General features: G+C 38.2%; 2 protein-coding genes and 1 pseudogene across 2 annotated transcripts; 1 reads left to right on the top strand and 2 right to left on the bottom strand.

The window, feature by feature from the left end:
• The first annotated feature begins 80,494 nt into the window (after positions 1–80,494).
• On the top strand, positions 80,495–81,225 carry LOC122914293 (annotated as a pseudogene).
• Positions 81,226–118,279: 37,054 nt separating this feature from the next.
• On the bottom strand, positions 118,280–158,538 carry SLC17A6 (solute carrier family 17 member 6). Its single transcript, XM_044260926.1, has 12 exons — positions 158,256–158,538; positions 155,279–155,531; positions 153,601–153,719; positions 135,546–135,660; positions 134,401–134,488; positions 133,803–133,889; positions 130,488–130,630; positions 126,823–126,972; positions 121,580–121,712; positions 120,418–120,528; positions 119,829–119,956; positions 118,280–119,097 (listed from the first exon to the last, which is right to left on the bottom strand). Exons 1-12 carry the CDS (start codon positions 158,339–158,341, stop codon positions 118,762–118,764), a joined length of 1,749 nt encoding a protein of 582 aa, XP_044116861.1. The 5' UTR covers positions 158,342–158,538; the 3' UTR covers positions 118,280–118,761.
• A 24,223-nt stretch (positions 158,539–182,761) lies between these two features.
• On the bottom strand, positions 182,762–285,201 carry ANO5 (anoctamin 5). The gene is made up of 22 exons (XM_044258970.1): positions 284,330–285,201; positions 275,134–275,180; positions 264,904–264,909; positions 264,106–264,156; positions 249,445–249,558; positions 244,683–244,751; positions 242,985–243,269; positions 237,802–237,915; positions 236,107–236,222; positions 221,040–221,174; positions 220,584–220,689; positions 220,421–220,481; positions 210,708–210,859; positions 208,495–208,569; positions 206,452–206,674; positions 203,469–203,638; positions 202,726–202,823; positions 197,316–197,446; positions 194,747–194,952; positions 190,741–190,919; positions 189,226–189,331; positions 182,762–186,311 (listed from the first exon to the last, which is right to left on the bottom strand). Exons 1-22 carry the CDS (start codon positions 285,150–285,152, stop codon positions 186,090–186,092), a joined length of 3,489 nt encoding a protein of 1,162 aa, XP_044114905.1. The 5' UTR covers positions 285,153–285,201; the 3' UTR covers positions 182,762–186,089.
• Between the last annotated feature and the right edge of the window lie 3,157 nt (positions 285,202–288,358).

Below are 288,358 nucleotides of genomic sequence, written 5' to 3'. Positions count from 1 at the left end.
AGATGTTCAAAGCTATTAGAGGAATGCAAATTTAAAACATCAGGATAAGATATCACTAGATAGCCACTAAAATAGCTAAAATCACCAGGTTTGATAAGGATATAGACTAACTGAATCCCTCATACACAGCTGGGAGAATACAATTTGGTGGAAAACAGTTTGGCCATTTCTCATGGACACACACTTACCATATAAACCAGCAATTTCACTTATAGATGTTCACCCAAGAAATGAAAACATATAGCCACACAAAGATTTGTGTGAAGTGTGAATATTCACAGTAGCTTTATTTTACAATAGCTAAAAGTTGGGCAGCATCCCAATGTCCATCAGGTTATGAATGGATAAACAAATTTGGTATATCTATATGATGTAATAATATTTGGCAATAATAGAAAAGTAACTACTAATACAGACAGCAACTTGGATGAACCTCAAGGGCATTTTGCTGAATGAAAAAAAAGCTAGCCACAGAGAATCACGAGCTGTATCATTTCATTTATTTATTTATTCGAATTGGTAAGTCAGGTAAAACAAATAGAAATAGAAAGCAGATCAATGTTTTCTGAAAGAGGAGAAGGACCTTGGTTCCACTTTATATAAGGAAAACTTCTATAGTAATGTAAATATGATTGTGTCGGTGACTATATTAACTGTGCACATTTCTGGGGTACCTTGGGTGGCTCAGTAGGTTAAGCATCTGCCTTTGGCTCAGACCATGCACTCAGGATCCTGGGATCAAGCCCCTCTTTGGGCCCCTGCTCAGCAGGGAGCCTGCTTCTCCCACTCCCTCAGCCCCTCACTCATGTTTGCTCTATCTCTTTCAAATAAGTAAAATCTTTAAAAAATGTGCACTTAAAATTGGTGAATTTATTATAAATTATACTTTAATAAAATTGATTTTTAAATAAAGTAAACTAATATGTTTTGATTATAAGAAGATAATAAAGATATGGAATTAAATGTCAATATCATTAAGGAATAATATGTGTAAAATGATCTATTTATTTAAAAAGAACTATGTGCATATGCATGTGCTTTTCTAAAAACATCAACAAGTAATAGACAGTTAACTTCTAGAGCAAGGAAGTAGTGTTTGAGGGTAGGGAAAGGGCCCTTTAAAATTTTCATCTCTTTCTCTTCTGTACTCATTGAATTTCTTTTTACCATGAACATTCCCTACTTTAATAATAAAAGTATAAGTTAATGAAAAATGAACAGTAAGTGACTAGTTTGAATATTAAGACCATATTCTTTAATTACACATTAAGACATAGAGACTAAATGGAGAGTGTCCAACAGAAATATTTGGTTAATGAATAATAACTATATTTATTTTTATGAGAATGAATTATGATTTCTATTACTTAGAAACTCTCTGGCACAGTTGGAAACACCCCTGGATAATGCAAAAGCAAGAATGGTGATCATTGATTTGTGGCAAGTCAATCATTTACCATAATAATGCTCATTCATTTTTGGCTTAATACACTGGTAATCTATCATTTTTGCATAAAGACTAATTCAGAGGAAAAAAGAAAAATAAGAACTTGTATTATAATTCTAATCACAGCTGACAGTACATTGTTGTGAGATGTTCTAATTACCTCATTCAAGATGTGGCCTCTAAATCAGCATTTCCAAAAGAATATTCCATGACTAAATTAATCTTGGATCTTCAATCAATCAATAATATTTAACAAGAGATCTTAGAGGCTTAACAGACCAATAGGCATTGAGAATTTTCAAAAGAAATATATGCATTGCGGAATTTCCCATACATTTTTGGCCACTGAACCTCTCAATGCTCCTAACTTAGAATTTTGCAAAATATTTGTTAGTAAACACTGCTCTAACTTCAGGTCATGAACAGTAGAGAAAACAATGGTTATTGACATTTTCAAGAGAGATAAATTAGTCTCCTCTTCCCAAAGACATTGTGGTCATAGCTTGACTACAGTACTTGTCATTGTGCAAGCCGCGTACAGTGGAGAGAGCATGGGCTTGGTCATCAAGTAAATCTGGGTTTTATTCTTGCTTCCATCACGGATCAGGGTGCCCTGAGCCTCAATTTCTTCCCTTGTCGAAGTGGAATGTAATGCTGAGCACACACGGATAAAACGACATATTTACAGCACCTCTCATTGTGCCTGGACATGCATGGTTTTTAGAAATACTGGCTCTCCTTACTGTATGGCTTAGCATTTCAGCAGATGGCAAACCACTGGAGACCGACCTGGGGTCTCATTCATCCCAGTCTCTAACATACAGTCATTGGCAACTAGTTGGAGCCGAACCTGTTCATTGGTTCCACGTAATCAACTTTAAGGCTCAGGTTTTAAAACTAAAGAATAAAACCAAGTTTCATCCTTTTCTCTTTCTCCACATCTCTTCCTTCTGCTTTCTTTCCTTTTTCTATCCCCAGGCTCCTCTCTTTTCTCTTTGCTTCTGTCACGTCCTTTCTGTTTTCTTCCATTTCCTTCCCCATCCTGCTACTTATTTTTCTCTCATATATATATATATATATATATATATATATATATATATTTTGTATGGGCTGGCTTTTGTTAAATAACTAAGCTTTCCTGTTCCTTAAGAGCAGATAAAATTAACTCCACCAAATAAAGATCTTCAGTTCATTTGATTTAGTTCTGCTTTTTTTTTTTTCCCCTATGTAACCCTTAATAAAGTTGAAATCTTCTGGGAAAGAGTACTGCATGGTAGAGCAAAAGATCCATATCCTGGTATTTTCCTGATGCTGACTGGTAGTCCTGGCAAGCAGTCGACACAAACAGTAAGCCAAGAAGATAGGGATCGAGTTAAAGTGACAAGATCTGAATTCTGTTCTTGTTGACACTGGGTTTTTTGTTGTGTGTTTTTTTTTTTTTTTTTTTCCTCTTTACCAGAAGAAGAGCTTCTGCAGATCTCAAAGAGAGGAGAGATCCAAATAATTCTAAAATGAGGGTTGTCATCTCCCTGGCCTCTTGTCTGATGACCATGACTCTAGATGATTAGTAACTCAACGGGAAATTCATTAATTTTGGATCACAGCCCAATTCCCAGAAACATTTTATTTTCACATTCACACCTTTTGAGGAAATTCTGCTTTTAGGTGCCTGGGTTTTGGAGCTGAGTGAAACTGTCATATCTTAATTATATTCAAAGCCACCCTCTTGACTTCTATTTCAGCTGTGACATTAGCCTTCACACATGGATTGGCTTGAATTCTCCTGGCTTGAGAGTGAGAATTTCATATGTTTTCTTTTCATCTGTAGACATCTGTATTCTGTTTAACTCGGGATTGTAAAACTCACAGAGCAGGAAGGGTTCGAGCATGTTGTGATCACTATGGGATTTGTTCTTTTCAGGCCAAAAACTACAGAAATCCTTTTACTGGTGCTTTTAAAAAATATTTTCATAATCCAGACCAAAGACAGAGAATAACAGATTATTATAATTATGAATTTTAAAACCCCTTGTCTTTAAATATATATGTTTTACTTATCATTTCTTATTCTGTAGGTACCAGTTCTGTAAACTGAATTATTTAGAAGAAACTATATGTATAATTTACAGTAATGCCTTATCTCCTTTGGTGCTGCAGAGACACCAACATATTACTTATTAACAAATCAGATGTATTTACTGAAGGTTTTTGGCAAGTGAGGAAGAATCACAATTCTATAACCTGTAGAGTTTTATAATCCTTAACATATATTTCTATGTGTTGCTTCATATGATTGTCATTGCATTTTCTTAGGAAGGGAATGAGAATTAAAAGTAAAATATATGGAACTCACACAAATAAAAACTAAAGAGGGAGTCTGGGTGGCTCAGTGGGTTAAGCCTCTGCCTTCCACTCAGGTCATGATCCCAGGGTCCTGGGATGTAGCCCCACATTGGGCTCTCTGCTCAGCAGGGAGCCTGCTTCTCCTGTCCCTCCCCCAACTCAGGTGCATTATCTCTCTCTCACTCAAAGATAAATAATTTAAATCTTAAAAAATACTAAAGAAAAAGATAAATGAAATAATACAAAATAAAAACCTAAAGTATATCATAAAACTTCATTTTTGCTCAGGTAATGAGGTATTGTCGGTCCATTAAACCGGACTTGTAATTTTAACTTTTGTCTAAGAATTTTGCCATTAAATTGGGCATTGGACATCTTCACTAATCCATGCCATATAGAGACAATGATAAAAACCATCTTAGATCACATTATTAAATAGTCATAGTGTATTCTAACATAATCAGGAGATTCTGCTCTTCTCTAAGCTAATCATGTTCCAACTGGAGCTGTCTAGTGAATTCAGTTGATAAGCTAATAAGTTACCAGCTGTGTACCTACCTTGAAAAAGTAGAGGACGTGAATATCACCTCACATATCACCTCACAGCATCCTGCACAAGGGAACATAACATACTCTCTATGTTTGTAAAACAGTGATAAATGACATTTTAAGTATTTCCAGAAAAGGTAGGGTTTATAAGATTTTTATATACTAGTATCCATTTTGTTTTCAAAACTTTTCCTCCACAGTGAAAACCTTACATTTTATAATGCTCTTGAAGACTCCGTATTCATTGGAATGTTTGGACTTCTTTAATCATTTAAGCTTTTACTTCAATTTCTACTACTAAATTTCATTTTCATGGAAAAATAAGACTAGATATGCAAAATGAATTTATTGATAAATAACCTGTAGTCCAAAATAAGATACAAATAATTGCAGTTTGGAGTAGAGAATTAGGATTTCTTGGAAAGTGATTTATGCACAACGAAATACTAAATATTCTGGGTGGTTCTGGTATTCTTTGATGAATCAATAGTACCCCTCACAATGGATTCTGAAAGTTCAGCTGCCTCTTGTAATTTAATTTTTAATTTTTTATTAACATTAATGTATTATTAGCCCCAGGGGTACAGGTCTGTGAATCACCAGGTTTACACACTTCACAGCACTCACCATAGCACATAACCCTCCCCAATGTCCATAACCCAACCACCCTCTCCCTACCCCCTACCCCCAACAACCCTCAGTTTGTTTTTTGAGATTAAGAGTCTCTTATGGTTTGTCTCCCTCCCTATCCCATCTTGTTTCATATTTTCTTTCCTTACCCCCCAAACCCCCCACGTTGCCTCTCAAATTCCTCATATCAGGGAGATCATATGATAATTGTCTTTCTCTGATTGACTTATTTCGCTCAGGGTAATACCCTCTAGTTCCATCCATGTTGTCACAAATGGCAAGATTTCATGTCTTTAGATGGCTGCATAGTATTCCATTGTATCTATATACTGCCTCTTGCAATCTTAATAGTGAGGGTTTTTTTTTTTTTTTTTTTCCTTCAGTAAGCTTCTTTGTTAAAGAGGTCTGGCAGGTATATTGCAGGATTGACAGTTTGTCAATTTCCAATGAAGATAAATAACTCAGAGGACAAATACGCTTAAAGAATTTTTTGTTTGTATCTCAGAAACACAGGAACCACTGACTGAGAGTTATTTGGCAAAGAATTAGGCCAATATGAAGGACACGATGCCCATGTGGTGATATCCAAGGATTACTAGAGTGCCCGCTCCTTCACAGGTATTTCCATTTGCTAAATCTCTATTGAATTCACACACAAATGAATAAATCAATGAGTCATGCCTTCTCAGACTTGGTAAGGAAAGGTTAAAGAAGGAAGCTTTACAAAAAATCTTGAAAGAAATTGAAACAAGAGGGATAGGACGGAGAGAGACCTTATGACCATGGGAATGTAACTGTCAAGAGATTAGCTAAGCCATTCTGTGGTGTTGCTGCTAGTTGTCTGTTCTGTTTGGCCAAGAGGTCAGTAAGAACATTTAACTGACACTAGGCCTCCTGAAGTCCATGCCCTGGATAGTAGCCTGCAGTCACGTGCAAATGTTAAGGGCTCCACGTACAACTCCTCCAACAACCCTTTGTTTAATGGTCTCCTCAGCTCAGAAGGCTTTCTTTCCCCTTGTGTGCCTGAGATAAGAGCACCATGGTGCTGATTCTTTTGGTTTGAATTGACCCATCCAGTTTTAGCCTACGACCCCAAAGCATTCCACTCACTGACCCTAATCAGGGCAAGTGCCACAGGTCCTGGCTCCTTCTTGGTGTGCACTCTGCTCTGACCTCCCCATGTGGTCCCTCCAGGCATGTCCCATATTTCCTGCAGAACCTATGAGGCATAACCTTCTCGATTTCGACTTCTCTTGTGGTGTTTTCTTGAACCATGGCTCACCATTTGGCATCCTGTGCTCTACTTAATAAATGTTAATTTAACGAAGTCATAACAGTAACGTTATGTGGTCACCTCAAGGGTTTTAGTGCTTTAGGAGGAATTTAAAGGCTCCTAGTCAGGACAGCACTTCTCTCGGCCAGAGGTGGCAATGCTGAATATTGCAGAGCACGATGGGCTGAGACAGCCATGGATGTGGCAGATCGAAAGCATGAATTGGGGTGGAAAGTGCACAAAAATCTACGAGGCACGGACAAATGTTGAAATTATCTACCACAAGCAATTCCCTCCTCAAGCTGCAGTCCATCTAAGTCTTATTTCAACATTCCTTTTAAGCTTCCCATCCTGGATATTTCTCTCAACAAACGGATTACCCTAGATTATTTGTTCTTTCCCCAAACTGCACATAAATGTAAATGTTATTTCTTCTGCCTGGAATGCACTTCTCTTCCTCCTATACCCATCTGGACAACTGAAACATCTTTTTCAACATAACTTTCATTTCTATTCCTGACCCTCCAGCAAAAATAACTTTTTTCTCCAATATCGTCCTCATCATGTTGTTACTACTCTAACCAGGTTGTTTCACAATTATATAGTCACACCTTTTCCCCTTCAATTAAGAATTACTTGGGTTTTTAATAAAAGAATTATTTGCCATGGTGTCATATTAATATTTGAATCCCCCAAAACTACTGTCATGTATGGCATCTAATGTCTGATAAATAAATGAATGGATCCTTTGAAGGATAGATGATGAATAAGTACCTTTGAATCACTCTCATGCAGTCTCTAGTCATTGATTCGTTCAATCAATCATGCATGCATTTAGTTGGCCAAAAGTAGGTATTGAACACCTCCTATGTTATTGTTTAGAAGTATTATTTATATCATTAGACCATATCTTTTTTCTAGAAATACTCTTTACATTATAACATTGAGAGGACTGATTTTTTTTTTTTTTGGACATTTAATACCCACAACCCTCCTCCAGACCGTCTCTGGCATTGCGAGCTGCTTGGTCTCCCGGCCCACAGTCACAAATAGCTTTCTTCCATGCTCCCTTTGCCCTGGTGACTATTGCTGCTACACAGCTTCATAGCTGAGTTCTCTAGGGAACATGTTTCCGGATGTGATTTGTGCCTGAGTGAAACCACTGCAGCCATTTGGAGGTAAGGTCAAGAGTTCTGTGAGGGTTTCTGCTCTTTGATACTGTGACGGCCAGCTTATGAGAACATGGCAAACCGTATCTAACAGAAGCTAATGAAGCCAGAACACATTTCCCTGGCAAGCACCTTCGCCCCTGCTCTCCTTCTATTTGAACTATGTTGCCTCCTGCTAGCCCTATGTGGCTCAGACCAGAGGGCACTGCCTGCCAGATGTGAAAAGAACAGGGGCAGACCCAACAAGTACAAAGTGCTCTGTGGGCACATTTCATAAAAAGGTAAACATACCCCAGACATCAGAGTAACCCTCTGCAGTTAGGATTGGGATGTCCTGTTGTCAGAGAAAGAAAATGAGGTACTGAGAGCCTGAGTAACTTAAGTTAGACCACAACTAGTTAGTGATAGAGTCAGGGTATAAGGCCAAACCTAGCTGATTTCAAGGTCCAAGGGTGCATGATTTTTTCTGTACAATCACTTACGACTCTGGGAAAATTGATTTAAACTCACTGTGAAGCAAGACTTTCTACAAATTAAAGCTGTCAGATAAATAAATGTCTTTGAAACTAAGCAGAATTCAACCAGAGGTCAGAGGAAATAAATTATCCTGTTTTTTATAATATGAATAAATGCAAATTGGTATTTTTAAAGCAATATGTAGCAACAATTGGCATTTTTAAAGCAATATGTCTGGAAGAAATAGTTTAAGCAAGTGTCTTAATATTACAAAGTTTCAATTTCCCCATCCTTAAAAGTGGAATAATTATAGCACCTATCTCCTAGGGTTGCTTTTAAGTTTACATAGTATTATGCACCAAAAGTACCTAAGACTGCTACTTGGAAAGTAGATGCCTTTAGAAAATTCTCTAAATATTTAAAATAATTGCAATTCACAAATTAACATAAAATATCTTCAGGATTTTTTCTTTCTGTTCTGTCTCCTTTCTCTTCTGCACACCCTTCCATGGACTCTGATATGGCTTATCAGAGAAAAACAAAGATATATGGTGTTCCAAAATAAACTTTCAAGATTCTCCTAAAAATCTAATTCAGTGCAAATAGATTGGGCATTTATTGTGTTACAAGAATAATTGTATTTTGTGCAGTGATGTGAAGGATACAAGGGTGTATGGGAAAGCATAGCATGGGACAGGCTTAGTATGACATAGTGATCACAACTTGGCTTGGAATCCCACATACACCATGTACCTTCTATGTGTTTTCACACCAGTGTTTTAACTACTCAAAGGCCTCAGTCTCCCATCTAGTTAAGTGGGGATGATAATAGTATTCATCACATACAAATTAGTTGGGAGGATTAGATAAAATAATCCATAATAAATGCTGACTCATTAGAAACATTCAACACATACTAGTCATTGCCTACAAGTACAAGTAAGGACACAGTTTTCTAAACATATATTAGGACACACTGTCTGACAATTCTTATGGGCATTTATAGTGAAAGAATAAAATATTTAATATCAAAATTGACATGAAAGTTGTGCAATTTAAGAACACTCATACCCAATGTAGCTCCTAAGAAATGTATAATTTTGGGGCGCCGGGGTGGCTCGGTGGGTTAGGGCCTCTGCCTTTGACTCGGGTCATGATCCCAGGGTCCTGGGATCGAGCCCCACATGGGGCTCTCTCCTCGGCGGGGAGCCTGCTTCCTCCTCTCTCTCTCTGCCTGCCTCTCTGCCTACTTGTGATCTCTGTCTGTCAAATAAATGAATAAACTCTTTAAAAAAACAAAAAAAAAACAAAACAAAAACAAAAACAAAACAAAAAAAAACATCTGAAGGCCCTTTAGCAAAAATGCCTCAGGCCGAGGCTCCCTGTTTAAAAAAAAAAAAAAAAAAAAAAAGTATAATTTTGATGGCAATACAATACTTGCACATAAGTAATAACCAGGATCAATAAATAATCCCATATTGATGTATGGAAAATTGCAACTTTAAAAAAGGCTGAGTCTAACATACAACTTACACTCACTGGGTGTAGCGCACCCTAGCATCTTCCTAAGGACTAAGACCATGGCTCTCCCATTCTGAATTTTACCTCCAGCACCTCACCCGGTGCCTATCACAAATTCCTTGTTCAAGATATATTAATTGAACAATAAGAACATACAAAAATAAAAACTGTAAAGTCTGTTGTAACCTCATGAGAAATGTTTCTGTTACTCTATTCAAGAGAAAATCCCAATATAATATTCTAACTACAGATTATCAAGTACATGCATTCATCTATATAAACTCAGAGCAAAATGAACTGCAAGAGAAAGAAAACAGTTGATGTGGTCAGACCTTCGTATGTTTCGTTTTGACCCACAGAGTTTGAAGACATTTTAAAGAATAGTGGTCCAATGCATTCATATTACAGACAAGGAACGAGGAATAAAGAAGTGAGTTACGTTTATCCAGGATCAAATGTCAAAGGACAGGATTTTTATTTATCAGTCTGTTGTTCTTTTGCTACTAGACTACATGGTTTCATTCTACACCTTCATTATATTCACCTTCCATTCCACTGTAGTTTGATTTCTTCACGAAGTCTGGGGGGAAAATCCCTCCATATTGTCCCCTCATTAATGCTGCTTATATGCAGTTGGAATATAGAATGTCTTCAATTAATGTTTACTTGAATATTCGTCCCTCTAATGGAATTCACATACAGTCTCAAAGATTAAGATTTTTGAGATCTGAAGGGAGAGAAAGAGAAGAGGCCATTTCAGTTAATAAGAACTCAACAACGTTCTCATACAAATATTCATACCAGAGTTACCATATTAGGGACTAGCAATAGGGAGTAAACAAAAATTAACATTGTTCCTGTCTTCACAGAAATCTGAGAAGTAGCAGAGACACATATCAATTATTAAATAGCTGAACAGGTAATATGTAATTACAAACTAAGGAAGTCTTATGAACTCAGTGAACATAGCCTTTTGAAAGCATATAATAAAGGAACGTTTTACGGACGTGGTGCTTGAGTTTTGAGAACCGATGAACAAATAGGAGTTGGGGGGTGGTCCCACTGAGTGCAACATGGTGATGAATGTGAGGTTCAGCGAGGAGACTGTCTGATTAGAGTGAGGTGTCCATGGTGATGAGCAGGGGGGTACAGGAAGGATGATGTTAGAAATAAGGGTGGATGGATGGATGCGATGGAGCCCAGATTATGAAGGACCTTGAAAATACAAGGAAAAGGTTGACAAAAGAGGAGCCATTAAATAATAGGAGTGAAAATTAAATACCAGATACATGTTGTGGGGGTTTGAGTAACTCAGTGCGTCAGACTCTTGATTTCTGCTCAGGTCATGATCTCAGGGTCGTGAGATGGAGCCCCAAGTCCCCCTGGGCATGGAACCTGCTTAAGATTCTCTCTCTCCTTAGCCCTCTGCCCCTCCCCTGCCTCACTCACATGTTCTCTGTCTCTCTCTCTAAAAAAAAAAAATATATATATATATATATATATATGTGTGTGTGTGTGTATAATTAGATAATAAATATAATATATGTAATATAAGCCAGATGAAGCACAGATATTATCTCCTTTAACCTAATTATCTCTTGTTTACTGATGAGGAAACAGGTAGAGAGAGGCAAGACAACTTACAGGAATCTACTTATGAAGGGCTCACTTCAACCCATGTAAGCCTGCATTTCTGTAAAGATTTTCCAGAAGATTCAAGTGATGACAGCTGATGATGGCCGGCAGAATGCATTAAAGGAACTAGAGCCAAGGGCAGTTTCTGAATCCAAATGTGAAGAAATCTGGGCCATAGACCAGATTATGGGGTCATGAGAATGGAGACTTAGGGTCCAAATAGGGGAGGGGTGGAGGCAAACAGGTACTGGGTGCACTGGGGAATGAAGACAAAAAGTTAGTTAACTCTGGCCCTAATATACTGAATTTTGATGATTTGGAAATAAAAGATGCCATCATCTCTAGAAGGAAATGAATAAGAATTGGTGAAAATTGATAAAACACTGGTTATTAATTAAATATTAATTATAGCCTATTGAAATTTTGTACATAGATTGGGTCTGTAGGAATAGGAAACTGATTTGAAAAAAATAAGTAATGCAAGGTTCAAACTTCTCTGAAATGGGCTTTCAGATATTCAGCAGGATTTCCGACTAAACACCAAATACATTCAACGAATGCACATGTTAAAATGCACACTGCACATCTTACTTTTGACTAATGAGATTTCAAATCCGTCCCGATTCACTCCCATTTACAGAAGGAAATTAAAAAATTGATTGGTTACTTCCTCCTCTGCCTGCAGACACCTTGATTGGCCAGCGGCCGGTGGCTAGGCAACGGGGCAGAGAATCTTTGGAACAAGTAGGAGTCCTCATCACAGCAGGAGCCATGAGGCAAGAAGCTCTGGGATCAATTAAAATGCCAGGCTTTTCCAGGCTGGTTTCCAGCGCATCTGTGCATGATTCCACATAAATTTAGGGAATTAGAGATCAGACAAAGGTAAACATTTCTGTGCTTTGCTTAGCATTGATTTAGAATGAGAGGATGAAATATACCACAGTCATTCAGCCTGGAGGGGGTTTACACCTTCGGCTGATTTTTTTCCCCCTCAATTGCTTTATTATTTTAGGTATGTTGTAATTCAAGTCTGTTTAAATCATCTGTGTGCTCCTTTGAGGAGGGGAAGAGAAAAAGAAACAAAGGAAAAACCAGTTCTTAGTTTCATAGACTAAACAGCAGAATATGACTCATTCTTTAATTTTGTAGTCACACCTCTAAAAGAAGATATTATTAATGCTTTTCATTTTCCAGCTATTTCATCTCTGGAGCTTGGTTTAGATAAAAAGCTCATTCATGTCCCCATAGAGAAGGAAAGACATTTTCTCCGTAAGAATTGTGGACGACTGACCTTTTGCAGAACCTTCTCCCCTTTTGTTTTTTGTCTTCTTATTTTCTCTATCTCTTGGAGTCTATAGTTCTGGCTGTTTCCCTAGAGCAGAAGGTTGTGTGTTGCCTGCGTGGGGGGCAGGGATTGAACTTCCTTCCACAGAATCCTTTGTATAGGGCTGAGGTGAGGGATTGGAGGCGAGAAGCAAGCTCACAACAAAGCAGTTCACAGAGATGGGGAGAGTGAAGGTCATAAAGGGCAAATGATATTATTTTAAATCCTACAGAAAAAGACATCTTCTGATATCACAGGGGTAACGTAAGTATCCTTTGTATTAAACAACAATAGAAAAAGCACAAAGCCATTAGCTTTGGTGACATATTCAGTATGGAATCAGAAGTGTGTCTTTGAGGTAACTTCTGTGTGAACTTGCTCCCCCCACTTATGTCCCAGCATCCACACCCCTATTGAGTGTTGGAAAAGAGTAACCCCCTCCAGGGTTCTTTTCAGATTTACGGATGTCAGAATTTTCTGAATTGATTCAAAAAATTTCAGGTACAAAAATAAATTTCTTTAGAATGAGATAAGATATTACACAAATTACAAATTGGTAAAAGCTTATAGGAACCGCAACTTTAGAATTATTATCCTTTCTAGCAGCTGGAACCTTTTATCATGAAGTGACCCACTATAATACAATGCTTTTTATCTGAAGGTCTACTTGTCTCATAAAAGCAACATTGATTCTCTATTTCCATGGCATATCTTTTTTTTTATTCTTTTACTTTCAACCTTTTTGAAATCTTACATTTCCAATATTTTTCTTGTGAACAGCCTACAATGGATATTTCTTAAATTCCCTCTAAAAAAAATTTTTTTTTGTCTTTTACCTGGAACACTGAATCCAAATTTTTAGAAAAGCAAGGAAGGAAACTGATATTTATTGAGCACCTAGGTCTGGCTGCATGCTGCCCATCTATTTTATTTTTAAATTCTCACAACAACCCCGTGAGGAAGACTCTATCTCTGTTCTCCAAGTGAAGAAGCTGATATTCTATAATATGCTGAATGTGATGAATGACAAAGCTCCTCTCTTTCTGACTACACCACATATTCCTTCTGCCCACCACACATGATTCTCTTGCTCTAAAGAAATCTTATACAACGAGGATTATCTGCCTAAGTTTGACTTAAGTTAAATAAATCATTTATTCTGTATGGATTTAGGCCTAAGTGTGGTATAATATAAATCCATAATGACCATTTCCAACAGAACATAAAAGCTTCAGAAAATTTCAGTTTAACTCTCTTCTGCCGTTTGATCTCAATAAAAACCCTAAGAGAAATGGGATCTCCCCGCAGACCATAGTATATAAGGCTGAGGGTTGACTCCTTCGTGTGGTGTTCCAACTCTAGCTACCTTCAGAGTAATGTCATGTAGCTCTTGCCAAAGTACACAGTGAAGTATTTTAATAAGAGAGAAAGTGGAGGTTTAAAACTCAAGCAACTTGTAGAAGGGTATTTTAATTTTCTGTCATTCACAAGTGCCTATAATTAATGCTGCTTATATGCAGTTGGCATATTTATGACTTGAGTTTCCTTCTTCTATTCGCTCTTTACTTTTTTCCTACTTATTAGCAGTGCTCAGAGACCTGGGAGCAAATAACTAAAATACAGTGGAAGCTAAAAAAATTGTCTAAGAAGACATCAATACGATGATGGTTTCTAAAAAGCAGCAATTATTTCTATGACATTCTTTGAGCCAATTTAAATCTAATTCAGGGTTCTTCATTTGTTTAGAAAAATTCTGATTTATTCCTGAAGGAATTACTATTTTCCTCCTTTTTTTTTTTAAGATTTATTTACTTATTTGACAGAAAGAGAGAAAGATGGCGAGAGAGGGAATACAAGCAGGGGGAGTGGGAGAAGGAGAAGCAGGCTTCCATCTGAACAGAGAGCCGGACACCGGGCTTGATCCCAGGACTCTGGGATCACGACCTGAGCCGAAGGCAGATGCTTAACAACTGAGCCGCCCCAGAATTATTGTTTTTAAATTGTTTAAAGAAGGGGTTTCCTCAATAATATGACTCTAAATGGTAAATGATTATAGATCATGAATTTAGTCCCAGATAAAATGAGCTGATCGTAATAACATTAACCATGAGTTTTCAATGATTATCCAAGGAAAGCCCATTGCAATGGCAGCTAATTATGCACAAAATAAAATATATAAAAAAATGTAGGAGGAAACTTGTGATTTTGGCAATATGAAAAACTGATCTAATACAGGCTCTCCTCCTCAAAAAGATTTGATAATACTACATAAAATTTAACAAAAAGAAGCAAATAAACAAATAAACAGCTGGACTCAGAAGAAATCATGGAAATCTCATATTCCAGAAAAGAATAAGAGAACTCACAGCAAAAAAGGTAATCAATTGCTTTAGCCTGTAACATCCTGTAGGAGAAAACCCTGAATTAGGTCCTACAATCTAGGATCCAGGGTTTATCCATTACCTAGGAACAGAAGGTCTAGAGTATAGGGCTTATTCCTTTCCTAGGAGCAGAAGAACAGCAGCTTCAGGATGGAACCAGGACCCTGCATAGAGCAAGGATGTAATTACAGCAGCCTCCTTCCTGTATGTGGGACTAAAAATGTCCCAGTCAGAAAAAGGCAAGGAAGTTTGACTTGGGATAGAAAAGAAAGTCTCCTACTAGAAATAAAAACTTTGGTTCAGGGGCATGTGGGTGGCTCAGTGGGTTAAAGCCTCTGCCTTCGGCTCAGGTCATGATCCCAGGGTCCTGGAATCGAGCCCCGCATTGGGCTCTCTGCTCATCAGAGAGCCTGCTTCCCTCTCTCTGCCTGCCTCTCTGCCTACTTGTGATCTGTCTGTCAAATAAATAAATAAAATCTTAAATTAAAAAAAAAAAAAAAAAACTTTGGTTCAGAGAAATTTGAGAGAGGGGCGCCTGGGTGGCTCAGTGGGTTAAAGCCTCTGCCTTAGGCTCAGGTCATGATCCTGGGATCCAGTCCCATATCGTGGGGCTCTCTGCTCAGCAGGGAGCCTGCTTCCTCCTCTCTCCCTGCCTATCTCTCTGCTTACTTATGATCTCTGTCAAATAAGTAAATAAAATCTTCAAAGAAATTTAGGAGAAAGTGTTTGGCTCAATACACATCTTGTACAAGTCCTTGAATGAGTGAATAAAAGGAATTTGAGATAATTTACACTCAAACAGATAATTTGAGATTATTGCATAATTGATGAGAAACATAATCCTTATATTTACAAATCACATCAGGGCAGAACTAGGGAACATGCAAATGAGTCCCCACATAGACCTATTATCATAAAACTGCAAAACCTTGGGGGCTCCTGGGTGGCTAAGTTGGTTAAGCATCTGACTCTTGATTTTGACTCAGGTCACGATGTCAGGGCCCTGAGACTGAGCTCATGCACTCAGCAGAGAATCTGCTGGAGATTCTCTCCCTCCCCTCTGCCTTCTCTTCTCCTCTCTCTCTCTCTAAAATAAATAAATCTTAAAAAACAAAACAAGGGGCACCTGGGTGGCTCAGTCGTTAAGCATCTGCCTTCGGCTCAGGTCATGATCCTGGGGTCCTGGGATCGAGCCCCACATTGGGCTTCCTGCTCGGCGGGAAGCCTGCTTCTCCCTCTCCCACTCCTCCTGCTGTGTCCCCTCTCTTGCTGTGTCTCTCTATGTCAAATAAATAAATACAATCTTTAAAAAAACAAACAAACAAAAAACCTAAACAACAACAACAAAATACAGAACCTTGAATGCAAAGACAACATCTTAGAAGCAACCAAAGAGAAATACCAGGTTATCTTAAAAGGAATAATAATTTTATTTTTCAGCTGCAAGAAGTCAGAAGGCTATGAGATAATATCCTCAGTAAGATGAGGATTAAGATGCCTCTGCCAAAACTGCTACGTCAATTTAAAAAAAAATTTTATTAAGGATATAAAAGTTCCCCGTAAATACAAAATCTGTTTCTTTGAAAAGAATTAATAAAGTAGATAAATCTTCAGCAGACCAATAGCAGTGGTGGTGGTGGTGGTGGTAGTCGTAATCATTGCAGAACAAGAATGAATGGAAAGGCACATATAAACAATGATATGAATTTAAATTCATAAATATAGTTTAAATATTCATAAATATAGTTTAAAATATAATGGAAATAATTAAATTAAAAATAAAAATATAGTTTAAAAGATGTTGTTTGAAAATTTAAGGACTTTTTTGAAAATTCTTTCTTTTTTTTAAAGATTTTATTTATTTCAGAGAGAGAGAGAGAGTGCATGCATGCAAGCTTGAGTGGGGGAGAAGCAGAGGGAGAAGCAGGCTCCCTGCTGAGCAGGAGCCCCATGTGAAGTTTGATCCCAGGACCCCAGGGTCACGATCCAAGCAGAAGACTGATGCTTAACTTACTGAGCCACCCAGGCATCCCTATTTTTAAAAAATTCTTATGAAAAGAAGAAGGAAATGCCATTTCAAACAGAACTCTGAATGATTAAAGAAACTAAATTAATAATCAGAAATCTACTCACTCAAAAAAGTTAACAAATCCAGATGGTCACAGAGGTGAGTTTTAGCAACCTTTCAAATAACTGGCAGTTACTACTTCACATTTTATACTGCTACCAAGAATAAAGTTGCAACAAAACAAAGAAAATTCACTGGGTTTGTGGGTGGCTTAGCCCAGCTCTTGGTTTCTGTTCAGGTTGTGACCTCTGTGTTGTGGAATCAAGCCCAGCTGGATAATTATCAAATTCTGAACACCCAGAAATCAATCTGAAGTCGGAGAGAACAAAACGGCAAGTCTACAAGTGGAAAAGCAAGCACCTTTGGAAGACAGGAGGTGCCCAGAGTTGATAGGGGAGAGATAGAACTTGGGTACTACGCAAGGGAGGTAGTCCTGCTTAGGGACACTACTGCAAAGCATTACAAGCAGCAGAGCACAAAATCTGAAATATTAGACATCCGCCACTGCCAAGATTGTCCCCAGCTTAAAGGTGCTCAGGTGGCAAAGAGGGGCAGAAGCCCAGGAGTAGACAAGGTGGTCTGAGGATTCCCTGGGTCGCAAGGAGAACAGGTGACAGGTATGCTGCACCGTTTTCAGGCATGGGAATGGGGACTCTGGCTGAGGGCACCCAGCCTAGGTGCTGGCTCTCTGCTCCGCGTTGCCATGTAACTTTCAAAGTCCCTTTAGAGTCAGTGGTAACCAAAATGAGAATTGATTTGCTGTTTTTTCTGAAGTTGTAATGCTAATTCTATCTAGTGCAATAAGAAAAAAAGAAGAAAGAAATAGGAAGTACACCAATAGAAAGCAAAAAAATAAAATGAATACTCACAGGTAAGATTATTTATATGAAAAAATTCTGAAAAAAAATTAGGATTCCCCTAGAGATAAAAAAGGAAATCATCAAGGTGGCTGGCCAATAAGTTAATAGAAAAAAAATGAGTAACTTTCTCAAGAATTACAATAACCAAGGAGATATAAACAGAGGATAGATAGACACCCCTTCATCATAGCCTCAAAACTATTACTTAAGAATTATCTATCAATATAATACATGATTTAATTAAGGCACTTAAGAAGTTTTACTTAAAAGCAAAACATAACATCAAAATATGTAAAGAGACATCCATGCACACGGATATAGTGATTCAGTTTTCTAAATATGTAGCTTTTTCTTAAATCAGTCTATGAATTCAATGCTATTTCAATCAAATTGCAATGAAGTTTTTAAAAAAATTAATCTCATATTTACATGGAAAGATAATGAACCTGGAAAAGTCAAGTGCAATATTCAGGCAGGAAGGCAACAGGAATGACTCTATCTGACTATTAAATATCAATATTACTTATCAAACTAGAGTAATTCAAACTTTAAAGCTATGTGGCATCGGGACAGAGTAGATAAAGACATGAATTAATAAAAAAGGAGAATCAAAAACAGAATATGCACATTAGATTGAATGCTTTCCTCCCAAAATCAGACAAAAAAAGCATGCTATTCAGTACTGTAGAGGACATGCTAGCCATTGCCAACAATGCGGGGAGAAAAGGAAAGGAGGAAGGGAAGGAGAGAGAGGCAAGGAAAGGAGGAAGAAATTAAAGGCTTCCAGTTTGGAGGATAAAAAGTGAAACTGTCTTTAATACAGATAAGATAATTCTACATATAGAAAATATTAAGGGATTTTTTAAGTATAGGAACTCATAAATTGGTTCAGCAAGGTTTAAAATATAAGGTTGATATACACAAAGGATCTCTATTTCTATATATTGATAATGAACAATCTGAAAATGAAATTAGAAAACAATCTCATTTACAGCAACATCAAAAGCAAAAAAAAACGCATAGGAATAAATTTGACAAAGGAAGCATTAGACGTACACACTGAAAATTACAAACATTGCTGGAAGGAATTAAAAGAGATCTAGGGGTACCTGGATAGCTCAGTTTTTAAGTGTCAGACTCTTAATTTTGGCTCAGGGCACGATTTCAGGGTAGTGGGATCAGACCTGAGTCCCCCCAGGCATAGAGCCTGCTTACGATTCTCTCTCTCTCTCTTCTTTTCCTCCCAGTCCTCTGTTTCCCATTCTAAAAGAGAGAGAGAGAGATATCTGCATAAATAAAAGAGATTCCATGCTTGTAGATTAAAAGACTCAATATTGGTAGGAAGAAAATTCCCTAAATTGACCTACAAATTTAAAATAACCCCAATCAAAATCCCAGCAGAATTTTGTAAGAATTGAAAAACTGGCCCTAAAACTTGTAAGGGAATACAAATGGTCCTGCATAACCAAAAAAATTTTTAAAGACTTTATTTATTTATAGGTGTCAGGGGGAGGGGCTGAAAGAGAGGGAGAAGCAGGCTCCCTGCTAACCAGGGAGCTCCTATGCTGGATCCCAGGATCCCAAGATCATGACCTGAGCCCAAGGCAGTCATTTAACCAACTGAGCCACCCAGGTGCACTAACCAAAACAATTTTTAAAAAATGAACAAATTTGGAGGACTTACACAACCCAGTTTAAAACACACTATAAATATACAGTAATTAAGATAGTTTAATTCAGGTAAAAGGATAAGCAATCCTTTTGCATAATAGAAATTAGAAATTTTTTGCTTATTAGAAATTAGAAATCCTTTTGCTTATTAGAAACAGTATTAGAAATACAAAAATTAATCGTGATATGTATGATCAATTAATGTTTAACAAAAGTGCCAAGACAGTTCTGCCAGGACAAGGGATATTTATATGAAATAGGTTGAATTTAGAACCTTATCTCACATAATATACAAAACTTAACCCAAAATAGATCACAGACCTGAACATAAGAGCTAAAACTACACGTCTTCTAAAAGAAAACACAGGAGAAAAACATGGGTTAGGCAAAGAATTCTTAGGTAGGAAAACAATAGCAAAATCCATAAAAAGAAAATGTATATACAGGACTTAATTAAAATTTAATTAATTTTATGCTTCAAAATGAATCATTAAAAAATTAAAAGATAAGCCATCTGCTGCCCACAGATATTTGTAAATCATATATTGACAAAGAACTTTTTTCTGTACTATGTAAAGAACTCTTTAAACTCAGTATGAAAGCATAACACAATTTAAAATGGTCAAAGGCATGAATAGATATTTCATAAATATCTTTTATAAATAAAGAAGGTGAATGGCTAATAAGCATGTGCGTAGATACTCCATGTTATTAGTCATTAGGGAAATGCAAATCAAAACCACCATACCGGGGGCGCCTGGGTGGCTCAGTGGGTTAAGCCTCTGCCTTCAGCTCAGGTCATGATCCCAGGGTCCTGGGATCGAGTCCCGCATCGGGCTCTCTGCTCAGCAGGGAGCCTGCTTCCTCCTCTCTCTCTGCCTGCCTCTCTGCCTACTTGTGATCGATCTCTCAGTGAAATAAATAAAATCTTTAAAAGAAAAAAAAAAAAAAAAACCACCACACCATACCACTCTACACCCACTAGAATGTTTAAAATCAAAAAGGCAAACAGCATCAGGTGTTGGTGAGAACATGGAGAAAATGGAACTCCCATGTATTTTTGGTGGGAATGTAAAAGTGGTACAGTTAGTACCGAAAATATTTTGGCGGTTTACTAAAAAGTTAGTTACTGAAATAGTTTCCTCAGGCCGCCACAAAAAATCCCACTGACTGGGAAGTTTATACAACAGAAATACATCTTCTCACAGATCTGGAGGCCAGAAGTCCAAGAGCAAAGTGTTGGCGCGTTTGGTTTCTTCTGAGGCCCTTCTCCTTGATGTGCGGAAGGCTGCGTTCTCATTGTTCTCATTGTGTCTTCATGTGGTCTTTCCTCTACGCCTAAGCATCCCTGGGTCTCTTCCTCTTCTTATTAGGACACTAGTCATATTGGATTAGGTCTCTACCCTTATTGCCCCATTTAACCTTAATTATTTTCATAAAGACTCTAGTTCCAAATAGAATCACATATATAAATTTGAAAGGAACACAGTTCAGTCTATAACATTTACCACACAATCTGGCAATCCCACCCCTCCTTGTCCACCAAAAAGAAATGAAAATATGTGTTTACACAAAAACATGTATGTGAATATTCATAGTAGTGTCACTTATAATGACCATAAACATGATCCAATTCTAAGTTCACGAACTGGTGAGTGGGTAAACAAAATATAATCTATCCATCCAATGGGATAATACATAGCAATTGAAAAGGAACACATTACCGAACCCACCACAACATGGATGAACCTCAAGATGCAACCAGACACATGCAGAAAACAACATTTGTGTGATTCCATTTACATGAAATATCCAGAAAAGACAAAGCTGTAGAGATAAAAAAGGAATCAATGGTCGTTTGAGCCTGGGTATGGAATTGGGGATTAAACTTGCAAAGGAACAAAAGGTAACTTTGGGGAATAATACAAATGTTTGAAAACTAGATCATGGTGATGGTTGTATGCATCTATAAATGTATCGACAATCATCAAATTGTATACTTAGGTATGTGACTTTTATGTCATGTAAATTCAGCCTAATAAAGCTATGGGGGGGATTTAAGAAAAGAAATTGTATAGCAATTTGTGATAGATTTGACCCATGAATCTTAACACTTTCTCTTCCCTCATATCTCATATTTCTTATGGAAATGATAAGTTTATTTTACTGGTCATTAAAAAAAACAACTTTGAAATGAGCAAGACATTGGCTCTCAGGAGAAGGCAAACATGATCAGAGGTGACTTTTTAATATAGAAGGACTTTTTATTTGGAACTTTTTTTCAGCACTGTTTGGTTTTGATTCAAGACCACAAAGTTAATTTTTTTCAAAACCTTAAAAGAATATATTGTTAGGCTTTTTTTTTTCCCCTAAGAGCCAATTAGGAGCAAAATGTAACACACAGTTCTTATTTTTATTAAAGATCAAGGCCACATAGAAATCATACTATAGGTAAGATGTCATTTAGTTTTGAATTGCATGTTGATAACTGCATTCATTTATGAATTTTTCTTTCAGACTTTTTCCCATATGGGACAAACAATAAACAATGAGATGTTCTTTGTTCTTTGATTGATAGTTCCATTTCAATAAGAATTTTTCAAGGATCTGTGGAAATATTAATGTCACTATGATGCTTCTCAAAGCCCAGAGTCTTCACAATCCCTTTGGACCTGGCCCCAGTTCCCAAGCCAAAAGTCATTTCCAGCTTGATGCTAGGAGTTTAATTGTACTTTCTGATTTGTACTACACTGCTTAAAATTCCATACAATTTGGATAAACTTCTGCATCTAAAGCCAGTTCCTGTCTTAAGCCAAACGCTGAACTAAATTAGCTTACCGTAAACCCTGTGACCCCTGAGCTTTATCAAGCTTAACACCAGTGTCCAGTTTGCAAAATCAAAGTAAGGCATGCGGTAAGAATGCCTTTCTGTGTCAGCTAATGAGGCATTTTTTCTAAAGTCAAAAGCTCCTAGCAGACAGACATTTTTAATCATTTCATTTTTATACTCCGGGTTTCAAAGTTCAAATTCTAATTGCTACATGACAACTGGAGAAATCAAATCTTTTTTTTTTCAATTTCTCAAATTTATAGGGGAAAAAATGAGATGCCAAATGATGAAGAAAATTTAAAAAGAAACAAGAAAAAAAAAACCACTAAATTTGAAGCTATATGATATCAATTAAAAAGATCAAACTTGGGCCCGGATTGATCTGAGTTTAGTTTCCATGCTGCTTCCCATCCACAATGTCACCTTGAGCAAATTATGTTCAGTCTCTAATCTTAATTTCTTTATTGGTGGAAGGGTATAGGAATACCTATTTCTCAGGATTATTCTGAGGACTAGGTGAGATATTAAAGGAGGTTCACAACCTGAGATATTTGAACTGCCTTCAGGTTGACTGTGAAGTCCTTAAAACTGTAACAGAATTTTTGTCTAAAGAGTGTTCATAGTTTTCATCAGTTCTCAAAGGAGTTGGTATGCTCCAAACTCACTAACATGTGACACAGAGGTGTTTGACAAGTGTAAGTTTGATGATAACTTTTAAGAATGTGTTTATGATGTCAGTAATCTCTTTTCTTTTCCATTCTGGAACAAATTATTAGATTAACATTGCGAAAGGAGTAAGATTCCATTCTGAAGCCTCTTTTAATACCACATGTGTAGATGCATTCAACGGGCAAGGAGAGGTGGTACAACGTGGGGACCAAGAACATGGCCTTTGTTCCCAGGCTTGGCTCCATAGTTACCATGTTTTACTTTCTGAACAAGTCTCTTACTCCATGTGTGATTCAGTTTCCTTATCTGTAAAATGGGGCAACAATAACACGTACCTCATTGCTCATTCTGAGCAAACATGTGAGAAGTGGATGGACCAATGCCTGTGCCGTGGTAAACACTGAGAACAGAGAAGTAAGTGAGCTGAGTCCTGTCTTCTTGGAACTCATCCGAAGGCAGCCTACTTAAGTGATCTCACCCAGGAGTTTCCAAATCCATCACGATTTGCTGTGGGAGCCTCTGGTCTTCTGCTCCAGTTGTTGCTGGTTAGCTGCAGAAATGTGAGATTTCTCAACCTCTGTATTTTGTATAAAAGACAATGCCATTTCCTCTACGTAAACAGCTTCTGCTCTGTGTCCCCACACATTTTTAAAATAATTTTATTAATCTTTGAACATGCTAGAAGTTATTAGAATAATTTCAAGCAGAATCAACTTTATCTAGATAACAACCTAATAATGCATATTAACATTGGTATAATGATCACCATGTGTTAGACTTATGCTAGGAAATTTATATACATGAATTTACCTAATGCTTGTGACAATTTTCTAAGATGGACAGTTTTTTGAGGTACTGTTATTTCTATTTTACAGGTAAAGAAATAAAGTTAAGCTGGGTTAAGTTACTTTCTCATAGAGCAGCGATTATTTACTAGAGCCAATATTCAGATTCAAGTTCATCTCTTAATTACTCAAGATGATAGTTTTATTTTAGGTTCTATAAATGAAGGGCTACTCTACAGAGGCTATTCCTAACATAAAACACTGCCTTTGAAAATTCCATTATTTTTTTTAATGCCAGTATTCCTGATAAAAGTAACATGTTCAATCACTAACACAAAGTACTAGAGTTCTCCAGAGAAGCAAAACTAATAGGTTGTTGTATGTGTGTGTATGTTCTGTGTATTTGTGTGTATATGCCATGACATGGATTGGTTATAAAGAGTTGGATCACACAATTATGGAGGCTGATATAAGTCCCATGATCTGCCATGGGCAAGCTAGAAACCAAGGAGAGCCAGAGGCATAGTATCAGTTGAAGTATGAAGGCCTGAGAAACAGGAGAGCCAGTGATGTAAGGTCCTATCTGAATGCAGGAGAACACTGTCCCAACTTGAAAACAGTCAGGTAGAGAGAATTTTCCCATACCCTTTTTTGTTCTATTCAGACATCCAAAGGATTGGATCAGGCTTACCCACATTGGTAAGGGCAATTTGCATAAGGTCTATTGATCTAAATGTTAATCTCATCTAGAAACACCCTCACAGACACTCCCAGAACACTGTTGGACCAAATATCTGAACACTTGGAGGCCCTGTCAAGTCTACACATAAAATTAACTATCTCACAAGGTATTGTGAGACTGTGTCTAGAGGCAAAATACCTGTTCTCAACAAAGTATATATTCTGCATGACATAATTAAGCAGTTATTAGTGAAATATTTTATTTATTACCAGTATTTTGCCTCATAGAACTCACAATTGAAACTCATATTCTCTATATAAAGCTCTTCCATGCTGACTAAAATTTGTCAATATCCGGTACTTTCGTTTTTCTTATTGCTTTCTATTCTTTTAATTTTTAATTATTAGCCTTGTAGAGTTTCATTTAAGCCATTTGGCTCTAATAGGTTATTTGATCCTCGCTCCAAAATTGCATTAACATTTGTTTGTTTTCTCAGAGTTCTTGCAAATTGGTCAGCAATGTTCTTGAAATTTTTAACCTATTAATTAATAAAGAAACCCTCAAAAATGCACAGTTTTATGCACTGAATTAATTTCAAAGTTAGTAACATGTGGAAATTTTAAACCTCTTCTCAGTGACATTAAGTACATGAATACCCAGAAACGTGCGACATTCTTGATGACTTTCCTATTAACATGGTCAAGCTACGCGAGATCTCCAAGACTGGCCTGCTTGCATATACAACATTAGCCATCCCACCTGGTTCACTCAAAGACACCTGGAACTTGTTTTTCAGGTCTTTGCTATGACTAATACTTTTGTACGAAACATTCTTTTCCAGGTTCTTTTCGTAACCAGTTCTTTTTTATACTTGAGTTCTTAGCTCAAATTTTACTTCTTTACATTCCATGTAAAAGTACCAAACCTCACCCACCCCCCACGAAATTCATACTTCTTAGTGTTCTCTTCTTCACAATCACCAGTATCTGAATGGCTAATTTGTTTATTTATCAAAACTTGACTCTGAAAAACAGTCTGAGGGGTTTGAAGTGGTGGGGGGGTGGGAGGTTGGGGTACCAGGTGGTGGGTATTATAGAGGGCACAGCTTGCATGGAGCACTGGGTGTGGTGAAAAAATAATGAATAATGTTTTTCTGAAAATAAATAAATTGGAAAAAAAAAAAAAAAAACAAACTTGTCCTTTCCAAGGGCACCTGGGTGGCTCAGTGGCTTAAAGCCTCTGCCTTCAGCTCAGGTCATGATCCCAGGGTCCTGGGATGGAGCCCTGCATCAGGCTCTCTGCTCAGCAGGGAGCCTGCTTCCTCCTCTTTCTCTGCTTGCCTCTCTGCTTACTTGTGATCTCTGTCAAATAAATAAATAAAATCTTAAAAAAAAAAAAGAACAACAAAAAACAAAAACCCTGTCCTTTCTATAATGAAAGCACTTGGGACCTGCTCTATAGTCATTATACAATAAACATAAAATAAATAAATGAGCTAATGAGTTCATGCTTATGCTTTCGTTGCTTGAAAAGATCGTATAAAAACCCCTTGGAATGCGTTCTAAATATTTTATTGCTTAAGATGTGGTTTTTTTTTAAACCTTTCTTGGGTGCTAGGAGGGAATAAAGAGCTTGGAAACCCCAAAGTCCTCAAGGAAAGGGACACTTGGATAGAACTGTGGTGAAGGGTGTCAGACAGAGTGGGGAAGAGGACCATAAAGGTAGATCCCTTGGGGAGATGATTCTCCATGGAGCTTTCTTATTTTTGCACTGTTTGCAAACAAAGGCACTGGCTGCTTGCCCTAATTCTGTGTTTTCTCTTCAAGGATGTTTGTCTGGCCTTGGAAGAGGGATATACTACCTCCATTCAGAGCAGCAGGCAGGTCTGAACTGTCCAGTATACTTAACATAATGTCTCCTTCCTAGGCCAAGGTCGCAGAAAATCTGAATGCTCAGTCAGGTTATCTGGGAAGATACCTGATTTCCCACTTATTTGTGAGGTATTTTGCCCACTCTGGGTTTCAGATTTCTGATTTTGTAAAATGGTTTCAACAAAATGTGCCTGAAGAACAGGGCAGAGGAGTACAAGCACAAGATGACTTGGACCATATTAGGCACATTTTCTGTGCTCACCTCCCAACTATTTCTTTTCTTTACTCACTTTCCTTCTTCTCTGCATTCCACCCTGTATTCCCCAAGTTGTCTTTAGACAACCAGAATGTCCACAGTTCTTTGGAAGATCTCAACCCCCCTCAAATTGCAAAGAAACTGATATTCATGGAACTCCTCCACAGAGAATGAGCCTAAATGCCTCTCCACAAAACAAAAAATTCCCAAACAAACACAAGCACGAAGTAGACATCACAAAGACCCACATAATTGTAGTCAAAGTCCTCTAACACAAGGTCTGTCTTTCACCCCGGTAGCTTTCTCAGCCTTATTTAATAACTGTGGATCACCTTACAGATGAAGAGAGAAGAAGGGATGTGTCAGTGGGAAGTTAAGTTCAGCTGCAAATAAGAGAAAACCCAGCAAACAGTTTAAAAAAGTAAAGGATTTATTGGGCTCATACAAAAAGAAGCCCCAGGCCAGTTCGCTTAAGTGTAATGATGACATCAAAGCCCTTTCTAATCTGCCATTCTTAATTTGCAGACTTTTAGCCTCAAGCTTGTGTTTCCTTGGGAATACCAGATGAATTACACCAACAGCACCCATTTAACTCTCTAGTAACTCTTGAATTCTTCCCCTCAAAGTTCTTTAAAATTTCCTTAACAGCGTTTACTGACCCAATATCTCATGTCCTGTGGATTTTGAGCCTCGGAGGAATTCTATCCAGTGGGGCTGCATTTCAGGCCATGAACAATGAAAGTTGCCACCAGCCTTTTGCCACTTCTTCTTTATCAGGAGGGCACAGCAACTCTTGGGTGACATTTCCGTCTCCCACTCTGCGGGCAAAGACCATGCACCAAACTCTTTCCTGTTCCTGGTAGAATGATCATTAGATTATTTTACTCCACTGACTATTACGTTCGTTTTGTTGAAATTCAGTGAATCATTACAACTGAAATCATCTTGGGTAAACCCATTTGTTTCTCAGAAAACACCAACAGTAGTTTGTCCTATTCAAGAGTAATAGTCACAACGGAAGGAATGACATGTGACCCTATCTTGACAGCCCCCCTGCCCATAGACATGACTAGGTGCAAACACACGTCAGTCCTAAAAACTGGGGCACTGGAAGAGAGTAGGTAAGAGGAAAAAGCACAGGAGTATTTCCCTTAGCCTCAGAATTAGCAACTGCTGACTCATTAAAAAGATGTGATTTTCTTTCAGAAAATGAGAATGCTATGGCTAAGCAGGGTAGCTACATCAGCTTCATACAGAATGAAGAATCTAAGTCTTTCCATCCCACCATAATTTCTGGCAGACTCCCCACTGAGTACGGAGCCCAGAACGGGGCCACGTCCCACAACCCTGAGATCATGACCTGTCCTGAAATCCAGAGTCGGACATTTAACCGACTGAGCCACGCAGGTATCCCAGCCACCATTCCCTCATCTCGATCATGTATCGGTGTTGCATAGCCACCTCCACTTGTAAGATAATCTGTGAAATAAAATGTTTTGTTGCAAAATTTGGCTTCTGTTAACAAGGAAGAAGGAGAGAATGGATATTGGGCACATAACAACAACATTTCCATGTGATAACCTGGGAATTGGAGACTATGCTAGCTTTTATAAATTACATCTGTCTCCATTTTTTGTTATTGTCACATTTTGAATTATTTTCTATTGAACCCAATGAATGGTCCTTAAGTCTCACTTAAGTTTTAAAGTTGAGGCAAAAATCCTGTGTTTCCTCCATGAAACTCTGATCACTTCCCTCATGTCCTGAACTCGTCCCTTGCTCACCACGGAGTCCCATGTCATTATATCCAAAGTCTTCAGTCACAACCCACTGAAATCTATAGCAGTCAAATGGTTAAAACCAGAGTTCCTAGAAAATTCACCTGTAGGTGATTAGCTAAAGCAATCTGAAAAAAAGTAAGGTATTTCACCTCTTGCCACATAACGTTTCTCCAGCCCCAGCCCCTGTAAAAATAAAATATCTTTAATGGAAGCCAACTCATTACCCCATAAAATTACTACAACACATGTGCTTGAAAATGTAAGACAGATATTCTTAACTTGGCATTCCGTACTGAACCACAGAAATGTTCTCCAAGAAATGATTTCATTTTGTTAGTTTTATATTTAAAGTCTCATTTTTGGCAGGCAATCCCAAAGACAAAATTTGGGGAGCAAACTTGTCTATGGGATAGAACTCAGACTGTTGGTTGCTCTCCTTCCTCGGTTTGGATCGTTTACCTGTCCTGTGTACGTGACACATTCATCTGGAAGTCTGGCTCTGTGCTTCCTAGCTGTAGACCTTCTCTTGCCAGCTTTCCTTCTACCCTCTATATTAAGTATAGTTTATTACTTTAACACACATATGTGGGAATATAAAACAGTCTGGATCTAAATTGCGACTTTGGTGCTTAAGAGTAGTATGACTTTGGACAAATTACATAGCCTACTTTTGCCTCAGTTTACTTATATATAAAATAAGGATCACAATAACATCTACCTCATAAAGCTATTATGAGGAATACATGAGTTAATATAGGAAAGGTCTTGGAATGTTGCCACTCAGGTAGTGTTGTAAAAATGCTAGTTATTATTATCATCCAGCTGGATAATAGGACATGAGTTAAATTAGCCAACAAAATGACTCCCCAAAGTAAGTCTTTCAAAGCCAGAATGAAAGTATTCTGTAGAAGTATGTGCAGAAGGGGACAGATATTGGTAGAATAAGGGACTCAGGAAGCCGAGTGATGGTGAAAAGTTGCCTCGGATTCGGATTCGTTATTTCCTCCAAATGCTTAGGGATTATGAAATTTTAGAGAATAGAAGAACCTCAGAGTTTATCTCGTACAGCTCCTTCATTTTACGGAGGAAAAACTGATACACAGTTAATACAAGGTTACATAAGTAATTAGTGGAGAACTGGTACTACAACTCATTTCTGACCCCTGGGGCAGTGATCATTTTTCTACATCAAAGCAAGAAAACTTCATCATTCCTTCTCAGGTGAGGATGAGAGGAGGAATCAAAGAGCCATCTGTCATAGGCCATGGACCCCAGAGATATCTGCTTATGAAGAGCCTGTTCCAACTCAAAAACATCTACTTCACACGACATCTTGAAATTCTAGAAGTCTTTGGGCTTGGATCTCCTTGGCTGTTTACTCAGCGAATTGTCTATCTCCAATTCTTATTGTGAAATATACAACTTAAAAAAAAAAATAGCACATGTGCAGCTTAAAATCTTCGAGACAAGCCAAACAACACAAGTATTACATTTTCTCATGTGGAGGCCAAATTGACAATCTATCTTGTTCCTGTTCCCGTCTCTGTTCCTGGAGCACAGCTACTGATTTCAGAATAATGCTCAGCACGGTGATGTATGCACACATTTGTGTAGCTTTTCTTCTCCCGAAAAGCCTTTGCCATCTCACCTCACCCAGCAAGGCTTTACCATCAGATCATCATCCCCACCTGGCAGATAAGGAAATCAAGCCTTAAAAAGGATTCAGGGACTCTCTTTCAAGATCATATGAGTGAAGGAGAAACCTTATTTAAAAAACAGATCGTCTCTCACTCCCTCTTTCATTCAGTTATTCTACCAATATTAATGTGTGCTTTCCATGTGCACTGAGGATACTGTGGTGAAAAAGTCACTCAAGGTCCTTGCTTTTATGAAGCTTCTCGTATGCCTAAGTCAGCCCAGTTCCATTTTAACACATAGTAAACCTATTCATTGCCATCTGTGAATTTATAAACTTGGTAAAGAAACAAAATATACCTAAGGGATTAAGTATAGAGAAATGGGAATATTTGTAAGATAATTTAACATAAAATAAATTACAAATGTGCTGAAGTGGGGACGCCTGGGTGGCGCAGTTGGTTAAACGACTGCCTCCGGCTCAGGGCGTGATCCTGGAGTCCCGGGATCGAGTCCCACATCAGGCTCCCAGCTCCATGGGGAGTCTGCTTCGCTCTCTGACCTTCTCCTCGCTCATTCTCTCTCTCACTGTCTCTCTCTCTCAAATAAATAAAAAAATAAAATCTTTAAAAAAAAAAAAAAAAATGTGCTGAAGTGAATAAGGTAGTGACCAGGGGCTACAATGGTGGAAATAACTGAGAAATACCACCTGGAGAAAGACAATGTCACTGCTTCCCTCCCTGCCCCTTGGTCCCTGTCACTTGGCACATCCTAGTCCCAGCTATACCAGACTGATTTCATTTCTCAGCATACCCCATGCTATTTTATCCTGTCTTGCTACTGCTCCTGTCCCCCATACACCTTCCCCATTATTTTTTTAACATAATTGATCTACTTTTCATTTTATTCATTCTTCAAAGTCTATTTCAAGAATTCCCAAGACAAAAAAAAAAAAAAAGAAAAGAAAAAAGAAAAAAAGAATTCCCAAGACAGATAAAATCATCCCGTTCTTAAGAATCTTAATCCACGGGGCGCCTGGGTGGCTCAGTGGGTTAAAGCCTCTGCCTTTGGCTCAGGTCATGATCCCAGGGTTCTGGGATCAAGCCCCGCATTGGGCTCTCTGCTCAGCAGGGAGCCTGCTTCCTCCTCTCTCTCTCTGCCTGCCTCTTTGCCTACTTGTGATTTCTGTCTGTCAAATAAATGAATAAAATCTTTAAAAAAAAAAAAGAATCTTAATCCAATAACTGGGGTCTTGTGAGAAATAAGTGTCTCTGGGTAATAAAAAAAAAAAGTCAATTTATTATAAATTGGGAAATTTTTTTCATCTCTGTGAAATCAAAAGACCCAATAAGAAAAAGTGATGCAATAGCTCACTGATTCAGCAAATTTTATTTTATTGTTCACTGACAATTTTATTTTTCTGAGGAAAGATACATCACTGAATGCAAGGACCATCCTCTTGTGAAATTTTAATTATGCGAAAATTTAAATATGGTGAGGAAGACAGACAATAACTATATATAATAACATAAATATATAACTTAAAATTGTGAGTGTGAAGTGTTGAAAAGATAAAGGGATTGTGCCTGAGACGAGGGTGGACATTTTGGTTGACTCCCTAGCCCTTAACACAACATCACTTGACAAATAGCAACAATGTGATTTGAGAAAGGGACCTCAGACTCTTGTTCTTATGAATACATCCCATCCACTTTATTAATCATTTGCTCAAGCATAATCATGTGACACAGCTCTAACCAATAAAATAAAACAATTTTGCTGCAGACATTTGAGAAAAAAATTTTTTCCCTCTCTTTTAGAAAAAGTAGTGAGCAGTCAGTAGTCTTTTGGTATTAGTGAGAAACTTACCGCCCAGATTCTCCCTGGATCCATTTTACAGTTGTGAAGGAAACCAGCTTTAGAAAGAAGATGGTGCTGGGGTCCCTGCATGGCACAGTCGGTTAAGTGACCACCTCTTGGTTTGGGCTCCAGTTATGACCTCAGGGTCATGAAATAAGCCCTACATGGGACTTGCACTCACCACAGAGACTGCTTGAGATTCTTAAGTCTCCCTCTTCCTCTCCCAACCCCCACTGGCTTGCACAATCTCTCTCTCTCTCACACTCAATTAATCTTTAAAAAAATAAAGAAAAGAAAGATGATGCTGTAGAAACCAGAGTGAAGAAAAGGAAAGAAGCTGCTAGACCAAGTACATGAAACTCACCCCGCCTCAGGATTTCTTTTTGGGAGAGCTAACCTATTGTTTAAATGGATTTGAACCACATTTTCTTTTGTTTGTACCTAAAAGCAAATGACACAAAAGGCCAGGTGGTCAGGTAAGAACACTCTGAAAATGTGGCATTACAACTGAAGCCTAGGGGAGGAGAAGGAGCCAACTGGCCTTCTAGAGGGTTTGGAAACAGCCAGTACAAAGATCCTAGGAGAGAAGAAATAACCACCAGCTTTTTGAGGAATAGAGGGAAGCCAGTGTGACCAAAGAAGAGTAAATGAAGGGGAGTGGGGATGCGAAGGCACTGAAAGGCAGGCGAGAGTCAGAGCATCTAGAGTTTTGTACACAGTAGAGGTTTAAACCAACATTTACACAGAATCACAATATCTATTCTCTGAAAGATATAGCAGGAAAAGAATTTTTTTGAAAATATTCTTTCTGAAGGCATAGTTTTTTTTTGTTTTTTTTTTAAGATTTTATTTATTTATTTGACAGAGGGCTCAAGCAGGGGGAGTGGCAGAGAGAGAGGGAAAAGTAGGCCTCCCACTGAGCAAAGAACCCAACATGGGACCCATCACAGGACCCTGGGATCATGACCTGAGCTGAAGGCTGACACTTTACCCACTGAGCGACCCAGGTCCCCCTGAAGTAATAGATTTTTTATGACATCCATGACAAAGAGCACCTCAAACATACTCCAGCCTTCCTCAGCCATTCTGGAGTTAAGACCCAAGTCTCAGGGTTGAGGATCGTAAACTATCCACTTCTGACAGAACAATGAGAAACATGCTTCCTTTTTAGGATTACAAATGCCCATAGGCAAGGATGTGGACAGAAAAGCTTTGATTGTAAAGAATTTGTTTAGACGAATGGAAAGGGAGAAAGAAAAGCCAATATCCACATTTCTGAGCATAGAAACAATTCTGCCTTAAGGTAATTTTCAAATACTCAGAGCCAATTGAGAATAAGTGTTAAATGTCACTGCTTATCTTCACAGTTTGTTTTATAACTCTGAAATAGTCTCTAAATCCTTAACATATAGTAAAAATAATTGTTCCTTACTTTATTTCACCAGAATAGCAATTATTTGTACTTATTCTACTTCAGACCGAGTATTCTAGTCATGTCTGTACAAGTCTGTCTTCCCCAGTAGACTGTAAATTCCTGAAGGAAAAAGACAACTTCAAAATTTCTTTTGTACTCCCTCTTCACCTGAGAGTTCTTGCAATATAACAGAAGCTGAGTATATTTTTTCTGATAAATTAACGGCTCATTGTCACTTGACACTGACAGAGATGTTGGTTTCAACAATTATGTCATACAAAATGCACACTGCCTATGCTCAGACCAGCAGTTCCTACAAAATTTTATATAAAGAAAGAATTCTCTTTTGATTTTGGAACAATTGCACTTTGCTACCTATCTTAGAAATCTGACAGCTATCTAAGTTTCTGAACCAACAGTTTATTTATTTCATAGAAACAACTGCAGGAAATTACAAAAATTATCTAAAAATGTACCTCCTTTCACGGTATTCCTCAAATACCAGTTTCTTTAAAGATTCAGTTCCTGGCATCCAACCCAAAATTGGTTTCAGTGTCCTTCTTATGTGTTCTTGGAGCGAGTTGGTTTATATGGCTCCATTTATATGGCTTTGCTATATTCTGGTGGGTACATCATACATGTCTGGCTGGCCGAATAAGAAAAATTAGTGACATCCAACTCCCTTCCCACCTCCAAACTCTTACCAAAGAGTTAATCAAAATAATGGCTACCATATGTTTTTATACGATAAAGAAATATACATGCTTGTTGTTGACTTTTTTTTAAGATTTTATTTATTTATTTGACAGACAGAGATCACAAGTAGGCAGAGAGGCAGGCAGAGAGAGAGGCGGAAGCAGGCTCCCTGCTGAGCAGAGAGCCCAATGCAGGGCTTGATCCCAGGACCCTGAGATCATGACCTGAGCTGAAGGCAGCAGCTTAATCCACTGAGCCACCCAGGCACCCCTATGTAGTTGACGTTTATAAAGTGGCATACGTTGTGTGAGAGCACGCACACATACCACTTCATTTCATTTTATCCTCAAGACTTTTCCATCCGAATCCAGTAATCCTTCTCCCTTCCTTCTCCATTTCCATCTCCATCACGAAGCAATGGCAGTGGAAAAGCAAAATGATGAATCCGGAAGACCCCTGTAACAAATACTTTTCAAAACCACTCATTTATGTGCAATACACTCTACTCACTGAGGCTACGACTTCCCTGAGAGCAGGGAGAGCATTTGTTCAGTCGACTCTCTAGTGTCTTACCATCCCGGTCAGCACATGCTATAGGCCCAATAAAAGGCCAATTGAATTTAAGGCAGAAGGATCATCTCTCTAAAATGATCTTCAACAGTAAGGCTACACACATAAGAAATTATTTGTTTTCCAGCTAAATCAAAATTTTGCTTGCTCAGGTATCTCTTTTCCTCAATTCTCCCACTTAATCGGTATTTTACTAGGGGATATTTTACCATTCATTAAAATCAGATTCTCTTGCACACTGTGACATTTTTAGTTTCTCTTTTGTTTCTTCATTAATAGCTCTAACATCAGCTGTACTTTTTAATTCAAAATGGGTTATATGACCACATTTATTCTTCTATTTGCTGGACATTTCAATAAGCAAACTTGATTCATTTTTAAGCTTTTGACAAAAATTGTTGTTGCAGCTGCTGGGTGATCTTGGGTGAATCAGGAGGAGCTCCCACCATTAATTTTTGACTCTTTACACCTGTCAAAGAGAAACTGCAAGTGATTTAATGTCTGGAAGAATGTCAGTATTCAGGTTATCGTTACCTGCCAGGAAATCTCCTGTCCCCCTCGTCAGTTCCACATGAGGTAAACACAGAAGAGTCTGGATCTATTTCTGAAATTCTCCCACTTTCAGAGAGAAAAATTACTAATTATTGAAGTCTCAGTTGGTCCCATAATGGATATATCTTGAAGTGTGTGCACACTTTTATTTAAAATATTGCTGTACCTTAACAAAGGTAATACAATTAAAAAAAAAACAAACTCCTGGGAAGATGCAGGTTTCGATTTTTGTCGCTAGTGGATGATTTGACATTTCACGAGGTGGAATGAAAAGATTTTTATCTGTTTTTGAGCCAATGAAGATCTAAAAGCCGCTGTCATATTTCCTGATTCGTTATGTAGTTGCTGCTCTACAAAGAAAAATGACCTTGCCATCAGATGTCCATACTTCAGTGTCAGCAGGCAGTTCCCTAGCGAGCAGAAACGAGTTCATGATTCATAGGAACTTTCAGGTCTGGACCACACATTGGATCCGTTTCCAGATTCCTTCTAAAACTGGAGCCAATTATTCTGGGAAAATCATTTGTGGTCTAAATGATGAAAATAGTATGCTGTTGTTACTTTAGTTTTCTCATTTGAAAGGTGCCCTCTGGTTCCGGAGGACTATGAAAGCAGTTAAAGTCACAGTCCCTCAGGACAACATCCTTATCTCTCAGGCCAGTCCCCGGGGACTGGGGTGGGGGGCAGGTAGCAGGACCTGCATTGTTGTCTTCTCATTCCAAGCAGCAACCCAGCTAAAGCGGACAATTGTAGATTACCTTCAATTTTTTTTTTTTTTTTTTTTTTTAAGGAAAGCTACCTAGAGATGTTATTATGTTACCAGGCAAGCTGCATGCCCTGCCTTTCCTAAAACAGCTCAGGGTCTCATGAATATCAGCTACCTAGGTGCCTCCCAGTGCCTCAGGTCACCTGAGAAGCCAACAGGTATACACAGACAGTGAAATGAAGGTTATACCAACCCCTCCACCAGAGAAGAATGGACCTCAACAGCCTTCAGGGATTGTCTCGCTCAATTTTTTTTTTTATTTTACAGATAGAAAATTCAGAGCGTCAAGCTGGTTCAAGCATTTTTCCAAAATCACAGAGTCAATTGGTGGGTTAGAACCATATGTTCTGGCTCCCAGATGTGTTGCTTCTAAACTAATCCTCTCAGCTCTTCTCCTTCCCATTCTTGGACTGTCCTGCGAAGGGCCGGCTTCTCCCAGCCTCTGTAGTCAGCGGGTTTCCACCAGTTCAGACCGTCGAGAGGCACTGGTGGAGGATTGCAGGGCTGGAGAAAGGGAGAAGCAAAGACCGTGTTACCATTATCCATGGGCAGTAAGGCCATGATATGGTATCTCCCCTCTCCCCTTGAGACTGACGGTGAAGCAAATCAAGACTCAACCTTCACATCAGGGATGGAAAACTTCAGTGCTTTAAGGAGCTGCTCGGTCACATCCATGAATAAAGCAGGCGGGGTGGACACCATGAAGAACGCTCAGCCCATCTAAAGAGGACCGGCAGCTCCTGGCTTACGCTGCTCACTTCTCTGTGGTTTTTAACTCAAAGACGACCTCCAGGATTGAGTATGAAATTTTCTTGTTTTTAAATGATAGGGAGTATTTTTTTTTTTTTTTAATACCATATGGGTCAAACACAATCGAACTGTGAGAACAGCAACAGTCTGTCATGATGGCTTTGGACCAGCAGCTCCCCTAGAGAGGACACACCCACTGAAATACTGACAGTGACATGTGGAGTGAAGCGACTCTCTGGGTTATTTCTCTCCTCTGCTGCCCTCGACACCAAATACTTGGTTATTTTAAGTCATCATTTATTCTTGCTAAATTATCTCGGTCCAGGTGCTTAAATATTCCTCTTCGCTGCTGTAAACCCCAACCAAGCATGAGCCTATGGAATTTGTGGGAGTTTAAAGGGCAGCTTTTGATAAAGAACGTGAAACAGAGTTGCTGAAAAGCAAACAGAGCCTGTTGTATGTACATGGCATACCTTCAGCTATTATCTACAAATAAACCCTGGTAATGAGGTTTGGGGTTCCTCTCGGATGCATGTTGATGATAAATTCTCGGTGGAACTGACTGCAGCCCATTAAGCAAGCTTGCTCCTGCCACCGTGGCTGTTAATTTGACAGGACACTGTCACATTAAGTAGAACAAACATGTTTTCGCCCAGTCGGCCATCCAGAACCGACATGGCTGTTATCCTAACAACTGGATATTGATTGGAATCACTCACCCCTTCCGACCCTCCACTGGGAGGTGGAAACCGAGCCCGGGCTGATTGAGGATTTGCTTCGTTGGCACACATGGGTAGCGTGTTAAGGACAGCCACAAATTTTAAGCCGTTTAGCTCCTTGTCATGTTCATCCGTCAGACAATGTCTGATTCTCATTTTCATCAGTGGACAATAGGTTCTGAATAAATCACTGTGTTTATTAATTTTATGGAGCCACGCCTCCATCTGGGAGGACTGCTGTTTTCAGCATTTACAGCTTTATAAAGGCAAAATATCAGAAGGTACAGAAAAGAATTCTATAAAAAGTCCAAAATGAGTTTCAGAAATTGAAAATCCCTTGAATTTTAAGATTCAAAGAAATTCCCTGGATTTTTTTTTAAATCTATGTAACTGGGAGACATATATCCATTTGGTTTTCAAATTACCTACCAACTTTCCAGATATGATCTTCAACCCTTCTATAAATCAAACTCATTAGAATAGAATTTATATTTAGCTTGTTCTTGATTTTTGATTATTTCAAACCTATTTATTACCATATGTACCTAATATTTAGCAGAGTTGGCTTTTCACCCAATAATTGATTTATCATAGATAAAATTTAACCTGTGCATTTACCTGTGAGCCTATTTAGTGCCCTGCCATGTGCATTAAATCCATGTTCATTAGGGAATCTCTTGGATGACAAGGATCTTAGAGGACATTTAGTCAAATTGTTCATTGGTATCCTTTGCCTGCTGAGGAAAAGTCCTAAATATTAATCTGACACTTGCTTGGCCGCCTCCAGTGATGGTAAACTCTTTATCATCCTAGAGAATTCTATTAAAAATGCTGTTTTACTTGGCAAAAATATGTTGACATAAGCTTCTGTGTATTGGTTATAGATCCTCTAGTCATATAGTATAGGTTAAATCTCTTTTCTGTATGGGATTCATTAGAATATTTGAAAATGGATATGGTATTCTTCTGTTCTTTAAACTAAATGTATGCATTTTTCAAGTGTTTCTCTTATAATGGGGGTCTGCAAACTGTGGTCTGAGGGTCACCTCTAGACTGACCCTTATGTATATAAATAAAATTTTATTAGAACATGTCCATTGGCTTACAGCTTATCTGTAGCTTCTCCCACGTTTCTTTCCCAGGAATAACAGAACTGAGTAGTAGTGATGAACCCACAAAGCCAAAAATATTTAATTATCTCGTCCTTTTTATACATGTATGAAAAGTTTGCCAACCTCTGTCCTACACCAGGACAAGTCAAGTGCCCTCATCATCTTTATCCTTTCTGAGATGCCTTTCAGTTTTTCACTATCCAAGACTGCGACCTCCCCAACCCAAACTGGAGAAGCTTGTGTCCCTTCTTCTGGATACTCTTTCCTCCCATGCAGACAAAAATCCACTGACTTACAAAAATTTAAGCACAAAGTTGTCCCCAGTTACACTAGTGACATATGCTTGGTTTGTGGTAGAAAAAGATAAGTTTTGGGAGTTTTTCTACAAATCTACTCTTGTTCTAATGTTTTACTCTGCTTTGAAATAAACTTTAGAGGACCTGTTCTTGCACAGTATTGTTCCAGACATTATACAAAATGCTAAGTACAATAGTCTTTCCCCCAAAGAGTTCATGTCTGGTTATAGAGAGAATATTTACACAATAACTCATTTATTTTACTTCTTTATCTCCCTTCCTTAGATTACTGGCTCCACAAAGGCAAAGTGCTTTGTCTGCGTTGTCCTACTCTGTCTCCCCCCTGCCTAGAACAGTGCCTGGCACATAGCAGAGGCTCAGAAAGTATTGACTGAATGAACTAATTGGGAAAGGAAGATAAATATCAAAATTTAACTAAGTTTTTGTTTTGAGAGAGGGAGCGTGCATGTGTGTGCACATAAGCAAGGGTGGGCAGAGGGAGATGGAGAGAGAAAATCTTAAGCTAGCTCAGCATGGAGCCTGATGCAGGGCTCAATCTCATGACCCCAAGATCATAACCTGAGCTGATATCAAGAGTCAGCCGCTCAACTGACTGAGCCACCCAGGTGCACCTTCACTAAGTATTAAATTGCTGATACAGATTATATGAAAAATTGGAATTCTGGGTAGAGATAGATCAACATAATGAGGATACAGAGCTGGATAAAAACTTCGTCATATAATCTAACCTCACTCAAAGTGAAAATTCTGCTTATGGTCTTCAGATGAACATTTCTCATTTGCATCAGAATCTTCTAGTTCACTTATTAAAAACAAGAGATTCCTGATACCCACGGCTGACCTACTGAATCAGAATCTCTGAACGCCAACCTCAGAAATACACATTTTTCAGTAAGCAGTGCAAATGCACCTCTTGAACCCTACAGTTCGAAATCCACCACTCTCAACAGAAGGTGACCTACCTCACGTGAACACTTCTCGTGATGAAGGTCTAACGCTCCCACAGGTCAGCTGCTATGTTTGTTAGCTTTTGTGGTTGGGGAAAAGTACTTCTTAGGCTACAATCTGCTCCCCTAAAATTTCTGGTTGTTGGTCACAGTTGCATTCATTAAAGTCATAGGGAACAAAGTTTATTTTTCCTCTTCCACATGACAGCCCTTCAAATGTGTAAAGAGACCTATACTACTTCTGCACAATTTTTAGATGTTTTAATTTGTTGTTGCTGTTCATTGGCAGAACCACTGGTGTCTCTCTGCTACTCCAGTATTCTCAGTCTGTGTTGCCAGAAGAACCTGATACCAAGAAGAGAGAAAAAGTGGTTCCAGAATCTACAGATAAACCTTTCTTCCTTCCACTGCAAGGGAAACAGTCCACCACAGCCCACTTTTTACCCACACCTGAAGCCACACTGTGTGCTTCCTCTTCCAGGTCTTGGTGTTGAATCTCATCAGACTCATTGGAAGGGAGCCAGGGGAGTCTTACTCATAGATCATGAATTCCAGTCTCCGCACTGTCCTTGGCGCTCTCCTGACAAGCTCCATATTCCTCAATGTCTATCTCGAAATATGTCTCCCAGAACAGACTAGCTTAGTGGTCAAGCTATAAGTCATAGAATCAGCCTTTAACACTAATCAGCTCTGCAACCCTGGGTGATTACTGGTTAACCTTTGTTAGCTTCCATTTGTTTGTTTTATGATACAGACTGATAAAATCAGAGTACCTGATTTAAAATTTAAAATTATGTAGTACCTGGTGTATGGTGAACTTGGAATAAATGCTTATTACAGCTGCTACCCTCCTGGTAGAATGAGACCACTTCTTCCTAGCAATCCTGTGAGTGTTGCAATTTTTTATTTACATCCCTGTCTCCTGTTACAGATGGTGAACTCCTCAAGCTGGGGACCACATCTGACTTATCTCTAACTACAGCTACCAAAGGGCCACTGGGGACAGCTCAAATAATCCAGTACTCTCTAAATAAGTTTTCAACCTTTCCAATACTTTGCATATTGCCAGCCCTCTTCTTTGTGCCTCTGAACTAGGCCAATGCTAATAATATACACAACTCTGTGGGCAACCGGTTGTTAAAAGGCACCATCGCACCGGCCCAGGTCAATGGTAATTGTCTCAGATCCAGTGTCCCTGCCCTTGCCTTTGCCCTTATGTTGAGTCTATATCCCTCTGTTATACAAGATCCTCTGGTTGGGTCACAAGGTTTGCATTCTGTACTCACCTTGTCGACATAAGGACGGGGTTTGAGCTTGCTCTCTGATTCTCCCTGCTTTGGATCTCTGGGAGAGTCTACCCTGTCTGCCTTACTTGCCATCCTGAGACCCGAGGGCTGCAACCTCTGCTGGACATCTGGCCAGCGCTCTAGCCATGCCTGCTCTATCTCCCCAGAGAGGAGCAACGCAGAAGAATGAGAAAGAGGCCAGGATACAGAGTTGGTGACACATCCGTCTGCTCCGGCCTCACTGTGTCATTTTGGTGTCAACGGTGTGCTCTGCAGATGGAGAGTGAGAGTAACACATCATTAATAATTCAGTGATTATTATCAGCGATGAAGTGCTGATTCGGCCAGTTCAACAGAGACATGGAGTTACGTAGGTAAGTCCTGGAAAATGTCATCCGTGCCAGCTCTAGAAATCAGAAGGACTGATGACAGTATTAGGCCTTAAAGCAAACGGCAGGTGCTGAGTTTGACCTCCTTTGTCTTTCTGGTGGTGGCCCGACACCCAATCAATCTTAGAACGGGAGTGTGATGCTTTGCACAGAAGAGGCTGGTGCAATTCAGCTGAGTGGGCGGGTTGATGGAAAGTGACTGTGGCATTGCTGAGTTCAAATGGAATTAAGGATTCATGAGAGCGCTGCACAGGCAGGGGGGCACAGAGCCCTGAGTGAATACAGAATGAGTCACAAGGGAGACCCGGCGCAGCTTCGAATCCCAAATAAGCAAGGAATTGCTTTTTGATGATGCCAAACTATAAATGTCATCACCTCAGAAAACCAGGTTCTCTTTCACAACGTCAGGAATGAGCAAAGAAGACAGTGAGGCCCAGTGTGTTTGTTACAGGCATGAGGCTCTGCGTCAAGAACACTGCCAACTGAGAAAGAACTTGAGAAACAATTTTTGAGGAGGCGTGTTTTTCTTAAACTGTTATTTTAATAGTATTTTCATCTTACTGAAAGTCATGGATAGAAGTCAAACAAATTCAGTTTCTCTGCTCTACTCACCAGGCGATAAAATGAAACGCATTCTATCTGGTTCTACGCTGAGTCTGGTTATGGGATTGCTGATGCGTAAGCATCCCATGTCCTAAAAAACGGTACCGCGCTTCAGCTTCAGTGCGATGCTTACTCCTGTACTCTCTTACACTCTTTCAAATGTCGTTCTTTCAACCGAAGACAGAAAGCTGGAGCCTCGCAATTCTGTGGTTGCCAGATTTTCTTAAAAGCACTGAAATGAATGTGTCCAGAAGCCCTCGCTTTCCATCGTTGACTCGGCTAGGCTGGGCATGAACAGCTCTTGCAGAACACCTCCCTGCAGGGCTGAAAGAGTGAGGACGGATCTTGCTCACGCCCTAGGAAGGCATTAAGTATGGGATCCTCCTGAACAATCCAGTTCCGCAAGGATGGACCCGATTTTCTGCAAAGCGGTGCCCAGATAATTTATCCAAAGAGAGGAACTTGAAATCCTGCTTGTAATCTAATACTGTTCTGCACTCATTGTGTGCCCGGGAGGAGGGGACATGTATTTTGCCCTGGAACTATGTGTGCAAACGCCGTAGTACACACGGAGACACACACACGCATAAACCTGATGGGATGCTGCAGTCTCATGATTGCAGCTTTCAGTATAACGTGCCAAACAAAGGGAAGGAAAAAGATCTAATTTAAGGGAAATAAGTTATGCATGTGGGAGCCTGGATCAACATGGTCATACTAGACTCTAATGTTTGGGAGCTGATTAAACCAAAGCAGGTCTGAGCTCTGGACTACGTGACCTGAATCCCATTAAAGCAGACTCCGTGCTTCATCTGGGAAGAGCTCATCTACTTTCTCTGATCTCTTCCAATTTCTGACTGTTCTGTCTGTGGTTATTTGTCGACTAAATGGAAGGAGACAGTGCTTCTAGCTATTTTGTGTTCCTATCTTTACAAACATCAACTATAAAAAAATTCCGGCACCTAACCCGACAAATGCAAATAAAATATTATCTATTTGATTAATCGCAGCAATATCACAGAACATTCATCTTTTATTAAAAAGAATTGTCGGCTTTCCAGAATTTTCGGGGAGTTTTATTGTTTCCTCCACTTTTATGGTAACGTAAAGGAAAGCAGTGTTACATAAATCTAACACTTCTCTTTTCCTTGGATGTAATTTACACCATGTAAACTTCACAGCTTCCTTCCAATGCTCTAAAATTACGCTGTATGCTCCTCATCTGGGATTTTTATTACATAAATAGAATTCTCTCTGAGTTTGGACTTAAGTATATATATTTTCTCTTTTCTGAGAAGAATTACAGCTTGGAAGACACGATGCTGAAATATTTTTATTATTTCAATCTTCACTCACAATATGCCCATACATTAGAACCACGTTTTGGCTCTACTAAAATGCGTCTGTGAATGTGACATATGTTAATGAAAAAAATCATATTAATTTTTTCCTCAGAACAAAAGCACATAAGAAATGGCATGGAATCTGTGGGTGAAAACAATAAAAAAGTTACCAGCTAAGAAAACACACGGAATATCAGAATAGCATGAAGAGCCCTCAGATTTAGAAAAAAAAAATAAAAGTCTCACTCTCAACAAGGTGTTTATAGGCTTACCCTATAAGACTATTCACCATCTGGCCTTCGTCCATCTTCTCGGGCTTCCCTTCCCTTCTTATCTGCCCCCTCCCACCCACTAACCTACCACTCTAGACTTCTTTGGCTAGGCTCAATTCCCTGAATATATGTTCTCTCACACCACCTTGACATTGCCCATGCTGTTCCCTCCATCTTCCCACCTTCCCACTTTTCTCTACCTGCTAAGAGCTATTTATTCTCCTAGACTCAACTTAGCTCTTACCTCTCCAGGGAAACACTCCTAATGCACACTTTGTTGACCGTTCCTTCCTCACCCAGGACAAAAGAATGTCAGTGCCTGGCATAGCTGGCATAGTTTATCTGACTCCCTTAACCCCTGGTAGAGGGACTGGCATAAGCAGTGAATGAATGAAGATACCAACCCATCAATTCCCCGTGAACAAACCTGAAAGCTCTCTCCAGCTTCTACGACCTCCTCTCTTTAAATTGCCCTTGCCTTAATTTTCCAGTGAGTCCTGCTGTTCATTGGTGGATCCAAAACTCTTATCAAGTCCTGGACTTGTCCTGATATCTATATCTATATCTATATCTATCTATATCTATATCCTGATATCTATATTTTTCTTATAGACAAGACCACAATATTTTCCTTGGGAACTTCTGACATGTTTTAAGACTAATAAATCGAGAACCAAGCTGAGTAAGAGTCAGGAGACTGATAGTCTGGTCCTAAGTATTCTACTAATTTACTGCAAAGCCTGATCAAATTTCTATCCCTTTCCAGTCTTTCTATATTCTGATGTAAAATTGGGAAGATACCAAGAATGTTTTAGATCCTTCCCAGCCTGACAAAAAAAAAAAAAAGACATGATTGACAATGTTTTAAGAGTCATGCCCCCATAGGAGTAATTATAGTTTAATAGAGACTTGTTTCATCTAATAAATATTTACTAATTATTATATATGATTGTTTTCCCATTTGTTCTAATATCTGGGGATGCATCAGAAAGAAAAACCTAAAAAAAAAAAAAAAAAAAAAAAAGCCATGTCTGTAGATTACTTCCTGGTGGGGAATGGAAAATAGATGATAAACAACTCATCTATGTATATGTGTGCCTATGACTATTTCTTCCTATCTATCTAACAAATTAGGTAGTGATAAGTGCTGTGGAAGGAAAAATTTCAAAAACAGATTAATAGAGAGAGAGAAAGACTACTGTTGGGGTGAAGGTGGAAGGATAGATATTTATACAGCATGTCCAGGTTTATGATTTTATATATTATATCCAGTACATCCAGAGAGATGGCCTCACATATAAAGTGACAACTGAGTTGAGAGAGAGGGATGTCCAATTAAAGGGGACAGCAAGTGCAAAGGACCTGGGGTGTGAATATGATTGACTGTTTTGAAAAAGAATAACTGAATATTGTTGAATAATGTTACAGTTGAATAATGCTACAGAATTAGAAAGAGGGTAAGAAATGAAGTTGAAGAGGTTGGAGCAAAGGAAACACATCATGAAGTCCTTGTTGGCCATTAAGTTCTTGGCTTTGAATGTGATTAGAAACTGCTGGAGGAATCAAAGGAAAAGAGTGACAAGATTTCAGTCAACATCTTGGAATGATCCCTGAGACGGTTGGCTTGAGAACAGACAGGAGATGGTCAGTGAAGCACATAGAGAGAAGCTATTACAAATAATCCACCTATAAAACTGCAGGCGACTTGGTCTTGGGCAGAAGCAATGGTAATGATGAGAAGCTGTTGGATTCCATGTTTATTGGAAGGTAGAGCGGATAGAATTTCCTATAGATTAGTCATGTGCAGAGTGGGATAAAGAGGTGTTATAGACTACAGTGTTTGTGGCCTCCGCAAGTGGAGGGATAGAGTTGGCACTTGGGGAAGACTGCAGATAAAAACAGGAGAGGCAGGGGTAGGTTGGCAAGAGCGTTCAGGTGTTCAACTGGAACATGGTTAGTTTTTGATGCCTCTTAAACATCAAGTGGTTATTTCACATAGGCAGTTCAAGCAGATCCTGGAATTAAAGAATGGGTTCTGGGTTAGAGATCTCCAGTTTAGAATGAAGAAGATAGAGATGCTTTTGAAGATAGGGGAATAGGGTGAGATCACCAAAGGAATGAATGTACATAGAGAAAAAGTGGTCCAAGATAGAATCCTGGGGATCTCTAGAAATAAGTGATTGAGGTGATGAAGGCAAACAGCCAAAAGGTTTGAGAAGGAGTGATCAGTGAAGAAAGAATAGGACCAAGAAACAGCATGTCCAGGAGCTAAATTAAAAGAGTGGATGACAGATGATGTCAAATGTTGCTAAGCGGTAAAATGTGGTAGAACTTGAGTCAGCTTTCAAGACCCATTGCATTACTTGGAGTCTGGTTTTTAATTATGGTCATTCTAGACCCTGTGCCAAGCAAGGACCCCATATTCTTATCATGGTTTGTATGAAATCACAAGCCCTGAGTGTGCAAAACCTGAAAACATACATGTGGCTGCCTGAGCCAACTATGAAGGACCAGCAGAGCCTTTCTGCAAAGCCTCTTAAATCAGCATTATCAGGTGCCTGGGTAATAGTCTGAGGGTCTGTCTCAAGTACGCACAGGACTTCCCCTCCCCTGCACCACACACACACACACACACACACACAGTATTTGCCATTCTAAATGCAATGGTGCAAAGAATGGTGTATTAACCCTTCTCTTCTCTTGAAAGATACATGGGTTTTGTATTAAAAAAATTGGCTCTAGTTGTTATTATTGTTATTATTATTAACTGCTTAAATTTATAGAGTGAATACAAGTACTAGATATATATTAATTACTTTATGTATATAATTTTGTTAAATCCTCCTAACGACCTATGTGATTGATATTAATATCACCCTGCCCTAAGATGAGGACATTAAACCTTAAAGCCATGGAATGGTTTATCTAAGGTCAAATAGCAAGTAATGGCAGATCCTGTTTTCAAAACCAAAGTCTGCTTCTGGGGCTGTCAGCCAAGAAATAAGAATGGGAATGTTCAGTTCTCCTAAATGCCCTGGTCTGTGGATAATATGTGTGCTGTGAATTCTCTGTTACCAAATGCTCCTTTTTGTAATTCCCAAAGAGGTTAAGCTGTCTGGAACTAGCCCCAGAATTTTCCTGATGCTTGATATGCAGGCAATATCTGAATTTCTTACCCCCTTTGATGGTTAGTTATTGCTAAAACAAAGTATCTCATGGTCAGACTGACCAATGAGTAGTTAAGGACCATTTAAGTGGTAGCCTTCCATTCCTTCAAGATTATAAAACTGACTCAAATTATTACTGGAATTTTTGGAAACATGACCACAAGATAACTAGCTTCCAGAATCATCTTTTTGGTCATACTTCAAAGATACCAGACCTCAATGACTAAGCAGTAGTTAGAAATTTACTAGCATCTTGGTTATAACAACTATTGATCTGGTAAGAAAAAAATATAATTCTTTTTTGTTTATGTGACTGGAGGCTAAAATGGCTGCTTTAAAAAAATAATAAATCCACAAATTTGAAACGTCAAGTCATTTGTTAGAGAAAGGAATCATTCAAATTCCTTCGTAGACAGAAAGAACTTCAAAACAAAATTGTCTATGCTATTGAAAAACAACTGGTTTAGAGCCCCTCTCCTCTCCCTAAAAAAAGACACACGTAAATTTAGGCTGTAACTTTGCCTGTGTTCAGTGAGGAAAAAAAATTCTTGGAAAGTCTTATTTCATGGAAAATATGGCTAAATAACACTAAATCTGTATTTGATGGACCCCAGAAGATGTTTTTCTTGAGCTATTCACATTATTCTATATGCTTTCCTTTCCTTCTGACAACCTTGATCACTTCCGGTAGATCTGTGCAGTGTTAGGGAAGACCAGGACCCACAGGCTCACTCTCAGCAAGGCAGGTGTGCCTTGGAACTGGGTTCCCCAGCCATCAGGATGGACTATACGGAGTCATCCATAGTCTCATCTGGCCTCCCCAGTTTCTTACCCAGGACCTTCCACATGCCTTTCGAAGTCGTCACAGTGGGATCAGGCATGTGGTCTCTACTGTGATTTACTATGTGTGTTTGTGTGTGTGCCTGAGTGTGTCTGTACGTGGGCATGCTTTCACACATGTGCAAGCATGACCCCTAGCCCCCACAGGGAACAAGTCTAAGTTCCCCCCTTCATTAGCAACATTGAATGCAATTTAAACCTGGGGTCTGATGTGTTTTCAAATTGGCGACCTGTTTCAAATTTACAAGTTACATTCTCATTCCTAAGCCATCTTAGGAAAAATAATTTATACTGAGCTTTGGTGTTCTCATGTGATCAGAAGAAATAAATAGATCTATAACAAGTGAAATGTACTTACACATAGAAAGTGCACACGCGGCCCCCCTTTTATTTTGGACAACAGTGAAGTCCAAGCAGAAGTCCTTTCAGCCACTATTAAAAAAAAATGTATTCTGCTATAGAAAATAAAGTGATCAAGCTGCTCTTTATAAAGTGAGAGAATTTAACTTGTAGCGGGCTCTGAATTTATCCAGGTTAAAGAAGTAGCATGAAGTGTTCCATCCAGCTCTTGCTAACTAGGGAGGCTTATGGGACTCCAGTTAAAAGATGGGTGTGCTTGGGGCACCTGGGTGCTCAGTGGGTTGAGCCTCTGCCTTCGGCTCAGGTCATGATCTCAGGGTCCTGGAATCGAGCCCCGCATCAGGCTCTCTGCTCAGCGGGGAGACAGTTTCCCCTCTCTCTGCCTGTCTCTCCGCTTACCTGTGATCTCGCTCTCCCTCTCTCTCAAATAAATAAATAAAATCTTTAAAAAAAAAAAAAGATGGGCGTGCTCATGGGCCTCAAAAAAGACTCAGAACTGCTGAGAACAGATAACAACAGCTGACATTTCTTGAGTGCTTATTGTATTAATCGACAGCTGCATAACAAATTACCACAAAACTTAATGCAACAAATATTCTCTCACCGATTTTCTGAGAGTCAGGAGTCCAGAAGCAGCAGCTGGGTAACTCTGGCTCAGAGTTTTTTATACAGTTACAGTCAAAATGATGACCAGTTCAGATACGCAAAGGCTAAGGATCTGCTTCCAAGCTCCTTCACAGGGTGATGGGAAGAAAGATCTAGCTCCTTGCCGGCTGTACACAGAAGGTCACAACTCCTTACCACACATACCTGTGCCTTCAGCAGCTTGCATGCCCCGGTGACATAGCACTTGGCTTCCTCCAGAGTCAGGGATCCAAGTGAGCAACTAAGACATAATGCCAAGCATCAGGGAAATGATACATCATCATTTTCTCTGTGTTCTATTCACTGGAATTAAGTCACTAAGTCCAGCCTGCTGTCAAGGGGGTGGGAGTTGAGCTCCATCTCTTGAAGGGAGAAGTATCAGAAACTCTGTAAACATATTTCAAACCTACCACACTTAACATGCTGCAGAGTATTCTAGGTACACAATGTAAATTATTGCTACTTAGTTTGCCCCCTAACTCTATGATTTACGAGTTACTCTAGTTCCCATTTTACAGGTGAGATCATTGAGACTTAGAAGTTTTAAGAGGCTCACAAGGATGTGGCAGCACTGGGATTCCAAACCAGCTGAATTATTCTGGATCATCAAAAAATGGTTTTTTTCTTCAACAAAAAACTTCTTTTTGAGAGAGAGAGAGAATTCATACACGAGTGGGCAGGGAGGAGGGGTAGAGGAAGAGGGAGAGAGAGAGTCCCAAGCAGGATGGAGTCCAACATAGAGCCAGACAAAAAAAACTCAATGTCATGACCCTGAGCTCATGACTTGAACCAAAATCGGGAGTCAGACACCTAACGGACTGAGCCACAACTGCACCCCCAGTAAAAATCTTAATAAAGCTTTCTTCTTTTAAATGGATAATCTATGCATAGACTATTTGACAACACTTTAGGAAATAGAATTTTGGATTATACAGAATGTGTCAATCTCTGACAATGTCAATAATTAAGAATTTACTGCTTATGAACTAAGACCAAATGTGACAGGTAAATATAACTCTACAAAATTTTGCTAGATGGATTGTACTTCATTCTAAAACACCATTGACCCAAAAAAAACCCCACTTTTTAAGATTTTATTTATTTGACAGAGAGAGGTCACAAGTAGGCAGAAAGGCAGGCAGAGAGAGAGGAGGAAGCAGGCTCCCTGCTGAGCAGAGAGCCCAATGCGGGGCTTGATCCCAGGACCCTGAGATCACGACCTGAGCCGAAGGCAGCGGGTCAACCCACTGACCCATCCAGGCGCCCCTAAAACCCCACTTTTTAAAATAGAAGTAGTGCTTAGGAAATTTAGCCATTTGTCCAGTTTATTTACCCAGAATGGTTAAAAGTTCTGAGATTCCCACAGAGTCTGCTGTAAAATTACCCTGGTGTCTTTTTCACCCCCTCTATTTTTTATGGTCTCAGATTTATTTCCAATTATCTCATAAATGTGGGGGCTAGTAGGGGGCCCCACCAAGAAATAACTTACACTGTAATTTAAGAGCTGCCTTTCTGCCAACAATGGCTTGGGTTTAATTTACCAGGGGATAAAACTGCAGTTGTTGATCAAATCAAAGCAGAAGGGGGAAAGACTCAATGATCCGGATGACAGCTTCACTAACAGGCAAAGAACAAATGTCAGCGAGATATTAATCAAATAAATAATAGATGAGGGTTAGAGGGGGCAGGAGGGGAGGGAGGAAGGAAGGAGAGGGAATGAACAAATAAATGAACGAGCAAAAGAATGAATAAAGAAATGTGGGTCTGAACCTAGAAGAGGAAAAACAATGGGCTAGGCAGAATCTGCCATGCATGGAAAATAACAGTCTCACAGTTTGGTGCAGAAACTTTCCATAGCGCTCCATGGTCCAGAGCAAGGATGGACAGACTTCTGTCCAAACTGCCTAGCTCCCGCTGCTGCTCCCCAGTAGGGCAAGAAGGCAAGCGGCTGAGAGCCTGAGCCTCCCAGAAGCTTGGTAAGGACAGTTCTTCAGTCCCAGAAAAAGATCTCGGAGGCACTGCATGAAATCTTTTCCCCTCTCGAGGCATCTTTTGCTGCTTTAGACAAGTACAGTTTTTATGCTGCTGTGCCCATAAAGGGAGATACTCTTATTCAAAGACACTGAACCTGAATGTCAATCATTTATCTCAAAGCCAAAGATAATTTCTATGTTCATCAAAAATATTGCAATGAGGATTGCAATAAGATTGCAATGAGATAGAGCAAGTAAAGCATTTAGCATAGTTTCAGGTAGTATCAGCTGCAGCTATTATTTATTATTATTATTATTGCTATTAACTATATGTCAGGCTTTAGGAACTCATTATTCCAGCAAATGCTCCAAAGTTCAAAATAAATATGTAGTTTAAAAGATAAAAAAAAATTGGGATGCCTGGGTGATTCAGTCGGTTGAGCCACTGCCTTCGGCTCAGGCCATGATCCCAGGATCCTGGGATCGAGTCCCACATTGGGCTCCTTGCTCTGCAAGGAGCACGCTTCTCTCTTGGCCTCTGACTGCCACTGTGCCTGCTTGTGTGTGTACTCTCTCTCTCTCTTTCTTTGTCTGACAAATAAATAAATAAATAAATAAAATCTTTTAAAAAAAGTTGTAGATTGCAACTTTATAAAAAAAAAGATTAAAAAAATTCAGGGATCACGGCTATTGAAATCTTGAAGCACACTCAATAAATGTTACCTCTGTAATAACCTCAGGGTCTGAACAAATAAAAAAATAAATATAGCCAAGGAGTGACAGACAGATGTCCAAGCATGATATTTTGACAGCCAAAAGTTGAGCTGGGCTAGCTGATGTGTGTACAGAGAATTAGACAGGCTCTCCACCCAGGTACAGCCACACTGAATAAAGGCAAGCTTCCCACCTGTGCCACACAGGGACAAAACAAGCCCCCAGAGGAGCAGAGCAGAGCAGAAAGACTACATTAGACCACAGAACAGAGTGGCTGAGCTGACTCTGCTTATTCCTCATTCATTCGTCACAAGTGTAATATTCAGATCAGTCACCCTTCCTCCTCCGGGTCAGAGTAAGCAAGGGGCAGGTGAGGTGAGGACATATACACACCGAGTTCCTCCCACATGAAAGGAAACAGTTAGAGATGGGGAGAAGTGTTTTCTCATAAGAGTGATTTCATAGAGAAATTCTGATCGTTCTAACCCAAGGTCTGCCCCCATCTGTCCAGCATGCTGGGTCTGGGAACAAAGACACAAAAGGTCAATTTAAAAGTTGTTAACACCTCTAGGTGTTGGTATCTGTCTATAACAAATTTTTTATTTTACTGATGTCTTCTCACCTTTTGAAACATGCTTTCAGTGGGTGTTTGTTACCTTCCTAAAGCCCAAGGAATTTATAAACAAATAACACCTAAAGCACATAACCAGGGGACTAATTGTATGAACAACTACCACAGTTAGGGAAAGCCCTTGACTTATAACCTGAAGATCTGATTTTCAGTCCCAACCCAACCATTTTCTAGCTAAATATCCTTGACCAGTCATTTAAATTAAATCTAAGTTATCACTTCTTTAAAATGCAGAAGATGGCGGGTTGCCTAAAATGTTTCACATGATGCTGGTCACATCACTAAAGGATAGATGTAAAAGCACTGTGGAGGTGCTGTGCATGGCTGCATGCCATCCCCAACTGCTTCACAAGTATTTAAATTAAACAGATGAATAAAAAGATGTTATATCTTGGAAGTACAGGCAAAAGAAAAGAAACCGTCTGTGTTTTAACAGTATATGACAGCATAGAGGAGAGGAAAAAAAGAAAAAGCTTCCATTTTTTCCCTCATAAATCCATTAATTTTTCATGATGGGCTTAGCCTTGAAGAAATTTCACATACAAGAGGAGTTTTTTATTATGTCGTCCAAGGGCCAAAGATTTGAGAACTGGTAAGTTGCCAAACAATTGGACATTTCATAAAGATGCAAAGCCACTGTATTTATCCTTTTCAAAAAAGTCAGGCTGCATCTAACATAAGTGTCTCCTTATAAATGCTTTTCATTCAAAAATGAAACAAAAGATGTGCTGCTGCTAAGAGCTTCAAGGTCTAGAATGCCTATGTGCTCCTTATTATAATTCCTTTCTTCAAAATAGGCATTTTGTGTCCCCGAAGGACAAGCCTTGTATTCACGCAGCTCTAGGAATTGATTAATGTCGCAGGACGTGATGTATATTTAAGCTAGACCCGTGGCCTATTAGCAATTCACACACCATGACTGTGCACAGTTCTGTGCTCAGCTCCATTTTGCATTTCACAATGTTTATAAATCTGCCTCCATTCTCAGGATGGTATATAAACACATCAACAAATCGCATGTATATTGAGAGAAGGGACGTAGAAGGTTATGAATTTATCATAGCCTCCAGCTGCTCTGTGACAAATTAATATCACCCTGGTCACTGAGGTCCCACTAGACAGTTGGTCAGAATGAAGTGCAGATAGATTGAACCTCTCTTATTGGTGACAAGTCAGCAGCTCACCCAAACATTATACATTGTATCCCCCAACGCCTAAAGAAAATTACGCCATGCAAGCCTCTTATTTCTGCAAGACTGTAGTCTTACAATTTCCTTAGAAGACAAAGAGAATTTAAGGAAAAAAAAATAGTCACAGGACATAGGTTGAGAGCAGGAAACATAGGTGAATGAAGAATGGTGGAAACATTATCTAATTTTAGCACCAGCATCTATAAGGGAGTATTCAGATTTTTATATATACATATATATATGTATATATATACATATATACGTGTATGTACACACATGCACACACACATATATATATGTGTGTATGTGTGGATATTAATCTGAAAAAATATATCATTATATCCTCTTCTAGATACATATATATATCCATATATATATATATACATCCTCTTCTATAACAAGAAAGAAAGAGGAGATATATATATATATATCTCCTCTCTTATATATACATATTCTGTTTCTGTAAGGTGAATTCTTTCCCTTCACATCTTTGGGATTTTAACAGCAGCAGAAAGTGAATAGAAAAGAGGTCCAATCAAAGGGCTCACAAATTTGTCCTGAACCCTCCTCCAAACGGTGACTGTCTAGATTCTGTTTTTAACAGGATTTAGCCACAGGCAGACCTCATTTTCCCTTTTAATCTAAGGGTATGCAATTGTACTCAAAATATAAATGTTCAGTGATTCGTGTGAAGATACACCATGACCAGCTCTCCTAAAGATCCTACAGTCAACTAAAAGTTTCATCTTTTAAAGCTTTAGCTTATAAAATAATGGTTTTTCTTTTATGTTATATGTATTTTATCTCAATAAATGAGGAAAAAGAAATAAGGTATTTTCTCCCAGAGAAGCACACATACTAACTAGAAAAGGTAAAGGTTTTCTGCAAATACATTATAGAATTATAGACTTACAGAAATGGAAGGGCTCTTAGAAAATGCATCCACTACAGAATTTTCTTTTTTTTTTTTTTAAGATTTTCTTTATTTATTTGACAGAGATCACAAGTGGGCAGAGAGGCAGGCAGAGAGAGAGAGAGAGAGAGGAAGCAGGCTCCCCGCTGAGCAGAGAGCCCGATGCAGGGCTGGATCCCAGGATGCTGGGATCATGACCTGAGCCGAAGGCAGAGGCTTTAACCCACTGAGCCACCCAGGCGCCCCTACTACAGAATTTTCCAGAATGTAATTCAAAGTTAGTTATAGCTTTTGCAATAAGACAGGGTTTCAAAGTCAGAGTAGCCCTTAGTTCTGCTCACCACCATCCAGCTTTCCTTTTCTCTGTGCAGTTTCTACCTTCCCTGTAGTTGACTAAGGTCGTGTGACTAGTTCTGGCCAATGAATTTTGAGTGGGAATTATATGTGTTGTATTTGGGCTTTAACATTTAATAGTTGATTTGAGACCCACCTAAACGTCCTCATTTCTTTCTGGGCAACTGATCTACAATTTTCATGATGATGTCTACTCCATCAACTGGTATCCCTGAGTGACTATGAACAAGAAAACCCTCTCCATTAAACCACATTACAAATGTAATAAGAGGGTGAGAAGTGAGAGAAAGAAAAAGACTTTCTTATGTTAAGCCTATGAAATTTGGATGTAGTTTTTTCTCTCAGCATAACCGAGTCTATACTCACTGACACAATGGTCAGTAAAGTTTGAAGAACAGAATTATACAGGTTTCTCTAATGTTTCTGTACTACAGAAAAGTGAAAGGCTTTAAATTGCTAATAGAAAATATGAACCTCCAAGACAGATATATATTGGAAATACTTCTCACCCTATTTAACCATAGTTTTTATTTTATTTTATTTCAATCTTCATGTATTGTACAGGGCACTTATTGCCATGTCAAAGATCACAGTGTTCCCCAACATTTTTACAATTAGGGAAACCATTAGGGAACAATTAGGGAAAGAACTTTTGATCCAATCTCTGCAGTTGACAAAATAGTGAGATAAACCCCTACGAGATTAAGGTCTTCTCCAAGGTCGTATTTAGTCATATGTGGTAGGAGACATGGGAGCAGATGCCCAAGGTCCATCCTGGACCTGGCAAACTGGGGTCACTTTACAAGGGAATCAAATGTTTGCTAATGTTCTAGCCTTTCACGTGGTCTTTACGAATCTAATACAGTGGAAGCCCCCATACCATCTTACCATGCAAATTAAAATCAACACAAAGTTACCATTTGCCCATAGAGAACTAAATAAAATTTTAAAAAAATCCCTAAGAAAAGCTCAAAAATTTCCCACCCAACACAAAAACCAAAGATAACATTTTTAAGAAATGTGAGGGAAAAGAATTTCTCAGCTGAATCTTCTGAACCAGGATTCTGTAGACCTCTGCAGGGAAGGGGGAAAAAAAAAAAACAGTTCTCTTGCTAAATCCTGGCAAGGAGAACCTCAAGGACATGTTGTACTCCTTTTCCTTGGGGAAAGCTTTAGCCAAAAAATGATATTTCGGTCTGAAATGAGGGGGAAACTAATTCACTGAGGTTGTTTTTAAGCCACCGATCACACCTCTATCCCTTGAAACAGTTTGTTTTGACTGTGAAAGAGGCCCTAGAAGAATTTCTTTCTCTCTAACAAAATCACGGAAATCAGAATGATAGCTTTGACACTGTGGGAGCAAAGATCTACTGAAACATTATTTGGACCTAATCACAGTATTAAAGGAAAGAATAAAACCTGTTTCAAAAACGAAACAAATAAATGAAAACAAAAACCCAAAAAGCAAACAACAAAAATACAAAAAAATAAACTGCTTCATGAATATGGATATTGCCAGAACTTGATTAAGATTTTTTTTTAAATTACCTTTTGTAAAACTCCAAACTGAATCTCTGAGCTTTACCGAAGCTCTTTATCTCATAAATTTAGGAAGGTTCCAAATGGTATGCTGTGTCTTTCTTGAAATATGTCCCCCAAATGCAGGTTCTCTGTGGTTGCTTTGAAATGACCCAGATTGTATTGGAGTCGTCACTGGAGTGAAATGAGATCTTTAGTTAAAAAGTAATGAAGTGGAATTGGAACATAAATAATTTTAAAACGTTTTGGTCTAGGCCAGAATACTGGCATGTGAATAATTTTGAGTCATGCCCCAGGGAGCGTATTGGTAGACACAGGTGGGGAGCATGAATTCCAAATACTGCCTTGAGGGTTCCAGACATAATGGCGAGGGCAGACGAACCTCTGCTTTTTGACTCAAAGAGCCTCTATAGAAAGCCTTCTGCTGCACTGCTCACCCCCATGGAGAAAAGAGACCCCCACAGCCCTCCCAGCCAGCTGCAGAAACAGAAGCAGCTCGGCTCAGCTCAACTCATGAATCCTCTCTCTGCCTCAGCTAACATCCAAATCACCGTAGGACTCAGCTTGTGTGCTCCTTCCCTGCAAACAGGAAATGCAATTAGAATAAACAGGACTTGGGAAAATAGGAATTTAGAGCTACTGTAACAGCTTCGTTAGAGGACAGAGGGAGGTACCTGCTAATCTGCAGGGGTAAGGAGACTGTCTCTGGTCGCCAGAGGATCCTCCTTCACCCGTCCTTCATTTGCAAACCCCACCCCCTCCAGACGTAGGAAGTCCTTACTCAATCATGAAAGGGGCTACTTGTCATGGAGCAACAACTAGCAATGACTAAGCATTGTTTCTTGTGTGTCTCTCGCGTAAAAATGAGATTTCAAAAAATCTCATGGGAGCCTCTTTCCTGGCCCCTCGGTTGTCTAAACCTCACAGAGAGGTTCACTTCGGGGGAAAACAAAATTGAATCCTTATCCTACCTTCTTTTCTTCCTTGTAGCCCAGTTCTTTCATTTTTCTCTTCATCTCTGACTTGATAAATACATTCTCAGGAAAATTTTCTGGATTTAACAGCTCCTTCTCTCCAGAGTTGGTGCTTCTAACGAGATCATAAGAACCATGAAAAATCTCATGAATCTGGAAAAAAAAAAAAAATGCATCTGATGGTGGGCTTTCTAGATTTACTCTCACTGACTGACCAAGGAAAAGGGAGGTCTACCTGCGAATCAGCCACTGTCTCACTCACACATTCACTTAACAAACACATAAGTAGAACATTGTACTCATTATTGACTCAGACACAGAGAAAAAGACACCCACTCTGATTTACAGAAACTTCCAGTCTGGTAAAAAAAGAAAAAAAAAGAGAAAAAAAGAAAAAAGGCCTAGCAGCAAATATCTTTAGCACAAAACACAAAGACATAAAATATAGGCTAGAAGAGCAGAGGTGGATGGGGGAATGGGTGAAATAGGGGATGGGGACTAAAGAGTACACTTATCATGGGGAGTGCTGACTGATGTATAGAACAGTACCCCTGAAACTAATATTTCACTGTATGTTAACTATACTGGAATTAAAATGTAGAACTTCATTAAAAAAAACTGGAAACCCATATAATAGAGGTAACAACAGCCTACTACAGAATATAGAGAGCACAGTTGAGTCAAGCCTCAAAGTAAGCATGCTGGTTTCATTCATCCAGTGGGGAATGGAGTGCAGACCTACTGAGCTGACCAAATAGCATGGGTGATGGGCAGAAAGGTTGGCCATGGAAGCAGAATCTGGCCAGAGCGTGGAAGAATCAGATCAAAGTGTGCTGTTAAAGAGTTTAGAAAAGTTTGTTCATAACTATATTCATTTCCTAGGGCTTTTGAAACTATTCAGCACCAGGTAATTAACTGTAACAATAAGAATTTATTCTCTTACAGTTCCAGGGGCCGGAAATCCAAAATTAAGGTGTTAGCAGGACCATGAGCTCTCTGAGGGCTCTAGGAAAGACTCCTCCCTTCCATCTTCCTAGCTAGCAGTTCTTGGCATTCCTTGACTTGTAGCTGGATTGCTACCATTGATGATTTAGCCTTAATGGCTGTCTTCCTCTGAGTGTCTGTCTGTTTCTCTGCTTCTTCTTATAAGGACACCAGTCATTGGACTAAGGCCCCCCTAATCCAATATGATCTCATCCTAACTAATTACATCAGGAAAACAAACAAACAAACAAATAAACCTATTTCCAAGTAAGATCACATTTTGAGATTCCCAATGGATATGAATTTTAAGGGAACACTATTCAACCTGGTACAGTAACCAATGTCATTTACCATGGTTGAGGAAAAGGGTACAGGAGCTGCTGTCATCGCTCCAAGCAGGCGAACTTTGTGTCTAATCCTTCTAATCCAAATCTTAATAAAGACAAGTTCAATAACTACTTCAAAAGTAACATAGACTGAATAGCCAGGCATGCGTGGAAGGATGAAGGAAGAATGAACACCAATGATATCGCTTTCAGGTTTCCAGTAGAGGTGATAAGGTAACGATACTGATTCCAACAATAATAGCATCAAATATTTGTTGAGTATTTTCCTGTGGGCTAGGCATCTTTCAAGCTGCTGGTACTTCATTAATGCTCATAACAACCCTAGTGAGAAAGATTTTACCATATTGCCAATGGTAAAATGTTCACCGTTTTGCAAGTGATAAATTGAGGCACAGAGAGGTTAAGAGGTTAAGTACTTTGCCCAAGGACTTGGGCACACAGCAATCAATGTGAGAGCTAGAAAATGAAGCAGGTGGTCTAACTTCAGAGCCTGTGACTTTAACCACTTCAGTAGAGGTGCCTCTCTAGGATGGTACTAGCTTAGACTAAGAGAATCCAGGAAAAGTCTCATTACTGTAGAAGATAAAGAATGAGGGAGGAGGGACAAACCTGGTTCCAAACTTGGTTGGAAGAATAGTTAAAGAAATGTTCTTCTTGGCACTTATTTCATAATCTGAATTTTTTTTGGTGCATTAGGATGAGCATTACTTCTCTAACAAATGTGACTTACATAAAAGATCCAAATAGACAGAATAAACACTGTGCAGAACAACAATGAAATTCCTCAGAACATTGTAATAACTATTTAGAGGGGAAGATGAAATTTTAGAAAACACTCTTCTGCATTTCTCTTTGGACTTGTTAGTCCAATCTTTTATCTCCAAGTCGGTCTCTGTCAGGGTCTCCATGCTCTGCTCCTCTGTAACTCGGGCAGGGAATTGTAGAACCGTTTGTCACTGGGATGAAGCATTAGGGTAACATTTCCCATTGCCTTATTTTCTTCTTTGTTACTGATACTACGGAGCCAGCTAATCATCAGAAAGTGTTTCATAAGTTGCACCTTCATTAAAAAAATCTCTTCATTCAGCACCCACTTTCCTTCTTTTACAATTTCTTTTTTTTTTTTTTTTCCAAAGTCACTTCTCACTCTTTTTATTCCTTGGCTTTGCTCTTTTATCCACAATAATCTTTACAACAATGCATGGCAATTGCCCTTGCCTAGATTACCAGTAGTACATCTGAGGATGGCTTCTGATACTCCTACAGTATTTGACAATCATGACCTCTCTTTCCTTCTTGAAACTTACTGTTTGGGTGGTTTGGAGGACATCTCCCCACTCCTGGTTTCTTTCTTACCTCTATGGATTCTCATGTCCCAGTTTTGTTTTGTTTTATGTTTCTGCCTAGAATTTAAATCAGTGATTTTCAAATAAGGCATAATGAATATCTTGTAAGGGGATGTGATGGAGATGAAGATTTTGATAGGTAGCCTCAAGGATGACCCCCAATGACTTGTTCCTCATGGTATTTATTCTCGTATAATCTCCTTCTCTTGCGTGCAGACTGGTGGACTGGATTTACTGACTCATTTCTAACGAACAGAATACTGCAGATGAGATAAATGATGTCTCTTTGAGATTGGCTAAAAAAAGACTGTGGCTTCCATCTTAAAAGAGATGCCACCTTTGCTTGCCCCCTCTTGGATTGCTCAACCTGGAAAAGCCAGCTGCCAGGTCATGAGTGAACCATAAGAGAGGCCCATTAGATGAGAGACAGAGGTGTGCCTAAACCCATATGAGTGAGCTCGAGAGAAAAATACTCTCCCAGTCAAACCTTCAGGTGAGACCCCAAGCATGACCAACAACTAGACTGCAACCTGAGACCCCAAGCCAGAGGCACTCTGCCAAGCTCCCCCAGATTCCTGACCCAGAGAAAGTGGGCTAACAGATGTGTGTTGTTTTATGTTGTGAAATTGGGAGGTGATTTGTTATGCAGCAATAGATAACTAATATCAGAGCCCTGACTGTTAGGCTTCACTGCCGACCCACTGCTCCCGGCTCCTACCACTGCAGTCCCCTATTGTAGCCTCCAGCGCCCACGCATAGCCCCTTTCTCCACCATTCCCAAAACCATTCAGCCATAGTAGTTCTGTTTTGGTCTCTCCTACAAATTGATTTACTTTATATAATTTCATTGTATTTTATTGCACAACTATTTCCCCACCTAAAAATTGGTTTGAAAGCCAGTGTTCTAATGTTGGTGTTTCTCAGGGTTCCATCCTTGGCATATTTATCTTTTTACTTTTCCCACACTCCCTTAGAAATCATGCTTCTGTCTATATCCATAACTACCTCTCTACTCTTATAGTTCCCAAGAGACATTCCTAGTCTTACCTCTAAACTTAACTGATCATTGATCATCTCCACTTGAATGTCCCACAGGCACATGAAAGTGAAAATGTCCAAAATTGAACTTATAAACTTTCTTACAAAATTAACATTTTTCTCCTATTATTTTCAACTGTTTAAATTGTTACTTTCCACTTTAATAAATGGTGCTACCATCACTCAGATCATCCTTAATTTCTTCCTCTCACTCCCCACTGTTCTTTCAATAAACACTGAAAATCCCATAAAATCGACTTCCTTGCTATGCTTTTGATCTGTATCCTATACCTCCATTGCCACTGTCTTATCTTCAAGCCAGCATGGTTTCTGCTTGGATTATTTCAACACTCATTGTATTGTATTCAATGTAGTGTATTCAATACTCACAGACACGGAGAGCTCAGGTTGGTATTTCATATTTAATTCTCAGATCATTTGAATTCCACCTCTGAGTACTTACTCACTGGGTTATATTGGACAAATCATTTACTCTCTCCCCTTATAGTTATGTCATCTATAAAACAAAGATAATAAGAATACATGCCTCATAGGGTAGTTCTAAATACATTCACAGACTCATATAACATGCTTGGAATACTGCCTGGCATAGAGACAGCTCTCGGTAAGTGCTAGTTATTATTGAAAAGCAGTCTAGCAGAGTGGTAAGGCCATGGACAGCTAGCCTGATGAGTTTAAATTCTTATTCTGCCATTTATTATCTTAGTGAACCTGGGCAAGTTACTTTCCTTCTCTGTTTCTTCATTCTTCAACTGGAATATAGGAATACTACTACAAATCAACACACCAAATTGTTGTAATGCTGGCTTATACTGAATAATCAAATGTTTTCTATCACTACCCCTATTGTCCCACTTTTAGATCCATCCATTCACTTTCCAAAGCAGTATTTCTAAACCTCAGATCTAAACATCATGACATTTCCCTGCTCTTCAACAGTCCACCCATTGATTCTTCTTCTTTTTTTTTAAAGATTTTATTTATTTATTTGAGAGAGAGACAGTGAGAGAGAGCATGAGCGAGGAGAAGGTCAGAGGGAGAAGCAGACTCCCCATGGAGCTGGGAGCCTGATGCGGGACTTGATCCTGGGATTCCGGGATCATGACCTGAGCTGAAGGCAGTCGTCCAACCAACTGAGCCACCCAGGCGTCCCACACCCATTGATTCTTATCACAGCATCTTGCAACTTTCATGATCTGACAAACATCTCTGGCTTTATCTCTCTCCATTCTCCCCCACTGAACCTGAAATTCCACTCAGACTAAGATATTGATCTTCAAATGTTCTATGTTCACACACATCTATCTGTCATTGCAAATGCTGTCCCTTCTACCATAAAGACACTTTCTACACTATTGACTTGGCTAACTTTTACCCATCCATTCAAAATTTAGCTGATAATATCAAGTTTTCCAGGAAATTTCCCCAGCTACAACTGATACTCCATATAACACAAATATACACACACACCCTAAGACACTCATGCATATTAGTATGTCTTCCATGAGTGCCCATAGTTCTCTATGCACATTTCTATAGCTAATATCCAGAAGATTGCAACTAGCCTTGTACATTATGACTTTCCACTAGACATGAGATGTGTGCTCCAGCAATGAGCAGGAACATACAGAACATTATAGGGACACAATAAATATTTAATCAATGAATAAATGAGGTCTCTAATCTACCATGTCCTTTTTTTTTCTTTGAAAGAGTTATGGACTTTCTATATTTTGTTCCTACAGTTGTCTTTCATAGCACTAGCTATGAAACAATTAGAGAGTCTCAGAGATCAAACAAGCACATGAACTCTAAATAATGAGGAGCCCCAAGAGGCTCCAGAGACTTTGTACTGATGTGTTCAACTGAGCCCAAGTAAATGAAGTCTTAACAATCTCTCCAAGCCTGTCTAGTCCATAGCTTCAGCAGTCTCATATTTAGCGACAGTCTTCTACCTTTAATAATACTTTTTATGAAATTCAAAGTTTTTGAATACTTCAAGCAAAAGCTTCAGACCAATAACTCCAGTGAGGTAGGATTTGTGCCCCATATTTCAACAATTTTCTAAGTACAATTCTCTAAGTCAGTTGCTTAAATTGGGGCTCCATTAGCCCATGTATTGATTTCCAATTGGTAGGAGGACCAAAGTGTGAATCACTTCACTAAAGTGCCAAGAAAGGTAAGTGAAGAGACCAAAGAGTTTCGTGTCTTTTTAGGTGTAATCAAGGAACTGCTAAGTTCCCAATTCTTAAAAATATGTAAGAATGAGAAGCTATATATTTTTTTCTTCCTATACAATTTTCTCTTTTGATATATCCTAAAGAAGAAAAAAAACTATTGAGAAATGACAAGTTCTGCTGTTAGAAATAGATGAAATGGAAGAAATAGTCTTCAGGTCTCAACACAAACAAAAATGAGCAGTGTCTGTATTACTAATAAGATCTCCAACTGAAGCCACTCATTTCACAAAGGGTCTAAATATGTGAGGTGAGCAAAGATAGTTTTCTCAAATAGAGCATTTTCCTGTAGCTAGGAAAGAGAATTGAAGGGAAAATTATACCTATAAAACTCATAGGATAAAGAAAGAACTCTTTATATTTCTAACACAGAGAAATGGAATCATTTTTCCAGAATGTGTTTTCATGACTAGAGTAAGACGACAATGATCAAGGTGAGATTGAAAGAGAATATTTTTATTTTTTGTAGTGTATACATATTGGGATCTCTGACATTTCTTTTGACACGAATAATTTTCCCAGAGGTGTTGGCTGGAAGTTTCTATGTTGCTGCAGAAATAGGAAATAGAAGAAATAAACAAGTGATTGGAGTACTTTATGTAAGAAAATACAACTTATAAAAAGTGGTGACAAATAACAGAAGAAAGTTTTGACCTGACTGAGAAAATAGATGTCAATTTCAGTTAACAACTGGGAAATTAGGTGTCTGAAATATGGGTCCAGTAAGGTATATCCAGGGCTACACAATGTAATTCAACTCACCCTGCACCATAAAACCATTCTAGACTTTAGAGGGAAAGAAGTTAATGCTTTTAAAAAAAATGTTTTTAAGTCTATCTTCAAACCTGTGATATATCTTTATATAGTGACTTTAGGGGCACCTGGGTGGCTCAGTTGGTTAAGCTCTGCTTAACCATGGCTCCGGTCATGATCCCGAGTCCTGGGATCAAGCCCTGCACTGGGATCCCTGCTCAGTGGAGAGGCTGCTTCTTTCTCTCCCTCTGCCCCTCCCACAACTCCCTCTTGTGATCTCTGTCTATATATATCTTAAATAAATAAATAAAATATTTAAAATACAGATATAGTGACTTTATCAAGTGATGTATTAATGAAAGCTAATCTTTTCTAAAACAGTGGAGGAATAGACAGGACTTCCAGCAAGTACCTAACAAAAGAGGTCAATAGGCACAGAAAGGAGTTGTTCACTACGGAAATGCAAAGTAACCAACAATGAGAAACCCTTATGCACCCACAAAATAAGGCAAAATCTAAAGGACTGACTACACTAGGTGTGGGTGAGGATGTGGAACAACTATGACTCTCACAGGTTGTGGGAATATAAAATGATACTATCACTTTGGAGAAAAGTTCTGATGGTGTTTCCTCACAGGAAACATCCCACAGGTGTTTCCTGTGGGATGGTAGGTGCCCAACTTTGGTGAGCACACTGCTACAAGTTGCAAAACTACATCCTGTCATAAAGATGTGAGAAGTTCATTTTTCTTTTGGATAAAAAAACAATTAGCAAACATAGCTGGTCTAAGACTAGCCTTTCATGTCATTTACTTTTCCATTAGCTTACCCCCACCACTGAAAACATCTACCACGCTTTGTTTCAGTGGGGTTGAGTTCAGACTGAGTTCTGGCCTTTCTCCTTCGTGGTTACAGCCTTGAAGAGTCATCTTTGCCTGTTTAACTTTGCCTGGTCTGATTTTTTGCATTGACATTGGGTAATTGTTATACATTCCTTCAAGAGTCCACTTAAATGTTACTGTTTTTTAGGAGGTCCTAATGACCTCCATGCTACCTTCTTACAAATATTTGGTTGTCTTTCTTCTAAACTTCCACAACATTTGGCGGGCACACAACTCAAATAAAACATGTTTCCTTTTGTTTATCGGTCTCATCTTCCAGAATGGGAGTTCCTTAATATGTAAATATGTCTTGCATCTTTGTATCTCCAGCTTCTCGAACAACCCTTGTCCTTAATGGACATCAATTAATGATAGTTAAATAAATTAATAATCAGATGAACCAAGATATCAGGTCTATCTCTTGCTATAACACGATGCTAAGTAAAGCATGGCTACTTACTGTTTATTTAATGTCTAAAGTATCTGAGACAATGGTGCAGAACAGATTATCTGACAAATGTAACATACAAATCTATACTGAGCAAGTGAGAAGAGATTATCCCTCTTCCTTCTGGAATATATCTCATTTTATGTCCTCTCCTAGTTTCAAGCATTTGGGGATCTCAAATATCTCCACATTCACTCAACTAAACATTTAGCTTGAGAAACATAAAGATGCTGTATTTTTTTCTTTTGGATAAGGAATAACCATATTCCTTAAACTGTTAAAGCTATAAATTTGGTGAGCTGAATGTTAGAGTATTGTGAGTTTCATGTCAGCCTTGACAGTGTTTTGCTAAAAGAGAAGGCAAGAACCTTGCTTTTATGCCTCAAGGTCTGTACATGCACGGGAAAAATAGGCTTCAGGTTTTATAGAGAATATCCAATTCACCACATGCCTGAGGAACACAGCTACCATTTCTTGGGGGCTAATGAGAGAAAACATATAAAGCTAACCACTCTACAAGCATTATTTTATTCAAATACCAATCCTGAACTTGAGATACTGCAAGTATTCTCCCTGGCCAAGCTCATCTTGTTGAAATCTCCCTTTGTCCTTTTGTCCCAGCCACATGACCTTCTTTCTATCCTCAAATTTCCCATCTCAGAGCTTCTTGAAATTAGCTGTTTCCTCCTTCTGAATTCTTTTCCCTGCAAGTCTCTACTTGACCGGTTCCTTCACATCCTTCAGGTGTCAGCTTAAATCTCACCTTCTCAGAGAGGCTTTTCTTGATGATCTAAGTTAAAGTCGCTGTCTACTCTGACCAAGTCACTCTCTACCTCCTCCTCTTGACTTATTTTCCTTATAGCGGCAGCTCTCCGAATGTACTCTGCAGTCCTGTGTGGATTTCTGAGACCCTTTTAGGAACTCCTTGAGGAGAACAATATTTTCATAATAATACAAGGATTTCCTATACCTTCTCTGCTGCATTGACACTTGCACCAATGGTACAAAACCAATGGTAGATAAGATCCTTGGTGTCTTAGTATGAATCAGGGCAATGACACCAAATGGTACTATTGGTCATTGTACCCTTCCACACCATGCAGTCACAAGTTATGAAAACAAAACAACAACAAAAAAAATGAAAACAAACAAAAAAGTCACTTATGAACATCATTAATAAAGCAATAAAATGTATTAATTTTATTAAATCTCTACTCTTAAATTACACTTTTTGGTTTTGTTTTGTTTTGTTTTTCTTTTTTTAAAGATTTTATTTATTTATTTGACAGAGAGAGATCACAAGCAAGCAGAGAGGCAGGCAGAGAGAGAGGAGGAAGCAGGCTCCCTGCCAAGCAGAGAGCCCAATGCGGTGCTCGATCCCAGGACCCCGAGACCATGACCCGATCCAAAGGCAGCGGCTTAACCCACTGAGCCACCCAGGCGCCCCAAATTACACTTTTTGAATAGTCTACATGATGAAATGGGAAGTACTCTTAAAGCACTTTGGTGTTTACCAAAGTATGATGAGTATTGCAAAGAAATACACTAGTGTGATCGAATTGAGAACACAATAAGCTATTTTATTTTTCATGAAACAGCATTTCTGTTCAAAAGATCAACTGAGAAATTTGGGTATTTGGTAGATATTTTCTAAAAGTCAGTCTGTTACTTCAAGGAAAACAACTGACAATATTTGTTGCCAATAATAAAATTTGAGTTTTCCAGGAAAATTAGAATTTCAGGAAATTTGTGTATGACATCAGGAGCTTAAAGTCTTCCAAAAACTAAAGACTGTCTGATGAAAGCTGTGGAAGTATCAATGAATATGAATTTTTAATATTATATTATGAAATCTGCCAATATTGGGGAGATGCACACAAATCTGTGAACCAGTATTTTCCAAACAATCAATGCAGTGCATAATATGATAAGGTCATGAACAGATGAATGATCCATCAGTGCTAGACTGATGGCTTCCATCATAATAGAGTATGAAAAATTCATTGATAGGATTTTAGTTTCTGTGTCATCATGAACATTGAAGAAACTACCACTTCTAGGTCTTATCACTAGCTTATATTCTATTGTAGATATTTTTTTCATTATTGTTTATTGTCCATACCCATCCCTCAGATTATTAGCCATGAGAGGCAGACCTATCTCTGTCTTGTTTATTGATGACTTCTTATGCCTAAAAGAGTGGCACATACTAGGTGTTCACTAAATATTTAGTTGCATGAAAAAATCCCTATTTGAAAGATGAAGAAACTTAGTCTTAAAGTCTTAAAGTTATATATCCAAGGCCGCAGACCTAGTAAGTAGCTGAAAGGGATTCAAATACAGCTTGAATTTCAAAGCTGATGCTTTCAATTGAATCACTGCACCAAATTACCTTTGCAGTGAAAATACAGAAGTGGTCTTATGACATTAATATAAAATTTTAATATCGAAGGACTTCTAGTCTTTGTGAACTTTTGTAGCATCTTAGGTTTGATGTGAAATCATTTTTTTTTAATTTTAACATTTATTTTATTTAAAAAAAATTTGTGTGTGTGTGTGTGTGTGTGTGTGTGTGTAAGCTCTATACCCAACAGGGGCTTGAACTCACAAACCCAAGATCAAGAGTCACATGCTCCATCGACTGAACCAGCCAGACACCCTGAGGTGAAATCATTTTAGAACTATAGGGCATCTCCCAGAGTATCTAGTCCAACGTCTCATAGACTGAGCCAGGTCACAGAGTTAGTTATTCATGCAGCTGAGAAACAGCCCTGGAGTTTCCATTCACACCCATGAAGGCAACAGATGTGGAAACAAGCCTGTGGACATCACAGGAAGCTGTTTTCATTTCATTTGCCTCATCCCTAGCTCTTTCTTTTCTAAAATCCTAGATGGTTAGGAAAGGTACAAAACAAAATAGAACAAACAAACCAAAATAGTGAGGAGGTGAAAGTTTGGTGAGGAAGGCCTAGCAGGCTAAGTGGAAGTTGGGGGTTTTAATTTTCTGACCACAACAGAAATTTTTCTAGAGTTGACAACTAGGTCACACAACTTTCAGAGGTGTGCCTCGATGAATGCCACCCAGCTACAGGAGGGAGGCCTCACGCTATCAGAGACTGCAGCATCTGAAGTGAGAGCACATTCTGGTAATTCTAGCAGTGGATAGAGGCACACACTGCAAGTCTTTAGAGAACAAGGCCCGTCAGAAAGGCCCTTGCCAGGTCTCTTTTGTAATTCAATTACCTTTCCTTTACATATGACACTTAAGCCAACAAAAAAAAACCACTTCATTAGTAAATCGTACATTGCAAAGCAAGTGGGACTTAGTGTCACTCAAGAATATGTTCACGTGAGTTCGCAGGTAACATAGCTGTGGAGTTGGCCAATAACAGAAAAAAGAGCTGTGCCTCCTACACTTTGCACTAAGAGGGCTGAGGGCACACCAAACCCAGTGCTCAGGGAAATTCCCTTGACCAATGTTCTTAAGTGCTGAGTGGCTACTTAGAGTGGTAAGCTCACAAGCTTCTAGCACAGAGCAGATGATCAATACATAATCACCCAATGACTAATTTTCCACAATGCTGGTACATATTTCATGCCTTTACCATGAGAATGGTTTCTCTAATCTGGAAACATGAAGGTTATATGGAAGAACAAACAAATCCTGCTGTCGGCAGCCCAGAAGGTTAAATTTGTAAATCATGGTGGTTTTATACACATCTGTTGGTAAAGATGACATTTTACCTTTAGAGAGATCTCATATTCAGATCACAGCTGTCAGATGAAATAGTGTCTTAACCGACACCCCGACTACAAGATACCAAATATAATATCTACCTCTTCCAGAGGAGGTGTGAACACAGTATCATTTAGTGAGGTGAGGAAGATATTAAAGAAGTCAGATTCTTAACTCCAACTGAGTTATTAACGGAAGGCTTAAAGTTATCCTAAATAATGCATTTGCTATTTTTCCCTAACCTTGATCATATGCATTTTATTTCTGAATTTCAATCTATGCTATATTCAGACACTAGCACAAAATAAGTGATTAATGAATTTTGGTTGAACTAATGCGATACAGTGATTCTCAGAATCTAGTCTGAGGACTCCCAGAGGTAGGTGTGCTGGAGTAGCTTCTCTCCCCTCACAGACACCAAGACTTTGAGAACTTTCTGATTTGTCTTTGTGAAATATAACTGTCACTGAAAATTAAATTGTAAAAACATACAATTAAACACATTATATTAAAATAAAGGTAATAAATACTCAAAACCCATCACTTCCTAAATATTTTCTTACATTTAACTCTTTCTAGGCTCTGGAGGATATTTCTGTCTATTGTATTTATATGGCAGAGATATCACAAAATGTTATGCTCCTGTGCATTTCTTCCCAACTCTGTGTTATCAGCCACGTGAAGAATATTTACACTAGGAAAATTGGCAAATGAGGAACATCGGGTTCTTCTTTCCTCCCCGGTGAGTTGGTTGTCAAAATATTTTCAGGCACAACACTGCTGAAAGGTCCCCAAACTTTTTCAGGTGGCCTACGAAGTCTTCCATTTAATGTGAGAGGCCAGATTTTCTCCAACTAAAACATCGTATTAAAACAGATTGAATGCAAAAGCAGATACTGCAAACCAGATCATAATTTTCAAAAAATGTAAAACAATGCCCTTCTCACTAATGTTTTTCACAAAGTGTACTGTTCACAGGCACTCTTTTTATATCTAGTTTTAAATAGTTTTATATTTTAATATGATAAATCCTGATAGATTTGACGCACAAAAGCAAAAGCTCTTTAGTGTCCTTTTGACTATAAAGGGGTGTGAGATGAAAAGTTTGAGAACCACTGATTTAATGGGGTGGTAAACCCCATATAGTGCATTTTTGACAGTGTGGTCAAACTAGAAAAGCATATTTGTATTCCTGTGCCTTTGTGAACCTGGGAAATGAATTCTCCATCTCCTCAAATCTTTGTTTTTCCATTTGCAAAAAAAAAAAAAAAAAACAGTGTTAAGATCTCAAAGGACTGCGTTTTAGCTCTTAGATTCTGTAAGTATGAGAATTAGAAATGAGCTTTGTTTGCTCCTAGTTGGAAGAGGGAGAAATGTTTGTGCTTTGTCATCTTTTTTATACCTCCGACCCACATCATCACTGTCTTTAAGAATCTTTTCCATCTCAGCTCCTGCCCCCCAAAGGATTTAACATTCGATTACATCACTCTAATTACAAAAGTCACTACGTCCCAGTGGTCAAAAAAAATTCGTACCAGTCTAGGACGAAAGTAGATGCCATATAGCAGACCCCAAAACCCCGAACAGACAAAGTGCCACGGCTTCGTGGCACCCTATCCATTGGGTGGAAAATGAAATGCCTAAAGCAGGCAGAGGCCGAATTTAATAAAGGAAACTATGGTGCGGGCCCTGCGTTGCATCTCCCCACAGCGGCAGAGTAAAATGCAAAGAGCACTGCCTGGGAATGTTCCGTGCAAACAGCACAAATTAGGATCTGCTTAACGTGTGAATGATCAGTCAGTTCCAGGCAAGTCCGGGACGGCTTTGCCTCCGAAATCACTGCGGCAAAATGCAAAGGGTGTAGGAAATAAAAGGCCCTTGCCAATGCGCCAAGACTGCAGCCTTCGCTTTCCTATCGCATCTGCGTCTCCGGTCCCTTCGCGCACCCGCCAGGCGGAGCGAGATGTGAAATCGCTTCCCAGTCTGCTGGGAATTAACGTCCAGATCCTTTTCAACAGCAAACGACCAGGGGAAAAAAAAAAAAACAAAAAACAGGCCACCCGGCGTGAGGCCTCGCGCGGGCCGGCAGGGCCAGTGCGCCCCCGCACCCCCAACGCGGGCCGCGGGCTGATGCGCGCCCCGCGGGGGCCTGGCGGGGAGGCGGCTGCGGAATCCGGGCTGCGCTAAAATGGCTGCCAGCGACCCGCCGCTGGGAGGGGCACGGCTCCGGGCCCACGGCCGCCTGTCCTCCCCTAGCCGCCCTGTGCGCCCCCGCCAGCGCCGCCAGGGAGCGTCCGCCTCCAGCCCCGGCGGAGGCGCGACCCAGAAGCACCGCACGGAAGACGCTTCCCAAGGCCAAGGCCAGGCGCCCGCCACGCGGCCTTTCCAGTCGGCCGAGGGTCACCTCCGCACCGCCCACCTCGGCGCGGCACGTGCTGCACGGCATCGCCATGGCAACCGCCCCACCTCCCCTCTCTCGTTATTGAACAGCTGAGCCACCGAGCGTCCCTGAACTTGTTACTGCACGAGTTAATGCGGTCCTCCGAGGGCTTAGTTTCCGAACTATTGTTCTTTGCGCAACTGACTGCTTCCTGAAGCTGGAAAAACCTACCCGTGTGTCTCAAACGTTCTCCCCGTTCCTCCCCAGCCAAGGATGTCGGCGGATCTGATCATTCTCCTCCAGCGCAGCGCCTCAGCATCTCCGCGGAATGCGCTGCAAGGAACCAATTCCCACCCTAATTTACTGGCACTAACCTTGGAACCATTTTAACGCCTGGAGGCTTCAGTTTTAGGAGATATAGACCATTAGTAATTATATACAGTATAATCATTACATAATGATAGTTAAATAACTTCTCTCTCTCTCTCTCTCTCTCTCCCCCCCCACCTATAATTAATGTTTGAAGATGAAATATTCTCTCTAGCTGTGACTTATCAGTATACCCAATGAAATGACATTCAGGAGAGTAAATTGATAAAACAATTATTCCTTTCAGTGGTGAGTGATTGCACATAATGACCCCAAAGGACAAATTTGTGTGCTCATTTACAATCAAAGAAATGTAAATTAAAATAGCAAAGGTTTGCTATTTTGTAAGGATTTTGTTTGTTTTTAATAATAGACAATGCTGACAAGAGTGTGGCAAAAACACTCATATGGCTGGTGAGTGAATTGGTACAATCTTCTTGGACACAATTTTCTCAAGAAATAATTAGAGGTTTGAACAAAATACAGCTACAAAATGGTCAGAGCAACAGTGTATATAATAGTGGCTTTTTTTTAATCCAGCTAAAATGTAATCTAGAGGATTGGATAAATCAATACAATGAAATAAAATGAGCAAACACTTAATTTCTTAAAAGACATTTTTAATTTGTTGCTAAGCGAAAATTAGATATTAAGCAGTGATTAATTTATCCTATTTTTATTTTATCTTAATGTACTTAACAAGAAAACGTTAACAATGGTTATCTCTGGATGGTAGAATTACAGGTGACTCTATCTTGTTCCTTAATCTTTCCTGACAGTGACAAGCATTATTTTTATAACAAAAAAAAAGTGTTGTTTTTAATTCTGTCAACAGGTCCAACCTGTTTTATAAATAAATATACATATTTATAATAATAAAGTTATAATCTATTTCCACACAACTATTTTTCTCAAAGGAAAATGTGAAAATTTTTATAGAGAAAAGAGATCTGGGTCAATCATTCTGATCATTTGGTTTTTCCCTTCAGTTACCCAAGTTCTTCCATTTGGTTTAGAAAGGAAATCTTTCTATAATTCTTTATGTCTGTCAAAGGAAACAAAAACGGGTTTCCATTTAAAACATAATGATATTAAGGAATACACTCAAAAACATTTTAGTGTCATAAACCCTCATTAAGGATTAAGACTTTCATTTTGTTCTCATTCTCTGGCTGTAGAATTGCAAACTGAAAAGCAGCTGTTGTTTTAAAGTGGAAATTCTTGAGTAATGCTGAGAGGACAGGCTTCCGTGCAAGACCGTGCTCCTAATGGAGCCCTTTGAAACCACCTTTTCTGCAGTCCCTAGGCCCTGAGATAGCAGGGAATGGCCTGTCATCTCATTCACACAGGACAAAATGATCTTTCAGTGAAACTGCTCTCTTCCCACCCGCTGTCAAGGCGTTTGTGGCAAGCCTTGCATCAGTACACTAAAGGCACTCATTTCTGAGGAAAGTTCTAGAAGAACCCAGGCTGAAGGGTTGTAGTGAAATCCGGCCCTGTGAAAGCTTGAGAACTGCTTCCTGTGAATTATCCTGAAGAAAATAAGTCATAGACCTGGGCAAAGATAGAGCTATAAGAATGTTTGTTTTTATACACTATATTATAAAAGAAAAAATTTGAAATCTAAGTAAACATCCAGGAATTAGGGAAATTATACTATAGCTGGATGATGAAACTGTCAGCAACTGTTAAATTGAAGATAGAATATTTGAAAATGCAGGAAAGTGCTCACACTGCAGTGTTAAGAAAGAGAAAAACATGTTAAATATAGAATATGCAGTGTGGGGAGCCTGGGTGACTCAGTGGGTTAAGCCTCTGCCTTCGGCTCAGGTCATGATCTCAGGGTCCTGGGATAGAGCCTCTCATCAGGCTCTCTGCTCAGCGGGGAGCCTGCTTCTCCCTCTCCCTCTGCCTGCCTCTCTGCCTACTTGTGATCTCTCTCTCTCTCTCTCTCGCTGTCAAATAAATCTTTTAAAAAAAGAAAAAAAAAAGAATATGCAGTGTGATCCTGCCTTTATAAAGTCTTTTATAGTATATATAATATTTAATGTGTTATATACATTATGAAAATTTAAGCTCAAAAATTATGAACTGTCAGTTTTGTTTATTTTTCTTTTATCATCTCTAATAAGTCCATTAAAAATAAGCTGTTGGTGGCTAAGTAATTATTAATAAGGTATTAATGGAAGAACATATGTTATGTTAGAGGCCAGAGCAAGGTACTACAGGTTCTGATCACTTTTCAAGTATGCATTTTGCAGGCACATGGGAACTCTTTCAAAGCATACATACATTTTATTAGCTCAGCAATTAAAGGATGATACATCACTTGGGTCACATGACCGCCTTCACCCCATTCATCTGAACTAAAGTTCTGGAGATTGTCTTTCTCTCTAACCTAATTGTTAGAGCAGATAACACACCTTTCACCTGAGGACATCTATTTACAACACTGAAAAGATTTGCTCAAACTAAAGATCACCCAGAGCCCAAGTAAGCACAGTCTATGCATTCTCATAGTATATACATGCTCTGGATTCTGGTCTGATTTTCCATAAAACCATTTATAAATGGAGAAATGATTGGCCATATGACTTTCTGATTGATTGACAATCCATAATGGCTAATCCCTTGGGGTGTATGGCCAAGCTTTTCAGGTTTGAAAAGTCTTTACTGCCTGCTTCCTGCCTGCCGCTGGAGAATCCTGTCCCACCATGCCTTCCCCATGTCCTGTGCCCAACCATAGTGAGACTACAACAGCTAACACAAATGGAATCTTATTATGTACTGGAAATTGTTCTAATTCTGCCAGCAAACCTATAGAGTATTTTACAGATGAAGAAACTGAGGTACGGAGAGGCTAAACAAACAGCTCCCATGGTCCACAATCAACAGGCATTAGTTTATGAACCCAGGAAGCCTAGCTCCAGCTTGAAACTGTTATAATCCTACCCAGCTATAAAGTTTGCCAAGTAAGTCTTTAGCTTCAATTAATCTCTGCCTTAGCCCAGCTCTTCCCTGCACAGAAAGTTTCCACTTAGCCAAATTCATGTTCCTTTCAAAACACAGATGAAAAGTCTTCCTTAGTCATCTCAGGCATGCTTAAGGATTTTTCTTTATCCCCCCCTACTACCATAATTATGGTAGTACACTGATGTGAGGCATATTTATTTACCTGCTTCTATCACCAATCTGCCAGCTCTTCAAAACCAAAATTCAAATCTCTGTCCGTCTTTATACCTTCAGTGCCCCACACAGTGTCTGACACATAGAAGTTCTTAATAATTAATGTATGTCTGAATGATTATGAGGAGTACTATATAGTTCTGCTCGCCCAAAATTATGGTCTTCAACATCCTACCAGGACGGCCACCATCTCTCCATGAGAGTTGGTGCTATGTAGGCAAACACTGGACTGGTAGCCAGAGGACCAGAGAAATGCCAGCTGTGCTCCACAGGTTCCATCTTTGCCCTGCTGGGCATTTAAGTGTTAAATTGGGACCTATCTTTGAGGAGGGAAGAGAGAATATCAAAAAGATCTCTTAGTGTATTACCAGATATTAATTTGGACTATTTGCCAGCTATTTAGTTAGGGAAGATGGCTCCTTTTGTGGTGGGACAGAGGGTGGCTAAGGCTGATGAAAGACTTAGGATACAGTATGTACTCAAAAATGTACACCCTCTGATAAGGCTGCATAGTCAACAGCCTGAAAATATACCCAGGTCTGTCTACTTTGGGCAAATCCCACTTTTACCTCGGAAGTTTCACCATGACAAGCAAAAAACTCACAGTCATCCATGTCAATGTGCTTGAATAAAAAAGCATTAGTCTTGATGGTTTCACTCAGACCACTGTTGGGACTGCTTGAAGCAGTGGAAGGAAACTAGTATTTATAGATTAAAGTTGATACATAATGAATAACATAAAGACATGTTTCTGCTTCCATGCTTCTTACTATTTGTACCATTTTACTGTTGTGCCTGTATTTTATTAAGCTATATCAAATCTCTTTTAGAATGAACCTGAAAATAAATAAACACATAAGATGAAAACAAACATACCATTGGTTCATTTTAAGGGTATGGTCTGAACTTTGCTTTGGGCTTCTAAGTTGATATGTGACCACATTTCTTGGGGAAGGTACAATATCCTCACAAATACCAAAACAAATGCTATGAAAGAAAACATCAAAATCCCAGGAGCCTCTTGTCCACTCATTTGGAGGAAAATAAAAGCAATTTTGCCCCAAAATATTTCCTACATTCTAATTATACATATTGACATTTGGCTATGTAGAGCTTCATTTGACCATCCTGGAAAAACTTGGTTCATGTTTAGTGCTATTGCATTTTTAACTATGGGTTCTTTTTTGAAGTTTTGCAAAGTTCCCATAGATATCTAGTGACTCCTTGTGGAGTTTTCGCTCTTCATGTAACAATTCACTAAAAAGTTAAGAAATCACAGAACATCAAAATTGAAGGGGCTGTGGAAACATTTAATGCTAACTCCCATCCAGGTGGGAAGCTATTTACCAATAACCATGAAAAAGAGTTGAAAATCGCTGGTGACAAGAAGGCATCTTTTGGATTCCTGACTCATTTCCTCTCTAATGATGAAAGAGACTTATGAACCAGGCTGCTAATATCTAATATCTAAGCTGTAAATTTCAGGTTCTTGAAATTTACCATTTCAATAGAGCTCAGAATGAAAGCAAAAAAAAAGAAAAAAAAAAAAAAAAGGAAGGGGGGAAGCAGGGAATTACACATTGGCCAAAATCTGTAATATTCATTGAAATTGTCTGGAGGAACTAATTCCTCAAGCCAGTTGGTCTTACTTGGTGGCCAAGTAATCAATGTTCCAAGTACAATGAGGTATCTCTTAAAAAAAGAATCCCTCTTATTCTGAAATTTCACCATTACTTTATATTCTCGGTTTTATATTGATATCCAACAATTCTTGATAGTAGGCACTTGTCACTTGGGTCTCAATACATAGTCTCTTGCCCTAAGTTATTCTATTTGTCTTTTGTGGAAAAACTTTCTCCTACTTTGTGTATAATCTATGTGGGATGATAAAGCTAGTTGCCTATTTCCTACTTTTGAAGGCTTGGTATAGTCAAGTGGTTATTAAAGCCTACTAGACAGTTTTATTCCAGGACATGGAATCTGAGGTAAGTAAGCAGCAACCCAAGAAGCCCATTCGAGACTGCCATTGCAGCAGTGGTGCCCCACCAGAATGTCTCGGTTGTGAGCCATCTCTTCTACATAGTGTTTTCTTGGATCTGGGCTTGTTCCAAGTCTGGTGCCATCATTTCTTGGCATCCCTAATATCCTTCTAACATACTCTCCTTTCTAAAAAGTTAGCCAAATTCTAAAATTGATTGTGGTGATGGTTGCACAATTAGGTGCATATACTATAAAACATTGAATCATGTACTTTAATGGTTGAGTTATTTGGTACATGAATTATATCCCAATAAAGCTCTTATTTCCACCAAACAAACAAAAGCAAAAATTAGTGAATGGGTTTCCATTGCTTGAAATATAGCAAGATCGAACTGATATAATCCTCCTGTCAAAATGCAAATATCTAAGCTGTAAAAGATTACACATTTTCAAGTCTTTTTAACATTGAGTTTACCAAGAAAAAATAATGAAGACTAGTTTTGATAGGAGTTGAACAAGTCTAGCAAATACAGTGTATTTCAAGAAGGCAGGCGTCAATAAAACAGCACACAGGGAAGATTTTAGATATTCAGACTGGCACAGGGACATTGAATGGGAGGGATTTTAGGCAGAGATGGATGTGAGAAGTTCATTTTCCTTTGGATAAAAAAAAAAAAAAAAAAACAATTAGGGGCGCCTGGGTGGCTCAGTGGGTTAAAGCCTCTGCCTTGAGCTCAGGTCATGATTCCAGGATCCTGGGATCAAGCCCTGCATCGGGCTTGCTGCTCAGCAGGGAGCCTGCTTCCTCCTCTCTCCCTCTCTGCCTGCCTCTCTCCCACTTGTGATCTCTGTGTGTCAAATAAATAAAAACTTTAAAACAACAACAACAACAACAAAACCTCCCAAAGAAACAAGAGTCAGTCCAGGACCAGATGGCTTCACAGGTGAATTCTATCAAATATTTAAAGAAGAGTTAATATCTATTCTTCTCAAATATTCAAAAAAAAAAAAAAGGAAAAGTCAGCAAAACTTAAATTCATTCTACGAGGTCAGCATTACCTGATAACAAAACCAGATTAAAAACCCCACTAAAAAGGAGAACTACAGGTCAATATTGCTGATAAACATGGATACAAAAATTCTCAATAGAATACTAGCAAACCAAATCCAACAATATATTAAAAAATAATTTACCATGATCAAGTGGGATTTAATCCTGGGTTGGAAGAATGGTTCCATACTTGCAAATCAACCCATATGATTCATCACATTAATAAAAGAAAGGATAAAAACCATATGATCATTTCAGTAGATGCAGGAATGCATTTGTCGAAGTACAACATCTATTCATGATAAAAAAAAAAAAAACTCTCAACAAAGGTTTAGAGAAAACATATCTCAATATCATAAAAGTCATATGTGAAAAACCCACAGCTAATATCACCCTAAATGGGGAAAAACTGAGAGCGTTTCCTCTATACTCAGGAACAAGACAAGGATGTCCACTCTTAGTCAGCATAGTATTGAAAATCCTAGCCGCAACAATCAGACAATGAAAAGAAATAAAATGCATCTGAATCAGCAAGGAAGAAGTAAAACTCTCACTATTTGCAGGCGACATGATACTATACATAGAAAACTCAAAAAGACTCCAAAAAACAAAGAAACAAAACAAAACAAAAACTCTGCTAGAACTGGTAAGTGAATTCAGTAAAGTTGGAGACCCCAAAATCAATGTACAAACATCTGTTGATTTCTATACATCAGTAATGAAGCGGAAGAAAGAGAAATTAAAGAATCAATCCCACTTACAATTGCACTAAAAGCAATAAGATACCCAGGAATAGACCTAGCTAAAGAGGTGAGAGACCTATACTCTGAAAACTGTAAAACACTGATGAAAGAAATTGAAGATGACACAAAGAAATGGAAAGATATTCCATGCTCATGGACTGAAAGAAAAAATATTGTTAAAATATCTATACTAACTAAGGCAATCTACAGATTAAAGGCAGTCCCTATATAAATACGAATAGCATTTTTCACAGAACTGAACAAACAATCCTAAAATGTGTATGGAACCACAAAAGATCCCAAATAGCCAAAGCAACCTTGAAAAAAAATGAAAACTGAGGGCATCACAATTCTAGACTTCAAGTTATATTACAAAGTTGTAGTAATCAAAACAGTATGGTACAGGCACAAAAATAGACACAAAAATCAATGGGACTGAACAGGAAACCCAGACATGAACTCACAATCATATGGTCAATTAATCTTTGACAAAGCAGGAAAGAATACGCAATGGGAAAAAGACAGTCTCTTCAACAAATGTTGTTGGGAAAACTGGACAACCACATGCAAAAAAAATGAAACCAGACCAATTTCTTATACCATACACAAAAATTAGCTCAAAATAGATGAAAGAGGAGCACCTGGGTGGCTCAGTGGGTTAAGCTTCTGCCTTAGGCTCAGGTCATGATCTCAGGGTCCTGGATCGGGCCTCACATCGGGCTCTCTGCTCAGCATGGAGCCTGCTTCCTCCTCTCTCTGCCTGCCTCTCTGCCTACTTGTGATCTCTCTCTGTTAAATAAATAAATAAAATCTTTCAAGAAAAATGGATAAAAGATCTAAATGTGAGACCCTGAAATCACAAAAATCCTTAAAGAGAACACAGGCATTAGCTTCTTTGACATTGGCCATAGCAATTTCTTTTTGATAGGTCCCTTGAAGAAAGGTAAACAAAAACAAAAATAAACTATTGGAACTACATCAAAATAAAAAGCTTCTGCAGAGCAAAGGAAACAATCAACAAGACTAAAAGGCAACCTCCTGAATGGGAGAAGATATTTGCAAATGACAAAACACATAAGGAACTTATAAAACCCAACAGCCCAAAAATGAATAATCCAATTAAAAATGGGCAGAAGTGGGTGCCTGGGTGGCTCAGCTGGTTGAGCGTCCAACTCTTGGTTTGAACTCAGGTCATAATCTCATAGGTTGTGGATCAAGACTCATGTCAGACTGTGCTCAGCTGGGAAGCTGCTTGAAAGATTCCCTCCCTTTGCTCCCCCCCCCCACTCACATGTGCTCTCTCTCTCTCACTTCTCTCTCTCAAAAAAATAAATAAATCATTTTTTTAAATGGGCAGAAGACATGAATAGACGTTTTTCTAAAGAAGACATACAGATGACCAACAGACACATGAAAAGATGCCCAACATTGCTCATCATCGGGGAAATGCAAGCCCAACCCACAATACATATCACCTCACACCTGTCAGAAAGACTAAAATCAACGACACAAGAAACAACAGGTGTTGGTGAGGATATGGAGAAAGAGGAACCCTCAAACACTATTGATGGGAACACAAACTGGTGCAGCCACTCTGGAAAATAGTATGGAGGTTCCTCCAAAAGTTAAAAACAGAGCTCCCCTACAAGCAATTGCACTACTAGGTATTTACCTTAAGAATACAAAAATACTAATTCAAAGAGATATATGCCCCCCAATGTTTAGAGCAGCATTATCTATAATAGCTAAGTTATGGAAACAGCCCAACTGTCCATTGACTAATGAACAGATAAAGAAGAAGTGAGATACACACACACACACACACACACACACACTGGAATATTACTCATCCACAAAAAGGATAAATCTTGCAATTTGTTTGACATGGATGGAACTAGAGTATTATGCTCAGCAAAATAAAATCAGAGAAAGACATATGCTTTCACTCATATGTGGAATTAAAGAAACAAAACAAATAAGCAAAGGGGATAAAAGAGAAAAAAAGAGCAGGAGGCAAACCCAGAAACAGACTCTTAGCTGTAGAGAACAAACTGGTGGTTACCAAAAGGGAGGTAGATGGGGGGGGGTGAAATAGGTGATGGGGATTAAGGAGGGCACTCACTGTGATGATCACCGAGTGTTGTATGGAAGTGTTGAATCCCTATATTGTACAACTGAAACTAATACTACACTGCATATTAACTAACTGGGAATTAAATTTAAAAAAAGAGTAAAGTGAAAACTGACAAAATTACAAAATAGACATGAGCACAGTAGGGAGTGCCTTCTTCCTCCCTCCCCACCAACATGGTTTTCAGGTGCTTCATGGAGGTTGGCTGGCTGACCTACATCTCCTCTGGGCCTCATACAGGGAAGTTAGTCGGGATTGTAAATGTTACTGCTCAGAATAGGGTTTTGGCTGATGGACCTTGCTCTCAGGTAAGAAGACCCGCTATACCTTTCAAATCCATACAGCTCGTTGGCTTCATCCTCGAATTTCCACACAGCGTCAGCCAGACGTTTGTCTGACAAGCCTGGCAGCAGGCAGGTATCCGTACAAAATGGGAAGTTCCTAGATGGGCCACATAGAATGAAGCCAGAGAAAGAAAAGCCAAGATGACAAATTTTGATCATTATAAAGTTATGAAGGTAAAGAAAATGAGGAACAGAATAATCAAGGTCCATGTCAGAAAGCAATGGGAAAAAGACAGTCTCTGCAAAAGGCAGCTCTCCTGAGTTTCTCTCAGAAAAGCATCGACGGCTAAGGGTACTGCTGGGGCAGCTGCTGCAGTTTCCAGAAAAAAAAAAAAAAAAAATGGCCACTGCTGGCAAGAAGTCTCCAGCCCAGAAGATTCCTGCCCTGAAAGCTGCAGGCCAGAATGCAGAGTCTCCAAAGCCTCAGGAAGGTCAGAAATCTCCAGACCAGAAAGCTCCTGCTCCGAAGGCATCTGACAAGAAAGCATAAAAAGCATAAGAGGCCATTCTATATAAGTAATCAAGGTTCTTTTCCTTTTGTACATGTAAAAAAAAATGACAAAATTGCAAAATTAAAAAACATACATAGTATTTGGAGATAAAAGGACACTCATGTGAAAAATACATAATTAACAATTCATACCTATTGCAAACCCTAGGATAAAATCTTTCTATTTTATTAAACTTCCAACTCATAACAACCTTGTATTTCAACTTCGAACAATTTAGTGGTTTTCTCAAGGTTACAGAGCCAAGAAGTAAAGGAAATGAAATTCAAACGCCAATCCATCTGACTGCAAAGGGCATGCCTCCTCTTCATGCCACATACAATGCTTGCTTTTTCAGCATTCTGAGATGAAAACTCTCAATCACCACTGAAGGCAAGTGGAAATATATATATAGCCCTCCTAATAAAATATTAATTTTCCATTAAATCAACATGGTGAGGCGCATTTTTATATTTTCACACATGGATGTGAATATGTACACACACCCCCAAAAGCCCCACATTTTCTAGGAATATAAGATCTATTTAATCTCTTTCAAAGGTACTTCTTAGCCTTATCCCTTCTTCCCTGCACTCCCATACACTCCATATACTATGAATTATTTACATGTCATGTTTACTGATGTTTACATATACTTTTCTCTCTGCTCAAAATACCATTCCTCAGGTGTCCCCATTTTTGCCTAATCATTTCGAGGAAAATGGCTCAGTTCTATCTTCCCTTAATTAGACCACAGCAGTGAATGAACTCAACACTCCTTATCTTACCCATTTCTGAAGTATCTTGTGTCTACCTCTAACACAGGACATTTCATTCTGGATTACATTGGTGGCTCACTTCTTTCTGCCACTAAAGGCCAAATGACTTGAGTCTAGAAACTGTATCTATTTGTCTTTAAACTTCAGTCCCTACCCAGTTCCTGGAATATCTTAAGTACCCAATACGTGCCTGTTGAAGAATAAAACAATCAATGATTCAGGAGTTTGGAAAACTAAAACATTTTTTTTCAAAGTCTAATAACCCAGATTAGTGTATGATAGGATGTTCTGGTTAAACAAGCAATTTGCTTGAAAGATTATCTGTAGCATAAATATTATCCAAGAACCATGATATCACGAGGTATATGAAAACCCCATTATGCATAAGTTAATTTTTCCTTGATGAAATAATTTTGGATATTATAATAGGGACATCATAGCCTCTTGTCATCAGTAAGCATGCTTCAACATCATTTAATAAAGAGATCTGGTTAGTGTGTCCAATTCCATGGAACTTATTACATAGTGGTGTCACTCTTTCTATTCCAAATATTGATCCAACGGTATTTCTAAACCTAGAGGGAAAAGTTTATTTTGGAAGAAACTGTAGAAACTATATTCATTAATTTTCCGGACATCTTAATCTTCTCACACTCTCACACTGATGCACTGACCTTGACAAGTATGTCACCAATGTTAAAGTCGTCCTAGGCAAAAACTCATGGTTGGAGATTAAGCCAATGACCTCTTGCTTGTGTGTTCCCAATTTATCTGTTCTGTTTTTAACAACCATGTCTCCTTTCTGGGTTTGATATACTGACTTGATATCCTATCTTGCCTTTTCACATTATATATCATTTCAGAGTCTGTCCCTGACATTTAGGACTTCAGTAATTGGGCAGGTTGGGCTATAGCCCCTCCTAAAGCTCTACCACTCCCTATTGGCCTGTGGTGGGGACTCGATTTCAAGTTACCAGTGGATTTTTTTTCTTCCCCTGGGGTACTCCCAGTTTCCTCCAGGAAGAGTAAGAAAGTAGAGGAATTAGGCAAAATTTTGACAAGTTTGCTATTCCTCTTTGCTATCACAAATGTACAGTCAGTGCCTTATGATAGGGACCCAGCTGACATTTGACCAAATTCAAACAACAGGCAATTAACAGGGAAATTTGCATGGGGAAAAGCTATTCTCAACATTTCCTGACTTCTGATCCTTACATCTAACGTTGTGTGTGTGCACAGGCAAGACAGTTCTCTTCTGGGTCTTCATGTCACTCTCTGTAAAACTGATTATAAGAACAGTTATCTCCTAAAAAAGTAGATACCCAGATCAATGTTTGTTTGTGAAGAGTTATGCTAGAATTGAAAAGGCCCCTATCAATTAAGCTGATGGTTTTCTCCCGTTTCCCTTGGAATACCAGAAAATCTTGATGGGATTTTAGTGTGTTGTGTGTGTATGTGTATAGTGTATAGAATGTTTATATATTAAATTATGTCATTTGAACTAGACATAATTTTTAGTAGAAAATACGACTTTATTATATGTCTGCAAAGAAGTCATAATCACTAGTGTCCTAGGGTTGGGAGTGGGGTCAGACAGGCCATCAGAGCAAGCATGAATTTTCATTTCTGTTTCCCTACATGCCTGTTCCTCAATCATTCCTTTTTTTAAAGACAGATACTATAGAAAGTATCAAATTATCAAGAAATATATATGGAAGAAATCTTAAAATTTGAGCCAATACTTGTCTCAGAAAATTCTTGCTCACTTTGGAAGCAGAATGCTCCAGCTTGGTTCAAGGAGCTCCTAATCTCCAAAGAGCATAGTTTCAAAACCACTGTGCTCACATCTAAATAGCAGCCTCTGAAGCAACTTTCCCCCCACATTTTTCCTTGAAAAGAACGGTAAGCTAAAATAAGGTGGTTTTGCCCAGCTGGGGATTGAGATGTTAATATTTCCAAAGAGAATGAATCCAGAGTTTAGCATAAATACATAAAATGTACATTTCTCATTTCTAATAATCTTTTACGTTTTGACATAGAACATTCACACTGCACTCATTCGTGGACTCGGTGCCTAATTTGAAACATATTTTCCATTGGAGAGATGATTTTATATGGCAAAGGAAATAACTCCTGTAGTCCCTCTGTGTATATTGAAAAAGAAGTCTGGAGCCATTATATAGTGTATGCTTAAGTTTTGATTAAAAGATACCATGAAAATCCCATGAGAACTCAGCCCAAGGTAAGAGATTTGATTCAAACATATTGAAAAAAGATTGGGTGCCCAAATACCAGTTTTAAGTATCTTTTCTTACTGAACTATGTAATAAACAATCCACATGAATGTAAAAACCAGCAACTTCCTGAATCATGGTCACATCTGTTTTCCAGTCAAACTTAAATCCCCTATCTCTAAATTTAGTGAATAATTCATTTTAGATCTGGAAGAGAATTTAGTCCAATTCCCCTCATATTACAGACGAGGACATTGAGGCACAGAGAGATTTCTCCTCCAAAACCCCTACAAATCCTTCCAGTCTCAGCCTAAGTCACTCCTTGGGGGAAGATTTCCCTGATTCCCGCCACCACCAAAAATGAGGTCTCACTGATAGATATTCACGAATTCCTCTGTATTTTTCCTTCAGAGTGCTTAACATCACTTGTAATTGGCAATTATTTTATGGCTTTTTGGTTTAGAATATGTCATCATGAGGGAAAGCTCCATGAAGCTCTATGAGCTGGATACTCACTGAGGAGCACATGCCAGGCACAGAGGGTGTGTCCAGGAAGTATTCAGTAAATCAAGTAAATTAAGTGGTATGCAATGACACAAATATATGTGTTACTTCATTTATAAACTAAGAGGATGGTCTAGATGATCCTTAAAATTCATGCCAACTAACATAAAATCTATGAATGTTCAGTGAGGTCTGGTGTTCTTTCTGCTCTGCCACAAATGTCAGAGAAGGGAAGTCTTGTTGCTATTCATAGTTTTCCCATTTCCTGTTTGTGTAACTTCAAGCAAATTATTCTCTACATTGAAGCTCGATTTCTTTAATAGAAAAAAAATAATAAAAATCTATCTTCTGACTCATTTGTTTTTTTACTCTTGTTTTTTAATTGTGGTAAAAATAGATAACGCAAAATTTGCCATTTTAACCATTTTTAAGTGTACAGACTTCTGTGTCATGGAGTACATTCGCGTTGTTGCACAACAATTACCACTGTCTATCTCTGGAAATTTTTTCATCTTCCCAACACATTTATTTTTATACTCTCATCTTACCAATCCTTCCCTCTTTCTCAAACCTCCAATCCATTTACCTCTCCTCACCATCCATCATTTGTACTAGTATCTATTGCTATGTAACAGACGATTTATTGGACTCACAGTTCTGCGTGGGGGTTCTTCTGGTCTGGTCTGGGCCCAGTTGATATTCCTTGATTTTGTTTGTGAGTTTGCAGTCAATTGGTTAGTTGACTGAGACTTAGCTGGTCTTGAATATATCTAGCAGTAGGTTGGTTGTTGGCAGGCGTGACAAGAGTGACTAAGTCATGTAATTTTCATCCTCCCAATAGGATAATGAAAGCTTATTCATATCGAAGTGATGGCAATATCCCAAGAGCATGGATAGGTCAAGACCCAACGATCAAATGCTTTTCAAGCCTTTTGTTAACCAAAGGAAGTCAAACGGCCATTTTCAGTGTGGAGGAGACCACAACAAATTAGGGAACATTACTACAAAAATATATAACACATTTGTTAACCAACTGGATTCCATGCTCTACCACAGGGTCATTCATTTCTACACATAATCAACTCCCTTCCTAGTTCTTCCTCCAAAATACTCTAATGGAAAAAACTTCAAACTCTGGTCAAACCTAACAATCCACCTATTTTTTTTTTTAAGATTTTATTTATTTGTTTGACAGAGAGAGATCACAAGTAGGCAGAAAGGCAGGCAGAGAGAGAAAGGGGGAAGCAGGCTCCCCGCTGAGCAGAGAGCCTAATGCAGGCTTAATCCCAGGACCCTGAGACCATGACCCTAGACAAAGGCAGAGGTTTAACCCACTGAGCCACCCAGGCGCCCCCAATCTGCCTATTCTGTCCTGCATTGGAGCAATTTATATTACTGAAAAAAAATCATCCAAGCAGGCTAGATGTAGTTACTTGGAATTCGTGAATTCCGTCTAGGCACTGAGTATTACTTATCAGTCCCACTTACTTTTCTGACTAATTCACTTTGTTATCATCCTAAAAAATGATCTTACTTCATCATATCCTTCACATATACAGGCTGAGGGAGAGAGAAAATCAGAGAAGCGTGAGAGAGTTTCCTTCTCTTGCTGATAACAACTCTTCTGCATTTATTAACACAGTCCTGGCCTTTCTTTTAGATCTTTCAAGTCAATTTCTTCAGGCTTAACCTGTTTCTTGTGCTCCTTGCTCGTATGCCCAGTTGCCTCCCTGGCATCTCACTGAGATGTTTGCTAGGCAGCTCAAACATAACCTGCCCAAAGAGAACACTCGATTCTGTTTGTTTCTTCACCATCACCCTCTAACACGCAAAGCTCATCTCTCTCCCAGTTTTCCTCCATTTTTAAGGGCACTTAACAAGGTTGCAAAAGTCAATAGCTGGGAGTCACTGTTATTTCCTCTTTCTTGCTTGCCCCTCATGAATCCATTAGTAAGTCTAGTCAGATTCCAAAAATATGTATCAAATCCACATGCCTCTTTATACTTCTGCTTCCACTATCCTTGCCAGGCTACCATCACCCCTCATCACCTGAAGCATCTTCTTTTTTTTTTTAATTAATTAATTTATTTGACAGAGAGAGAGACATTGATCACAAGTAGGCAGAGCAGCAGGTGGAGAGGGGGAAGCAGGCAGAGAGAGAGCGGGGAGCAGGCTCCATGCTGAGCAGAGAGACTGATGTGGGGCTTGATCCCAGGACCCTGAGACCATGACCTGAGCCAAAGGCAGAAGCTTAACCCACTGAGCCACCCAGGCACCCCTGAAGTCCCTTCTTAACCGCTCTCCCATCTCCTTCTCTTGAACACCTCGGGCTACTCTCTACCAAAATCTTGCAAGAACACAAATGATCATATTGCTCCTTTCCTTAAAATTCTCTAATGGTTTTCCACTACACATAGAATTAAGTCCAAATTCTTTACAGCTGTCTGCAAGGCTCTGGATGGTTGCTGCCTCCCCTCTCCCCAACCTCACCTCACATTGCTCTTCTCTGTTTCTTACGCCTCAGCCACTCTGGCCTGAGTTCTACTGCCTGAACACACTAGACTTGTTCCTGCCTCAGTGGCTCTGGCACTTATTATTTTCTCTGCCTGGGATGTTGTTCCTATGGTGAAACCTCAGACATCACCTGGCCATCCTTTTTAATGTTGCTTCTCCTCCACTTTGTCCTCACACATAGCTAAATACAACCCTGCTCATTCTCCATCACAATATTCTGCTTTTTTCTCACAGTGTATGTATTACTTGAGATTTTTTGTTTATATCTATTCCACTAGAATATAAAATCCTCAGTTGCTGAGGATGTGCTATTTTGTTCAGTACCTTATTCCCAGCTTTAAGGACAAACTATGAAAAGTTGTAGGTAATCAATAAATTCTCACCTTAAAAAGAGAATAACTAAGCCTTTCACATTGCACAATTTCTGTGAGAAATTATTTTAAATGCATTTGAAACACTAGTATATCCTAGTCACTCAGTCAATGTTGTTCATCTCTTTCCTCACAATTGAAAATGAATATTTTTTCCATCTTGTTCCCTTGGCACCCAGCAGTTTCTAGACACAATATGCACGTAATGATTATTTTTTATAGCAAATCAATAATTCCATAATAAATGCACTAACTTTGGTTACTATGGATTCCTTAGAATATTTTGATCAAGATATTTCTGGTGATAAGAAACAGAAATCCACTTATATTAACTTATATATAAGGAATAATCATAATAAAGGCAAAGGTGTCATCTTATAGATGCACAGAAAGTACAGCCATGACCTCTCTGAGGCTTGGGACCAGGAACTAGAAAATTATCACATACCATGGCTATTTCTTTGGAAATGGCATGATGTTTTTGTCTAGATCATTCTCTTTCTGCAGTTCATGTCTTACTAGTGTTTCAAGCAACGGCTACCCCAACCTTGGCTTTATATTAGTTCATAGTTCAAATAAACAAAAGACAGTAAACTAATGTCTGAGAATTACATTTCCAAATTCCTGTGAAGAAAATCCAATTTTCCCAGACTGGGTCAGATACTCACCACTACTCAAACAAGTATATCCAGGAGTTGTGGATATATATTATCAGATGACTTTGGAGGTCCACACCTCTGTGTGTTCATGTGTGTGGGTAGAGTTCTCAGAAAAAAAATGAAGAAATAAAGGAATGGACAAATTCCTCAAAATACATTTACCTTTTAAGGTCCACAGTTCAATTTACAGAGGAATAGAGAATCTATCTCCAATGACAGCTTTGGTCTTTAGATCTTAGCTGGTTTTCCATGACCATGTCCCATTCAAATGGTGTAAAATGCACTGAGAAGGGATAGTTGGCCCAGATATATGTGGAGAGTTTGCCTTGTTTCTGTCACTTGTGAGACTTCACACTCACTGTGAAGTTGGTGTCTGATATGTGTAAATTACAAGTCAGATACACAAAGCACTCACAATATGGGGGCAAGAAGTCTTGTCTGATAATGCTGAAGGAACAAATGTAATTGGCATTTTTTTTTTTTTTGTAATTGGCATTTTGATCAGGATACACATGTTCCCAGGAAGAACCATTCTGAAGCAAGCTACCGAGCAAAGATTGAAACTGAGATGCAAATAGATACCACTTTCATCTTTGACCTCCAGAGGAGTCTGACTTATTAAGAATGTAGGAAAACAGAATGATTTGATTCCTGGTGTTAGCACGGGCACTGCAGTAGAATCATGGAAGAAAGAAAGGAAAGTGGATTTGTTTGAATCCTTTTTTGCCTTACCCTCTCAAGACAAGCTTATACATTTCCCCTGCATAAGAGAGAAGTGTTTTTTGAATTTTAGGACATAGTTCTTCTGCCTGCCACTTTCCATTCTGTGACTGCCTCGTGAAGAATGAACACCCTTCAAATTGAGAGGTAGGCAAGAGTGAGAAAAAGGTGAAAATTAGACTGACTTCTTTGAGCATGGAATGAAAGAAAGATAAAGATAAGGGCAAGAAACTGAATGTTGCCTTGTATTTTAGACAGTCTAGATCAGAGGAAAAATATTTGCAATGGTCTTGAGGTCAAGTCCAGCTACCTTTTAGCAATATCAGGGAATAGTAAATGTTGGATAAGGAAAGGCTACTTTTGCCTTGAGTAAGTAATATAGAAATTGTAGGATTTATCACTTGTTCCTCAGATTTCAAACTTTACTTCATAACCATGTATTAAGACCTGACACCCTGGACCAGGGCAAAATCAGAATGTACACCAGACTCCATTTTTCTTTATCCGGTATGCCATCCAGCCAAACTCATTGGACTTAACTCTGCTAGCTCTATTGATCAGTCCGTATCAGCTAATTGCTGGCAAATACACTTCTATTTATTTATTCATTCATTCTTGCATTTCTTAACACATTCATTTTCCCAAAATATTTTTTTGAGAAACATTCAAATTCCAGGTACTGTTCTAGAAATATAGGCTATAATAAGGCAAAGAAGAAGGATGAGGAAAAGGAGGAGAAGAAAAATTAATCAGGACTTTGCAGAGTACTTTGTTTTGTTGAGCACTTACTCTGGGTGGTAGTTAATTTATATGTGTCAGCTTGGCTAGGCTGTAGTGCCCAGTTGTTTGCTCAGAATCCAGTCTGGATGTTGCTGTGAAGGTGTTCTGTAGCTATCATTTAATATTTAAAAGATCACCCATGATAATGTGAGTGGGCCTCCTCTAATCGACTGAAGGCCTGGAGAGCAAAACTGAGGTTAACTAGAAACAAAGGGATTCTGCCTCTAAACTGTAACATAGAAGTTCTTCCTGAATTCTAGCCTATCAGCCTGACTAACAGACGTTAGCCCAAAGATTGCAATATTGACTTCTGTTTCCAGCCTGCTGTCCTGCTTAGATTTTGATTTGCCAACCTCCGCAATCATGAGAATGAATTCCCTTAAAATTTCTCTCTCCTCCCCCACACCTCCTCTCTCTTTCTTCTCTATATTAGGCACTTCCCTAAAGCTTTATATTTACTTAATATCTCATGTCATCTCTGTAACCAGAGGCAGATCCAGATATTATCAGGCCTGAAAATAGTCAATTTGGAAGGCTATTTTTAAGAAAAACAATACAAAACTACAAATACAAAATTAGACACTGAATTTGGAATGAACTTGTGTTCATGAGTCTTTGAAATTTATCCTTTATTGATGTCATGGTAAAGTCACCTCTCTTTATAACAATCTGTGAGATAACATTATTATTTTTATTTTTCCCAACTGATATATGAGGGAATAGAGATTTAAAAGACTGACTTGCCCCATGCTCAGGATCGGATGATGTAAAATTCTAGAATAAATTATATCTCATGCTTGAGGCTTAAGGCACTTTATGTAAGTATATTAGGTAATATTCCAAACAGGAAGTTTCTATTTTGGATTGAAGAAAGACAATTCTGAGAGGTCTGTGCCTTCCAATTTGATGTACCTTTTTAATTTCTAGATCCAAAATGTTCCACCACCACTACTGACCAAACACAGAACACAGAGAAACAATGCACCATGTAATCAAAGTCTTGAAACCCACATAGTGCTGGTATATTAGGATTTATGGTCACAAAGTGGGAATAGCACATTTTAAAAAAAAGAAAAGAAACTGGGGGCGCCTGGATGGTGCAGTCGATTGGATGACTGGCTCTTGGTTTCAGCTGAAGTCCTGATCTCAGGGTTGTGGGATCAAGCCTGCGTCGGGGTCTATGTTCCATGCACAATCTGTCTGAGACTCTCTCTACCTCTCCCTCTTCCCCTTGCCGCTGCACACACAGTCTCTCTCTAAAATATATAATAAATAAAGCTTTAAAAAAAAACGAGCAAAATGGAGTGATTTTAATACTAAAGTATTTTGAAATATATTTCCTTTTTTCTTATTCTTTATTCTCAACCAAATGTCATATATTATATTCAAGATACTTGGCTTTATAAAACAAATATTATTGGATTTGCAATGAGCTGTTGTTTTTTTTTTTTGTTTGTTTGTTTGTTTGTTTGTTTGTTTTAATGAGAGAGAGAAAGACAGAGAGAGGAGGGACAGAGGAAGAGGTTGGGAGAGAATCTTAAGCAGGCTCCACATGGAACCTGACTCGGGGCTGGATTCACAATTCTGAGATCATGACCTGAGTTGAAATCAAGGGTCAGGTGCTTAACTTACTGAGCCATCCAGGCACCCCGGGACCTAGAACAAGCTTTAAAAAAATCTTAATATTTTGCCATATTTGCTCCAGATTTTTAAAAACAAAATATTATAGATAAAAGTTATGCCTCCATTGTAGTCCCTCCTCAATCATATTTCTTTCTACTTCAATGTTTACTGGTAGAATAAATAAATAATTGAACTAATGAACAAATCCAGTTGCAATAATATTTTCTCTCCCTTCCTTCTCAACAAAGTCATAAGTGCTTCCAACCTCTACTCCAATAAACACTAGCAAATACCATGCAGATTTGAGTGAAGAGACTGGAAATGGATGTTCTGATCTACGCAAAATGTTAATAATGTCATTGGGCAATACACTCGGTTGGAATGGAAAACCCTGAAACAACTAAGAATTAGTCCATTCCTTAATCTTTAATCAACATATAGGCACTTGATACATCTGTCTTTTAAAAATTCCTTTCAGAATCTCCCTCCGTCCATTTTTAGAATCATAGAATCACTTTTCTTTAATTTCTAGTGAGATCTATAGCTTCAGGCAAGGACTAACGCCACCAAAGTTTATGAAAAATCAGCATCCATATGTGAAAGTCACTTTTAGCATGAAAGGTGTGATATTTTATACTCTGTTGGAAAGAGAAAAATGATATAGACATAGGTAACAGAATCACTTCAAAGTTGTGTGATCTATAACATCTAAAGAATTCCTGTCTTTGAGTTCTGCTCTGGCTTTCTTGTTCATGGCTTATCATCTCTGGCTGGCCTTCAACACTGGGTTGAGAGAGGAATGAGCTGTTCCCCAACCACACCAGGGTTCAGAATTCTTCTGCTCACTGAAGGGAAGTAGAAGTCTGGTCTATAGCTGAAAAGAGACATTTATTAAATTGAATGTCCAAACAGTAGCTCAAACTCTGAGCCAGACAAGCTTGATTTGGTATCCTGGCTTTTCACTTTACTCATTGTATAAAGCCTGAACAAGTGATCCCTTCACTATAACTTAGTTTCTTCATCTATGATATGGAAATAATAACAGTAACTCCTTCACTAGGTTAACATTTAATTAGATATTTCATCTAAGTTTGTTGTATTATGCACAACATAGAGTCGATTTGCTCCAAAAGTATGTTACTTTAATTAATATTCTTTTTTTTTGAGAGAGTGGGAGAGGGACAGAAGGAGAAGGAGAGAGAGTATCTTAAGCAGGCTCCATGCCCAACATGGAACCTGACTCAGGACTGAGATCATGACCTAAGCCAAAATCCAGAATCAGACACTTAACCAACTGAGCTGCCCAAGCACCTGGTTAATATTTTTTAAAACCAGGACCTGAACTGGGACCTCTATATCTCCCAAAGTCCCTTCAGGAGCCACCAAGTGCTTACATTATGACCTTACTCCCTGACCACAGGTGATGGCTTTGGTGTGGGCATCTGACGAGTCCTTTCCCGATAATTTTGGAACTAGAACTGAGAAGCAGACTCTCTTTGAGTGGGTTCTGCCAAAGAAATAAAACTCAGAAGTTGACTTCTAAGGCAGCCATGATCATCTATTATGAATAAAAAGCTGATTTGTGGTGGAAGGGAAGGATAACATCCACATATAAAAGAAATAGATATGAAAAGCAGTAGTGTCTTAACAGCATCTGAATCTCTAATTGCAGTTGGTCCTGAGATGCAGCCAAATCCCTGCATTCAGTAAGGTCTGCATGTTCTACAGCATGTCTCAATAAACTTCCAATACATATATAGTTTATCCATTATATTTGATACTTACATCATATATAATCATATCTCAATAAATCTCCTTTATAATTAAATTAGTCAAAGCTGAATTTCTATTTCTTGCTAACAACAGCAGCAATTAAAAATACATGATCTTGGGGCACCTGGGAGGCTCAGTGGGTTAAAGGCTCTGCCTTCAGCTCAGGTCATGATCCCAGGGTCCTGGGATTGAGCCCTGCATCGGGCTCTCTGCTCAGCAGGGAGCCCCCTTCCCGCCCCCCCCCACCACCTTCTGCCTGCCTCTCTGCTTACTTGTGATCTCTGTCTGTCAAATAAATAAATAAAATCTTTTTTTAAAAAGATACGTAATCTCATTTACTTTTCAGTAATGCTGAAAGGTAAATATATCATCCACATTTTACAGATAAGGAAATCAATTTTCAATGAGTAGTTGCCCAAGGTCAAACCACTGATGAAAAGCTGAACCCAGTTGCAATATCCTTCTGCCTCCAAGACTTTATTACTGCTTGTCCCTTCCCTCGCTCATGTTCTTGTCTTTTCTTTCTGTTGTCCTCTCTCCCTTCACCTAACTTCTCTTGTCCTTTAGGTACCAGCCTACCTTTCCTTTAAGAAGTTCTTCTTGACTCTAAGGACCAGGTCAAGGTTTTCATCCTATGCTCTGTAGTGTCTATGCTTCCCCTTATGGTAGTATTTATCAGCCTGTATCCTGAATGCCTCTCTTCTTTTCTGTATGCTCCACTGTACTATAAACTGTCTAAATGGAGGAGGGGGTCTCTTTTCCACCTTTGAATTTCATGCCAGTCATAGCCCCTGGCATAAAGTAGATCCTCTGCACTTGGATTTGAATGGGTAAAGGATATATTTACAGGAGGAAGAAAGGGAGATCCTTATATCTCCAAAATCACACAACTGAGGAAATTGCCAACTTTCTCATGTGGAAGATCCCCTAGCCCAGCAGTCAGAACCTTCTCTTCCTGGGCTACATTCTCCTATCTTATAAAATCATATAAATCATCTTTGTGCTTAACAGCCCCCTCTTCTAAAACCCCCTCTCCATTTCCCTGCAGCTTTGCAGCTCTGCTCTAATTGGGAGGTGAGAGTGGAAATAAAAAGTAAAGGCAATTTAAACACTCTGAGCTATCATATGGCAGTTCTACAGAATGGAAAAATGTGTCTTGGGCTGATAATGTTCATAACATTTCTGGCTTTAAATGCTGTCCTCGTAATCTCCAGAAATAGAAGCTATGGGTTTTCATTAAGTTTTACTTCAGAATGTCAACAAGTATCTGGCTTTCATATTTTTTTTCTTGACATCCAAGGAAGTATGTGCATAAAAATAATATGCATGTATACACATACACACACAGAAAGAGAATGTAAGTTTTAAATAAAATAATTAAATCTAATCATTAATCTAATGTTAAATCTAATAATTCAATCTAAAATAATTACAATATTATCAAAGATTCTTCAAAGTCGAATCAATCATAATGAAGAAAGTAGAAAGAATAATATTTGCAGAGATAAATTTTTGATGAGTACCACCTGCACCTAATTAAACTTTTCCCCCCAGAAATGATCTCAAGTAAAGGAAGACCAATTGGAATGGAAGCTAAAATGAGCTATCAGATATGAGATTTTTCTTTTTTTTCTTTTTTTTTTTTTTTTTGGTACTTCACTTGGTGAGCCTCATCTCTCAGCTTGATAGAGAAGACAGCATGCCTTTTTGTAGAGACCATAGTGAAATGGTTTGGAATTATTAGGACTTCTGGGAAATTGTGCCTATTTTGGATAGGTGAGCTGTGCTGAAGCTGTGAGTCTGTCACCATCCTCCTTAAACAAAATTCTGAGAGATCAAATCCTCATGCGTGTTTGGACCAGAAGCTTTCAAACAGCTGTTGAGCAGTGAGGAGTCTACTTTGTGGCCAATAGCCATCCAAGTTGTTCTTTAAAAGCATTGTCTCCTAAGCAAATGGAAGGAAGGGGACAAGAGCTCTTCAGCACTGCAGGGGACACTGCAAACAAAAAGATATGCAGTGTAAGTGCTTTCAGAGTAGTACAGCTTGGCTCCAGAACACAGAGACTTTGACTTTCTTCGTGCAGGATGGGGGGTGGGGGAAGAGAAGAAATCACAGAAGCACAGAGTGTTAACACAATTAGACCAAAGCTCTTACAATGTGGGGAATTGAGTTTGAGTAAAGAACTATATTCCTCAATCACTGTCTAAACTATTTTCCATAGGAAGCTATCTGGTTCTCAAGTCTGTACGTTTCATTGTATTTAAAACCCTCTATGAACTATGTTTACCGTCCATGATTTTTTTTTTTTAACTGAAAGTTGCTATTTCTGAATTTTGGTGTGATGGAACAATCTGTTCAGCTGTACCTCTTCATTTGCTGATTATAATAAGGAAAGGGTTAGTTGTTTTACAAATACAATTTATCACGAAAGGTGCTAACTGCAAGAGATAAATTAAATTGATGTTTGTATTTATTGCCATGAAGATGAAAAGAGTTACTTGGAAATAAGCTGCAAACCTGCTCCAACCAGAATGCAAGTGAAAATCAATAATTCATTCTCATACATCTTCCTGTACTTTGCTGGCAATTGCAGACAAAATTAACAGCAACTCTGACAACCAAAAGGAATGACTCTACCATGTTTCCCCAGGAGGCCTGCACCATTTCAGTCCCAGTGACATTATCAGCAATTGGCTTTGGGATTTATTATAGTTAGAGGGAGGGGCGGGAGTGAGGATGGTTTGGACTTGCCACCAGTGCCAATGGAGGTGAGTACCTGGGCTTTCTTAGCAGTTTGCTGAGACATGGAGCAGAAGAGAAAGGAGGGTGCTTGAAAGCTGCCAGCAACTACACATTAAAAATGCAGTCAGATCATTTAATACACTCTCCATCTCCTATTGGACCCCATACTTTTTGGTCTCCGATTCTCTCTGCACATCTGCTGCTTTATCTTCTTTAAGGAACTGCTCCCTCTGTCAGGCTTTCATTTTCTGTGTGTCTTTTGGGGCTCGATTAGCAATGGCAAAAACTGTAGCCATAAGTCTCAGTGACCTCTTTATGTTAGTGCCTATCACCATATAAATGACAAAAATCTCTTTATCTAAAATCAGGAGTGAGAGATAAAAAAGGGAGACCAGGCAATAAAGAATAAAAAATGGAGAGAATGAAATCTCTCTTTGGATTTCCCCAACACAAAATACCTACCCTCGTCCATTTAATTCTGTCCAGTGGGGTAAAGTCATATGGTCCAACTATGGCTACTAAATTGCCCTCTTTCTAAAGGTCCAGTGGTTGAGGTAAATTCTAATAAAAGAAGTGCTGACTGGGAGATGATTATGGCATCTTTAATGACTAAGTCAACACCAAAACTGCATTGTGAGATCAAATTGGATGAGCGTCCTATGAATATTGATCACAGAAGATGGAAAAATAGAGACATGGTCAACTAAGGGCATGATCATTCAGAACACAGCATGGTATGCTGTACAAATTAAGCTCTTAGATAACTGATTGATTGTTGGTTGGATGAGATCATAAATAAGCAAAAAGTAGTCATATTAGTAAAGAGAGACAGATCCATCATTCGTTAAATGCTAATTGAACACCAACTGTGTTTTAGGTATTGTTATAAACACTAGAGTTACATCAGTAAACTAAACAGAATATAGCTTGCCCACATGCAGCTGTGGTCCGTAAAGGGAGATAGAAAATAAATAATTCTTAATGTAATGTGTTGTAGTGATAAGAATGTTTTTATAAAACATAGACAACAGAATTCTATGTTGGCTAGTACTTTGTTTATTGAGTACTTACTTTATACCAGGCCCTGCTCTATATCCTTCATGCATTCTCTCACATTCAGTTTTCCTGTCATGTGGCTACCTGATTATCCCTGTTTGATGAATGAGGTTTCTGAGACACTGAAGAGGGTTTCTGCTCAGGAGACATAGCTTTGAAGTCGCTGAGTTGGGAAAGGAGCACAGGTTTACTTAACATGAGAGATGGTGCACTTTAAGTTCTGCATTGTGTGTGGTTCTTCGAAGGTGTCCAGTGAATTCATGTTTAAGACATACATTCTAATATCAATTACCAGCTCATCCTAATGAAAAATATGCAGAAACTCTTAGCCAAGAAATATTCTCTTTTCCAATGGAGCCTGGATTTCTCTTCTTTATTCCAGTTGTTTTTGCAAAAAAGAACCATAAGAGTAATTGTGAAATACCTCTTGATCATGATTTTACAGGTGATACCAGTCACATCAAGTGAGTTTGAATAATGGTTGAACTTTAGACTGTCTGTCTTAATCAAAGCTTTCTTTTAAATATATGCTCCTCTCTAGCATTTGAAGAGCACATATTGCTGTGGTTTTTAAGCTTATCAAAAGGTCACACTAAGATAAATTATAAGTGGAAAAGGGGAGAAATGATAAGGGAGAGGAGTGGGGATTTGTAGCAAAGGGAAAGAGCAGACCCTGCGGGAAGACATTTGGATCAGTGGGGGATAGTCAGGGTTGATGAATGTAAGGAGGAACGTAATCTAATTCCTATAAATGCCCTATAAAAAGGGCAGGTCCGAATCACAGTCCCTCCAAAGAAGGCTCTCTTAGAATCTAAGAAAAGATTCTGCCTGAAAAGAGTCTGAGTTAAGTCCTATCTGTCCCTTGCCAGACAAGGTCTTGCCTGGGAGGGACTGCATCTTACCAGGATGTGGGGCTTTGAATAAGAAAGCTGGCAAGCAGCAGTCTTGGCATAGGGATCATTCCCTTTCCTGTCTACCATTTGTACCATTCTTTGTTTCCCTGAATCTGATAGCTAGGGACTTTTTCTCTCAGACACTTTGACCACAGGCAAATCAGCTCCTGCAAAGCTCTTTTTGCCTAGAAAGTAACATGTCTAAAATTCATAACAAGAATGAATTTGGTCCAACCAACTTTGTTTATCAAAGGAGAGCACTCTTCTGAAGGGTTCTTTCACTCATTCAAGACTTTCAAAGTCATCAAATCCACATCATGAATTTTTTTAATCAAGAAAGGCAATTTTAACATAACTGTATCCAATGAACTAAAAATAATACACAGTCTGGATTTCATTTTAAAATTTCTTCTTTTTCCAGTACTGTTAGATCTGATCCTGATTCTTCCTGTTTCTTTCTTTTCCCTAATTGCTCAGTATATTTTCCATATTTTGTTTAATGCTATTTAATGACTACTACCCATTCTTCCCCCTTTTTTAATAAGAGAAATTTTAGCTGCATATGTGGTCACCCAGATAAAGACTACATTTCCCAGCCTCCTTTGCAGATAGGCATGGCCATGTGATTAGGTTTGGGCCAGAGGAAATAGATCAGAGCCATGCATTTGACTTCTGGATTATGACTCTTCCTGTCGACTGACATGTTAAAGTAGAGGAGGGACATCCATGAACATGCAGAAAAGGCAACACTCTCAAGACTGAAAAGCAACAAAATGAACAGGCCTCACTCCTCAGTACTGTCGACTCATCCCACAGCCTTGGGCTCCTGTCTCAGAGATGAGAGAGAAATAAACCTTGAACTGGCCAAACCATTCAAGCAACTATGTTTTAGGGTCTTTATTTCTTAAAACACGCAAGCCTACATTCTAACTAGTATACTCTGCTCATGCCCCACCTCGTTTTTCATTGCTTTGGTCACTCCATGCACCAGGATTCTACTATTGATCAGAATCTTGACTTTTAATTGCTTAAAATGTGGGTTTTGGAGTTGCCATCAATGAAATTTAAACAGCATTTTCTTCATTCCAATGCACCCACTGCAGGAAATCATTTTTCTTTGTTTTCATAGACCTACTGGAAGAGCATCTGACCAGTATCAAAGACCATTCCTAGCCTTTTAAACTCTATCACCTTATTCATGCTCCATGTTGCAAAGAGCACACAAAACCAGACCAATAAAGAAGAGCAGAAAGTTTCAACATTTTCCCAATACCCTTTCCATTTAGCTTTTCTTAAAACTTTATCTACAACAGTAACATTAGTTCATTTTTATTTTTAAAAGCTGTCTTGAATCTCAGAAAAGATCATTTAAAATTGTTAATAAGGGGCACCTGGGCGGCCCAGTGAGTTAAGCCTCTGCCTTCCTCTCAGGTCACGATCTCAGGATCCTGGGATCAAGCCCCAGGTCAAGCCCTGCATCAAGCCCCGCATAGGACTCTGTTCAACAGGGAGCCTGCTTCCCACATCCCCTACTCTGCCTGACTGTGTCTCTGCCTATTATGATCTCTGTCTGTCAAATAAATAAATAAAATCTTTGGGAAAAAAAATTGTCAGTAAGCCTAGTACCCAGAGTCTACCATTCCACTAACCCTTTAGTATTTTGGTTTATATTTTCTTGTTTAATTTCTGTTATTTTTCCAAATAAATTTCACATTTAAAAACTAACAGTCAATAACCATCTACTTTTGGCTCAGGTCATGATCCCTAAAAACCCACATCAGGGGCTTCTTGCTCAGCAGGGAGACTGCTTCTCCGTCTGTCTCTCTGCCACATCCCTTGTTTGTGCTCCCTCTCTCACTCTCTCTCTGAGACAAATAAATAATATCTTTTTTTAAAAAAAGTAAAGAAATAAAAATTAACTGTATTTAAGTTTCACATTTAAATTTTCACATTTAAAAACTAACTGAACTCTCTATTGTGTGTATTCATCAGGATATGCCAATGCTATAACAACGCCAGTTGCAGGGATTAACATAACAAAGGTGTATGATGCTCTCACTTAAATTAATAGCTGAATTGGTTCACTTGGGATATTTACTGTATTTAATCGTTCAGAAACCCAGTCTTTTCCATCTAGTGGCTATGCCATCATTAGGTGCTTCCAAGTCCTATACTGCATTTGCTAGATCTGGCAGGAAGATACGAGTTAGCACGGAGGCATGAAGGCTCTCATAGGAGATTTCAGGTCTCAGCTTCTGCCTACATTCTATTGACTAAAAATCAGACATTTAAGAACATCCAAATGCAAGAGACTGGGAAGTACAATTTAGCTAGAAGGAAAGGTCGCTTTTGATGAACACCTGCTCTATTTCTAATGTAGTGTGTTCCCATGTGAGTAAATATTCTCAGAAAATGTAACTTCAAATGATTGCCTAGATAGTTCCCACCTACTCTGATACCCATATCCCTGGTTCTCGAATAGCTAACGATGTGCTCCAGCTTTCACTTCTGTATGTGGAAGTATCTCTTTAATTTTCCATTTTATCTTTCTATCCATTTCTTGGCCATGTTCTCTCTTCTTCCTTCAACATTTCACCAGAGTGTTAGTGGGAAATTTTTCTACTCTCAATCTGCAGCCTCAGAAACCAATTAGCTCCAAACATTGATATGCATGCAGAAGAATGGGAAATAGGAAGGATGTTAAGAACCTGCCAACCACTCAACCTTTTTGGTGTCCATTAATAGCTCCTTATTTAATTTGGGAAATCATCCCCTCCACCATTCTCAATCAACAACTTTAAATGAAACTGACTTCACCTAGGAGTCATGGATAAAACCTATATCTGATTAATTAAAACATCATATTTTCCTCTCCAGTTATTTCAAGTGAAAGGAAGTCTGTGTGAGAGCAGCTGAACCTTAGAAGAAAACAAAGCAGAAGAAATCCAAATAATTTGGGTTAGGCTTCTGTCTCTTTCAACAAAGAGTCCCAACTAATAAATATGGAAACAAGGAAGGAGCAATTCAGCTTTCACCAATTCAAGGAGAGACAACTCCAGAAAAAGAAAACAAAGCAGCATTTAGGAAACAGCAGAATATATCAAAAATGGGAAAATTTTTAAAAAATAAAAACATTCTTACTGAGAAACTCAGTAAACAGAGTAAAGCAAAAGAGGAAGAGTATTTGATCAAGTAGAGAAGATAACATCTCAAAGTTGGTTCAGTAGTTAATTCCAAGATTATTGAATTTCTGCCATGGTATCCACGTGAGTATAGCCAGATAAGTTTCACCAGTGAAAACACAGGCATATTCTTAAAGTGTAAACAGAGCCACTTTGTATATTTTTGTGGACGGATTAGGCTTTCTGCCTCAGGTTACAAAAAAACATTTAATAAGGTTCTCCAGCTCATCCTGAGCAAAGGTTGAGTGTGGAGTTGGCAAGAAGATCAGCTACCCATTGTCCAGCTGAAAAGCAGTGATTCTCCAGAGAAAGTTGTGAAAAGGCAGAATGGATTCTCCCTTGCCATCATCTCAGGGCTTAGATACATTCCTGGGTCACGGGCTTGGGAAGGGCTTTCTTCTTACATAGATTACCAGATGAAAGGGAACAGGTGATAGCTTATACTTAAAATATGACTGTTATTACCCTTTAGATTGTTTAAAACTTGATGACAAAATTGCCATGCTACTTTTTGATTAGACAAGAGGGTGGGAATGGTTACCTTTGTGGTAGAACACATCTTCTTGGAAAACCATATAAATGGGTCATTTGCTTTTGTGAGTGCTTTGTAGGAATTATAATAAAAAATAGAAATGTCTCAGAAGCTGTGGAATGAAGGTGCTAAACTGCTTGATGTGCTAAAATGAATGTTTGTTGATGACGGGCGTAGCCACATCTCTGAATGTGACACTTGCTTCAGAGAAGGTTTAATTTCAAAGTATGGATCTAGAAAAACATGTTTCCAAAATATCTTATGGAGTTACATAGTCTTCCTTTGGACTATTCTGTCACAAGAGAACAACATTTGTCAACATCACCAACAACTTCCATGTTGTAAAAATATAAGGGTCAATTTCAACCACCGTGATCACCCCTTCCTTTCTGAAATAGTTCTCTCTTCTGAATTCTGCATCAACTAGAAGGACTTATGTTGCATTACTAACATCTGCCTTAAACAATAAAATGAATTTGCAGGGGAGGGGGGGCTGCCTAGGTGGCTCAGTCGGTTAAGTGTCCAAATCTTGATTTTGGCTCAGGTCATGATCTAGGGGTTGTGAAATTGAGCCCCACATCCTGCTCCATGTTCTCGGGGAATCTGGGATTCTCTCTTTTTCCCTGTCCCTCTGCCACTCCTTCCCCATTCTCTAAATAAATAAACAAACAAATAAAGTTATTTATGGTTTATATTAATGTGTAAAGTTCAGAGGTAGCACAGGATAGGTCCAGGCAGAGCTTTGTGCAGGTTCTGGCTCCATTTATATACAGTACTTTCAGCTCTGCCCTTCTTCAGGAGTCAGCTTCCTCCATAGCTCTACTTTTTGTGGTTACAAGATAGCTTCCCACTACATCTAGGGTTAAGAGCTTATTCATTTATAACTAGTCAGAAAAGACAGCTTTTCTTTAACTGTGGAAAAATGAAAACTTATGTTTCATATAAGTTTTGAAACAGACTGGAATGGAATCTTGTGGTCAAAAAAATGTCATGCACTACCTGACTTAAGCCATCTGCTTCTCCAACTACATTTCACCCCATGCTGCACATTCCCACTGGGCCCCAGAAACATTGTCCAAGCTTGTTCCCATGAGCCCTTCCTTCAGCTGGAAGTACTCTTCCTCCAGATATTTGCATAAATGGCTGCTTCTTCCTTCCAGAACCAAGCTTACATATCACCTCTGATAGTGAATATGGTGGGTGTCTACCCATATTCCCTTTGCTGTGCTGGTGCACCCATCCCCAGCTATTGGGTGTGTTGGTTATTAACAGCTCACACCTGCCACCTTTTCCAAAGAACTGCCCCCAGCCCCATAGTTTAAGAGGTTACGTTCTCCTCACCAGGAGGAGGAATGAAGCCAGTGACTGACAGGTAGCTACAAAAGGTCAACCTTCTTGCTTCAAGGTGGTACTAGTTGTGTAGTGTAATTTGTGTTCTAGAGCTCTTGGTGGGACCAGGTTTAAAGACCCCACATCTGAGACCACATCCCTGCTTTGCTTTCTTCCCCTGGCCTCTTTTTCCCCTAGTTCCCCTTCTGCTAAGAACATACATTCAATAAATCACTCAGGAATCCCCATCTCAGCTCCACTTTTAAGAAATTCTGTAGAAGTTTCCTCCTCAGAGAGGTTTTCTTTTTTTTTTTTTTATTAAAGATTTTATTTATTTATTTGACAGAGAGAGATCACAAATAGGCAGAGAGGCAGGCAGAGAGAGAGAGGAGGAAGCAGGCTCCCCGCTGAGCAGGGAGCCCGATGAGGGACTCGATCCCAGGACCCTGAGATCATGACCTGAGCCGAAGGCAGCGGCCCAACCCACTGAGCCACCCAGGCTCTTGACAACCAAGTCTAAGGTAGCATTTGCCCTCCCACCGTCCTCTATCCCATTATCTCACTTATATTTCCCTAACACACACCATTCTGAAATTTCTTATTTGTTTATTTATTTATTTACTTACTTACTCTTAAAAATTTGTCTCCTAAACATGTAATAAACTCCATGACAAACATGCAGTATCTGCCTGTGCATGGTCACATAGTCCGTATTGGTTGAATGAATGGCATGTAGGCTTTCATGGATGAGGAGGAAATGTTTTTTTTCTGTCTGGACTTCGATCTCTTCAGGCTGGCCTCTGAGGTGGGCAGATGCTTTCCAGCACTGCTGCAGATGAAGGGGGAAAGGTGATGTATGCCACCGGGGCATAGGTTAAGAGCATGGCAGGGAGTTATTCACAGATCTTTCTAGGAAGTCAGGCCTGAAATGAGTGAAATCAGGCCTGAAATGATCGAAGCATCCTATATGAGAAGCCTGAGAAATTCCCAAGTCACATAGCCTCTAAACTGCCAGCCCAGAGACTTCCAAGTGAGAGCCTAAGGGTTGAACTGGCCTGGAGACATTCTGTTTAGCTCACATTGTTTGTTGATTTGCCATTATGTTTGCCAGTATTTAAAAAAATAATAATTCTGGGATGCCACATAAATATCTCGATTTTCTGCCTCTCAGAAAAAGGTGGCATCAGTTCCACTGGGCCGTAATCAGCTGGAACTGAGGAACTGCTGTCCCCTTTCAAGTGGGTGTGAATTTTCTGTGTTACCCCAGCTCTACTCTCCTTTCTCCTTTTGTGTACTACGCTTGACCCCTGTAGGCCTTTGAATAGTAATCCTAAATAGTGATTCGTTGAAAACCTTCTAGAATCCTGGATCCCTTCTTTGACCCACCTTTGTAGAATCTTCAGGTTATTGCGAGCTGCGTTGTAACTAAGGGAAAGACTAGAGTGGTAAAGGGACAAGTCTGGGTGGAGGGAAACGCTGGGGCTGAAACCCAGCCAGAACTCTGCTGCCAACCATGTACCTTGAAGCCAGGCGACCGAAAGAAATGGCATCCCATTCCAATCTCCCTCTTTGTAATGCACTGGCAAAGGGCAGGCCACATGTGAGAGAGCAATAGCCCCTCAGGCCAGGCCGGCCGTATCAAGAAGGGTCCCTGCTGGAAGCTCTCCAGTCACTTTCGCAGCAAGTCATGGGTGGATCAGTCCTCTCGAGCCAACTTCATCAGAAACCCAGTCAGTGACTCGGATGGATAAGGGCACCGCAAGGGAATCTCCCCAAAAAGGAAAGTTAGACATCAAGTCAAGAGTGGACCTCAGGGGGCACCTGGGTGGCTCAGTGGGTTAAAGCCTCTGCCTTCGGCTCAGGTCATGATCCCAGGGTCCTGGGATCGAGCCCCGCATCGGGCTCTCTGCTATGTCGAGAGCCTGCTTCCTCTCTCTCTCTGTGCCTGCCTCTCTGCCTACTTGTGATCTCTGTCTGTCAAATGAATAAAAATATTTTTAAAAAAAAGAGTGGACCTCAGGTTTAGCTGTTATGTGATCTCATTAGGACCCAGAAGCTGAGTGACCTAGAGGGATTCTGGTTTTATTTGATTTTCAGGCAACTTTTCAATTGCACAGATCTTACCTTGAGATTCGTATGGTTGACGGGAGAATACTCACTCCCAATAACAGCTCTGCCTTCTGCAGTGACTGCTGTTGCCATTGCGTTGAAGAGATCCACTTAATTTTCTGAGTAACGTTAAGCATAGACCAAGATGAACTGCCAAGTGGAAAAAATTAGACTCTTGACTGATTTGGGATACCAGTCACACAGCCAAGTACACTTGTTTTATGCCCTTGTCTCCAGTGCTCATTTTTTTCTTGCCCTTTGATCTAGGACTTCTGCCATCTGATTCTTGAGGGGATCGACAACGTGTCTTATCAGACTGACTCCTTGTCAGCAGAATGACCGTGTAGCATCTCTGTGATGTCTTCCTCATGGGCCGGAATGCATCTTTACTCTCCCACTTCTGGCCGTGTCAGACAATCACATTCCCACACATCTTGGAGAGAATGCTAGGCAACCAATGCCCCCAATAAGACAAGTGTTAGAATATTTTGCAAGACTTTTATTACTCATACTAATGGAAAAAATGGAGAGATTATTAAGAATAGCTGCTTTGTGGTCTCCAATTGAACAAGCTCTGAAAAACTGAGAGACTTCTAGGATCTCTTAAGACCAGAGGGAGGTTGTTATGGCTTGCATTATGTCCCCCCCCCCAAACTTATATGTTGAAGTCTTCGCCCACAGGACTTCAGAATGTGACTTTATTTGGAAATCAGGTCTTTGTAGGTGTAATTAGTTGAGTGAAGATAATGTCACATTGAACTAAGGTGGGTCCCTAATCCAGTGTGACTGGTATCCTTATAAAAAGAATGTCATGTAAAGAGACAGACGAGTACACAGGGAGAAGAATGTCACACAAAGATTGGAGTTATACTGTCATAAGCCGAGGAACTAACCAAAACTAGAAGAGTGGCCTGGAGCAGATCACTCACTAGCACCTCTACCAAGAGCTTGGCCCTGCTGACAACTGGATTTCCGATTTCAGGCTGTCTCACAGCCTCCAGAACTGTGAGACAATTAATTTCTGTTGTTCCAAGCTACCCGGCTTGTGATGCGTTCTAATGACAGCCCTAGGAAGCAAATGCGGAGGTGTTCTGAGTTTCCCTCCACTCAATTCTATATTAGGTGAGAGGCACGGTTTGGGTACTGTGGGAAAATGTAAACAGAAATAAAACATGATTACTTCCTTCAGTACATTTGCTGGGAAGCACCAATAATAAGACAATAATAAATAAGGGTTATGTGAAAATAAAAGTAACTTCTTGTCAGTGAGCAAAACAGAGAATGACATGCCAGGCTTCCAGACCATTCCCTTATTTTCAGTGTCCCTTTCTCCTCTCCCCCACACGGGGTCTTCATGCAGTCATGTTCGTGCCCAGCCGCACTGAAGAATGTCCTATTAGTCCTGGGTTGTAGCCCCAGATCAGACAAATCAAAGGCTACCTCTGAGTCTTGATTTTTTTTTTTTATTTGAAAAAAAAAAAGAGAATAATGACTCTTCTCCCTTCTAAGTCACATTGGAGTGAGGATCAAATTACAGAGAGTAACTGAAGGCATTTTGAAAACCTGTAATAGATCATAAAATATTCATAGTTACCAATGGGCTAATATGTTTATATCCGGTGAAATGCTTTCCTTCTATTGAGAGCCTTTTGCCGAGCTGCTAACTTCACCCAAATGGGGAAGCTTCAAGTCCCTGCGTTTCTTTGGCTCCCTACAGAGATTTACACAGTTCACAGATCAAGTCTTCTGACTTAATTTTTGCCACTATTTAGTGAGCTCTGCATTTTATGCCCATTTTGAAGATGAGGACACTGACCTCAGAGAAATGAAATGGTTTGCTCATAGATAGTTGGAGGTATGGATGCAAGAGAGCAAGGTTCTTGTCTCATAGCATTGAAGAATGAATCTCGCGGACAATGAGTTAAGTGAACGTTTTTCAAGCAAGAGTATAGAAAAAGCTCTCAGAAGTGAGAAGGGTCCCAACGGAGTGGCCACTGAGGGTCTCCAGCATTGTTCTTTTATAGGAAGTTAACCAGGGAATTTAAGTCTTTTGACTTCTCTACTTGACAGCACCTTTGTGTAAGCAGGACTAGTGGTAACATCTTTAATGGCTCACTTCTTTTTAGGATCTGTTTATTTTCTGTTGACCATAGGAGACCTGCTGGGAGCCGTGAGGGCTGGTGGAGGGCACTGCCCCACTAGGTTAAGGTTTGAGCTGATGCAGGCCTAACCCTGCCGAGGGCCAGAGAGCCCCGCCAGGCTGCCAAGGGCCAGATAGCCTCGCAGATAAGCATGGTCTGAGTCTCTTGCCTTTTACTCTGATCCCCATTATCTCTCTCAAATAAGGAGCCCCTTGCTAATCTGCTGCAAACATCTCTCAGGCTTATGGGGCGGAGCAACTTCAAGGAGGTAAATTATTCTGTACCTAGGACAATGGAGAACTTTAGATGTGTACAATAGACTGTCTCCTCCCTAAGCTGGTGTTTGTCCAAGGCTTTTACAAGCGGAGCCATTAAAATACACCCTGCCTCTTGCAAAGATAATGCCTTCTCTTTCCTACTTCCCTCCTATATACTTAATTTCTTCAGATAGCTTCTTGTTTTCCATTAACCTATCTTTTGTTTTCCTGCACACCCAAGAATAAGTCACCAAAAAGCACCTCCCATGGCTTTTTGAGGGACATGATTACTCAAGAAGCAAAACCCCATCCGTGGCGCCAGTCTGTACCCATTATAGCTTAGCTAGAATAACATGGGCTGAACAAAGAGAAATTATTTGATGGGTGCTTGAGTCCTTTAATGTCCTTTGCATGAATGTAAACCCCCTGCCTCCCTGTAAACTGCCTATATAAGAAGCTCGATAATCAGAACAAAGGCCTGACTACTGACCAGAACTCGCTAGGTGGTTCTCCCATCCATCTCGCCGACACCACCCCTCCTTTGGGGACACCTGGACCTGCCGAGGCTGGACACTGGCAGAGATTGTCTTAAATAAGACTATCCCCCTTCTCAGACACGTAGGGCAGGGGGGTCAAGAGTGTTCCCTTATCTCTGGTTTCCTTACACCTCCACATTCTTGGGATTTCTGGGAGACTACTCATGGAGACCCTTACCTTGCCCTGCCTGTCCCTTTTTCAACATGATGTGAGGCCAACTCCAACATTGAATTTGTCAACTCCTAATAAGGAGGATGTTTTGGACCACCCATCCCTTTCTGTGATTTTAAAAATAAACCCTTAATGCAGGCAACTATAATGTCTACCATTACTGATAAAGAAGTATGATTTTGACCTTATAAGCCCCCTGGTGATACTTTAAGATTTTATTTTTGTTTCCAGACATATCATAAAGAACCATGTTCTATCAAAAAAAATTTTTTTAAAGAAATACAACTTCCCAAAAAGAAAAAAAAAAAAGAAAAGCACAAAAAAATGATGGAGTATGGTCAAACCTTAACTTGAATCTACCATTTGGATGAGTCTACTTTTCTCTGAGTTGAGTGCATCTGCTTCCTTGAGGAAAGAAACCAATTTAGGATTATTTCCAGAACAAATATGCTTTGAGATATGAGCAAGAAAACAACCAAAATTGAGACACTTTGTCTTGTCCTTGTGGATAACCTTATGTTTCAGACGGGCTTTTCAAAAAGAAGAAAGAGAGAAGTTATTATTTCATAAATATTGTGTCTAGTTCTTTCTGTCTAGAGTTGTGAAAGCCAGGGACAAGTGGATCACTCTGACTTGGACTCCTTCTGCAAGGTGCAAAAAGCATGAATCATGTATTTGTCAATATATTTTGATTATCCACATCCTGCTCTTGGGTTTGAGCTGTGAGTAGGTGGATATGAAGCAAATGAAAAGTCAAGCTTCTATCTTAACATCTGGAAAGAAACTATGATTCCCAGAGTACATCATCTTCCCCCACACCATGTCTGCCTCGGCGCTCTTGTACAGAACCCACTTCCAGTCCCTCCCCACTCCTATGCAACATCCTATGAGATAGAAATGCTCATCTTAGGCTCCACTAAAAATTCTCTTGAATATAACATCTAAACAGTGTAGTCTGCCATCTAAGGCCCAGCATGTCCAGGCTAATCATCCCATTCAGCCTCGTGCCTGTTCCTAAGCATACGTGATAGTCCATCCACATCACCTGCTCATGCCTCCAAACACACCACCGTAGCTACACCTCCATGATCTGCCAGTGATGTGGCCTCTGAGTCTATGCCTTTCCTCCTCTTATAAGGTGGGGAAACATCTATTCCACTTTCAAAGTCTAGTTTGATGTCTTCTCTCTGTCTCTGACTTTCCTTCTGACAAGAAGAATTAATTTAATGAGGAGGATAATATAATTCTGCCTGCATATTGACTATGCATGAATTCTATGACCATGAATTCTCCCATTAATTATTTGTTGAGCTCCTAATCTATGTTAGGCTTTGGAGATAATATGGAGAGCAAAAGATATGCCTCCCAGCGTTTACAGTTTAGTGGGAAAAATAATTTAATATTAACATTATTAACAAATAAATGCCTAATCGCAAATTGTGATAAATCATGTGTAAAAGTGAAATGGTACAGTGGTATATTTATGACAGAAATGATTGTGAATTTCTGTTGATATGCAGAATTTGCTGCCCAAATGAGAGATTCTATATGTATGAAGTTCTTTCTTTCTTTCTTTCTTTTTTTTAAGATTTTATTTGTTTGTTCAAGAGAGACAATGAGAGAGAGAGCATGAGAGGGGAGAAGGTCAAAGGGAGAAGCAGATTCCCCATGGAACTGGAAACCCAATGTGGGACTCCATCCTGGGACTCCATGACTCTGTTGCTTAACTGAGTCATGATCAGTCTGTTGCTTAACCAACTGAGCCACCCGGGAGCCCTTTCTCTCTCTCTCTCTTTTTTTTTTTTTTTTTTTTGCTCTGATGACATTCCTTCTATAGCTATTTTTAGTTCTATTCTTCTTCTTTCCTAAACCATTAGCTTCTCAAGAGCAGAGACAATGCCCAATTTTTTTTATCTCTGTAGTATAGTATAAGGACAGTATATAGCTTAATAGATGTTGAATGAAGTAATGAATGGGCAAATATTGGAACTCCTGGAAAAATGTTTTAGTATGCTAGAATTCAGCTTAGCTGATTAACATATCTACATATTAAGTAAGTCTCACTTGCTCTGTACTTGTTCTGTGTGCATACTCATTAACATCTATGTAGTGCTAACAATAAAATACCAAAGTAATTGCCAAGTTTTTTCCACCCTAGGGTTTTGCACATACCATTTTCTCTTTCTGAAACATTCTTGTCGTGCTCCACCAGGCTCAGTCACACCCACCTTTGAGGTCTCACTTGTTATGTAACACCCCTGAGAAAATTTCCCTCCACCCATAGACTAGGTCAAGTCCCCCATTTGAACTTTTCAATGTACCTATACATCTCTCTCATAGCATCTATCACAACCATAAGTGATTTTTCTGTTTGTTCTTTATTTTCTGTCACCTCCATGTATTTATAGCTCCATGAAGGCAGAATCCATTTAGCTCTTTTCCCCACTATACTCCTAGTACTTGCTACATAACACATTCTCAATAAATATTTACTTGATAGACTCCCTGACTTACTGAATGAAAGAGTGTTTCTGAATTATTTCAAAAGCTCTCTTATGAATCCCAAGATGTAGGTTAACATAACCCTTCTGCTACTAACTACCTGGGGAGAATTTGACCAGTCATTTCATGTTTCCATCTGCAGCTCCCCCATCTATGCATCGAAGGGGTTTTAAGCATCTATTTTTTTCCTTCCCAGTGCCAGAACATTTTAATATATCCCATCAAATCGATAAAAGTTGAATGTGACCTGTTACTAGAACTTAGACTTGTGTTGGTCACACAAGTATGTCAACTCACTGCAGGACATTTACTTAATACAGGGTTCCATATAACCGTCAAATGCAAAGTTTTATAAGAATGTATAAGGTGTTTCTTAAAAGGGTCAGAAAGAAAGTAGCATCACAGAAAGAAGCCCACCTGGATGAACAAACCTCCAATGACCATCGAGATATTTTAAATGTCAATAAGAGTGTAGATAGAAAGTAAAAATTTAGGGGCACCCGGATGACTAGGTTGGTTGGGTGTCTGCCCTTGGCCCAGGTCATGATCCCAGGGGAGCTCCAGTCCTGATCCTGGAGTCCTGGGATAAAGCCTCTCATCCTCAAGTTCCCTGCTCAGCAGGAAGTCGGCTTCTCCCTATCCCTATGCCCCTCCCCCCATCTCCTGCTCACTCTCTCCACTCTCTCTCTTTCAAGTAAATAAGTAAAATCTTTTAAAAAAGACAAGAAAGTAAAAATTTAGATTTATATTTAATGGAATTCTGAGAACAATTACAATCTTAAATTGACTTGAGGAACTCAGCTATTTGTCAGTGGGAATAAAGTCAGAAAACTTCAGAGCCTCAGAGCCAGGAGGAACTTTAGAAAACTATCAAGACTAATGAATTCCTTGATCTTCCAGATGGGGAAGCTGAAGCCCAAAGAGCTGAGGTGACTTGCTTTGGGTTATAAAAAGAGACTTTGGCAGATTTAGATATTCAATCCACATAATTCTGATTTTTCTATTATCCCATTGCAACAGGAATTGAGAATTAATATGCCTTTAGATTAATGATGATGCAGCAATTTCCACCCTACATTCAAGGAGATAGATATGCTTCTCAAACCTCTTTTTTAATTTTTGAGAAGCAGTCCTATAGACAGGTGAGATCTGTCAGAAAGAAGGCTTTCATCTGTGACATTTATTCTCATGCACACTTTTGTTGGCTTTGTGCCCAAGAACTTCATTTGGATTCATAAACCTGTTCATAAATGTGTATAATTCTACCTTTATCTTGACTTTATAAAATAAAAACATTCTCCCAAAGCTGTTGCATTAAATGCTATGGCTCTTGAAAACTGTCAAATGCTCTGGAAAATTATGACAATATCTTCATTGGCAGCCCAGAGATTTAAAAAAAAAAAAAAAAAAACCTGGAGAGAAATAAAACTTGTGTTCCCAGGCAAAATATCTTATTTGGTTTGCTTTTATATTTTACAATACAGAGAATTGTCTAAAAAAGAAATAAAATGCCGTACATAAATTCTCAGAATAAATAAATATTGGTATTTTATCATGTTTGCTTCAGATCATCTTTCAAAGTTAAAAATGACAAATTTGAAGTTTCTCTTAGGCTTTTCCTAAATCTATTTTCTTTCTTCCTTTCCAGTTACCAGGCCCATGAAAACTTCTTTGTGTTTCTTTCCCATCCATATCTTTATCCTTTTACTACACAGTATGTCATCTGATAAGTATATATTTCATAGGAATAGCATCCTACAGCCTGATTATTCCGCACCTGTTTTCTGTTGCATAGAATCTATAAGCTATAAATAGAAAAGTAATTTAGGTAACTACCCTGAGTAATTTAATTTTGGTAAAGATAAAAATATCTGAAGATGGTTTCCAAAATGATCCATTGTGATGAATTTGATATTGAGGTCACACTTGAAGAGTCCATACTTTGTATTTCCTTAGCACAAGGGGGAAAGGTACAAGATGACCCTTCTTAAATACTAACATGAAAGTTGTGCTACAGACTTTATCTGTTATTTTATTTAATCACAATCTCAACTACAAATTAGGTATTAGGGGTCCATATTATTGGTGAAAAAAAAAACAGAGTTTCAGAGAAATTAAGTTACTTCTCAAAGTCATACAGCTATTTAGAGGCAGCCAACTATAGTGATGACAAGGATAAGATCTAGAACTGGACAGCTTACACTCATGTCCTTACTTTACCCCATTAGTTGTAGGATCTTGGATAAGTTACTTCACTTCTGTGTGCCTTCTTCCTCTCATTTACACAATTTACTCAGTTAACAATAATATCTACCACAAAGGATTATTTTGAAGATTTTAAAAATATTTTATTTATTTATTTGACAGACAGAGAACACAAGTAGGCAGAGAGGCAGGCAGAGAGGAGGTGGGGGAAGCAGGTTCCTTGCTGAGGAGAGAGCCCAATGTGGGGCTCTATCCCAGGACCCTGGGACCATGACCTGAGCCCAATGCAGAGGCTTTAACCCACTGAGCCACCCAGGCACCCCTGAAGATTTTTTTTAAATATTTTGTTTACTTATTTATTTGAAAGAGAGAGAACATGCACGTGCAGGGGCAGAGGGAGAGGGAGAGCGAATGAGAGAATCTCAAGCAGACTCCATGCGGTGCCCTTATGTGGGGCTTGACCTCAGGACCCTGAGATCACAACGTGAGCTGAAATCAAGAGTTGGTCCACTCAATCAACTAAGCCACCCAGGTGCCTCACAAAGGGTTATTTTGAAGATTAAATGAGTTAGATATTTACATGTGAAACCCTGGGAACCTGGGAATTTCATAAGCCCTGTATAAAAGATTCCTATAGCATTATTATTACATTATTATTATTATCAGATCGCTCACTCACGTCCTCCTTTAAAACAAAATCCAAAGTAATAACACCTAAATAAACAAACAATGAGAAACAGAACTAACTAAAAATGAGGAACAAAGATAAAAATAGCGATTGAGCCAAACAGCCCGTCTCTAAGCTTCTTGAGAGGGAGACAAGGAGGGAGACGTGGCAGGCAGACCCCACGTCTTTTCATTTCTAAATGCCGAGAGTCCACTAATGCAACAGCAAAACATCCCTCAAACCCTTAGAAATGCAAGGATTTGTATCTAATGCATATTGAGCAAAGTAATAAAACGTGTCCTTGAATGCGATTTAACAAAAGTGAAGCGGTTTCTTCATTTGGTTTGCTGTTGGTAAAATGTGAGGGTTTCGTTCAGTAAAAGCTGCGGAATTTGGACAAGGCACAGGGTTGTAGGTCCGGCTGCCGCAGCTTTTAGGTGCCTGGCCGCATTTATGGGGAAGCTTGGAGAAACTGGGGCATTTTCAGCTACTGTATGGCACAGAGCAACCTTCACAGAGGAAGTGTTTCTGACAGCCGCGGAATAAAAATGCAGTTTTGAGGTCTTGTATGAGAATGGAGAAAAAAGAATTTTAAAAAACCCTGCTAGTGAAATCATCCCGTTAAGAATTAAATCTCAGTAGCCATGGTCTGTGGGTAAGACTGACAAGGGAGTATATACAAGAAGCGTGAGGAGGTGAGGTAGAAAAAATGTGCAGGTCATTAGAAACCCAGGGGAGGAACTCAGACAGAAAGAAAGCTGGAAAACGAGATTGGAAGTTCAGCTCTTCCATCTCCCCTCCTGTGGAGATCCAGGCACTGGAGGTAGTTGATGCTGATCTTGCCAAAGGGCTGGGACTCCCCCCAGCGTGGGGACCTCTAAGGCTGTGAAAAGTATCCTCACCTGAAACTTAAAAAAAAAAAAAAAATTGGCATGGGGAGCACCTTGAATGCACCCACCTTTGAGAGTTTTGGGAATTAAGAAAAACCTTTTCTCAGGGAAAAGCCTCTTAACTTCAGTCATATCGGTGTGCCCTGTCTGGGCAGCTGGGGTGCTGCAAACAGCTCAGAGAGGAAATCTGGATTTTCGGAGCCAGGAGAGCAGGGCCTGTTTTCTCACCATGGTATGGATAGTGACTTGCACAATGGTGATGCTTACTAAACATGTATTGAGTGAATCCATAAATTAGCAACTGAATCCCAGAAAAACAGATTGCACTCTCAGTAGACAAACACAGGAATAATAAGTGAGAGCTAGTAACTTAAATATCCGTCATGTTTATAGAGGTTTAAAGTGTGTATATGCAACTTTGCATTTCCCGAAATCATCCATGCAAGTAGAAACTTAAAGGGGAAAAGGTGCAAAGATAGATATAATTTTCATAAATAAGGTACTGGATACATAGATTAAATACAGCTCATGCAGTAAAATATTAGACGATTGTTTAAATATGAAAATACACGTGCTATATTGTCAATCCAAAATGTAGTTTGCCGAAATAGACCAAGTATGACTTCAAATTTGAGAACTGCAAAATATTTTCTGCTTATTTTTCTTATAAACGATTCCAGAAATATTAAACAGCATTTATTTCTGGATAGCGAGATTAGCAATTACCCTCATTTCCGCTGTTTCTAAAACTGTTCTTTACCTAATAAAGCTCCTTTCCCTTGTACCACATTTATAATCAGAAGAGTAATAAAGTGATTTAAAGATAAAAATAAATCACTCTCTTGCTATGGCCAAATAGTCTATATCTTGTTCTAATCCTACCTAGGGAATCTTTAGGAAGTTAATTACACTTTCTTACACCCAGTTCCCTTACTTGGAAAATAGAAATGCTAATATTGATATGTGGCCTTTCAAGTTTATAAGACAGATGTGTGGATGAAATGGGATAATGCATAAGAAAGCATTTTTTAAATTACAAAATACCTCATATATATAACATTGCAGATGGGGATACGCATTGAGATGAGGAGGAAAAGGAGTGTGAGGAGAAAGGGAAGAGGTGCCTGGGTGGTTTAGTCCGTTAATCTTCCGACTCTTGATTTCAGCTCAGGTCATGATCTCAGAGTCTTGAGACTGAGTCCTACATCAGATTCTGCACTGAACATGGAGCCTGCTTGAGATCTCTCTCTACTTCTGGCCCTCCCCCTGCTTGTGCACAGTCTCTCTCTCTCAAAAAAAAAAAAAAAAAAAGGAAGATGGAAGATGAAATATAGGAGCAAATGAGGGTAGCCAGTGGTAATTTCTGGAGACATCATTAGAACGATTCTCTTACTCTCTTACAGGAACTGTAAACTTTTGCATTATGGAACTGGGGAAATTATAAAGTATTAGATCCAAGACACTCTCATTTTTTCCAAAGTTATGCAAGAATGGCATGTGAGGCTCCTTAAGAGATCTGGGTCTCTGGCTGCTGTTTCTTTGTGCAGAGGATTGTAGGGAAAGAAAATACAATCCCTCCCTCCCATCACCTTCCACACACACTCTGAGCTTATGTGAGTTGTGCATACGGGGTTATGGTTCAACTGATAAATATTCTTCAATTAACTTCTTACATTAAGTTCTGGCTAGAAAAGAAAGTAAAAATAAAAACAACGCACAGCTTACCAAAACAACTCCATTCCAAACCCATAACATCCTCTGAATCCAGTCAGTTTCTCTCATTGAGACTTGGTAGTTAAATAAGGAATGTCACCTAAATCATCCCATGAGTCCTCTTGAGCAGTAAAGTTCTAGGAATCGAAGATTCCAGAGCTGTATGATTATGGTCTTCCCGTTCGACACATCTGTCAAATCGGGAACTCGAGTGGAATGATCACTTTTCCAGCAACACAGACATTCCACTGGCTGCTACCTTGATACGTCTTGTTCATGGCTTGCTGGTTTAGCTGACACCTTATAACATAATGCCAGTACTCTGTTTTACCTCGGGAAAGTTATTTAACCTTCATGAGTTTCAGTTTCTCCCCTTGCAATCTGGGCTGAAAAGGAGCACCTGTTCTGGGTCATTGTGGAGTTACAGGAATACTCTGCCTAGAATGGTTAGGACAATGACCAGCACAATCTACAGGTACAATCCAAATTAGATGGGATCCTTGACCTGACAACTTTTGAATTTTGTCCCAAAGTTTTTTGTAAGTTTGGTGCACAAGCTATGAGAAGACGATCATGGAAAGATAGAGTCTGACTCTGAGACCCATTTCTTGATGCAAAATTCTGTCTATGGAACCACATCCCACACACTCTACATGTAATAATGTAATAACAAGAGTTATTTTCTCTTGTAATATGTAATAGCATATTACAATATGTAATAACAAGAGCACCATGTTCTTCCATTAGGGCTCAAGTAGCTAAAAAGGTTATTATTCTCAAACCTAGCTTTGGCTTCACTGGAGCACAAAAAAGCTAAAATTCCCATAAAGCTGCAAACTAAATAAAGTAAACCCAAATTAATGTATTGTATTTTTACAAAAGGATAAATAGAGCATTTTATTAATACTTTTTTTTTTTTTTTGCAGCAACAAAATGAGAGTCCACATCTTCTCATTCAACACAACAAAAGCTATGATCACATTACATCACTTTGAGACACAAAGCAAAGGATGTTTTTATTTTCTTAAGGTCAAGGATGGTTTGCATCTTTAAAACAAATGTTATGTTTTCTATTTGTAGTAGCACGGCTTCCAGTCACTAGCACAATACAATAAACAGATCAAATATCCAGAAGAGACAATTAAATACACCGATGACATTTTGCATTGAATTGGGAAATGCATTATTATCATTTAGAACATTCTAAAGAGATCTGATGTTAACTTTTTAAAAGAAAAAAAAAATCATTCCAACCACCCAGACAGCTACCACAAGCAAAATGAAGATAATATACAGACAGGAAATTGTATGCATTGCACTTATTGCTTGGAACACAAATGTTGCAATTCCTGTTGAGTTGTATTAAGAAATGACAAGCAAAATGCCTCTGCCCCATCTAAAATTCTATGACTCTATGAAAGTAGAAATTGCAGTCCCCTAACCCAACATTAGGTGTATGCTATTTTTGGTTTTCTGTGACGATTGTTTATTATGCGTTTGTGTATGGATATGTATAAGATATACAGATATATATAGATATAATTTTAATATAATTTATTGTCCTATATATTTAAGACAAATATCTTTTAAATGGGACTTTAAATAATAAAATCATCTACTTACAATATCTCTATTAAGTGTATCTTCTCATATTATATATAGCTCTGTGGCACAAGTTTCATATAGTATTTTGTTATTAAGGAAGAAGAATATCTAAACCATTTTTTTTATTTCTTGTTGTTAATATTGCATTTTAAGGGCTGTATCTCCATAGTAAATTTCTTATTAGATTCTTTATGGTGTAGGCATCTTTTTTTTTCTAATGCAAGTTACAACCAGTACAAAGTTGTAATAAAAAATACATTAAAGTCTATTTACTTTTTATATTTTTTTGCAAAAAGTTATGTGATATGCTACATGAAAAGTCAGATTTCTATTGAAATGTGAAGTGTTTTATACTGTTAGGTAAGTGAATGGAAGAACATGAAGCATACCCCTCCCTTTACAGGTTCTCTTTCACAGATATAAGTATATGTGCACAAGCATTTCATATAAAACACTGCAAGATATTTCTTCTCAGAACCAACAAAATATTCCACATTATGTAATAACAATAATTATTTAGTACACCTTGCTAGTTGCTAGCCCACAATATTCTTCTCTAATTGAGATATTAATCAACTCCTTAATTTATATTCAATAAACATTGCCACCACCTGATCCAGCCAACGTGACATCCTCAGGTTTCTTAACAGGACTTCTGCAGGATATCTTGCAATACAGGGTAACAAATATATAAGTGCATTTTGCATGATCAAGTAGCTTTGGCTTCCTAACCTTTGTAGGATGGGATGTGCCAACTGTCGTAGTTGTGCTTTATTAAATGGGGATGAGTTTTAGCTCACATGAATCCAATGAGTAACTATTCGCTTCTACAATTTTGACCAGTCAACCTTTAAATCACAAACGCAAAAATGGATGGCCTGAATGGAAATGATGGCATTTCACAACTTCTACAGATTGCACTTGATGGTAACTTCATGAGTTTGTTTTGATTCATTTTTACAGCAAGACTTGCCTGGTTGATATGTTTACGTGTGTACACCACTTTTTTTTAAATTTTTGTGCAATCACAATTAATTTAATCACAAACACTAAAAATAAATCCAGCATTTAGCTTTGTTATGAATAGTCATCTCGCTCCTTATAGGTGTATGAGTCTTGTACTTCTTCTTGTACAAATTCCTCCTTCTTTTCCCAACCATTAGGCCAACCTCCATTGGCCTGTGTTGTGGCACCATAAGACTTGGTGGTACCATAATTTATATAATTTTGAGTAATGTCCCCTGTTTCTTCATCAAGCTCATCTTCATGGATAAATCCACACTTTTCTTCACTTGTTTCCTCAGGGTCTGCCCAGGGTTGCTTCTCTCCTGAGGCAAATATTGCATAAAATACAACTCCACCATAGTGGACCAGGGCAGCAATCAGGAAAACATACTGCCATTCTTCGCGTGACTGCGGTGACAAAAAGCAGCACGGTGAGAACAGACTCCCCATGTTTGAAAAGCATAACCTCTTCTTTGAATGCTCCACCATCAGGCTTTTCATAAAAGTGCTATCTTTAGGGGAAGACCCTGTTCTGACTCTATAAAGCAAAGACTGTGGTAGAAACTTTCCATAATCTTATGACTTCCGTTAATTAAAAAGTCTTTTAAATCTCAGTTCTTAAATAAAACTCCAAACATATCTGTGGTCTGCTAATTTTTAAAATACCCATCATCTCTCTTGGAATTTCCATTGATTTACGTGTATTTTTTCCTCCTACTTCTTTTGTTTATTTCCTTATGGTGAACAATAATTGTGAAGCTCTACATATAAGGACAGAGAGCTAATAATAATATTCTCCCACTGATAACTGCAGAGTCTGAATTGATGTTTCCAAATAAAGCTCAGAAGTCTTCTATTGAGTGCTCTAATAAGCTAAGAGAAAAAAAGGTCTTCTGTTGTTGTTTTGCTACACCAGAGATACAAGAAATATTAAAAGGTGTTGAAAAGCACACTGCTTATTTGTTAGGAAAGAAGATTTCCTCGGAGTTCTCAGAGATTTTCTAGTGAGCCTCAATTAACTCCTTTATCAAAGGTCTGGTGGCTGGACCACAGAGAGAGTGCCAAACAGAATACAGTAACTCTTCTCTACCATAAGGGAGAATCTTCTAAAACGGAACATTTCTTTAGCTACATCTTACCTTATTCTTTGTCATTGCACCAACAATGATGGGGCAAACCATTCCTGACAACGTGCCAACACCATTTGAAATGCCCATTAAGATACTGGCATATCTCGGAGCAATATCCAAGTGGTTAACATTGAAACCTGAAATAACACACATCAGCTTAGAGCCAGGGAATCCTAAACCCCTGGGAAGTGGGTGACTGTAGGATATTCTCCCACACTCAACACACTCAACGCTCTCCTTACAGGAGACTAGGTATACAGCAGGTGCTCAGTAAATATTTTTTTATACTTTAGCTCAAAGATATGATTGGAGTGGAATGAAGTATGGTTTCTTATTCAATACTTAATACATGATGCTCAAATCACAGAGAAATGTTCTCTTAAAAGAAGAAGAAGAAGAAGAAGAAGAAAGGTAAGCAGGAGGAAAATGAGAAGTGACAAATCCAAATAACAATTTCTAAATGTGTTATTCTTTTTACTTTCTAGGGGGACTGTGTTAAGTAAATTTTCAACAATAGAATATTAAAGAGGAAAAGAGTATGCATTATTCCAGCAAAAGCAGCATGTTACATTTATAAATTTAAGAACATGTATCTTACCAGAAATAGCAAATCCGCTGAATCCCACTGCAAGTACCAAGAATGAGATCGCTACCCCTCTAGTATGAGAATAGCCAACAACCAGAAGCAGGGTTGCTTCCATGCCAAAACCTTCAGAAACAAACACACGTGAACACTTCAGAAATTTTTGTAAATTTTTCCAATGAGCCAAAAGTGCTAGAACTTCTCAAGCTTTTCTGACCTAAGAAACCTCTTCAGGGAATCTATCTTAAAAGTAATAACAGTGGCAGCTGGGTGGCTCAGCCCATTAAGCCTCAGACTCTAGACTTTAGCTCAGGTCATGATCTCAGGGTGGTGAAATCAAGGCCCAGGTAGCCCATGCACTCTGTGTTCAGTGGGAAGTCTGCTTGAGATTCTCTCTCTCCCTCTGCCCCTATCCCACCTTCTCGCTCAAATAAATAAAATATTTAAATACTAATAATAACAGTTATAATTTATGCAGAGAGATTACTGAGATTACTGAAGCTTTCCATTTTATTTTTTTAAAGATTTTTATTTATTTATTTGACAGACAGAGATCACAAGTAGGCAGAGAGTCAGACAGAGAGAGAGAGAGAGAGGGAGGAGGAAGCTGGCTCCCCACTGAGCAGAGAGCCCAATGTGGGACTTGATCCCAGGACCCTGAGATCATGACCTGAGCTGAAAGCAGAGGCCTTAACCCACTGAGCCACCCAGGTGCCCCTGAAGCTTTCCATTTTAATAAAAACACTGAGCACACCTTTTAGTTTCAATGGTGGGCAAGGATGAGCTACTTATGTAGTTATTTAAGGCTTGGAGTCATAAGGGGTTCCTGGATGGCTTAGTCATCAAGTATCTGCCTTTAGCACAGGTCATGAGCCCAGGGTCCTGGGTTCAAGACCTGTGTCAGTCTCCCTGCTCAACAAGGAGCCTGCTTCTCCCTCTCCCACTCCACCTGCTTGTGTTCCCTCTTCTGCTGTCTCTCTCTGTAAAATAAATAAATAAAATCTTTTTAAAAAAAAACCTAGGAGTTGTGAAAATTTAAGGATAGGGAAGCAATTATAAATAAATAGGGAAAACGTGAATTTAGCTGCATATATGACATGCACAGTAAAATTACTCATTCCTGTAGATTAGCACTTCATGAACCAAAATCATGTCCTTCACATACTTATGTACTTACCACCACAATTCATGATCTTTCTTACTGTAGTAGTAGAAAGAATTTGCTTGCTTCTTAGAAAATCTGCAATCTGTCCTCCAATGGGCACAATAATTGTCATTACTAAGTGTGGCACAGCAGATAACATGCCAACCTGAAGAAAAAGAAGAAGAGAAAACATACACTTGAACATACGTAATATGAGCAATGGTCTGGGTTGTTTGAATCTGTCATAAATTCTTTATAGGAAAAGAAAGAGAAAAATACTGTCTTCAAATGACCACTTACTCATTCCTAGAATAAGCAATAACTTCCACAGAATAAGTGAGAAAAGCTAACTAAGTAAAATTACCTTTTATCTTTTAGGAGAGAATAATGCTTTTTCCTGTATAATGAGTCAGTAAATTTTGAGTTTATGAATAAACTATCCTGAATCTTATCACAGAGTGATTCACATTTATGTGCCCATTTCATATTCTTGAATATATTTGCAAAAATTTACCATTAGTGAGTGAGAGAGTGACAGAGACAGAATCAGAGGGACAAGAAATGTATCCGACAAGCTTTAAAGAAGCTGTATTTTTAATTTTTAAGAAGGCAAAAAAACCTTAATTGCATTTTAAATATGTATCTCTTATGAGTTTTATATTTAGTTTTGAAGCTGAATTTAGCCCAGAAAATTCAGATCGGTTCTTCAATTTTAGGTATTTTCTATGTCAAATATTAGTATTTTGTCACATTGTAAAACAGCAGTATGTCATATGAAATAGCTCAACCGAAAATCTAACCTACCAGCATCAATTCAACTCACATTTCTTGGCTAATAATTTTGTGCAAGACACTCTTCTCTGGGCATCATGAGGGCAGGAAGTATGAATAAAATGCATTTTAACTGTGTTCATAGACTAAGCAGATTTTGACTATAAACATATTAAGGAAGTTTTTTCTTTTTATTTCCTAAGTGTAATTTGAAGTATACTTCCTACAGATTATAAGTACTGGGAAAAAGTGTATTATTTGTGTACAAAAATGTCTTCCAAGTTAGATTATTGAAAGTTTGGGACAAAGATTGGTCAGTTTCACAATGGCATACAATAGAGTACCACAAATCCAGCTGCTGTCATGATTAACCCAGTGAATGACTCCTACATAGCTTAAATGTCTGAGTTATTTAATTCGCTCTTCTTTATCCAGATGAAAGTTTATTATATTGTAACTCTCTTGTATCAATGAAGAAAATATACTTAAAAGGGCTAAATCACTTCTAGAACCAAATACGGAGCCATTTTTACCTGAGTCTGAAACCTTGGCTTTTAAACACTATGCTTAGCACTATAACCATCTGAGAAAGAAAAATCAAATAAAAGCAGACAATGTGCTGACTGCTTTTAATTTAGTTCAAAACCTGTCATTTAGTAAAGGCTCAACAAACTTGAACTAAGTTTAACTATAAGGTAAACCGACATTAAAGCAAACATTATCACTTTTGAGAATAGCACCTCAAAGCAGAGTTGTTCTTTATTCCTGACTACAGTAAATATATTTAAAGCAACCAATATGTAGAAAGAAGCCCTCAGACAAGAAAACATTCTGAAATACACCACGTTAAGGATTTGTGCAACATTGTATGTTGTGTGTTTGCTTTTAGAGGCAAAGAAACCGGGAGAGTGACTTGCATTTCCTAAATTCGCATAATGGGCCTGCATCTTGACTCAACGAGGCATCTGAGAGGCTCTAAAGTCCAACACCCTTTGCTATTTACTATCTACTCAGATAGACATTTTAATTCCTTTGGATAAATGAAGAAAAAATTTATGGTTATTAGCTATTCACTTTTAGCAAAGCACTATGGAAAGTGCAAGGAGCTAACGATCTAGAGGATAATGAGACAGAAGTTGGGGATACCCTACTCTACTGACTTAATACTTGAAGGCACTCAAACTCTCAGTTTCTAGGACAATATGGGGACCTATTCAGTATGTGACATCAGGACCAGGCTGCAGAACTTTTTGAAAGTTATTCAATGATCTCCTCAGTCTTTGGTGATTTACCATAAAAACCTGCAATCACATGTTATCAGAATCTCACAACTTTTGGTGAGTATCATTATTTTTGATAATCCCACAGCACTTTGCTCATTATTTTAAGGTTTTACAAGACTAGGCTAAATGTTTTGAGTCTATGACTGATTGATTCTTCATAGAAACTCGTTAGACTTCATGCATTCTTCTCTTTGCTTCTCTGGGTCACAGTCTGGATTTCCTCTCTCCCCACCTGTTCCATATTCTGTTTAGAAATTGGCAGGTTATCACACAACAAAGAGCAGCCACTCAAGGCTTCTCCTCTGCTCCTAAATGTAAAGCTCAAAAGGAAAGAATGTTTCCTCTCATTTGGTTGCCTCTTGTAACCTGACCTCTCAAAGTGCTGGTCAATCCAAGCATTAGCCTTCCCTTGATAGGTCATTTTCAAAAGCCTAAAAATGTTTCTATATAAGCATTATATACTATATATATATAATATAATATATTAATTATAATTTATATTAATTTTTGATTTCTATAAAATACTGAAATATATCTTTAAAATATAATATAAATACACATCTATGCATATTTCTGCTTTAACTGGGTCAGTCTACTTGAAATGAAGATTGAGCTATTGCACTTGTGTTTTAATCTGCAGGATACTCAATTTAACTAAGGTTGGAGAGAACTATCCTCCATTTAAATATTTTAGTTTGCTTACATTTTGCCGTGATTCTGAAGGAGGGTATTAATGCCATTTTTTATGAAAAAGAAAATCAAAGCTGGCAATCATTCAAAAACCAGCCCCAGGTTATGTATCAATAGTTTATTGCAGAGCTTGGATCCGGAGCCATGCCAGCCTGGATCTAAAGCCTGTTTTCTATTTCCATTACTACCTCCTTTATACTTTTTTCAAGTAAGTCAGTGACTTTTTTTTTTTTAAGGGTATAATCAAAATCTTCAAGCCAATCTGTGTGTGTAGAACTTATCTGAATTTTAGTTAAAAATATAACAAGTGAATCAGATCAACTCATCTGGTTATTCTATTTAGCTTTTGCAAAATATCATTGCTTTTACTCAAGCTCTTTCAATTAAGTGGAGCTACAGGCCCAGAATGACCACACGGTTTCATTAACATCAGTTGGCTCCTTCACTTCTCCCCCATGAGACCTGACTTTATTAATAGCCTCTCAGTGTCATATTTGTCCTAGATTATGAAAATGGACTCACACCTCCAGCCGCCTTTGTTGAGAAGTGTAACACCTCTCAGAGCTTCCAAAGGCTACCCTGCAATGTTTGATCAGCTCTAGAGAGAAGAGCCTTATCTAAAGCCATTCTTCTCAGGAATGGAGGAAACAGTTTCCTTAGAAACAGGGATTACAAAAGAGCTCTTAGAATAGCTTCTCCCTAAACTCAGGTTTTCTTCAATTCCAGGCCTCAGATAGTCTTTCAAGTAGAGACATAATATGAATAGCGAGCCCAGCTGGATGTATGTAATGACATGAAGAGAAATGGCCAGTGCATGGACAGCACACACAAGTGTATTCAGTACTCCGCAAAGGGCTTGGCAGGGATGGTATTTAACAAATACTTGCTCAGTGCTTAAATGAAGATAGGGTCCACCTGAATTTGAATAGCATAGTAAAGGGAACTGAAACATAATTTAAAGAATTGGGGATTAAGCTTGATTCGGGCATATATTACCAGCGTGGCCTTAGGCAACACAATACCCTCCCTAGTTTGTTTCCCCATCAACAGAAATGATGAAAGTTATCCAGCTAGTCAACCAAATAAGGTTGTTCATGAATATGAAAGGATCTTGTGAATTTCAAACACTTCTATAAATATAAAGTCGTTATTTTTATGTTCATTTTGTCCTTCTAGAAAATCCCAGAATGATTATATTTTCACAGCTATGAACAAATGTCTCTAAGATTTAGCATACTGTGCTGTAACTGGTAACTAGTTACTTTCGTGTATACCACCAAGCTGTGAACTCCTGAGCATGGGAACAATGATTTTATTTCTGAACCTAATGCAAATCTTCACACACATCCCATTCAACAAATGCCTGTTAAGTGAATAAGTTGAATAAATGACACATAAGAATGTTTTCAGATTTTTTTTTTTTTGCTTTCTCAAATCTTTTAGCAAGACAGCTTTTCTTAAGTTTATAGGAAATTAAAAAAAATTTTACTTGAGTATAGTTAACACACAATGTTATATTAGTTTCAGGTGCAGGACAAAGTAATTTGGCAAGTTTATATGTTATACTACGCTCACCACAAATGTAGCTACCGTCCATCAGCATACAGCATTCTTACAATTTCATTAGCTATATTCCCTATGCTGTGCTGTTTGGTCCCATGACTTATTCATTCTATAACTGGGACCCTGCATCTCACGTTCCCCTTCACCCGTTTTGCCCATCCCTCATTTCCTATCCTTCTGGTAACCATCCGTTTGTTCTCTGTATTTACAGGTCTTATTCTGCTTTTCATTTGTTTATTCATTTGGGTTTTGTTTTGTTTTAGATTCCACCTATGAGTGAAGTCGTATGATATTTTTCTCAAAACCTGATCTCAAGCCTGTTTAAACTAGTATAATACCATCTAGGTCCATTATGTTGTTACAAATGGCACAGTCTCATCCTTTTTATGGCTGTGTGATATTCCAGAATGTCTGTGTGTGTGTGTGTGTGTGTGTGTGTGTGTCTGTGTGTCTGTGTGTGTGTCCATGTGTATTATTACATCCTCCTTATCCATCTATCAATCAGGACTACATCAAAATAAAAAGCGTTCACACAGACAAGATAACCAGAATTTTGAAAACATTGAAGAAGAGATTAGTAATTATTTAAACACAATTCCATTTCAATAAAATATTTTTTTGTTCACTGTTACATTGTCTCTGACCTGAGACTTAAAGGAAGTAATTGTTTCTTTAGAGGGGAAAGGCTACAGGGTTGTCCACCTTAACTGAGCTATAAGTTCCATGAGGACAGAGACTGGGTTGATTTTGCCTGTGTTTCTATCAAAAAGAGCGATTTCTAGCAGACAGCTGAGTATAGCAGACACTCCAACACCTCACTTAGTCTTTATTTCCCAGAAGTTGTTAAGTGGATAAACAAATAAATGAGTAACTCCTAAAATTTAGAAGATAAAATATTGACAAAGGAACTTGATATTCAATTGAGCACAAAAATAATGCACTGGTTAAACAAGGACAATTTTCACATACCTTGCTGATTTCAAATCCAAAGACTTCTTCAAAGTATGCTGGCTGACTGATAAGCAGTAAGTAAAATGTCCAGCTTCTGCAGAAGTTGGCAACAATTATTGCATAGACAGGCATAGATGTAAAAAATTTCCTCCATGGGGTCTTGAATTTCTGAAATCCCCAAAAAGAGAGCCATTCTGACCATTTAAAATATTTTCTGACTTAAATGGCAATAATAGGTGCTTTGCATTTCCAGGATGTATGTGTTGAGGCATGAGTAGGAGGTAATGAAGTTAATTGCAGCAGTTTAGTTAACCTTAGCTGCATGAATAATTGTTGGAAGAAAAAAAAATATTAGCCTCTTCTTCTGATTAAATTGATCTCATTTGAGGAATGTATAAGATCCTACGTTTATAGAAAACAATTCCTAAAGCACAGATCCTAGTTTCCAAGATTTTTTTTTTTTCTGGCAGTGATAAATCACACCTCAGTTAAAGATCCTTGCCCTATCAGTGACCTTGTTAGTATCCAAAATATTTTATCTAAAACACTGAGAATTCAATATAGTTAGGATGAGAAAAAAAAATTAAAAGTGCAATATTCTAGACCCTATGTAAAGTTAATAATACCATTATCTATAAATTCTCTTTAATATGTATTTTATTTTATTAGAGATCACAAGTAGGCAGAGAGGCAGGCAGAGAGAGGAGGAAGCAGGCTCCCTGCTGAGCAGAGAACCCCCTCCCCCCAATGCGGGCTCCATCCCAGGACCCTGAGATCATGACCTGAGCCAAAGGCAGAGGCTTTAACCCACTGAGCCACCCAGGCACCCCTATAAATTCTCTTGATAGACAATGAATGTCAATATAAGTTCTATAATACTGAAGGGCATGGTTCTATAAAACTCACATGGTACACAGCTGGGTTGAAGTATGTAGCTACCCAGCACAGACCATGGACACATCATACCTAGTTATTTATGACATTCAAAACATTCAAAATTAGCCACCTACATGGGATTGGCCTCGCTTATGATACCCATTTAGAAATTATATCTAGTGTACTCAAAGATTCTATATATATGCCCAAATATGAAGCAAGTATCTTCCCCTAAGACTAACATTTTTAGTCTTGGGTCTAAAATTTTTAGACCCAAAAGTGTCTCTCATATTCTCACTTCCTCAGTGACTTTATTTTGAATGTCAAAATACTGTTCGGTGAAGTCAGAGTAGCCTGAAATAACTCCACTTAATGCTAGCTTGGGATCATTAACCTGGCCAAATTAGTAAAAGGGGAGACAAACATTTTTTACACAGATTTGGTAATTATTCCTGGATGGAGAGCCTCATAACTGCTAGTATTGGCTGTGACTCTAACTACTCTAATTAAGCCTTTCAAGGTCACTTTAACAGTAATATAGTAAGAAGCTATATTGTCGCGATCACAAATACACATGACAAAAAAGAAAAATCAAACCAAACCAAAAGCATCTCCTAATAAGATATAATGAATACTGTGGCTTTGAATGAAAATATCCAGTGACAATATCATAGCTGGGTTGAAAATGTGTATTTTTAAAACCCTAGATACTCTGGGAAGATAATGCCAGATAAATATATTTATTTCACAGAAAATGAAAATTGTTCAATACAGGGATGTCGGCATTGTGGTATTATGTTAGTGTAAGAAGTAACTTCAGAATATTATTAAAAGTAAGTAACTTTTTCCTGCTGGGGAAGTGTTTCTATTATTCATATCTGGATCATCTCTACTAAGAAATTTATTCTTCAGGTTGTAAAACACTTCATCAAATGTGAGATAGAAGCATCTAATTTTATATCTTAAAAAATTGTTCGGGGTCATAGGAGGGCTTATAGTATCCTGATAACAGTCTACTTACTGACCCGGCTGTTTGCTTCACATGTGTGTATGGCTTACAAAAATGAAGCAACTTGTTCACTTATGAATGGTGTGTTTTTCTGTATACAGGTTAAATTTAATTTTTTTTAAGAAAAAATATTTAAAAGGTATTACAGTCAGCTGCAATGTGCACTTCTTAATTAGATGCAGACTCCAAAGAAATAGCCACAAAGGACATATCATAATAGACTAGATATTCGAATTTGGACTGGGTATTAGAAATTGGAATATGATCTAGGTATTAGGTAATGTTAGGGAATTATTCTTCATTGTTTAGATATAATAATAGTACTTAGATTGTGAAAAAGTATTTTTAGTTTTCTAGAGATGCATGTGAAGTATTTGTGCTAAAATTTCAAAGGAAATGAGATCTCATTTCCTTTGAAATCATTCAGCAATAAGAAAAGTGAAATAAATAAGGCAAAGTGTTGACAACACTTGCATGTCTGCAGTGGATACATGAATGCTTCTATTACTATTCTCTCTGTTTTGCTGTATATGGGAATTTTCACAATAAAAATTTCAAAATAACCGTAAGTACAATGACCAAAATACAATCCCATTTTAAATTTTGATTTGAAGCTATAGGAAAGTATCAAACTTCAGTAAGAAGTGGAATATTATGTTTGGAAAATATTATATAAATGGACCATTCGTCCATTTACAGATGGAAACAGGCAGGAGGAAGTTCTATGCCAGTCCAGAGTGCAAGAATTTGTTTTTAAGTACTGAAGCTTCACTTCTGAATGATATCCAGTATGGGATTTTTCTTATTCATTAAAGGCCTCAACAATAGTGGGTGATAGATAGACCTTTTTTACCTAGGCTGGAATGTCAAAGACAGACCTCCTCTAATAATGAAGTAGAGAATTACAGCTGGACTGAAACTTAATTAGAAAGAGGGGAGGAGCCTTCAAAAGAAAGAGAAGCATCATTTATAGGAGACACTGGTTCTCTACCTTCCAGCTCTCAGCATAAGGAAATTGAGTTACTGTTTAGGTGCTGAATTTCTGAGCCTGTCTAAATGCATTAGTTTTGCTTCCCAATTTTTAATAGTATCAAATGGCTATTAATTAATATTTATGATATATTAATGTCACACAGACTAAAAGATATGCATTATTGATGCAGAGCTGCATTTTCTCTCTCCACAGAGCCCATGCAAGAAATCAAATTAGAATCAGAAAAGGGGTCCATGTTATATTTTTTATGATACTTTATCTTCATAAAAATAATCCTGAAAATAAGACTTTATCAATAACAAGATTATATTACATTAAAAATATTTTTATGTCAGCTATTACTGACTTTCTAATGATTTTGGATTTCTTTAACCACTTATAGTATAAATTCACATGTGTAAAACCTACATTTAGACAATTCAATACACAAAAAATAGCCCTTTTCATGATTGTGTTGGGTGATCTGGCATTTCCTATGATCTGAAATTAACAAATATTTGTTGAATTTGTTTAAATTATGAGTCATTTGAACATTTATAAAAAGCTTATTTAGGTTTACAGTCATTTCCATAGTCCAGGGAAAATTTGAAAATCATTAAGAAAGATAAAGTAAAAAAAAAGAATTATAGATGGGGGAAGTATCAATTATTCTTAAGTCAGAAAGTATGGATGGAAGAAAGAAAACAATCATGATTGACACCAAATTGGTTTTGTTGAATAGGGACTCAGAAAGTGGTTTGGTTGGTCAAAGGGAGGTGAGATGAAGAATAAAAACAGGAATGTACACCATAATAAAGTCCTTACTTCCATTGCACCTAAAAGATTTGCACTCTCTCCAATGCTTTCTTCAATGTACCTACGTTCTTCATCTGTAATAGTAGGATGCTTTGCAGGACTCTCATAAGACACCAAAAGCCAAAACATGTACCAGACCATTCCAAAGCTTCCTGCAAGGAAGGGGTCAAAAGAAGAAAATCAAAAGTCTATCATAAATACCCCCATTTAACTATCATTTGCTGGAATAAAACTGTAGGAATCTCATGATAAACCCATTCTCTAGGATGGGAATTGGAGTTTATGCTTCTCCAATTCAGTTCTTCTCGTGTTGATGCCACTAAATTCCAAGCTTCCTGAAGGCTGGTCCTGTAGTTTTATCTCTTTGTCTCCAATAAGGCTGAGACACAGCATTGGATAATTATTGAATAGTGTGGTTTGGGATATGTTCAGACATCCAACGAACATTTACTGCCTTTACTATTCCAGACACTCTGCTAAGTAAGAGAAACATGGTGAACAAGACAGAATTCCTGTTTTCAAAGAATTTTATAAGGGGGGATTGTTTTCTTATTTGCCTTCCTTGGCTATATTAGAGTGGTCTGTATTTCCACAAAAACAGAAGTACTCATTTCCCTTTCTTGTTAGCACTTCCAGATCTAGTAAAGAGATTATTAAATAAAATCTAGATTATTTTAGCTTGGGTGGCTACCATTCATAAAAAAGGCAGGGGGGTGGGGGACTTCTATAATTAATGTACTATCATTTAACACTTTATGTGACAATGTACCATTATTATTTTTAGTACATAATATTACCTATTGATCGCTCTGGGCAAATGAAAGCTATAAATTCTAATACAAAAGACTGTTTACAATTTTTTTTGCATCCTTTTCTTTATTTAGCACTCCATTAAAACATGCCCTTACTGTCAAATGTAAATCTAAAGTATTAATAAAAGAAAGTATTTCAAGTGATTCATTCCAGTTTCCCAGAGGCTAGTCATATCATTTTTGGCTTCTACTGTTCTTTATCCCTTGGGTAACAGTCTAAATGCTCCTGATCTCTATAATACTTTTTTCTTGCTTGTTCAATCTCTAAGAATTATTTCTTAATACCACAGATTTTCACGGGCCATGCTCCTTTTCGTTACCAAACATGACAGCAAACACAAATAGGAGTTAGATGGTGTGTGAAAATTTGGTATAGTATAGTGGTTATGGACAAATCCTGGCTGTGTCTCTTACTAGTAACATGCTCTGATCAATGACTGACTCTCTGTGAACCTCCACTCTAAAATGAGACAATTTCTTTTCTATGAGATTGTGGCAAAGTATAGGTAAAGGAGATAATGCATGAAGCAACTAGCATGGTGAATGGCACAAAATAAGCACTCAAAATAAGCTCTTGTAATCCAGTAGTAATTATCGTCACCGCCAACTGAATGCATCTGAAGTGCCGGACATTCAGCTAATTGCTGTATATGCATTATCTTCCTTTAACATAAGCCACTATACAGGTCTTATCTTATTAATTTTTGAAATATTGATATTGAACACAAGGCTCAAAGACCTAATTTTTGTTATACACAGTAACTAAGCAAGTACTATGGGGCTGTGATATTTTCAGATTATCTAATATTTAAACTTTGTATCATTCAATGATAGCTATTAAATGAGATACAACTTGAAATAATGAGATTGATTTTCATGAGTGCTTTGTGTAAATTAATATTCTTTTTTTAAAAAAAATATTTATTTATTTTGAGAAAAAGAGAGAGAGAGCATGTGCACATGCCAGGCACATGAGCAGGGGAAGGGGAAAAGGGAGGGTGGGGGAAGCAGAGTCTGCCCTGAGTAGGAAGCCTGAGGCTGCTGATCTCATAACCTTGAGATAGTGACATGTGCCAAAACCAAGAGTGGGATGCTTTACCAACTGAGCCACCCAGGCACCCCTGGAAATTAATATCCTTACTTTACAGTCACATCATATTTTCAATCAAGTAATGGATTCAATTAAGGGACAAATTAGAAGATTTAATGTCCGGGCATCCCAACTTGTACTATATACCCTATACACATTTGCTTTCAACTTCTTTGAATTATGGACTCTAAAATCTAATGAAAGATATGGATTAAAATCTAAGAAAAACATCTCCCCAGGAAAAAAAATGTATAAAGGTATGCATGGCTTATCCTTTAGGATGTTCATGAATCTAAAACCTATCTATGGCTTTTGAACCAGAATCAGAGCTCCTGCTATAAAGCATATTTAATAATATTCTGCAAACATAAGAATTCGCTCTGATGAGAACATTCTGAAATGGGGGTGGATCATGCTGAATTTGGAAGCAGCCTTATACTGTTCAGTTCTACCTCATGATGTGCTTAATATTTCACATTCTCCTGCCCATGTCCAAAGATGGTATTAAACAATGACATCACAGGATGCCTGGGTGGCTCAGTTGTTTAAGCCTCTGCCTTCAGCTTAGGTCATGATCCCAGGGTCCTGGAATCGACTCCCACCTCGGGCTCCTTGCTCAGCGGGGAGCCTGCCTCCCACTCTGCCCACTTGGGCTTTCTCTCTCTCTCACTCTCTGACAAATAAATAAATAAAATCTAAAAAAAAAAAAAAATCAGTGACATCAGTTGGAATCCAGCTCTCTTATATTTCTTTTTTCTCATGGCAAAAAAAAAAAAAAAAAAGTCTCCTAAAGAGAGAGACTATAGAGAGACTCTATCCTAAAGAGAGACTCAAGTGATAAGCTTTCTGGTTCTAGTTAGAAAGTGAACAGAAAGGGACTTTAGACTTAAGACTTCTTGTCCTTTTTTATTTCTGTTTGAGGGCTTCATCTCATTTCATCCTGGAGTAACAAGGACTAAAATGTGAGGTTGCCGCAGGAGACTGTTAATAATTTGTCACAAAAGTGAACTGTTGCCTTAGCACTGCTATCCCCTGCCAGCTTCCCATCCCTGTTCAGTCTTGAGGAGGCAGGGTCAGCCGAGAAAACAGTAGCAAAGAAAGAGAAGTATGTGCTGCCTAGCTCTTTCCTCTTAACTGGCTTTGAATCAAGAACTAATTTATTTTTTTCCATAATCAAGGACAATATATGAAATATATCATAAAGTTTCCACCAACAATGTACTTGTATTTTTAAAACAATAAACAACAAGGTAGGGAGAATCATAATGATAGAACATTATCCTTAATCTTCTCAAAATATAAGGAAAGGATTCTTAATGGAAAAAAAAATGTGAGTGAATGCAGTAGTATATTCAGTGGTCTACCTCACCATTTTAGTTTACATCCATGTCTTTCAACTTTACTGTGTAGTATGCAACATACCATAGACATAGAATACTGAAGACCAACCAGTATACTGCACAAGAATACCAGCTAAAGGCATTGCAATTACAGCTCCAGCATATGAACCTAAAATCAAAGGAAGAATGGGAGATAGGTAAGTGAAAGAAATAGGAATTATTGACTTCATCTCATGTCTCTTGGTAGGCTCTCACAAACACTCTTGCACACTCAGGTGCATGTACACTCACACCTCTCTATCTCCAAATACATATATATGTCTATATATATAGCCAGTGACACAGGACTACATAAGCAGATGTGACCTACTTATCCCAAGACACAAAAGATATCTAAAAATAATAACACTATAATAAAAAAATTTAAAAGACTATTACAAAAATTATTCATGAATATATTGGAAAACTTAGATAAAATGGATGAACACATAGGAAAAAGAGGATTTAAGAAGACCAAAAAGAATTAAAGAAATTGAAATGGTGGTCAAAAACCTTTCCTCATGTACATACACACACATACCCTCCAAATGATTTTAGAGGTGAGCTTTATCCCCTTCCAGGTCTTATCCAAGTTGTTCCTGAACTTTTACCCACCATAACTGTCTGCATGCAGGACTCACCGCAAAAGGAAGTGGTTGCCAATCTACTCCTCTCTAGAGGAGGAGCCCATTTACTCCATATCCCGTGACATGCTGGGTAGGTGACACCCTGTGATGGGGAAGATGTATATCACCATTAAAGGGTGACTGAAAAACAATCACATTCCCTTCTCTGACATTGTGTCCTCAGAATGGGCCCAAAGCATTAGGAAAAACTGCTACTCATAGATCTTTGCTTATTCCCTGAAATTCCACTTTAAAAACTTTCAGCCCACATTGGGTAAGACATGGCTTTTTTTTAGTGACCTGTCCAAATTCTCTGCACCCTTCGAGTCTTCCTTCTACCTCTGTCCCTTCTGATGAAGGCAAAAGAAAAGACCCTCTATTACTCCATTCATCTGGAACTCTGAATAGTTTAAGAAATGTGGGAGGCCTTTTTGTGAGGCATTAAACATAGTGATTCCCAAATATAAGGAATCCATACAGAGGAAGCTAAAGCTAGATCCTTGAAGCTCACACTTCCCAAAGTAGTGTCTAGAACATAAGACTTTTAAAATAATTACTCATTTTATACATTTTTATCCTACCAATCTTCTCTTTCTTTTTGGAGAGAAAGGAGAATGTTTTCAGTGCTTAACAGTTTATCTGATTTATCTACTCCCACTATATTTCAGGAGAAGAGAAGGGCAATAGGTAGGCCAATCTGAAGTTTTAAAAAGTCAATCATTAGAGTTACATTCCCAAAGAAAATAGTCAATGAAATATTTTAGTGAAAACTCAAATCGTGATTCAAGTCCAACAAGGATTTGGTATAAATCTCCCAAAAAGTATTAATTCAGGGTTGTCACCAGCAAAGGACAGACTCAAAAATTTTCCTTACAGCACATTAGCCAAAGTGCCTGTTCTTCTCCCCCACCCCCAGTCAAATAGTCACTAAACATTTCTTTAATACCACTTAATTCTAGAGAAGGGGAGGCAAACAGTCACAGTCATACTTTAGCATTAATTAAACACAAAATATCTGTATATCTACATTTTTTAATTTTTGAAGCATAGTATGTAGACACAACCTTATAAAATGTTTATTTGTAGATCAAGTCCAAGATAATCTGCTGGTTCTGATTAACACGCCAACCTTTAAATGGCGCCCTCCTGGGGTTCCATACCTCAACAAGCCCCTGCAATATCCGGACAAAGATGACACACCCATAATGCACTCTGGCTGCTGATGGGATTAGCATATTCAGAGTAGAGGTAAGAAGTATGGCAGCTCCAAAAACCCTGAAAAAGAGCAGGAGTTAACAGCTCTAAATTTCTCAGGTCAAGTTAAAGGCAATTTTAAGGTAGTTTTTTTTTGTTTTGTTTTGTTTTGTTTTTTTTCCTGAAAGAAATATATTCTGTACTTGATGAGTTAGCTACTACAAATAGATACTTGGACTATCTTAAAATGTTACATTATTGAAGCACAAGAAATAAAAGATTCAATAAATCCAGTTATATGTACTTATATTTATTTTCTTTATAGATCTAATTACAAATTGCAAATATTAGGACACCTGGGTGGCTCAGTCAGTTAAGACTCTGCCTTCCGCTCAGGTCATGATCTCAGGGTCCTGGGATTCAGTCCAGGGAGCCTGCTTCTCCCTCTCCTGCCACTCCTCTTTGGCTTGAACTCTGTGTCTCTCTCTGACTAATAAATAAATAAAATCTTAAACAAACAAACAAAAAAAACAAATTGCAAATATTTATCAAATCATTGTTGATAGTTTGGGTTGATATCTCAGTCTACAATGTAAGCTGCTTTGGGGCGAGACCTTGTTTTTCAAGTCTACTGTTATACCCCTAATACAGCACAGTGCCTGACACATAGCAGATACTCACTAAAAAGTTGCCAAAAAAAATAACAAACGCCCGAATGGAGCTATATCTCACATTATACAACTGTTTGCGACTTCCCTAGAAGCTGCATGTACATAAAATTCTAATGAATGCAATTATATTTTAAATGCCCCAAGAAATCTCGTGATCAGATCTGACAGCACAAGTATTGGTAATGAAAATAACTATTATTTAATATATATATATATTTTATTTCCTTTTTGTGTATGTAAGTGGGGGTACTGTCTGAGGCACACCTCTAGCTACACACGACAATTCAGAAAAGAATTGCTGAAAATTCAGTGCTCATACCTTCCTCCACCTGTAAGCAAAAATTCCACTTCGTTCTTAAAAAAATCTTCCATAATGTTCATACTAAGTAAGGAAAATATTCCCTTTAGGGAAGTTTAGGAACTTTAGAAATACCGTCTTGTGGAGAAGTTTGGGGACACACTATCTCTAATGAGCTAAGCTGTGTGTCCTCTGCACGTTTTCTCCAGCTGAACATTGAGCCTTGAATTCAGTGAAGATTGTTGCCTCACAGAAGCTCTGATTCTTCCAGCGGGTCCATTCAATATTAAGAGTTAAACACTGAAGTTTCTGAAAGGGGCCTTGATTGTTATTTTTTTTTTTAAGATTTTATTTATTTATTTGACAGACAGAGATCACAAGTAGGCAGAGAGGCAGGCAGAGAAAGAGGGGGAAGCAGGCTCCCCGCTGAACAGAGAGCCTAATGCTGGGTTCTATCCCAGGACCCTGAGACCATGACCCGAGCCAGAGGCTTTAACCCATTGAGCCACCCAGGCGCCCCGGGGCCTTGATCATTATTAATCAGCTACAGAAATCTGAGAAATGACTGTGTAGGGCTGAAGGGCATCAGCTGTTTTCCTATGAATCATAGACCAGGTCAAATACTTTTGTTTACTTGATGTAACCCAATATCCGCCTGTCCTCACTGGCTTCTCACCCCTGAGGTCGACACTCAGGAGGTAAATATCCTGGTCCATTCTGCCTCTGTGCTGTTTGCTGAATAGGTATCTTTAGGCTTGAGTCAAAGAATAACCTATTTCCTAAATGTGTCGCAAAATAGAAACTTCCAATTTCTAAAAATGATTACTCCCATCACGACGCCACACACCCAGTGACGTTAACTCTTTTTCAGAAAAAGAAAGGCAAGGTTCCACAGCCTGTCTTTATAAATAAGAACACAAGATTGTTATAAAAATTGACTTAAAATGCATTTTTATGAATCGTTGCTTCTACATCAAAAGAATTTTCACCTCTCTTAAAAATGCAACCTGTATGTTCTTGTACGTAAACCCCAGGACACTTTGGAGGTCTCCTTTAATAGGAGAAAGTGTATGGGGCATGTTTCCTGGACCTAGTGGTGAATGGTGCACGTTCCCAAAGCTGGTGAGATGAACACATGTTTCTACTGTTCTGCGAGTACAGTGTTACCTGTGTAACAGAGAGGATGAAAGCAGGAAGGGCAAATGACATTGGAGTTCTGGTCGTAGGGGTAGGCTGCCTAGTACTGCCAAATCCGTGCTGACTACATTTTCTGTTGATGAATCCCATGTTGCTAATGGGATCCTCGATAAGAAAAGACACTGACTCTGCTTCAGGCTTTAAGGATAATGAGAACCAGAGCTACATAAAGCTTCAGGATTTTTGAAAGTGTTTGTATGAGGTATGCGCCCGCCCCATTTAGCCCTTCAGAAGAATCCCTATAAACTGTTGTCCATGAACCAGCTGCATCAGAAGTCCCTGGAGAGCTTATTAACAATGCAGATTTTTCACACCAGACTCTGCTGGGAGTGAAGTCTGAAAATCTGTGTTCTAATAAAAAACCCAGGTGATAATTTTGCATGCTCAGATTTGAGGGGAAAAAAAAAAAACCCTAAGGTTTATATCTAGTTTTATCTAATACGTGTGTCATGACATTTATTTTCTATGAATATAACTTTCAACCATCACTTTCTCTGAAGGGTTTTAAAATAGTGCATCTGCCAGAGGGAGATGAATTTTACTCATTCTGCAGCTCCAGGTTTCTCAACCTCTATTCAACTTTATTTCAGGATGGCTAATTCTTGGTTATGGGATGTTGTCCTGGGCATTGTACATCTAGAGGCTTTTCCGTGTTAGAAGCCAGTAGCATTTGCCCCCAAGTTGTAACAACCAAAAACATCCACAAAAATTGCGAAAGGTCCCTTGGGCGACAAAATCACCCACCAGTAGAACTGAATCAATTATAAACTGTTTGTTGAGTGCCCACTAGAGTTAGACCTCAATCTAGTAAGTGCTTCTTCAACTTGCTAGACCCCATGCTAACAGCTCACATGCCATAAAATGTGGATTTTAATCAGCTACAGAAATCTGAGAAATGACTGTGAAGGGCTGAACGGGATCAGCTGTTTTCCTATGACCACTTCACAACCCAGTGAGATGGATATGATTCATACATCCGTTTCATAGATGAAGAAACTAAGCCTGAGAAAAGTGAAAACACTTGCACAAGTTGTTCTTCAGTTCCAAGCAGAAGAACCCTAGTTCAAATCTAACTCCAAAGCCAGTGGGGTTTACTACTAGAGTTTTCATCTGATTATGCACAAATGCAGTTACTAATACATTTCAAGATTCTAACTTTAAATTTAAATAATAGTTCTGACAGAGCTATTTGAACTCACCCTACTATTGCTGAAAGAAAACCCCAATAGATCCGTTTCAAAGTTCATTTTCCACTCCTGCTCTGGATGGTGTTTCTAATTATATAATCTTGTGACATATCTAAATGCTTCCTACTTTTAAGTTCTTAAATTCTTTTAATTATCCCTTTTTTCATTATTAGTTGCTATTGGATCATAAAAGCTCATTGGCTTTTTTTTTTCTATTTAAAAATGAAATCCCTCAGACTTTTCAGAACCTCATGTTCTTTTTAAAATCTCATATCATTGTTATCCAACTCAATACCCAGATAATTAAAATTCTGATTATCCAATTCTTGCCCAGTATGGGAAGCCTTCACACTTTTTCTTGCTGTGCTACACACAGCCAAAATTAAAGCAGCCACTTCATTCAACATTCATTTATGCATTCACACTCCAACTCTTTGTGAGACTATATTTAGAGTAGGGTATGGTGCTGAGGAGGAAAAGGGAACTAAAACTTACCAAGCACTTACTATACACACTCCACCTACATTAATTCATGTAATCCTCATAACTACTCTCTGAGACACACAGTCATCTCAGTGTACAAATAGGAAACTGGAGACAATGACTGTGCAAGACAAAAGCAAGAAGTAAAGCGGAAACTGGAATCCAGGACTCTGAGACATGAAAATCCGTGCTCTTTCACTGGTATGATGCTATTAGGCACTCAGGAGAAAGATAAAGATAGTCCTGAGTGTAGTAGGAGAAAGGAAGGGAGAGACAAGTACCAGGAGATGACTTAAGCCAAAGGTCATAACAGGAGTACAAATGAAAAGCCAGAGAAGGGATTCCATCCCATTCCAGCTGGGATGACCAAGAAGCAAGCCTGACACAGGGATACTTTCACGTTGGGTCTTGGAAGATGAACTTAAAAAAAAAAAGAAAAAAGAAGGAAGAAGTTCCAAAAAGAGGAAATGGGTCAGCAAAGGTTCAAAAATGGAAGGGATTTCATTCTATATTAGAGACTAGGTCAGTATTTAAAATGCCTGGACATGGTAGTACCTGGTACCCTGAATAAGAGAAGTAGGCCATTGAGAGTGAGATTATGAACAAGGAAGGTGTGAGGAGGGTGTGAGGAAATGCAGATTAAACAAGCAGGGGAGGAGCAGAGTCTGTAATTTCGTGGCATCCTGGAGATGATGCAACTTGGAGTGATTGTAGAGGGTAAACAATGATGAAGCCCTTAAGATGAAGTAATCACAAAGCTTACTAGAATTAAGGGGAGAGGGGTCTGGAGCCCAAGGAGACAGAAAGTGATCAGGATCCATGTAAATTTTGGTGAGATGCTGGCTTTCAGATGAGCAAGGCACCAAAGTCACTAATGGTGGTCGAGGTGGGGAAAGTGACATAGATGTGGTACAGAGATTTTCATAACATCACTCAATAACTGTGTGACTGGAAAGTTAACTTCTCTAGGCTTCTGATTCCTTGCCTAGAAAAAGGGCAGAGCCATGTAATGATCAAGAGTCTAAGGCTAGGCTGCTTGGCTTTGAAATGAGGCTAGGCTCATTTCTGTTATCTATTACTTGAGTGATTTTGAGCAGTTATTTAACTAACCATGCTTCATTCCTTGTCTGCAAAGTGGGGCAATTAGCAGAACCTATGTGTTATTATAAGTAAAGCATCTAGAAGAATTCCTGGGATAGCCTAAGCATTTAAAGGGTGTTAGGATCTGTACATTGGTGCTATTCATCTATTACACATCATAGGATTGCTGTGATGCACTTCAAAGGCACCTGCACATAAAAATAAATCCATAAATGTGAGTCAGTCAAGTAGGAATAATAATAAATTGCCAATGGTTATTGAATTGTTAGCAAATATCAGTCACTGTTCTAGATTCTCATTTTAAGCTAATAATAGTATCAGCATGCAGCTACTGCTGTCCTTATTTCATAGGTAGAATAACTAAGTGCAAGTGAGTTTAAATAGCTTGCTACAGTCACATGGATACTAAGTGGAGAATTGTGGTTTGTATTGACTTGGTCTGGTTATAGATCCTAGATGCTTATCTGCTAAGCTCTACTCTACTGTAATGGCAGCAGAACTAGTACTCATACAGTGCCATCAGCAGCAGATAAAAATGGCAACCATTTGGGAAGACAAAAACATGTTGAATAATTGAAGATAGCAGCAATGAGGAGTAAAAAAAAAAAAAAAAAAAAGGATTCTTCTCCTGTCCTAGGTTTCAAAGTAGTTGAATTGTGAAGCTTATATAGGGAGAGTTTTGTCTTTTTATGAGCAACGTCTAGCTTTCAAAAGAGAAATGGAAGAAATCAAACTAAGTATGGAATACAAGTTCTAGAATATAACATAGTTCAGCACAGGGATTTTCAGATTTCATCATTCACGATCATCATCTACAGGGTCTTGTTCAAACACAGATTGCTGGGTGCCAGAGCTTCTTGCTCAGGAGATTTGTGTGGGGCCTGGGAATATGCATTTCTCACTAGTTTCCAGATGATACTATTACTTTTTCTGACTTGGGAATCTTTGGTGTAGCAGTACTATGCTAGATATTCCCCCAGGACATCAAGAAAGGACAAATCTGGGGCAGGACTGGGGACAACCCTAAAATGGGCAGTGGTAGACATAGCTGGAAAAGGGGATTTACCTTTATTTATAGAAGGGAAGGGGAAGAAAACATGCTAAAAGGTGAAATATCCCTTACAAAGCACAAATTATAATTAGATGGTTGGATCAAGATCCAAAGTGAGGTTCTCTGGCCTAATTTCGACTGCTCTCACTGGCCAAATTGCCTGAGCAGCTGCCATATTTCTCCTGGGGACATAAAAACAGCATACTATAATATTAAGACTAAAAGCTGTGGTTACGGTATGTGAATTCAAATTCCAGCACTAATTTCTTTCTAAGTATAATGTTGGGCAAGTTGTTATTACTTAAATTCTCTAAGCCTTACTTTTTTTCCATTTGTAAAATGGAAATAATAAGTTTTCATTCTACAAAGGACTATCATGAAGATTAAATGAATCAGTTATGAAAGGGACAGTACCTGGTTCATAGTAAGTGTTTTATAAATATTGGCTATCATTATACAGGAATTTCCCAACAGTCATTAGAGTTTTCAGAGAATTCTTATTCTTTGCCCTTTTGTTTTCCCAGCATGCTTTTGCCCTGGTTAAATAGTATTGCTTTTTTTTTTTTTAATTTATTTATTATTTGACTGACAGAGATCACAAGTAGGCTGAGGGGCAGGCAGGCAGAGAGAGAGAGAGAGAGAGGAGGAAGCAGGCTCCCTGCTGAGCAGAGAGCCTGATGCGGGTCTCCATCCCAGGACCCTGGGATCACGACCTGAGCTGAGGGCAGAGGCTTTAACCCACTGAGCCTCCCAGGTGCCCCAATAGTATTGCTTCTATAACAACAGATTAAGAGTTGTTCATGTCATCTTGAAATTCTAGCAACTTAGGGGCACCTGGGTGGCTCAGTCAGTTAAGCTTCTGGCTTTGGCTCATGTCCTGACCCCAGGGTTCTTGGGTCCAGCCTGGTGTTCCTGCTCTGTGAGGAGTCCGCTTGTCCCTCTCTCTCTGCCCTTATCCCTAATGTGTGTTCTCTCTCGCTCAGTCTCTCAAATAAATAAATAAATAATAATCTTTAAAAAAAAATGAAAGAAATTCTATCAGTGCAAAGTGCATGAAGACATAGAGTAAAATTTCTATGTCCCGTTCTGAAGGCATACTGAATGTACTGAACTGCATCAGGCTCTCAATCTGTGCCTCCACAAGCCATCTAAAATATCTGGCAGGAAACAAAAGATTTTTTAAAAATGTAGAGCCTTGTCCAAATGAATTATGTGTGTCTTGGTGTTTGGTACACTGCCACCCTTATCCCTAATACCTACCCACCACACACACACACACACCTCTTTTTTTGGCCAATCTTTTCTCTCAGATATCCCTCAAGCAACTGTAGATTTCTTTTATAAGACTTAATTCAAGGGCTCATTCCCCCCTACCCCCCAGCATGATTTGTGGGGAACACAGTCCCGGTCTTTATTTCACTTCTTCAAACCCCATGATGCTTACAGAATGTCTTATACATGATATGCTCTTAAGAAATGACCACCCAGGGGCACCTGGGTGGCTTGGTCAATTAAGTCTCTGCCTTCGGCTCAGGTCATGATCTCAGGGTCCTGGGATCGAGTCCTGCATCGGGCTCTCTGCTCAGCAAAGAGTCTGCTTCTCCCTCTCCTGCTCTCCCTGCTTGTGTGTGTCCCGCCCACCCTTTCTCTGTCAAATACATAAATAAAATCTTTTTTAAAAAATGACCGCCCAGTTACTTTTGTATGAAGACTTTAGAGCAGTCTAACTTCCCTTCCTGAGTATATGTGGGTGAGAACAGATCTTCCTTCTTCGAGTCTTTATTATCCTGACATCCTTTTCAATCAATTGACCATTTCCTTGTTCTTGCTCTTTTAGTGGGGATGAACTACTGTTCTGGGTATCCTACTAATCCTAGGTAGCTGAGTTACTCTCATAAAATAACTAGAGGATGGCAGCCATGGACCAGAATGTAGAGTATTCCTGTGAATAAATCCTCACTTGAGAGAGCTGCTGAGTTCAAGTACTTGGCTGGGTCTGACCTCATCCTTGCCTTCCCAACAACACTACAGAATCTCTGAAAACCCACTGCCATCACAGTCTCTGTTTATCCCAGCATCCTCATCAGCCTTTGAAACCACGGTCTCTAAAGCTCTGCATTCAAAATTAAATTAGGTGGTAATGCTTCAGAGATGACATATTGTCTTCTGAAAGAATCCCACCATTTATTAATTTTTAATGTCCTCATCATGTATATTGTATTATGCTTGATAGTCATTCCTATCTGGGTCATTCCTATCTGGGCCATTCCTATTTGCCCTGATGTCAACAAAAACAAACAAACAAACAACAGACAGACATAAGCATTGAATATGTTTTTGATTATCTAGGTAGAAGGAAATAGATTATATACTAGGAAACATTTACAGTTCTTGTGAGTTTCATTATCTCTAGCACTGGTTCCAACATTGACACATAATTGCATTTCATAGCACTGCAGCTCTGAAAGCAATCTCCACATAATAGGTTTCCAAGTTTATCCTGATTAGAAAGCTTGTCTAAAAACCAAAATCATGCAAAAAATATTATAAATTATTCTACATTCATGTTCTTTCCTATGAGCCTAGCCCAGCACTAATTAATATAGTGAATTTTTTAAGGGATTGTAAAATAAATATATTTTTTTAAGATTTTATTTATTTGACAGAGAGAGAGCTCACAAATAGGCGGAGAGGCAGGCAGAGAGAGAGGGGGGAAGCAGGTTCTCCACTGAGCAGAGCCCGACATGGGCTCGATCCTGGGACCCTGAGACCTTGACCCGAGCTGAAGGCAGAGGCTTAACCCACTGAGCCACCCAGGGGCCCCTAAAATAAATATTCTAAAGAACACATAGAAAGTTATTTCATAGGATAAATGCGTTTAGTGAAGAAGCACATCCTTTGAAATCAGACCTACTGGGGTTGATAGCCCAGCTCTTCCTCTTATCAGCTAGTAATCCTTGGGGAAATAAGTACTATTTTTTTGTTCAGTTCTCTCATCAGTTAAACAAGTGTTAAGAATGTCTGCCTTACAGAGTCTCTGTGAGGAAGAAAGATGATGGCTATACATAAGAAGTTTGACAATACATGTATTTAATATTGTATTCAAGTCTAATTTCATCTGCTAATTTCCCCTGAAATGGGGAACTAAGGCAATTAAGAAAACAAATTTATAACTCATATCCTTTCTCTCTCTTCCCACCCCAGTACAAATGTACTATTTAGGGAGAGGTAGAAATGTTATCCCTGAATTATCTACTTCACGTTGATTGAAAGGCTTTCCTGATACTCATCCCTCTCCATTGTGCCTATTTAGAGCAGCGCTTCTGGGTTTCCATTCAGTAGAGCTGGCTTTGTTTTCCCCCATTTTAATCTAAAAGCTAGATTTCTAGACTCTTCTTAACTACAGGGAAGGAGAATACTGTCCTTTATTCCATCATATAAATTAAGTGATCTTGTTACTGCTTGACTTAAGTAGGCCTAAGAAGAACATCTATGCTGCTTTTTAGGTTCATTTTTACAAATTTTTTTTCTTTTGAAATTTCATTTTGGATTTTCTCAGGTACATTTTCTATGTTTTTCAATAGGCAAAATGTTAAGTTTAATGACCTATCAAATAATAATGTAGTTTATTTGAGAATATTTTCATGAATGTCAATTATAGAATAGGAATTTAAGACTAGTCAATAAAAAAAAGACTAGTCAATATAAGTAACCAATTACATGTTTGATAAATTAAGCTGATTTCTGATTTATATTCTGGGTTTTGTTTTTTTATTTGCTTGCTTTATAATCTATGTCAGTTTAGAAGCTCACTTATGGTCTGATCCTCCATTTATTCCAAGTAAAGGTGAATAATGTATAGGTAAATAAAGAACTATTATTCAAAAAAACATGTTTTCTTGGGGTGCCTGGGTGGCTCAGAGGGTTAAACCTCTGCCTTCGGCTCAGATCATGATCTCAGGGTCCTGGAATCGAGCCCTATGTCAGGCTCTCCACTCAGGGGAGCCTGCTTCCCCCCTCTCTCTGTCTGCCTCTCTGCCTACTTGTGATCCCTCTCTCTGTCAAATAAATAAATAAAATCTTTTTTTTAAAAAAACACATTTTCTAGAAACAAATTTTCCCAAATAAATATTTGTCTATTTTTAATACACACACACATATATATATATTTTACTTTCTCAGTTGTGAATCTAAGTTCTCTATAATACCAGACACTATTTATATCAATATAGGTAATATCAGGCAATATATTCATGTCAGTATGACCCATAAAAATAAAACATCACTGAAAATACTAACAAATTACACAAAATTTTTCAGCAATAATCTTAACTAAACCATTCCTTTCACTGAACAATTAATTAAGCCATCATAAAGTTATTAGATAAATAAATATCGCCAAGCTTGAAGTTCCATAGAGCACGTTGCATCTCAACTAGCATGATAGTTCATTTCGCCTCAAGTCCTTCTCCTTGTATAATTGGCAACTAAAGTTCTACATGAAAAACCCATGCTTGTGAATATAAGTCAGAGATGGGTGTCAGTAAATGAGCCAAGGGGGGGGAAAAAGAGGGGAGGGGCAAAGAAACATGCAAAGTGAATGTGAAAAATCTTAACATTTCAAATGCCTTAAGAATAGGATTAGAAACCGATGGGTGCTCTCCATTGCTCAAAGGACATTAAATAAAATTTAATGTGAAATAAAATAAGGGCCATTTGCTTATTAAGATTGCTTTTCAAAATGATAAACCACTTGAAAGCTACTTAAAATTGTTGTTTTCCTCATGATTTCCCCTGCAACAAATGACATATTAAAATGAATTCAATTTGCTTATTGTTAAGTTAAAACACACACTATCTCTCTCTCTTCTTTGTCTTCCATTGTGAAATGAGTATATTCTCTTACACAGAATGACTTTAAGGACATGGGTGTGTATGCGTGTGTGCGTGTGTGTGTGTGTGTGTGTGTGTGCGGTAGGAGGCTCTATGTTACTAAATAGATTCTCAAAATTGAGAAGCACACAGTGTCCCTGTTTGGAAAAGCAAATGCAATTGCTGAAAACCTGCCTCACCCCTGCCTGATGATAAACATTCCGTGTGCTCCAGGGTGAGTTAGCTGTGAAATTCTCAGTCCCATTATTTCTCTATGACCCACGGCCACAAACACCCCCAGCTACTAAGCCCACCCCAAAAGGATTTGCATGGTAGAAGTGACAGGAACACTGGTGACTTGTCACTTCTGCAGATGATATCCATTTTCCCCAAATCGATCAATCCATTTCCATTTGGACAGTGGCTTGTCACTTAACAGGGAACTAGTGTTCCTCACCCCAGGTGTGGCACTAATCCTGTCCAAGAGGGTCTGTAGGAATAGACTGATTCAGGCTGCTTAATCTATTTAATCTAATCAAATCCGGGCCCAGGCGCCTCCCTTTGTCACATCTGACGCACCATTCCCGTATTTAAAAAGGAATACACAAGCACAAGCCAGCCCTCTGGGTCCCTTGGTACATCATTAAGTTGTAAAAATGACTTCATCACTCATGACAGAGAAATTAGACAGCCCCAACAGTGGCATATGGCAGCGGGACAATCATTCCACCAGCTGCCCACCTGACTCTCTCCTCCCTCAAAATCACGGCCCTCCCCTCCAGAGGCTGCCTCTGCACTGCGGTAGTTTGCTGTGGCAGCCACAGGGGAAGTCAGAGCTAGTAAAGGGCCAGAGGAGAAGAGAATCGAAGGAAAGAGAAGCTCCTGTCAGCAAACCACGTGCCAGCCCTTAGGGACCCCCTCCCTCTCTCTCGATCCATTTATTCATCTTGTGGAGAGGCATTTTCTTTTGTCAGAAAAAGGAAGTCTCTTCTGCTTTGTCCCTACAGAGCCCACAATGGGAAGGCAGTGAGATGCTAGAGGAGTGAAACACAGAATCACCTCTGGCGCTAACGGACTGGATGGTAATAAAACATTTCCACCATAGCAGGATGGTGGTCACTTGCCACAGCTTTATGTTCATCAGCGGAATTATTTTCTCCTACAAAAGGAATTTGCAAATGTTTCTCACCGGAAGGGTTAAGGAGTCCCTGCAATGTAGATGTTGCAATAGATAGGTTAGTAGAGAGGGAAAAAAATGAGTGAGAGATGATAGGTAGATAGATAATGTTTGCATATGTGTTTGGTAATGACACTTAAGAATTAATTTCCAGTGCTTATTCCAGTAAATAAAGCACATCTTCATTGTTTTATTTCTGTGAAGGAAAAAGAGTAACATTGGTAAAATGGTCCCTTCCTGGGCTTAAAATATGAAGATGTTATGTTCAAAGTATCTTCATTCCTCTCTTTCTGAAAATCCCTTTCACAAGAGAATTTTTCAGAATCAGGCAAGCCAGAATATTTACCTAAAGTATACCAAATTTCATTTTGATAAATGCAAGTCCACATGAGTTAACAGTTTTAAAATCCAGGCATTTGTATTTGTTGATTTTTAAGTATAAACTGCTCTCTCTTTCATAACAGTGGTATGAATTGAGTTGTAGCCATCAAAATCCCAAGGAAGAACCTCTTCCTTTTTTTTTTTATCCCAACCCCCGCCCCAGAACTCTCACCCCCTTGCCCAGTGATGCTCAATGATTGCAGAAGCCCACATACTACCAAAGTGCTAGGTACAGAGAAAAAGTTCTAAATGCCATTATTTTCTCCTATAGAAAACCATACTATTTGTCTAAGTCATTATCAAGTTTAGGTTTTTGTCTCTTGCAAAGAAAAGAACAGAATCATTCATGCTATATAGCCAAATTGTTTGGGAGTCCATACACACACACAAAAATACAGTATGTTTCTCCTGCCACCAAAACCTAAGACTCCCTTGGGCCAGCCTAAGGCTTCTCTTTCTAATTCTTGGATTTCTCTCCTGGATTTGGGGCATGATAGATTGTAGGCACTCATTGAGAGTGCAGATGGCTCAACTTGCTCCTGAAAGTGAACTTTATGGTGAAGTACATGGTATCAAGCAGAAATAGCCTGAGGTCATGCGCTGGCCACCTGAGTTTTAGTCCCAATCTCTTTGTGATCTAGGGCAAGGCATCACCTCCCTGATTCTGTATTTCCCTTTCCTGGTCTCTAAGTGAGAAGATTGGATTAGATGAGCCTTATCTCCCCCTAACTTTAGTTCTTTCTGTTAGCTAAAGTTCGCTGCGTGTTACAAACTGGATCCTCATTATTCAAATAATGAACTATTTTTTTTCTTTAGCAAAAGCCAAGTTAGAAGCCCAAGAAATACCTGGAAAGACAAAACGTTGGACCAGAAATAAAACCCTTTTTATAGGTGGTGGGTATTATGGAGGGCACGGCTTGCATGGAGCACTGGGTGTGGTGAAAAAATAATGAATACTGTTTTTCTGAAAATAAATAAATTGGAAAAAAAAATTAAAAAAAAAAGAGGAGTAGGAGGAAATAAACTGTAACTTTCTACAGAGAGGTCTAACTTCAGACTTAAATGGATTTCTCTAAGTGTTTTTACAATACTAGACTAGAATTCAAGACTGAATGCATTGAATTACTAGCACTCTCTATCCCTTGGCTAAAAAGCTTTCCTAAGACAGTCCTTCAAATGAGACTTAAGGCATTTTCAGTGGGCAATATTTTAGCGGGAATAATGTGTATGGTGAAATAAATTTAATAAAGCTAGAAATGTGATGAGTGGAAAGATGCATTTTCAGCACAATAGAAATAATCCCTTTGCATTACTAATACTTAAGACAAATTTAAACATAAATAATACAGAATGGCCTTAAGATATTACTTATTCTTTCATTTTTTCTGAAGTTAGGGCTTTATTAATAATAAATGATAATAGGGGCTCCTGGGTGGCTCAGTGGGTTAAAGCCTCTGCCTTCATCTCAGGTCATGATCCCAGGGTCCTGGGCTCTCTGTTCAGCAGAGAGTCTGCTTCCTACTGTCTCTGCCTGCCTCTCTGCCTACTTGTGATCTCTTTCTGTCAAATAAATAAATAAAATCTTTAAATAATAATAATAATAAATGATAACAGCCAACATCTAATGAGGACCAGGCACTTCTAAGAACCTTACACGTATTCTTTATTTAGCTGTCATGATACTCATATTAAGTTGGTACTTTGATTAGTCCCCTTTTACAGAAATATAAACTGAAGTTCAGAGGAGTTGAGTAATATTTTATGTTATTCATTTATTAAGAAGTACCTATAGGAGTCTGAACCTACATGGTTTGTCTTTAGAACCTGTATCTTAACCACTCTGCCATACTGCTTTTTTTTTTTTTAAGCCCAGCCACTTTCATTTTATTTATTCAACAAATATCTGTCTTGGGCCATAGGGATGCTAGGGATAGAGCAGTGAGAACAACGTGGATACAATTGCTTGCTTTAATGGAGCTTACACTTTATTGGACAAAACCAAAAGATAAATAAGTAAAATACTGGTAGGACAGCTGACCATAAGTGCCATGTAAAAAAACTAAATCACCATTGGCAGATCAAGAAGATATGAGGAGGATTGGAAAAATTTTTAAATAAGGTTCATACACTATTGCCCCCTAGAAAGAAGGAAGATAATATTGTCCAGGGTGAAGATCATATTGTCCATTGAAAACATAACGTTGACCAACTATTTGACAAATCTGACCATCCTTGATTATGTCCTTTGCAAAAATTCTGTTGTTTTTCCTGTTAAGTACTTGCCTAGGTTCTTAATCAGTCAAAATGCAAGACAAAAATAATCCTTAGCAAGTCCACATTTGTAAAGATCTGGATTAACGTAAGCCCCGTGTCTTGTACTGTTTAGAGGCAACATTAAGTTCCCCCAACACGCTGTTATCACTGTTAGTAAATATGTCCTCATCTAGAAAAACTGCAGATTTTATAAGGAATCTTCTTTGGATTCCTCACCCCAAAGCCCTCCAGGGAGGTGACTAAATTCTCCTGTCCAGGACGAGCTATATCCCTTTAAGAAAAGACAAAGGAAAAAATGATGCAAGAGTCCTCCCCTGGGACTGAGATTTCTCTTCCCTAGCTTTTTTTCTCAATGAAGAAGGAAGTAAGAATACTTAGACTCTGACCAGAAAAGGGACCAAGATTCTGTATTCTGACCAACGGTGCAGCTGCCTTTGCTTAAAGCATAAAATGGAGAAGGCACATCATTGCTGTTGGTTTTTCATTGAGAAATTTGCCCAGGAGGTGTATCCAGGAGCCCTTCTCTCAAGGGGAGCAGTGATCACACACCTCAGTTCCTCTACTCCAGTACCACCCGTAACTGTGATGGCAAACATTTTCCAAAGCGAGCTTTTACACCTAGAGGGAAAGGAATCTGTCCCCAGTATCCCACTCAAGGGAAATCTTGTTCTACTATTAGATGATTTATAGGGAGAAGTTTATTTGAATAGGCATACAATATTTGTCGGTGGAAAACTTGTCTTGCTGTATTGTTTTTTCTATTTCTGAAAAAGGGTCATACTAGGAAATGTACATCTTTGCAACCAATTCTAAATCTCTCAGATTTTGTGTTAATAAAAAAGTTCTAAGATAAAATTCTATGTAGCTTATATATAGGACTATTTGAACATTTATCAACATGTTAACAGTAAGGTCTCTGTGTGATTAATTTATGGTTTTTATTATATTTTCTTTTTTGTATATTTTTCTTAGGATACAATACTTCATCATCAGAAAAGGGAATGTTGTACATTTTTTAAACCTGTTTTCACAGGAGGCTTCAACTATTTGTAATATTATGTTATATCTTTTAAGTGAGACAAAGATGTCAAAACCCAAAGATCTGATAAGGAAGTTAGTCTTTATCTTCATTATGTTGGTCATATTTTACAATAAATTTTAGCTTTCTCAGTCTTGGAGAGCACAAGACATTAAAAACATTATGAAGATACTAAGTTTCTCTTCCCTGAATAGCCATACAAAGGTAAGATGACTTGAGATCCAAATGTGACTTCTAAAGTTCACAATTTTTTCCTTTAAAAAAAAATCTACCAAATGAATTAGAACCTGAGTTAGCATGAGTCTTCACTAAACATAACAAAATGATAGTATAGAAATGAGATGGCTCTTTTCTTTTCTTTTTCTTTTTTTTTTTTTTAACCAGGAAAACCTGTTTATTGACCTCCCAGTGTTACAAAGAGGGAAAGCTGGGGCATCCCTGGTGTTTTTTCCTGGCAGGAAAATGTTAGCATTTTAACAATTGGCAAGCTGAAGGTTTTGACTCTGAAAAACCCTTAAAGGCACAGCCCTTATTGTTACATTTCACATTATTTTGAGTTTCTTGTATCATTGTTGGTTTTTTGTGAATTATTGGTTGTTTTCCCCCTGAAGTGAAAATATTTCACAAACATGTGTTTGGACAATCTTTCTAGGAAGCTTATTTTGACTTAGAAAAAAAAAAAATTGAGGAGAAAAAAAAAAGATTTGAGACATTGTGACTTAGGGATCCAAAAATGTAATATGTTTATTACCAGTACTATTTAAGGACATATTTTCCTTAATTTGATTTATCCCATCCATAGAATTGGGTTTTCTAGATAGTTAGTGATTTTCATTTTTAAATGATTCCTTTTTTATAAGAATAGTTTGTCTCTTATTGGGTCTGAGTACTAACCATGCTGATGTCAGGGTAAAGATGATATTCAAAAGGCACTATTCCTAATCTTTTACTCTCTTCTTTTGAAGGGCTGTCCAAAAATCCTGGACCAAGCAATTGTGAAGACTGAAATAAATTTGCCAGAATTCTTGCCAAGGCTTTGCAGGGGACAGAAAAATCTTGGGCAGGAAGTCACTGCTGGTGAATGGGATCTTAGGTGACAAAAGCCACTGGAAGAGGCCTCCTAAGAGATTTTATTGAGAAATGAGAAGGAACCAGTTTATGAAAGCAAAAGCAAAAAGGGGATCAAGACTAGAGCGTGCCCAGCTCAAGATATCTTCCCCCAGAAAAATCTAACTTTGGATGAGGGGGAGGGGAGGTAAAGTCACAGATACAAAATCTGAAGAAAGACCTGAAGTCTTTGGTGGGGGGGGGTCTCTATGAAGCAACACTTGAAAAGGTGAGTGCCAGAGTTCCTTCTCAGTTTTATAATTCAGCCTTGAGAATGTATTTAGTTTTATTTATCTTAATATACCCAATGAAGCAGATAAAGCTGCCTCTCACCCTGCAGTGGCCAGGCTGTGCTCCTAAACATCACCACCCCATCAGTCTTTATGCCCCATACTTAGGGGTGCCTCTGCAAGTGACCCCAGTGGCATCCCTGGAGATGGCTCTAGGACCTGGGCTGGAGTCCCCGCTGCTAGCTGGAAGCCTCAGGACTCAGCTGAGCTCAGTCCCCAACCCCGCCCCTACTCACTGGCGCTCATTAACAGGTGGAATCGCACCCCGGGCGCCTGAAGTCCCGCCTGCCTCCATAGAGACAAATCCTTCAGATCCAGAGCACCATCTGGGCGGCTCCGCGGCCCGGCGTTCGATGCGCCCTGCCAGGAGGTCCGCACCAAAGGGACCGGGGCACCCGCGGGGGCGCACTGGCGAGAGTGCAGCACGTGTCGCTACCCTCCTAACCACACACACACACAAACACACACACACACACACACACACACACACACACACATGCACGCGCGCGCGCCTGCACACACACACACACACACACGCACACATAGGGTGTCCCCGTCCCCTTTGTGCACCCAGCGGCTCACTCCCGGCTCTGTCCACTCCTCTCCCGGTCTCAGTTCCTACCAGGCCATAAGGCATGTCGACCATTCGGAGTAAAGTTGGCTCAGCCAGAACAGAGAGGAAGCGGCAACCAGCGCCTAGCCTGGCGAGCCCAAATCCTCTTGGGTGCCGAATTCTGGAAGGAGACACCAGCAGTTCCAGCCCCGAGAGCGGAGGTGCCCGGGAACCAGGAGACCTCACGCAGGAGTTCCAGTCCAGCAGGGCTGTCATCCCTGCCCCCAGCCTCTGATGTCCCTTCGGAGGCACAAGACCCCCAGCCCTGCGGGCGCGTTACCTGTTCGCGGCCAGCCGAGACGCGATGTAGCCGCCCGGAATCTGGGTGATGATGTAGCCCCAAAAGAAAGAACCGTGGATCATCCCCACGGTTTCTGGGTCCCAGTTGAATTTGGCTTTCTGTGGGGGTAGGGGGAAAGAACGGGGTGGAGGGAAAGAGTAGAGTCAGTGCTTGGGCTGCAGACTCACGTTCAGGAGCCCTCAACCCCTGGGGCACTCCCTGCATTCTGGAGGTGGAGGTGGCTGAATTTTCGTTTTCTGACAAAATTGAATGTATACCTTCTTCTAGAGAAGCGATGCTTCTTTTTAACGGAAAAACTGTGCTCATTTGAAATGTACTGCCATTAATGGCGAAGCTGGACGCCTTGGGTTTGCTCCCCGACTACCGTCAAGCAGGTCTGATCCCCTCGGTGACTGAGGACTCCTCTGAGCTCCAGTTTTGGAAATTAGAACTCTCCACGGAGAGATTCCATTTGCTGGCTGGGGATAGCGACCCCTGAGCGGGGTCCGTTTAGCTAACACCAGCCAGTACTAATGCGGTAGTGGGGTCGCTTCCAGAATGAGATCCAACCACGGGAATTCTGACGAAGGAAGTGGGGCACTTGGGATGGAAGGTGAGGAGGTTGGAGGAGCCAGAGGAAAGGGTCGTCCCGGCAAAATAGGGATAGGCGTAGGCCAGAAAGATTTGGAGTAGCCTTGGGAATTGGTGGGGGATTGGGGTGGCCAGTGGAGAGGAGAATTTGTTCGGGAGGGTCTTAAGAGCTGGGGAGGGGTGTGTCTGAAGGTCAAGGCCTAGCTCCGCCCTAGCTATCCTAGGCGGCCCCACAAGGTGAACCTTAAAGTAAATATCTGCATCTGAAAGGCAAAGGAGTGCTAATCCCGCCAGGGGCACTGAGGATCCGTTTTCTCCTTTTGAATAGTATTTTGAAACCGAGTGCACTTTGCAGGGTCTCCCGGAATCCCCCAGGCCCAGCACCGTTCACCGCTTCTCATGCATAGTCGGTTCCGGAATTTTCTCCTCCCAACCCTTGCTTACGGTCGCTCAGATCCCTGACCAGGAAGTCTACACCACGGGTTTCGGTGACTTTGACGTTGACCCTCCTTTGCCTGGGCGTCACCCCAACACATTCACGAGATTACGGGACTGAATTCCCTGTGACTTCGAGGCACTCCGAGCGGCGGCTCTTCTCCACCAGTTAAGTGGATGGTTCCTAAAGGCCCACGGGAAGTGCCGACATGCCCACAGTTTATTTGATTTCGGTTTTGTTTCATTTTTATTATTAAGAATGCTTGTCAGGAATTGGAGGGAACCAGGGGGACATGATCACTGATACGCAGCCCTACTCTTCCGAGTGAATATATATATATATATATATATATATATATATATATATATATCGATTTTAATTTAACGGACATTATGCAACTTCTCGTATGAAGTCACGCCACAAAAATCAAGTGAGCTAGATGCTATTTTCCACTTTGCAGGTGAGAAAAGGAAGGCCCTGAGAGCAGGAACGAAAGGGGAGGTAATACTGCTACCGCGGGTCTACTCCTGCTTTAGGACGGCGGTGCTAGCAGGGGACTGAGCGAGCATCCAGGCTTCCTCGTTCACTGGGGGAAATGGAACTCAAACAGGTGATGTGGCTTTGCGAACCCACACGCCAGCGGCTGCCCACCTCCTTGATGACCTTGCCCCCGCGGTGGATGGTGCTGTTGTTGACCATGTCCACGATGGCCACGCCCAGGTTGCAGCGGATGCCGAAGGAGATGCAGAAGCCCAGGCCGCTCATGATGGCGATGATGTAGCGACGCGGCAGGCCGAAGCAGGTGCAGTCGCAGAGTGGAGCCTTCTTCTCTGGCACCTCCAGGGGCTTCCCATCCTCCGTCAGCTCGATGGTCTCCCCGGTGTCTTGCTTCTTCTCCAGTACCCTGAGCGGCAGAGCGGGGGGCGGGGGAAAGGCAAGGACGCGGCGGGTTAGGCACCCCCGACGCCCGCCCACCCCAATTCCCAGGACCCGTCAGGGCTGGGGGGAGGGGCGCTGACACGTTCGACTACTTCTGGAGTTAGGGTGCTAGGGCGCCACCAGGCTTTGGGACCTCCCCGGCTCTCCAGGCTCCTGCCAGTCCCCCTCCCTGCGGTAGCATCTCTTCAACTTTAATACAGTCTGGCCGGGGGCATCCAGCCCCCATTCCCTCGGGATCCATCCTGCAGCACCTAGATTCACTGACACAGGCCGTTTGGGCCTAACTTTCTCGCTGGGTCTGTAGCTTAGGAGGGAATGGGACACCGGAGCCCCGCCTGCTCCGCACGCTTGTCGATTCCTCCTGTCCACCCTGCTTTACCACCAGCGACAGGCAGTTACCCAGCCACCCAGCCTCCTGGGGCCCGCCTCTGCAGGCCAGCCCAGCTTAGTCCTGCACCCGGGCTACCCCTTCCTTCCCAGCCAAGTTGAAGCTTTCTGGGTTAAGGATGCGCGATCCCACGCCCCAGCTGAGCCCGGGGACCCGAGGGACTAAGGCCTCTCCAGACCGCTGCCCACGAGGAGGTCCTTGAAAGCTGTCTGAGAGTGTCACATGCGTATTCTACTGCCCATTCCTCCAGTCCCGGTCTGCTAGTTCAACGTTTACTCTCCTGTCACATATCTTACTTTCTTTTCCTTGTTACTCCAGTTTGAAACAAAGGCCTCCCAGCATATGGCCGACACCTAAGCTTCCCACTGCCAGAACATGAATAATTAATTATTCACAATCTTGCGTCATTACTATCTCGGTTACAAACACTGAAAAATGTCATGGGCAGATTTCCAAAGACGTAAAATGCGACTTCCAGATACACAAACGTGCCCCAAATCAACTCTGGTAAGATGTTTCACACCAATGTAGATCTCATTTATGCTTTGTTTGGTGTTTTTAAATTTGCCTTGTATTTCACATGAATTCACAGGTCTAATTCAGTTCCTTTTAGGTTTTTGTCCTTGAGGGAAGGGGGCAGGGAGAAGGGGAAAGCCGGGCAATGGCATGGCATGGTTTTACTAAAAACTAAGGGTGTTGTTCTAGCCCACAAGATATCCGTGATATGTCTATTTTAAAAAGAAGGAAAAAAAAGAATGAACGTGAACAGTAGAATCACTGTGGACTCTTGAGATGGATACTTTCGATATTTAAACAAAGAACTTCCCCGTTTGCAATTTACAGGTGTGTTTTAATCCACCATGTGGTTTATTTTTCTGTCTGCCCATTTAAATTATATATTCACACACAATTATTTTCACACACATGAGAGTAAAGCAAATGAAACTTGAAGATCAATTCCAAGAATGCACAGGTTGGGAGCTGACTGCCAAGCAATTTGAGGCTACCAGAACACAATGTTAGACTTCCAAATTCTACAAAGTATCACCTGGAAAATAGGTCATGAAGGCTTTTGCAACTATGTTAATGCTTATTTTTAAAGTCCAATCCCACCGTCAGAACATATGGCAAATTATTTATTCTTGGAGAAAAAATAATGTGCCTAATGTGATTTTTTTTTATATTGGCTTTAGCTGAAATATGCAAAGCTGGACTATGCACCTGAACTCCCTACCTGATGGCAATTGAGCTGGGAAAGAATAGCTCTTTCCAGGACAGCTGCGGACTGCAGGGCCCTTGCGGTATCTACTGCCGCATAGATGCATGATGGTGCCTACACGAAGCCCACCAAAGCCAAAGAGATTTGGAAAATCAGGAAGTGCATTGGTCATTTTCTTTACATTTTCTATACATTTCTAAAGAATTCAATTTCCCAAATGTGAAAATTAGCGCTGTCTTGGAACCGTTTATCCTTCTGTTTCTGCCCTCTCTTCTTGATTTTGTTCATATTATTAAGAAAAGTGTATTTATGCAATATTCTTGAAAGGTGTAAAATTTTCAGTATAATTAGTACATTGACTACAGGGAGAAAAACAAAATTAAATCATTTCTAATACTCGAAGTCATTTTGCAGGTTGTCATAATGGCTTTTCTTATGAACACTGTGACATTTGCCATGCAAGAAATAGACTTCTGGAAGAAGTCAAATAATTAAAATACATATACATTGTTTTGGGTTCTGAGAGAAGAGCTGCTTTAGCTATTAATTATTGATATATTTTGATTCTTCTTCCTTCAGCACATGAGGAAGATTCCACTGGGAGATTCTCTACTTGAGTGGTTTTGAAACTGAGATCTAAATTTCCTTCTGCCATTACTCTTTGAAATTTCTTGGTTAATTTTTTGAGAGTTGTATTTTTAAAATTCATTTGTCTGCATCAAAGGAATTTAATTTGTTGTGATTATAAGCACCAAAACACAGATTCTCTGAACAGGTGCTGGTCATTTCTCAATTGTACAGAGGATAAATCCTGGGTAGGAAAGGATGAAAATCTGCAGGTACCAAAACAAAAAACACACACATACACACACACAAAGCAGACAGGTTCATTTAGTGCAACATTCCTGAATTAATAAGCAGGTTTCCAGAGCAGCCCCACTTAAGCAGTGAGCAACAACAACAACAAAAAAAGACTTCCTGATCATATTACAATCTCTCAAAGCAACCAGGGTTTACAGAAATAGCTTTGTAGATTTTTTTCATGCTGAGCCCCAGGCAAACAAGGGTTTGCTTTCTCTTACCTGTAGATCTGGCCAAGGGATTTTCCAGCAAAATTCTTTAGCCCCTCTTTTCCTGGGGTCAGAATCCTTTGTTTTACCGACTCCATTCTTGCAAAGACTGGTGTTGGCTCTTGCCAGATTTAAATAGTGGTGGCTATGAAAGGCGAGGGTTGCGCATATTGTCTTAACCGCTTACGGTAGTTGTGGGCTTTTTCTTCTCAGCAGAACGGTATTGGTGTGCCTCCAGCAAGAGTGTGAGTGAGAGAGGGGAGGGAGTGAGAAAGAGAATACAACAGAATAGCTGCATGCAACCCACGGGTTTCCTAATAGGAGAGTTGGTAGACACAATCAGAAAGTCTCATTGGAAGGGGAGGATCCGGTGGCAAAGGGCGCACGCAGTGCCATGGTATTTGGGCGGGTGCAGATGAGTCCTTGTCCTGGAAGTCAGTGCACTGAAAAACAATGCAAATTCCGGGTTTTGAAAACCTTATTGCTGTCAAATCCTCTGGCTTTTAAACGGAGAAGCAGGAATATCACAGAACCTTTGTGTAAAAGCAAAGTCAGAAGAATAGTGTTTTTGTTTTTGTTTTTGTTTTTTAATGGTGTCTTTGCTGTAGGGAGCAGAGCACCTCCAAAACTCATGGGAGCATCTGAGGTCTCAGGTGAGCAATGCTGCTGTTAGTTTTTCCTCCTTCCCTATGATCTCCTTTCCTCACGCCGGCGCAACTCTGCTCTGCGGTAGTGTCGAATTAAGATGGAGAAAGCTTGCTGCTCTTTGAGGACGTGAGTAAATAACAGATACACAGTTCTGATTTGGGCAGCGTCAGGAAAGATTTCTTCAGCGCTGCTGACAGCGCCCGTTAAGGCGCGTCTCGGCAGAATTGTTCAGCACCACGGACAGAGTAAGTTTCCGGATAACGGAAAGCTGCTTTTGGCTGGCCAGGTCGCCAACTTTCTAAGGGAGCTGGGTGGATCGCCCTGACCAAGAACCACTCTGGGAGTCTTCAGCATGGGATGCTATGGAAACCAAGTGAAAATATGTCATCATCGCCAGAGTTTGCAGAGAGAATGGTGCATTTGGCTCTTCAAAGGAGGAAGACTTCATTAAAAATTGACAAGTTACTTCTAGTTTCCTACATTTTGCCCAGCGCGCTACCGCCAGCTCTGACAGTGTTGCAGGGAAGGAACCTTACAACATATTTCATTTATGTTTGTGGAATTCTGGGGCACTTAGTCTCCCTGGAATATAAAACATGTGTACACAGAATGTATAACTATATTGTTCATGTGTTTTGTTTTAATTTCTGATAAAAAGGAAGAAAGGAGTGAAGGAGGGAGAGAGGGAGGAAGGGAGGGAGAGAGGAAGAAGGAAAGGGAGAGAAAGAAAGAGAGAGAGAAGAAGGAGGAGGGCAAGAAGGGAAGGAGCAAAGGGAGAGAAAGAGAAAGAAAAGATGAGTTGCAACCTCAGTGCCCTTGGTTAAGTAAAATACAGCCAGTTTAATATAAATTCCTTAGAATTTTATGATTCTTCACTTAACTGATTTACAGCACACTATGGAAATATCAGATACCGAGAAAATTTGTGGCTAGATCTTGTGCTTGTTAACAAATTATGAATAATGATATTTTCAAGATTTATTTGAAATCACTTATATTCCTTTAAAATGTGATTTTTTGGTACCATCTTCCCCTAAAGCAGAATCCTAGAGAGACATTAATATAAGACTTTTGTTATCCCATACATAGGCATAGCATCAATGAATCTATTTCATTAAGCAAAGCAAGAAAGCTATGCTAGCTTAATGTTAATTATTAATGCATTTAACATGAATCACAAACCTCTTAGATGCCATTCAGCCAAGTGATTACAAAACTGATTTTGCCCTTGAGCCACATTATGAAGGTCAAAATCTTTGGATTTTATTTAAGCCAACAGGGGGGTAGATTTTTCTTAGGGATTTTGGGACCAAATCTCTAAAGTATGGCTCTAAATACAGAATCATGTAAGAATGTTCCCTAAATAGGCCAAAAAATAAAATGGATATGTATACAGTGAATGGATAGTCAAAAAAAGATAATCAACAGTAGCTAAAACTACCTGCCATTATAAAGTTATATTATATATCAATATATCATTTTGATAAATATGTATTAAAATATATATCCCTATAAAACAGTGAACCAGATTTTTCTAAAACACTGGAACCCTGGAATCCTTCAAAATACTACCCCCAAAGATGATCTAGTGTAAGAAAGAAACACACACATGCACACATACACATCTATCTCCTTCCAAATAAAAGGTTCAAGTTAACCAGGATTTTACTCTTCCAGGGTGATTTTCAAAATATTTATGTTTTTTCAGTTCTTTAGTGACCAAGTTCATTAGATCACATTCACTTAGGGATTCCATGATTTTGGAATTCTGGGAAGTAGAAGTTAGATAAATAAAAAATAGAAGTTAGATAAATATCTGTGAAGTTAGGAGGGTGATATAAAACTGATTCTCCCCAATCTCCTGCTTACATTTCACCTCAAATAACTAGCGATATAAACCACCATTAAACGGATTTGCTAACTCTGCACTATAAATTATCTGAAAGGGCACCAAGCAATACAAATCCAACATAAGAACATTGTTTCTGTAGTAAAATAATTACATTCACCTTCATTGAAATGAATGTCATCTGGCTCCTCCATTCTCTTGATAACATGGCAAGTGCTTGAATCAGAATTATTGCTAATATTGATTTATTCATTCTAAAAATACTCATTTAGTGCCAAGAATTGCACTAGGTTCTGGGAATATTCCCTGAAAGATTTCACAAGCTATGGGAAATAGACACAGAAATACAATTACAAACAATTATGGATGCAATTGGACAAGTAAATAAGTAAATAAGCCCGCCTGGAAGTTAAAGTATACAGAAAAGATCCCCAGAAATGATGTTTCCTCATCTGTCTTAATACTTGAAGAGAAACTTAGCTCTACAAAGGTGATGACAGCCCAGTGGAACTTGCTAAGATTGGAGAGCATCCCAGCCAAAGGGGACATCTTGAGCAAAGTCATAAACAAAGGAAAAATATTGTATATGGAAAATTACAAGAATTGTTACTAGGCCACCTGAGCCCAAAGAATGCCATTTAAGCTTTTCTTAAATTAATAGTTCCCAATATAAGAGACATATACTTGGGCACTACGAACATATCCAACAGATTTTCTTCATGTGTGATCCTCAAATTCAAACACTGAACATGTATGTTTGTGACCTTAAGATCAACCTTAAGTTTAATCAAGATCAGATTTATCTTTATGCAAAGAAACATTAGTGGTTACACATATGGTATTAATCTGATGAGATTACTCCCTTACTCACTTACCTCCCTTACCCCTTACACCATTTTCCATCCAATTTTAACAGTGCCTTAAATTGATTTATTAGACAAGTCTTCCTATCGAAGAATTGTCCCCTCTACCCAAGCACTCTTAAAAATAAAAGGAGGTTTCATTGAATTTATTTAATGTGTGTAACTTATTACAAATTATGAATGACTTTCATTTACATGATCACATTTATTCCTTATAATTATTCTTCAGACTAAACTAATTTCGTTCCCATTTTATTGAGGAGAAAAATTAGCTTTAATGAATTGCCTGAAGACATGAGGTAGAGTAGTTTGTTACAATTTAAGATCTTGGTTAAAACACAGATTCTGATTCAATAGGTCTGGAGTGGAGCCTAAGATTCAACAGTTTTAACAAGTTTCCAGTACCATTTGTTCGTGGACCACACTTCGAATCTAGACAGCATTATAGTATGAAAGGTGAAATTGGCTGACATGTGTTTGCATCCTGATTCTGTTGGTTATCACCCTTCTAACTTTTAATCAATCATCTCACTTTCATGAACTTCAGTTCCTTACTTGTGCAGAAGATGGGTTAGAGTAAGTGGTTTGTTACCCCTTCTACTTGTAAAATTTTATGACTTTTTCCTTAATTTATTCTTTGATTCAAAGCTACGTTTTCTTTGCTTGTCCCACCATGAGATTTCTCTATTGTTGTATTTGAGGTGAATGGCTGATAATGAACAGAGGAAAATGCCAGTAACATGAGAGAATGTGCTTCTTCCTGAGTTGAATCTTCTTACATATTCAAAGAACAAATTATTGCCTGTTTTACTATAAGTAGATATCGAGTTTTATATGCAATCATTTCAGTAATTGTCTCTATAGTATTCTTTGAAATTTATAGAAGATATTACCCAATAACAATGTGATAGGTTTGCATTTGTTTATATCCACCTATGAGGAAATACTTCTGAGAGATCTTTTAAATGACTTGCAAATGTTGCCCTCTGGTGGAAGGATACACAATTACTTTAGAAGCAACTGTAGTCCTTAATTATGTAATTAAAACCACTGTTTCCTTCCTTTCAGTCTCTTTCCCCCTCATTCACTCTTTTTCTCTTTTTAGTACTTTTTAAATTAATATCTACAGCTAAAAAATGAAGTCTCTTTTGGGGACAACACACTTGCAAATGCCTAACCAAGTACTACATGTCTTTAGAAGTAAGTTGATTATCTAAGAATCAGTTAACCAGAGTTGTTATATGGAAATTTAACTCTATTAAGATTTATAAATGATATGGTAATCAGACAGTGGGAAAATGGGTTAAATTTTCTAATCTCAATAGAATAATTTATGATAATTTTATAAATATTACAAAAGAGTAATGTAAATTTGATGTTTCCTTCTCCATTACCAAAAAATATATTTTAAAGCATCATATTTAATGGAATTCACAGATATCTCCTGGAGCATTTCTTAAGGCAAATTTATTTCAAAAAAAATTCTTCAAGGTATCTAATTCCAGGGATATTTTAAATGCAACATTTTCTATTATTTTTTTCAACAAATACTCAACAGATAATTTGCACATGTATTTTAGGCCCTTTCCTGGAATATAATAAACCAAGAGCTCAGGAAATATCATTTGTTATAATACATGTTATAATAGATGGAGGAAGTGTATATTCCTGAAGAGGAAGGTGCTTTGAGAAGCTATTTTTTAAAGTATCACTTTTTAGTATTTGACTTGTATTCCTAAATCAACATTCACTCTAATAATTACACACTTCTTTCAGGTGGAGGCTATACAAATAAGCTCTAGGATTCATCTGTGACTTGTTTCTTATCAAGGCTTTTTAAGTGGACAGCTTTTAGTTCAGCTTTATTTGATTTTACTTGGCAGTGTTAGCCTCAGAGACATTTCCAAGAAATTATGATTATGCAATTTCTTGAGTGTTGGAGATAGAAGAAATAATTTAGTTTGTCTTATCCACATCTGTGTACATGAGCCAATATGTCGCACTGCTATATTTAGTGGTCTAGTAAAAAGTATCTTTTGATTTCCCTGTGATCTGATTAAAAAAAACTGGAAGATTTCAATAAAGCACACTGTAATCTTAAGTATATATTGTAACTACCAAAAATGCATATATATAATCACTTATGCTATGTGTTCTTTTAGGGTGCATCTTACTCTGTATAATTTACCATTAACAAGATTTATCCATTTTATCTTTTCTTTCTGTACTCAAAAAAAAAAACCAACTTCTTATTTTCTGAGAAAAATCCAAGTTTAGCATGAATGGAGACCAAATACTGTTGTTCTCAATGTCAGAAAAGTACTTCTAATTTTGAATTCCATAGTGTATGTACAGAGTAATGTGATAAATTACAGAAGGACTTTGAACTCACTTTAAACTCTCAAAAAGATTTTCCCAAACTGAAAGATGTGATTGTATAATGAATACTGGGAGAAATTAGGACAGAAAAGAGATGCAACTTAAAAAAGAATAAAATAAATAAAAAAATATATATATATATATTTCAAAATAAAGGAGACCAAGGCAGAGATTACCATGACTTAAGATATTTTATATGTAAATAAAGAGATTAAGTGCCAAGTAACAAGTAATATCCTTCAAGTGTGATGAACTCTTACCTAACTGAAATGTCTTCCTCTCTCTCTGGGTCTTGTAAGAATCCTACTTAGCTTTTACCCTAGGTTACTGATGTCCTTTTTTTGAATAGCATATGCTTTTCATTCCACATTGCGGAATATTATGTTCCTTGGAGGAAAGCATCTAGCATTATTGAAATTTCCCACTTGACTGCAAACACCTAGTTATCTTCTGCTTAAATTGTCCACATTTTCTAAGTTACTTAAGCTATCAGAGGCAGAAGGTGGGGGAATTTCACTTCTAGAATATTTAGAGTGACATTTCCCAAAGTAAAGCTATGGGTAAATAGTTTTTTTTAGTAGGACAGAATATTTAAAATACAGAGTATTTCACTGCTGTATGGAAACTCTATCACAATCTTGGGGAAGTAAAAACAACAGAAGTAACAACAGTGAAAAGATGTAATGAAACACAGTGTTGACTATAAATCTTTTCTAACCTCTGCCCTCTAGTGGTGAAAAAGAAAAAAGAGGTCTTTCAGTTAAAAAGGTTAACCTAAAGCATGCTGACTTAAATTATTTTAAAAGCAGCAGGTAAACATGTATCAAATAATATTCATATTATTTGTTGTTTTTTCCTAACACAAAGAATAAAGGGCATTGATTAATTACCATGGAAAAATTGTGCTACAACTTAAATAATTTTTTGGTAATTTTATGGTAATTGTAAAGACACAATTATACTATGATGAGACCATGGTGAGTAGGTCTTTTTGTATAAAAAGGAGAGGCTGTGGTCCTTCACTGACATTGGATATTGAGTGCCATTTCCTTTGCTCATTCATTGTGGAGAAACAGAATCAGAGAGCTGATCAAACCATACCTGAAATCTGCTCTCTCACTAGACCGGCTTTCCAAAATTTTGAGCCACTGAGTCCCTTTTAATTAACAATTAAGCCAGTTTGAGTCAGAGTTTTCATTACTGGTAACTGGAATAATCCTGATTTAGCACCTTAAAAGTATTTCATAGATGGATAAATGAGTGAATAGAAAAAAAGGATAAATAGATAGATTTGCGGTATAGAACATAAATTAAAAGCACTAGAAAGTGAGAAAGGTCATATAAAAGTAATTACAGAACAAAATAGCAGAAAGGCAGAATTGCATAAGACAGAAGAATTTCCAGTGAATTCAATAACACTTTTATTCAACATTTCTAAGTTATGATTATGTTCCAGGTCTTTTGAAGGATACCAGGGAAACAGAAATATAATACACAGATTTTGCTCTCAGAAAGCTCATATTTTAATTAAGAATTTTATATTTTTTTCTTATAAATAATCAGGATAACATTCTTAGAACTTTAATCAGGCAATAATGTGGTAAACTGTGAAGAGAAAATGGAGGCAGTCTTCTCAGTTCAGAAGACAACTATTGCAATAGTCTACCAGTTGATGAAATGTTTTAAAAATTAGTCTTCTTTCCCATATCATGATCCAGTTGTTGCCAAAAATAAGAGCTGCTAACATTAATATTTTCAGAAAACTGTTATTATTTTTAGTTTTCTTTTTGTTCCTGCTTTTCTGTTAATTTCCTCTTTTTCACTTCGTTTTAGATTCTTTTGGAGTTCTTCCTCAGACACGTAGGACTCCTCAGCAGTCCATTTGTATTCAAGAGTAAGGCACGGTGGGGGCGCCTGGGTGGCTCCTTCAGTTAAGCGTCCAGCTCTTGATTTCAGCTCAGGTCATGATCCCAGGGTCACGAGACTGAGCTCCTGGAGTCTGCTTGAGATCCTTTCTCTCTGCCCCTCACCCTGATCTCTCTTTCTCTTTCATAAATAAATAACTCTTAAAAAAAAAAAAAAGAGTAGAGCACTGTAGATATGGGCCTTATCAACCGAGAGGAATCACACAAAAACTCAACCTTTCAGTTGTGGGCCCTGGATAGCAACATTGGTTTGTTTGCTTGTTTGTCTGTTTGTTTTTGTTTTTCTTAAGTTGACGAGCTTCTTTATATAGGAGTCTGCCAATCTCTTTCCTGAAGATTACACATATGGCAACCAGTATTCTAGAAGCTGAGTAGAGAAGAGCTGCTGATAGAACTTTGCTGTTCAGAGGCACACTACCATGTTTCCTCCTGATTTTAATAAGGCACGTCCCCTTGGACCTCAGCTGTGCCTGCCTTCCTTGAGACTCAGGTCTATATGGTTCACCCTGTGGGGATAAATCTCCATATTCTGCTTGAGTGAGGTCTATTTGCCTGTCTCCGTAGGCTAAGGTAGGTCTAAATCCTCTTTATATGGAATTGCAGCAAACCATCTGTTTTTAACCACAGGCCCACAATGCTGCTTTCAGAGTGACCTGGTCACTTCAACTCACAAGTTTTTTCCATAGTTTACATATGAATCAGGTTACCACCCAACAGAAAAGCATTTAAAGTTCATCTTTCCCCACCATCTAGGTCACTTTCCACTTGTCCATCAGCCTTCCATCTTTTAAAATCTTGTTAACATCCTCTACATATTGGAAAATTCTGTTTCATTCTCTTTATCCTTGGGCATTTTTAACTTAGAAAAATGCCTTACTATCATTTTAGTGAAGTCCTAGGAGAAAATGGACATAAGCTATATATGTTCGCTCATCCAGATTTAATTGGAAATCAGTGTCTATTTTATAGTTCTAAAAAAAAAAAACAATTGAAAACTTTGCCCACAAAGAAACCTGCACATGGATGTTTACAGAGGTTTATTTATAAATTGCCAAAATGTAGAAGCAGTCAAGATGTCCTTCGGTAGGTGAATGGATCGCTAAACTGTGGTACATTCAAACAATGGAAAATTATTCAGCACTGGAAAAGAAATGAACTATCAAGCCATGAAAAGACATGGAAACACTTTAAATGCATATTATTAAGTGAAAGAAGTACATTTGAGAAAAGCACATGCTGCATGTTCCAACTATATGACATTCTGGAAAAGGCAAAATTATGGAGAAAGTGAAAAGAACAGTGGTTCCCAGGAATTGTAAGGGTTGGAGACTGGGAGGGGAAGGAAGAACAGGTGTGTCACAGAGGGTTTTTAGGGCAGTGAAAATATGATATCATACTGATGGATATATGTCATTAAACAGTGGTCCAAATCTACACAATGTACAACAGCAAGATTGAACCCTCATATAAACTATAGACTTGGGTGATTATGATGTGTCCATGAAGGTCAGTTGTAACAAATGCAATCCTCTATTGGAGACATTGATATTGGGTATGGGGTAGGGAGTATATGAAAGTCTCTGTACCTTCCCCTCAGTTTTTCTATGAACCTTAAACTCCTCTAAAAAAAAAAAATAGGTCTTAATATTTTTAAAAAGACTATTGTGTAAACCTTGAAGCCGATCTCGTGTTTCTCTTTTTCAGGGATAGAAAAAAAAAAAACATTTATCACAGAAACAATTCTAATATTTCAGTTTATACTATTCTGACCAAGGTTAGCTGAATCCTCCCTAGGGAAGCCTACCTCTACACCTTCATCTTAACTAATCTCATTCTTGCTCTTTACACACCATGAACACAGGATAAGTGTATTTTTGTGTTAGAACCTCTTCTGGCTTACTATCATACTATCTTTTTAAAAATACTCTTCATTACAGGGAACCTGGGTGGCTTGGTCAGTTAAGCATCCAACTCTTGATTTCAGCTCAGATCATGATATCAGGGTTGTGAGATCCAGCCCAATGTCAGATTCCATGCAGGGTGTGAAGTCTGCTTGAGAGAGAACCTCAAGCAGACTTGAGCGACCCCTCTCTCTTTCTCTCTAAAAAAAAAAAAAAGTAAAATCCTCTTCTTTCTAGGTCTAGATTTTCATTTTTCTGCATTAGAGCCAATGGAAAAACAACTTAAGACCACTCAATGGCCATCCCTATACATTCAGTGATCCGTGGACCAGTCCCCAGTGGCAGGTTGAGTGCTCCCATCCTTACTAGGGAACGACTGGGTAGGAATAGAGGAAGGCATGCCTTCAGACCTCAGGCTGAGTGGCAGTAAACTCACCCTGAAATCCCTGCTTGGTCGCAGCCTTTTCAGCAGCAACATGATCTTCCTTTTTAATCTCTTCTGGATCCCTGTAGAAGTAGAGATCAGGGGGCACCTGGGTGGCTCAGTGGGTTAAACCTCTGCCTTTGGCTCAGGTCATGATCCCAGGGTTCTGGGATCGAGCCTCACATCGGGCTCTCCGCTCGGTGGGGAGCCTGCTTCCCCTGCCTCTCTGTCTACTTGTGATCTCTGTCTGTCAAACAAATAAATAAAATCTTAAAAAAAAAAGAAGTAGAGATCAGGCATGGGTTCTTATAGGGCACCACACATACTTGGAACTTCTAGGTCAACATCCACATCAGATCCCTTGCGGTTGTGCAGAGTGGCATGTCCACATAGGGCATTCTATGTTACATAGAGTGATATACACAGGTTAGAGTAAGACATGTCTTTGAGAAGATGGTAGTCAGCGCTGGGATCAGTAACCATCAGAAAATGTGGCTCCTGGGAAGCTGCCTGCATCTGGCTAGTGAAGTTTCCAAAAGCCAAGCAGCCAACAGTGGGAGAGGTTCTGGTAGCAGCGGCAAACTTCAGCCCATCCCCCTGGCCGGTATTCCTGGAGCAAGTGACTCTGCCATCAGCCACATACTCAGTGACAACAATGGCAGGAGCCATCAGCAGAAGCTGCTTCTAGGTGCTCCTCAGATTTATGACGTAGATGCCATCACGTGATGCCACATCACGTCCACGTCAGGTCACATCACATCACAAGTTTGCAAGTCAGTGTTAGTGCCACTTAAGCGGGCTCCTGCTTCAAGAAATTTGAGGACATTTTCTTCACTTGCAAGATATCTGGGCTCCAGACATGGTAAACATGTCCTTTTAAGTTAGAATGAATGGAAACCCAGGACATTGCCCCATAGAGAGAGCACTGTTTGGATAACACTGAATGCTTCAGCAGTTATTTTTGAATAAATGAGTAATTGGTGTTTGGACTTAGAGTTGTTTTCTGAAGAAAGTGAATAGATTTTGTCCTCTCTAATGGCATTTGGCTCCTGAGTGGGTTCTTGGTCACTAGTCTCTCCTGGGCTCCTGTCCACTTTTCACGCCCCAGTGGGACTTATCTGCTGGAAGCAACACTGAGATCTTTTCACCTGTTTTCGCAAAATCTTTCAGAACTCTAGTCTCTTTGAAAATCATTTCCTAGTTCCTCCTGACATCAATGACATCTGTTCTTTGATCAATAACTGGTCTGAATCTGCCATTTCGAACAGATTTCCCACTTTTCCTTTTTAGTGTTCTACACATTCCAACAAATTGAAGCCTGCTATTACCCACAAAATTCCCACTCCTTTTTCCTCTGGCTATTCATTCCCTACCACTCGCCCATAATGTCATTGCCCTTGCCTTCATTTATCAGTGCCCAGCATGGCTCATCATTCCAGACCCAGATCGAATGCATGCTCTTTAATGAAGTTCCTTCCTTTATCCCCTCACTGGAAAGTGAGATCCAGCTCTGTCATTGGAAAAAATGAACAACGCTAGAGAAGGTAATTAAAACCCATCAAGCCTCAGTTTCATTATCTGTTAAATGGAACAAGTTATATCTATCTTTTGCAAATTAAATTAAATAATACATGTAAGCCACCTCTCACAGTGCCTGGCACATGGGAGTAATTATTAATGTGATGATGATGATTTATTTAAAACGTTTACATGAAATGCCATTTTCAACCCTGCAGTCTTGAAAATGGGGTTCCTATTGACATTGTGTGCATTTTCCATAATTCTTGCCAGACAGAAAAATAATAAATAAGGTTGAATAAGGATATCTTCCTAAACTTCATTACTAGGTTCTGCTTGTGGGAAAGGGTGCTGTATTGGTTTCCTAGGGCTACCACAACAAATTACCACATTCTGGGTGGCTTAAAATAACCAGAATTTATTCTCTCACAGTTTAGGAAGCTTAAAGTTTAAATTCAAGGTGTTAGCAGGGCTGGTTCCTTCCACGAGGGAGAAATCATCTCATGTCTGCTCTTAGCTTCTGGTGGTTGGTGGGAATCCTTCTCTTTTCTTATAGATGGGTCACTTCAACCTCTGCCTCTGTCTTCACATTGCTTTCTTCTCTGTGTCTCTGTGTCCTCTCTTCTTAGAAGGACTTTGGTCATTGGATTTAGGGCCCACTCTAAATTCAGAACGTTTTATCTCAAGGCCCAAATTAAGTCCCATTCCCAGGTTCAGGTAGACATGAATTTGGAGTAGACACCGTTCAATCCACTATAAGTAAATCCAAAGTTCCTTCTTCCTTATAACAAACTGTAATTAAGAATCTAAATTCTATGGGCACCGGGGTGGCTCAATGGGTTAAAGTCTCTACCTTCAGCTCAGGTCATGATCTCAGGGTCCTGGAATCGAGCCCGACATCGGGCTCTCTGCTCAGCAGGGAGCCTGCTTCCCCCTCTCTCTGCCTACTTGTGGTCTCTGTCTGTCAAATAAATAAATAAAAATCTTTAAAAAATATATTTAAAAATAAAAAAAGAATCTAAATTCTAAAACTACACTGCACTGGCCCAGGCCCTGGCCTTTTCCACGATGTGTGGCTTCAGTTACATTGCTTAACTATACCCAGTTTCGGTTTCTGGATAAGGGAAATGAGGATAGGAATAATATCTACCTTAAAGAGTTTCTGTTGAATTAAGAGAAATAATCATTACAAAGGGCTTAGGGTAGCCTGGTTATTGTTAATCAAGCAGTAAATGTTGGCTTCTTTTCTTTTCTTCCTTTCCTTTCCTTTCCTTTCTTTCCTTTCTTTTCCTTTCCTTTTTTGTTTTATAAGGCACATCTCTTTGCCTGGAAAGCTCACTCCCCTTCCCATTGTTTACCTGATTAACTCCTAAACAATCGGGTTTCAGCATAAGGTTTACTCCCACGGGGAGGCGGGGAGGCGTTCTCTGACATCCTCAGTGGGATCTAATAGTCCTCCATAGTCCTTCATTCAGTCTTAATCACAATCGTTTAATGATGAACTATTATAAAACAATAATTGAATGTAGTTTAGGGAATTAACATTAGATCTGTTGCTCCCCCTGGAGGTATATGCTCCACAGGGACAAGCACTCTGTCCAGTTTGATAGGGACTCAGATGGGCTGGGGTGAGATCCCGGCCCCTTCAGCCTTCCACCTTGCCAGAGCTCCTCTGCGCACGTCTGTTTCCTCCCGCAAAGTGGCTTCACGGTCATGACGCAACCGGGCAGTTGCTGGGAGGATTAAATGAGATCCTATCTGAAACACATAGAGCTCCCAGTGTGTCTCACATGCCAAGAGCTTTGAAAATCACTAATTAGTATTTTGTTTTCTGTTCCTGACACTTAGTGGGTTCAGGGAAAGAATGCGCCATGAGCCAGGTTATTGGTCAAATCTAGGAATACAATTTGTGCTACAGAAGATTGTGGCAATTCAGTAGTTGCCAGTGACCTTGTCCTCATCAGAGATTTTCTCTAACAAAAGGAGCTAAAAAGCCCAAGGGAAGACCTGCCTAACACCACTGCCCCCAAATAATTTTCTTTCTTATAACCTTTACAATCCCATTTAGAACTGGAATTTAAAAAAAAAAAAAAACAAAACAGGTCAGAGAATCCAATTTCTTTCTAGCCCTAGGGTGGTCTTTTGGAGATGGAGAAAGGCCTTTGGAAGGGCAGTGAAAAAGATCAGTCTAAGCAAGTCTAGTTCCTTATTAGTGAGGGACACGAGGCCGGACGCAGCAATACTTTCGTGTAAGGAGGGGCAGAAACTCACCCGGACTTTGCAGCTTTTAATGGGCTTCTCTACGGTCCAGGAAAACAACAACAGTGCTGTGTGAACACAAAAAGCCAGCTTTAAAATGTCCAATAAGATGATCCCCTACCCTAAGTATAAATCAGTGTTCTGGAAGGGAGATGCCCATTAAAGAGCATGCAACATTAGAGGCCATTGAGTGGTACAGTGTTGCCGTCGGACTGACCCGGCTTAGAACTCTGATGGAAATGTCACTTTATTTTTTTAAATGAATAATGAATCACACAGGTTTTAAATCTGCTTTTTAGGGGCTGACAGCTTGAAGGCTGAAGTCATTTGTATTTCCTTAAGTAGAGGGAGCTGAAACCATATATATATATATAAAATATTTTAATAAATAAATATAAATAAATATATAATATTTTAATAAAACAATAATAAAATAATTATTTTTTTGCTGAGACACATAATTTTAGAACTTGAAGATTATTCATTTTCCAACTATTTATTAAAATTGATTTTTTTGTGTATTGACCTTATATGCTATGACCTTGATAAATTTAGCTATTAATTCTATTCGGGTTTTTGCACATTTGTTAAGATGTCCTACATATACAATCATGCCATCAACAAATATATACAGCTTTCTTATTTCCTTTCCAATCTCTACGCCCTTTACTTTTTTTATTGCCTTATTACACTGATTAGTACCTTTAGCACAATGTTGAATAGAAATAGATTAAAGCAAAAACCCCAGTTTTGTTGCCAAAATTTTCCCTAAGTTTGATGTTGGTGTAGTTTTCTGTTGATGCTCTTTATCAAGTTAAAAAAATTCTCTTTTGCTGCCAGTTTTGCTGAGGGTTTTTGTCACAAATGGGTGTTGAATTGTCTTTTTTTTCTCCTCCAAAATTTTGAGTAACATGATTGTGTGATTTTTCTCCTTTATTCTTTAAACGTGGCTAATTATGTCAATGAACTATTGACTATGAAGACAACTTGCTTGGGCCCTTCAGGATAAGCCCCTCTGGTCATGAGGTATTGTAATATTAACGTTTGCTGATTTGGCTTGCTAACATCAGTTTAAAGATGTTTGTTTCTATCTTCTTAAGGCATAGAAGGCTGTTCTTTTGCTTCCTTGTAATATTGCTTCTGCTTTTGCAGAGTCATGCTGGCCTCATAAAATGAGTTGGAAGCAACCTCTCCTTTAAGTCCTTGGATAGACAGTTTAATACTAGATATGGAGATATTAGCCAATTTAAAGTCAATACCCAGTAATTTAATCATCGCTGTCATTTCTACATCTGTTTCTGTTGACTTGCTGGACCTCGTTATGGATCATAGCTTCCCACTTCATTATGTGTCTAATAATTTTTTATTATATGTTGAGCTTTGTAAATGTTACACTGTTGAATATCTGGATTCTTCTTTCTTCCTCTGGAAACTGTTTTTGAAATGCGGTTATATTATTATAAATCTGTCTAATTCTTTCATGACTTATTTTTAAGCATTGTTAAGTTTAAGAATAGGCTATACTCTGGGGCCAATTTAAATCTGTCTCACAGGAGACAAGCCTAAGGTGTCATACTAAGGTGTGACCTTTCTAGGATCTCTACTGATTGCCACAGGTGTTCACAAGTTCTTTCCACCGTACACAGTCAGAACTCTGCCTTTCCCCATACCAACGTGAGCTTTGAGAACTTTTCAGCTGAGAGCCATCTGGTAGTCATTTGCCTGACCTCACACACAGTTTAGTAGTTGGCAAGAGAATCAAGGGAATTCCTGTGCAGATTTCTGGAGTTTTTTCTCTACATAGGTCCATCCTTTCCAGTGGCATGTCCTGCAAATATCAGCCTTCCCAGCTTCTGGAACTCCAGTCTCTGTCCCCTCCACTCAACAAACAAGCCAGGCACTGTGTGGCTTCCTCTCCCTATTATTCAGCCTTGAAAATGCCTCCAGGCAGAGAGCTTAATGGGTAAGAGACTTTGCTTCATTCCGTTCCCTTCTCTCAAGAAGCCCAAGTCAGTGAGGTCTAGTTGTTTACTCTTTGCGGGCAAGTCCAGGACCTGTTAATAAGTGCACTTCATAAGGTCTTAATAATATCTGAGTATTACATTGGAATTTAATACTCATGTATGTGAGTTCTCCAGCACAGTCAGAAATAGTGGTGTTAATAATTACTATTTCCCCTCACCTGCCCACCTTTCAGTTCACATAGCAATAAATCAATGTTTAGGAAATTATTTAATCACCATGTGTCTGTAAATAAACTAAAATCCACTGATTTGTACACTTTCAATGACTGACTTGTATACTATGTATTTATATTTCAATAAAGGTTTTTTTTTTTTTTTTTTTTTTTAATGCATGTGGCTCCCATTTGCAAACCAAGAGCTAAGCTTAGAGGTATCACCCATAGAGTTTCTTCATTGCAAAAAACAAAAACAAAAACAAAAAAACAATCTCAGTTTGCTATTAAAAAAGTCTTGAGGGGCACTGGGGTGGCTCAGTGGGTTAAAGCCTCTGCCTTCGGCTCCGGTTGTGATCCCGGGGTCCTGGGATGGAGCCCCGCATTGGGCTTTCTGCTCAGCAGGGAGCCTGCTTCCACCTCTCTCTCTCTCTCTGCCTGCCTCTCAGCCTACTTGTGATCTCTATCTGTCAAATAAATGAATAAAATCTTTAAAAAAAAATCTTGAGCAATAATGGATTTAGAACTGGGGAAAAGCAGTGTATGGCAAATGGGAAATCTCACTGCTTTGCGGGATGGTGACAGAAAGGTGAAGTCAAAAAGAGGAAAGCATATTAACGAGACATGAATTTCAATTTCCCCTTCCTAGGCTTTAGTCCAGAGAGGAATAGTATCCTAATAAGGAGAGGGGGTGTAAGCAGATCCTACTGGTACCCTACCCATTGCCCTTCACTCACCCAGAGTTTACTGCACCTTCAGTGGACAATTTCCATCAGACTGTTGGCATTCCACCCCAAGTGTCTGCATCTCTTTACCTTTTTCAGAATGATTTTTTTTCTGGCTGCTAGAGTGTTCTTGGCTTTCAGGGACAGGTAAAACTTCATGAGAGTTATTCCTAGAAGCAACCTTTAAACAATGAGGGATGGAGTTGGTGGATCAAGACCCCATCTTTTCCCTCCCTCAACATAAGAATTCTGGACTTCGTTTTCAACAGTGGCTCTGAGGATTCTCGGTAAGGCTGAACTCTAGTTTCCTATAATGGTAGTCAACCGATAAACACATGCCTTATTTCCTGCCTCATCTTCTCAGTCCTTGGAATCACATCCTAAAAAAATCATTTCACCCAATCCTTATTGCATTCCCTGCAACAAGCACGGGAAGACTGAAAGCGGGAAGTACTTGCCCTGAGTGAGACCCAGTTGGGGTCTCAAGAAGGAACCTAGGAAGTTACACGGAGGACTCGGCGCTAGTACGGACCAGCCCAGCACAGAAGCAAAGAGTGGATGGGTGCGATCAGGCGGACTATCTAGTTGTCCTCGTCAAGCCCCCCTCAACTCTTGTCTACAGTGGATCCTAAGCAGAGAACCGTGGCACTGCCATTTAGCGCCCTTGGAAGATGGAGGGCCCTATCCAGCAGGGGTTGTGAGCAGGCCCCTGGGCCAGGGGGCCAGATGGGGCCATGACAGAAGCTGAGAGGCGGTTAGCTAGCAAAACCTGAGGGCAAATAGAGCTGGCGGGAGGAAGAGAGCTACTCCCCCTGAGGTGTATTATTCACACCAATGTCGTGGGTTTACTTGTCCTAGGATGCCACCCGGCTCCCAGTGACCACGCCTACAAGGGTCATTCCCCAAAGAACAGTGGAGAACAGTGCACATATACATTCCAAATCAGTGCGGGACAAGAGACCCTTCTCCCATTCCACATTTCCCTCCACTGATAAACTGGAACGCCGTCTTTGCTATAAGAAAGAAGAAGGGAGGCAGTCTCCCTGAGAGACTGAACATTTTTATCCAGGAAGTACTGGGATTACCTAAGCATTCTGTTTGCTTCTTTGGATCCAGCTAACTTGGAAACTGGGTAACGGTTAAAAATTATATCTCTAGGGACGCCTGGTGGGGGCTCAGTGTGTTAAGCCTCTGCCTTCAGCTCTGGTCATGATCTCAGGGTCCTGGGATCAAGCCCCTCATTGGGCTCTCTGCTCAGCAGGGAGCCTGCTTCCCCCCACCCCGCCTGCCTCTCTGCCTACTTGTGATCTCTGTCTGTCAAATAAATAAATAAAATCTTTTTAAAAATTTTATTTCTCAAAATATATATATATTTCTCCTTGCTACCAGCAGGTGGCAATCAAGATAAAAGTAATTACAGGAAAACTTAGCTCAAAAAAAAAAAACAAAAAAACAAAAAAAAACTTAGCTCAATTTCAGATGTGAGTTAAACTGTGAACGCAACTGTATACACATGAAATTACAATTTTGTAGAACCTCCATATTGTTTTTAACAAATAGACTGTGCTATATCCCAGAATATTAACTTACTTAATCGTTACTAATTACTTTCAGGTTATTTCCAATATTTGCGAATTATAAACAATACTCCAGTGTAAAGAATATACTTAACTATCAACTTCCCACACAAATTTCTCTATCTACAGTTTATAATTTTTTTTTAAGATTTTATTTATTTATTTAACAGAGAGAGAGATCACAAGTAGGCAAAGAGGCAGGCAGAGGGTAGGGAAGGGGGTGGAGCAGGCTCCCTGCCAAGCAGAAAGCCCAATGGGAGGCTCTGTCCCAGGACCCTGAGATCATGACCCTAGCCGAAGGCAGAGGCTTAACCCACTGAGCCACCCAGGCGCCCCTACAAATTTTTTATTATTTCTGCAACATAAATTTCTAGTTAAATTGCTTTGTAGTTTGTTGTTGTTTTGACTGTTAATTATGAAAATCTTCAGACATACACAAAGTAGAAAGAATAGCTCTTAAAACCCTTATGTCCCCAGTACCAAACTAGAACAAATGTGAACACTGGCAATCTTGATTTATTTTTATCTCCTTCCATTTAATTCCCCTCCCCATCAGGGATCATTTTAAATGAAATAATCACAATGTCATTTCACCCACAAATGGTTAGGATGTGTCTCTAAAAGAAACATACTCTCAAAATCATAGCAATAGGGGTGCCTGCGTGGCTCAGGGGGTTAAGGCTCTGACTTTGGCTCAGGTCATGGTCCCAGGGTCCTGGGATCAAGCCCCACGTTGGACTCTCTGCTCTGCAGAGAGCCTGCTTCCTCTCCTCTCTCTCTGCCTGCCTCTCTGCATACTTGTGACCTCTGTCTGTCAAATAAATAAATAAAATCTTTAAATAAAAAAAAATCATAGCAATAATGCCATTACCATACCTAAAATTTAAGCATGATTCCATCATCCATTTTGAGATGAAAAAAAAGTAGTCTTCTAAAAGTTTTTATTATGAATGGGTGTTGGATTTTGCCAAGTGGCTTTTCTGTGTCTGTTGATATGATTATGTGATTTTTCTTCATTAGCCTGTTGGTCTGGTGGATTAACTAATTGATTTGTGAAGATTGAACCAGTCTAGCATTCCTGGGATGAGTGCCACTTAGCTGTGGTGCATAATTCTTCTTATACATTGTTGGATCTAATATTTTTCTTGCATAATAATGAAGTTGAGCTCTTTGTCATATATTTATTGGCTGTTCGGAATTTTTTAATATTGTGTGTTTATGCTTCTTAACCATTTTCAATAACAGGTTGCCTATCTTACAAATTTGTAGCAGTTTCCAAAAATATTGTGGATATGTCTTTGTCAGAAATATATCTTGTTAATACCTTTTCCTATTCCACGGTTATAATTTCAATTTTTTATTGATGCATAATATTCACAGAGTATACTGAAGAGATATGTACAGCTTAATGAATTCACAGTTATGTATACACCTGTGTAACCACAACTCAAACGAAAATGCAATACATTTTCAATAGCCCAGAAAATTCCATCATGCATTCTTCCAAATGAAAACTCTCCCCAAAAGTAACAATTATTCTGACTGCTATGATCATGGATTCATCTTGCCATGTTTTTCCACTTTATGTGTGTCAAAAATATGTATGTTAGACATGCAAATGTACTCCTTTGTTTTGAGCTTCTTTTATACTGTGAACTTTAATCATGACAGTTCATTATTTCATTGCTGTTAGCATTCTATTGAATTAATATAACACAACTCAATTCTCCATTATGCTGTTGCTAGATTTTTAGATGGTGGCTAGTTTGGAGTATAATAGATAAAGCTGCTACAGACCTTCTTTACATGTCTTCTGGTGGATTTAAGTATTTAAAAATTGTTCAGTCATAGGGTAAACTGATGTTTAGACTTAGTAGCTCATATTGAACAATTTTCAAAGTGTTGGTAATAATTTTCAGTCCCATCAGCTGTGGATGAGTGTTCGACTGGCTTCTTTCCTTTCTAACACTTCTGTTGTTGGTCATTTCACATCTGCCATTTGGGTAGGGTTGTGCTGGTCTAAACGGCATCTGTCTTATGACGAAGGGTGCTGTTTACCTCTCCATAGTTCATTGGTAATTTGGACTTTGGTAAAATGTCTGATTAAAGTTTTTTGCCCACTTTTAAAAATTGGGCCATCTCTTACTATTATATTTTCAGAACTTATACATATTCTGGGTACAAGCCATTTTGGAAATACTTTTTCTTTATCTGTGGCATATATTTTCACAGTCTTAAGGTCTTTTATTGAGTAGAATTTCCTAATTGTAAAGAAGTTAAGGTATCTTTCATTTCTTTAACAGTTATTGTTCTGCCTATCCCCAGCCATGAAGACAGTCTCCTGATTTTGGTAATTTGTGATTTTTCTTTCTCCTGATCATTTCTTGCTAGGTATTTATCAATTTTGTTAGCTTTTTCAAAGAATCAACTTTTGTCTTTGTTAATTTTCTCTGCTATATACTTGCTTTCTATTTTGTTTTCTCTTTTCTCCATTCTTTAGCTTTATGTCGCTACTTTTATTTCTATATATTTGAAATAGAAGCATATCTTAATCTATTTTCATAATTTTGTCTAATGCATGAAGATCCAGATATTTTTTCTTAAAGCAGCGATTTAGCTTCTTCCCACAAATAATGAAATGTCAATATTCATTTTCATTTAAAAATGTTACCTAAGGGGCGCCTGGGTGGCTCCGTGGGTTAAAGCCTCTGCCTTCGGCTCGGGTCATGATCCCAGGGTCCTGGGATCGAGCCCTGCATTGGGCTCTCTGCTCCCGGGGAGCCTGCTTTCTCCCCCCTCTCTCTCTGCCTGCCTCTCTGCCTACTTGTGATTTCTCTCTGTCAAATAAATAAAATCTTTAAAAATGTTACCTAATATTCATTGAGATTTCTCCTCTAATCCATATGGCACTGAGAACTGTGTTGCTTAATTTCCAGGTATTTTGAATATTTTCTAGTTATCTTTCCGTTGCTGAGTTCTAGTTTAATCCACTGGACCAGAGAACATACTCCAAATGATTTTAGTTCTCTGAAATTGTATTCGCGGTAAATGTTTCCTGTGCACCCGTGCAAGAATGTGTATTTTGCTATTTTTGATGTAATTTTATCTCTAGGTCATGATGATTGATCGCATTGTTAAATATTCCATGTCCTTGTTGCATTTTCTTTTTCCTGCTTTGTCTACCAATTATAAGAGCATATTCTCATGGTTGTGGATTTACGATCCCTTCTAGTTCTACCAACATTTCTTTTATATATTTTCTTGTATTTATTAGGTATACATCTTTAGTATTCTTTTAAAAATTACCATTTTTTTCCATTATAAAATATCCCAAATTCTAGTTATTATATTTTGCCTCACAATCTACTTTGCCTGACATTTGTATAGATCTATTTTATTTCACTGAAATTAGAGTTTCCATGGAGTCTCTTTTTTCCATTCTGGGCCTTTCAACCTCTCTGTGTCCTTGTGTATAGTCTCAACAGACAACCCTGGGATTGTACCAAGGCTTCTTATCTTTGGGGGACCCTGAATTTAAATATTTTTCCCAAGCCCCAAGTCTGTTGAATGCTCAGCTCAGCTTCTCTCCCTCTCAGCTCTTACTTTTGCTTTTGGAATCTCCAATTTCCTCAAGGAGAAAAATCACCACAAACACGGGCTGGTCTTGCTCACTACGTTTTCCTCCCCTTTCCTGGATACTGATTCTAAAAGGCTGCAAGTACCCCTTGGTTATGTAGTTTTCTGATATCTTCAACTTTTAAAAACATTTTACCGAATTTTTCTAGTTGTTCTCAGAGTTTCCGTGATCTGAACAAAACCCAGGCTATTATTACCGGAAGTGTAATTTCTTGTTGCTAATTATGAAAGGGTGGGTCTAACATATTCCCATTAAAAATAATGTTTTCTGTAAGGCTTTCATTAATTTCTCCTCTTAATTCATTTCTCCTTCCTTTTCCTGTTTACATTGCTGTTCTTTAACTTCTTTTGATACTTAACCTATTTTTTCCTTTGTTCTGTTTGAAGAGCCTAACTGAAGGCTATACGCTTTCCCTGAAAGCAATCCACCAGTATTGAGTACACGCACACAATTTGAGCTGCTCAGTACTTTTGGTTCCATGTAATTAGAATTATCTTCTATTTTCTATTTTTTAAAAGATTTTATTATTTATTTGACAGAGAGGGACACAGCCAGAGAGGGAACACAAGCAGGAGGAGTGGGAGAGAGAAAAGCAGGCTTCCACCTGAGCAGGGAGCCCAACGTGGGGCTGGAGCTGGATCCCAGGACTCTGGGATCATGACCCGAGCTGAAGGCAGATGCTTAAAGACTGAGCCACCCAGGTGCCCTTCTAGTTTCTATTTTGATTGATTTTTTTGGATTCATACGTTATTTCAAAATCTGTCACATAATTCTCTAGTTATTATCATTGTTTTCTCATTTCATTTTATTGTAGACAGAAAATTACCTTCTGATTGATTTTAGTTCTTCGAAGTTTTCTGTTTTTTTGTTTTTGTTTCTTTATGGCCTTGCATTGGTCAGATTTTGCACTGACAGTGTTCTTAGAAAGTTCTATTCTTAGTTATTGAAAACAACATTTTTTATGAAGGCAAATTGGCTCTGTTTTTTAACCACATCATTCAAGTGATCAATAGTTTCATTAATTTGGCAGTTTTGTTTATATGGTAGTTTTGGTTAAGCTGGAGCTGTAATTCCCACTCCCTTATCTGGTGTCTGGTGAGATTGGCAAAAAGGCAGACAGAAGTGAAGCCGTTGCTAATTGCCTCTGGAGAGCTTTGCAGTGACTGATAACAGGAATCTGGTCTCACTCTTCTCCACTTCATGTCCAGACCTTGCTGACCAGCAGGGAAGCTGGGCTGCAAACCACAAAAGTAAGTAGCTGTACAGAAACAATGACCTTCCACACTTATCTTCGCCAAAAGAAAGACTCCTTCACTCGCCCTCTTCCTTCCCAGTCTCACTTCAGCCCTTGAATATCTGTACATGCTCGAATTTGTTCACCGATGGCAGCGTTCCAGGAGAGGTCAATAGTGTTTTTTTCTGACTCTCTAAATCCCACTTCCGCACCATTGTTTCCTACTTTCTTCCACAGTTTCAAAAGGCCTATTTTTTTTAATAACAAATTCTTTATTCTACAATATTCATCATTTTGCTGTCCTGATTAAAGTCTGAAAATCTATGTATTCTTTTAACCTAAAATGTGTCTTTCATACAGAGAATGTGATGAATTCACCTTGATTTCTGGCCAGTGCACACTTCTCTTTTCTTGAATACATTGGTAAAAGCAAATGTGTTTTATTTTATCCTCTCTCTCTTTTTTAATTAAGTAGAAACTACAATTCTAGGGCTCTTAGGGTATAAAATTTGTATAACTTCTGCACACTGCAGAATTAGAACAGTTCTATGAACTTCGAAATCCTGAATTTACCAGCCCTGACATATTTCCTTGATGAGTTGGAATGACAAGTTTGAGAGTTATTATGAAAAAGTGCTTTAGTAAGGCTAGGAAATTTGGCATTCTTAGGAAACTGAGTCTTAGACCCACCAAAATGTAACTTGGGAGATTTTTTTTTTTTTTTAAAGCTCCTCTCCCAAAGATTTTGTTCCTAGAGATCTGGATTAGGACCAAGGGATATGAATTTCTCTCAACTATCCCAGATAATTCCAATGCATGTGGTTGTGGATTTTTCAGACCTTTATTCAGAATATAGGACTTTCTATTCACCTTTATCAATTTTCCAAAGTAGACAAAAATAGAGGCAAAACTATGAGAAATACCACTTTCTCTAAATTTTCTGGACCCTGCAGCCTCTTATTTTGAGGAATTTGCATCTCTACATGTGACAAACATGTAATCTGGTGAATTAAACATCTTAAAAGTAATATTTAATATTAATTGCATTTAATATTTCTAAACAAAAAGAGGTCTAAAAACCTTTAAGAGCACTCAAATTCAGAGCATTCTAATTATATCAATGTTTACTGGAAGAATGAGTTGAATTCATGTCAAAGTATTACTTTATTCATTGCATGAGTTTGAATCTCTTGAGATGTATATACCTGTTACTAAAGAGCAACTTTCCCTGCATAACCCCACACACATGCCCTCGGGGGAGGGGAAAATCAGAAGAAAGAAAAGAAAAAGGAGCACTTATTTTCTTGGTTAGGACCATGGCACAAAATCACTCATAGGAAACACATTCCTAGTCAAATGCTTTGGAGTGGGGGAATGGGAGAAGGCACCTCATATACATTGAACCATGCTATTCTTTTTAATATTCTCATGAATTTCTGCACAATGCTGGAATAATTGACATACTTGAATTATCACACATAAAGCAGAAGAGTAAAAATTTGTCTAGAAAAAGAATAACATAATAGTTATAGTGAGTCATGGTAATAGACTTCCAAGCCTAGCCAATGAATGGTAGTAGACTTCCAAGCTTAGCCAATGGTCTCTTCCCTATCAACATTCTTTGATAACATAATAACTATTGCTAATTAAAAACAACTTTTATGGAGGTGTTCTTTCAAAACAATAGATTCCCCTTTTGAAGAAGCAGCCCGAGTTTCTCACCCTGGACTGGAGTTGATCAACAGAGATTCACGGCTCTGCATAGCACCTGACAGTACAAAATCACTTTGGAATCAAAGTTTACTTTTGACAGGTAACAGTTCTCAACATGAAACTTCTTTGGCTTTTCTCTCACACTCACTAAGATGGCTTAGGAGAGACATCCCCCTTACCACCCACAGCGCGCCATGCTGCCTCACCAATGCCTCCCCCCATGGAAGCGTGCACGGCTTTATCTGGAGAGAACTCTTTCACCGCGTTCCTCCTCTGTCCTTCCTCCTCTTTATCATCTTCGTTCCATCTTCTCCTGGAAAACTGACTTAATGGCTTCGTTAAGAGAAGAACGTTAAAGCCAACAGGGGTCATGAGATGTAGCAAAACTAGGACAGCATTCCATCTAATTAAGATACTCCCTTAATGTGATGGAGACCTCTAGAATAAATGTTTGGAAAGGACTCTGCTTCTTGTGTGCAAAGAAAAACTGATGAAGGCAAGGATTAGAGATGACATTTGAAAGAGTTACATAATTTTTTGTTTTGTTTTGTTTTGCACTTTAAATTATTTCAAATAAAATCTCCAATGTTTCCTGGAACATTTCTGAAAAAAGTAAGTATTTGATCCGATGATGATAAACACATCAGCTGTGCTGATAAATATTAACTTACACTTGGTAGTCAGGTGCTCTTAATTCAGCCCTCCCAGAATAACACGAGCTTAATTAGATAGGCCAAATCTACCTAAATTGATTTGACATTAAATTTTGGTCAGCAAGCTTTTAGGAAAGTGAGGGATACTTTTATTTCATTTTAAAATCTATGAAACAAGGAAAAGTTTCTTGGTAGAAAATTGAAACACGAATACAAAGTATTTATCAATAACATTTTAAAAGGAAATATCTACCGATCATAGGAACTATTTACTTGTCTTAAAACTATTTCCTCTCTTTCCAGTTTCTCCATGCATTCTAGAAACCCAACACTTGAGTTGGTTTGTTTTTAAGATTGCAGTGTACGGATAACTTTGTGAGTTAAATTTGTCTTTATTTATCTTAACACTCTAGGTCTGTAAATACTGTTAAGCCACAGAAACTGAAACTTATATCCAAGAAACCGATTTCCACACTCTTCCTTATTTTTATTAGCACCTAGGAAGAAAGTAATATGTATGAGCTGTGCAAAGGGACAACATGGAAGTAACACAGAGTTTGATATGACAAGCCAAAGATACTGCATCTGTGGCTTATTTCATAGCAACACTAGTGTTCTCAAGCAAGAAATAGGCCTCCTCCTCCTATAAAATCATTCTTCAATAATGAGATCACTTTAAATTACACAAAAATTTTTTTTTTTTATAAAATCTACCCAGTGGATGACAAGTTATTACTGCCAATATTGGGGTCACTGTCTCATGGTTTTATAAAATTCATAATCTTCATCTACATGTTTACTATCTATCATTAGCTAATACTACCTGCCATATAATTACTATTGGCAATTCTCCAGAAATGAATTAGTATCAAATAATAAAACTACTTTAAAAATATCTTGTGATAAAGTTTCTTCTTTTGTATGGAATTAAAAAAAACACTATTCTTTTGGAACTGAAGTGTAATTGAAAGCTAGAGATGCAAGTACTATATCTGAACTGTGTCCCTCACTTTGTAGTGTTAAAAATGTATATGAAGTATTTTTCGTAAGAGAAAAAGGAACTGGTGTACATGTGCCATGGGCCTAAGTATGAGAGAAATAATGCAATTAATTTTTTTTTCCACTTAGCAATCAAATCCATCACCCCTTTCTTATTTGGTTGATCTACTTTCGGTGTTCAACTCTGTGACTGATGTTAAACTGACAATTTCTGTACAACAAGCTAATATTTGAGATGTTATATCACATCACATGAACAGCACAACCACTTCTTGGGTGTCAAAGGTGTAGGGACAAGGCACTGAATATTGAACGAAGTGATGCATCAATAGAAAACAGGGTAAACTCATTAAAAGATTCAAGATTGCTTCAAACAGATCAAGTTTCATAAACAACTTGTACCTAACTTATACAAAGAGCTAATGCTCAAACAGGCTTCATGATGTAAAATATGCATTATAGAAGAAAAATGATTTTTTAAAAATAATTCAATTTTTTTCAGATTAAGGTCAATAAATTAGTCAATATTCATTGTCTTGCATTTGTTAACTACTAAGAAGACACATTTACTTCTCTATAATATCTTTCATTTACTTGAAGAACTGAAGCAACCTAACAACTTCTTAGGCTGTTTTCCAGATAAGACAATCCAGCCTTGAAACTACTATTACCAAAATGTTATCTTTAAAGACCAGAGTTGTTAGTCTTTTGTTGAAACCCAAATGTTCAGTCTCTTGAAAAATCAGTTCTGCATTGACCTGGAAGGGGACTCTGGGATTCTGATGGAAGTTTAACTTAACTTACTCAGGGTGATTTCAGAAACAAACCCCCGCCATGATATCCACCCAACATTTTTAATATGTGAGTTTTCTTAAGTCATCTGATTTTGTTTTTTCATTCACATAGTCTGCAATGGCAGGAGATACATGGCTCAGGAGGCCACTTCAATTCCTTTCCTTTTGTACCAACATTTTTCTTGATGGGAAGGAGTTATAAAACAACCCAACAGAAGACCATGAAAATGTGCAGATGCACTGGAACGTGATAAGACAGCCCGAGTCCAGTGTTTAATTCTAAACTGCAACTTTCCATGATTTTCCAATATTCTGATTCAACACGCACTTTTAACAATCATTTCTAGAACTCCAGAAAACAATATCTGGGAAGAGTTCAGCCAATAAAGCAGACAAGTGGTATTCTTCCAACCTCACAAAGTAGGCCTCTGTAAAAGTGTACAAAAACTCTGAATTCAAAAAGAAGGAAGAGGACGTGGGGTGAAATTGACACATGCCTTCTGGCCTCTACCCAAAACCCAGGGAAAGTTGGGACGCCAGAGAGGCAACCGACTGCTTGCTCACTATGGTGATTAGACCGCTGACTTAGCCAGCTGTGCTTTGTTTTCCTGAATCAAGACTTGTTTGGCAAGTTCAGTAGAACTAATTTTCAAGTTCTCTTTTAATTTGTGAAGCTCAAAGTCATGGAGAATCTTGACAGTCATTAACTTTTCTCGCTTGATTCTGTCCAGAACAACTTTTGGAACATCAGGGATCATCCAGGCCAACAAAAATTTAACTAAAAACACAACGTGCTGGAAGAAACATAAGAGAAAATCAAGGACACTGTTAGAACTGTCAAATGTTCATCAGGAAGTTCTTATGAATCACTTCATTCATTCAATAAACTATGCTCAATACAGAAGGTATCAGGAATAGCAAAAAGATAAGATTCCTGTCCTGGAACTTTCCCAGAAAGACAGAAAGACAAACACATTAAACAAATAAATGTTTACTAAAATGCATAATTACAGAAATTCCAGGTGATCAAGGTTATTGAATATACTTTTTAACTGTACTCACTTCTGAAAACCTAGTAAGATACTTGGAAGGGAATTTTAAAAAATGGTGTAACTCACAAAGACAAAAAAAAAAAAAAAAAGGAGGGAACAGTGATAACAGATTCAAGAGAGTAAAGAAAGCTGGCACTTCAGCTTGCAATTGATGATATGATGGTGGTAAAGCCCAACAAGGCGCCTGGGTGGCTCAGTGGGCTAAGCCACTGCCTTCGGCTCAGGTCATGATCTCAGGGTCCTGGGATCGAGCCCCGCATCGGGCTCTCTGCTCGGCGGGGAGTCTGCTTCCTCCTCTCTCTCTGCCTGCCTCTCTGCCTGCTTGTCATCTCTCTCTGTCAAATAAATAAATAAAATCTTTAAAAAAAAAAAAAGCCAACTTGGTTTAGATCTTCAATGAAGTTCAGGAAAGATGGTCCTAAGGACTGTGAAAGCATACATGTGGGTGGCTAACCAGAGGATTAGCCAACATCTGGTATAAGGAAAAGCTGGAATTTTCAGGACCTCTCTCCCATTGCCATCCAGGTACTACTTCCCTCCAGCCTCATCCTGGTAGCAACTGAGTAATTTGTGCAGAAATCCAAACAGAAAGCCATGAACTCAGGAGCACCAGAGACAGTGGAAGACGGAGGAGTGGCGCCATACTGAAAATAGGACAACTAAGTGAAATTCAGTGACTCCTAAGATCCTTAGGCATCTTTGTCTCGCTCAGGTCTCAGAACACAGGCAGCCGTAGAAGAGCGCAACAGAAAGGAGTCTGGAAGAGTTTTCTCTGGGGAAAGTAAGTAGTCTGTGAAATTACAATGGCAGATACCAAATGAAAAGGTCCCCTCACTACCTCATCACCCTATGGTGAAACCTGCCAAGTGACATTTCTCCTGTAGGCACACAAAGCTTATAATTAGCTTTCACTTATTTGCTCTTAAGTAGAAGCAGATTGCCAAGAATCAGCAGGTATGTAAAAGAAAGTATCTAATGCAAAAGAAAAAGACAGAAAAAGACAAATAGAAACTAAGAGGAAACAGAGATAATGAAGAAGCAAAACAACCACAAAACAAAAAGATAAAAATATGAGTTCATCTAAAGGAGAGAAAATAATTACAATCTCAAAACAGGAAGTATAACACCTGAGTAATAGAACTTCTAGGAAGACAGAACAGAGAAAAGAAGGAAATAATTCAAAAAATAATATGTACAAGCAAATTTTCTCAACTTGAAGGGTAAGTACCTTTTCAGATTCACAAGGCTCAGCAAGTGTCCAGAAAAATTAGTATTATCCAATAATAAGAACTTGTGATTTTTCATAAGAGAAGGACTAGGGAGAGAATCCTTAAAGCTTACCGATTTATAAAAAGATCATAAACAAAGTCTGGGGAACTGGAATTGTATTGCATTTTTTAACAACATTGAAGCAGACAGAAAAAAGAGTACTGTCTTCAAATATGTCAGGAATACCTAAATAAAGTTAGTTGAAAATTTTTCAGGGAAAATGACTTTTAATCTCAAATTCTATGCCATTTAGTCATCTGTGAGGAAAGAAGAAATATTCAATATTCAAGTTCTCAACAACTGACCACTCATAATTTTCCTCAGAAAATTACTGAAAAATGCACTTCATCAAAATAAGCTAGTAAACCAAGAACGGGAGAAACACAGACCACAGAAAATTGTCTTCAATACAAGAGAAGGTGAAGAGAAGGTGAAAGTCCCAGGGAGTCAGATGGGCATATCATCACAGATGGTGAGTCACAGCCTGGCATAATTAAAAACATTAGTAAGAATAATAGACAAAAATCAAAAAATCCCCGGTGCAACTGACCAGAGTGAAAGGTGATCTAAACTTATGATGGAAAATATGAGAACAAAAGAGTGATAAGGTCACAAAGAACGAGAGAGAGAGAGAGAGAGAGAGAAGAAAAACATAGGGAAGGATATACGTAAGACTGCTCTCTTTTTCATCACATAGAATTTTTATGTGTTTGCATTAGACTTGACTACTACTGAACTTCATGGCAGAGTGGAAAAGTGCCTTCCCTTTATTTCTCTTTCCTTCACTGGCCCTCATGTCTTTTGATATAGAACGTCACCATGAAACTTACCCAAATTCCCCCTCTGTATTTGTTCTCTTTTAATGCATGCCCTATATCTACAATAAGAGTCGATATTCCACAAAGGGGGAAACATAATATAGCGGACAGAGCAGAGGCCTGGGAGGGATATGTATCTGGCATGGAAGTCCAGCTCCAACATTAACTGATTATCTTTAAACCCAATGCCAATTCTGCTGAGTCTCAGATTCATTTTTCAGGAGTGAACAATAAGGTCTAACCTAGAAGGTTATCATTACAGTGTCTGGAACCAGTATGTAATAGCTGTTCAGTAAAATCAGTGCATTCTTTGTCCTTTTCCTGACCTCGAGGGAAGAGGCCCTATGTTTTTCTTTTCTTTATGTCACCTGGATATTTTCAACAACAGTAGGTGAATAATAGGCAACAACACATTGTACTGAAAATATCCCTATGTTGCTTTTCAGGACAACGAATACTTCCTTCAAAACAATTTCCTGAGATAAGACTAATTTTCTGCTGAGCAGATACCCTCAGAAATCTGGAGGGAAAGGACAGACTAAGTGGAATGTAAGTTAAGGGAGACTTACTTCCATAACAATGATGAAGGTCATCTTGGCAGCAAGGACGTGCCAGTACTGCATATTATGAAAATATTTCTGATCATCTTCAGGAGGATATCTGTAATCTCTGTACCTGAAAAACAGAAGTAAATGCAAAAAATTAGCTATTGCTTCACATAGAGACCTAACATAAATTCTTATCATTTCTCTAAAGAGATACTTTTAATTGACTACAAAAGTCAAGTCATAGGAAGGTAACTGCATTCTGATACATCTCATTTTTGCACATATAAAAATCATGGCCTCATGTTACTTTTATATAGTTTGGTGTAGCAGGAGACACAGGTGAAACTTCTGTCCTGCCCTTCAAAGTCAAATTTTTCAAAAGAGTCAGCAAAATGCTTCTGTCTCCATTCGCTCTCTTCCTATTCCTTAACACACTTAGTTCTGTCCACCACTCCACTAAAACGCGTTGTCTCCTGTCATTAAACTGAAGAAACATGCTAATTCTTTTTTGATCTTTTGAGAACAGGACTTGATATTGTTGACTGTTTCTATTTTTTTTTAAACTCTATTTTCTTTTGGCTTATCTGACACTGCATTGTTTTTATTTTTCTTACTATTCTTCTGGACTTTTCTTAGTGCTCGACTTTGTATGCCCACTGTTTTCTGCAAAGTTACTAGGCATTGATGTTCTTCAAAGATTTAGTCCACCTAGGAAGTGATGAAATCAAGAAAATGGACACACGGCCATGCTCATAAACACCATACTATGATTCCTTTATATGCAGATCTAAAATCGAATAATGGTTTGGCTACCTGTATGTCTACCAACATTTTGCTGTCTCTTGCTGTTTCCCAGAAGAAGTAGCTTGCTTAAGGTTTAAGTTAAGTGGTCTTGATGTACTAGATATATATTATATGTATAATATTTATGTACTATATACATAATCTTTATGTCATATATATTTATCATATACAATCTTTAAATTAGATTAAAAAGACCCTCACAGCACAGGACATGCTGAGTAATGGAAACAGGTTCACAAACCTAATTTCATGCTCTCTGCATGGAGGAAAACTTTTACATGGGACAGATGGTGAATTTATCATATTATTTCTCCTTTTCTCACTCTATATCTTTTTAAGAACATATAGTTATATTCAAGTAGGCTTAATGCAGATATATGATCATGGTGTAAATTCAAATAGGTTAAATGCAGATATACTATGATCATGCTGTATGATCTAATAGATATTATATCGTGGGGCCAAGGGGCATTTGTTGGTGAGAAATCTCTCCAATAAATTTAGAAAATAAGAAACAATTCAAAATTGATTCTATTTTTGTTCATAATATCCTTTTACTTTTGGCGTTTCTACTTTTCCAAATCAGATCAGTGAAGTCTAAAATCGATGCACTTTACCCAGGAAATTTATTGCCCTAAGTAAATCCTTTGTATCTCAAGTCATGGGGGAAATGGAGAACTTAAAAACACATTTTAAAAAGCAAAATTAAAAGCTAAGAAATTAAGAGGAAACCTGCAAGTGACGAAGTCTCGTTTTTCTGAAGGTGCAGTGTGGTTTGGAAAATCAGCTATAAGGAATGTTGACAGGCTGTCATTGACATATCCTCTCATGGGCTGGGTGTCATCCGTCGAGTAGGCATAGTAGTAAACCAAACGGGGAATGATGTCTGATGTAAATGCCACAATAAAAGCCTAAAAGACAAAGCAAGAGGGAAATCTTGAGCTAACAATCTAGTTTTTTTTAAAATGTCTGATTTGCATATTTCTCCATTCCATATGGATGCAAGTGATTAAAATGTTATTACAAGTTATGTTAACATAGGAGTCCTTGGCTTGCAACATGAAATAGTCCTTTCCAAGTTTGTGATCAGTATTCCAAGACTTCCCAGCTAGAGAGCGGCCATGATGAAAACTGAACCTAAATGTTTCTGGCTCCAAAAACCATGCTCTTTCCACCATGCCTTGTTATTTCTTACATCTGTTTCACAGAACATTTACACCGTCCTTAGCCAAATTCATTTGCCTGAACCAACTCCATAAGCTGGGATCGTGAGTGTGCACACATCCGTGCCTGTGTGTTCATGCCCTCGCACTGGTAGGTGGTGGTGGGGAGGCGATGGAGAGAGAAAACCATGCGATGGTTAATGTCCCACAGTTCAGTGCAATTAATTTCAATATTTGATTCTACAGGAATGGTTTTCCATCCTTCCCCAAGCTCTGGAATGGTATAAATACCATGTTTCTTTTTACCAGGTAAGTCCATTTAAAACCATCTGGCTCTGCCCTCTACATTTTTAGTGGAAGGTTCTTTAGTTTTGTTAAAGATTTTATTTATTTGTTTGAGAGAGAGAGAGAGTGAGAGAGAGCATGAGCAGGGGGTAGAGGGAGAAGCACACTCCCTGCTGAGCAGGGAGCCCAGTGCCCATGGGGCTGGAATCCAGGACCCTGGGATCACGACCTGAAGTGAAGGCAGAGGCTTAATCACCAGAGCCACGCAGGCTCCCCTTAGTGGTAGCTTTAAAAAAAAACTTTTAATACTTTGATAGCTACTGGTCCAATCAGGTTTTCTACCACTTACTGAATAAACTTTGGCAGTCTTTATCTTCTTAAAAAGGTGACAATTTCAAAAATAGATTTTAAAATTTATTGGAATAAAGGGACATATAACAGTCTCACAATTTTCTCACCTGTATCTTTTTTTTTTAATTTTTTCAATTTATTTATTTTCAGAAAAACAGTATTCATTATTTTTTCACCACACCCAGTGCTCCATGCAATCCGTGCCCTCTATAATACCCACCACCTGGTACCCCAACCTCCCACCCACCTGCCACTTCAAACCCCTCAGATTGTTTTTCAGAGTCCATAGTCTCTCGTCATTCATCTCCCCTTCCAATTTACCCCAACTCCCTTCTCCTCTCTAACACCCCTTGTCCTCCATGCTATTTGTTATGCTCCACAAATAAGTGAAAACATATGATAATTGACACTCTCTGCTTGACTTATTTCACTAAGCATAATCTCTTCCAGTCCCGTCCATGTTGCTACAAAAGTTGGGTATTCTCACCTGTATCTTATAACTTTTCAGAGTTCAGATTTTCAGACTTCTGTTTATTTTATACGTCTTTTCAATGAACCAACTCTTAATTCACTTAGGAATTATACTGCTTTTTATTTGTTTTCCAATTTTATTATTTCTGATTGTATCTGTATTAATTTTTTCTTACTACTTTCTGTTGATCAGTTTTATATTTTCCTTACATTTATGAACTCATGCTCAGCTCCTGCTTTCAAGTCTTCTTTTTTTTTTCTCCCAATTTATTTATTTTCAGAAAAACAGTATTCATTATTTTTTCACCACACCCAGTGCTCCATGCAAGCTGTGCCCTCTATAATACCCACCACCTGGTACCCCAACCTCCCACCCCCCCCGCCACTTCAAACCCCTCAGACTGTTTTTCAGAGTCCATAGTCTCTCATGGTTCACCTCCCCTTCCAATTTACCCAAATTCCCTACTACTCTCTAATGCCCCTTGTCCTCCATGCTATTGGTTATGCTCCACAAATGAGTGAAACCATATGATAATTGACTCTCTCTGCTTGACTGATTTCACTCAGCATAATCTCTTCCAGTCCCGTCCATGTTGCTACAAAAGTTGGATATTCGTCCTTTCTGATGGAGGCATAATACTCCATAGTGTATATGGACCACATCTTCCTTATCCATTCATCCGTTGAAGGGCATCTTGGTTCTTTCCATAGTTTGGCGACTGTGGCCATTGCTGCTATAAACATTGGGGTACAGATGGCCCTTCTTTTCACGACATCTGTATCTTTGGGGTAAATACCCAGGAGTGCAATTGCAGGGTCGTAGGGAAGCTCTATTTTTAATTTCTTGAGGAATCTCCACACTGTTCTCCAAAGAGGCTGCACCAACTTGCATTCCCACCAACAGTGTAAGAGGGTTCCCCTTTCTCCACATCCTCTCCAACACATGTTGTTTCCTGTTTTGTTAATTTTGGCCATTCTAACTGGTGTAAGGTGATATCTCAATGTGGTTTTAATTTGAATCTCCCTGAGGGCTAATGATGATGAGCATTTTTTCATGTGTCTGATAGCCATTTGTATTTCTTGATTGGAGAAGTGTCTGTTCATATCTTCTGCCCATTTTTTGATGTGTTTGTCTGTTTCATGTGGGTTGAGTTTGAGGAGTTCATTATAGATCCTGGATATCAACCTTTTGTCTGTACTGTCATTTGCAAATATCTTCTCCCATTCCGTGGGTTGCCTCTTTGTTTTTTTGACTGTTTCCTTTGCTGTGCAGAAGCTTTTGATTTTGATGAAGTCCCAGAAGTTTATTTTCGCTTTTGTTTCCTTTGCCTTTGGAGACGTATCTTGAAAGAAGTTGCTGTGGCTGATATCGAAGAGATTACTGCCTATGTTCTCCTCTAAGATTCTGATAGATTCCTGTCTCACGTTGAGGTCTTTTATCCATTTTGAGTTGATCTTTGTGTACGGTGTAAGAGAATGGTCGAGTTTCATTCTTCTACATATAGCTGTCCAGTTTTCCCAGCACCATTTATTGAAGAGACTCTCTTTTTTCCACTGTATATTTTTTCCTGTTTTGTCGAAGATTATAAGTCTTCTTTTTTAATAATAAAAGCATTTATTGCTATGAATTTTTCTGTAACTGTGGTTTTAGTTCATTCCTATTGGTTTTCATCTTAATTAATTGCTTTTTATAATTTCAATTTTGCTTCCTCTTAATACAATAAAGCTTACTTAGAAGTGTGAATGTTAGTGGGTTAGAGTTTTTTAAATTATCTTCATTATCAACTTCAATTTTTATACCATTTTTATATGTAAATCTATATGGTAAAAATTTTTGCTTTGGGGGAATTTAGTTTCATTATCATTTTTTAATAAGTGCTCCATAAACATAACATGTAAATGTTGTATATTCTCTATTTGTAGTATAGAACATCAGGTACAATTAAGCTTTAACTGTGTTATTCAAATATTTTATGTACCATTACATATTTTCTATCTACTTTGTCATGTGTTATAAAACTGTACCATGGTATTTCAAGAACAGTGGTTTTACAGTTTTCCTTGTATTTCTAAGAGTTTGCATGTCATAAGTTTCTCTTTGTTGTTTGGTGCATAAAAGTGAGGGGTGCCTGGGTGGCTCAGTCAGTTAAGAATCTGATTCTTAATTTTGACTCAGGTCTTGGTTTCTAGGTCGTGAGATCGAGCCAGGTGTCAGGCTCTGTGCTGGGCATGGAACCTGTTTAAGATTCTCTTTCCCTCTCCCTCTGCTCCTCCCCCTGACCTCTATTTACACACATGCTCACTCTCTTTCTTTAAAAAAAAAAGCGTAGGGATGATGTATCGTTATGGACTGTCACCATGATGAAATCAACATAGCTAAAGATTTAGTTAAGCATCATGTATATCTTCCCATTGCCAAGAAAACAAAATGAAATACAAAGCCGCCCAAGCAAAATGGGCCCACTTACGTTAGTTGCCACAGAAAGGACAGCCATTCCATAAAGAATGTCTTGCCAAACACCTATGCTGTGAGCTTTAGCAGCCACGGGTCTCCTATACTGAGTTGTAAGTTTCCAGGCATCCACTCGGATCTCTATAATATTATTCAAGAGAGCAAGAAGAGGAGCCAGAGGAAAAGAGGCCACAAATAATGTAACAAATCCAAACTGGGTAACTGTAGGAAAAAAAAGAAAAATGAGTGAACTCATTATCATGAAGGAGTAAAGGGGGAAACCTCTGCCCAAATTCCGCAACGTCCTCCTTTTGGAGGGATCTACACCAGCAAAACACTCCAGGCCTCTTTCCATTGGCCCACTTCCTCCTCCCCACTGGAAGCATAGTGACTTAGTTACTGGCTAGCACAGAGAGGAGAAACTGGGCATATATAGCTCAGTTCTGTCCTCGCTGTTTCTTTTGACATCTGCTTGTCTGAAGAAAGCATTTCTTCTTGTTAAATAAGAGATTCTTTTTATTCTTCTTAAAACCCAGCCTTTTATTAGGGGCTATGTTTAGGTCGATGCTGGTCTAGTCTTTACACTGGTAGTGACACATTAGTGGGGTAATCAAGTTCTTCTATCTTGAGGAATCTATGAGATCAGGGAGAATGTCTGATTCATTTGTGTGTTTCCAAGAGCCAGCGTGTGTTGACATATAAACATACTCAACTACAACAGTGTACACGCTACACTGTTTGAGGTTTGAAGGTGCTAACAGATGAAAAGACAGTGCAAAGGAAGATGCTTGAGAATAAATCATAAAATGAATCATTTAAAGCATTACAAACATATATAAATTATATGTGGGCCAAGGAAATATAACACAATTTTCTGGAAAGATGTATCTGTTTAGGTCCTGGTCCTCTATACTATCTTGATATCTTTCTAATAAATTTTATTTTCCTTCCTCATTAAGACTTAACACCTATGTAAGTTAACTTCTCTTCCCATTTTTGTTTTATTTCCAACAACAACTGAGGTACAAGCGTACATTCAACTGGCAGTCTGGGCTTCCCCCATAAGTGGAAACCATATAATAAGAGATACAGGAATGGCTTTCCACTGAAGGGAGAGAGGAAGGTGCTTCTACTAGTCCTTTATTTTTAGATGAATCTCAAGTGTTTCTGGATTTCAACTCTTCTCACAAAAGTTTCTCAGAAGAATTAGTCTTGCCACTTTACAACCCAACTGAACACCTCTTCAGAGGAAGCATTATGTAGAAACAACTTGAATTTTCTGTGTTCAAATCCCACATTTTACTTAAAATCTTTTTGGCGCATAGCAGAAATTGACCCATCCTAATTCCAGTATCCTCTAAAACAAAATGCAGTGAATGATGAGTTCTCTGTGGAATGTTTCAAGATGCCATAACGTACACAAGACATCCACAATAAACTAACTCAGCTGTACCTCAGTAAATGGTAGTTAATTTTCTTATGAAACTTTGATTTCATTTTTTAATTTCAGTGATAATCGCTAATGCATTTATGAGCAAATGCATTTGATACACAATTAATTAAAAATTGGAGCCTTATCACCCCATAAAGCAAGGACTACCCAATTTTACAACCAGTTATATGAAAGAGGCTGCTCTCAGTTTGTCCTAAATGTACCTATTTCATTTCAGGTATCTCATGTATCTATCACAGTGGAGAAACCAGTAGCAATTTCAGGTCACTTTTTCATTCCACCATGCTTTCATGGGCCTTAAGAGTCTTTTTTTTTTTTTTTTTTTAAATTTATTTGACAGAGATCACAAGTAGGTAGAGAGGCAGAGAGAGAGAGAGAGAGGGAAGCAGGCTCCCTGCCAAGCAGAAAGTCCGATGCGGGACTCGATCCCAGGACCCTGGGATCATGACCCGAGCTGAAGGCAGCGGCTTAACCCACTGAGCCACCCAGGTGCCCCGGGCCTTAAGAGTCTGAAGTAAAGCAAACTGTTCTCCTTAATTTCATCACAGAAGCAGAGAAGTAACTTCAGAGGAAACATTTATGTAGACTTTAAGAGAAGTCTCCATCATCATCCCTCCTAAAATTTCACCTCAAAAATCTCTTCTCTGTTCAATCCTTAGCATTTTTTTATGCATTTCTTGTGTTCAACGTGAACTCCCCCACACAACTGTTTTTAGCCATCTTCTTTTCAGCCTGAAATAAAGGACTTACTCTAAATGTATGTTAGACTCTGGAAATGTCTATCAACTTAATTCATTCTCTGGGCTGTAAGTGAGGCAAACAGGGGAACTATACAAGCTAATCTGAGAGACGAGTTTAAAAAAAGTGATACTTCCTTTATTTGGTTCAACAATCTTAACATTCAATTGACAGGAAATATATCTCTAACACGGGTGCTTTGAAAACTCAGCTTCATTCTGCATTCTACCTAGTAAGGAATACAACCATCCACCTGTCTTTTTATCCACATTCCAACAGTTTATTAGACACCTACTAGGTACAAGGCAGGAAGAAACATTAAGAGCTAAAAAAAAAAAGAAAAAAATTACTTCACTCAGACTGACTATGTTTCAAGACAGTGGTTAAAACTTACCTGTTTCTAAGTACTCATAGAAGAGCCCAAGAGATCCAAAAGTTTCGAGGTCATGATCCTGCTCCCATCGACTGTATAGCTTTTCAGAGTTGGTCCGAGCTTTTCGACGTCTCCACCAATTCAGAACCATACTATTGGAAGTGATAAAAGTAAATGCATGATTAGAATTTAAAAGAAAGTGGTCAGAAAACGAGGGTGTTAGATCTAGAAATTGGTGGTGAGACGGGTTAAGTAACTTAAGATCACAGAGCAAAGAGAGTATAACTACAGCTAAAGTTAAATTAAGAATCTAGTGTTTGAGGTCAAAGCTCTTTATTGGTGTGTTAAGAAAATAAGACTACCCTGACTCTCCCCATGGAAATACATTTACTCAGAAATAGTTCTGTTAAAGAGCATATGGAAGAGAGGGTCACCATAGGACCACTTTTGTTCCATTTATTTTACTAACCTTTAAGTTTTCATGATACTCAGAAGGATGCTCAAGAAGTGAGAAATTGGTTACAAGAGAAAATATATAACAAAGGAAACATAGAGGCCTATCAAACATATGAAAATAAATGCAATAACCCTAAGCAAAATATTACCTAACTAAATTCCATAGTATTTGAAAAATAATGTATCATGGTAATGTTGGAACACTTTAGGAACAGAATGTTGGAACACTTTAGGAACATAAAGGGTTTTTTTTTTATTAGAAAAGCAATCAATGTAATAAATGACATTAACAGATTTAAGCAGAAAAATACAAAATTATGTTGACTAATAAGAAAAATGCATTTGATATATTTTGAGCACCTAGTAAAACCTATTGATGACAGAAAAGCAGAAAAAGAAGGAAATTACCTCAATATAATAAAAAACATCTGCCAAAATCCTGGGGCAAATATCATTCTGAACAGGAAAAACCTAAAAGCATTCCCTTTAGAATCAAGAACAGAGTAAGACTTCTTATTCAAGAATCTATTAGACACAGCAAAGGAAACAACTAACAAACTAAAAGACAACCTAGTAAGTAGAAAATACCATATCCAATTGATTAATATCCAAAATATATAAAGAACCGATACAACTCACCACCCAAAAAACAAATATTCCAATTTAAAAATGTCAACATGAACAGCCATTTCTCCAAAGAAGACAGATAGATGGCCAACGGACACATAAAAAGATGTTCAACACCTCTCATCATCAGGGAAATGCAAATCAAAACCACAATGAGCTATCACCTTGTATCCATCAGAATGGTTAACATCAAAAACATAAGAAACAATAAGTTTTGGCAATGATGTGGAGAAAAGGGAACCCTCTTACACTGTTGGTGGGAATACAAACTGGTTCAACCATCGTGGAAGACAGTATGGAGGTTCCTCAAAATGTAAAAATGGAACTACCCTATGATACAGTAAATGCACTACTGGGTATTTTCCCAAAGAATACAAAAACACTAATTCAAAGGGATACAAGCACCCCTATGTTTATTGCAGCATTATTTACAATAGCCAAATTATGGAAGCAGCCAAAGTGTCCCCTGATAAATAATTGAATGGATGAAGAAGATGTGGTAGGGCACCTACGTGGCTCAGTTGGCTGAGTGTCCGAATCTTGATTTTATCTCAGGGTTGTGGGACTGAGCCCCTCATTGGCTCCACATTCATAAGAAGCCTGCTTGAGATTCTCTCCCCCTCTCTTCTTCCTTCCCCCCAATTTATTTTCTCTTTCTGTCTAAAATAAATAAATAAATCTTTTAAAAAAATGATGTGATATGTGTGCACACACACACACACACACACATACACACCATGGAATATTATTCAGCCATAAAAAAGAATACGAAATCTTGCCATTTACAACAATGGATCTAGAGAGCATAATGCTAAGCAAAACAAGTCTGCGAAAGACAAGTACCATAGGATATCACTCATATAATGAATTTAAGAAACAAAACAAACAAAGGGGGAAAAAAAGAGAGGGACAAATAAAAAACCAGACTCTTACCTGCAGAGAACAAACAAATGGTTACCAGAGAGGAGGTGGGTGAAGGAAAAGGTGAAATAGGTGAAGGGAATTAAGAGTACACTTATCTTGATGAGCACTGAGTAATATATGGAATTATGGAATGACTATATTGTACACCTGAATTGAATACAACACTGTATGTTAACTACATAAATTAAAATTTAAAAAGTCATCTTACTTGAATAAGTAGCACTATACCAAGCAAATGTTATGAACTCATGGTCAATTTAATAAAAAATTTTCTGCAAAAACAAAAAAAAAAAGACTCTATAGGAGATCTTAGCACAGCAAGATGAAAAGAAAAAGGCAAAAGAATTGGAAATGAGAAGAAGAAATCTCTGATTCAGAGTATGAACAGTAATGTGAATGAAATGCCTGCTTAAAAAACCCAAACAAAGTTCGATAAGAATTATTTTAAAAAATGGAGTTTATCTACATATTTTATTCCTATATACCCATAAAACAAGAAAACATAATTTTTTAAAAGATACCATTTACAGCAGCAACTAAAATTGAAAGTACTTTTAGATGGATTTGACAAAAGATCTGTAAGACCTATATACCTAAGTTTAAATCTCTTTACAGTCACTGAAGTCCAAAATAAACATTCATGAAATAAAAAGACTTGGTATTATGAAAATGCCAGTTGTTTTATAGAAAAAATGAAATGTAATTTCAATAAAAACATCAAATATTTTTCCATATGAGGTCTGGCAAGCTGTTTCTAAAATCTGTACAGAAAGACAAAAGACAAAAGATAGCCAATATATTTCTATAGATAAAGAATAAGTTGGTAAGACTTGACCCACCAGAGATCAAGACTTACTATAAAGCTATATTAATTAAGAGAGTATAGTATTGGTACAAGGATAGACAAATCCTGTAACAGAATGGAAACCTAGTACTAGCCTTGCACTTGCTATATGGCATAAGGTAATATTGTAGATCATGGAGAGAGGGGAGGAGGAACTTCTCAATAAATGGTAAACACAACAATTACATATATTAATATGTACGTGAGAAAGAAATTAAATTTGAACTTCAGATCAAACACAAAAATCTTTTCCGTGTATATTCAAACCTTAAAAGATAAAGACAATAATGTTAAAATGTTAAAAATTTAGAAGTATATGAAAATATCTTTTTGATCTTGGGGTAGGGAATGATTTATTAAATAAGACGTGAAAAATGTTAACCCATAAAAGAAAAGATTGGTAAATTCTACTGTATTAAAAGTATATTCTTTTATCCATCTATACTAGAGGTTCTGCAGAGAGTACACACACAAGGGCACAAGGGTACACTGCAATGTCAGAGACATTTTTGGTTGCCACAACTGGGGAGAGGCTGGGCTACTAGCATCTAGTCTGTCTAAAGTCCAAGCATGCTGCTAAACCTCTTACAATGCAGTGGACAGCTCCCTACAACAAAGAATTATTTGGCTCAAATTTTAATAGTGCTGGGGTTGAAAAAAAATAAAGGGACAATACTTGTGTTCGGATAAAATAAATGTAACACATATGACCAAATCCCAAACAAAAGCACTGTCACCAGAAGTAATAAAGTATTCCTACAGATCAATTAGAAAAGGATAAATCGGTAGAAAAATGGTTAAACAACACCAACAAGTGTTTCATTGAAGAGGAAACACAGTAGCTAAAACTGCTCATTCATGTTATTAGTGCATGCAAAGTAAGACCAAAATGAGACATCATTTGTACCTTCCAAATTTGTAAAATTTAAAAGACAACATTAAGTACTATAGTAAATGTACATTAAAATGAACATTTACATGCTGCTTATATCCAAACTGAAAGAGAAAGGGCACAGAACCCCCCGATTTTTCAGACAATATCAAAAAGATGGGCACAGATGGAACTGGAAAAACAAAGAAAAAAACTCACATTTTTACTCATTTCTGGAAAATTTTCAGCAACTACTAATTCAGAGAATTGGTAAGAAAGAATTGGTGAGAGAATTTTTTCCTCCAACATTACTCAATTCTCTTTTTCTGGAACAACTAGTAAGTTAGCATGGAAGCCTTTTTATGTAATATAGCTTCCTGTCACTTCAATTTTTTAAATCTCATTGTCACTCTGTTGTATTGTACAATGTGGGAATTTCTCAGTACTATTTTCCAATTCATTAATTCATTCTTCAGTTGTGTCTAATCTGCAATCAATGTCATCTACTCCACTGTTTATTTAAAGTAACATGTTTCATTTATGTAGAATGGGTTCTTTTTTATATTAATTTGTTCTTGTTTCATTTATATGTTTTTAATTAAATTATTTCCTGACCCTTTAAAATAACAGTATTACCTCCTTTTATGTTTTTAGGCTTTGCCAGAATCTTCTAGCTAGAGTTAAGTTCACTTTCTAAAAACCGATTTTGCTGGCAGCCTTTGTAGCGCAAAATCTCATCAGCAGTTTTAGAACTTTGGTTTGTAGGCTTAATTCTACTTGCTTCTTTTTTCTTTTATCTCCCTGAGTGTCTCTTTTCCTCTGTGAAGATTTACTCTCCCTCTTGTGTTTGGTTTAGAAGTTATCCCCATTCTGCCCTCCAGGATCTCAATCTAGAGTTAGGACTAAGATAATAGTTTAGAGTTATTTCTCTATGGAATTGGATGTGGTTTATCAAATACTCTTTGTAGAGATACATCATGTTCTTCCTTTGTCAGCACATGAAATAGAACCCCAGGAGAACTACTGAACTGTGGGGAGAGGTGGAAGCAGAGGAGAAAATTCTTTTCAACTGTCTTTCATGAAGAGGTGAGAATAAACCCAATTCCTAACCTCAAGTACTGTTACATGAGCCAAGCCCTGTCTTCTTGATGCTGTCACTTTCTAACTAGGAGCCCTGCAAGATGATAGGCTTATGATTCTCTCTCTTTTTATTCATGGAAATTTTCAATTTTTATTTGAGATCAACTGTCATTTTGGTTTTCTCTTTTTGTAACGTGTCTATTATTGTCATGCTTTTGGAATAGAAAGCAATACCTTCATATACCAAAACTTAATTCATGACCAATTTTTGTGCCTAAGGTGCACAACACATGGATATTTTTATAGAGTTTAACTTTCAGTAATCTTGAGAAATAATAGACAACATATAGGATAATGTACAGAGGATAAAACATCCAGATTTCCCAGCGGAACCTCCATAGGAGAGGGGAATAATACCTTTTCCTCAATTTCACTCAAGCAATAAAAATTCATGTCTAACAGCCTATATTACCTCAATGCATTCCTGACTATTGATTAAAAGTGAGTTTTTGTTGTTGACTCAACCATTTGCTGACAATGACACCATGATAATCACAGAATTCCATCTTCTTCCAGAGGAAATCTCTCATGGTTACCTGACTCAAGAAAAACTTGTAAGTTGTACATACGGATAAATGGCTTCTTTGATATTTCCGAAGATCTGTTTTCCAGTCATTATGATGGTCAGCTGGGCTGTCAATTCTATTAGACAGCCTCCAGGGTCACACTAGTCAGAAGAAAGGAAAAAAAGAAAAGGGAGCGATGAAAGATGGATTTTTCCCAACAAAAGAAATCTTAGACCCAGGATCAGAATCTGAAGATTTTGATGGGAATGGATATTAAAGGGATACAGATTTTAAGTTCAATAGTTTCAAGCAGGATAACTAACCAGTTACAAGGCAGCTGCATCACATTTGGATTGCTGGGTCTCATTCTTAGAAGATCCTGACTCTTTCTGTTGGGGGTCAGGGGTAGGGTTGTTATTTTCTCCATGTGATTTGGGTGCAAGGCAGGTATGGAAACCATTGATGTGGTCTAGCTCTATGACCCATGGTGGAGCCTTCCTGCTGTACTTCTGGAACGCTATCGCTCATCCTTGGCAGGAAGCCTTCAGGAATAGAGAACTCACTTATTCCATTCCATAGCTCATATTTTATTCCTAAATAATAGGCACAAAATAACTCCTTGCCCAAAAGGAACTGGGAAGTCTACCAGACGATAGGATGGTAAGACAAGTACTCTCTGTGGAGAGAGCTGGTGTCTTACACTTCTCTGGGATCTTGATAAAAATCCGAGTTACTGCTGGGCACACAACAAGTATTTAGTTAATACTGAGTTCCTGAAGCCACAAGCCTCTTAAGACAACTCTTACCTCTTCACTTCTCCACGCATGAAACAAATATGTGTATTTTCCGGGATAGCCCACGAACTTCCCTTTAAAGAAAGCTACGTAGAAGCAGGACGAGTAAAAATTCACAAACTGAAACAGGAACATTTTCAAGGTAAGACTGCTCTCATATTCCTGATAAGTTCGAGGAATTTCTGTTAAGTAATAAAACACCAAGGTTAAATTATGCACTTTCCTGTTTCTCCCTCAATTCTGTATTGCATGGGACAAGTCACGTTATTAGTCATATTATTCTGAGAGCCTGTTGAAATACGAGTCAATCTTGTCCTAACAGACCAATATTAAGTAACAGTTTGTGCTCAGTTTTCTGTTAAGAGGCTTTGTATTAATCTAATCACTGGAGAAGCCTAAGAAGCAGTTATTACTATACTTAGATGGATAAAATACTTTGCCTGGAGTCACACAGTCAGAATATGGAATTCAAACCCATACCAGCCTGGAGAGGCTAATGCTTACCCTGGTACACTGTATGATATCCTGTAAACATTACAGTTCTCTCTCTGTCTGTTGTCAATCAGGTTTAAATAAAGTAAAGGACATCTGCAAGGACAGAGGGTGATTTCCAAACTAAACTGTGTTTTCCTCTTATGAATTAATGCTTATATCAATTTTGAAAAGAATGTCATACAATTGGTGGCAGTAATAATACACTTTCTCTCTCCTTTATTTAAAATGCAGGATCATGGGACGCCTGGGTGGCTCAGTTGGTTGGACGACTGCCTTCGGCTCAGGGCGTGATCCTGGAGTCCCAGGATCGAGTCCCGCATTGGGCTACCAGCTCCATGGGGAGTCTGCTTCGCTCTCTGACCTTCTCCTCGCTCGTGCTCTCTCTCACTGTCTCTCTCTCTCTCAAATAAATAAATAAAATCTTTAAAAAAAATAAAATAAAATAAAATAAAATGCAGGATCATGATCTAACATTTAGTGAATTCCAAAAACAAAAAAATGTTGGATTCCCTTCACATCACAGATAAGCATCAGGAGGTGTGAAAGAGTCAGGGAGCATATTTTTCTGAGCTGATGATCTCCCAGCAGCATAAGATGTTCTAGCCAAAGTGGTAACAGTTTCAATGATACCGAAATGGTAACAATATTATTCTAAAGACACAGAGAATTCCTCCTTTTTAGAGAAATTACTTGTATTCTTACAAAATCTCTAATGTGTATTTAAGTGATTTTTCTCACTGAAATCTCTGATTTTTTAGTGCTATATGCTAGATTTATTTTTTAATAACAAAAAAAAAAAAAAGAAAAGTTGAGTGAGAACTACAAATCTGAAGATAGCCTTTAATGAAAATTGTTTCCTAGCGCAAACTCTGGTGCTGAATGAGTAATGTGCTCTTCCTGGTTACTTTTGGGTGCAGGGATGATATACGGACTTGGAGGAGGGACCTGCGCACTCAGAGGAGAAGCTGACGCGTGGACTGAGGTCTTGATCTCACTTCCAACTTGCCGGGGGTGCTCCACACCCCTCTCCCTGACTAAATCTCCCACTTTGTGACTCCTTTACTGTCCCTCATGGATATAGGAGAACTTTTAATAATTTAAAAGGAAAAGAGGGGCACCCGGGTGGCTCAGTCAGATGTGTCTGACTTGACTTTGGCTCAGGTCATATCAGGGTCATGATCTCAAGCCCCATGTAGGGTTCACCTTGGGCATGGAGCCTGCTTATGATTCTCTCTCTCCTCACTTTGCACACCCCCTCCACAGCATGTGTGCATGCTCCTCTCTCTCTCTCAAAATTAATTAATCAGTTCATTAATGAAGGAAAATAATCCAGGGTCTAAGACCCATGACAACGGAAAAGAAAAGTATTACATTTTAGATATATTCAGGAGGAGCTGATTGTTTTGTTTTTCCCACAATGATTTTCAAAAGCAAATCCCTTCCAAAAACCATACACATGAAATAAAAATTATCCGTGTCTTGAGAAAAGTGAGGCTTTTACTTAAAATTCAACTAGCCTGATCAAGGGAGGATTAAGAATACTCTGAAAGATCTACTGAGTCCTAATTCTTCTTTTTAGTTCTTTTTCTTGCTTGCACCATAATGGGTCTAAATGTGGCTGTTAGGGTATTCTGATTACCAGTCTATGTGTCTACCTATAGAACAAAACTGCCTTAGCAGGTGCCTTTAAAAACTGCCTTTAAAAATGACAGGTGTTGGTGAGGATGAGGAGCAAGGGGAACCTACACTGTTGGTGGGAATGCAAGCTGATGCAGCCACTTTGGAAAAAACATGGAGGTTCCTCAAAGAGTTGTAAACTGAGCTACTCTATGACTCAGCAATTGCACGACTGGGTATTTATCCCAAAGATACAAATGTAGTGATTTGAAGGGGCACGTGCACCCAATGTTTATAGCAGCTATGTCCACAATAGCCAACCTATGGAAAGAGCCCAGATGTCCATCAACAGATCAATGGATAATGAAGATGTGGTACATATATATAATGGAATATTATGCAGCCATAAAAAACCTGAAGTCTTGCCATTTGCAATGATGTGAATGGAACTAGAGGGTATTATGCTAAGCGAAATAAGTCAATCAGAGAAAGACAATTATCATATGGTATCTCTGATACGAGGAATTGGAGAGGCAGGGCAGGGGGTCACGGTGTGCAGGGAGGGGAAAAAAATGAAACAAAATGGGACTGGGGAGGGAGATAAATCATAAGAGAATCTTAATCTCAGGAAACAAACTGAGGGTTGCTGGGGGGTCAGGGGGAGGGATAGGGTGGCTGGGTTATGGACATTGGGGAGAGTATATGCTATAGTGAGTACTGTAAATTGTGTAAGACTGATGAATCACAGTCCTGTACCCTTGAAACAACTAATACCTTATATGTTAATTTAAAAAAATGAACTCCCCAGCGGATGGTCCAAAATTGATGTATAGCACTGGTAGAATATTTTTTCAGTGCCACACAGATGACCTGGCCAACTTACCCATTTTTGTAATCCATACAGATATCTTTTCATAAATGAAATTCAAGATCAAGATGACGATAAAGTTCAAGCAGGATCCACTGAGTGATGTGGTTATCTGGGGAGTGAGGAAACTTTTGACATGCTTAAAGGATGCTTCACTTTCCATAAAGCTAGCAAATGTAGCAAACACTGACAGGCGGTACACAATCACAGCTACCATACAGGCGATGACAAGGGCCATCTGGAAAAGGGAAACAAGGAATCAGTCACTCTGGTCTCTATCTCTGCCATGTGACCCATCTGAAACATACTACTCTCTTCATCTCATTATGTTAAGGTCAGCCCCTCTGACTTGGGAAGCCGACCAAGCCAGTCTCTCTCACATAGATGGCAGGGAAAGAACACTGGCAAGGCAAAAGGTTTATAGAGAAGACAAGACCTGTGCTTGTAGCTGGGTGAGTCTAAAACAGTTGAGTAGCCATTGCTCATCCATCATCTGTCCAGCATTGGAGAACTAGGCACAAGGCCAAATCCTGCCTGTGGCCTTACTCACTCTTGAATGGTTTTTGAGTTATAAATGGCTTTTTGCTGCCTTTTTTAAGGTTATAGGAAAAAACAAAGATGATTACATGCGAGAGACTGTCTGTGGCCCATAAAGCCTAAAATACATGTGGCCCCTCCACAGAAGACCGTTGCCAAACTCTGCCCCAGGTTGTAGTTAAACAGGTAGTGTGAAGACCATGTACTTTCCCAAGAAGGACACATTTAGAAATCCCATCTCATTTCCCCTCAGAATGTTGCATTCGTGTTCTGATATGCGTGGTAGTTTAGATATTTATATAGATGCTACATAAATTTTAAGCACTTCCCATATTGCAAAAACCCAAAGATCTGGGGAAGCCTTTACCTTGATGATTGGAAAACCTGACTGTGAAAGTTGAGGGACTGAATCAAATGGAATGAGTGCTAGAAATAACAGATAGAATAATCTTTCTGGAACCACACTCTAGATTATTTCTCAAGCAGTGCCCTGACTTGATTATTGCTCTATTATTAATGAAGTATTATTTACACTATCACTTCTCCTCAGTGACTGTTATATCATCTAAGAAAACACACATTTAAAAGAGAAAAACCGGGTGCCTGGGTGGCTCAGTGGTTTAAAGCCTCTGCCTTCAGCTCAGGTCATGATCCCAGGGTCCTGGGATCGAGTCCCGCATCAGAGAGCCCACTTCTCCGTCTCTCTCTGCCTACTTGTGATCTCTGTCCATCAAATACATAAGTAAAAGCTTAAAAAAAATAAAAGAGAAAAGCCAATACCTTTAACTAGAAATGTTAAAGATAAAAAATTATGGGATAATACGAACTATAAGGTTAAACTCTAGTCAACAACTGCTAATTATTTATTCTTCAACATGTTAAGCTCTGATGGGTTTAACACTGCTTCTTTTCCTTAAAATTCAAGGCCAGCTGTGAGAGGACCCACATTTGGAAAGTGGAGGGTGGGAAATAAATTGTGGTGGTGGAGGAATCTGGTAGCTAAAAGGCATGGAAAAAAAACCCGACTCCCTCACAACGGGACTCGCTAATTAAATTCTTCAAGTAGAAGTTGTACTTTCTTCTATTTATTTCAGCAAGAAAATAAATTTTGAGTATATGCTTTTTTTTTCTTTGCATTTTGTGTATATATTTTAAGTGGACATAAAGATAAATCAAAGGTTCTTTTTTTTTTTTTTTTTTTTTTTTTTTTTTTTTTTTTAAGGAAACAAAAACCAAACAGTCTGCAAATGAATCTGTTGCATGTGCTGGTTGCTGGGGGAGGGGGAGGGGCAGGCACTCAGATGAGGCACCGGTCTCTCCCCGAGCTCTTCTCGCAAGGTTCAGTTGTGGCACATCCATGTGGGTCACCCTTGAGTTTATATATGAGCTCTATTCAAAATAAAAAGACAGGGGATGGGGAGGGGAGAGAGGGGCTCGACAGCCATGGCAGATGAAACTACGGAGGTTATCCTAATAAGACTGCACATCAAGAGATGAGAGCAGGTTCCCAAACATGCTCACCCAAAACGTCACTGTAGCTCCTGATAGAAAGTACCATGGGAGACGACTCCACAGTGGCATGTACGGTTCCATCTCCTGCAATTTTGAAGAAATCACAGCAAAATTCAAAATCTACCCTCAACGTTGGGACACCAAGCAGTAGTCAAAACCACAAAACCCAGTCAGAGTAGAAACCTCCCCGAGTCCATGACAGCTCATGGGCAGCTACATTCTAGCCCTGGTTCCTTCCCTTCAGGGCTCTCAGGTGAGATCGTTCACACATGATAGGAGCCATGACGGATACATGCTGTATCCTCAGGGCTGAATAAGAGTGGTGTTCAGGGCCTGGGAGAGAGGAAATGATGTCAGAACCCAAGAGCTGCTGCGTAAGTGGACATGCTTTAATGATACTACAGCTTGCTTCTAACTGAATTGAATCAAACTGCACTGCTCTATAATTGCTGTATATGATATTAAACGGGCACCATCTTTATATTTACAGGACTGTGTTCTTCTGACAGTTCAGGGGACCAGGCTTTTTTCTATCTTGATGTTCTTCTAAGCCATTAACAGAAGATATTCATTATATCAGCTGAATTCTTAGCTACATCAAGAAGCAGTGAAATCTTACCCCACCCCCAAAATTGCCATAGAGTAAAAAACAGCCATCAGCAGAAGCAGAAATCTAAATCATGTAATTCTATCTAAAGGATAGGATTTTTAGGGAGGATTATTATACCTGGGGGATTTTCAGGGAAGACTAAATGCAAACAGAACTTGACAGGCAGAACAGCTGTCCAAAAGCTCTACTGAATGTGTGTGCATGTGTGCACGTGTGTGTGTCCGATGTGTGTGTGTGCACGCATGCTTTTTGTGCACATGTGTGTGTATGTGTGTGTGTGCCCATGCATGCATGTATGTGTTCTCAATACAGACTCAAACGTGAGGGCTCTGGCCATACTGACCCACTGAAGAAGCCCTGCAATTAAGTCAGAACCTTGATTTCAAAACCATTCAAGTGGATGATTCACAGCCAGTCCATTCATACTGTTTCTCAGCTGGTTTCATATGCAAACATTCAGGACCTCTGGTTTTTATGGCACTAATTTTAGGCCTGCTTTTAGTTTCCTTTTTATACCATGAAATATTAATAGATACACATCATGTCACTATCATGGCAAGTCTTTTTTAATATGTTTTCTTAATGTCAGACAGCCACCCAAGTTGTTAATATATTGTCTGAGGCATTTTTCCCCTTTGCTTACTGGATTTTTTTGTAATGTCTCAGTGAAGTCAAGAGATGCCTAGTGAGTGCACGGATGCCTAAACTGTGAAGATAATTTTGTGTATTATACAACAAGTATAGTGTCCTGAACAGAATGGGAAATTCTGCTAGAGAGATTGTGTTAGAGACATATTCTGTTCTCCCTTTAACAGCTTTGGGCCACACAGTGATTATGGTTGATGGAAAGGTAGGGACGCTAAGAATATGCGGTCGAGTCTGGTCTTTGAAGGCAAAGTACCTTGTATTTTTCACATTAAAAAACAAAAAACAAAAAAAAATGAAGAAAAAGCACCAAGAAGTCAAATTACTCAGTCGACAACATATAGGTGATTTGCCAGGGAAGGATCCCCAGACTTAGACATTGCCGTACAGACACTAGTGCAATGATCTTCCCATTCTAATAAATTAAAAGAGACTAGGTGAATAAAATTTGGTCTAATAAAACAATCACTCATAAGTTCACTATCTTAAAATAATACTATTTTAATTTTGGTGTATTAACTTAGTATCATTTATGTGTATATATATTTATATACTAAATCCATTGGATACACATTCTTTTCCATTTTCCTTTTATTTAAAAAAAAACAAAAAAACAAAACTGTCCTTTTATTTCATTTGTTACAAAACTATGTTATATCATGACATGATGCTTTGTATTTGCTACACAATCATCCCATGGCAGAGAGGAGCAAGTGTAAATGTAACAAGACAATCCGTGAATTAGTATTCACTGAAGCTGGGTGACAGGTGCATCCTGGGTTTCATTATACTTCTCTATCTACTTTTTTTGTATAGATTTGAAATATGTACAAGAAACAAGGAAAGAAGTTTGTAAGATTTCTCTGTTGGAAAATATTTTAAAAGCAAATTAAAGCATCCACTATTATTTGTGTGGTGGCCCAGAGCGGGGAGATGAGAGATGCTGGCGGTCAGAGCGCTGACCCACCTTAGTCACCGCATTCATCTTCCTGTGTTTACACATTGCTTCAAACTCCGGTCTCAGCTGAAGCTGTTGCTGTTCCTCTTCAAAGTCCACCAGGTCCCACTCATATTCCATTCTGGCCTGTCGCTGTTTCCAAAACTCCAAGAACAATGTGACTGTAGACAAAGAAAGGCATAAAAACAGCTGTAATCAAGGGATGGAGAATAAAATGCATAAGAAAATAATCTGGGTTTTTTTTTTTTTCTCCACTTAAAAAAAAATGTTGGTTGAATGGTGGTTCTTCTGTCACTACTATGTTGGCTTAATAACATGAGATAACACTGATGTAATTCATGTAAAAACTCAAGTCAATTTCGTAGCAGTCCATGCAAGATAAACAATTTCAGGCACATTATTCTCTCTTCATTCAAATAATCTGAAGTAATATTAAACTTACCTTTTTGCTAAAGCCTAGATTTTGTTTGCATTTTTTTTTCACTGAAATCATTCAAGCAATTATACCAGTTTTTCAGGCTTAGGTAAATTTAAGGAAAACATGAGAGCCATTCCCATAGCACAATCTCTGTCTCTCTGTCCCTGTCTACCTCTCTCTCTCTTTCTCTCTCTCTCTCTTTATATATACATATAATTTTTTTATTAAATTGATTTATTTACTTTCAGAAAAACAGTATTCATTATTTTTTCACCACACCCAGTGCTCCATGCAATCCGTGCCCTCTATAATACCCACCACCTGGTACCCCAAACTCCCACCTCCCCGCCACTTCAAACCCCTCAGATTGTTTTTCAGAGTCCATAGTCTCTCATGATTCACCTCCCCTTCCAATTTACCCCAACTCCCTTCTCCTCTCTAACACCCCTTGTCCTCCATGCTATTTGTTATGCTCCACAAATAAGTGAAACCATATGATAATTGACTCTCTCTGCTTGACTTATTTCACTCAGCAGAATCTCTTCCAGTCCCGTCCATGTTGCTACAAAAGTTAAACTTTCAATTGCATCATAACATACTCACAGAAAAGTACATAAAACAAACCTGTAAAATTTAAAGAATTTTCACAAAATAAGCATTCCCATGGAACAGCATCAATATAAAAAAATAGAACATGACCAGTACCCCTAAAAACACATCTTATGACTCTTCTAAGATGTAAGTATAACTAGTTTCCTAGCTTCTAACATCAGAGAATAGTTTCACCCGTCTTTGAACTTTTCATAAATGGTCACATAATATAGGTAGTTTTTGCATTAGGTTTTGTTTAGGTTCAACTTTTCTTGTAAACTGAATCCATATTGGTGTGTGTAGTAAAAGTTCATTTATTTTCATTGCTGCAGAGTGTTCTATTGTTTAAGTAAACCATAATTTTGTTTATTCTTGAACTCATAGATGTTTGGATTATTGCCAGGATTTTTGTTATTACAAATACTGTTGCTGTGAATATTCTTGTACATATCTTTTGGTGGGCATATGCATGCCTTTCTGGTATATATATAAGAATGGAACACTAACACAATCAATATTAACATATAATTTTATCACCTGTGATTCAAATTTTAATGTTTCATCTGACTCATTCCCTGACTACTTTTATTTTCTTTAATTTTTTAATTTTTAATTTTTTTTATTTTTAAGTTTTTAAAAATAGGATCTCTACCCAGTGTGGAGTCCAACATGGGACTTGAACCTACAACCTTGAGATCAAGTCCTGAGCTGAGATGAATAATCAGACACTTAACTGACTGAGCCACCCAGGTGCCCTTTTTCTTCCTTTAAAAAAAAAAAAATTATTTTATTGTAAGAACAGCTAACCTGCTTTGTACCCTCTTAACAAATTTTAAGTCTATAGTACTTTATTGTTGACTAGAGGCATGAGATTGTACAGTAGCTCTCTAGAAATTATTTATCTTATAACTAAGACTATACGCCCTTTGATTAGTTACTCCCCTTTTCCCTCATTTCCACCAACCCCCAACAATCTCCATTCCACTCTCTGATTCTATAAATGTGATCATTTTAGATTACTTCATGTAAATGGGACCAGGAAGGATTTCTCTGTCTGTAACTGGCATATTTCAAAGATCATAATGTCTTCAAGATTCATCTATGTTGTCATGTATTTCAGAATTTCCTTCTTTTCAAGGGCGAATAACATATCAAATGTATATACCAATAGTATATATACACATATATATACCAATAGTATATATATACACATATATACATATGTATATACACATAACACATTATATATATATATATATATATATATATATATATATACATACATGTATATATGTCTATGCATAATGTGTATATATATATACAATCACAATTTCTTTACCCATTCATTTGTCCATGGATATTTAGGTAGTTTCTACTTCTCACTTACTGTGGATAGTGCTTTAATTAACACAGGAGTCTCAGCATCTCTTCAAGAACCTGATTTCAATTATCTGGAGTAAATTATTCATGAGTGGTATTGCTAGAACGTATAGTAGTTCTGTTTTTAGTTTTCTGAGGAATTTCCATACTGTTCTCCAGCTGCACTATTTAGCATCCCCACTAACAATGTACAAAAATTTATGATAATTCTCTACATCCTCATCAGCTCTTATCTTTTGTTTTTTGGTAATAGCCATCCTGACAGGTATGAGTTGACATCTCATTGTGATTTTTGATTTGCATTTCCCTGGTAACTAGTAATCCTAAGCATTTCTTTATGTACCTATTGGACATTTGTATATATTCTTGGGAGAGTATCTATTTGAATCCTTTGCCCATTTTAAAATCAGGTTATTAGGGCTTTTTCACTATTTTTAAAACTATTTTATTTATTTGAGAGAGAGAGAGACAGAGAGACAGCATGAGTGGGGAGGGAGAGAGGAAGAGGGAGAAAGAATCTGAAGCAGACTCCAGACTAAACACAGAGCCTGAAGCAGGGCTCAATTCCACGACTGCAAGATCGTGACCTGAGCCAAAAGGGAGTCAGATGCCTAACCAACTGTGCCAACCAGGTGCCCTGGGTTTTTCCATTATTGAGTTTCAGGAATTCCTTAAGTATTCTGGAGATTTGCCCCTTATCAGAGATATGATTCATAAATATTTACTGCCATTCCATGGGTTGTCTTTTCACTATGCTGTTTTCTATGCTGCACAGAAACTTTTTTTTAGCTCAATGTAGTCCAGATTGGTGTTGGCTTCTGTTACCTGGGCTTTGATGTTATGTACAGGAAATCTTGCCAAGATCAATGTCATGAAGTTTTTCCTTAAATGTTCTTCTAGGAGCTTTATATAGTTTCAGGTCTTACATTTGATATTTTATCTGATTCGGAAATGATTTTTGTGTATAATGTAAGATAAAGATTTAATTTCATTCTTTTGCATGTGGATATCCAATTTCTCCACATCATTTGTTGAAGAGACTATCCCTTCCCTATTGTGTATTCTTGGAACTCTTGTCGAAGAACAGTGAACCATACATGCGTGGGTTTATTTCTGAACTGCAGTCTGTTCTACTGGTCTGTGTATCTGTCTTCATGCCAGTGCCACATTGTTTTGATTGCTGTAGACTTTGCAATTTTGAAATCAAGAAGTGTGATGTCTCTAGCTTTGTTCTTTCTCAAGACCAACCTGCCTACTTCAGGAGTCTTGTGATTCCACATGAATTCTTTTCAGTTGTTTTTCCCATTTCTGTAAAAAATGTCATTGGGATTTTGGTAGAGATCATACTGAATATTTAGATCACTTTGGGTAGTATGGAAAAATTAATAATGTTAAGTCTTCCAATCCACGAGCATGGGGTGGCTTATTATTCCTCCAGATATTTAGAAATATGGGTATTGTTTGCTTTTGCCTGGTTCTAGTATGCATGTTCCAGTTTCCATGGGTTAGTGACACAACACAAGTCCTCCAACATGACTCAAAATTCAGGTACTACACTATACTAACTGTGAACTGTTGCATAAATAACAGCATAAATAACCTAACTTTAGACCGCAAGAAACTAGAAAAAGAAGAATAAACAAGCACAAAGTTAGCAGAAAGAAGGAAATAAAAAAGATCAGAGTGCAAATGAATGAAACAGAGACTAAACAGACAATAGAAAAGATCAATGAAACTAAGAGCTGTTTTTCTTCTTCAAAAGATAAACAAAGTAGACAAACCTTTAGCTAGACTTACCAAGAAAAAAAATGGAGAGGACTCATATAAATAAAATTAGAAATGAAAGAGGAAACAGGACAACTGCTATCACGGAAATACGAAGAGTCACAAAAGACTACTATGTATGCCATCAAATTGGACAAACTAGAAGAAATGCATAAATACCTATAAACATACAAACTACTAAGACTGAATCATGAAGAAATCGAAAATCTGAACAGACCACTGACTAGTAAGAATCTTGAATCAGTAATCAAAAACCTCCCCACAAAGACAAGTTCAGAAGAATATAACTTCACTGATACATTTTACTCACCATTTAAAGAACTAATGCCAATCTTTCTCAAACTCTTGCCAAAAATATAATAGGAGGGAAGACTTTCAGAATCAATTTAAAGGCCAGCATTACTCTGATACCAAAGCCAAAGACATCACGAGAAAAGAAAACTATGGCTCAATATCCCTGATGAGCACAGATGCAAAACACCTGAATAAAATAGCAGCAAGTAAAATTCAACAATACAGTAAAAGGATCATACACCATGACTAAGTAAAATTTATGCCAGGATACAAGGATCGTTCTCCATGCACAAATCAATCAATGAGGCATACTACATTAATAAAATGAATGATAAATCTTACAGTCATCTCAACTGATGAAGCAAAGGCATTTAAAAGAATTCATGATAAAAATTCTCAACATTACAGGTATGGAGGAAATGTAACAACATAATAGAAGGAAATTTACCAACATAGTAAGAGCCATATATGACAAGCCAAAAGCTAAGATCATTCTCAGTGATAAAAAGCCAAAAGGTTTTCTCTATCATCAGGAATAAGACAAAGTATGCTCATTCTTGTCACTTGTTTTCAATAAAGTACTGAAGTCCTAGCTAGAGAAATTGGCCAAGAAAAAGGAAAAAATGGCATATAATTTAGAAAGGAAAAAGTAAAACTTTCTCTATTTGCAAATGGCAGTAAATTATGTATAGGAGGTCTAAAAAGTCCACCAAAAATAATAAGGGAACTCTGTAAAGTTTGAGGATAAAAATTAATATACAAAAATTTGTTGTTTCTATAAACTAACCACATACTGTCAGAAAGATAAATTAAGAAAATCCCATTTCCAATAGCATCAAAAGGAATAAAATATCTAGGAACAAATTTAACCCAGGAGGTGAGAGATATGTACACTGAACACTATAAGATACAGATAAAAGAAACCAAGAATACACAAATAAATGGAAAGATATTCTACACTTATGGAGTATAAGAATTAATATTATAAAAATGTCCATATTACCCAAGCAATCTTCAGATTCAATGCAATCCCTATCAAAATTCCAATGACATTTTTCACAGAAATACAACAAAAAATAATAAAATTTGTATGGAACCACAAAAGATCTGGAATACTCAGAGCAATCTTGAGAAAGAAGAACTAAGCAGTAGCCATCACACTGCCTGATTTCAAATCCACAGTAATTGTATAATTTTACATTTTATAATTTTATATTTTTATATATTTAGTTTTTATTTTGATTTTATTTATTTATTTATTTGACAGAGAGAAATCACAAGTAGTCGGAGAGGCAGGCAGAGAGAGAGAGAGGGAAGCAGGCTCCCCGCTGAGCAGAGAGCCTGATGCGGGACTCGATCCCAGGACCCTGAGACCATGACCTGAGCCGAAAGCAGCGGCTTAACCCACTGAGCCACCCAGGCGCCCCAGTTTTTATTTTATAGTTTTAATTTATAATTAAGTAAATTTTATAATTTATATTACAAAGTTATATTAGTCAAAACAATAGAATACCTGCAAAAAACAGTCACATAGACCTATGTATCATCATCAATAGCCCAGATATAAACCCATGCATGTATGATCAACTAATATTTAACAAAGGAGCCAAGAAGAGTCAAAGGGGAAAGAACTTTACTTCAATAAATGGTTTTGTAAAAACTGGATATTCAGGTACAAAGGAACAAAATTAAATCCCTATCTTACACCGTATGTCCAAATCAACTCAAAATAGATTACAGACTGATTGAGCATTAAGACCTGAAACCAGAAAACTCCTGGAAGAAAATATCGTGGGTAGTAAGCTCCTTGACATTGCTCATGGCAATGATTTGTTAGATTTGACATTAAAGCTAAGGCAACAAAGGCAAAAATAAACAAGTGGGACTATATCAAACTAAAAAGCACAGCAAAGGAAACAATTAACAAAATGAAAAGACAACCTACAGAATGAAAGGAAATATTTGCAAATTATATATCTGATAAGGGGTTAATATCATATACACAGAGAAAGAGAGTGAGAGAGAGAGAGAGAGAGAGCGATACACCTCAACAGCAAAACAAAACAAAACAACAGTCCAATCAAAAAATGAACACAGAAACTAATTAGATATTTTTCCAAAGGCAAAGAAAGGGTCAACAGGGGGGCACCTGGGCAACTCGGTCTGTTAAGTGACTCACTCTTTTTTTTTAAAGATTTTATTTATTTATTTGTCATAGAGAGAGAAGCGAGAGCAAGCACAGGCAGACAGAGTGGCAGGCAGAGGCAGAGGGAGAAGCAGGCTCCCTGCCAAGCAAGGAGCCCGATGCAGGACTCGATCCCAGGACGCTGGGATCATGACCTGTGCCGAAGGCAGCCGCTTAACCAACTGCACCACCCAGGCGACCCAGTGACTCACTCTTGATTTCAGATCAGGTCATGATCTCAGCATTGTGAGCTCAAGCCCCATGTTGGGCTCTGCCTTGGGTGTGGAGCCTGTTCAGGATTCCCTCTCTCCTTCTCTCTCTGCCCCCCAACCCTGCTCACATGTACATATGTGCTGGCTCTCTCTCTTTAAAAAAAGAAAATTAGCCAACAGGTAACGAAAAAGAGTCTCAACATCACTCATCGTCAGGAAAATGAAAATCAAAACCACAATGAGATATCACTTCACACCTGTCAGAATGGCTGTCATTAGAAAGACAAGACGTAACAAGTGTTGGCAAGGATGTAGAGAAGAGGGACCCCTTGCACACTGATGGTGGGAATGTAAACTGAGACAGCCATTTAGGAAAACAATATGGAGATTCCTCAAAAAAATTAAAAATACAACTACCATATGATCCAGCAATTCTACTTCTAGGTATATACCCAAAGGAAAGAAAAATCACAAATTTGAACCGATACTTGCATCCCCCTGTCTACTGCGGCATGCCTTACAATAGCCAAGTCAGGGAGACAAGCTGTGACCATCAATGCATGATGAACGGGCAAAGAAAATGTGGCATATACATCTACAATGGAATAACATTCAGCCATAAAAAAGAACAAAATCCTGCTATTTGGGACAACATGGATGGACCTTAAGGGTGATTTGCTAAATGACATAAATCAGACAGAGAAATACAAATACTGCATGATCTCACTTATATTATATGTGGAATCTAAAAAAAAAAAAGACTTGTAGGAACAGATATAGATTGGTGGTTACTGGAGTTGGGGGTGGATGGGTGAAAGTGGTCAAAAGGTACAAATTTTGGATTAGAAGAGTAATAAGCCCTTGTGATATAATGAACAGCATGGTGATTATATTTAAAACTAAAAGTTGTTAAAGACTGGACCTTAAATGTTCTCATCATAAGAAAAATAAGTGAAATGACAGATGTTAAACTTACTGTGGTAATCATTTTACAATATATAAATATATATGAAATCATCATGTTGTATACATTAAACTGATACAATATTGTATGTCAAATATATCTCAATAAAACTTGGGGGGGGAGAAGAAGTGACCTAAATGTCTCAATAGAGAAGTGGTTACATAAAATATGATAAGTTCATGTAAGGCAATTCTATTCAGTCATAAATACACGTATACACACACACACACACACACACACACACCCACTGCTCTGGAAGGAGTCTCATCACTCATTGTTTAAACAATGAGTAGATTTAAAACTGTGTATAACAGTTATGTAAAATTGTATGAACACACATACCCACACACACGGAGCAGAAGATTCTGAAAAATCATGGCCAAGATAACGTTTCTATTTCTAGTAATGTTAACATTATTTTCTCTCTACTTCTATATACTACTTGAATTTTCTATGATGGGTACGTATTTTCATTATGAACAAAAACTTAAAAAGCACTTCCTTTCTGCCAGTACAAAGCATAGTAAGCATTATCTTCAGGTCCCTACCCCTTGAACTAGGATTGTTCCTTTAACCTAGGATGTTTTATCGTCACACCTATTCCACCAACTCATCCTTTGGTTTGGCTCAATTATTTATTAGCGGTTGTACTAAAACAAATAACCCCAAAGTTCTGTTTTCCTAGAATTTGACCACAATCCTCAAAAACCAAAGGTAAACCAATTCACTACAAGAGTAAACTTCTCCCAAAGAACGGATGGTGGCACCTTTCACCATATTTCCAGTGCCTGTGGGTCCCCCATGCGCTTGCTTCTCTATCTCTGATGAAAAAGAAGGTGGCTGTGGGGGCACCATCTCGCTCATTGGAAACTTAACTGCAAACTGTCGTATTTGTTGCCATTGGTGCACTTCTCCTGCACTGCTGATTCCGAGTCACGACAAAGGAAGGACTTGGCGGCCACACGGATGAAGACGCATGGAGCTGAGTAACTAGAGGACTGTTGGTAAGATTTCTCTGGTCTCTGGTTTTCAAATCTAGGCTGCTCTCTTCAGAGCATTGAAGCTCTGCATTTAGCTCTGCTAAATCCCTCTGCTTCACACCACATCCCCATGTCTTGGTGTCTTTTTGCCTGGATTAAGCTACCCTGGTTCTCTTGCCCAGTTTTTAAATGCACATATTGTTGAAGACTTTTTTTTTTTTAAGTTGGAAAGAAAAGAAGTCTATTTCTCCCCAGAATTCCCTGAGATTTGGGACATGTTTTAGAAGTCTTTAGGCTTCTTCCTGCTGACTTACTCTTACATAAAATATTTTCCTCACTGATGGCAGGAACAACTTCATGACACCTCTTCTTCTCATGGAAAATGAAAAAGATGAGATACTGGGACATTTCCAAAATTAAGGGGAACTCCACTTTAATGAAGATTTTTAACAAATGGAACTGGAAGCTGGAATCAGAATTATACTCAGGGACTTTGAACTCAAACATGGCTTTATTAGCCCTCAACAGTTGTTGATTCTTGTTCAACTTTGTGCCCATGATTCAGTGGCTTTCAGCCAACAAATATTCATGTGTATTCTCTCTTGCATTAAGTAGTTATTGAACTGGGTTTTTACCACAGCCCTGGGAGACAGTGTAAGCTGAATATATACAAAGCTTCAAAAATTATTATCTCAGAGAAATTAAGAGATAATTAATAAAGACCTTTTGGACCAAGGACAAAGGACTACAGACCACTGATGCAGACTCCATCAGTGTACTGATGCTAGCTGGCAAAGACACAAAGGTCCAAAACCGTCTTTGGTATAAGGTATGCCATCTGTATATGTTATACAAATGGGCCATAGAATACATAACATGGAGAAAGTTGTTTTTTATGTAACTATTTACTCACCCCAAATTCCCATGAATATTGCAAAGAACACTGTCGACTCATTATCAAACAAATGGGAGATCTGTAAAAACGGCAATAACATCACAAAGTCTACTTAGTATCAAATGCCACACAAAAAGAGAGAAATTCCAAGTCTTTTCATTGTTCTGTAGCACGTACATACCTTGGAAGCCAAACACGTGGTATTTAGTCTCCAATAATCGCAAACTTGATCACAGAGTGGGCACATGATAATCTGACCTCCAATTGTAGGGTCACAGATCTCAGAGCTGCAGAGGGAATAGCCAAGTTATTTGCAAAGTGATGTGTTTTCAGGTGGTAGAACCACTCTTTATACAGCTTCTCACATATGGCAGGGAAGCAACAAAGTAGCAATTTCTGTAGTAGGTCAAGTCATGTTTTGAGAAACAGAACCTTTAGAGCTGATCATTAGAACAGATTGTCCCTAAAGCACCAGGTGAGGGGCAGCTGGTACACTGGGATATTTTTTTTTAAATATCAATGATCTGCCTGCCATCAGGAAACATTCTGAAACACATGCCAGGGTAATCATAGCAACAGCCTGAGTTAGCGTAACAGCAAAGTGTTCTCTCTGTGTGGGCAGTTCAGCTGCACTCACCTGTTTGAGTTATTATGCATGGATAATAAGCCGTAAATGAAACACGCTAAGCCAACTATAGCTGCAAAGGACAGCATCTCGGTGTAAAATCCAAGAAAGACAAAATACATGGCAATTTTTTCTCCAAAATAATTCCTATGAAAGAGAGTAGAAATAAAATCAAAGGTTAGAAGCATGATACCCTCCAGAGAGCTTTGGTTTTTGTACTCAGACAAGACCTATATTCCTCTCTCCCTTGCTCTCTAGCCCTGCAATCTTGGTAAAGTTACTAAACTCTCCTCACTTTGGTTTCCACAGCACAAAATGCAGGAGGGTGCTTACCCACAGAATCGGTGTAAGGACTGAAGGGGAGAACACACGTAAGTCAGACACCAACTGAGTATAAGTTAAGTTTTAATTTTGAAACAGTAAGGTAATTTGAAAAGCTTCTAAGTTTTAAGGAGAGTTTGAATGTATTGAAATAAACTGTAGAACATTCTGCAATGTAACTTCTAGCAATTAACAAGATCAAAACCACTTTTACAATGTGAACGGAGTTTCATTTTATTTCTCTTTCTAATATAAAGAAGGTTCTCTGACTACATCAGACAAGAGTGGTTCTATGTATAAACTTCCTTCTTGCTGCAATTTTTAATCTCTGATGGATGTTTATAGGATTGTGAGATAGGTAGCAAAAGAAGGAATTAAAAATGACTACTTAATAAGAGTTCCATAAGGGGCTCCCGGGTGGTTCAGTGGGTTAAGCCTCTGCCTTCGGCTCAGGTCATGATTTCAGGGTCTTGGGATTTAGCCCCACATCAGATCTCTGCTCAGCAGAGAGCTTGCTTCCCCTCCTCCCCTCTGCCTGCCTCTCTGCCTACTTGTGTTCTCTCTCTCTCTCTCTGTCAAATAAATAAATAAAAATCTTAAAAAAAAAAAAAGAGTTCCATAAAATACTCAGTTCCACCCTTACTTTACAAAAAGTTAAAAAGTTAGAGCACTACATTACCTAAATGCTTTTTTTTTTTCTTGTTTCTGTTTTTTGTTTTTAGACCAAGCCCCCCTTAAGGTATCCCTTAAGGAATCTAAGAATATAGTCCTCTCTGTCTCAAAAACCACATTTTTTAAAACCAGATTAATCCTACCTATCCATATAGAGTTTAGCTTATCAAATCTGTGAAACCTTTCCACAGTTTCCAAGGCAGATAGATTTGATCCCTTCTGGGTTCTAATAGCAATCTAATCTAATATCACAATCTATTATATCACTTAATATTAGCTTGTAATATCCATACATGTTCAAAAAGAAGATAATTATGAACATAAGGGTATCAACTTAATTTCCAAATATTTACATATTTTCTTGTATTTAATATTAATTTTATTGAACCTCATATTCTTCAGTACTCAAAATTCCTAATCTTTTCTAATTAAATAGTTGTCTCACTGCTTATACCATCTTTCATTTCTCTTGCTCTGTCCTCAAATCACTATAAACTTGAAATTAAATCACAATTCCAGCATAATCCCTTGTTGATTTGTGACTCACAAATCCCTTGTTCACTTACATTTGGGACAAATGAACTTGTTTTTTTCTTTTCTTTTCTTTTTTGCTGAATAATATAGCAATTACTTCAATACTGCGTAACATCAAAATCTCTCTTTTTTAGAGATTTTGTTTATTTACTTGAGAGAGAAAGAGAGAGAGAGCATGAGTGAGGGTAGGGACAGAGGGAGAAGGAGAAGCAGACTTCCCGTTGAGCACAGAGCCCAACATGGGTCTGGATTCCAGGACCCTGAGATCATGACCTGAGCTGAAGGCAGATGCTTAGCCAATGAGCAACCCAGGCACACCATAACATCAAAATCTTTTAATAAAGGATAAAAATATTTGATTTTGTAAAATTCACTCATCATATCTATTTCTATGTGCTATTTTTTGTTTAAGATTTTATTTATTTACTTGACAGACAGAGATCACAAGTAGGCAGAGAGACAGGCAGAGAGAGAGGGGGATGCAGGCTCCCAGCTGAGCAGAGAGCCCGATGTGGGGCTTGATCCCTGGACCCCAAGATCACGACCCAAGCTGAAGGTGAAGGCTTAACCCACTGAGTCACCCAGGTGCCCCTCTATGTGCTATTTTAAAAATTACAAAACCAATCATTTTTTGAAGTGAAGATATCAATACTACTGCTACAGATTTAACCTAAAAATTCTTTGGGAATTTATTAAAAAAAACATATTTCAACAAACCTTATTTTTAAAGAACTATCTTTTTCTCCCTTTCAATTTTCAAGAATCTTATTCCTTGACAATTAAAAGAAGAAAGTCCTCAAGAATCCAGACCTTTAATTAGTATTAAAAAATTATTTAAAAGAGAAATTCTCAGATGAGCATTTGTTATATGGAATAATAGAAGTTATTTTACTAAACTTTGGACTGGGAAGCTTAACAATCACAGATTAACAACTAATACATCTCTTACAAATGTAAAATGCAAAAGACAAATCTTAAATTTGTATTATGATAAAAATGTACACAGTATTGAAACATTTAAGATGTTAAATTATCTCACTATTCATAACAAAGAAAATGAGAGAACTCTAATAATATGAGATGTTCTATAAAGATTCAAATATAAAGAATCTTTCTTTTGAGTATTTAGTTTTAGAAAAATTAGCCTTATATTCACACCTATGGTGTATGATACTTCTTAATCTGCCCATTTCACTTAGTAGATTTTGAGCCCATCTGTGGCCCCTGAGCATCTCAACAGTCCACTGACAGGTAGGAGATATTCATTAATATTGTTTGTGAGATCTGGTGAGAAGGTACTGGTCCAATTTTGTATTTCCAAGACTTAGTCTAAGCCATAGCAAATAATCAAAAGAATGATGATATAATTGAGCTGAGTATGGGCTTGAGGAATGAGCAAACATGTGGAAACATTTGGTTAAAATGGATTCATTTTTATAGTTAATTTATGGACATCTGAGACTCTTAGCTATTACATTTAATAGCATTTGAATAGCACCATTATACTCACTATAAATAGATTTATTCTAAGCTATTAGCTATATAGGCATATACCAAGTATTAAGTCACTCAAAATAGGTGACATCAAAAGAAAAAATATAGAGAGCCTTTAAACTGGAAAGAAAAAATAGGATTGGAGGGCATATAACACTGAAGACTGATAAACCAATGATGACAACCTCAGTATTTCTATTTTTTATTTAAAAATAAAATGTAATGTGACAAAATGACCAGTACCCCCAAAGACAGGAAAACTACAAATGTTTGAACATGGAACTTAAGGTGGTGTAGAGGTCATGCGAACTAGGTGAAATCTCAAAAATCAGACTCTTAAATTCTAAACCCCTTTCTACCAAGTCATCCCGTGTTCCTTTTTTTTTTTTTAATTTTCCATGTTCAATAATCCACTAAATGCAATAAATTTTGTTATAAAAATATATTTCTAATTCACAGTATCCTCTCTTTTCTCTTACCAGTATCTTGCATATGACCTTGAATAGCTATTACTGAAAATTTTTAATAGCCTCCTTACTTCCTTGACTTCAGTCTTGCATCCATCTCTCATCTTCCTTATTTCCAGTGAGGCAATGGTTCTAAAGCAAAAACTGAACCATGTCCTTTTCCTCCTTCAAATGGTTTTTATCCCTTCCTTTAGCAATGTTCTGCATGATGTTGCTGATAAACATTCAAGTCTTGCCTGCTTCTGCTCCTACATGAAGAACTAAATGTGCAAAGCTCTTCCTCAGCCCCGTGCTCTGTACTACTTTTCTCTGCCTGAAACATTCTTACCTAACTTGTTTACTTTGGAACTTACTATTTATCTTTCAAGACACAGCTCAAGAATAAGTGCTGTACAGACTTTCCCTGAGGTCGTCATAAAAGTAGGTGCTTTTTCTTTTGTGCTCTGTTCTTTCATGAGTATCACTGTTATAATTATTATATATTTGGTTGTCTTCCTGTGAATATATTCATATTAGGAAACCATGTTCTGATTATCTTTGTAGCCCTACTCTTTGTACCTCTACTCTCTTCCTTTCTTGAGAAAGGAATTATCCACAGATGCATGATTACAATGCACACTGTTCCTTTAATGAATATTTATTTATTTTAAAAATTTTATTTATTTATTTGACACAGAGGGAGAGAGAGTACAAGCAGGAGTAGCAGCAGGGAGAGGGAGAAGCAGGCTATGCTGGGCAGAGAGCCTGATGTGGGGCTCAATCCTAGGATCCTGGAATCATGACCTGAGCCAAAGGCAGACGATTAACAGACTGAGCCACCCAGGTGCCCAGTGAACATCACTAGATAGATAATTCCTTTCTCTTTTTAAAGATGTTTTTCTACCATCTTGCTATCAAGAGCTACCAAGTCTCTAAAACCTTTCCTAAAAACCGTAAGATCATCAAGGAGAAGAAATAAAACCACACTCAATACAGGCCTTCAGCATCATGACAAAGAATACCATGATCTTCAAATTACCTGTAAGTAAAGACAAAAGCCCAATTCTAACAGACCATCTGCCACCTGCTGCCACAAACCTGAGGTACCAGAAAGCAAGGAAGAAGATGCTTAAGAAGTTCCAGTTTAAAAAAAAAAAAAGAAGTCAAGTAAGGAAAGACATTAGACAAATTTAGACAAAATAACCTCCAGGGGGAGAAAAAGATGTAATTAAATGTCATAATACTGAACACATGCTGGGACATGGTAATTCATTGTGCTGGCGAAAAGAAAGGGATCTGAAAATAAGCAAGAGTGGCAGCCTCAGAGAAGCAACATTCTGGGGGAAGACTCATATATAAAGGGTGGTACTCCTTAAAGGAGTGGCAGTATAGAGGAAGAAGAAAATAAGAAGGGAGAGTTAGGATCCTGTGGATCCTAGACAACAGCCACACACTATCATCCATAGAAGAAACTGCATGGAATAGTAAAGGACTAGCAGAAGAGTGCACTCTAATGCTAGAAACTCTATGAGTTAATTATAAATAGAAAAAAGCAGACCATGTCCATACAAAACTATATTAGAAAAACCAACAATGTTAAACAAATAATTTCAGCTAATGAATATTTTCCCAAAAAAGAACATAAAAAATAGTGGACTAAAGCACTACAAATTGAATTGAATTTTCTCAAATAAATAATTGAGAACATAAGAAAATACCAGAAATATAAAATCAAGAAATGTGGGAATTGGAATAAATAAAACAAGAGGTGAAAGAACTCCACAAAGAGAGGAAAAAGAAAAATCACAAAAGGCTTGTCAGAATTGAGGATGAAATTACGAGGTATTCAAAAGGGTAAATAAAGGGGGAGTTAAGTGAAAAATCTAATAAAAGACAATCAGAAAAACAGGATACCTATCAGAAGAATGGAAATGACATGGAGAAGTAAAGGAGTCTCAGGGAAATTGTTTGATAAAAGGACAGGCAAAAGAAGACTCAACATACATATAACTGGAGTCAAAATAAAATAAAAATACTGGGAAAGTGCTTATATTTTAAAATTATAATCCAAGAACACCTTCCAGAAGGAAAAAAAGAAGGTATGCATTGAAAGGATCCAGTAGGAACCGAGGAAAACAGACTTAGAATAATCACCTCCAAAACACAATGTGTTAAAACTATCAGATTTTAAAACAAACAAGCAAGCAAACAAAACTCTTGAAGCTTCCTAGCAAAATGATAAAGTAATGTTCAAGGACAAAAGAATTTTCTACTCATGAGGACACACTGGAGACTCTTCCACAAGGCAAGGACACCCACTATCTCCACTACTATTTAATACTCTTCTGAAATTACTAGCCAATGCAACTGAACAAAAGAAAATAACTGGAGACCTCAGAATTGGTAAAGAAAAAAGCAAACAATTCCTATTTTAAAATGACAGGGTGGGATGCCGGGCTGGCATAGTCGGTTAAGTATCTGACTCTTGGTTTCAATTCAGGGTTGTGAGATCATGCTCCAAATCAGGCTCTATGCTCAGTGTGGAGTCTTCTTGAGTTTCTCTCTCCCTCTGCCCCTTCTACTCATGCATATGCTCTCTCTCTCTCAAATAAATAAATAAATATTTTTTAAAACAGTAAATATATAAATATAAATAAGACATAGTAATTTACTTGGATAACCTTAAAGCATCACTGATAAAACTAATTCAATGAAGATTTCTTCAAGGTATCAGTATATAAATTAAGATACAAAAATAAATAGCATTCAATATATAAATAATAACAAGTTAGAAGATATAGAATACATAAAATGTAACAGCAACAAAAAATATAAAATACCTAGGATTAAGCCTAAGAGAGGTGCCTAACCTATACAAAGGATTGAAAATCCCAATGTAGACTTGAAAAAAGACATACCTTTTCCTTGACATGCCTTCTCCTTGATTAGAATGACTGAATTATTATCAAACTATCAGGTCTACCTAATAAATAAATGAACTTATTTATAAATTTAATGTGATCCCCATATAAATACCAACAATATGCTTTTTACTAAAGAGCTAACCAAGTTGATTCTCGAGTTTATATGGAAAAATAAATATGCAGAATGTACAAGGAAACACTGAGCGTAAGAGCTACAAAAAAGTATTAGCCCAACCAGACTTTAAAACGTACTACATAGTACTATATAGTAAAACATACTGTGGCAATGGTGCTGCAATGAAAACAGCCTGGTACTGACACACGAGTAGCCAGCCTGATCAAAGGAAAACAAAACAAAACAAAACAAAACAAACAACTACAACAACAAAACAGAACATCCAGAAACAAACTCAATTGCATGTAGAAATCTAGTATAAGATAAAAGTAGTACCTCAAATCACTGGTACATCAATAAACTTCTTATAAATGGTATTGGGACAGTAGATAAAATTAGATCTACTCCTCACATGATATGGAAGAATAAATTCTGAATGGATCAGGAATCTAAACACAAAAATTGAAACTATGCAAGTAAAAGAAAATGTAGGAGAATTCCTCTATAACTTGTGTGTACAATAAATGCATTGTCTGGGTGCCTGGGGGGCTCAGTCATTACTCATCTGCCTTCCGCTCAGGTCATGGTCCCAGAGTTACGGGATGGAGTCCCACATCAGGCTCCCTGCTCAGCAGGGAGTCTGCTTCTCCCTCTGACTCTCACTCCACTTGTTCTCTCTCTGTCTCTCACTCTAATAAGTAAAATCTTTAAAAAAAAAAGGCATTGTCACTAAAAATCCAAAAGCAATGAAAATTTTGATAAAGTTGACTTCATATAAAATAAGAAAATATTCTACATAGCAAAAGCCAAACAACCAAACAAACAAATTTTAAAAAACTCATACACAAAGTCAAAATGCAAGTGACAAACTTGGAGAAAATATTAGGAATATGTGTTATAAAGGGTTACAAAACCCCAATAAATAAAACACTTAAAAAAAAACTTAGAAGGCAAAAATTCTACAGAAAAATGGACAAAAGATACAAATAAACAATTTATTAAAAAGGCTACAAAAATGTCCCTTAACATATGAAAGGATGTTCAATTTCAGTCATATTAAGGGAAATACAAATTAAAAGTACACTAAAATACCATTTCTCATCTGTCACCTAGCGAGAATTGGAAAACTTGACAGTGTACTCTGCACTTTCATACATTGTTGGCGGGAATTCCAAATAGTACAATCCCACTGAGAGGGAATGTGGCAATTTTTAATACAAGTACATATGCACTTACCCAGCAACCCAACAATCTCACATATATGGTTTTACCCTGAAGATACTCCCAACAATTCAGAAATACACATATCCATTGTTAGTCACTGAAGCACTTTTGTTTGTAATTGTGAAGTACTGGAAACGACCTGAATGTCTAAGAACACATAATGGTGTACCATAAAGCAGAAAAACGAATGACCATGTCTCCATGAATTCATACACATTGATCTTCAGGACATACTGCTAAGTGAAAAGAGCAAAGTGCTGAGGGGTCTCTATTGAATGCCACTTTTGTTTAGCAAGGAGAAATCTGAGAGAATACATATATCTGCTTCTTTTGATAAAGATAAATCAGGAAGTAATGAGGCTGGCAAACTATGAGAGATAAGGAATTAGAGAAGAGGGCAAGGTACAGTAAAAGGGATCTGGGAAGGAGTGTCGCTCCTTCCTTGGACTTTAACTAATACTAAAAAGTACCTGAAATAAATCTTATTATTCTAGAAGCCAGAAGGGTAGAGTTTTGGGGAGGAAAAGGGAGAAATGTTTAAAAAGGCACAGGATCTAGTTCCAAGGGCTCCCCATGGAGCTTTGGTAAAGGAATGTTGAGAGACAGCTAGTAAATGAGGAAGGAGTACTGCAGTTGGACACTCATTTTGCAACCAAAACAGTGAATACTGGTTCAGGTGAGAATCCTTCTGTCTGCTAAGTCGAGGGAGAAATTGGAATGAGTAGCAGAACTTCCCACAGATTGTTTATTACTAGCAGGGTAAAAACAGTGGAGCAATCAAACAAATTCTTCACTGGACAATCAAAATTAATATAAAATGAGGGGCTTATTGGAAGCAAGGGAAAATTATATATAGAGTTGTGAAACAGCATCACACTGTGACACACTATGACTATGACTATCACACTATGACTATGCTCAAAATTATCATCAACAACCTGGTGCTCCCCGGAGCTAAAAGTCATCCCAGAAGATGGTGTTCGTAGCTGGTGTGCTCTCTCTAACGTCACAGGAGGGGGCCTGTGGGGCTGGGACCCAGGCCTCTGAGGAGGAGGTACTGGCAGGCTGACAGGCTATCTCAGAACAGATACGAGACTGGATCTGCAAGTGTTGGCAGAACTATAAACAGCATTCTGCCTCAGCAATAGGAAGGCACTGCCACAGCCAGGAAAGGAGCCATCTTGGAGAAATGCTCATAGGAAGCAAAGAGGGAACACATTAAAAAAGCAAAAAACAAAAACAAAACCCAATAGAAACGCATCCTCTTTTCCTCCCCCCATCTTTCCGTCTCCTCAGTGCTTCTGGCTGGCAGAGCCCAGCAGCAAGCTAACCAGCAAAGCAGACTGGTGACCCTCAGAGCTCCAGCCTCAATCTCACAAAGCAGATTGTAGAAAGGTAGGCCACAGCCGAGGAGCAATAGCTTAATGACTGGTGCATAAATGAGATCACATTACGTGTTAGCCTAGGAATCTATTGTCCAATTGCCACTTCCCACCTGCACAACTGCAGGTCTTACTCCCCATCTCCTGTGTCATTTCCTTCCAGGCATCCTGGGGAGTCTCCAGATAGGTCTCTCCTGTACTAGGAATATCTTTGGGGAACAGCTTTCAACACTGTCTCCAGGTCACTGTGTAAGGATGGCAGCTCCTCCAAGCCAATGGTGCTCATTTCTCCAAGAAGGAATTCCCCCTCCCCTCTCTGAGTTTCTCCACCAAACCCCATCTCACCCTCTATCCCAGAAAGTTAATCCTCTAAGAGGAGTGTTTTTTTTTTTAATTCAAATTGATTGGGGATATATTTCATATATAATAAAATATACCTAAGTGTATAACTTGATAAGTTCAAATGCACACACTCATGTAACTGAGTAAGAGACAGGCGAGGCTAGGTAGGGGACTATGTGACCAGGCTCACAGAAATCCTAGATGGGTTGGAGCGCCTGGGTGGCTCAGTCAGTTAAGTGTCTTTCTTTGGCTCAGATCATGATGTTGGGATCCTGGGATGGAGCCTCACCTCAGGCTCCCTATTCAGCAGGGGGTCTGCTTCTCCCTTGCCCTCTGCCTCCTCCCCCTTCATGCTTTTTCTTGCTCTCAAACAAATAAAATCCAAAAAAAAATTAAAGAAAAGAAATTCCAGATGTGGAAAAATGTTATGCACAAGATATTAACTAGAGAGAAGAAAAAATAACAAATCCACTTTGTTCTAAATGTAGATGAGATATTTTCACAATATTTACAAGTCTACCTTGTTTGTCTTAAATGTTATAGACAAGATATTTGCCAAGTTCCCTGGTCAGTTTTCTATAAAAGACCAACCATGAAAGCCCTCAGTGGCCACTCATTTGGAACCCCCTCTCTAGAGGGGTTTCTGTTCTCAACTTCCCTTAATGATCTTTCAGTTCACCTTATTTTCCACAAGATTTATACTTCAACTCCATGAGACAAGAACCCTGCAACCCTGCAACATAACCACCAGCACAATCAACATATGGAGCATTACCATCATCTCAAGAAGTTCCCTTGAGACCCTTGCACTTAACCCCTTCCTCAATACCCAGATCTGAGCAACTCCTACTTTAATTTAGGTCCCTATAGTTTTTCCTCTTCCAGAATAATGTTTTGTAAATGGAAACAAGACTATGCAACCTTTCCTGGCCTGCCTCTTTTTCTTAGCAAAATACGTTGAAGAGTCATACTTTGATGATGCATGCATCAGTAATGTATCCCAGAGGGAAAAAAATCCATTGTGTGAATACATGATGATTTGTTTAGCCATTTATCAATTGATGGACCTTTGGGTTGTTTCCAGTTTTTTCTTGTGAGTTAAGCTGCTATAAACACTCAAATAATTGTGCTTTTGTGGCCATGTGCTTCAGTTTTCCTAGGTAAAGACTTAGTAGGGGAATTGTTGGGTCATAGAAAAAGTACATATTTAACTTGATAAGAAACTGTCAAATTCTTTTGTAGAGTTGCTCCACCATTTGCATTCCAGCAGTACTTAGAGATTTCAAGTTGCTCTACATCTTTATTAGCACTTACTACTATCAATCCTTCAGATTTTAGCTATTAGAATGGGTGGTATATTAGTATCTCAGTGACAGATATTTTAATTTTTTTCCTCTAGTGGATACAGATGCTGTGTATTTCTTGATTACTAAGTGGCCATCCAGAAATATCTTTCTTTTATAATCTTTTGTCCATTTTTAATGATTTTGTCTTATTGAATTGTAAGAGTTCCTTAAATATTCTAGGTGTCCTTTGTCAATATGTGTCTTTCAAGTATTTTCTCCAGCCTGTGGTTTGCCTTTTTATTTTTATAATGGTGTCTTTTAAAGAGCACTTTTTTTATTTTTATGAAGTCAAATTTATGTATTTTTAAATTGTACTTTTTGTGTCTTTTCTGAAAAGTCCATACCAAATCCCAGGCCTTAAAAACTTTTCTCCTAAACATTCTTCTATAGAAGTTCTCTAGTTTTAGCCATTACACTAAGTTCCCTGATCCATTTCAAATTAGTTTACATTTTTATGTAGGAAAGGATCTAGATCCATGTTTTGTATATGGATTTCCATTTGTTATAACATCATTTGTTTAAAGGACTATCCTTTTCCCAGTAAATAACAGCACCTTTGTTGAAAATCATTTGACCATATATGTGTGGATCTACTTCTGGACTCTCCTTTTATTAAAGTCTCCATTTGTTAATAATTTCAAATATATGGAAAAAGTTATAAGAATAATTTAGATAACTTCCATATACTCTTTAATTCTTTTATTGCAAAAGTACTGTTCCATTTGTACTTTCTCTTCATACAACTCTCTCTGCATATATACATATATGTATACATGAAGAGATATATATGTTTATCTATCTGTGTATCTGTAGCTATATATCAATATCTATCTTTGGGTAATATAGATATAGATATATAGAGATATGGATATAGATATAGATATCTTTTGATGAGCCCTTTGAAAGTAAGTTGGTTGATTATGTCATGGTCCTTTACCCCTTAATACTTCATTGTCTGTTCCTAGAAAAAGAATATTATCTTACATAAACACTAAAAAGAAACTCTAGGGATAATAGCCATTTTCGGCAGTTGTTACCTCTGTGATAACGTAGTGTTTTCTTTTTTGCCTTTTCAGTTAACTAGTTAAAGACTTGTCACCTAAGTTACCAGTTCCTTAATTAAATTTTGTGAAAACTTTACATTTTTTTTTTTAAAGATTTTATTTATTTATTTGACAGAGAGAGATCACAGTAGGCAGAGAGGCAGGCAGAGAGAGGGGAAGGGAAGCAGGCCCCTGCTGAGCAGAGAGCCCGATGCGGAACTCGATCCCAGGACCCTGAGATCATGACCTGAGCCGAAGGCAGCGGCTTAACCCACTGAGCCACCCAGGCGCCCTGAAAACTTTACATTTATTTAAAAATATCATTTCACTATTGAAATGGAAAAGCAGTATAGCTTGCTATAATATTATAAGATGAAAAAAAATTTTTTTTTTAAGATTTTATTTATTTATAAGATGAAAAATTTTTTAAAGTTATTAAATTTATGCTAGATACTGTCACCTGGTTAAATATCTGACTTTTCTTTTTTTTTTTTTTTTGACTTTTCATTTTGTTGTAAAAGGAAATTTTCAAGGGCTAACAAAGTATTACAGATCTAGCCCCCACTGACCCAAGAGGTAATGTGTTCATAGGATGATAAGTACAAACCTTTGGAGAATATTCATAGCAGAAACACCTGTTGATAGTTTAAAAATGTTAAGTGAATACATATTTTCTATATATTTTTGAACACTAGAAACTATGTAAACCTTCATTCTGATGACCATGTTTCTTCCGAGGATGCAGAGAAAGAGGAACACTCCTACACTGTTGGTGGGAATGCAAGCTGGTGCAACCACTCTGGAAAATAGCATGGTGTTTCCTCAAAAAGTTGAAAATAGAGCTACCCTATGAACCAGCAATTGCACTACTGGGTATTTACCCTAAAGATACAAACGTAGTGATCTGAAGGGGCACATGCATCTGAATGTTTATAGCAGCAAAGTCCACAATAGCCAAACTATGGAAAGAACCTAGATGTCCATCAACAGATGAATGGATAAAGAAGATGTGGTATATATACACAATGGAATACTCTGCAGCCATTAAAAGAATGAAATCTTGCCATTTGTGACGACGCGGATGGAACTAGAGGGTATTATGCTGAGCGAAATAAGTCAATCAGAGAAAGACAACTATCATATGATCTCCCTGATATGAGGAAGTGGAGATGCAACGTGGGGAGCTTGGGGGGTAGGAAAAGAATAAATGAAACAAGATGGGCTCAAGAGGGAGACAAACCATAAGAGACTCTTAATGTCACAAAACAAACTGAGGGTGGCCAGGGGGCGGAGGTTTGGGAGAGGGTGGTTGGGTTATGGACACTGGGGAGGGTATGTAATATGGTGAGTGTTGTAAAGTGTGTAAACCTGGCGATTCACAAACCTGTACCCCTGGGGCTAATAAAACATTATATGTCTATAAAAAAATTAAAAATAAATTAAATGATGACCATGTTTCTTTAAAAATATGCTCTGAAAACATTCTCCAAGGGCCCAATGTCTGTAAATGTCCTTGGCAGCAGGTTTGTAACAGTAAAAATTCTGGGACAGCCTGTTTTCTGACAGAACAGATAAGTGAATTATGAAACATTTATAATATGGTACTTTGTGTTCTGTTAAAAAGCACGAGATAGATCTAGATGTATCCACAGGAGGAGTACCAATAATATATTATTTAGAGCAAAAAGAAAATGGCAGCAAAAAAGTAAATAAAGATGCCATTGTTTTTTCTTTTCTTTTCTTTTTTTTTGGAAGCTCTAAATATCTTTATTTCATTTGCAATTGCCATGTTTTGTCTACTTCTCATTTTTTAAAATTTTTTTTTAAATTTCTTTTCAGTGTAACAGTATTCATTGTTTTTGCACCTAAGGAAAAAAAAATACGATTGCGTATGCATTTTATTATGCATGCACATAAAAACAGAATTGAATAGATAATACCAAATTAAGGGCAGTTCCCTCTACAAAATTCAACAGAGGTAGAATTTCACTTAAGACTTTGCGCATCTCTTTACAATTTGAAGGTTCATAAATGTGCTTCTTTTGTCATTTAGAAAATTAAATGGCCATTATTCAAAACAATTAAAACATCCATCCAACGAAGAGTTCATATAATGGTTTACAGAAAGTACCAGCTTACCTATACTATCTGCCTTTCATTCCTTCTTTTTTTTTTAAGATTATTTATTTATTTATTTGACAGACAGAGATCACAAGCAGGCAGAGAGGCAGGCAGAGAGAGAGAGAGAGGAGGAAGCAGGCTCCCCGTGGAGTGGAGAGCCTGATGCGGGGCTCGATCCTAGGACCCTGAGAACATGATCTGGGCTGAAGGCAGAGGCTTTAACCCACTGAGCCACCCAGGCGCCCCTCATTTATTCTTAAAAGTTTCCCCTTACTTATCTTAAAGGAAACTGGTGCGGAAGCCCTTCAGCTGACTTGGATGTGTGCACCAACACCATTCTCCTAAAAGGGACACCGTGATAGTGCTAGCATAGCACTGCCAGCATAAATCACTGAGCGGAACTCCAGGTGTGGAGCAACCAGGGCTCTCACCGGATCGTTCCTTTACTGAAATCATAGCATGAGTCTCCTGACACCCTGTATGCATGGCGCATTGTTAGGGCTTAAAGCAGGAACCTGCAACGCAGGTCTTCTTGCTTAGCCACTGAAATGGTCTAAAGAACTGAGGTCAGGGAACAAGAGCCTTCAGGGATCTCTGAGATTTGCACGTATGTGCGCATGCACACACACACACACACACCTCCATACAAAAGCTTTCTGAACTCAGAGAAAAACAAAACAAAACAATTTGTACGAAGCACTAAGTGCTAGCCCCTATGCTAAAAGAAAAATAAAATCATGTTTCATTTCATTACTAAACAGCCCCCTAAGGAAAGCACCATTGTTACTCCCACTTTACAGACGAGCCTCACAAAGGTTAAATAATTTGGCCAAGTTTATGTAGCCTCTAAGAGGAAGAACTTGGATCTGAACCCAGCTTACCTATCTACCAACACTCAACCTCTGAACTACCCAGCGACCACTGCAGGGCGGTGAGAATTACTCTGGCAACGGCATTCTAGTCACGGCTGACTGACCTATAGTGAGGATACAAACCTGGGAAGATGTGACGCGCCGTGGATGAAGACAGTGGTGAAAGAAAGGGAATGTGATGCCACGTGAATGAAAACCACATCATCAAGTTTTAATCAGTTTGATAGTATGTAGGGAACTTACCTAACCAAATCTAAAGGTTGCTCCTTGTAAAAATAGGAAAACCGAGCCCAATTCTGGAAAAGTATGTACCTCTCGTTGACAGGATTGGGAGGTGCTGAAGGCTTCCAATATTGACCCTACAGATGTTCAAAAAGAAAGTACTTGAATGACATAGCAGAAGACAGGGGTGAAGTAAATAAACACAGCTTCTACAAGACTAGTGAATGAGGCAAATTTTTCTTTTGCTTTTGATTTGAGTTTTTATATTTCATTGATGTACAATTATCTCCTAAAATCTATAATAAACTATAACAATAGTGATAATCATTAAGATTTGGAAGGGAAGGTGAACCATGACAGACTATGGACTCCGAAAAACAATCTGAGGGTTTTGAAGGGGAGGGGGGGGTGGGAGGTCGGGGGAACCAGATGGTGGGTATTAGAGAGGGCACGGATTGTATGGAGCACTGGGTGTGGTGCAAAAACAATATTGTTACGCTGAAAAGAATTAAAAAAAAAATTAAAAAAAAAAGATTCCTCCACCCAGTTAAAATTTGAGACTCTGGCTTGACTCCAGCTCTTCTTTCCTATGGAATGCCCTTTCTTCTCTACTCAAATCCTACCAGAGTATTCACAGCTCGGGGATTTATGCTAACAGTCTGGGACTTTAGAAATACACTAACACTTTTATTCTATAGATGGGAAAATTATACTCAAACAAGGTTCAGTGAATGATCCAAAGTCACACTACTGTGACAGAAATTTCTTCCAGACTTGTCTGGTCCTCACTGGTAATCACTGACACAATTTCCCAGAAAATTTAAAACATGCATCGCAAACATTAGCACCTAAGAGCCACAGTACTCTGTAATGCTTTTTCCTCATTGTTACATACTGAGTTGCCTTATTAATAATATCCCTTTGAGACATAGAGTACTGTCTACACATCATAGTACATACACAGTACATACATAGTACACACATGGTACATACACATACTATCTACACATTTTTTAACTGTGTGTCCAGACAAGTGAACTGCTGAAGACAACATAAATAAATATCCAATTGAAAATTAAGCACATGAGAAAATCACGATATGATAAGGTGTAAGATTTTTTTATCACCTAGATTCCAACTTTTTTTCTTTTCTTCTTCTGTAGCTAATCCTACTGAATCTTGAGAAATGAAATAAATAAAAAGGCAGCCTATTTGGGTACCTTGAAAAATGATTCTTTAATGCACAGGAAATCCAGTACCTAACCTTGCACTCAGGTAGAAAAAAAGAAGAAAAACAATTAAAACTAACAGTAAGTTACAACTACCTCTCACCACAGCTAAGGACCCTTGATTTTCTAGTGATCATAAATGACTCTACTGGGAGGCTGGATTACAGATTAAAGTTGCTGGTGCCTGAGGATATTAGCTTGGCTTAATGACCTGGTAATAGTAAGAAGAGAATTAATGCCCTAAAACAAACCCACAATCCTCAAAATCTTCTAAAAGGAAATGAGCCTTTTTGTGAAGAAAGACTGATAGAGAATCCATTGTATAGTGTTCATTACCCCACTATATATCTCTCTACCAACATGAGGAAGAATTAAGTAACCTGTCACAAAAGAGGAAGCAAAGGGAAGAGTCTCTCTCCCAACAAGGTGACCTTTTAATGTCAGAGGGAAAATGGGCTCAGTATTTCAAAACCAACCTTATACTTACATCATGGAGTGGATAGGCAGATGAGTAAGTATTAGAAGTTAGCAGTCTTTCAATCCCAAACTTTTTCTTCCCATCTTCTATGCCAAAAGGACATCGTGAGAGAATGTAATAAACCTATGAGGTAAGCGTTACACACACATTTCAGAACTTGATGCTATCCACATTTTTTTTTCCCACCCCAATTTAGCAATGGCCAACTTTGTCTGAATGTAGATACAGACTATGATTACAGAAGGAACCTTCCCTCTGTTGTTTGAGGGAAGATGGGGAGGGTGAGCTTGTGTGGAGTCTGTAGGTAGGTTAACTCCTGGGTATGAACACTCTCCATTCCTTTGGGGAGAGGCAGGAGTGGATCACGATTTATTTTGCTTCTCCTGTCCCAAGCTCCTCTGGAAGTCTTATGCCAAAATTCCTACAATCAGGCCTTCAGGTTGGGAGTGTAATATCACCACTAACAGTTCGTCTGGGGGAACGTGGGATAGAACTGATACTTAGCTGATTACTTCAATTACTCTGAGGATTTCTGCAGGCCCCCTTCCTGACACCTGAATTTATTAACACAAGATTACCATGTATCTACAGCTACTTTGCAATCACCTGTCTCTTGGCATTCAGTTTTTTCCTCCATGTAATTTGGGCTTTGGTGTCCTCTGCTTCCATATTCCTGCCATCTCAATTCTACCTGCATTTTGTTTTCCAGCAACTTTTCAGAATTTCTGCTTTTCTGCTGAATTTGGTCTTTTCAGCACCGTTCTCGATCTATTTCCCTTACCCCCTTTTCTTACATCTCCTATGTTAAAGGTTTGTTGGCTGGTGTGCTGGTTGTTTTCGAATCACCACTGGCTAATATGGTAACACCTTTAAGTGCAGCATACTATTTTATGCTGGCAAACATATCACAATTTATGAAAGCAGTTTTAATTTTTATCAATAAATAGATACTTATTATCTCTTTGTTATATTATAGATATTATTTATTTTATATACTTTGGATTATTTCTTTAGGAAAGAGTTACCAAAATTAGAACTCTATCCTAGGTATTAACAAAGTAGAAAATTTTACTCCACCAGATACTGAGACTTATTATGAAGCCATGGTTTAAAAAAATATATATATAGCACGGTATTGTCAAATAGAAACAAATCTGGACTTAGAAAAGATATTATGTGAAAAGATTATAACAAGGGGGAGAGGGAAACTATTGTAAAAGGGAGACCTGTGAACATCTGAAAAGTCAGGCAGAAAGGGACTTTTCTTTTTACTCATTCATTCATTCATTTATTCACTCACTCCTTCACTCATTCACTTGGGAGAGGCAAGCCAGGTTCAGGGAGTGTCCTTCTTTGTGGTAAGAAAAGGCTATTATACATGCCAGTGTTGCCTAGGGTAAGGGTACAACACAGTTTAGGTTCCTGTGGGAGCAAAGTTTAATTAATGTTAGGTCAATTCAGCAAACACATACTTAGTTTTGATGGATGGGTGGGGATAAAGAGTTCAGCTGGCCGTTTGTTAGACCAAGAGTGAGAATACGGAGGGCCTGTTTGATTCTTATTGCTACAGACTAATTACAAAAGGGAGAAATTACAAGGCTAATTATAAATTTAAAAGAACTTAAATTTCTCTGGTGCCGAAATGTTGTTCTCAGAGCATTTCCTTTAGGGAACTTGTAAGTATAAATTCTTTCTCTCTGAGGGGTTTGAAGTGGCGGAGGGGTGGGAGGTTGGGGTACCAGGTGGTGGGTATTATAGAGGGCACGGCTTGCATGGAGCACTGGGTGTGGTGAAAAAATAATGAATACTGTTTTTCTGCAAATAAATAAATTGAAAAAAAATTCTTTCTCTATCCTTCTGAGATTTATGTAAATCTGCAGCAAAGCTAAATAAGCCTCTTTACAGTTTACAACCCAGGAAGTGTTTTTCCTTAAGTTTTCTAGGAGCCATCCCTTTTAAATGTAAACATGAAGCAAGATAGCATCCCTATCACTCCGGCTCTACTGGTAAGGTAGCTTGCGCACCTGACTCCAACCTGTAACTACTTGCTTGGCATAGAGATATGAGAAGCTTAATTTTTTTCTTGCTTTAAAAACAACTAACATAGATCGACACTTCTATTGCCACGTGAATTTATGATAAACTATGTGGCAAGTATAAACTATGTGAATTTATGATAAACTATGTGGCAATTTGAAAAGTCAAATGGGAGATGGGGGCGGTGGTTATCCAGGAATACTCATACGGTGGACGGTAGTCCTTTACAGGAAACAGTTTCCCAGAATGAGAAGAGTGGGGGATTTCTTTAACGGTCCCTGTTTTCTAGGACTCAGAACTGAAGTAAAGTTCAACATTGTCAGTATCGATACAAAAAGAGACAAAAAGATCAAAGCTGCAGAAGTGGACCCAGAACTAGACCTATGAGTATACAGAAACTGGAGTATGACAAAGGTGGAACTGAAAATGTTTTCAGTAATTGTGACAAACTGAATGATCACACACGCAGTGGGAAATGGCACCGCGCACAAAAATGAACTCCAGGTGGGCACTAGCTCTCCATGTGGAAAGTGAAATAGCACAACCTCTAAAAAATAACATAGGAAATTAACGCCATGGTCTTGGTGGTAGTTAAAAGATTAAGAGCATGATTAATAAAGAAAAGGCTGAGAAAGTGGACTACGGTAAAATTAAAAACATCTGATTAGCAAAAGAATCCATTAAAAGAAAGAAAAAGGAAGCACGGATAGGAAAAGATCAGTAATGTATATAATAAGCAAAGGACTCATAGGAATACATGGATGATTTCTACCAATCAACCAGAAAAGACCTAACTGAGAAACAGACAAAAGACTTCACAAAAGTGCCTATCTAAATAAGCCACAACACATCCAAACACACATTAGAGAAAGGCAAATTAAAACCATGATGACACATACACAAATAAACTTCAGTACAAAGTAATGAAAATGAATGCACAAAAACTCACACAAGAGTTAAATCACCCAAACGAGCATTGAACCGAAGAAGCCCGAAGACTCAATATATATACTGCATGATTCCATTTTTATAAAACGTAAGTCCGCTTCTGCTGAGGCCGATGGGAATAGTGACTGGGAAGTTAGGAGGGCTTCTGGAGGGCTAACAAGTTTGTCTCCTTGATGTGGGTGGTAGTTACACAGCTGTGTAAGCTATTCACTTACATCTTGGGGGCCTACCTCTATTCATACTATGCCACAATTAAAAAAGAGAGAAAAAGAAAGATGGGTAAATTCTAATGTTAAGAAAGATGTGGAACATGGAGCACTCTCCTACATCGTCACTAGGACTCTAAACTAGCACAACTTTTTGTTAAGAGTGACAGTGCAATATAAAATGTTTTTACGTGTGTGCCCTTAGATCCTGAAATTTTGTATCTGGTATCAATTTTGCAGAAAAATTTACATAAATGCTTAAACATGTAAGTACCAGGCTGAAAACTACAGAAAAGTTGGGAGTAAAGTTAATAGCTGTCAGAATGGGGAATATATGTACATACTAGATATTACAAATATACATCATGAGGCTCAGATGTCAGATGTCATGATGGTTGTGAAGATGCTTTGAGAAGTATGAAATTCAATACCAGTGTAAGATGCTCTTGGAATACTTTCAGTGTGTACGTACATAAACTCAAGAGTCCTGGATGAGGATAGGAAGGAATGTTAATCTCCCCAGTGGCTTCTTCAACAGAGCAAAAATAGTTCTGCTCCACTGTGAAGGAGGAAAAATTTCTGTTTTAATGCTGAATTAATCGAAGGCATCCATACTCTTTACACAGAACAAGTAAAGAGAAATGGATACTGATATGTCTATACCTCACGAGGGTCCTAATTTGCTCCTCCTGGTTCACTGGCCTTTCCTTAGCTGCTTTTTAACATAACAAGTCTATCCAAAGTACTCTAGAGTTTGCAAAGTGCTTCACACAGAATCTTTCATTTGACTTTGACAATAATGCCAATATGGACCATCATTATCTCTGTCTTAAGAGAGGTTATCTCATTGAGAAATCAGCAGTTATGACTTGAAATCAGGTCTTCTGATTCCATGTCATATGCTCTTCATTCCCTTAAAAGTTGCCTCTCAGGTTTGTAGTTGTAGTCATGGTGGTGGTATTTTATTTCTGTTAAGAAAAAGGAGAACACTTTTGGGTTTGTAGATTCTTATTTTTATATGTAAATCCTACACATTGTATTTTGTTTAATATTCCTGTCTGTGATTAAAAAAAAAAAGACTGAGAAACTAGAAAAATGATTATTTCAAAATCCTTCTTAAATAAATACTGAAGAGTACTGAACCTAAAGGGAATATGGTCTCAAATCCAGAAAGAGATTAAGTGATCTCCAGGAGGAGGGTCCTGTGATTGCATGAACCTTGGTGATCACATTCATAGGCAACAAGGAGAAGGGGCACTAAAGAACCAGAACTTTTTTCTCCTCTAAAGTCAGGTCAATAATAATAATACCTAACACTTACTAAGCACCTAGTATATCCAGATATTGGTCTTTCATACTTTAAGTCATGTAATTCTCAGAGTACCCTATGAGGTAGACTATATTCCTATCTTAACACGAGGAAACAGTGGTAGTGGAAGCATGAGTCTTTTGGGGAGAGGCTTTTCATGGGAAACGTAAAGATGCTAGGACTACAAATAGAGAGGAAATATTATTATTCTAGACTGAAAATGGTTTTAAATGAGAGGAGAAAGTTTTGAGGTTACTCAAATGCTTTCTCTGTATAAAGAAATTTTAAAATTCCATTTTCATTTGAAATGGCTAATATTCATCCTGCTGTGCATTGTGTTTATAAAACCCAACTCTAAGTTTATAAAACCATTTTACAAAGAATGAATAAAACCTAAGCCCTGGCTCTCAGTTAAGAGTTTTCCCCAGTATTACATGAAGCCTCTATCTTAACTATGTCTGCACTGTCAAACTTTGGTGTTTAAACAAGCTTGATAAGTCAGTAGGGGAACAGATTTACGTGGTCCTGATGGGCTTTTGAACCTGCTCAACACCGCCATGTACTTATCAAATTGTATGCAGACACACAGTGCAGACAAAGCATCACATATGTATACACGCACAACTACACAAGCACACGCAGGCACACATGCCTCACTTCAAGGGATGTGACCAAAGGTCTTCTCTACCTACAATTCTGTTTCTCATTGAGGATGGAAAGAAGCTTGACTCGTCTTCAATGAGGAAGAGTTCCTGCCGATGTCTGGTGAATTGAGCAGTGAAATATTCAGGACGAGGGTGCCTCACTTTCTTTGGGAGCTTCAGAGGCCCGAGCATATAACTAAAGGGGATATTCTCAGCTGGAGGAATATCGCTCTCTTTAATAGGCATTTTGATTCCCAACACTTCAGCGTAAGTAACCAGTACCTCCCAAGGGGCATGGATCTTGACAAAATAAGTCCTTCCATCTTCGGAGTTCTGTCGAAAAAGGAGGCAAAATAACAGGCAGTATCGTGATTTATTTGATACCAATATGATTAAAGAAACAAAGTTTTATAAAATCTCAAACAAACTAATGATGTCACGGAATTTTCAATTTATTGAAAATTTTCAGCAACACTTCTCGAGGAACAAATGCTCAAAACACATATCTGTGTATTATATTGACATGTGTGTGTGTGTGTAACAGAGAAAGAATATTCTAAAAAATGTATTTTTTTTTTTTTTTTTTTTTTAAAGATTTTTTATTTATTTATTTGACAGAGAGAAATCACAAGTAGATGGAGAGGCAGGCAGAGAGAGAGGGAAGCAGGCTCCCTGCTGAGCAGAGAGCCCGATGCGGGACTTGATCCCAGGACCCTGAGATCATGACCTGATCCGAAGGCAGCGGCTTAACCCACTGAGCCACCCAGGCGCCCCAAAGATTTTATTTATTTAGTTGAGAGAGAGAGAGACAGTGAGAGAGAGCACTAGCGAGGAGAAGGTCAGAGAGCGAAGCAGACTCCCCATGGAGCTGGGAGCCCGATGCGGGACTCGATCCCGGGACTCCAGGATCACGCCCTGAGCCGAAGGCAGTCGTCCAACCAACTGAGCCACCCAGGCGTCCCTCTAAAAAATGTATTTAAGAGTCAAAGTACACTAGCCCCAAATCCACAGACACATATGGGATTCTGGGCAAACTCTAAAGTTATTAGTAACTAACCATGAGCTCAGAACTGTGCTTAGGGTATATGAGGGATACATACAAAGTATAAGACACACTTACTTTTCTTCCCCAGCTATACCTAGAGGAAGCACTTTTAAGTAATAAGGGTTCAGGACACAGGAGAATGACCTAGTTACACATTGCATGGTAGAAAACACATTTATTAGTTTGGTAAAAAAAGATAAATAAGAACTAGAGAATACTGGAGTTTCATGGACAGTTGGGGATCCAAAATAGGTCTTTAAAAACCATTTTGAGGGTAATTCTAGAAAACCAGAGCATGGCAAGAGAATTAAAAGAATGAAAAAATTTGCCATATTCATGAGGAGAGAAAGTCAACTTGGCTTACATAGTGGGTTGTGTTATAAGACAGCCAGGTTAACTAGAGTGCGAGATAATAGACAGCATTAAAAATGAGGCGTATGGAAAACACTTGTGTCTTCACTTTCTTTGCACCCTGAGTAGAATTATGTCTGTCTATTTTTACAATGTTCCACTCATCATCTTACATTCAGAGTGCTGACCTACTTATTTACCGAGAAGACCACAGGCCCTACCTCTACGTATCTGTAGCCAGAGAAACTACTGTATCACTCCCAAACACGAAGTCCATCTGGTCAAAGGCTGTAGAAGAAAATGATGCTTTAAACACCAAAACTCTAGTAAAAATTAACAACTACACCTACCCTTTTGTCTTCAATTTCCAACTCAAGACCTGTTTTTCTAAGATTTTGTTCAAATTCTTTTCTCCTTTCCTATGGAAAAACAAATCAATAGAATTATTTAGGACACTCCTCTTTGCCCAGTGACAAAACAGGCTTATTATTCCAGATGGTCCTCTGCCCCTCCCATGGTTATTCATAGAAGTATTTTATGTATTACCTGCATCTTAGCACCATGGCCTGCTATTCACCTGTGCTAAAATTCACAATATAACTATAAAAATCTAACATATCTAGGAATAATTTCCAGGAAATGTGCAGGACCTCCATCTGAAAATACGTGCAAAACTTTACTAAGTGAGATTTTTTTAAAACTTGGTAAACAGGGAGATATCAAGCTCCTAGTTAGGAAGACTCGGTGTGACAAACACAGCAATACTCTTAAAAAGAAATGATATATTTAACTCAATTTTAAGCCAAAATATCATTATGACTTTTTAATCTTTAAGGACAGAATAGCTTCACTTAGAAAAAAAATTAAATTAAATTAAACAATCATTACTTGTGGGCTTCAAACAATGCACTGATTGTTGAAAAATCCTTTGGCCTTCATTATAATTAAGTGTGAAGGATTCTATAGTTACTGAAAATTTAAAAGCCTTTATAATGATAATATAGAATGTTTACCTTCAAGTGGATAGGTCTACCTTGCTCTGTCTTCAAACTTTACAAGGAGTAAAAGATAATTTAATGTCCTCTTTTTCTTCATTTGCAAAGTTTGCTACAGATGAGAAAAGGTCTGATACTGATACAAAGTTTCCTCTCCACTACCCCTTCCTAATTGCCCTTCTTTTATGTTATCAGATTGAGGCAAACAGCAAACTTCAAGAAGATCAAAGAAAAAGAGGGGGAAGGGGAAGGGAACAAGGAAAAGTCAAGGAGATATTCAAAATACTCTTATCAGAACTGAGAAAGCAAACAACTCTTTCATTCTAGTAACAATTGCTTTTCCAATTTACATGGCTGCCAATTCTCTGAGTTCAACAAAAGTGAAGATGTAATAGGACAGTTGTTGATGGACAATTAAACACTACTTTTATGATACACCACTATAATCTGGAGAGAGAATTCAGAAGTCCAAAAGAGATTAAAACTGTTTAAATAATAATCTTTCTATTTCAATCCACTTATTTATCTGAACAAGTTTAATTTATACTACCATGTAAAAACAAGAGAGGAATATAGTTGAAATTGAACCATCTTACTTGGGAGATAATTGTTGTTTGTCTCTAAATAAAATATATTTAAAGCCCCTCTGTCCATCTCATTAACTTATGATGAGTTTATTTTTCTGTTTGATGATTGTCAAATTTTATACACATTCATGATGCTTTATAAATGACCCTGCCATTGCACTACTGGGTATTTACCCGAAAGATACAGATGTAGTGAAAAGAAGGGCCATCTGTACTCCAATGTTTATAGCAGCAATGGCCACAGTTGCCAAACAGTGGAAAGAACCAAGATGCCCTTCAACAGACGAATGGATAAGGAAGATGTGGTCCATATACACTATGGAGTATTATGCCTCCATCAGAAAGGATGAATACCCAACTTTTGTAGCAACATGGATGGGACTGGAAGTGATTATGCTGAGTGAAATAAGTCAAGCAGAGAGAGTCAATTATCATATGGTTTCACTTATTTGTGGAGCATAACAAATAGCATGGAGGACATGGGGAGATAGAGAGGAGAAGGGAGTTGGGGTAAATTGGAAGGGGAGGTGAACCATGAGAGACTATGGACTCTGAAAAACAATTTGAGGGTTTGGAAGGGGTGGGGGGTGGGAGGTCAGGGTACCAGGTGGTGGGTATTATAGATGGCACGGATTGCATGAAGCACTGGGTGTGGTGCAAAAATAATGAATACTGTTATGCTAAAAATAAAAAATAAATTTAAAAAATGATATATTTGCACAATTGTTTAAAAAACTCAAAACAAAAGGAACAGTTTAAAACTTAGACTGTTCTGGTTAAGGGATATAAAAACATTTCAATGTGTATTCATATATTTGTTGCAGCAAACTTACAGATGAACAAACAAAAGACTCCCAAAGGTAAAACATTTATTTCAGGAAAAATTTAAGTGGCGAAAATGGGATGGAAATTTGAAGTAAAGGAGAAAAACAAATGATGTAAAATTTCAAGTGCAGAAGAAAAAAATGAATTATGGTGGGTATCAAATTTCCATGATATTTAAGTTCTATGGGCATATGCTAAAAAGTGGTTTAACTGGACCATTAGCAACACAGTTTAAATTACATACTTTGCGACTTCCGAAATGTAGGATCAGTAACTGTAGATGAGGAAGACCTATAAATAGATCAGGATTTGAGGAGAGGTGGAGGATGTTCAGGAGCGCATTTTGGACCTGCCAAATCTGAGAGGTCTATGAGACTTCCAAGTGGAGACAAAAAATAGTCATTTGGGAGAGAAGAATGGACCGGAAGGTGAACTTCAAAATTCACACAGATGTGGTTTTACAACTGCCCGAGACTGAATGTGTCATCAAAGAAACGCGCGCAGCATGGGACAAGAAGAGGATTATGGATTGGACCTGGAGGCACCACAATAACAAAGGATCGGGGAGAGGAAAAGATTGAGAAGGAGCAACTAACAAAATAAGGGGACAACTAAGAGGATATGGAGTTGTGGAAGTCAGGTGGAGAACATACATATGAGAAGGGAATGAGAAACTGTGGCACCTGCTGCTAATAAGTCAAGTAAGATGTGGGCTGAGACTCTATCACTTACTTTATTTATATGAAAATGAGCAGAATGGTTGGTGAGGGCCTGATGGGAATGGGTGTAAATGGGACAGAAAAGAGATTTGAGAAAAGAATAGTAGCTGGCAGGGAAACTGAGATCGAGTGAAGGTTTTTGTTCTTGCAGAGTGGGAAAGGGAACTGAATAAGGAGGTGAAGCATGAGTGCAGAGGCGTGGCTGACTCCACTCGGCTGGGGTCCATGGGTACAGACACGAGCTAAAATCTGTAATCGAACCGTGTGTCCTTTCTGCCTGGTTCCGGTACCCAGTCCATAGAAAGGTGAGTTTAACTGCAGTTGCTGTTTTGCCAAGGAAGCACAATGAGAGGGGGCGGGGGTCTGAAGGCAAACATAATAGAATGATTATATTCATTGACCCTGAGATTTAAGCTGGATCAGCATAGGAAAGCAGTGGGTAAGGACCAGCAGTGAAAAGGGGATTATGGTAATTGTATCTTATCTGGTCCTGCTTGAAGGAAGGGTATTGGTCAGAAATATTTGAGGGGTTGGTCAGATAGTTGCCCGGAACAAGATGATAAAGTCTTTTTTTTTTTTTTTTTTTTAAATTTGACAGAGCGAGCACAGGCAGACAGAATGGCAGGCAGAGGCAGAGGGAGAAGCAGGCTTCCCACCAAGCAAGGAGCCCGATGTGGGACTCGATCCCAGGACGCCGGGATCATGACCCGAGCCCGAAGGCAGCCGCCCAACCAACTGAGCCACCCAGGTGTCCCAAGATGATAAAGTCTTGAAGATATTAGTAATGACAAGTTCTAGGGAAGTGAATGGCGGAGCCAGAGACTAAGATAAATGGAAAGGGAGCTCAAGGAAGAAAGTGGATAGGATCCTAAAACAGTCATCTATTGCAATCATCAGTGTCTTAAGAGGAATATTGGTGGAGAGAATGAGAGTGAACTGGGAGTTCAAACTGTTGAGAAATAAAATGGAAGACTCAGGGAAAGATTATTAATGACAGCAAAGCAGAGCAGTGATTCATCTGATGGGAGTTAGAGTTGGGAATTTTAGGGATAAGGTAGGAAGAACAGACTGTAATCAACAATGAGGCAGGAGGAAGGCAGGCATTTACTCAGCTCTAGAAAAAGGTCCCATGAGTGAAAACCAACCACTACCTGAGAGGACTCTTGGAGAAGGCAGTGAACCTCAGTGAAGAGTCAGGTTTCAGGGGGACATTTAGAGAAAACGAAAATGGTAATGGGGGTGGGTTTCAGTGGTCCGATGGAAGGGCTTCCAGGGAAAAACGGTGGAAGAAAGGGACAGGGTCTTATGGGATAATACCTATTTTTTTTTAAATTTTTATTTTATATGATATTTATTTCCCATGTAAGTAGTTAGCAAATGTGTTTACATGTTACACATATGGACTCATTTATCAATTCACTATTTCAAATATCTAATATTTATAGAGCATTGATACTGCCCCTGGTGCTTAAGGCATCTGGGTATACAGCAGTGACCAGGACATAGTCCTCAGTCTCATGAACTTACTCTGTGGTGCTGGACACAGTAAACGAGTTAAACAACGAATACCTATAAGCTCAGAAACTGATGTCTCATAGTAAAGAAAACAGGATAAGGAATCTCGAGCATAATGTGAAGGCTATTTCAGACTAAATGTATGGATTAGCCATACATTTACAAAATGAAAACTGCCTGAAAAAAAATGAATATCATATTCAGACATATACCTCAAATTGTGAAGTTTACATTTAATACTGTGGAGTTACATTAAAAAGTACCAGTCCCTTGGAAGAAGATAAAGAAGATGGGGTTCAAAAAAGTCCAAAAAAACCCCAAATTGACTTTAGACATCCAATCCATTCTTAGGTTTCTGACCGAGTCTCAGCTTTCAGGAACTTTTACAATTTAATTCCATGGGAACAACCCTGTTGAACTACAGAAACTGCTTCTTTTAATGATTCTCATTTCTCTCACCTACGTACTTACCGCCTTTAATTCCGCTTCTTTCTTAATGTCATCAACATAGGAGAGCACAAAATCAATTTGCCTAATCCCGTCTCGGAAGAAGATAGAATCTTTGCTTTGTTCATCCTTTTTAAACTGCAGGAGACATGAATGACACAACTCTGACAGTTTTATTTTCAAATGGCAAAAACATGAAAAGAATTAGCTAAAATTTGGTTTAATTTTTTTTTTTTCAGTCCTGAAATGGCAGGTGAAGACAAATCACCAGAATTTTTATCAACAGATTATGTTTGTTTTAGAAAGTGAAATTCCATAAAGAATATATATATATAGATAGATAGATAGATGTATGTATGTATGTATGTATCTATCTATATATATATATGAAAGATTCAAGAAGGCTAAGCATTTCCCTACTGCAATTATACCAAAATATAAAATAAACATATGTATACACTGATCCCAAAATTCATATTCAGAGGGAGCCTTGTTATCTTTATTAAAACACATGCCAATTAGTCTGACAGATACTTATGTTCACACACTACTTTGGAGGTATAATTAACTATAGACCAATTAATGCATCTTGCTCTAAGAAAATTAATTGATGACTCATGCTTATACTATTTTCATAAAACTGCCAGTTTCCTTAATTCAACTTCTGAAGGGTTAAAATGAAATCAAGGTGCAGTTAAAAATTAGAAAGCAGGTAGCTTGCCAGCTGAGTTTCCTGTAAGTAAACTAGACTCATGCAGATCTCCTTTCAACACCAATCCCTACGTGAGCCAGAAGCCATCCTTTGCTTAAAATCTCTGTTATTGGGGCGCCTGGGTGGCTCAGTGGGTTAAGCCGGTGCCTTCGGCTCAGGTCATGATCTCAGGGTCCTGGGATCGAGTCCTGCATCGGGCTTTCTGCTCAGCAGGGAGCCTGCTTCCCTCTCTCTGCCTGCCTGTCCATCTACTTGTGATTTCTCTCTGTCAAACAAATACATAAAATCTTTAAAATTCAAACTATTTAAAAAAAAAATCTCTGTTATCAACTCTCTCATTGTAATAGTCAGACTGACAAATTCAATGTTCCCACGTTGTATAGTTCATTAATTCCTTCACTTTCAGAACCATAAAAACACGAGAGAGCTTCAGAAGAAAAGATCTCATGTTTGACTAGTTTGGCTTTCCTCAGCTTATTTGTAATATGCAGTATGTAATATTTGGAATATCCCACATACAATACTTAGAATGATGCAAATAGATGATGCAGTAGGTATCAGTGATCTCTCTAACCCTAAGATGCATAATTTAACATGGGAAATTTTCCAAGTGCTTCAGCCAACTTGTGAATGGAGAACTGTATGTTTTTACATTTCATAACTGGTGTTTATGTTAGTTTAGGAGTTTCTCTTATGGCACTCTATGCTGTTTTTCATCCAAGGCAGGCCGAGAGACCTCCCCTAAAAAGGAATGGGTACAGACCCATTCCTTATACAGTCACATATAAGACAAAAATCTCATGTTTGACCTGGTCCTTGAACAAAGTCACTGTATTTTATCTGAGTGAAGGCAGGGTTGATGTGTCTTGGGAAGAACTAGCTCCCAATGCGCCGGAGGAAATGAGTGTGAAAATAAACAAAGAAACAACACACATCCAGGGACTCTCCAGTGTCAGTATCAGAATACAGTAATTCAAATGTTATGTCTGAGTTCTCTGTACCCTAACAAAAGATGCATAATCATCTCCCTTTTCCTAAAAGAAAGTAAAAGAATCTGAGAAAACTCACTTTTATGTTACCTCTTAGTTTATATAAATCACTACAGGAAGGAAAAGCAATAAAACAAAAAAAACATTTGAGCTCTTGTAGATCATCATAATATTAGCATATTCTATGAAATCCACCAAAACTCATGGAAGCCAAACTGGGGCAGGGAAAAAAAAAAGACTAATTGGACTACACATAATCAAAGCAAAAAATTATAGGGAAAATAATTATTTTGCTCTTAGTTTTGTAAAGGCTGAAATTTGCATGGTAGAGATTATTTTTGAAACAATATATATTTACAAGTGCTTTTATTGTTTGGCAAGCTAAATCTAGGTCCACCTAGAAGTTCTGATGACAGAAGACGTGTACATAGAAATCAACAAGAATCACACTCAAGAGTATTTAACCACTAGGGAATAAACGAAGTAACTAGAAGAATAGTGACTCTAATTTTTCTGAGTGTTCAGTCAAAATGGGTATATACACTTCCCTTCTGAAAGCCAAATGCTACCTAGGAAAACCCAAACTTCCTTCATTATGTCATGCCCCAATATTAACAGTAAAATGTTTAAAAATATGGAGAAATCACCATTAACCTTGTCAATCACCATGAGGCACATGACTTAGTACCATTAACAAAATACTGGTTGAAGAAAACTAGGGGAGAAAAGCCTGATAACCTTCTTACATATAACTGAAGGCTATTAAAAAAATCATTCTTCTGTTTTGCTCAAGACATGACAATAAGATAATATTTTGCAATGTGTCTACATATCTGTGTTTATATTTGATTTGTTCTTAGAAATGCCAATTTATAATAAGGCAAACATCCGAGTGCCTTTTCTTTGAATGAGGTAGTTATTCTAAGTTTCATAGTCCAGGATCCCTATTGGGAGCTCATAAACTTCTAAAACTGTAGGCAAATTGTGTGTATGTGTGTATATGTATCTAATATATATGTGTGTGTATGTGTGTATACATATGGAGATGCCAAATATAAATATATATTATATATAATATTATAATATATATTAGTATACATAATAACTAGAAATATGTATACACACCAAATATATATTATATATAATATATACATAAATTATATGTATATGAACAGACACACATATACATTTTTTAGAAAAAGGGTCGACAGCTTTAATCAGATCCAGAAACAATTAAGAATCACCATTCTAAGATCTCAGTTGCCTGGGGACTGGGAATCAGTGGCAAAGTTCCCCCAAATCACAGGTATACATTGGAATAAAAGTGACTGGGGCTATCACTGCAGCCAGCCAAAGCATAAGCAGCATCATTCAGGGCTTGTTTTACCATAAGACGTCGCCTCAGGAACAAATTGAATCGCTTTGCAGACTGTGAAACAATCAACAGAAAGTTAGCAAATTCTGCCTGACATTAAAGATCTCCAAAACGTAGTCATGCAAATACACAAACCTTCAGTATGATCACTCAAGTGAGTGAGTGTGTGTGTGTGTATGTGTGTGTGTGTGTGTGTGGCAATTAAACCTGAAGGGTGGGATTAAGGAGGTCACATGATATGATGAGCACTGGGTGTAACACGCATCTGATAAATTATTGAACGCTACATCTGAAACTAATGATGTACTATATGCTGGCTTATTGAATTTAAATTTAAAAATTAAAAATAAAGTTAGAGGGTGGGAGAAGCTAGTGAGAGGGAAAGAAGAACAAATATAGGAAGAAAACAATAAAGAATAAAGGAAAGGGGGAAAAGAGATTTCAAGGTAAATTTATCTAAGTTACTTATACAGTAACTTTAAGTAATATGTATTTGTGGAACTGAATTAAGGAAGAAAGGAGAGAGAGAAAAATAATGAAGGAAAACATGAGAAGGATGGAAAATATTAAGTGTGCCCATATAAAGCAGGCAAAGAAAGTAAAATCAGTACAGTTCTACTATATGGTATGGAAAGTTCACCTCATAGCATAAAATATTTCATAGCCTCCCAAAATACTGGGGTAAAGAAAGGGAAAGACATTTGGTTACTTAAATGCTGAGCTGTCTTCAATCTTCAGTCACTATGACTGTTATTTATTTATTTATTTGTTTATTTAATTTTTTAAAGATTTTATCCACTTATCTGGCAGACAGAGATCACAAGTAGGCAGAGAGGTAGGCAGAGCAAGAGGAAGGAAAGCAGGCTCCTTTGAGCTCCTGTTGAGCAGAGAGCCCGATGCAGGGCTCGATTCTGGGACCCTGGGATCATGACCTGAGCTGAAGGCAGAGGCTTTAACCCACTGAGCCACCCAGGCGCACCTATGACTGTTATTTTTAAAACACCAAGGCAATTACCTAAAACATCTGGGAAAATCAATAATATTTTTTTAAAGATTTTATTTATTTATTTGACAGAGAGAGATCACAAGTAGGCATAGAGGCAGACAGAGAGAGAGGAAGGGAAGCAGGCTCCCTGCTGAGCAGAGAGCCTGATGTGGAACTCGATCCCAGAACCCTGAGATCACGACCTGAGCCGAAGGCAGCAGCTCAACCCACTGAGCCACCCAGGCGCACCTATGACTGTTATTTTTAAAACACCAAGGCAATTACCTAAAACATCTGGGAAAATCAATAATATTTTAATAATATTTTAAAGAAAACCAAACAATGGCACAAAAAGACAAGTGCTATGTGTATTTTATAATACAGTGAAATATAAATACTCTAATAAAACTGTCGATAAAAAGTTGTAGTTCTCGCCATGGAAAAAAGTTTTGCTGAAACTGTTATTTTCTTACAATAAGCTAGACACCTAAGCAGAGGTGATTGCTGCAGTGAAAAATCCCTGCTCTACAAACCAAGGACCAGCTATGTACAGCCAAGTTAATACCACTGTTGCTTAAGAATACCGCTGGTTGCTTAATAACCAGAAGGATGCTGGTTATTGCATAAAGCATATTTTTTTCTATTTTTTAAATCCTTTTATTTTTTAGATTTAAGATTTTATTTATTTGTCAGAGAAAGAGAGAGAGCACAAGCTTCCGCTGAGCAGGGAGCCTGATGTGGGACTCAATCCCAGGACCCTGGGATCATGACCTGAATAGAAGGCAGACACTTAACTGAGTCACTCAGGCATCTTGTATAAAGCACATTTTAAACTGCATTTTTCTGCTGGGCACTCTGATTTTCTTAGGATCTTTCATGAGATCCACAAGTTAGTTATTCTCAGATGTTTTTTCCTAAATTTATCACAGAATCATTAAGGGAAAGGAAAGAGTTGTGCACTAAAGGGTCATGCAGGACCACATTATAACTTTCAAGGGCTCTGTCTGACCTATTTGCTTTCTGTGGGCTCCTTCCACCTTTAAAAATTTTTTTTTCAATTTAAAAAGAAATAAATGAGGGGAACTTGGGTGGCTCAGTCAGTTAACTGTCTTTTTTCTGCTCAGATCACAATCCTGGGGTCCTGGGATGAAGCCTAGCTTCAGGCTCCCCGTTCAGTGGGGAGCCTGCTTCTCCCTCTGCCCCTGCTGCTCCCCCTGCTTGTGCTCTCTCACTCTCTCTCTCTGACAAATAAATAAGTAAAATATTTAAAAATGTTTAAATAAATAGAAGAAATAAATGAATATACATATGTATGTGTGTATATATTTTTTCATATATACATATATACAATTATATTTATGGTTTTTATTTAAAGAGTATATTTATTTTATTTATTTGACAGAGATCACAAGTAGGCAGAGAGGCAGGCAGAAAGAGAGGGAAGCAGGCTCCCCGCTGAGCAGAGAGCCCAACTCGGGGCTCGATCCCAAGACCCCTAGACCACAACACAAGCTGAAGGCAGAGGCCCAATCCACCGAGCCACCCAGTTGCCCTTTTATGGGTTCTTTTTGTTTAATTTTTATTTTAGAAGAAATTAAAATTAAAACATTTCCATGGGCTCCAAAAAGTGTCGTAGGCCCGAGTAGGCACAGCGCCCACAGTGCCTATACCATAAGCTGGCCCATGGGACGCCTGGGAGGCTCAGTCCGTGAAGCATGTATCTTTGGCTCAGGTCATTATCTCAGAGTCCTGGGATCCAGCCCTGCATCAGGCTCCCTCTCAGTGGGCAGTGTGCTTCTCCCTCTCCCACTGCCTTTCCCCCTGCTTGTGTGTGCTCTCTCTCTCTCAAATAAATAAATAAAATCTTAAGTTGGGCTTAGGGTCATGAATTAACTAAGTACCATACATTTAAGACTTGCTAAGAGTGCAGGGTTTAAAAAGTTACTCAGATGATTGCTAAAAAGCCTTCTTCAATAAATACATCTAATACCAAGTTAGTTTGCAGCTTTCCCAATACATCTCTTCACAATATAAAAGCCAATGGGATCAATACCAGCAGCTGACCATGAAAACATATTGCCTCAACAGTTAATATGTTTTAAACTTAATTTTTTTCCTTAAGATTTTATTTGTTTATTTGACAGAGAGAAAGCACAAGTAAGCAGAGCAACAGGCAGAGGGAGAGAGAGAGAAGCAGGCTCTCTGCTGAGTCGGAGCCTGATGCGGGGCTCGATCCCAGGACCCTAGAATCATGACCTGAGCCGAAGGCAGCCGCTTAACCAACTAAGCCACCCAGGTGCCCCTAAACTTAATTTTAAATATATTATAAGATCACCAGCAAAGAAGACTTGATCACAAAAAGATAAAATTATGTTCCAGTGATAAAAATTATAGAATTAATAACTTTGTTATAAATTTCCATCATGTGCTAAATTATGTTTAAATGGGTAACACGGAAACTAATGAAAAGGCCTTTTTTAAAATCAGTGCTATTTCCTTGTTACCTTAGTAGCTATTTGATGTATTTATTTCTGGCTTTCTTCAAGCACTGAATTTTTTAATATAGTAAATCATTTAATGTATGCAGTTTCTTGCCTTTTTCATAATATTACCATAATATTAAAATAAACTTTCATATATTATAAACTTTTCATAAGTTTTCCCGATGTAATTTCAATTCATTAAATTTAATCTAATTTATTCATATGAAGACACTTTAGAGTCTTTCTTTAGGAGTAGTGTTGATAACCTGAATTACTGGAGCCACGTAGTAGGAGTTGTCAATGGCATCGTTCTCTCATTTTATGTAATTCTGATGACTCATCTGCATTCCTCTCTCTTTATGTATTTTTTTTCTCACACCCTTCCTTGGCCATTTTTGAATGTCTTCAACAGACCAGCTACTGACCAATAGAGGCACTACTCAGTGTGGGAGAGCAGGAAGCACTTGAGAAATTGCTGACTCTGGCTCCTGTCTCCGCTATTGTATCACTGGTGACAGAGGAGCAGGGTATGAAAGTCCAGTATCACAGACAATTCTGGTAAAAAAATACTGTAAGCGAATGAAAATCAGTACAACTCAGGGAGTTGTAAACAGGAAGCCATTCAGTGCTCTGAATTCCTAAGCAAGGCCAAGCCAGCTGCTCTTGAGGCTTTGATTTCACATTTAAATCTACATTAACCCTTGAGGTTAAGGATGGAGACACTCAATCTACAAACTACGAAAATCACTACTGAGTGGATCCTACACAAGTCCTAAATTTAAACAAAAGCCATAGCAATTAAAAACTAATTAAAACTAATTAAAAGCTACAATATCTTAATTTCTTTGTGCCAAACACTGGGTACTCTGTATGTTTAATGTTATCAGGTAGATTCTTATTAATTATCAGCAAATGGTAATAAAGACACAGAATCAACTAGGTACACAAAAGGCTTGCACACCCTTAGTGTTCACCCAATAAAATAATAAAAACAACAAAAATCAACTACCAGCAAATTCTTATGACACTGGTAAAATATTCCTTCTTGAAAAGTATGTTTGTCTAAATCCTAAACAAATTCTATGTTGTATCTGATAAGTTTTAATATTATATATATAAGTTTCAATTTAGTAAATGGAAGTTAATTTGGAGAATCCCCAGTTATGTGTAACCATATCTGGATATGCCAATGCTTGTGGATTGGGCAACAGACTTTGCTTTGACAGTATATGTATAACTTCCTTGAAGATTGCTTTGAGTGTATTTCATAGTCTCAGCCCCTGTGGTCTACATATTTCTATGCTTAAACTGTAGCTTCAAAATATACAGTAACAGCCATGTGGAATTTCCTTTCTATCTATTTTTCTAGTTTGAAATATTAAATGGGCTAATCAGACACAGAAATATTTGCATATACTTGCAATGGACCTTAAGAATGTATAGTGAAACACCAAGCTTTAATTAAGACTGTTCCTCAAAGACCAGCACATAAAAATCATAGAATAATTAACCATGTAGTAAAAAATTTAAGAAAATGGATATTTGCACATAAAAAGAGAATCCGACTTATGAGAAGAACCCTAGGAAAAATGACAAAAAATTCTGGTCTTACATGGCAAGAAAAATCAAAATTTCAGTATCTGAATTCCTCAATCAATTTCACCAAGAAGTAGCCAGTCCCCTTTTCTAAAAAAAAAAGTTACTTATTTATGTATGTATGTATTTATTTATTTATTTATGAGAGAGACAGAGAGAGCACATGAGCAGTGGGAGGGAAAGAGGGAGAGTGAGAGGGGGAATCCCAAGCAGACTCCCCACTGAACATGGAGCCCAACACAGGGCTTGATCCCATGTCCCTGAGACCATAACCTCAGACAAGATCAAGAGTCAGATGCTTAACTGACTGAGCCACCCAGGTGCTCAACACTCCTTCTATAAAAATAGGAAAAATAATGTCAATGCTCCCTCTCATTTGGTCATTTTCTTTGTTTTTGTTTTGGTGTGGTTTTGGCGGGGGGCAGTTTGTAGAAGAAAAGCTTTGGATGTTTTTTGCAAAAAGAATTTAGGATGCATTTTCTGGTGAAGGTAGTTCAAATATAATTTATTTTTTTCCACTCTGAAGACATTTGAAGTGATAGAACAGATCTCTAAAATTGAAGACATGAGAAGTATTATGACTTCTTGGGAATTCACTGTGAAATGGGATTTTATGACTCTCTAATCCCTTATACTTAAGATTCTTCCTATTTGTTTATCCATTGCTTTATGGGAAAGAAATTTTTGAAGTTAAAATGAATGAAATATATCATTTTTATCAACTATGAGTATATTTGACAAATTTGGTTATACAATATTAACTATAAATATGCAAAGCTCAATTTTAAATACACCAATGACACATTTGCAAAAGGCCCCCAAACAGGCAACTGAAATTCATTGCTGAGATAGACCAATATGCAGGGATAAGGTTGCTCCCTTTTTTCCAAAAATTCAACTAATATAATGTTAAAATATTCATTATTATTTTTTGAATAACATACTTACTTTTAAAAATTTTTTAACTAGTAAGAACATGTGTGTGTGTATGTGTGTATGTGTGTGTGTGTGTGTGTGTGTGCGCGCACATACATATATACATGAAATGTAATAATATAAAATGTCTGCTGATGTATTTATTTTCTGGCCAACATTATTACTCATTTCATGATTAAGCCTAAAATATATTTTGTCATGCAAGGGAGCTGTGTTAAAAAAATTAATTATTCCAGGGTGCCTGGGAGGCTCGGTGGGTAAGCATCTGCCTTTAGTTTAGGTCATGATCCCAGGGTTCTGGGCTCGAGCCACACATCGGGCTCCCTCCTCCACAAGAAGACTGTTTTCTCTCTCTCCCACGCCTCCTGCTTATGTTCCCTTTTTCACTGTGTCTCTTTCTGTCAAATAAATAAAAAATATTCTGTTAAGATTTTAAATTAAAAATTAATTTTAATTGATTAATTTAATTAATTAAAATAAATTAAAAATTAAATTAAAGAGAAGAAAGAGAATGAGTGTCTTCCTTCCCAAGGTCAGATTCAGGAAGTCTGTATCCCCTCCACTCAAGGTCATTGAGCCTCTCAAGAATCTTGTCAGTACATGATGCTCTCTTTTTATTCCCTTCAGTTCTATCAATAATAATTGATACATGAATACTATAGCTATACATAGCAGCGTTCTCTAGCACCCTATATTTGTAAAAGTTTTTTATTCAGACGTCCCCATATTATCCTACTCTGATTATGGCTGATAGAACCCTAATTGATACAGATTCTTCTTTTGTGATATTTCTGTGACATTAAAAGAAAATTTCCCTGGAGATGGTTGATTCCAGGACTGATACAAGGAATGAATAAAATGAGCTTAGGGCACACTGCAGTGCCACAAAGTAAGTAAATGCTAAAAACAAAACAAAACAAAATTAATAGGGTTAAGAAAGTTCCATATAGCCACAGTGACAACAATTTGAGCAAGAAAATAAATAAATAGTATTGGGTTTGTAACACAAAATAGAAAATAAATATCTATGAGTCCATCATGATAGAAATAAATGAATGAATGAATTGAAGATAAATTTTCCATACAGAAGAATTCTAAATAGTTCATTTACCCTTAAGAACTTGAAGCACAACCCCCTAGTCCTTAAGTATCGGCTTCATAGGTTGACTTTCTTCTAAAGAATATAGTATAGAAAGGGAGAAGAAAAAGAATAACTTTATAGCAGAGTAAAATTACAAATACTACTTTAAACCCGACAATCAGAGTTAACATCAAGAATGGTAAGTCATGTTGACAGGACATACACTTGATACAATGTGATGAAAATATCACTTAACTTCTATTGTCTTTCTCCCCAAAACACATTTACTCCAGTCTAATCATGAGAAAAACATCAGAAAAATCCTAATTTGCGGACAGTCTACAAAGTGTCTAATTAGTACTCCTCAACACTGTGAAGGTCATTAAAAACATGAAAAGTATAAGAAGCTGTCACAGCCAAGAGGAGACATGCCTACTAAATGCAGTGTAGTAAAAATAAATTCAAAATGGGTTAAAGACCTAAATGTGAGAAATCCTAGAAGAGAAGGGGTTATAGGAAGTAACCACTTAAAAAAAAAAAAAAAAAAAAGGAAATAACCACTTTGACACTGCTGTTGCAACTTTTTTCTAGCTAAGTCTCTTAGGGCAAAGGAAACAAAAGCAAAAGTAAACTATTAGGATTACATCAAAATAAAAGCTTCTGCAAAGCAAAGGAAAAATCAACAAAAAAATAAAAGGCAACCTATAGAATAGAAGATATTTGCAAATATCTTGACATATCTGATAAAGGGTTAGGATCTAAAATATATAAAGAACTGAAACTACTCAAAAAAACAAATCATCTTGGGGTGGCTGTGTGACTCAGTCAGTTAAGCATCTGCATTCGGCTCAGGTCATGATCCCAGGGTACTTGAATCTAGTCCCACATCGGGCTCCCTGCTCTGCAGAGAGCCTGCTTCTCCTTCTGCCTCTGCCTCTCTTTCTCTCTTTCTCTGTCTCTCATGAATAAATAAATTAAATCTTTTAAAAACAACAACAACAACAACAACAAATAATCCAATTTTAAAATGGACAGAAGGCATGAATGGACATTTCTCCGAAGAAGACATCCAGATGGCCAACAGACACATGAAAAGATGTTCATTACCATCAGGGAAATGCAAATCAAAACTACAATGAGGGGCGCCTGGGTGGCTCAGTGGGTTAAGCCGCTGCCTTCGGCTCAGGTCATGATCTCAGGGTCCTGGGATCGAGGCCCACATCGGGCTCTCTGCTCAGCAGGGAGCCTGCTTCCTCCTCTCTCTCTGCCTGCCTCTCTGCCTGCTTGTGATCTCGCTCTGTCAAATAAATAAATAAATAAATCTTTAAAAAAAAAAAAAAAAAACTACAATGAGATAGCACCTCACACCTGTCCGAAAGGGCTAAAGTGAACAAGACAAGAAACAACAGGTGTTGGGGAGGATGTGGAGGAAAAGGAACCCTCATGCACAGTTGGTGGGAATGCAAACTGGTGCAGCTGCTATAGAAAATACTATGGAGGTTCTGAAAAGAGTTAAAAAATTGATGGCCCTACCATTCCATAATCATACTACTATTTCCCCAAAGAACACAAAAACACTAATTCAAAGGGATACATAACACCATATTTTTATAACAGCATTAGTCAAAGATAACAGAAGCAGCTAAAGTGCCCATATATTGATGAATGGATAAAGAAGACGTGGCATATATATACGTTGGAATATTACTCAGGCATAAAAAGAATAAAATTGTTCCATTTGCAATGGCATGGATGGAGCTACAGAGTATAATGCTAAGTGAAGTAAGTCGGTCAGAGAAAGACAAATACATATGCTCTCAGTCATACATGGAATTTAAGAAACAAAACAAACAAGCAAAGGGGAAAAAAGAAAGAGAAACAAACCAAGAACCAGATTCTTAACTACAGAGAACCGACTGATGGTTTCCAGAGGGGAGGAGGTGGGAGGACGGGGGAAAACAGGTGATGCGGAGTAAGGAGCGCACCTGTGATGAGAACAGGTGATGTACGGAAGTGGCGAACTGCTATACTACACACCTGAAACTAATAAAACGCTGTATGCTGCCTATACTGGAATTAAAATAAAACCCTAAAAATAAATAAATAAATGCAACTTAGTATCCAGATGGGATCCTGAAATAGAAAAAAGGACCTTAGGGAAAAAATACAGAAATCCGAATAAAGTATGGACTTCAGTTAATAATAATGTACCAATAATAGTTCATTAATTGTACCATACTAATGAAAGATGCTAATAACAAGGGAAAATGGAAATGGGGTGTAAGAAATTTGATGTACTACTGTATTCACAGTAAATCTGTACATCTAAAACTGTACTCAAATTAAAAGTTTATTTGAAAAAGAAGCTTACTGTTTAATTTCCCAAACTTACTGTTTAACCAAAGACAATGTCATCAAAAAAATGAAATACCATAAATAATTTTCAAATCATTTGGAATCTAGAATTTTAATCACTAGCATGTGACATAATGGGGAAATTATTTACAACTCATATCACAAGCAGGAGATTAACAATAAATATGTAAACAGCTCCAAAAAAAAAGAATTCAAGAGAAAAAGGAAAACACCTAACAGTTTGACAGGAAAATAGACATAATCAATGAACAGAGTTATCCAGAAAAAACGAGGTAAAATGACCATCAACACAGGAAAAGATGGATGTCCCACTCATACTGAGAGAAAGGAAAATTTAAACCACACTAAGAGGGTGCCTGGGTGGCTCAGTGGGTTAAGCCTCTGCCTTCAGCTCAGGTCACGATCTCAGGGTCCTGGGATCAAGCCCGTATCCAGCTCTCTGCTCAGCGGGAAGCCTGCTTCCGCCTCTCTTTGCCTGCTGCTCTGCCTACTTGTGAACTATCTCTCCCTGTCAAATAAATAAAATAAAATCTTTAAGAAAAATAAATAAACCACACTAAGATGCACAACTAACTGATGGAGCTCCCAACAGCCACTAACCTTCTCAATGCCAGACAGGCGGAAATCTAAACCCGTGACAACACGCAGGCATCCTCCAACACTCGTCAGAAATGTAAATCATAGGGGAATTTGGCAATATGTGGCAAAATTACATATATGTTTATTCTTTTATGCCAGAATATTATCAAGACTGACTCTCAAGGGTATTTATTATAACAATATTTGTGATAACAAAAGATTAAAAACAACTCAAATGTGCATCAGTAAGGGGACTGAATGAATACACCATGCTAAACCCCCACAATGTAATATTACGCAACATACAAATGAATAGGAATGAAATCTACATACAATATTGCGTGAACTCAGGTTATGTTAAGTGAAAACAAAGGAAAAGACCGGTACATACAGTATGCTGCCTTTAGTGTAAGAAGTAGGAGGAATATAAATATACAGATGTATGTGTACACACACACACACACACACACACACACTTTATGAATGGAAAAGTAAAGGACACGTTAAAAGGATAACCCAAGTACAAATGATTACTTCAGAGGATTAAGAGGAAAAACAAGGAAGAAAATTTTCTCTGAAAATGCTGCGTTTTACAGTTTCATCCTCACATAGATTTACATTTGAGCTAATAAAGGTAAATCTATTTACTTTCTTCTTTACGCTTCTTGCTTGCACCAGCCCCTCCAAGTATTTCAAAGGACGTTCTAACAATACGTCCTCATGGTCAAATAGTTTGTAAATTTTTTAAAGTAAATTACTATTGTTCCATTATTCTTCTTAAAGAGTGACAGCAAAATAGCATAAGCTTTAGGTTCCATTAAACCTTATTTGATCTATGGCTTTCAACTTTGGAATCATATAAATGTTTTACATGATCCAAAAAAAAAAAAAAGAAGAACCAACAAAGTTTCAATTATTATAACTTGATCACCCCACATCCTTCATTCTGGAACATTACAGATCAGTATGCTAACAGAAAGCAAAACATCACCCATGTTAAAATTGTCAGTATAAGAATATAACTCTATTTCTCCATCTTCCCAAACAGCATCATTTTTTTTTTTACTAAGCAATTAGTGAAAAATTTTTTTTACTAACCTCTTAATTGATATTCAAATTTGATTATTAAATAAACTGTACTTCATGATAGTTCTTATGCATGTACTCAAAGGGGAAAGGACTGGAGGGGTGAAATAGGAAGAAAGAATACTGAACCACAGTTCAGAAACTCGAGTTCTAGTCCAGGATCCACCTCTTCAACGTCAGGATAATTTTGGTCAAGTCATTAAGCCTCTGAGATCCTTCATTTTTTTTTTCTCATTTGTAAAACTGAGAAATTAAAATGCAAGTAAACAACTCTGCTTTCTATTTATATGTATTTCTCATAGATATATTTGATGTTACTTTTTTCCCCATAAGAAACTGATTTTTTCCCCAAAGTAAAAAATTCTCAAATAGCACGTATGAGGACCTGAAAGATAACTGACCTGGGAAAGAGAGCATCACCCGCTCTGACTACACAATAATACCCCCATTTGTGTCCATGCAGGAAAGTATAGTGATAGCTGCTTACCACTGGTTCTTCACTGATGAGAAAGCTGGTCTCTCTGCTGCTCAGGGACTGCTAACAGTAACATGGGGAAGACAGAATGCTGTTAATAATAATGCAAGTGGAGAGGATATAACTTTCAACTACAAAAACTCTAGGTTCTCAATATAGAAATACAAAACCTGCAATTCAGAGAACTTACAGAACACCTGAAATTAAATGCAAAAGTCTGTGTATGTGTGCGCGCGCGCAGGGAGAAAGAGCTTGAGAAAGAATGAGAATTTTGAAGGTAGCTTTATGAAATAAAAAAACCCAAGATGTGAGAAGTGGTTAAGAAACTACTATATTATAGAGAAATTAGCAGAGTACCACCCTTTGAATGATGTTGGGTCGTGAGCAGGACCACAAGGAAAGGCAGAATTAACCGGCTATTTCAGGCCTTTCAAAATTTTGTGGGGGATTATTAAACAAATATTTATTACATTAAATAATTAAATTATTTTATTTATTAATTTATTAAATAAAGTAAATACCTTAGGAAACACACCACCAGAATTCTTAAGGATCTGCACTTACAACCCAAGAAAAAAGGCTATAAATACACACAGAACACTTATAATTAAAGTAATAGCTAGGCCTCTGTATATTGGATTTTAAATCCTCATATTCCCTGATATACTGCACATCACAGCACACGCACCTGGAGCCACACCCGATCACTTCTTGTAGTGTCTGGTGTCAGGCACCAGGGGGTGCTATGGAGAGGCCGCAGTCAGCAAAAAAGAACCTTAAATTCAGAGCTAGATGGGGAAATTCACTTACCTGGTTCTTGGAAAATCACAAACAGCATCATTATACCCAGGTGCCACAAGAAAAACAAAAAACAAAAAACAAAACTAATTTATCTGTTTTCTTAAGGAGGACAAGGAAAAGAATTTTGAACACCTATTGATTTTCATATTACGGTATTCAAAAATAAATTCCATGAAAAGATAGATGTCATCTATGGTATTAAAGCTATGCTGAAACAGTTGGAAGAACTATGGTAAACTGAGTCAAAGAGTAAATATAGGCTCAAAATCCTCTTTTCACTGATGTGTGTTCCGCCTATGGACCTTGAATGAATCCTATTAACTCACCTAAATACATCAGATATGAGCTAATGAATATCTCCATCCCTCAATTCTAAAGTAGCAGCCTCTAATAATAAATTGTGCACCTATATTTCTGTATTTAAGATAATATATAAATCTATTATAGCTTCACTTTATGCTGATTCCTCATAAAATAATCTTTTTCATTTATGGTAGAAAGCAGCCAGTTGTTTACTTAAAAGAAGGTACAAAAAAAAAAATACATTAAATGTCCCAAACGCAACCAGGCTAGTCACTTTACGACCTCTCCCTTTAAGAAATATGAACCTGTTGTGACTTTCTAAACAAAACCTATGGGTGTATCTTCATTTTGCAAAATAAAATTCACATAGGTTCCTTCATACTTTTTGCTGAGTATTTCATTGTTTAATGTGTCACTGACCTTGCTCTCAGGCCAAGGGAAAATCTGTGCTGTTCTCAATTCTACATTTCCCCCTTCCATAGCTGTGACTTTCCTGTCTCAGGCTGTCTCCTTCCCTGACCCCAACCATTATGGAATGGAATGAAATGGTACAAAATGTAATGAAATGAATAAATAGATGAATGATTGATACAAACTTCCAGTAGCAAAAACAAAAACAAAACAAAACAAAAATGAGGCAGTATTCAGATCTGTACATCACCATAGAAACTAAGTAGCAATCCCGACTATTCTAAACATAAGAAGCAATTGTCTGGAAATTGAAATTCTGGGGGAAAAAAAGTACTTCTACACAGGATTCTTTAAAGCAGTATTCTTAAAGAGGTAATACTGTAGAGTGATTAAGAGAACAAGCTCTAGAATCAGCCTGCTTGGGTTCAGAAGCCCAACACCAGAATTTTATGGGTATAGCAAACTAGTTTAGTCTCATTTTAAAGACTCTTCATAACCTTTTTTTCAGTCATGCAAAACTAATGACTTGGTACATAACAACTTGAGCAAGTTAACCTCTCCATACCACAATTTTAGTACAGTGAAATTAAATATGGTAACACGTGGGAAGTTTTCAATATATGTTGACATTTTAAAATTAATATTTGCTTAATTCCTAGTGATCATATCATAAATTTAACATATTTATCATCCCATAAATTTTTAATTCACATGCATTCTCTGGATCTCCAAAAAAATACTAACAATTTTCAGTGATGACCTACATCAACTGTAGATCAGAAGTAATAGTCTAGAATTCAGTCCTTTTCAAGTTTAAGCAATTGTGAAAGAAGGGATCATTTGAAAGTGTAAGAAAATTTTAAAATAGTGAGCCTAGAATTTATATGTATTCTATCTTGAATTGAATTATTCTGGTCATCTTTGCCTCAATCCAAAGCTTGGGTGAATATTCTCTTATTAAAATTTGTGTTTTGCATTTTTATAGCATTTGAGTCGATAAAAGGAAATCAAATTGGTATTGAGGAAAAGTTACATAAGTTGTATTTATTTTTTTCTTTTCATTTTGAAATCATTATAGATACTTAGAAATTTGCAAAGATAGAAATCTCATGTGCCCATCACCCAATTTCCCCCAATGATTAATGCCTCGTATAAGTATGATACAACCTCAAAACCAGGGAACTGACATGAGTACAATGTGTGTGCACAGCTGCATAGCACTGTGTTGTATCACCTCTGTACATTTGAGTAAGAACCAGTACAATTAATACACAGAGCAATTATAGCCAGAAGGATCTCCCTTGTGCTACTCCTTTAAGAGTTATATCTATATTCCTCCCCCAAACATCCATAACCACTAACAAGCACTAATTTTTTCTCCATCTCTATTATGTTGTTATTTCAAGAGATATATAAAATAGAATCATACAGTATGTGGCCTTTGGGATTTTTTTTTCATTAAGTTTAATGCCCTGGAGATCCATCTCGGCTGTGTGCATATCAATAATTGATTCCTTTTATTGGTAGGTAGTAGTCCATGGTGAGCTATGGCACAATTGATTTAACCGGTCACCTACTGTCGGACATTCAGGTTATTTGTACTCTGGACAACTACAATAAAAGCTACTCAAAACAGTTGTTTCAAGATTTTCATGTGATTATGTTTTCATTTCTGTGGGATAAATGCCCAGGGGTGTGATTACTGAGTCATAGGGTAAGTGTATGTTTAGTTTTTTTTTTTTTTTCTTTTTTAAGAAACTGCCCCACAGAGCACTTGGGTGGCTCATTGGGTTAAGCCTCTCCCTTCAGCTCTGGTCATGATCCCAGGGTCCTGGGATCAAGCCCTGCATCAGGCTCTCTGCTCAGCAGGAAGCCTGCTTCCCTTTCTCTTTCTGCCTCTCTGCCTACTTGTGATCTTCCTCTGTCAACTAATAAATAAATTCTTAAAAAAAAAGAAAGAAAAGAAACTGCCCCACAGTTTCCTAATGTGACTGTTCCTATTTTCCATCCCTAACAACAATGTATGAGAGCCCTGGTTTCTCAGCATCTCCACCGCTGTTTGGTATCATCACTATTTTCCATTTTAATGGTTCTCGTGGGCATATAGTGATAGCTCACTTTGGTCTTATTTTGCAATTCCTTAATTGCTAGTCTTACTGAACATCTTTTATTTGCCAGATGTATTTATTTGCCATCTATATCCTTTTAAAGAAAATATATCATTGTGTATTTCACTCACTGGGGCTGGTTGTTTTTTAATACTGGTTTTTGCTGTTTTTTTATAATACTGTAGATAGGGATCTCTTATCAGATATGCAATGTGCACATGTTTTCTCCAGATCTGTGGCTTGTCTGTTCCTCTTACTATGATCTTACATAAAACAAAAGTTTTTAGGTTTGAAAAAGTCCAACTTATCAATTTTTCTTTTACGGATCATGCTTTTGTGTCATGTCTAATAGCTCTTTACAAAGACCTACTTCCCAAAGGTTTTCTCCTATTTTTTCTTCAAAAAGTTGTATAGTTTAATGATTTACATTGAAATCTGTGATGAGTGTTGAACTGATTTTTGTATAAGGAATGAGGTTAAAGTTCAAGTTCATAATTCTGCCTATATATATCCAAATGTTCCAGCACCATTTGCTGAAAAGACTGTTCTTTCTCCATCGAGCTGTTTTTACTCATCTGTCCAAAATCATTTGGGAGTAACTATGTGGGGCTAGTTCCGAAGTTTCCAATCTGCTTCATTAATCTACATGCCTCTCTCTGGAAATAACAAATAACACAATATCTTGATTAAACTGTAGCTAAAAAAAAAAAAAGATTTCTCCCACTTTCCTTTTTCAAAACTGTTTTATCTCTTCTACTGCCTTTGCATTTTCATATAAATTTTAGAACAATTTTGTCTATGTCTATAAAAAGTCTTACTGAGACTTTGATAGGAATTGGACTAAGCCATATACCAATTTGGGCTTCCATGTGTTTACTGGTCATATATAGAAGTGCAATTGATTTCTGTATGAAATTTGCTTCTTTGTTCCAGGAGGGTTTTTTGGGGTTTTTGTTTTGTTTTGGTTTGGTTTTGGTTTTTGGAGGGGTTGGTTTTGCTTGTTTATTTTGTAGAGTTCTTAGATTTTTCTGTTTAGACCACTGTGTCATCTACAACCTGGCAGAGTTTTTATTCCTTTCTTATCCATATGCATTTTAATTTACCTTATTACAAGAATTTTTAGTACTATGCTTAATAGGAGGGATAAAGGAAGATATTCTTGTCATGTTTTTGACCATAATGGAAAGTGTTCAGTCTTCTACTGCTTAATATGATGCTACTGTTTTATTGATGGTCTTTTTCAGGTAAAAAAGTTCCTCTCTATTTCTAGTTTTCTGAGATTAGATATAGATACAGATACAGATATAGATATAGATAAATATGTGGGTGTATATATAAGATAAATGCTTTTTCTGAAAAAAATTAAATCCTCTGATTTTTATTCTTTATCCTTTTTATATAATCAAGTACATCAATTGATTTTTGGAAAATGAATGAGCCTTCCATCATTGGAATAAACTTCACTTGGTTATGGTATTCTATTCTTTTCATATTCCATTTGCAAAGTATTTTACTAAGGATTTTTGTGTCTGTGATCATGAAAAATATTAGTCTGTAGTTTTCTCTCTCTTTTCTTTGGTACTATTTTTGTTTGGTTTAGTACGAGGATAATGCAAGCCTCTAAAATGAATTGGGGAGTGTTCATTCCTCTTCTACTGTCTGGAAGAGAATGGTGTTAATTATTCTTTAAACATTTGGTAGAATTCTCCAGTGAAGCCATCTGGGCCTAGAGATTTCTGTGGGGGAAGAAGTCCTTAAGTTACTCATTTTATTTCCTTAATAATTGTGGAACTATTCATATTATCAATTTAATATTGAATGGGTTAAGATAGTTTGTGATTTTAAGGAATTCATCCACTTACTTAAGTTGTCAAATTTATATGTGTAGAATTATTCTTAGTATTCCTTTATTGTAATTTTGATAGCTACAAAATCTATAGTGATATGCCTTATTTTATTCCTGATAGTATGCCTATCTCTCTCCCTGCTCTCTCTCTCTCTCTCCTATACTTTTTTGGTAAGTCTTGCTAAATGTCTGTCAATTTTATTATATTTTAAAAAAAAACAGCTTTTCATTTCAATTATTTTCTCTAACATTTTTCAATTTTCAATTCCTTGATTTCTGCTCTTACCTTTGTTATTTCATGGTTTTGTTTTCTCTGGGTTTATTTTGCTCTTATTTCTTGAGATGGAAGCTTATTATTGACTTGAGACTTCTCCTTTCTACTAACAAACATTTAGGGCTACATTTTCCCTCTCAGCATTGCTTTGTCTACACCCCTCCATGTTAGTATATTGTATTTTCACTTTTATTCAGTTGAATGTTGTTTTGTTTTGGTTTTGTCTTTTTCTTGAGACTTTCTTTGTCCTTCAGATTGTTTAGAAGTATGTTGTTTAGTTTCCAATTGTTGGAGCTGTTCCTGTTCTCTCTCTCTCACCAATTTCTAGTTTGACTTTATTGTGATCAGAGAACTAACTCTGCATGAATTGAATTATTTTAAATTTGTTAAGGTTTTTCTATGGCTCACGATATGGTATTTCTTGGCATATATTCCATCAACACTTGAGGAGGATGTGTATTCTGCTGTTAGGTATAATAGTCAATAAATGTCAATTATATCCCATTGGATAACAATCTTCTCCTATTGTTGAGCCCACCTATATCCTTGCTGGTTTCTCTTTCGTTTTTTCATCTGTTGTTAAGAAAGAGGTGAAGTCTCCAATTATAATTATAGAGTTGTGTATTACTTCCTTCCATTATATTAGTTTTTGCTTCACATATTGTGATGCTATTATTTGGTGCATACAACTTTTATGTCTTATTGTTGAATGGACCCTTTTCATCATTATATAATGTTCCCCTCTGTCCATGGTAATTTTCTTTGCTCCAAAGTATACTTTATAGGATATTAATGTAACACCTCTACTTTCTTCTTATTAACATTTGCATATATCTTCAGCCATAATGTATATTTTTAATTCTCTTATGGTCATGCTTTTTAAGCCACTTTTCAAATCTCTGTCTTACATTTCATGTAATTATTGACACATGTTAGAGATTAATTCTTCCTTTTTATTTTTTGGTTTCTATTTGTTCCCTCCATTTTGTGTTTGTCTTTTCATGACTTCCTGTGGGTTACTGGAATCTTATTTTATAATTCCACTTTTATTTATCGAAAGTTTTTGGTTTTGTTTTTTGTTTTTTTAAAGATTCTGTTTATTTATTTGACAGAGACCACAAGTAGGCAGAGAGGCAGGCAGAGAGAAAGGAGGAAGCAAGCTCCCTGCTGAGTAGAGAGTCTGATGCAGGGCTTGATCCCAGGACCCTGGGATCATGACCTGAGCTGAAGGCAGAGGCTTTAGCCCACTGAGCCACCCAGGTGTCCCTCGAAACAGTTTTTGAGTGTATCTCTTCATATAGTTTTAAAAAGGGTTGCTTTTTATATTAAATTATATACACATTACTTATCACAGTCTACAGCTTACATGCTTTCTCTCTCAAGTAAGACATAAAATCCTCACCTTTCTTTATATCCCAGTCTTTGTTTATAATTATCTTCTATATTTCTCTGCATACACTGAGAACCACATCAGATGTTAAAATTTTTACTTCAACTGTCAAATATAAGTTTGATAAGAGGATAAAATATTATTTTTATTCTTCCTGTTGTTGTTTCTTTCCTCCTCCCTCATGTTACAAAATTCTTTCTATTTTCTGTTGAAGAACTTCCTTTGATCAATCTGTTAAGGTAGATGTGCTGGTAAAAATTTGTAAAAAGTTTCCTCAGTCTTCCTTCACTTCCTTCTCTTGAGAATGTCTTGCTCATTTCTAAGGATATTTTCACTGGCTGTAGAATTCTGGATTGGCTTTTCTTCTTCTTCTTCTTCTTCTTCTTCTTCTTTCTTTTCCTTCCTTTCTTTCTTTCTTTGTATTTGAAAAAACATGTGTACCAGTTCCTTCAGCCTCATAGTTTCTGATGAGAAATCTACGGCAATTATAATTATCGTTCCCTTGTAGTTAAGACGTTGTTTCTCTCTCACTGCCTTCAAATTTTTTTTCTTGTATCTAGTTTTGTGAATTGGTGTGAATTTCTTTGGACTTACTTATTTCTGTGGTTCCCTCAGATTCTTGAATTTGTAGTTAGCTCTATTGACAAATAAAAATTTCTATTCTATCTCCAGATTCAGTGATTTCTTTTATCCTTTCCACCTTGCTGTTGAGGTTTTTTTTGTTTTTTGTTTTTTATTTCAGTTATTCTATTTTTCAGCTTTAAGCTTTCCATTATGTTCTTCGTTAAAATTTCTTTTTTTTTTTTTTTGCTGAGAATTCTATTTTTTTATTTGTTCAAAGAATGTTCACAAATACTCACTGAAGCATTATTATGTAGCTCTACAATCCTTATCTAAATAATTCTAACATCCGGGTCACCTCAGCATTGTTATCTGTCTTTTCTCATTCAAGCTGCTATCCTTCTGGGTCTTGGTATTACATGTGACTTTCCTCTCTAGAAATCTGGACTTTAGAACTTTCTTTTTTTTTTTTTTTTTTTTTTTTTAATTTTTTTTTTTAATTTTATTTATTTATCAGAGAGAGAGAGAGAGAGAGGGAGAGAGAGCGAGCACAGGCAGACAGAATGGCAGGCAGAGGCAGAGGGAGAAGCAGGCTCCCTGCTGAGCAAGGAGCCCGATGTGGGACTCGATCCCAGGACGCTGGGATCATGACCTGAGCCGAAGGCAGCTGCTTAACCAACTGAGCCACCCAGGCGTCCCTGGACTTTAGAACTTTCAAGTATTATATTATGAGTAGATTTTATTGAAACCTTTTTTTTAAAAAATATTTTATCTATTTATTTGAGAGACACAATGGGAGGAGAGAGCATGAGGCGGAGAGGTCAGAGGGAGAAGCAGACCACCCTGTCGAGCGAGCAGGAAGCCCGATGTGGGACTAGGTCCTGGGACTCTAGGATCATGACCTGAACCCAGGCTCCCCAAACCTTATGTTTTATTAAGTCTCCTCTGATACTACTCTGGTGGTATCTGATTACTATCTGATGCAAGTAGAAGTCCAGGTTCCCCACTCAGCCTCTGTGGACATGAAATGGTGGTAAAGGTGGTAGAAGTTTTTCTCATTAATGGTGACTGGTGTTGGGGGTTCAAACTTACCATTAGACCTTCACTGATCCCAAGCTGGCTAGAAAGGGCAAGGGTGCCTCCTCCTGTTCCCCACATGGCCTTCACTGTCAGGGAGAGATAATGAGGTAGCTTTTCTCCCAGACTGTGGTGAAACTACTGGCTCTCCATTGGGCTACCTCTAATACCAACCTGGCAGAAAAGGGTTGGGCACCTTATTTCTACTGATGAGATAGGAAGTCTAGCTGCTTACATGGTCTCCACTGACTTCATGCAGGGGACTGTGAGAGATGGACATGTTAACATCCAGTGGGAATGAAAGTCCTGGCTCCTCATTCAGAGTTCTTTGACACAAACTCTAGGAGGATTTGGGGCATCCTGTTATCACCAGACAGGGGGTAAAGCCTAGTCTCCTCACTAAAACCTAGCGAACTAACTTCAGTGTTGTCCCCTGGGTCCTGCAGTCACTAGACAGTTTTCTTCTTCTAACTTTCAGAGTTTTCTTGTTTTATATATAATGTCCAGGTTTTTAAAAGTATTTAGCAGAAGGAACAGGGAAATTTTTTCTATTCCATCTTTCTGGAAGTAAAAGCTACTTTTGAACTGATTAATTTGATAATATAACCATTTACTAATTCCAAACTTTATTAGGCATTCTTTAATTATGCTTCAGAGAGATGCTATTTTTATTCCAAAGTACTTTATATGAGAAAAGTTAAGTCAAATGTGAAGCCTTAAACATCTAAGCAAAATTGTTTCAAATGAAGACCCATCCAAGGTTGAAAGCAAGGAAGCAATATCTGTTGCTTTTTAAATATGCAGAGAGATAAGGAACAGAACAAATATGACTTGATGAAATTGTTTTTCTATTATAGAAGTTTAAGTCTAGAGTGTGTGTATGCAAATGAAAGATACAAACAGAAGCAAGAAATGAACTGTAATTGAAGTTAACTTTAGCAATGCATATAGAGATCTGTGAGGAGTATATTACTATTATGTCAATATGAACAACATGAAAATGACAATCTATTTATTACCATTTAAATTGGATCAGTAAATCTCATATGATAACTGTTTCTTCAGTCCACTCCAGAGACATACAATATTTTCATGTTATTTTTCACATAGTGACCTTGATTCACTTACTAATTTAATAAATATGTTCCCTGGGTCATATTACATCACTTTAAGTTGTGGAGACTCTGCTTTATGACAGTGGTTTTCAAACTTCAGTAACAGTAAAGATCACTTGGGCTGTTATTTTAAATCATGACTCTATAACATTATCCCCCAGTAATATGATCAGCAGTCTAAGATTGGACCCAGGAGTCTACATTTTAAAGAAAATTTTAATATAATTGTTATCTAGGTGGTCTACAAACTACCCTGTAAAAGTCACTGAACTAAATGATTTTCATAGTCCCCTTGGTTGCCATGTTCTTTATCTCCCAGCATTTTGGTCACAGGTTTGAAAGGAATCCCAGAACTTCTGTAAATCTTAAGTCAACCAGCGTATTCAGTCCATCTATCCGGTGGGTTGTGTTTTCCAGGGTGCGAATTTCAGTCATTCTTAAAAAACTATCTATTTTTAAGGAACTTTTTTCCTATCTGGCTCAACACCCCAACCCAATTCAAAGAAGTCTACATCTGTGAGTGCTTTTGTGTCAGCTAGAGCCTATCAGAAAGATTATTTTATCCGAAATATCTTTAGAATGCCTATACTCTGTATAGAAGAAATGTGAATTTTTAGTGTATTTTTGTGAGTTTATATAAATAAAATAAGGCCTTTAGTTAAGTTTTTTTTTCCTTTTACAACTTGTATTTAATTTTATTATTTTATTTAATATATGTACTTAATTTGAGTTGAGTCATTCAAATGTAGCATGGTCATCAATAAGCACTCTTCACATACCAATAAGGGTAACATAAAAAGCTGTCATATATCCCATCCACATTATACTCTAACAAAGTTAAGCCAAATATTCTTCTCTTACACAGCAAAACTCAGAATATCTGAGTTGGTTTCACTGGGAGCCTCAAAACTAATCCAAACTTATATTTGCCCCCTTATCACATCTAGAAAGATTGAATATTAAATCTGCATGAAATATGGAATTTGCTCTCCTTACCAAAAACATGAATAGATCAGAGGACAAAATAATAAGAATGTGGTATAAGTAAATAATAAATTACAAAGACCCAAGTATTCAGATGAAGTACATTTCTAACCTTGTCTTGATTTTCTGTTCTGACTTATAAGAAGCAAATACATATACATTTAACTTACCTCATTCATTCCGAAAACATATTCTGCTTCTAAATTGGATAGTCTTTCTAAATTAAATAAGAAAGGAAAAAAAATGTTAGAATGACCAACTGATCAGAATAGGTCAAAAGTCTGCATGAGGAGAAAAAAGAAATTCCAAAATTAAACAAAAAACTTCAAAGAAAAAATACCGGAAGGAAGCATCCAAAACCTTCCTGGAGCAAAGTTGTTCAAAATAGCTGTCAGTAGAAGTCAGCACCAAAAACTGTCTATAACCCAGAGGAAAAGTAAACACTGATGTGTAAAGTATAATCTTACCTACTAAGAAATAAAATTAACTCCAATAAATGCTGTTATTAATCTGTAGCCACAAAACTGCAAAGAGGAAAGCATCCAATAGGGATGTTCATCATTACCTCTTAGTTTTCACTGTGTGAGATTTAATATTCTGTCAGCATGTTTTCCTGGAATTGAACCAAACGGTGTGCAAGGAAAGCACTGAAGGACACCACCAGTTCTAAACAGGTCAAATGACTTTCTTCATACACATGAGTATCTTTGTGAGAGTTACGTGTTAAGTCATTTGGGCTGAAATACATCCTTGAATAAGTTTCTGATGCTAAAAAAAATTAAACATAGAAGATCTTTATTCTCTAGTGATTCTACATTGGAGAAACACTGAGAAATACTTTTCAAGTCAAAACCTTCCTATATAAAAATATTTTTTGGAGAAAATCACAATGGGAACGGAATAAGGGGCCATCTACAGTAACTCTAACCTTAGGAAGTGTTCATATATATTCTAAAAATACAGAAAATACAAATCTACCACTTGTATACCTCTTTCTATTTCTTTTTTCTTTCTTTCTTTCTTTTTTTTTTTGCTGTCCTTTCCCCATTTTTTATTGTGTAAAATATAAATAACAAACCTTACTATCCAACCATTTTTAAGTGTACTATTCAAAGGTATTAAATATATTCATAATATTGAGCAACCATCACCACCATTTATCTCCAGAACTCTTACATTTTGTAAAGCCGAAACACAATACCCATTAACAATGACTCCTCATTCTCCTCTCCTCCAGCCCCTGGCAACCACCATTCTATTTTCTGTCTCTACAGTCTTGACTACTCTATGTACCTCATAAAAGTGGAATCATACAGAATTTGTCATTACATGAGTGGTTTATTTCACCTAGCATAATGTCCTCAAGGTTCATCAATGTTGTAGCATATATCCTTCTTTTTTGAGGCTACATAATATTCTACTGTATGTGTATACCAGATTTTATTTATCCACTCATCTGTTAATGAACACTTGGACTGTTTCCATATTTTAGCTATCATGAATAATGCTGCTATCAACATGGCTGTAAAAATATCCCTTTGAGATCCTCCTTTCAATTATTTTGAGCAAATACTGAAAAGTGGAATTGCTGGATCGCATGGCAATTCAATTTTTAATTTTCTGAGGAACTGCCATATTGTTTTCCACAGCAACCATTATATATTCTCACCAACAGTCCATAAGATTCTAATGACTCCACATTCTCATCAAATCCTGTATTTGTTTGTTTGTTTGTTTTTTTGATAGTGGCCATTTTAATGGGTTTGAGGTGGTAGCTCACGTTAGTTTAGAATTGCACTTCCCTAATGACTTTGCTATTGAGCATCTTTTCTTTGACTTTGCTATTGAGCATCTTACTGGCCAATTTTATATTTTTATGTATGTGTATCCAAATCCTTTGCCTGTTTTTTAGCCAGATTTTTTTTTTATTGTTGAGTTACAGGAGCTCCTTATATACTCTGAATTAGATATATGATTTGGAAACATTTTCTCCCATTCTGTGGTTTGCTCTTTTAGACTGTTTATACTATGTTTTGATGCGCAATTTTTTTTCATATTCATGAGGTCATTTTGTCTCTTTTTCTTTTCTTGCATGTGCATTTGGTGTCACATACAAGAAGCCACTGCCAAATCCAACATTACAAACCTTGCTCTCTTTTCTTCTAAGAGGTTGATAGTTTTAGGTCTTACATTTAGGTTTGATCCATTTTGAGTTAACTTTTGTATATGGTGGTGGTAAGGGTCCAATTTCATTCATTTGTTATGTGGGTATCCAAATTTCCAGCACCATCTGATGAAAAAACTGTCCTTTCCCCAGAAGTCACTTGACCATATATGTGGGAGTTTATTTCTGGGCTTTCTATTCCATTCCATTGGTCTATGTCTGTTTCCATGCCAGTTCCACACTGTTTTTATTACTGTAGCTCTGTGGTAAGTTTAGAAATCAAGAAGTGTGAATCTTCCAGGTTTATTCTTTTGGTTTTTCTTTTTTTTTAAGATTTTATTTATTTATTTGACAGACAGAGATCACAGGTAGACAGAGAGACAGGCAGAGAGGGGGAAGCAGGCTCCCTGCTAAGCAGAGAGCCTGATGCGGGGCTTGATCCCAGGACCCTGGGATCATGACTGGAGCCAAAGGCAGAGGCCTTAACCCACTGAGCCACCCAGGCACCCCTTATTCTTCTGTTTTAAGATTGATTGTCTATTTAGTATTCATTGAGAGCTCATATGAATATTAGGATGTGTTCTTCTATTTCTGCAAAAAACATCATTGAAATTTTAATAGGGACTGCATTGACTCTATACATCACTCTGGTTAGTACTGACATCTCATTAAGTCTTTCAATCTATGAACATGAGGTATGTTTGCATTTTTTAGAAAAATTTTTCAGCAGTGTTTTGTAGTTTTATTTATATAAGTCTTTCAATCTCTGGTTAATTCTTAAATATCTTGTTCTTTTTTTTAAATTTTCATTTTAATTTCAGTTAGTTAACATATAGTGTTATATTAGTTTCAGGTATACAATATAAAATTTCAACAGCTCCATACATCTCCCAGTGTTCATCACAAGTGCACTCCTGGATTAAAGACCTAAATGTCAGACCTGAAACCACAAAAATCCTGGAAGGCAGTAACTTTTTTGACATTAGCTGTAGCAACCTTTTTGTAGATATGTCTCTTATTCTATAAGTAGAATTGTTTTCCCAATTTCCTTTTCAGATTGTTCATTGTTAGTGTACAAAAATGCAACTTTTTTGTGTAGTGACTTTGTATTCTACTTTTATGAATGCATTTATAGGCTCTAAGAGGTTTTGGGGGGTACTTTTTTAGGGTTTTCTATATATAAGATCATATCATCTGTGAATAGAGAGAATATTAATTGTTCTTTTCCAATGTAGATGCCTTTTATTTCTTTTTCTTGCCCAAGTAGTTCCAGAACTTCCAGTACTATTTTTAATAGAACAGGCAAAAGTGGAAATCCTTAGTAAATAACAACAGACATAACTCACATAAACAAAAGCTCTTTGAGGTTCCCAATAATTGTTTAAATTATGAAGAGAGATCTGAGATCAAAAAGTTTTAGATGTGCTATCTTAGGTATAAACTCAAAGAAATAGAGGCATTATGGGAATGTACAAGAATATCCATAAAAGTATTGCTGGGAATAACTAGGAAACCAAAATCATCTCAAATATCCAGAAATAGTGAAGTGGAAAATACAAGTGATATTATAGCCAATAATATATATAATAATACTAGGTATTGTATCTAGTAACAAAATTGAATGAATTTCAATTATATGCAAAAAGATCGATAAATCTCCAAAAAATATTATTTAGCAAAAAAAAGGGGGGCAGAAACTTTAATATTTCACTTACATAAAGTTAATTATGCAAAACCCAAGTATGTTACTTAAGGATGAATACTTAAAGGCAGATATTGTTTAGAGACAATTCTCTGTGGGTCTCTCACGTTTCTATGTATCTTGCAAGTGAGACACTGACTGCCCTCTGTTCTGGATTATCTTTTCAAGGATCTTGGTTGAGTGAATACCTTGGAAGATACAGCATCTCATTCTGTAGCAAAGAGCTGGTTTGCTCGCATCTGGGACTACTGCAGTAGTGTCTTCATCCAGAGCAAACAGAAGGCAAAATTATTCACTAGTACAAAAGACTCAAGTTCCTTAACTTGAGACTGCTCTCCTGTATTACAACCCACCACATACGCAAGCATTTTCTAGGTCTCTTTGAGTTAATTTTTGGCAACTTAGGCCCAAGAAATGGGAAGAAAATCCTGCTACTTGGGCTACTGTGAATGCTGTGAGTAATAAACTGTCCTTTGTCTCTGATCCATGTGTCTTGTATCTTCTACCAGTATCCATGAAACTGTAGTGGGATATTCTGTTAATTTCCAGCTACAGTAAAATCTCAGACCTTTAATAGTTCTCAACATTGGATCATTAACATAACAATGATAATAATGTGATAATAGCCAACATGTGTCGATTCTCCATTGTTAAAAAGTTTCAGTTCTGCAGAGGAAGCAGACCAAAACTTGAGATAAATGCTATAAACAGAGCTGCGCAGAGGAGTAGTTTAGATATGAGAAATTCAAAAAATCTCTCTGAGGCAGGAATATATACACTGAGATCTGAAAGTTGAGCACACATTGCTTCTCAGCCTTTTGGCTAAGATCAAGTGTGAAAGTTGAGCACATTCAAGCTGTATGAGAACACATAAAGTCTGGAAGGCAGGAATGGTTTTGACGTGTTCAAACAAGTGAAGGTCAAGCTGGAGATGAGGAGGTGAGGTAGAGGGGCAGGACAGAACAGAGAGGCACAGAGTTGGGGACAGTTTGTGGAAGAATCTGTATATCTGTTTTTTTGTTGTTGTTGTTGTTTGTTTTTTTAAGTAAAATAGCCACAAAAAAGTTTTTTGTTGTTGTTTTTAAGTAGACTCCAAGCTCAGGGTAGAGCTCAATGCAGGGGCTTCAACTCATGACCCTGAGATCAAGACCTGGGCTGAGATCAAGAGTTAGATGCTGAACCAACGGAACCACCAGGTCCCCCACAAAAAAGCTTTTAAGTCGTATTTATTTTTACACTGTATGGAAAGCACAGGTCCCTTAGTGAAGAATGGGTTAAAAGGAAGGCACAGGGATGGAGCAAAGAGACAAATTAGGAGTTGCTGCAGTAAACCCCTAACCAGGAAGAAGGTGTGGCTGTCTCTGCTGCAGTGGGGGCAAGTGTGTGTGAAAACACATCAATGACTCACAGATACTTATGTAAATATTTGAAATAAACTGCAGTCAAATTTCAGATGTACAAGTTGAGGACCCTCCTAGGCTTGAGCAATTTGAGAAGATTCTATTTAATAAAATGGGTAAGATTGTTAACGGTGGGCAAATACAGGAGTGGCTGCCCCTGGCTGCCCAGAAGTATCCTTTCTCCACCTTCCTCTTCACTAATAAAATGCTAATTACTGGTGAAGCAATGTGCTCTAGCAAAACCAAAAACAAAACAAAACGCACATATCCCAGCCTTCCTTGCAACTTATATGCATAAATTGAAAGCCTCCAAGTATCATACACATGGGATTAATGTCTGCCTCATCCCGTCTGTGCAAGCATTAAATGAGAAAATGCATGTGAAGTGTTTCATGCAGCTATGAGGGCGCAGAGGTCAATGAATCTAAGTTATTTTTGCTGATATTGTTACTATTATTAGGATATATTCTGTTACTGATTTTCAAATCTTAAATTCTTTGAGATAAATTTGAGACTGTCAAATTAAAGACGAAAGAATTTCCTTGGTATTCAGATCTTTTTTTGTTGCAGGGTCTGATATTAAAAAGTCAATAGCAAAAGCAATAGCAAAGCACAAAAACTAAACTGTGGCTATAGCTATATCATTTAACTTTTCCAAGTGCAGGCTTTCTCATCTAAAAGACTAAAAGTATAAATAAAAATTATTTAAAAGATATAAAACATGGTCCAGCACCATCACCAAAATATTTTACCCATGAGTACTGTCTAGATGTAGAGCTCAAAATTTCCCAATATGGCGACCACCCTTCCCTGGATTTTTGAATGAGAAAAAAACCAATCGAGCAAACTCTTATAATAAGTACACAAAAAATAAAATTCCAAGGAATACATGCTTTGTCCTTCAATGTAGGGTACTTGAATTCTGACTTAGGAGAGGCTTTTATTTTCTTGAGAACAAAAAGAGTCATTATGCACAAGAATTGTTCAGAATACAGAGGGAAGAATTGCAAGCCTTAAACCAGGATTATAGAGTATTTTAGAATTCTGTTTTTTAGAAGAGAGAGTTGAAAAACTGTAAGCACTAACCCTTCCTTCTCCTTAGCATTTTTGCTGCATTTAACATAAAACAACTCATTGAAACACATTTTCAAGTTGCTATCTGAGCTGGATGCACTGTGTTTATTTGAGAATGTGGAAATGGGAGAACACAGCTCCTCCAGGTTATTTCCTACCCCTACTAATTCTCTTACCCATTTCCCTTTCAACTTGCTTTTTTCCTTAGAACTAACAACTCACTTCTTCCTTAACTAACTATTGCTCATTTTACACTCTGTATACTTCCTGACATTCTCCTTTCAGTGCTGGCCTGAAACCTCCTCTTCTGTCCCCTGTGTTTGTCTCCCCGCCCCACACACACCAATGGTGCCCTCTCTGGGTACCCAGCCCAATTACATCACCCTTTGTGAGAGGGCAAGCCCCCAGAGCCAAGTGAGACACACTTTGTAAACTCTCCCCTTTTTTGAAAAGCAGAAAGATTAGAAAAAAAACAGATATATTTCCTCACACACTGCTCTCTCTCACACATAGCGCACAGTAGCTGTGTCTCTCTGACACACACATGCACAATCAGATGCTCGCACATGCCAGAGATGCAAACTGTCGCACTCACTCACAAAGTATGAAGTTGTCATAATTACACATAATCACCAAAACTTTGTCAAAACAAACATATCTGAGGCAGGATGTGAAGCCAGCAACTCTTAATCAGCCTCTTGTCATTCCTCCGGCATCCTCTAAAATCAGTAGAAATAATTACACTCTTCCTATGGGTTTGAAACCAGAGATATAAAAGGTTTAACATCAAATGCTATGGAGAATCATAAAATATGAGCAAAAGTAAACCCAACCCAAAGACTGGGCTTTGAGTTTTCTCTGAAAGCACATTGCTAAGAATACACACTCCAACAAACCCTGAGCCCAAAAATAGCCCTTGTATTTACCAAATAATCTTCTCAGTTTACACCTCTTCCAGCAGCATAAAACAAAATGCATACACTCAAATATTCACAATCCTAAAGGAAGGGTGGTTTGGCTAAATACAATGCTTAAAGCAGTTGTAAAGATTCAAGCAACTTTACATTCAACTTTACTTGTGTCTTTTCTAATGTTAAACCCTTAAAACTGTCTTTGCCATGTTGAATGTGTCATAAATTAACTAAAGAATGAATATTTCAAATCACAACTTCCTTACAATGTCAAGCAGTCAATAGTTCAATTTCAGCAACACTGACATTTTACCAGCAGTATTTGTTTAGGAACTATTTAAACATTGTTACATTTGGGGTGCCTGGGTGGCAAGGTTGTTTAAGGGACAAGGTTGTTTAAGGGACTTTTGGTTTCCAGTCAGGTCATGATCTCAGGGTCCTGAGATTGAGCCCTGAATCAGGCTCAATGCTCAGTGCAGAGTTTGAGGTTCTCTCTCCCTCTCCTCTGCCCTTCTCACTCGTTCTCTCTCTCTCACAAAAGTAAATAAATAAATCATTAAAAAGTAGACACGCACACACATATATACACATATATATTTACTCATTGCCTTTACAATTCAGTCTAAAAATTATTAGGTAGTGGGAAAACAGCTAACTGGATAAAATTGATTGCTTATTTATTCAATTTTGAAGAAAATAAACAAAGAGAATGTAACAAATCCTAGAAACACCTCATTAACTATTATGTCTAAAAGGTAAAATGTTAGCATTCTGTCTCTAGGAAAAAACGTGTATTCATGCAAAAACTTGTCCACGAATTTCAGAGCAGCATTATCTGTGCTGATGGGAAAAAAAGGTACAACCCAATTTTCCACGAACTGATACTAGATAAAATGTGGTATGTCTATAATGATGGGAGTAGTACATCGCAATAAAAAGAAAGGAGGCAAATTACAACACGGATGAACTTCAGAAACATTATGGTAAGAGACAGAAAACAGTTACAAAAGACCACCCATTGTAGGAGTCTGTTTTTTAGGAAGTGTCCAGAATAGGTACATCTGGACAGTAAATAGATTAATAACTGCCTAGAGCTAAGTGTAGGAAATAGGGGGATGGGGAGTGACAGCTAAGGTTTCCATTGGCTAAGGTTTCTATTTGAGGAGACGATTGCAAAACCGTAAATACACTAAAAAGCACCGATTGTACACTTTAAATAGATGACTTACGGTATCGAAATTACATCTCAATAGAACTTAAGAAAAGAGAGGAGGACTCAATAATGCATTGTATTTCTTAGTGACTCTGAAGACTCAATAATAAGGCCTACTTGGATGTTTTATCACTTAAAAAAACTGTTTCCATGTTCAGTTCTAATACCAAACAATACATGAAAAGAGAAGTGTCTCCGAGGGAAGTGTCATTGAGAGTCCTGGAGATAGTCCCCCAAACATACGTGCATTCTTAGGCATATGTGTGTACTGAAAAAGAGCCACAGAACATAGGTCTGTGCAACGGCCTTAGCAAACAATGAACCTATATTTCTCAACGGAACTGAAGATTCAGTGAAAGCCAGTAAAACAGCAGCGTTTCCAGGTGCACAAGAATCTCAAGCCCATGGACCGTAGGGTCTGCCCCTCGCGTAATTACCGAGGATCTCGCAGCTTGATCAGTAATTGGCAAGTGAAGAGAGGCAGAAGAACTCAAGGGCTAGCTCCGTATACCGGGGACCGCTGTCACACACCCAAAGCCTCGGCCCCGCGTGGGAGTCTGAGGCCCGAGCGCCGCAGCTCCCGCGGCGAACGCGCTCGCCTCGCCGCCCGCATTATTCCACCGCCCGGCGGCGCACACTGGAGCAGCACGGCGGTCTCGGAACCGCCGGGGTCACAGCACGCAGGTCCCGGGCTAGCGCGAGCGGCAGGGGAAATCACGGTGCGCTGACACCCAGCCACCCGCCTGGGTTAGGGACTGTACGTCTTGCAGCCGCTGTCTCGCGCAGGACACGCCGCCCCGAGAACGTCCCCGGGATCCAGGCCGCAGGGCCGCCAACGTCCCCCGGGGTCCCCGCGCGCCCAGCCCGGCCCTCCCCCGCGCCACTGAGTCCGCGGCTCCTACCTTCCTCCTGCACCATCTCCAGGACGTCTGGATCGCCCATCTTTGCCAGCTCGTTAATGACACTGACCGAGTGGCGGCAGATGGACCACTGCGACTGGAGGTGAGGTCTGGAGTAGACGTTGAATCGAACCGTGGCCCGCTGGCTTTGCTGTCCCGACACCCAGTTGCCCAAGTTTTCGTCAGTCTTCACTTTGAGGACCTCCCTCGGCTCGGTCCCCACCAGCGTCGGGTTCTTCAGCCAGTTGGGCTTCTTCTCCAGCGGGTACTTACTACGGAACGGCTTCGCGCCCTTGGCCCTGCGCTTCACCTCCCTCTCCCGGTAGCGCTCCTGGGTGCCCTCCCAGTACCGTTCCCGGAGCTTCCTGGACCCCGGGACGCCCAGGCTCCACAACTCCTCCTGTGGGCTGCTGATACTCACGGCCTCCCGGGACTGCCCCTCGGCTTCCACCCGGTCCCTTTCTCCCCGCCCCTCTCCGCCGCTCTCTCCCTCCCGCCCCGCCGCCGCCCCTCCCCCGGGGGCCGCCCTCTCCCCGCCCCTCGCCTCGGAGGGCTCCCACCCCGCCCGCCCTTCCCTGCTCCCGCCGCCCGAGCCCACGGGCCTCGGCTCCTTCGCTTCCTCCGGGTCCGTCGTCTCCGGGACCCCCGGGGGCCCCGCCGCCTCCCGGCTCTCTTGGCCGCTCTGCCCCATCAACAGGTCCCGCTGGTCCCCTTCTACCCGGTTGACCCACACCCAAGACCGCTGTCCCTCCTCGGCTGCCTCCTCCCATCTCTCCGAACCCTCCTCCTCCGGTCTCCGCCGGCCGGCCGGGTCCTCCTCTTCCATCTGCCCAGCCCTCCGCCTTCCGCGGGTGGCCCTCGGAGGGAACCCCCCTCCCAGTTGAGTTATTTTTTGTCGGGGGAGGAAAAGCCCCCTTCCCTTAAGGGGGCTCCTGCTTTAAGCACGGCGCGTGGGCGGGTCTCCGTAGCCTGCAGCCCCTCCCTCCCCGCCTCTGCCACCTGCCGCGCGACTCTTCAATTTTCTCCCTTGGGCCTCTTTCCTGGGCCTAAACCAATCTCTCTAATATAGTTGGGGACGAGTGCAGACGTTTTTTGTTATTGTTGTTGTTGTTGTTTTACCTGAGTTCGAATTCAGCCAATGCCCCTTACAAGTTGGACGGCGTTGGGCGCGCTTCTAGGAGCCTCATTTTGAAAATAAGAACAGCAGCGCTCACCTCCCAGAGTGCTGGGAGGAGTATAGAGCGGTAGTGCAATGTGCTCACACTGAGCTGCTCTCAGAACTCAGCCGCAGGACATTGAGCCCTGCTCCACCTCCACCGTACCGCCTTGAGCGGAGGAAATGGTCCCCCTCTTCATAGCCTCCTCTGAACTGGTTCTGTGTAGCCGAGACCCTAACTGCCAGCTCCCCAATACTTGGAGGTAAGAATCACCGTTTAAGGAGAGGAACTAGAGGAGTGCCGGGGGAACTGAGGGTGCGGTAGTGGTCTGAGCGGAAAGCCTTGACGATCTTGAAAAGGGAGTGACGGAGTTTGGAGCAGGGAAGGGGTCAGGAGGAGGAAGGGCGCCTGGGTAGCTCAGTGGGTTAAGCCTCTTATTCCGTGGTGGTCCTGGGATTAAGCCACATGGGCTCCCTGCTCAGTGTGGAGGCTGCTTCTTTCTCACACGCTCCCTCTGTGCTCTGTCTCTCTAATAATAAATAAAATCTTACACCACACACACACACACACACACACAGAAACACACACAACACCTCTAAAAAAAGAATAAGGAGGAAAGTCAGAGATGACCAGGGAAAATCTGACCTTTCTTCATTTTCAAGCTATTCTTTTTTTTTTTTTTTTCTATTGACATGTTGGAGCTGAGAATCACCATTTACAGGTGAGGAAACAGGCCTAGAAAGAAATGTTTTAGTGTAGGTCTTGGTTAACTGTGGAACTGAAAATCTTTTTTCTTTTTTTCTTTTCTTTTCTTTTCTTTTTTGTCTCTTTTTCTTCTCTCTTCTTTCATTTTCTTTTTCTTTCTTCTTTCTTTCCTCTAATCCTTTCTTTCCTTTTCTATACCATGCTATGAGTTCCCTATTTAAACTTCTAGGAATGGCATCCGTTCTGGTCAAGTGAATTGAGACTAGAGGCAATTCCTTACTGGATGCATTTCGGAATTGTGTTTGAAATACGAATGTACATAGGTTAAGCAATAGTCTTAAATGTGACCATAATAAATCACTGGTTATGATATGAGTGTTTAGTTTTTGCCCCTTGATTATTAATCACTCTTTGATTCCAATAAGATGTGGAACAACGTGATATATTTCTTGTTCTTCCTGTATACCAGTCCTCTGCTGGGTTCTGTGGATATGTGATTAAGCAGATGACAATAGTCTTTGTTTTACATGGATTAAATAAAAATAAGTGCAATAAAGTTATTTTTATGATTTTATAAAATTATGTTTTATATTTCTTGATTGTCCACTATATTTGAAGTGACACATATGAGAAGATATTTCATATTGATGATTTTGCATAAAAGTAACTGGACTTTTTGATGGTGTATTTGCTGATGTTTTATCAGTTTCTTGTAAACTTTGTTAAAAATTGGAAGGCTCCTTTTGTTCCTTTGATTAAGGTCTTTATCTTACCCACAATTCTTTTAGCTCTTGAAAATTTTCTCTGTACCCTTAACTCTCCAATACTTTATGTTGCTTATCCATTTGTAATTTTAGGATCTGTCCATTTCCTCCATTGCTACATCCTACGTCTTGTAACAGAATCATCAACCACACATTTCCAGAATTTTGTTCTGAATAATGAATACGTGTTCTTTTAATGTAATTGAACACACAAATAAGTATTGGATTGGGGTAAAAAATTGTCTTTAAGAAAAAAAAAAGTGTCCTTTTTAGCCCTCTACATGAATTCTGCATTTGTTTCAAGATTATTTGGTCTTTGTTTCAGTGTTACTACAATCATCAGGTAGTGCTATTTAAAAAAAAAAAAATTGCCTTTTGTTGATGAGGATTAAGGAATGTACTTATTGTGATGATTAAAATGAAAACTTAGGAGTGCCTGGCTTGTTCAGTCAGTAGAGCAGGTGACTCAGGATCTCAGGGTCATGAGTTCAAGGCCCACACTAGATGTGGAGGTCACTAAAAATAAAAAATAAAAATAAATAAATAACTTGAAAAAATATTTGCTTTTGTTTCTTAAACTAAGGGTGGTATGTAAAAGTATTTAAATAATAATAGAAGCACAGCTGTAAAGATATATATATATATATATATATATAAATGGCGATACTTTGAAAATTAAACTGTTCACTGACAGATCAAAAGAATTATTTGCCAACTGACAAGTGAAAGTATGAATTTGCTATTGGAAAGACACTTCAGGGGTGTCAGTATATAATATGTGAAAGCCTGAGGTGTATGGAAGTGAAATGTATACACTTGAGCAACACTTACATATGAGTAATTTTTTATTCTAGCAACTTGGTTGAAGAGCTGGATTTAACTCTGAAAAGGACAAGTTCATGAGCTGGACTTTGGAGACCAGAAAAGGCCTTGGGAAGTTATCTGATAAATTCTCCATTCTCCTGGTATTTAAAGAAAGAATGTGGCACCTCCAGTCCATGTTCTAGATCAGTCTGCTTTCTCGATTTCTCTACGTATCATACTTTACTTTCTAGACTAAGTTTTCTTCTTTTGGGCTATTAAGCATTTATTATTTTTTAACTCCTAAATATTTCATTCATTCTATGTTTCGTTGACCCTCGGACAATAGAGGGGTTAGGGGCATCAACCCTCCTGCAGTCAAAAATCTGCATATAACTTTTGACTCCCCCAAAACTTAACCATCAATAGCCTACTGATGATCAGAAACCTTAACAAGGACATAAACAATTAACACATATTTTTTATGTTATATGTATTACATACTGTATTCTTAGAAAGTAAGAAAATGTTAAAATCATAAGGAAGAGAAAGTGGATTTACTGTTTTTATCAAAAATGACCATGTATAAGTGGATCAAACCTATG

Source organism: Neovison vison, chromosome 7 (assembly GCF_020171115.1).
Source record: "Neovison vison isolate M4711 chromosome 7, ASM_NN_V1, whole genome shotgun sequence".
Taxonomy (NCBI): Eukaryota; Metazoa; Chordata; class Mammalia; order Carnivora; family Mustelidae; genus Neogale; species Neogale vison.
Note: the sequence above shows the minus strand (reverse complement) of the source record. Positions and strands in the feature narration are given on the sequence as shown.

What these genes read in the sequence shown, in the direction of transcription:
- SLC17A6 (XM_044260926.1), bottom strand. Translation starts at nt 158,341, where the DNA reads ATGGAGTCGGTAAAACAAAGGATTCTGACCCCAGGAAAAGAGGGGCTA. An exon ending in TCTCGGCTGGCCGCGAACAG is followed by an intron (nt 135,661 to 153,600) that starts GTAACGCGCCCG and finishes GCTCTTTTTCAG; the next exon opens with GGTTTTTGGAGCTGCCATAC. An exon ending in GTGCAATGACAAAGAATAAG is followed by an intron (nt 119,098 to 119,828) that starts GTAAGATGTAGC and finishes TTGTCACCGCAG; the next exon opens with TCACGCGAAGAATGGCAGTA.
- ANO5 (XM_044258970.1), bottom strand. Translation starts at nt 285,152, where the DNA reads ATGGAAGAGGAGGACCCGGCCGGCCGGCGGAGACCGGAGGAGGAGGGT. An exon ending in TGTATGGATTACAAAAATGG is followed by an intron (nt 203,639 to 206,451) that starts GTAAGTTGGCCA and finishes ATTACTTAACAG; the next exon opens with AAATTCCTCGAACTTATCAG. An exon ending in TCCTTTCTGTGGCAACTAAC is followed by an intron (nt 190,920 to 194,746) that starts GTAAGTGGGCCC and finishes TTTGTCTTTTAG; the next exon opens with GCTTTTATTGTGGCATTTAC.